This window comes from Simochromis diagramma, unplaced genomic scaffold, assembly GCF_900408965.1.
Source record: "Simochromis diagramma unplaced genomic scaffold, fSimDia1.1 OVJJ01000208.1, whole genome shotgun sequence".
In the NCBI taxonomy this organism is placed as follows: Eukaryota; Metazoa; Chordata; class Actinopteri; order Cichliformes; family Cichlidae; genus Simochromis; species Simochromis diagramma.
Window position 1 is genome coordinate 3,114,966 of NW_024386789.1, and position 245,387 is coordinate 3,360,352.

The 245,387-nt window shown below is 41.8% G+C and overlaps 14 protein-coding genes, 1 long non-coding RNA gene and 1 pseudogene across 29 annotated transcripts; 12 read left to right on the forward strand and 4 right to left on the reverse strand.

The window, feature by feature from the left end:
- Window positions 1-2,709: 2,709 nt before the first annotated feature.
- Window positions 2,710-14,922, reverse strand: si:ch211-183d21.3 (serine/threonine-protein kinase SBK1). Its single transcript, XM_040023436.1, has 4 exons — window positions 14,170-14,922; window positions 7,301-7,542; window positions 6,393-6,595; window positions 2,710-5,965 (listed from the first exon to the last, which is right to left on the reverse strand). Exons 1-4 carry the CDS (start codon window positions 14,205-14,207, stop codon window positions 5,141-5,143), a joined length of 1,308 nt encoding a protein of 435 aa, XP_039879370.1. The 5' UTR covers window positions 14,208-14,922; the 3' UTR covers window positions 2,710-5,140.
- A 1,671-nt stretch (window positions 14,923-16,593) lies between these two features.
- Window positions 16,594-17,632, forward strand: LOC120728492. The gene is made up of 4 exons (XR_005694731.1): window positions 16,594-16,773; window positions 16,864-16,890; window positions 16,982-17,125; window positions 17,350-17,632. It is a non-coding gene; the product is annotated as an uncharacterized LOC120728492 (long non-coding RNA).
- Window positions 17,633-19,550: 1,918 nt separating this feature from the next.
- LOC120728496 (retinol dehydrogenase 13-like) lies at window positions 19,551-25,118 on the forward strand. Of its 2 annotated transcripts, none has more exons than XM_040023443.1 (7): window positions 19,551-19,739; window positions 21,199-21,317; window positions 21,433-21,588; window positions 21,662-21,766; window positions 21,869-22,081; window positions 22,210-22,311; window positions 24,138-25,118. In XM_040023443.1, the coding sequence occupies exons 1-7, from the start codon at window positions 19,675-19,677 to the stop codon at window positions 24,458-24,460; spliced, it is 1,083 nt and encodes a 360-aa protein (XP_039879377.1). In that variant the 5' UTR covers window positions 19,551-19,674; the 3' UTR covers window positions 24,461-25,118. The 2 variants fall into 2 exon arrangements, with proteins under 2 accessions (XP_039879377.1, XP_039879376.1); XM_040023442.1 differs by lacking the exon at window positions 19,551-19,739 and adding an exon at window positions 19,746-21,100.
- Window positions 25,119-26,006: 888 nt separating this feature from the next.
- On the forward strand, window positions 26,007-30,443 carry decr2 (2,4-dienoyl CoA reductase 2, peroxisomal). 3 transcript variants are annotated; one of them, XM_040023446.1, is made up of 10 exons: window positions 26,007-26,029; window positions 26,687-26,796; window positions 26,882-26,950; window positions 27,861-27,912; window positions 27,997-28,132; window positions 28,519-28,643; window positions 28,837-28,930; window positions 29,012-29,116; window positions 29,764-29,952; window positions 30,140-30,443. In XM_040023446.1, exons 2-10 carry the CDS (start codon window positions 26,696-26,698, stop codon window positions 30,172-30,174), a joined length of 906 nt encoding a protein of 301 aa, XP_039879380.1. In that variant the 5' UTR covers window positions 26,007-26,029; window positions 26,687-26,695; the 3' UTR covers window positions 30,175-30,443. The 3 variants fall into 3 exon arrangements, with proteins under 3 accessions (XP_039879380.1, XP_039879381.1, XP_039879379.1); XM_040023447.1 differs by lacking the exon at window positions 26,007-26,029 and adding an exon at window positions 26,036-26,185 and having other exon boundaries at window positions 29,764-30,026; XM_040023445.1 differs by lacking the exon at window positions 26,007-26,029 and adding an exon at window positions 26,036-26,185.
- Window positions 30,444-31,313: 870 nt separating this feature from the next.
- On the forward strand, window positions 31,314-59,213 carry rab11fip3 (RAB11 family interacting protein 3 (class II)). Of its 4 annotated transcripts, none has more exons than XM_040023437.1 (14): window positions 31,314-34,242; window positions 40,371-40,464; window positions 43,086-43,162; window positions 46,392-46,564; window positions 49,519-49,719; window positions 51,617-51,754; window positions 52,581-52,616; window positions 52,759-52,852; window positions 53,027-53,271; window positions 53,900-53,981; window positions 54,707-54,844; window positions 55,002-55,157; window positions 55,277-55,417; window positions 55,493-59,213. In XM_040023437.1, the coding sequence occupies exons 1-14, from the start codon at window positions 32,647-32,649 to the stop codon at window positions 55,604-55,606; spliced, it is 3,285 nt and encodes a 1,094-aa protein (XP_039879371.1). In that variant the 5' UTR covers window positions 31,314-32,646; the 3' UTR covers window positions 55,607-59,213. The 4 variants fall into 4 exon arrangements, with proteins under 4 accessions (XP_039879371.1, XP_039879372.1, XP_039879373.1 ...); XM_040023439.1 differs by having other exon boundaries at window positions 31,316-32,231; XM_040023438.1 differs by lacking the exon at window positions 51,617-51,754 and having other exon boundaries at window positions 31,315-34,242.
- Window positions 59,214-60,248: 1,035 nt separating this feature from the next.
- On the forward strand, window positions 60,249-66,557 carry telo2 (TEL2, telomere maintenance 2, homolog (S. cerevisiae)). Its single transcript, XM_040023441.1, has 20 exons — window positions 60,249-60,960; window positions 61,036-61,313; window positions 61,416-61,484; window positions 61,906-62,053; window positions 62,159-62,261; window positions 62,335-62,403; window positions 62,529-62,670; window positions 63,016-63,152; window positions 63,266-63,351; window positions 63,558-63,668; window positions 63,789-63,877; window positions 63,972-64,063; window positions 64,169-64,285; window positions 64,371-64,442; window positions 64,536-64,706; window positions 64,786-64,877; window positions 64,958-65,057; window positions 65,134-65,198; window positions 65,298-65,413; window positions 65,769-66,557. The coding sequence occupies exons 1-20, from the start codon at window positions 60,620-60,622 to the stop codon at window positions 65,888-65,890; spliced, it is 2,520 nt and encodes an 839-aa protein (XP_039879375.1). The 5' UTR covers window positions 60,249-60,619; the 3' UTR covers window positions 65,891-66,557.
- Window positions 66,558-68,692: 2,135 nt separating this feature from the next.
- Window positions 68,693-72,814, forward strand: LOC120728498 (protein PFC0760c-like). Of its 2 annotated transcripts, none has more exons than XM_040023449.1 (3): window positions 68,693-69,006; window positions 71,464-71,508; window positions 71,601-72,814. In XM_040023449.1, exons 2-3 carry the CDS (start codon window positions 71,469-71,471, stop codon window positions 72,305-72,307), a joined length of 747 nt encoding a protein of 248 aa, XP_039879383.1. In that variant the 5' UTR covers window positions 68,693-69,006; window positions 71,464-71,468; the 3' UTR covers window positions 72,308-72,814. The 2 variants fall into 2 exon arrangements, with proteins under 2 accessions (XP_039879383.1, XP_039879382.1); XM_040023448.1 differs by lacking the exon at window positions 68,693-69,006 and adding an exon at window positions 69,036-70,246.
- A 3,538-nt stretch (window positions 72,815-76,352) lies between these two features.
- ift140 (intraflagellar transport 140 homolog (Chlamydomonas)) lies at window positions 76,353-104,410 on the forward strand. Of its 2 annotated transcripts, XM_040023450.1 has the most exons (30): window positions 76,355-77,064; window positions 77,499-77,662; window positions 77,746-77,967; window positions 78,781-78,902; window positions 78,986-79,116; window positions 79,611-79,786; window positions 79,955-80,046; window positions 80,123-80,229; window positions 80,359-80,501; window positions 80,769-80,972; window positions 81,077-81,149; window positions 81,245-81,336; window positions 81,455-81,582; window positions 81,684-81,801; window positions 81,920-82,041; window positions 82,140-82,266; window positions 82,346-82,477; window positions 83,012-83,244; window positions 99,923-100,100; window positions 100,465-100,655; window positions 100,767-100,862; window positions 100,942-101,074; window positions 101,269-101,409; window positions 101,533-101,661; window positions 101,811-101,993; window positions 102,085-102,288; window positions 102,472-102,684; window positions 102,860-103,026; window positions 103,171-103,312; window positions 103,473-104,410. In XM_040023450.1, exons 2-30 carry the CDS (start codon window positions 77,516-77,518, stop codon window positions 103,650-103,652), a joined length of 4,326 nt encoding a protein of 1,441 aa, XP_039879384.1. In that variant the 5' UTR covers window positions 76,355-77,064; window positions 77,499-77,515; the 3' UTR covers window positions 103,653-104,410. The 2 variants fall into 2 exon arrangements, with proteins under 2 accessions (XP_039879385.1, XP_039879384.1); XM_040023451.1 differs by lacking the exon at window positions 77,746-77,967 and having other exon boundaries at window positions 76,353-77,064; window positions 77,499-77,680.
- On the reverse strand, window positions 88,501-99,035 carry tmem204 (transmembrane protein 204). Its single transcript, XM_040023453.1, has 3 exons — window positions 97,674-99,035; window positions 95,503-95,658; window positions 88,501-89,821 (listed from the first exon to the last, which is right to left on the reverse strand). The coding sequence occupies exons 1-3, from the start codon at window positions 97,951-97,953 to the stop codon at window positions 89,577-89,579; spliced, it is 681 nt and encodes a 226-aa protein (XP_039879387.1). The 5' UTR covers window positions 97,954-99,035; the 3' UTR covers window positions 88,501-89,576.
- Window positions 104,411-107,094: 2,684 nt separating the features above from the next.
- Window positions 107,095-112,646, forward strand: ccdc78 (coiled-coil domain containing 78). Its single transcript, XM_040023452.1, has 7 exons — window positions 107,095-107,363; window positions 107,508-107,633; window positions 107,713-107,909; window positions 108,230-108,404; window positions 109,240-109,283; window positions 109,386-109,467; window positions 109,573-112,646. The coding sequence occupies exons 1-7, from the start codon at window positions 107,208-107,210 to the stop codon at window positions 109,702-109,704; spliced, it is 912 nt and encodes a 303-aa protein (XP_039879386.1). The 5' UTR covers window positions 107,095-107,207; the 3' UTR covers window positions 109,705-112,646.
- Window positions 112,647-119,786: 7,140 nt separating this feature from the next.
- metrn (meteorin, glial cell differentiation regulator) lies at window positions 119,787-124,810 on the reverse strand. Its single transcript, XM_040023454.1, has 4 exons — window positions 124,358-124,810; window positions 123,268-123,701; window positions 121,902-121,961; window positions 119,787-121,501 (listed from the first exon to the last, which is right to left on the reverse strand). Exons 1-4 carry the CDS (start codon window positions 124,462-124,464, stop codon window positions 121,188-121,190), a joined length of 915 nt encoding a protein of 304 aa, XP_039879388.1. The 5' UTR covers window positions 124,465-124,810; the 3' UTR covers window positions 119,787-121,187.
- A 23,569-nt stretch (window positions 124,811-148,379) lies between these two features.
- Window positions 148,380-154,086, forward strand: stub1 (STIP1 homology and U-Box containing protein 1). Its single transcript, XM_040023455.1, has 8 exons — window positions 148,380-148,525; window positions 149,260-149,475; window positions 149,623-149,821; window positions 150,995-151,160; window positions 151,267-151,342; window positions 151,478-151,534; window positions 152,562-152,678; window positions 153,501-154,086. The coding sequence occupies exons 2-8, from the start codon at window positions 149,362-149,364 to the stop codon at window positions 153,624-153,626; spliced, it is 855 nt and encodes a 284-aa protein (XP_039879389.1). The 5' UTR covers window positions 148,380-148,525; window positions 149,260-149,361; the 3' UTR covers window positions 153,627-154,086.
- Window positions 154,087-155,419: 1,333 nt separating this feature from the next.
- Window positions 155,420-162,815, forward strand: LOC120728505 (pentraxin fusion protein-like). Its single transcript, XM_040023456.1, has 3 exons — window positions 155,420-156,550; window positions 156,665-156,740; window positions 158,401-162,815. The coding sequence occupies exons 1-3, from the start codon at window positions 156,383-156,385 to the stop codon at window positions 159,009-159,011; spliced, it is 855 nt and encodes a 284-aa protein (XP_039879390.1). The 5' UTR covers window positions 155,420-156,382; the 3' UTR covers window positions 159,012-162,815.
- Window positions 162,816-178,646: 15,831 nt separating this feature from the next.
- On the forward strand, window positions 178,647-183,472 carry prr35 (proline rich 35). Its single transcript, XM_040023457.1, has 3 exons — window positions 178,647-178,734; window positions 180,663-182,224; window positions 182,330-183,472. Exons 2-3 carry the CDS (start codon window positions 180,831-180,833, stop codon window positions 183,141-183,143), a joined length of 2,208 nt encoding a protein of 735 aa, XP_039879391.1. The 5' UTR covers window positions 178,647-178,734; window positions 180,663-180,830; the 3' UTR covers window positions 183,144-183,472.
- A 1,733-nt stretch (window positions 183,473-185,205) lies between these two features.
- LOC120728306 lies at window positions 185,206-186,670 on the forward strand (annotated as a pseudogene).
- A 681-nt stretch (window positions 186,671-187,351) lies between these two features.
- si:ch73-103b11.2 (early endosome antigen 1) lies at window positions 187,352-240,767 on the reverse strand. Of its 7 annotated transcripts, XR_005694732.1 has the most exons (27): window positions 239,894-240,767; window positions 237,552-237,629; window positions 234,543-234,608; window positions 216,293-216,444; window positions 214,524-214,608; window positions 209,937-209,990; window positions 208,849-209,074; window positions 208,048-208,570; window positions 206,769-206,907; window positions 205,798-205,914; window positions 204,829-204,885; window positions 204,652-204,720; window positions 204,456-204,545; window positions 202,658-202,767; window positions 202,472-202,510; window positions 199,441-200,194; window positions 198,296-198,412; window positions 193,840-197,547; window positions 191,832-191,979; window positions 191,637-191,742; window positions 191,265-191,424; window positions 191,071-191,178; window positions 190,901-190,987; window positions 190,669-190,831; window positions 190,166-190,251; window positions 189,966-190,048; window positions 187,352-188,659 (listed from the first exon to the last, which is right to left on the reverse strand). XR_005694732.1 is itself a non-coding variant. In XM_040023458.1 (26 exons), exons 1-26 carry the CDS (start codon window positions 240,011-240,013, stop codon window positions 188,588-188,590), a joined length of 7,434 nt encoding a protein of 2,477 aa, XP_039879392.1. In that variant the 5' UTR covers window positions 240,014-240,767; the 3' UTR covers window positions 187,352-188,587. The 7 variants fall into 7 exon arrangements, 6 of the variants coding, with proteins under 6 accessions (XP_039879392.1, XP_039879395.1, XP_039879394.1 ...); XM_040023458.1 differs by lacking the exon at window positions 189,966-190,048; XM_040023461.1 differs by lacking the exon at window positions 189,966-190,048 and having other exon boundaries at window positions 208,399-208,570; window positions 239,894-240,766.
- Between the last annotated feature and the right edge of the window lie 4,620 nt (window positions 240,768-245,387).

Below are 245,387 nucleotides of genomic sequence, written 5' to 3' on the forward strand. Positions count from 1 at the left end.
TTCTGACACGAATCTGTGAATGGTCTCCTTGTCAGTCAGCCGCACAGGCCCCTCACGCTGAGGAAGCATAACCAAAGAGGATTTAACACTTGATCTCACAGAGACAGCTGCATCCAGGGAAGATCACTTTCCTTTGTGAACTATCTACTGAAGGCTTAACATCCAGCCATCTCCAGCCCTGGGATTCAATTTAGTTTAGCTGGCAGTCTTTAAAAAGGCTACAGTTAAGGAATAATCTGGAAAGAAAAAAATGCTTTTGGTATTTAGCCTCTCAGATTGTTGTGGAGACAGCTAATAATGAAAAAGTGCATGTCCTCAGAAAGCCCAGCAGGTCGCTGTGAGGGATAATGTCCTGTCTTGTACATTACATTCTTCAACTTTGAGTCAGTTTGACTGTTGCAGGTAACACAATTACCACACCACCACTAGGGCTGCTGTAGCCTTTTACAGGTGGATAATAGGCCATCACAAAGAACAACCTTCCCCCTACTACACAGGCCCAGTGTGCCAAGGCTGACCTTTCCTTTTTCTTGCAGTGTCTGAACTGATTAGCTTCGCTCTGTGGCAGATATGCCACCCCACTGTCTAAAGTCAGCCTGATAACAACTTGAGCCAACTCCTCCACTCTGACACAACAGTTGAGATGCAGCATGGACGGCTGGTGGGCTGATAACGGTTCCCATCTTCATATTCTAACCGTCCTTGAACTCACTTGCTCTTTGAGGGCCGTAGATAGCCCCTATCTACAGATGTGTTAATTGAGCTTTTTCAGAATGAAGTCAGCATATTCAAGTAGTCTGGGGGGCTCGCTGGCAAACCAGACGAAAGCCAGAGCCTTGGGAAATCACATGATTGTAGCTGACCTTCATCTAATGGTCTTGGGACAACACAAAACTGCGGTGAATAAGCTTTGCCTGCAGTGACAGAAAAAAAAATCCCACAGTATTTTAAATTACCCTCAGAAATATCCAGCAGCCATTGCATGTGGTGCATAAATTTATTTCAACATATATTAACATTTTGTATATTCCTTTTTAAATTTTGTTAAAGACACAGTACATACAGTATTTACATGAGCTTCTACGATTTTTCAACAAAAAAACAAAAAACAGGCTAAGACGAAGGCTACTCTCTCTAGAGCTAAAATAAAACTCGATAGATTTTGACACCTCATCATTAAACTTGACAATTCCTGTCATAACAGTCCATGAGAAACAACAGTACACATTAGAACAATAGATAGCAGTTTGATGATGCTAATGGCTCTGATTTAAAACAAAGCAGCAGCTGCTCACGTCTGAAATTCGCCCCAGTTTACGCACCGTAATGCCATGTTGAACTTTGCAATACACCTTACTCGGTGTTATGCTGTATTAAATTAGACTACTACTTTACATTTCCTAATGCACACTGAAGGTCAGTCTAATCCCTGTCTTTTTCTTTTATGTAGATCCTACATAGAGTAAACAACAAGTTCTAAGGCAGAGCTAATTCACATTTCACTACCATCTACTCTAGGATTACCCTTTGATTAATTCTTTGAGGCAGCCAACATCTCAGTATACAGTACATCCTTCTGAGAGGCCTTGATATGGTCAACTCTACAGAACCACAAGTAAAGATGGAAAGAGACAAGGAAACTGATAGGGACCATCATCAGCTTTGATTATTTGCTGGAGGAAAATGTGTCATTCAGTACAATAAGTTAAGTCAGTGGTTCCCAACCCTGTTTCATATGACGTGACCCTATAGCCTCTGAAAAACACTTCAAATCCATAGCTTTCAAAATCAGTCCGCTTTTATATTTAAAGGTATTCACCTGAAATAACTGAAACTGGACAACTTTAGCTTGCTGTACGCTCAGCTAGTCAGTTAGATATTTTGGCCATCCATTACTACTATCGTCATACTTTAATCCTACATTTCAGTACATTCATTTGCTACTTGTTTACTACTTTTAGCAAAATGATTTAAATGCTATTATCTACCAGTTTCACAAATTATCCATTATGTTTAGGTAACAATTTTGTTGCTACTTTTAGCTAACAGATTCAACTGTGAATTATACTTTTATTATGCTATTCCAGTTGATACTCAGTGCTGTTATCTAACAATATAACTGCTAGTAACAATTTTAGCATTGACAGTTTAAAAAATTGGCACAGCTTCTAAAAGCCTGCATTTTATCGGAACACCAGCAGGTGGCGCTAGCCGTGGCTGCAAAAAGGCTACCAGTCATGTAGAAGTCTATTTACCTGCTGAGTTAAGGGACTCCATCATTTACTTTGGTTTATGCTGAACAAAAAATTAAGTCTGTTTTGTAAATCTTCCTCATACTATGTTTCAAAATGAAGATTAAGTTTGGCGTGAAACCAAAAACTCATTGGCTAGCGACCCGGCAATCACAAGTCGCATCTGTTACTTTGCAACCAAGATGACAGCAGCTCAACTCGAGGCTTCAAAAAGGACTTCAGCAACCAGGAGGTGATGTAGCAATAACCACATGCATCATACACAGTTTTTAGTAATTTTTTTAGAAGGTACTTTTTTGTTGTAATCTTGCTAGCTGCTGTATTCATTAGCTAACTGATAAATTGTTATCCAATATACTTGGCAACATATTTTTGTCTTTTTTTAGTTCTCTTAACTAATAATTCATCCATTAGCTATTTAAGCAATCTATTTTAATCATTTACTTTTCTATTTTTAGCTTATCTGGCCCAAGAACCACTGAGCTTATGTAATCCCCCAGGCCCTCTATAATTAACCAAAATTACTACTCCTCTTAAAGTATTGGTCAGGTTATAGTTAAACTTGTACACTGATGTGTTTTAACCCAAGTTGTGCTCAAGACTAAATTAACAATTGTTGTTTGACATTCACTTATCCAGTTTAATAGGAATTGCGACTCCTCCTAGAGTAGTGGCCAGATTTTGTCCAGGATACGATTAATTGTGAGCCTCCTTGACTTTTCAGATTATTTTAATTCATAGTGTGTGAAACACAACCAGCAGATTAATTTAATGCATGATTTGTGATGGGTCATGGGCCGGATGAGCTACTATATCAATGATAATCTGGTGATAATTTATACATTCTGTTTGGTTGCCATTTACTTCTCAGTCCTCTTCAGCTTCTTCACCTAATATTTCTATGTACCCTGTGACTACCGCAGAAGTAGCCAGGGTTCATGAACTCAAGGTTGGGACTCACTGAGCTAAATCATTGTCATGAGGAGCTGTGGATGAGCACTTTTTTTCTCTTTTCTTTTTTGTTCACTGGAGCTCAATTAGTCTTCGAGAAGCGGGCAGAAGCTATTAAACCTGAGGAGCGCTGGTACCGACAGTACAGGGACAGAGGTGATGAGCTGTCACAAGAGGAGTCGTTACATGAGACGAGAACACATTCGCACAAAGCTGAGGTGGACACACACACCTGACTGACATAAGAGTGAAGCAGTTCAAGCAGAGAGAAAAAAAAAAAAAAGGTAATTAGCACGCAGTGAAGCGTAGAACACACTGCTCCGGTTAGATGCATTCCTAATAAGCAGTATCTCGATGGAAGCTGAAGCCGGGGCTCTGCTCCGGTCGGGAACAATCAACAGCTCGCTCATTGTTAATGGCTGAGACTTAGGTCATCCTTCCAGACAATGTTTAAGTAATAGAGGGGCTGCGGCGACATATACCGAGTAACAATTGCAAGGTGTCGACCTGCACAGGGGCTCTCGTTAGCCTTAACTGATCAAATTAAGACAGTCTGCTGCTGCAATTGACAAACAGGAAGCATAATGATTTTTTTTTATGCAGGGAATGTGTGTTGCCCGTGATTAGGCTGGGGTGAAAGGACACGGCAGGAATAAATTAATTTGTGTGTCTGGCCAGGGTTAAGACCCAGTCAAATTAAAACCCAAAACAGTCAAAAAAGAAAAACGAAAAAGGGGACCAGCAGCTGCTACGATGATAGAGAAAGTGATATTTCTACATAGCACATCTATTTTTTTAATGATAGACTCTACACTCTGTCATGTTTTGATGCTACATATGATGCATTGACCCCGACAGTAACCGTAAAACCCTTTTCTGTTGTAGAAAATTAGTACAGCTACATCATTGAACTACCTGATATTACGGTGCCCTCCTATCAAATTATGTACAATATCGACTTTTTCTCCAAGAGTTCATTTACAAAAAAATCTTGTGCTTTTTTTTCCTGTTGTTGTATTCATCCGAAACACACATACACGTCCAAAAACGCACACGGCTGGTAGAAAAGAAACAATAAAAAGCCTTTTCTCCTCCTCGCCTCCTGTGTTCGCCACCATTTTCACTCAGAAAATGCACAATCCCTGCATTCAGTTGCGTTTAATTGGAAATGAATCTCACTGAGAGCAGTTCAAGATGTGGCAGATGTGTCTTCCAGCCACTCAAAGGATTCTCGTTAATAATAAAACAGGAAGTGACCCACTGAAGTGTCCTGAGCTGATGCCTTTTCGCTGAGAGTCTGCCTCTCAGTCTAGACACCTACATGAAAAGATGCTTCATACAGACTGCTACTTTTTTTTTTTTTCATTTTTATCTTTGTAAAACTTTATCTTGAAAACATCTATGAGTTTTATGCACTGGAAGTTTGCAGGAAGTCCGAGAAATGGCAGTTGAATGTAATTGCGTAGATTGCCTTCTGATAACAAGTTTCCGTCTGAAAAGGTCGCCTGTTCAGAAGAATTTGGGGGATCTCCTGGACATAAATAAACACTAAAGTAAAGAGACACGGAGTAGATCTAAATATAATATCATAAGCACCACCACAGTGTATGGGCAGGAGAGCACAAATGTTAGGGTGGCAATAATGAGCTGCCTTGAGGAGTGACAACAGACTCTTAAACATGGCTTCTCAGCTTGGGAAGCAGTCTTTGGTCACAAATCAAAAGCTGAATAGTATTGAATGTCAGTGATAAGCTGTCCCAGTGTGCATCACTGACTGATGATGTCCATTTCCACTGCTTGGGATTGGATCCTGAGCTTCTCTTTCATGTCTAAATTCTCCTTTTTCACTGGGCTCTCTGTGCTAGTTATTAACACCTCTTCACAGCTTGTTATTACTGTGAAAAGCCCTCTAGTCTCCAGTGCTAGCGCTAGTGTGATCACACACAGATTTCTATGGCCGTCGCCATCACCATCTGGCTTTTGTTCTTGTCTCTTCCCGGAGACTGGTGCTGTCCGGACTCCTCTCTGGGAGACAACGGGTCGGAGAGGACGCTCCTTTTGAGGGGAGCCGGGCGCAGGCAGGATGTTCCCGGAGGCGTGGAAGGCTCGGGGTGTCTGTGGGAGGAACGCGAAGAAGTGGACGTCGAAGAGGTGCAGCTGCCGGTGCACACTCCAGAGCTTGACCTCTCACCTCTCTTGGCTCGACAAGACGCTCTGCGCCTGAGCTCGCTGACCAGCTCGTACTTGACAAAACAGAAGACATCCTTGACGCCGCAGCGTTTTTCCGGCTCAGCGGCGAGCAGCCTCTGAAACATGCGCAGAGCATCGTCGGTGAAGCGGCGCCACTGAGACGGGTAAGTTCCCACGGGACACCCCGCTTTCTGCCAGCGTCGGAACTCCTCGTAGAAGGCGTCGGCGGCCATAGCTGCCTCCCAGGGGAAGTTGCCCGTCAGCATACAGAACACCAGCACGCCAAACGCCCACACATCCAGGCTGGTGGTCACCAAAAAACCCTCTGACCGGTTAGCGCGGCAAACCTCCGGAGCCGTGTAGGGGATGGTGCCACTCACCCGTTTCACACGGCAGCCCACACGTCGGGTCATACCAAAGTCAGCCAGCTTGATGCGGCGGCACTCGCGGTCAAACAGGAGCACGTTCTCGGGTTTGACGTCGCGGTGCACCAGGTTTTTACTGTGCATAAAGTCCAGGGCCAACCCCAGCTGCTGCATGCAGCGTTTGACCATTTCTTCTGGAAGACCCACCTAAGAGACACATACAGAAAAGAAAATCAGGCAACGTCGATTAATACAATCTGACGGGTACATTACATGGAGGAGGTGAGAGGTGACACAGAGAAAAGAGCCTTATGGTGAGAATACAGTACCAATAAAACATCGATGTTATATAAAGAAAAACTGAAACACGCAGAACCTCAGTTCTAAGTCCCGGTCCAGCCATTTTTAATGAGTCTTCAGAAGAACCTTGAAGTCGAGCATTCCCTGCACATCAGCCGGAATAGCACTAAAGGAAAGTGAAACGCTTTGCACAGAGAGGAAACCGGGACAAAGACGAGGCTCCAACCCCAAGAGAGCTTGTTAAAACTGCCGTGACTGAACATCGTGACTGATTGGAGCAGCTCAGGCTGACTGTAAGGCCGGTGATTGGTGGAAGGATGAATGATGGCGTTACCTGTGGGGGTATGATGTCAAAAAGATCCCCGGCGGGGGCATACTCTTGTCCAAACACGTAGCTGTCCTCCGTTTCAAAAAGCACGTCCAGGACTTTGATGATAAAAGGACTGCAGCTAAGTGAGCCTGTTAGGCTGTATTCCCGCAGGAAACTTTTCAGCTTTGTCTTGTTCTTGGTAACAAACTTCAGGGCCATTTTGGTGCCTAAATAAATAAATGAAAAAAACAAAATCACACATTAACACAGAGAGCACACAAACACAGTTAAGCTCTGGTGTACTAAACCTGTGTCTCACATAAGTACTGCCAACATTTTGCTGTCCAACACTGTCCATGTGTTACCCAAAAAGCACTTAATGTGAATTTGGAACTATTTCCCGATACTCTCGGCGACTAGAAAGATTTCTGACTACTCAACCCTTTCTTTGTGACAGCTGCTGTGTTCATTCATCATTTACGCAAACGGTGCACGGTGAATGAAACTCACCTCCGTCACACACATAACCAGCTGTTCACAATCACAGCTGGAGGATCTCGTTAATGCTCGCACAGCTCGATAAATCTCCGACACATTGTCATTCTGCTCCACGCCGCTTTAAACACTCCCTTATACTGCGCTTATACTGAGCCAACTCTCTAATCTTGGGTTTCTTACAACAAAAGATTAAAACCTAAACCTGAGAAATCCTCAACCAACCCTTCTAACTCTGCCGAAATTAATTCCCAGCAAAGTGCCTCGAGACTTTGCGGCGTGCTGATCAGCCTTAAGTGGTTATGCTCAACTGTGAGGCCCGCTGGCACACCGTGGATGCTGAGATTATAACAATCTGCTATCCTAAATTTCAATTTTTACGCTTGATTAGTTTGGAGACGGGAATGGCGGCTGGAAGAGCTTTTGCACCAACTCACCCTGCGTCCTGTGCACCACCAGGTCCACCTTCCCGTAGGTGCCCTTCCCCAGCTCGCGGATGTGCTCGTACTGTTTGGCTACGTCTGCGGCTGATAGAGAAGTGATGGCCAGGGCCTGCATATCCTCCACGGGCACCCCTCCGCAGTAGCCCATTTTTGACGTAGGGGAGCCTCCGCCGCTGCCCACCCGCCCCGGTCCAGACGGAGAAAGAGACAGGCTCGCCTTGACGCTGTGGGGCAGACTAATGGGAGAGGAGAAATCCGATTAGAATCAGATTACTATGATGATGCCTAGCACTTTATACATGTGCTATACTGCACGTGTTTATCCTTCTTGAGTGTCACATCCATGCATTACCCATCTAGACGGCCCATCCCAAGCGATGGTTAAATCAGGAACGCCTTAATGGACCTTAATTTCCATACAATCAATGCAGGGAAGGCATCTACAGGGGGAAAACTTTCAGTAAATGTGTCGTACTTCCTGCTGTCTCTCTGGATCACTCTGTCCAGCTATCAAATGTGGCTGTACTCAGACATCACTTACTGGCAGACAGCAATGGGAAAATCAATAACAACAGGTAGAAGGAAAAGGAAACATATCGAGAGGGCTGACAGCTTTAAGGTGTAAACATGCTGGTAAGACATGCATGCCTATCTGAGACGGCTCTGAACTGATCGTCGTCCATATAAGTAATTAGCTTCGCCTCGACAACACATCTTACTTTTGCGCCACAGTCGCCCTGAGCATTTCTGTCAAACTGCTCAAAGTGAGGAATAAATGACTGCAACGGCAAAGTTTTGGCCGCTTTTCAAAAGCGCTAAGTTTGAAATAGGTCAATGCGATCCTGCGAGAGTTAAAAGAAATATAGGCGGTTTAATTGAGTGTTCAGACACACATCGCTGGTAACAAATTAAATATCAGGGATGAGTGGATGCACACATATTGGTTACAAGGTTTGAGCGAATCAAAGGAAAGTGAAAGAAAACCGAAGCTATCAAATAAAGTACACAAAATTGAGCTTTTGGTGAAATGAAGCAGAACACCCTAATGATCCCATCCATTGTCTCAGTCTCTGTTCAGCCCCCTCCTCCCGACACACACAATCAAATTTAATCATCCAATCATGCACAGTGAGCACACACACACGCACACAAACACTAGTAGGAACCAAATCAGCACAAACAATTTTTGCTGATGGCCTTTTTCATCCGTCATTCAAAGCCAGCTGCCTTGCTCTTTGTTCTTTTTTTCCCCTGGAGCCTGGTTTCTCAGCGCCGCTGCTTTAAAACCAGGCTCAGGATAAAGAGCATCAACTCTGTGTTTCCATTAACATTTTGGTACACTTTTGGTGAGAAACAAAAAAAAAAGACTCTGACTTATTGCACAGTACTAGATGTTCAGCTGAAGATATGGCATGGGGTATATTTTCGAGGCATTTGGTTGGTGCTGCTCTTGTGGGTAGAATGTGATAAATATAGCTATTAGACAGTGAAGCCTAAAATAAGATGCAGCCATTTGCAGCTTTGTGTTCTTGGCTCAACACCCTTTCTCAAAAGAAGAAGAAGAAAAAAAAACCAAGACTGCAAATAGAACGAGTGCCCTGTGTACCCCATGTACTGTGCAGATAACACTTGTTTCTTGATTTTATCATAACCGTGGAGATGGTTATATAAGAAGCTATGAATATTGTAGCCATCTCGTGCTGAGCGTCCTCGCCGCATGTAGCCTTCAGCGAGTCGACGCACGAGGCGATGACTTCCAGATCAGAGTGCAGTCCGGGTTTGGTGATACACAACACAGAACATTTCCTCTGACCGCCCACCCCGCGTGGCCCCCACAGCCCTCGATCGGGGCTTGTTTACCGGCACCTTCCAGTCAGCTCCACAGGCCGAATGTGGAGCATTTCAGCATGGATCCATAATCGCGTTACTCAGCAGCTCCCACAAAGACATCTTCCCCCACCCTGCATTTCCCTTTGCAGTAGTGAATTAAGAGGCCTAAAAATGCGACGGTGGATGGTTGGAAGATGCCCCCCCAACTGCACCCTGCAGAGATGTTGTAAATGTGAACAACAGGAAAAAGGCAGTGCAGTGAAGCCGGAGGTGGAGGTGAGGTGTGGGGATGAGGCTGTGTGTTTTTTTCCGTGTGAGTGTTTGCACGCGAGTGTCTGGGAGGGGAGGCAGGTGTATCAGTCCCACAGTGACACTCTATTAAAGGCTCTTTGTGTTCCTACCTCTGAGAGGGAGCAGCTGTCAGCCTCAGCACGACTCAGCGTTTGTGCCCGACCTACTGATCTGCCCCGCCGCCCTCTGCTCCCTCCTCGTCCTCTCAGGCGGCCACAGACAAGGTAACGCGCACATGCTCCACATACAGATGAAGATTGGGCTCGAGACGAATTTGCATATCTGGGGATTTTTGGAGCCAGTCTTATTCATTTCAATCAAAATAAAACAGCTCCCTAGATTGGCTGCTTCTTCTCATATTTGTGTTTCCGTTTTGTGAGAGGCCTAAAAACAACTGCAAAAAACTAATGATTTTTTTTATGTATAAGAAAGAAACAATCTGTTTTCCAGATTTATTCTTATTCTGTTTGGGAGATAATGCACTATAACAAGCTGTTTCACCTTCTTACTGTTTTACTTCATTATCACCACAGCGATGGACTGACATTTCGTGTTTCCTCATCCAAGATTAAAAAGGGAGCTGTTCACCTTTTGTTCTAGCTGGAGACAAACATAGTTGAACCCTGTGACAGATGCTCCTAGCTTTTTCTTCCACTGTCAAATGCTCAGAGGGTGTAGCCCTAAAAGCCAGGGTTGGCACTGTTAGTCCATCTGTAGGCCCACTGCATCAGATTAGACTGAAGTCTCTCCTGTGTGCAATAATAGTGTACGGAGAATAAATCCTACTGGGGTGATCCTTTGATTTTAGCTTTTAGCTCTCATATAGTACCTTCAGTAGGTCTTAAATCTTACCAGTCATCCCAAAGGAAGTGCAGCTAGCTAACATTACAGCTCAGCTAAGGTGTCACACACAGGTAGATGCAGGCAATTTTTTTTTTCTTGGAGTATCCAATTCGCAGCTCCTGACATTGATAAACACTGCTGGAGAGCTTTTCAAATATATTTTTATGGCACTTTGAGCACCGTCACACAAGCAGGAAAGCAGACATCTCTACTCAGACGGAGTGACAAATTTCATATTAGGTTAAATCCCTGCAAAACTGAACTCCATCCTCTGCCTGCGTTTGTGTTTAGTGTCACCGTGCACACAGGGTATGCCAGCAGGTCAACAGGGCAAACGTTCTGTTGGTGTTGATCTGAGCATTTCAGCGTTTGCTTCTTCAAGTGCAGCTTCACAGAGATGTCTGGAGACTCTTAACGGAGCGATTTGTCCTCCAAAGATAAACTGTAATAATGTCAACAATTCATTACCATAAGAAATCAGAGCTCGGAAGCAGACAAATCCTATCTGTCACATTAACATGGGGCTCATTAGGGAGAATTATTGTGTATTCAGTGAGCTACTGGATCTCCTGGTGTGATGAGTGTGAACGGCACAGCTGCAATGAACTGTGGCCTGACTTTGATCAGGACATGAAGACTTTATGAAGGTAAGATTCAGATATAAATCGATATAAATAAACATAATAGATTATATATAATAATAATAATATTTTTTAAGATGAAAATGTATTAATCAATCTCCAATTAATATGTTAATGTGCATAAAGCGTATATATTATGGAAAGCGGAAACAAATCCAGCAGCTTTACACACACACACACGCACTCACTCACACACACACACACACACACACACACACACACACACACACACACACACACACAGTTTGTGCTTTTAAGTCCGTCCCTGCTTCCTCCCTCCTCTCCTTCATCTCTTTTGTCTATTGCTGAAAATGTAAACAAGGGGCTAATGAAAGAAATAAATAGACTGCAGAGCCTGCCTCGCAGCTTTACCTCTCTGTGTTACTAATGGACTAGTTGCTTGTCTCTCGGCAGAAGAGTCATTATGGGTGAGGACTGATCTCTTGTGTCCAATTTACTGTCAAAATGCCCAACGTGCCTCGCCTGTGGGTCAAAGTGAAACCAGCGAGTGAAACGCGACATGACTAATGCGGTTTCTCCTGCTGTCTGTCTGGGAAAAAAAAGCAACTGCACGCAGCGAACAACATGTACAGTATCTGTTGGTCTGTCTGTCTGCATTTCCTTCCTTCTTGTCTCGCTATAGGTGGGCAGAATAAAAACACTGATCATTCAATCTAAACTAAATGGCTTCCTCCTGACAGCCACTTGCAGGGAGGACACTCTGTTCTTTGCCCAGACTTTTTAAAAAAAGAAGCTGAATCTCCTTCGTCAGCAAAACAAAACTTCATGCCCAGTGAGTTGGTGGGTTTAGTGCCTCCGTCCTGCTGTGCTGTGATAGGTGAACCAGTATCCACAGACTGCAGACGCTCACTTTGACAAATCACCTGCTCTCAGCCCTGCACAGCTGCCCATATGGACGAACCCCTGCTGGGACCGAGCCTGCCGTAACCTGCTCCTGGCTTGCCTCGCTTCTGCCCTCTTTCCCCCATCATCCCTCCCTCCCTCTGCTGTATGTCACACAGCCTGGAACAAAAGCTGCCTCCTGCTGGAAAGACCAAAGACTCTGTATGGGATAACCCAAGGTTAAACCTTCCCTAACAAGGACTGAGAGCGGTGGTTAGCTGTGAGGGGTGACACAGCAAAGGACATGTCGTTCAAAGACGACAACCAAGGCCTATCTGTGACATAAAAGGGCAAAAAATATGGAAAAAAAACAACCTTAAGAATAGCAGCTATCATTATTGTAGTTTACGATTAAGGTCTGAGGTATAAGAACTTGTAAACATCTGATTATAAACGCCAATCAAAAATCAACGTCACCCTCGCTGTGATGTCTGTCAGCGGTGCAATAAGCTGCCTATGGGAGAAGCTGTAAGCTACCCTCACTCTCTTACAGCCTCACAATCCAGTAACCTAAAGTGATGAGAATGAGAGAGAGATGGTGTGGAAATCCAGTGAGAGAACTGAAGCATTGCCTCCTCAGTAACCACACAGCTCGTGTCCCTGTGATGTCACAAAAATGGGAGAATGTGACTTTAATATGAGCTCGGTAAAATGGGGTTTAAACGGGGGTGTAGCTAAATGATGTAACAGCTCCGTTAAGGAGGATGTTGCTTTTTTTTCTCCCCCAACCCTGAAAAAAAACAACCTCTACTTCAAGGCAAGCTAACAGTATATGGTGCTTTGTTATCTTGCACAAACACAATAGCCTCTAAGCACAATTACTAATGCTGATTGCTCAGGCTGCATTCACTAACTCTGCTTTATCTCTCTCTAAATACATCGGTGACAGATTATTCGTTTAAATCTGAAGCTGAAGACAAGAACAGACACAATTCAAGAATTGACTGACCAGTTACTAGAATAACGCCATATTAACGCAAACTGAAAAAAGGCTTTAAATAACAGAGTCTATACAGTGTTATTCGCACAGGACGAAGAAGGAAAAGAAGCCAACAGAGAAAACACAAGCACATGTGTCACAATATGTACACTAATTGGGTGTCATTAGATGTTCTAGGATGTAATCTGCACGTAATTGTTTTGTTTGTGTATTTTTTATACCCAGCAGGGGCCAGACATCTGAGCAAGGGGAGTAAAGAGCTTCGTGTCTTCTATGCATTTTAATTGACAAACCATTTGCATTCTTTGTGTCCTCTGGGCAGCCATGTTTTACCGTGACAGCCACTGCACAGGCAAACCGTGCCTGCTTAAATGGGATCTTTTGATAAAGAGATCTAAATCGGGCAAAACTTTGTTAAAGACGGCGTATTAGTCACGTGCACGTGGGTGTCAATGGGCGGAGATGGGTTTAGTTGGAGCTGGAGCTGGTTATTGCCCATTATAGCCTACTGTAGCTATCTGTGGAAGCTGGAGAAGTTCTGCAGGGTTTGTTTGGAACATTTTGGGTGACTTCACGCTGCTTTTTTTGTCATAAACAGTTAAGAATTTCAGCTGAAAGCGTAGAGCCCAACTTTAAGATCACATCATCTCTGGGGTGTTTTGTTTTCACACCGTTCAGGTCAATAATGTGCGTCTCCTACTTCACCAGAAAAAATTAAATAAATCTGCCAAAGCAGAAAGAAATGTCAGCCACTGCAGCTCCTTTATATACAACCGTTGGCTGCTGTTGTGTTTCAGTTAGAGTCCATTACCAGCCTCCAGCTTGTGCTTTTTATGGGATTTTCAAGTCAGCTTCTCATTTAAATGCATTAGACAGCATTAGGGATGAGATATCACCTGTCTGCTCTGGACAAAGTCTGAAAGGGCCATTAAAGACCAGGATGCCCTCACATCCACAGTGCGGACTGAATAACAAAAACAAAGGGGGTGGGGGGTGATATGTGCAGGTATCACAAATAATGTGGATGAAAACACAGATCGGGTCGTTTCTCAACCATTAATACCAGTTAGAATGACTCATAGCCTGGTGGTGGGGAAAAGATAAAGCTGCTGTGCTGTATAATAAGTGCTGACACCGGGATATTTTTATGTGCTCCTGTATTATTCATGCACGGATATGTTGTGAGTGGGTCAAAGTTGAAAGTCGCTCAGAGTGGGGAGCACCAGATTTTAATTGCAAGAGCGTTTTATTACATTTAAAGTATCGCAAATAAAAATTGGGACACTAAAAGGAAAAATAAAGATTTTCTACTTCAGCTGTTTCTTTCCTTCCTCTCTCATTTGCAGTGTCATGCATCATGCAGGCTGACCCGGTTTCAGGCACCTCGGGGTGCATGTAAGGTGTTACTCACTCACCTGCTGGCGACCTGTCTCTCTCCTCCATGGTCCTGCATCCGCTCGGCGAGCAGAGCCTCTGCGCTCTGCTCTGCTCAGCGCCGATCCGTTTGATCCGGTTCTCCTCGTTGTTATCGATCACTCAGAAGCGCCACAGAGTTCTTAAAAAACAACAACAACAAAAAATACCTTAAAGCCTTCGCAGTTTCACAGCCTGCTGGCCAAAATAAGACGCCTTTGCCCCCCTGTTTTCTGGAGATGCTCTTCAGTTTGAGACTTTCTTTGGAGGCGGATGAAATCAAAGCAGCATCTGATGCTCAGTGCTGAGATGGGGACACATGCTGGGATCCCTCCTCTGTGCGCCCACCATCTGAACCTGCCGTGCAGCGGGAGGATGAGGACGAGGAGAAGGATGAGGAGGGTGCGTGTTTATCTTTTGCTCCTCCAGCGGTCCGCATGACCCAGTTCAGCACCACACACACATACACACTCAGAGGCGAACCCATTCATTCGCATCCACGCAGGAACCTCAGCGCCGCTCCGCTCTGCACGCACGGACGCGTTTGCGTGCTTCCTGCGCTCCTCTCTGAACTCAGCCCAGCGGCCCCGCCGTTACTGACGGCCGGTCAGTCCGTACTGTCCGTCGCTCTAGAGTTGGACAGTGGGTGTAGGGGAGAGGAGGGGAGGGGAGGGGGGTGTCTCAGATGTTTCTCCTTTGCAGGTCCTACCAGTCAGTTTCTTCATTGTTCGCCGTCTCCACCCCTCCGGCAAACTAATACGCTCACGTGTCCTGGGTCCTAGCGCCGGACGCGCCCACCCAACGAGCCTAAAATGCCTCCAGGGGCTTCTTTAACTTTTGATTCATGCTTTGAACGAGCAGGCTTCTCCGCTCTTGCGTAATTCAACAGCTTATGGCCCCAATTGCGTGTACTTCACACGGTGACTTTGCCAACTGTCCTTATTAGGTAACAGCGAGGCAAGACTTTCGATTAATTCACTGCCCGGCAGCTCCCCCTTTACTGTACATGTTAATCAACAGGCCTCCCGCCACACTTGTTTGCCAACCACAACAGATTGGACTGAGGAAAACGCCGTGATGTAATGGGAATGACTTTAATGCATCATCAGGGAAGAGCAGACATAGCTGGGTTTGTTTGGAGAATGCAATGCTTTCACACGTTTATGATTTTTTAGTGACATCCACTATTGATCCATGGGGGTTTAATAAGATGTTGGTCCACCTTTGGCTTTCCACAAGGTTTAGGAGTGTGTTTATTGGAACTTTTGACCACTCTTCCACAAACGCATTTGTGAGGTCAGGCACTGATCTTGGATGCGAAGGCCTGCCTCACAGTCTCCACTCCGATTCACCCCAAAGGTGTTCTCTCAGGTTTAGGTCAAGACTCTCAAGTCAAGTTCTTCCAAACCAAATTAGCTCATCCATGTCTTTGTGGACCTTGCTTTGGGCACTGGTGCGTAGTCATGTTGGAACATGAAGGGGCCATCGGCAAACTGTTCCCGCAAAGTTGGGAGCTTGAAATTGTCCAAAAGTTCTTGATATGCGGAGGCATTAAGAGTTCCTTTCGCTGGAATGAAGGGGCCGAGCCCAACCTCTAAAAAGCAACCCGACACCAAACTTTACACATGCCACAATGCAGTCAGAAAACTGCCATTCTATTGGCAACTGCCAAACCTAGACTCATCCATCGGATTGGCAGACAGGAAAGTGTTATTCATCACTCCATAGAACACATGGAAACATATTCCATGAAGCTCTCTATGTGCTGTTCTTGATCTAATCTGAAGGCCACATGAAGTTTGGAGGTCTGTAGCCAAAGACTGCAGAAAGTTGTTGACCTCTGGGCATTATGTCCCTCAGCACACCGTGGCTGAGTTACTGTCATTCCCAATCACTTCCACTTGAGTATATCCTTCTCTCATCCTCCCCCTCTTCTGATGAAGAACAGGACACTGATACCCAGCGTGTCAGTAAAGGTGAGTATGGTGAGTATATCCTTCTCTCATCCTCCCCCTCTTCTCACGAAGCTTCTCCTTCAACCTCAGTTCTCACCTCCTCAGCAAAGAGAAGCAGAGAAGACATCTGCACTGAAGAGGTAAGTGCAAAGAGGTGCAAGGTAAGTGATGACACGTTCTGTGGCCCTTCAACATCATCAGGTTCTTTTGGTGTCAGACGCCTCTGGGACAGGCCTTTTAACCTTTCACTTGATGACAGTGACCCTGACTAGGTGATGTTAGAACTTGTTCTTAAACTTTAAACGTTTAAGTTGGCCTTTGCGTCTTGCAGTGTTTGTAAGACACTTTCTTGCTTTGAGGACAGCTTCTTGTAAATATCCTTTACTTTTTAATTAACTTTGTAATGTTTAAGTTAAGCCTTTGTGTCTTGTGATGTTTGTAACACAGCTAACTAAGAATATCTGACTTTTAAAGAATATTAACTAACACATGTGAAATGTATTGTTTTTTTTCTTAATATGTGACATTGCCTGTGTGACTGTAAGGTAGTGTTTTAGGTGTTGTTACTTCTATTTTTGTTAATATCACAGGTAACTGTTTAAATGACTTACATATTTTTTCTCACGCTCTAGCTCACCATGCAGGACAAAGGTAAGTCCATACTTAATGTCAACACAAATAAGTAGAAATGGTTTAAAAATGATGTCGTGAACTGACTGTAGTCTCTTGTTTTTACATAAGATATAGCCTGTGGCTAAGGGATCACAGGTAAGGTAAAAGCACATAACAGAAGAAAAGTAAATTGAACAAATCAGTGATCTGTGAATTCATCCTTTTCTCTTTGTCTTTTTGTCTTCAGGTGCTTTACGCTTGTCCTCTCCCAGCATTCCAGACGGCGCTAACACAGAGAGATGCTCCACCCAGAAGACAGCCTTACCCCAACCCGATGAGAAGGATGGATGACCAAATGACAAACTGGAGAGTGGTGCCGTGTTCCAGCTATGTAAGTTAGCACCTCACATTGGCTACAAACTGTCTTGAAGACTAAATCCTTCCAATAGCTGGTATAAAGCATCGTCCTACAGTACTGTAGGTCTAAGTTTATTTATAGTTATTGTGTATATATGTTGAGTTTAAAATAGCATTTTAACAACATGCTGCAGCTACCTACTATGGAAATGCTGTTTTGTGTTAAAATTAAGTCTTTCTTGTGTTATTGCTTTGCAGGGCAGCTGAGAGTGGACAGAGTCATACCTGACTGGCCACAGCACCACCCCTCTTCACCCAGGGTGAGGAGGGTCCTGACTCCGCCTGCACAGAGGGAGTTGTGAACATGCACTTCTGTGTCGGTGGGTTTAGGAGCCTCCTCACACACACACGGATAAAGACTGTCACTGGAAGATGTCTCCATTGCATCAGCAGGACAGGACGTAAGCATTTGTATAATGTTACAGTTTGTGATGTTTTATACATGTTTTTATTGCTTCATTTCAAACTAGGAGATATAAAATAAACCAGTTTTCATAATAGTTTCTGTCTCTTTAGTTGTTTTCTTAAAGCGATCCATTCTTTCACAAATGTTTGTAGAAGCAGTCTGCACGTCTAGGTGTTTGGTTTTATACACCCTCTTGTTTTTATACGTGGAAGTGATTGGACTGCTAATTTATATCAGACCAGCAAACTGTGCTCCTTATACTTTTCCTTATTTTCCCTTTTCACCCAGCATCGAAATAACAAAGAGAGGCAAGTTATACTCAGATTACATATTGACAGTGAAAAATAAGCTGTTATGGCAGCTAAGGTTTTAGGAAAAAGAAGAATGACTCGTATAAAAAGGGGCAGCACAGAGGAATGTGATCTTTAGTTTCCTGAAAGAGAAAAAATCTGACCCATGTTGTTTTAATCCTTGTTGGGGAAGTGCTGAATATTGAATAGCTGCATCTTCAGCAGCTCTCGGAGGCATTCAGGTGTCTCACAGTGCGCTGCACCATTAGGCCAACAGGCAGCGAGGCGAAGACTTTCCTCGGGGTTATCGTGGGAACGGAGCTGTCATAAATCATCGTGAAGGTCAAGAACTGTGCGCCGACAGCAGAGAGCATGAAGGGTCAAATACACTGAGGACACAAACACACACACCTCCAAGCTGTGAACAACTAGGGCTGCTACTCCTCTCCTCCCTTCCTCACTCCTTTTTTTTTTCAGGCACAAAACTCACGTCCCAGTTTTCACTTTTTTGTGTGTCACCTAAAGTTTTCCGCCTCTTGAAAGATGATGGCCTTGTTTTTTTTTTCCATGTTCTCAAATTCATCTTCATGTAGTGTTTACTGCATTACTTTGTATCCTAGCTTCACTTCGAACCGCAGTGTCCTAAGAGGAATTTACACAAGGCCTCAAGAACCAGAAAAGCCTTCTTCCACCCACAGTCCAAAGACAGTTGGTTAGGTTAACTGGTGATTCTAAACTGATCATAGGTGTGGCCGCAAATGTTTTTTTTTTTGCCTCTCTCTGTCTCTCTGTCCAGGATGTACTCTCTCACCCAACAGCTAGAATAGGCTCCAGCCCCCCGTGACCCATATTGGGTAATTGGATCAGCCAAGAAGAAGGAAAAGTACAAAAGCAGAAAGTTCCCTCAGAGATGGGACAAACCGTTCTGTTTCCACATGAATATGAAGACTAGTTAGCGACCTTAACAACCCTTTCCATCAACTAAATATCTGGGAACTGTTGCAACATTTGCTTTGAGTGGTAAAAAAGTATTTTAAAGAAGAAGATTTTCTTATTTAATGTCATACCCTATTAAAATGTTAGATGCTCATATATAAAAAAATGGACGTTTTAAACAATGACATCGGCATATGTCTTCTTAGGCAAAAGCACAGATTTTAGACTCCCGCAAACATGTAATTTCAGATCTTTTTTTTCTACTTTTGGTCCTGTGTGATGTCAAAGAAGTACAGCTGTTTGTGAGGAGCAGCCAATCAGAAGAAAGCTGGCTTAAAGGGAGTGTGGCCTTAAAATAAGAGAAACCAAAGTGAGTAGCTGAAGACAGAAGACAAACTACTTTTTGGCTTCGTGTAGGTTAAAAGGGGATTATTTTGAACTGTGGAAAACCAAAACGTGTGGAAACTTGACCTTTAAATAAATACTGGAGAAAAGTACCCTACTGAACTGAAACTTAGGCTGGTGGATTCTTGCTGTCTACTGACTCTTATTCCTTATATTCCCACTTTATGCCATTTCCCCAGTCTTTTATTTTGTCATTAGAAAGTACTATTTTATTTTTAAGCGAAATAAAACTGATCAATGTTGACTATTGATGCGTTCACAGACATTAAGAAAATTTTAATGTCATAATCAAAGTGACACAAACCAGACTCTCCAAGTTTCAAGCTGTTTCCTTGTCTCAGAAACTACATTTCCCACATTGCAACGGGCCCGTCACAGGGCGATGACGCAAAATTTACGCGCGTGTAACCTTGTCTTCCTACTCAGTAGTGTTTTTAAATCAGGCGTGGATACATTAGTTCGTTGTTTTTTTTTTATTCCGAAGTTATGAGCAGATATATTTTACCCGTGTCTGTCTTTGGAACAGTGTTTGGATGCGCTGTTTTACTGAAGTGAGTAACTAATCATCATCATGAGGACACTCTGCGATGTTTCTGGGTGCTTAATTTACACTGGAAATGTGTCATTTCTCAAGTGCATTCAATTCAGTGACAGAGAGTCGTCATACTGGGTATTGTCACGTTATTTAGTAGTTTTTGGAGTAACTGAAAGGGAAACACTTCACTCTTACACAACCCCACAAGGTACAGCCTTCTTGGCTAAATGGTATAGCTGAATAGAGCAGATTTTACAGATTCAAAAGGTGTTAATGAAATTCTGTTCGCACATTAAAGAGCGTGAAGGCAGGGTGATTTTTGATTTTCTGCCTTACTTAGACAGAACAAAAACAAGAACATTTTGGGTAGTGCTGTGCAATACTTTTAACCTATAAAGGAAGCTTATTATAAGCAATTTATTTAGCCAACACAATTCATCGGGCTATATACTGAACTTAGAGCGGGCAATACAATATCAAGTCGATACCGGATCAGGTTTTTTTCTGGTAATGTGATGAAACACAAATAAAACCGGCAGAATGAACATTTCAGACACTGTGTTAATGCAGGCTCCCTTCTCAGACTGACACACTGTAAGGCCTCTCTGATTTCATTTCATTAACCTAGCCCATGCATGTGTTTGGACTGTGGGAGGAAGCCAGAGAGCTTGCAAACTCCCCATTTGAACCCAGGACCTTCTCACTGTGAGGAACGTCCTGTTAAATAAGTACAAAGCACTTTACAGGCAATAATCCTGTGTGGTGGCATGTTCTCCCTGGGTACCCTGCCCTCCCACGACCCTGACTTGCCCAGTGGTTAAGAAAATCGATGGCTGGATAGAAAAACAACAGTAATGCTGAGTTATAAAAGCAGCTATGTAGATTAACTGCTGCAGGCCAATTAAGCTGTGAACTGAGATCTGAGGGTGGTTATGTAATGTTCACAGGTGTGACGACCTCTGGTTGTTTGCTCGAGTGAAATAAATCTTGCCGCTCTTCTCATATCTTACTTTCTGCATGCCCTCGCCTCCTCTCCTTGTGTTTTAGGCTTACGATGTTGATTTATTCGCCTGAACTGAAGAAAAACCCACTTTAGGTCAAGTCTTGTTGTTTTTAAACGTGGCGTATCAATAAAATTGACTTGACTTAACCTCCCACCTGAGATGCAAGCAGAGCAGGCGAGTAAGGAGTCAGGGCCTTTAACAAACTTAGATGTTGCTTCAGAGCTGTCATTCTAAAGCAGTCCCAGCATAATGTGAGATGCACCTGAATCATCTGCTCACTGTTTTGCTGATGCTGCCAGATGAGTTGGCAGAAAGTTTTGACACTCAGTGATCTGTGTGTCATGCTCACGGCTTCTTTTTGCTCCTTCTCGAGGTACATTTAAAGAACTGAGACATCCTTCAGGAGGGTGAGTGGCAGTCTCCAGTGTTTGAATAAGATACCAATAAACCTTTGTTTAATTATTTTCATAGAGACCGTATGACTGGAGGCCGGTGTCCTAGTAAGGCTACCATTAATGAAAAGACTGTGGTTATAACAGGAGCTAACACAGGCATTGGAAAAGAGACTGCCCGAGAACTGGCTAGAAGAGGTATGGAGAACCTGATTCCCCTCTGATTTGGTGCAAAAAGGTGCAACTACTTCTCTCTCACTGACACACCTTGCCTTTTTAAAAAAAAAAAAAAAAAAATTCTCAACATCATCAGGTGGTCGGATTATTATGGGATGTCGCGATATGGAGAAGTGCGAAGCAGCTGCAAAGGAAATTCGGGGGAAAACCCTGAATCCTCACGTTTATGCACGTCGCCTCGACCTGGCCTCCATGAAGTCAATCCGAGAGTTTGCAGAGAGGATCAAACAAGGTGATGAACCCAGAACAGTTCAGTTTAAGGTACGGGAGTAAAGCCTGCTTCTGTAACACTGTTTCTACTGTAGAGGAGCCGCATGTGGACATACTGATAAACAATGCTGGGGTCATGAGGTGTCCACAGTGGAAGACAGAGGACGGCTTTGACATGCAGTTTGGAGTGAATCACTTAGGTACACACTAACCTCTAAAAATCACAAGCTAGACTGACTATGCATTCCAGTGAAATTTCCCTTCGTCCGTCACGAGCTGATTCTGAGTTTGTCTCCCACCAGGCCACTTCTTACTGACGAATCTTCTGCTGGATAAGTTGAAAGAGTCCGCCCCCAGCAGAGTGATCAACCTGGCCTCTCTCGCCCACATTGTTGGAAAGCTTGACTTTGAGGACTTGAACTGGGAGAAAAAGAAGTTTGATACCAAGCAGGCGTACTGTCAGAGCAAGCTTGCCAATGTTCTGTTCACCAGAGAGCTCGCCAAGCGATTACAAGGCAAGTCTACTGGCTGCTGTATATGTGGGCATGTGTGGGAGAGAGTACGGCCTGTGTTCTTGTTTGTAATTGGCCAGTGGACACGTATATGTGCGGTATGTATTTTTAAACAATGCTGTGTGCAACAGGCACAGGAGTCACAGTGAATGCGGTGCACCCGGGAGTTGTTGCCACGGAGCTCGGGAGGCACACTGGCCTTCACCAATCACAGTTCTCGAGCTCTCTGCTCAGTGAGTATCCCGTTTCCTTATTGGATCCCGAATCAATAAAAGCTCACCACACTTAGCCCAGTCTGTGTAGACGCTAACACATCGGGAGAGGAACTGTTCTTTTTTTCTTATTAATTGGGGGGAAAATTTAAAATAATGTAACACACATCTAAAATAAGTTCTATTTAATTTTAGTTGCATAGCTCAACACTGTGACAAATGAATTTTAACTGTAACTCATGTTACCGCTCAAAGTCATGTAGTTTTTAATAGCACAATTACAGACAGTGTAAAACATGGTTGTAGCTTCTGGGTTGGAAAAATAAAGCTGATGCAGAAAGCTGATGCAATCTGTCTGAACACCACCAGATGGCGATAGATGTAGTTGCAAAAAGACATCTGAGGGAAATCTGCTTTCTGTCTTCACCTATGTAAATGCTTTCCTGCTAAATTCATGGGTTTAATTATACTGAATACAAACTTAAATCTATTTTGTAAACGTTGGTCATGCCATGTTTCAAAAAGTAGGATTATCTGTGGTATTTTCCACTCGCTTATTGACTAACGACATATTCATCATAAGCTGTTACCCAAAATGGGACTTTTGGATGTCACAGTAGCTACGTTCATCCTTTATACTGTTTAAAACTAAAATGCAGGTGCTGCACATTTATTTCTCTGGTTCTCGACTTACAGTGCTGTGCAAAAGTCTTGAGCCACTTCCCATTTCTTTATATTTTGCTTTCAATGAGCCAGACTTGCTTTTTATTATGGTGGTCTTGAGAAATACTTCCCCAGGATTTCTAAAAGACTTCTTTGAACACAGAAAAGTGCCATCAGATTTCAATCCACCACGCAATACCATCTGGAAAACATCTGAGTGGTAATGGCTTTGTTTTTCAGCACAACAATGATCCTGAACACACTGCCAATGCAGTAAAAGCATAGCTGGATAGAAAAACACACAGGGGAACACAATTGGTCATGGATTGGCCTCAGCAGAGCCCGGACCTCGACGTTATTGAGCTAGTGTGGGATCATCTTGACAGAGAACAGAACAAAAGCAGCCAACATCCAAGAAAATTATGTTTGCAGGTGTTTCAATAAGTCGCTGCACATATTTCACATTTTCCAGCAAAATATAAAGAAGTGAAGGCTTGCTCAAGACATTTTCACAGTACTGTAAAATAATCTAAAATATTAGAATAGAATAGAATTCAACTTTATTGTCATTGCACATGCACAGGTACAGGGCAATTAATCAGGCAATTAATCAACAAAGAAATGACATCCCACTTCTATTCAAGCCTCTTAAATCAAACACCAGCAGTGTGGCAATGTTGTTCACTTACACTGTATATAAAACACTGATGCAGCCCCCTCCCTGCCTCTAACCTATATTCTTTCTAAGTGTATAGTGTTACCCTGGCAACTCCAACACAGGAGATGAGGATTTCAACGACAACTTCCTTCTATATTTTTTAAAGCTGTGAATGTACTTTACTGCTAAGGGAATGCAAATTCCAGGGTTTAGACTTAATAATTATGGCCCTTATCTGTGGATAAGGGTTAAGCTATAATACTAATACTTCAAAAATAAATAAATAAAAATAAAAACACCTTAAAACCTAAGAAAAAGGGCCTGCAAGTTCCCAGTTGCAAGTTGCATCTAATAGAGGATGATGTTGTAGGAGGATAAAGCGGTGTGTGTTTAAAGCTAATGTTACTCAGTCAGATCCACCTCCTGCTTTTTTACATCTGGTTTGAATCCCCTTGGCTACATAAACATTTTCTACTGTGGAAAGCAAAGTTTTTGGTGTTGAATTAAAATGAACCTTTCCTCCCAGGTCCCTTTTTCTCATTGTTGGTGAAAAGCCCAGAGCACGGGGCCCAGCCCAGCGTCTACCTGGCCGTGTCTGAGGAGCTGGAGGGGGTGACGGGGCGGTACTATGATGTTATGACCGAAAAGGAACCAGCGCCCCAGGCCCTGGACGATGAGGCAGCTTGTAGGCTGTGGGAAGTCAGCAGCAGGCTGGTGGGTCTGGAGCACGAAGGACAGCCCAGCGTGTCAAACCCATCAGCGGAAGGCCAGAACAAAGCTGCACAGACAAACTCAGCGCAGACACTCGGGCAGAATGTAGGAGCAGCTGTCAGCACTGTAGGCCTATAGGTCCTCTGAGCCAGCAGGAAATAATGGACCTTTATCACTTGAGCTGTGCCAGACACAGGAACAATTCTCTGTCTCAGACTTTGAGTCTGAGTGTCTCTATAATGGCAGTCTTTTGTATGTTCATTTATGTTCCTGCCTCAGGATGTTCTCTCTTTTAAAGAGAATCTGTAACTTTGAAACACACTTACGGATTCAAAGTTACATCCAGTTTGTATTTCTGACTTTTCTCTGCTTGTTCTAGTGATAAAATGCAAGAAGTTTTAAAATAAAGTGCTACCATGTCATTATGAGCAAAAAAGTGAAAGAGGGTTTTCAACATACTCCTAAAAACCTACCATAAAACATTAATGTTGTTTTGTTTTTTATGTCAAAATCACACCAACGTCCTGCTTTCTGTGGAGTTGAAACCTTGCACATTAAAATACACACCAGCAGAGGCTGTGTATGGTATGCTTTCTTTCACAAAGAGAGCACAAAATCAAATCTCCTTTGGTTGAATCATGTCTGTAATTGGAGAAGAAAGCATTGTTATGCAGTCTTACTGGAGGACTGGAGCTTTGAAACTTTTTTTGTGAATTCCGTCATGAAAAGTTGAAATAAAGCGCCATCTGCCTGCTTAAGATTAAAATACATGTGCTGAAAACCACATGAAACCCTATTTAAGAGTTTGTGTTTTTTTTTTTTTTATTCATACATGCAGATTTGGCAATAATTTCTTCAGCTGTACAGCTGTGTTAATTATTTTTCCTTCAAATTAATTTGGCTTAGAAAGCATTTTTTTGTGCACTGAAACTATATATTAAAACAACTTTACAAACCTAACTGACGAATTTACACACTAACCTTAAATTGTTCCAATTTATTATTGGAAGTATTAGAAAATATCTAAAAATACAAAGTATGACACTAAAGTTAAATGTAGGATCGCTTATGTTATTGCACACTCTTATGAGTTCTGCTTCATCGTCCTCACAAAAACAAATCAAGTTACCAAAGAACTCACAGTGCAGGTCTGATCCTCTCAGACATGCAGCCTGAGTGCAAAGAAAAATATCCATCCCTTAAGTATTTAGAGGATCCATTGCACGGGGTCCTCTCCAACAGTGTTTTCCAAAGTAAAGATCAATAGGGGGTGAGGGAGGAGGACACTGCACTAATGCACACTGATCAGCATCAGCCGTGAAACCGTAAACCCTCGATCGTTTAATTCGGGGTTGGTTTACAGATGGAGACCCTCGCTGGTGCCATCCTAGAAGCTGATGGCGATTGTAGACGAGCAGCAGAATAATAACAGGGTTTTCCTTTGCTGGGGAGGAGACTGCCTCCAGAGGATGGTGCCGTCTGAATCAAACCAGCTTTGACCTCTAAAGTTTAGGACTCACAGCAGCTTTTGAATTTTAACTTTGCTTTATTTGTATATTCATATATATATATATATATATATATCCCCCCCCCTATCTGCCGTTTTTAACGTGTTTCGACCGGGATGTATTCGTTGTCTTGAATGCACCCTTGTCGGACTTCATTGCCCACAATGCACCACTAAAGGACTAAAAGTAAACGTCCAAGGTACAAATCGTTCCTACCAGAAAAAAAAGTGCTAATGAGTGAACTATAAATGCAGATACGGGTGGGCCTGGTTGTGTGTTAGTGTTTCGTGTTCAGCACAGAGGCATTGGACTGTTGTTCTGTCAGCGCTACTAACCAGCTCGTCGTCTTCTTCAGGTAACACGACGAAGTGCTGCAAGTACACGGAGCCATACTGTTAATTAAAGGTGTTGGCAAAAACAACAACAATAGTAAACTCTATTTTAAAGAGACGAACAGCTCACAGTACTCTGGAGCAGAGGTAGACCACTGCTTTGAGTGAGGCATGTTATTTTGCAAGTCCTCGGCTTGCCGTTTTTATTTTTTTAAATGACAGTATTTTATTAAAAACGTTTATTAGTGACTATAAATGAGAGCCTGCTTCACAATTTTCACTGTTCCGCTTTGGTAATGCAGTTTTCTTCTAGTATGACCTCTCACCTTGCCAGGAATTACGCAAACGTGTGTTTAAATATGCTGCTAACTAGCATTAAAGTCTCTGCACTCTGCAAAGATTTCAAAATAAGAGCGTCATACTGGATAAAACTTGTTTGAATACATGACGGTCCCAATTTAAAAAAAAAAAAAAAAATCGTATTTGTTTTTATTTTGCATTTCTTTTCGCTATTTATCTTACAGACAATCAACATGGCAGAGTCGAAAACAAAGGCAGAGCTGCTGCCTGAAGATGTTGACACTGATGACTGTCTGACTTCATACACTTACATCTACAGTCCGGATTTACTGAAGTAAGCATGAAAATATGCGTTTCCATCAGCACGTGTGATTTAGTCTCTTTCCTGACCGTTACATGGGGTGTACTGTATTTTACAGAGACCAGGTTGCTTTTATCACAGGTGGAGGATCTGGAATCGGTCTGCGCATAGCTGAAATCTTCATGAGGTGAGAAGATCTGCAGATCTGCTCATCTCCGTAACAGCCAATCCTGTTGCAGTCAGTAAAATATCACATTGAACTCTAACAACATTTTAATTATTGATCTGTGCATGGTAATGTGCCGAGGTCTCGCGCAAACCCTCAGTTTGTTATATTTTGCTTAGTTTAATCACAGTTCTCCAGGCTTTCTGAAGGTCTTTGAAAGGTTTTCTTTGGACATTGGCTCCTGTCTCACTCATTTTCAGTTCACTCCTCGCACCAGACCATTTTCTGAAGGATGTTTTTAAGTGTTTAAGCCACTTAACACTAACCAAAGGTGGTGATGTTTGTTTGTTTTTTTGTTTTTTTTTGCTTTAATGATTCAGACTAAAGCAATGAAAGTTGTTTATACATAACATAAAACTTTGCAAAGAAGCAACTCTAAATTGCATCTTTAAGGATGAAGTGGTAGACAAAAACCCTGTCTACAGCAGATGAACGGTATCTAAAAATCCAGCAAAGAACTGACAAAGGACCAGAGAGATGACCCTTCAGTTCATTCTTCTGTTTACTTTAGCCTCAGTTGAAGGTTCAGTGGTCTCAGTGAAAGGGTGACTTTCAAGAAACCATTTATAAGGAAGGGCAACTGGGTGAAAACGCCAAGGTATTCCTGATTACACAAGAACTAGACTGAAAATCAGGTGCATTTTCATAGCAAAATACACAGAAATGAGAGAGGGCACAAATGAAGCTCACACCATGATGAAGCTACATTTGCCTAACCTTGTGCTCTTCTACCCTTTGTTACCTTACTTTCCATCCTGCCTGCCTTATATCTACCTTCTTTATTTATGGGTTGATGATCTTTTCCGGTTCTGATCGGCACAATGCAGCATGTGTTCTCTCTGCAGTGTTATACATTTTCTCTGTCTTCCAGGCATGGCTGTGACACAGTGATTGCCAGCAGGAACTTAGACAAGCTCAATGAGGTTCACTCTTCCCACTCTTTCCGCAATCATAGAAGATCATTATATAACACCAAGACGCCAGTGTTAATGAATATTTATCCCTAGGCTGCTAAAAAGCTGTCAGCTGTGTCAGGGCGGCGCTGTCTTCCACTGTGTATCGACGTGAGGCAGCCCGACAGCATCATGGCTGCTGTGGATGAGATCCTGAAAGAGTTTGGCCGTGTGGACATCCTTGTTAACAGTATGTGATGCCTCGTGCACAAAGACCAGCTTTATATATCTCATGCATCTTATGGAAAAAACAAACCAAAAAAAGGCGGGGCACCCCGCCACAAACAATTCCTGACCTTTGCAATCCGACCACTGAAAGTCCAAATGATTTTTAAAGCCAAAATAAGTGCAAATGTACTCTGTTCAAAGGTCAAGTGTGAAAGGTTTTGGTTTAATCATCAACCTTCCTGATACTTCATCTTTTTATCTTGTATTTTTACCCTGTTGCATCACTGTAGCATGATTAAGTGTTAGATACAGGTCATCTGTGCAAACTGATCTTTATGTCAGCAATTAGGCACTGCAGAGTTCTTTGCCTTGGAGTTGTCATAATTACTGTGCTGGTTTCAATCACAGATGCTGCTGGGAACTTCCTCTGCCCTGCTACCGCACTCTCCTTCAATGCCTTCAAGACCGTTCTGGATATAGACACGTTGGGTACATTCAACACCAGCAAGGTGGTTTATGAGAAGTGGTTCAAGGTACGGCGCTCGTTCTGTTTGTGTGATGCAGCGTTTCTGAGCTGTGCTGAAAGAGCCACAAGTACAGTTGTTGATAATGCTTTATCTGCCGCAACATCAAAGCCTTCAATAAGATTGTTTTCCTGCAATACATGCTAGTCACCAGAAGAGGGCAGTGCACATTAAATTACTTATTGCATTACAATTCACTCAGGATCATGGTGGCAGCATAGTCAACATCTCTGCAACGCTTGGATACAGAGGACAGGCCCTGCAGGTGCACGCTGGCTCTGCCAAAGCAGCAAATGGTGAGGTGTTTTTGTGTGTGTGTTGTGTAGTGATATTAAAATGCAAATCTAATATCTCCATGCTGTCTTTCTTGTACCCAGATGCCATGACCAAGCACCTGGCTGTGGAGTGGGGGCCCAGTGGAGTGAGAGTCAATGCTGTGGCTCCAGGTCCCATCTCTGGGACAGAGGGCTACCGCAGGCTGGGTAAACACTGAGCTTAAATAATGATCCATCAGTTTAAGGGATCTGTATTTGATCTTATAAAGTCTAAAACCACTTCAGGCAAAGCATTGATACTGTTGCCACTGTGCAGGCTTCTGCTGGAAACGAGCATTTATTCCTGATTTTGTCCATTTTCCACTATAGAAAGTTTTTGTACAAAGCCACTGTTTGGGATGAGCTGCCTCTGCAGTGTTAAATCTACAGCATTGATTCTCATGGGTACTTCAGATTAAAAGCCCTGAAGAATGTCATTTGGCTAGAAACACTCTGTGAATCACATGCACCAGCATGATAAATTTAATTTTTGGTTAAGGGAGTATGATGTTTATTATGGTGTGATGCTATGTTTGCTGTATCCAGTTAAAGGAATTCTAGGAAGTGTAAGAAATTGCCAATTAGGTAAAGCATGTTCAGGCACATTTTTATAACACATTTTATTTTAGAATTCTTTAAAGAAATCACTACCTGATGATGATGATGATGATGATAAAATCAATCTTTACAAAATTATTTAAAAGCATGAGCTCTTGAAGTCACCTAAGGGCTGTTGGGTCAAAAATACTGTAATCATGGTGTATAAGTGTAGCTTACATCATCTGAGGATGCTTGTTTCTTCTTAAAACTTTCAGGTGGTCTTAGAGTGGAAGCTGCTGGTGCTTTCCAGTCCATTCCTTTGCAGCGAGCTGGCAACAAGACAGAAATGGCCCACTGCGCTCTCTTCCTGGCCAGCCGGGCGTCGTCTTACACGACTGGAGCCATCCTGGTGGCGGATGGTGGGGCCTGGCTGACCTCAGCCAACGATGTCTCCATGCTGTTGGGTATAGCTTCCTCTAAATCTGCTAGACTCTGAACGGGGGCTCTCCTTTCCTCCTCCTGACGCCTCCCTCCCCAGGTGTGTGGGAGGAGGTGAAGAGGGAGTACAACTAGGAATGTGATTGTGCTGTTTTATGTTGCAGGAATGCAGTGAAACCTGTAATAATTGATGTGTATGTTATTGTCTTTCAGGTTATTGGTCAGCTGAACAGAAAAGAGACAAGTAATTGCTGAAACAAAGAAATATTGCAGCCATCTGTAGTACTGAAATGCTACGTGTACAGTATTTGTAGTTCATGTAATCTACTGGTGCCTTAAGTCAGTATTAAGACTCATGGAGTTGAACACTAATGTACTATATTTGCTATACTATAGTAGTTTACAGTCTTAGAAATTAAAAAAATACTTTATTACAAATAACCAACTTTGTTTCTCTCCATTCCACTGCTGTAAGTGTGCATTTAATGAAATCATGTTAAATAAAATATTTACCTAATATCTAAGGGTGCTGTTTGTATTTGTGGTCAAAAATCGGGTAACTGTTTCACTCTGTCAGATTGTGCCTGCAGCATGGAGCAAACTTTTAATTTTAAGTTACAACTGTTTAAGTTTGGGTCTTCGTGGCTGATTCAAGGGGGGAAAAAAAACTATGCTCATACAATGATTTTTATTTTTATTTTTTAAAGTCTTAAATGGCTCTAAAGGCTTATCCAACAGGTGCCCAACGCAAGACTGAACACAAGGTCAGTAGGTGGGGAAAGAGTTTCTGAAGCACTGTTTAGTAAGATTTTTTTATTTATTATTATTATTATTATTAATGTTATTATTATTGCTGGAGCAATTCTGCAAGTAAAACTGACCAATGTGTAGTGACTTAAAGTCTTCATCAAGGCCTGACAAATGCACCATACCAGCTCTGGGACGTTATTAGTGTAGGTGCGTGAATGTATATTTCATACACAAATTTAACAACCAGTTTGACAGGGATTCACAGTACCGCTGAGAGTCAGATGGGGGCGCCAAAACATTACTTTACATCCAATAAACAATTCTCCACAATCGTTTGTAATTTATAAACATAATTATATGGGTTAATATGTTATATGAGGAATATTTGTTTTACCCAGACAACCGTGCAGCCTGCTGACTCTCGCTGATCACGGCACTCTGATCTCTGTATAATGTGGAAGCTCCTCTGCTGAACCTTAACTTTGACCTCTGTGTAAATAAACATGAGTGCGGACCAGTGTTTTGAAAATTGTCTGTGGGCTTTCCAAGCAACGAGAAGACAGATAAATAAATCCCAGTTGGTGGCTGCTCATGATGCCAGTGATACTGCGGGGTGTTTAGTACGCGTGCGTGAAACGTCAGTGGTGTGTATGCGGCTGGAGGAGGAGGATGGGACACTGCTGATGCTGATGCGAGAGCTTTCGGCGTCTGTAATCAACATCGATGGTCTGACTGCCAAAACGATGGAGTTTCTTGGCCTCATTTGACACCCTGTTGGTTTCACTGTGGTCATCAGCGGGGGACGCTAGCGCAGGTGTGCTTTTGAGGACAGCGGAGGGATTTGATGAGGGAAAGAAAACGGTTTCGTCTCGTCACTCGTCTGGCCTGGCTTCTGAGGGACACAGGTGGACCGCCGCTGGAAAACGGCATCAAAATTAGGCAGTGATATTTTACTGCGAAGAGGACGATACTTCACGTAATTACCCTTTGAACCCCGAAGCTAGCATTTTGGTATTGTTTTATCAAGAGAGGACGAGAGTTAAGCTTGAGGTTTTTTTTGGTGTGTTAGCCAGCTAATAGGCTAATTTCGTTAGCAAGCCTGTTAGCAGCTTCCCCGACCAATGGCACGGGAGAAGTGGGATGCTCGAAGGAGGAGTTAACGGTAGTTGCTGGCTTAAATTCATTCGAAGGAAAGACGGTCGGTGACACATGTGGGAAGCCGCTTTGCAACAACAGATTTGGCGTTAACTTTTTACAGCTTGGTGTTAATTCAGCTTCGAGTAACGCTGCTTACGTCGCTTCCCTCCGAGGCGATTGATAAGATTAGATAATCGGCTAATAAGGCTAATGTTGACAAACACTCTTGACCTAACGCGTTAATTCGTAACTCTAGTGTTTCATATCACCTCGCTGTCAGAGATGCTGTAAAGTCGTGTGCTTGTCGGTTCAGTTTCGAGACGTTATTGAGCAACTTTCAGGCCGCAAGTGAAGCATGCTGAAGCTGGAACATCTGACAACTACCAGGAGCGGACCTGTCATGGCAGAAAGGGATATAGTGAGTCCAGACGCATTTCCATCAGCACCATATTCAGTATGGCCAGGAAATCAGTATGATTTCTAGATTTAGCTAATGCTGTTCTCGAGATGTGGGGGGCAACCACTGAATTAAAAGTCAGAAGTAGAGTCTTAGGCGTTTTTTCTAAACCTGCGTATCTTCTTAAAACTATTGTAGTTTGTACTTCGTAAAATCACAATATCTGATAGCATCTTTTAAATGATAGAGGTGGAGAGCGCTTGTGGGAGCTCTCCACACTTGACTCACAATTTCACTAGAGATGTGCTGTGCCATATAGAAGCATGGCATTAAAATTGAAGGATTGGATCTTGACAGTAGTGAGATAAAAATAAATAAATAAATAGATACAAATCAGCAGCTTTCATAGGTTTCCAAAGGTGAACAGCCAGCATAAATGGAGCCGACAGTTGTGTCTGGCCCTTTGGGGCACACGCAGTGGGAGCCAGAGCAGCCATTTCCTCTTGGATTTGAGACACTGGATTCAGACAATGCAGGTGTGCCCTGTCAAAACAAGAGTGAACAGACGGGTTTGGACTTCAGGAATGGTGACCAGAACAACATATCCCAACAGACTCAGAAGGAAAAGGATTTAGTGGACAACCACCTGAATGTCTCAAATCTTTCTTTTGGAGATTTGCAGTTTGAGGGAGATCACACCACTATCTCCCAAACTTTTCTCCACAGTACTCACATTAAGGATTTGTCTTGCACAGAAAAAACAGAGGGACTTGATGAAATTAGTGACTGCACATTGTCCTGGCTATTTTCTCCCAACTTCGCTGATGTGATTGGAAAAAACTCTGCTCAAAAGGAGCTAAGTCCTCCAGAGGATTCCCCTCTGGAGGACTTAGAAGTCCTCAGTAGTCAGGTTGCGCTAATAACCCTCAGTGTGCCATCATCTTCAGTGAAGACCGATACAGGGGATCCATTTTTGCTAGTAGATCTCTCCAATGAACATCCTGCTCCCAACTCAGAGTCTTCAGGCGAGTTAAACCCACAGGGTGTCAGTGAGGAGCTGGTAAAGGTGCCATGTAAGGAGCAGGTCGACCTCCCTCCCTTACAGAGCAGGGAGACTTTGTCACCTGAAATTGGAGACAAAGGTTTATTCCCTGATCAAGTGACCGATCTGCCTGTAACCAGTAGCGCTACCCTACAAGGTTTACCTGAGAACTGCCTCCTTCATAACACACACAGCACACCGCTGGAGTGTTTTGAAGGATCTGTGCCTTTGTTGGATTTAGACGTTCCAGATTTTGACAGCAGCCTAAGCCTGTGGCCTGCCAGTGCTGCCTCTGTTATCTACACAGGAACTCCATTAGATGTATCATCAGAGGAGTCAGAAGTGGTACATGAAGAAGCTGCTGTTATTAGGAATCTTACTTTGGAGCAACAAGGTGAGAATGACCTGCTTGCTCTGGGTTTATTAAACGAACCTTCATCACTGACACTGCCTCTGGTTGAAGATGCCCTCATCCAGGGTGATCTCAACAGTCAGAGTTCCTCTGTGGAAAACACGCCTAAGGATTTGATGGAAGACAAAATCTGTTCTGAAGTCAAAAATCAGGGAAATGAGGCAATGGCTTTGGATCCGTGCTTGACTGTTGAAGAGGTCCACGATGACGAATCTTGGGACTTGAAACCCCAGGAGGGTGTGCGGAATGAAAACAGTCCAGCAGCTGAGGAGAGGCCGGCCGACACTACACAGCTCCAGGGTTCAGGCTGTGACGAAGTGGCCTCTTTTGATTTTTCAGTTCAGGATTTAAATACAACTTCTTCTGAGCCTGAGTGGACTAGTGAGCAGGCTGTGGAGACGATCTCCCTCTCCAACATGGTGGTAGATGACTCACTGCCGATGGTCTCAGCTGTGAGCGCAGGGGAGGAAGACGTCTCCCCTCTGAAAGCTGTGTTCGATGCTTTAGACCAAGATGGTGATGGCTTCGTTCGCATTGAGGAGTTCATGGAGTTCGCCGCTGCCTATGGGGCCGATCAGGTGAGAAGCTTGTTGTGTGTGGTTGTTGTTTTTTTTGTTTTTTTTTTTTTTTTTTTTTTTTTTTTTTTGTCTTGCCATTTTTGAGCAGGCAGCTTCTTTGTACCGTATGTTGGGTAAGATTCAGTGTAACACAATAAACGGCTCCATATGTGTAAAATCTTTAGTATTGATTTTTAGCAGGAACTTGGAGTGCTTCCTGTAAAACACTGGTAATTAAATCAACTAAAATCCATCTACGTCTCATGTCTGTGTTTTAGAATGTGTATGATCCAGATTTATTTCAGATAAAACAAGTCAACTGTCAAAATGTGGTCATTTATCTGATAGGTTTTTGGGTGAATGTTTAAAACCTTCATACAGACATGAAAGCTGGCTCAGGTGATGTTACAGTGTCACGTAATGGAGTGGTAACTTAACCCCTGCTGAGGTGCTGGTATGTTTCTCTGCAGTTTCCAACACTTAGTGTAACAGACAATACTGAAAGTGCAACTTATTATGAAAACCATGCCTGGATTAGTTTGTCATCTATCTTCAGTGAGTGTTGAAAGGCCAGGACTTGTTTTTCTCTCTCTGCCCTGATAAATCTGTTAAACATGCTGTCTGTAATGAGTTATGTCAGGCCTGAAACTCCATATGTCAAATGACAGAATGCTCACTTCTTCATTTGTACACTCTGTGGCTAGGGGATTACCCCTTGTGGTATAGCTGCTGTGTGTCTCTGTACCCATTAGCCTCACTGGTTTGATGTTATCTTCCCCTTTACACCAGGTATTCAGTTTTATTTCCACAAAAATAGGCCTGTCTGTCAGGGGTACCTAAGTGAGTATACATTAATATTAGAATTTTAACATGATCTTCTTTAGCAGTTTTTGATATGTATATATCAGCATGAAAATAGCCAGCTCAAAAGATGTAGGTCAAAAAATTTGGGCAATAAGTTAATTTCCGCTACTTTAACCAGCTTGTTTTTAACACTGTGAACCTTTGGTACACACACACACACACACACACACACACCGTTATGCGTGCTCACTAATGCTTTTTAATCTCTTCTTTCTCAGTTCAAAGCACCTCTATTGCTGCTGCTCTGTCCCGTGTCTAGCCATAGGTATCTGCAGCTCTCCAGGCAGGGAATTGTGAAGGATTAAGAATTAAATGTATTTTCCTGAGTCGGAGGGACTTCGTGCTTTGCGTGCAGTTCACCAGCTGCCGATGACCTTGTTTCGAGTGACACAGGAGCACAACGTCTCATGTTTGGTGTAATTAAAATAAGTTGCACCTGCTGATTGAGAGAGTGCTAAAGTTGACACATCTATGACACTGAGAGTTAATTTTTTTTTTTTCCCAGAGGTGTGGTCTGTTTGACTGTTATTTGCTGCCAAAAGGTGCTATCCAGATTGTGCAGATGGCTTACTTGTTTGTTTGTTTTTCATTGTGTTAGCTATCCAATATCTGGTTTGCAAGAGCTCCATGAGCTAAATGTGCCCTCAGAGGAGGCTCCTCTCAGATTTCTGTCCTTTCCTGAGACCAAGGAGACAAACGTTTAGGCGCGCTTGTTATTTCTAACCTTATTTTTTTCATTTGCAGTTGTCGAGCAGTCAGCAGACAGACTTATCTATAGAATTTGTGGAATGTTTTAAGCATGTTACCTTTAGGTGAGTTTATCATTCAGTAGCTCACACAAGGATCTGTAGAAAAGTCAGCTCTGCTTCAACAGGGCAAACATATTCACTTTATAATTGTTTCTTTGCTGAGTGTTGAAAGTGTTTTTCTCCTCCCATATCAGTGCGAACCACATATAAATGTGCTTTTAATATTTGACTAAGCCTTTCCCTGATATGTCATTGTATTTCAGCTATCTGGAGATAAATAGCAGTTTGAATAAGCTCTATGCCTGACCGAGTCCAAATGGGGAAATTATGACCTGGGCCTTGGTGGTAACACAAGTGTTTTAATATGTTGGTTTGAAAACCACAAGGCAAAAAGTAATACAGATCCATAAAAAAATGCCCATTGAGAATTTATGATAAGCTCATCATGTCATGTTTGTTATGTCATAGTTTAGCTGGCAGCTAGGACTGTAACTTGGGTTTCTCTTTGCAAATACCCCCGACACCTGATAAACACCAGGAAGGTATTCATAAGACATTTGCATGAATGTTCAGATGGCGTTCGTATGCTAAGCATGCAAATGTTTCCTCTAGAATTATTCCAGGATGTGATACCGACTATAACCGCACACAAATGTAGTGTATTGCGAATAACATGAAAATATGGCAGGGAAACACTGAGCACCAAATGTCTCTCTGCAGTAGTGAATCCACTCTATGAAACCTTTTTGACTATTTAAAAAAATTAAAAATAAATGTCCTGTCTGGCAGGTCTTAGTATGGCGCTATTGAAAAGACTTTCTAACTCCCACTCACTCTCTGGTTTTGACCCTGATTCTGCACAAAAGCCACACTGAACTTCATTGAGTTTGGGACTCTCTTCTGAGTCGACATCACCAAACCTACTTTGGTCAGCCTCCCCCCCATCACCCACTGCTGTTATGCACCACCCCTCTAATCCTCAGTGGAATGCCCCAAGCCCTGAAACATCCCCTCTCTTTAGTTCCCTTTTGTTTTCATCTGTGTTTTATTTACAAAGACTACTTATTTATTTTCATCCGAACCTGCCAAACTTATGATTATGGCTATCAAAGTTTCGTTTGGCAACTGACTATTGCGAAATGCCCTTTAGGAAACACTCTCACCAAAGGGTATTCTTCTCATCGGGGTTATGCACAAAAGTGGTCTGTGTGGAGGCGGTCAGGCGTGCCCCGGCACTGATTAGACACAAATGGAGGAAAGAGAAAAACCACAGTGCTTTGCTCCGCTGAGCAGTGGAACCGTTGAGCTGCATCTGACTTTTTATCTCAGTCTTTCCTCTAGGTCTCAGGGCTGTACATCTGTCTAAAAAAAGACACTGTAAAAGCTAAAAATGTAAGTTACCTTTTAGAAATGGAAGAAAGGATTAACACAGACACAAATAAACATGAAAAGTGCTTAAATCTATTTAATATAAAATCTTTCTGGAAAATAAGTATTTAAAGAAATTACTTTTCAGAGATTTTGTATTAAATAGATTTATCAAGTTGTATGAAATGCTTGTTCCATGTAAATAAACTATGTTATTGTTTAATATGTTATTGTATCAGGCTTAAAATAGAAAAACAGGTCATATAGAGAACAGTCAAAACAAGGACAATGATAAAAGTTATGTGAGTCTTAGAAGAGGATAATCTGATTTCTTTGCCCGGTTAATAGGTTGATGCAAAAATGAAATCGCATTCACCTTTCAGTTTTTAGGTTAGACCTAGGAATAGCCAGCAGGCTCCACTAACAAGACCTGAGGGGCCTGGCACTGCTGTACAGACGTAACAGCTGAAATGTAGGCCATGGACACTTTCCACAGGATAGTAGCTTAAAACTGATCTGGGAGCTTTGGCACTGGAGGTTTTTACAGTAGCGTATCCTACTCGGCTCAGTGGTGCATTTTTTTTTTTTTTTTTTTTCTTTTCTAATGCCACAGAAAAGATACCCAAAAGCTGTTCTTTGCTTTTTATATCAGACGTGCAAAAAAACGTCACTGAAACCACTGATGCTCGTTAACTCCCCGCTCACACCTCAGTTTTCTCGCCTTGCCCAGAAAGAGGTGTTTGTGAAGAGCTGCGTGGAATAAAAGCGTTTCCTCTGAGCTGTGATGTTCTGTGATGTTGGGATGTGGAAAAAGCTTCAGTAAAACACCTTACGCTGACCTAAAGCACACTTTGTTTTTCTTCTTCCGTGGACTTGCATACATGAAATCACTTGCTGTTTTGTGGTTGTGTTTTGAAGCCCCAGTTTTTACACTACACCTGTCACCGTCTTGGTTTTGTTTAGTTAGAAGTGTTCGAGAGTGTGTAGAGTGTCAGTTTATCAGGTGATTCAGATAACTTCTAATTTAAGCCCGATAGCATGCAAATAAAATGCTAGAATTTCTACCATCAAAGGAGTATTTTTGCATGGTCTGTTAGAACAACCAGCGGGCATTACAACCTACAGCCTTTCTGTCAGTTAAAGCAGTCACTACTGTAAAATGTGTGAATGGATACAATGTAAATGGATGAAGTTATAAAACAAGTTCACCCTTATGAAAGGAGTAATAACCTATGGAACCTAAAAGCAGCAGGCTGGTTATTTTTGCTGTAGAGATGGGAAAGTTAATCTCATGCATTGTAGGTACTTTGTCCATGTTGGTTTTTTTTTTTTTTTTTTGTTTTGTTTTTTAAATGCACAAAGCCACTGATGCCTGAGGTTTTGGATTCTACATTTTGAAGCGTCAATGTTAGCATTTTAGCTGTTGTAGCGCATAGACGTTACTATATATGGATGAAAGGTTGCTAAGCTATCAGCTATCTCTAGCAGTCGTGGTTAGCAAGCTGTATTCATTAACTGTGCAGTGAAGAGAGTCTGTGTGGATTGACTTTTGGTCATTTAAGGAACGGCAGTTTTTCGCACTTATGCTTCGGCCCTTGGGGTCCTACTATTGATCAACATTTCTGACAAAAAATACTTTGCTGTATTTAGTGAGGATTGGCCCTGCTTTCATGTGACTGCATAGTTGTAGCACACATGTGTTATGCTAGCTATACCCAGTATTTTTTGCTGGATGTAGTTTTTGTTTATTTTAGAAGCGAGCTGTAGTACCCTTTGCATGTTTGTCTTGTTTGAACAGAGCATTTAATCACCTTTAATCACGCACGATTTGCCTGGTAAGTTGGTAATCTATCCTTTTGTTTTTTGTTGTTATTGTCCAATAACTTTTTAGTGCATGAGAACCAAAGAGGCACGGATGATTAAAAAAAAAACAAAAACACAACCTTTTTTTTTTTTTTTTAATAATGTAAGGGGGGGGGAAACCTAATGATTCCTAGTTGCTAGGGTTCAATACAAAAAACTGTCTTCATCTGTGCTCTTTTTAAACCTAGAAAATGGTGAGCGTATCAAATCTGCTGTAAGAAAAAGGGTTCACCATTGCAGACATGCTTGCTGGATGAGCTGGATGCTTGAACTCAACATTGCTGCATGAACTCTTATTTAGCGATACCACTCACTCCCCTTCTCTCACCCAGTACAGCTGGATTTAATTCATCAAACCCAGATCATAAGCCACAGGCTTGACAGAGTCAGTTTATGAGTAGTTTCAACCTTCTCAGCCTCTTGAGTAGGAGCTCAGTATTGCTAAGAAGATCAAGTTATTTTTATGTGTAACTGATATAAAAAGTGTTCCAGAGACGCCACGCACAGAACAGCAATCCCTTTAACATGTTCACACTGTGCTGACGTTCTCAGAGAAGAAGTGATCCCAAACCACAGAAACCTCACGTCGCTGGTGCTCCCACCCAGCTGCTCTAATTCTGTTACATGCTTGAAAGTATGCTGTAATCATGTGTTAGTCTTTTTTTTTTTTTTTTTTTCTTCCCCCCATGTGTGACATTTTATGCTCAGAGGGTGAGGTACTTTTGCTGATAGCTAGTTCCCAAGTTAAATCTCTGGAAGCCAGATAACTTATCCAAACAAGCCCTCTTGGTAAATTAAAAAGATTTATTTAAAAAAAAAAAAAAAAGCTATAAAGCTAACATCCTTATAAACTTGTCCAGAATTCAATAAAGTGAAACTCTTTACATCTGCAAAAGTTGATTTTTCTTCTCAGCTCTAAAGTGTTTTATTGGTGACTTTGTGCTCCTGTAATCAAAAATGGAGCTTGTGTAATTGTGCAGTTAAACTGTCAAATGAGTTGAATGATCCTGAGTATGACTTCTTAACAGTTTTATGAAGCCCAAAGCAAAAATACTGCCCTGTTATTTTGAATGCAGTGTGCTTTTTTTTTTTTTTTTTTTTTTTTTTTTTTTTTTTTCCCCCCCCACTGAAGTTGGTATGCAAACATTGCAGCTAAGTAGTTTGTCGTTCTTTGTGGAAAACTTCCCCTTATGTCAGTCATTACATCTCCCTGAAGCATCCATGCTGAACATATGGTAGGTTTATGAAAGGGAGCTTTTATGATGTCAGTGTAGTGAAATCTTTCTTGTTTGTGTCCCTCTTTAGGTGAAGGATCTGACAAAGTTTTTGGATCCAAGTGGGCTCGGTGTCATCAGCTTTGAAGATTTCCACCGTGGAATCTCTGCCATTAGCAATGGAGGTGAGTCATCGCGCATCTCCTATTGTTTTCCTTGTAAACTTGTTCCTTAGTACCCTCTTTTTGTGGACCCACTACGTCTGCTTGTTTCAGACACTTGTGGTACAAAAATCTCTTGAGCTACCCCTTGCCCCAATTTCTTTACATTTTGTTTCCAAAGAGCCAGACTTGTCCATTTCAGTCCAGTCTGACCTTTATTTTGTGTGTATGTGTGAAGCCACTTAACAATAATCTATGAATTATTCAAGCATTAAAAAAAAAAAAACCTGCTTCATACCTGAGCACACATCATTAGAGATGGCATGTTGCATCCTGAGTTTCTCATTCAGATCAGACACAACTCCTAATCCTCTCTTTGTGGGTTTGTTATAACATCAAAATCAAATCTTATCCAAATATTGAATTAACGTTCACATTTGCTCAAAAGTGGACATCAGTTCAAAGAGAGAGTGCTGGGTGTGTGGTGATGTCATTGCAGCAGTGAAACTGATGCCTCAATCTGCCCGGACTATTGATTTGAAGAACTCATTCCCAAGGCTTTCTAGGTTGCACATATCCAGTTTCTCAAACCATTAATAAGTCATGCACTGGAAAGTGTTAGATGCACAGACACATGGGCTGACTGGTGAGGTTTCAGAGCGGGATTGGCAGAGGGAGAGATGAGATTGGGCAGAGCGTCCTGTTCATCTTAATTATTTACAGTCTTCTCTCTCTGCCCTGTCCTCTCAGTTTTCCCCCACTATATTTTTCTCCCACTACTCACTACTGTTGATGCAGAGTACAGTGATGAAAACACAAAGAAAGGACAGATACTGCCTATATTTGCATCCAAGGATAAATATCTCAACGTAAACTCTGCTTTTGTGTACATTTTCTTACTAGACGCTCTTATTTCACTGCTCAAGCAGTCTCAAGTAACTGGTTTAATAGGCAGTTTTTGTGCTCCTGTCATTTGAGCAGAGTCGTTCTGGTTTGTTTTGGTGTTTTTGTTTGATTAGTGCACATACCGTATTCAAGGAACAAGGATGATATTGTTGAAACTGGCCACTAGTATTGTCCTGTGTTTCCCTTACTGCCTCTCCATTACTTTAGGTGCGTCTAGCTCTGTGGTTAATGAATCAGTTTTTTCCTCCTAGGAGAAAGTTTCTCATTGGTGTGTGAAGATCTAACTTCCCAAGTTGCTCACACACTGCTAACAAAATCACAGTGTGCTTGTCACTTTTCAGCTAAACTATTCCTATTTAGAGCCACTGCATCCATGTCGTATTCATTACCCCAGCAGTGACCTCCTCTTGTTGTAAACTGAGGCCAAAATCTGCTCCCTCGGGTCCCAGCCTGGCGTATACGTTCATCATAAGCTTCAACTTTCTTCTTTTGTTTCCATTTTTGGATCACTCCTCACGGAAAATTGTACCTTTTTAATAAAGGGCAGTCTGCAGGCTATGGAAATGCCTTGTATCCCATAGTGGCTGTGGCATGTCTAGAACAACAAAACATTGCCTAGAAATATTTGTGCTCTGAAATTTTTACATGATGCCAAGAGACTACAGGTGGGCAGCCTGCTTCTCAGGCCCATTCTTTGTGCACTCCTTTCGCTTCAATAGCCCACAATGTCTGAGTCTCCAAGAGCAAAGGGTTGCATAAAAACCCTTGGGTCTACTGCCAGGACACTGTTTGTGTTCTGTTCTCCCAGCAGGGCGCTATTCATTCCTCTGTTTACTAGATACGGAGCCGCAATGGCTGATGGGACTGTCGTTGGTCCGTCTCAGGTTGCACTGTTGGTGCTTTCAGTGGAGGGTTTTATTGACAAATATAAAGTGGATATGGTTGCTTGTTGCCCTTTTTACAGTTTTATTGTACCAGTCGCTTGACATTCTGTAGCCCCTCAAACGTCTGTAAAAGTTACATAATGTTTGCTGTCACATCACTCTTAGATTGCTGACTGTAAATATACAAGTAGGGCAGCTCAGGTGTAGACTCTGAAATGTGCTGATTAAAATGCTTAAGTCTGCACAACTGTTTTTCTCCCCCCTCTAAAAGTCAACATTTAAAATGAATCTTTGTTAACGGTGACACCTTTACTCATTTGCAAATTGAGGCTAATAATTTAATTAAATGGAGGTTTGTTCTTTTTACCACTATAGGGAAAAACGGGTTTCATGGTTTATTTAAAAAAAAAAAAAAAAAAAAAAAAAAAAAAAGAGAGAAATGTTCATGTAAACTGAAGACTGACATTTTAATAGAACCAAAGTAAGGCATGAATAGGTTAAATAAATGCAGTTTTGTTATCGTGCTGTGCATGTAAGGGAAACAAAACAAATGCTGACAGTCTCTTCAATTTTAACCCCAAATTGTGCACAACATTTACATAAACACCTGAATCCATTGGTGATAATTTACCTGCACACTTGCAGGTATTTAGTATAATGTCTTTTTTTCTTTGATTGTATTTTCCTTCAGTTGTTTCATACACCTGCAGAGACATAATCCTGCATCTTGGCTCTCTGCTTGCTCATGGACATTGTACTGTGCAGACCAGTCTCGTGTTTGTTGAGCCTTCTTTTCTGTTTGGCTTTGTTTGTTCTGTACACATTAAACCTGTCTTCCTCCTGTCACATCTGCAGGCCCGGAGCCACAGCTATACAGTGTAAACTACAGTCCAGGGGATGGAGCTGTCGGCTGTCAAGAGGAGTACGATGAGGTGAGGAGCCATACAGGGAGACTTAGTCGCTCTCAAGTTGTGCATGCGGTCCAGCTGTTGTGCTGTCAGTTCCTGGTGGTGCATGCAGCAGCACAGTGTGAAGCTTGCAGGCTGAACTCCCTGTGCACTCTCACTCTTCCCACTGTAATTCACCGAGTGGCTTGCAGAGCTATCATTACTGCTCTATGAATGCTCCACGGGTTGAACACCCTGGTTTGGCTGACACTAAATAGCATCTGGCAGGCGAGGCTTTTGAGTATTCTTTGACAAATATTGAATTAGCTGGAATGTGAGTTTGTTTTCATGTCTCTGGACTTTTTTTTTTTTTTTTTTTTTTTTTTTTTCCTGTTGTGGGCAGCATATCTAGAATTCCTGTCTCCTCTGGTGTATGAAACTTGTATATTTAACAATCATTTTTGCTGGCCTCTGCAGAATTGAAAGGTTTCTGCTATTATGTGTGCCTCGAGCTGTGCTGGAGGACGACTGTTGTTTTAGTGGCTTCACAATGCATGGTATCGGCGCCCTCTCTTGATGTTGTGTAGAAGTGCAGTCACGTATGTGAGAGACTGATTGAATAAATATTTAAGCATTCTTCACAAATACTAGGATATAAAAAATAATAAAAACAGAATTGATCTTTGTGTACTTTTTATTTTGGCTAATCTAATTTGAGCACAATAACTGTTATAGAGCTTCACTTGATTGACAGCTGAGGCTTAAAATTACAGTCATGGCCTTGTTGCAAACTAAATTTAAATGCATTAAATGAATCCACTAGGTTGACAAGTTGCTCTGCACAGTAAGGGCTTTACATGTGAAAGCTTGGTTTTCACCTGAGTTGCTTAAGGTTTATTTTCAGATGAGGTCTTGCTTTTCGTAGATGTGAGACTTCTCTATAGATGACAAGACATGCCAGCCAGTCAAAGGGAAGGAAGCGAGAGGGCTCTACGTGTTTGCAAAGAGAGGGGGGGGAAAAGATAAGAGCTACTGCTGGTGGGAGCAGTGTTTTATTGTCTGGTCATCTGTGAGTCTAGATGGATTCACACTTGTTGGAAAGCTTTTAGTTGTAGTTAAGAAAGCAACTTGTTATATTCTTTAAGGAAATGAGTGCACATAAACTGGGTAGATGACATACTTGCATGTGAATCATACTTCTGCATCAGGTCTACACTGTGACTTAAGCCATAACCAGAACCGCATTTTAATCCCACACCACAACCTTCTCTAAACCTGATGTGCACATCCTGAGAAATGCAACTACACGTCGGGTCGACGTATACCAGAACAACTTGAGTAAAAGGTTGCAGTGTAAGGATAAGAGGAGTTTCTGGTTGCTACATTAGTTATGACATAATTTCCAACAGAAGTCTTATCAAGCTTCAAAGTACTTTTTTAACAGGGACAAAGCCTGTTATGAATTGTATTATTTCTCAGTGGTTTTGTCTTGTCATATCTGTTGATTCCTTGGATGTTTATGGGTGATTTCTTTTTGTTTTCCAAAAATAGCCATTTGAATTACTTACTACCTAATTACTACTAATTAATTACTACCAATAGATGCGGCTATTTGAAAATAACTGTAAATTATCATCACTGAGGTGAATATACCCTAGCTGTAGCAGTCCACGCAGTGTTAACTGTTTTTGTTTTATTCTCTTTAGACTTTGGTTCCTTGTTTTTATCCTTGATGCAATTATCTATAATATTTTTTTCTACTTAAAATATCCCAGCCGCTTTGGCTGCAAGTTTTTGGAACCCATAAGCAGAGTCCGGGGGTTTATTCTGTGAATGTTTGAAGGCGACGCCACACCTGTGTCCATGGCCTTCTTTTTTCCTCGAGTTTCTGGCAGGAAAAAGTTCCCCTTGCTCTCGCTCTCTGTCAATGGCCGTGCTGTTCTGTCCCTGTTTGCTTTCAAAACAGGCAAGGTGAGGCTGTTCAGCTCGAGCCTGGCATGAGAGAGAAATGCAACACCCAGTCCACCACATTTTTCCTTGCTTTACAGTGACAATGACAGGTGTTGTTGAGCTGAAACTTTGTTAAACACTGCCCCCTCAGTGTTTGCACACAGACTGTTTAATTTAGGTGGTTGTAATGTGGAGACCTCGTTCGCTGTACAGTCTTAGACATGCAGAACGTGGCGTGATCATTTAAACGTTAACACTGTGGCACTAAGTGAAGTTCTGAGGAGCGAGCCGGGAATGATTAAATTGTTAATCTTAACTGTTAGCTGATTGTGTGGCATTTTCACTCAGAGCTGTTAGCAGCTGATTGAGCATTACAGCTGACTTCTGTTGCTCTTTGGACTTTGTCACTGTCTCCACCCCTCTGACCACCCAGTGTGCAACAGTATTATTATTTTTTTTCCCTTCCCTGACGCTCTCTGCACTCTCTCTGAGAGTGAAGGTGAGGAAGGAATAGTAGGAGTTATAAGTGGGCTCTTATGGCAGGCCAGCTTTTCCGTGAGTGAGCCTGGGCAGGAAAAATAGTTTTTGGCATGGTGGATACCCCTCAGGGTCCCTCATCTTCTGATACTCCATGTAGACTGGTATGTTAAATTTTCCCAACATGACTCACCTTTGCCTTATTATCGCTTCACAGCTCTGACACCTGATGAGTCTCTGGTTGCTGATGACTTCAGATGTCTATTTTCTGGCGTGTATCAGTTTTAAGCAGTTGGTATTTGTTGTTTGCAAAGCATTTTGTTTGAACATGTTGCTTAGAGGTGTTGATGCAGCAGGTTTTGCTTGGAACTGCCATCAGAAGCACAGAAAACTGTCTCTGAAGTCTGTTTATGTGCTGAGATTTATTTGCTCGCTGCTTTAATTGGCATCAGTACCTGCTGGCTAGACAGGAATATTCAAGATTAGCTCATCTTTGAAATGACTGCCTTGTTGACAGCTGTAGTTTGTGTGTGTGTCAAATAAACAACAACTGACAATCTTATTTATCTTCCCCAAAACAACCAAACCACCATGGTGGTTGGTCTCATTCAAATTCATAATCATAAGAAATGTGTAGAGCACTGTGAGTACTTTGTATTGGGGCAGTGTTTGCTCGATGTTAATACTTACATTCGGCCAACTAAAATAATATTTGCGCATATTAAATTCCACCCATAAATATGCCCAGCTAGTACTCCAGTAAATTATTAAAATTGTGATGGATGTGGAAGTTTACCGCCTGAGTGCTTTCCTGTAATGCAACCTTATTCTGTTTTTGTGACTGCAGCAAAATGAGGTGACAGACAGTGCATACCTGGGCTCCGAGAGCACTTACAGTGAGTGCGAGACCTTCACTGATGAGGACACGGGGGCCCTTGTACCTCCTGAGATGCACGAGGATGTGGAGACAGACAGCGGCATCGAGGCCACGCTACACGACCCTGAAGATGGCAGCAACAGGTTGGTATATAAATTTTATGTCAGTGTTGGCTGCTATGCCTTTATTTCCTGGAAAAAAAAATAACTTGTGTGTTTGTTCAAGGCTGAGAAAATTGGATTGTAAACTTCAGTGTCTTGAGTCATACATCATCCCTTTATTCCACTTGTCATGAGATGCAGAAATCATGTTTGTAATGGCTCCTGGCTACAGAAATCTCCCCCAAAAATGTGTGTTAAATCTCTAGCTGAGGGTTAGCCCTGGAGCTGCCCTGCACTGCCCTTTTACACAGATCATGTGGTTTATGGGTCTTTCGTGTGTGACACTGGATCACTTGGGTTCTATGTGGGTCAGCAGACAGGCAGATTAAAGAGAGGCAATAGACTAACTTAATGCCTTCAGTTCCCCTGAGGTCATCCATGCGTTTGTTGTCCTTAATGGAGACACCTGTATTTCAGCAAAATATCCAAGTATAGATGTCAGTGGTTGATTTACCTGCTATCACTTAAATTATGTGCTGGTAAATTTCAAAAATGGTTTCATCCATACAGGAGACAAAAGGTTAGTTAGTAACTCTCTGTAATAAAGACTTTTGTTGTTTTGGCCAAATTGTTGTTCTTTTTTTTTTTTTCCATTTTTATTTTAATCCATTCATGGTGAATGTGGGTTTAATTGTTTTGCTCTGGACTTTCTTTTAATTGGTTTTACTGTTAAATTTGAGGTTGTGCTCTGTAAAGCGTTCAGTTATCTCAGCACCAGTGCAGCCCACTCAGTTGGCAAAATTAGTAAAGTCTGCATTCCAGATCTACAGACTAGCGGGAGGTGAGGGTTGGTGTCTGATTCTCACATTAATATTTTCGTCAGTAGTCTTCGTTTAATCGAATTAAAGACTGTAAGATCTTTTTTTTTTTTTTTTTTTTTTTTGTCTCAAACAGTCGGACACTTCAAATGACGGCCCACATAAATAACAGTGCCGGTGGCTGTGGCAGATGAGATTTATGTCGGCATGCAAGCGTTCTTGTTGATACAGTTTTTAGGGTAAACACGAGAGAGGAAGTGCACAGCTATGTGGCTTCATCTGCTGACTGTGTGACCTGTCTGTCCGGCTTGGTGACGGATCGGAGTGGACTGCCTGACATGGATGTGTTTGGACTTCCCATTCCATGTGTGAACCTTGAATTCCAGGAAGTGTTGAGTTGGCTCTTTTTTTTTTGTGTTGTTTCCCCCCCTTTTTTTTTTTTTTTTTTTTTTTTTTTTTTTTAGCAAGGCTAATCTGATTCTGCCTCTCCATTTACTCAAGTCATCACCCACACCTCTAAGTCTGACTCAAAGTTACATTTTAAAATGTTTATATTCACTCACCTGCTTACTAACAACTGGAAATGCATTAATTGCCAAAAAAAAAAGGATCCTTCCGTAATACCAGTGATATCATCAATCCTGTGAAAGGAGATTAGGTCCTATTTAAAATGTTATTACTGTCCAACACTGATGTCTATATAAGCTTTTTTTTAATACAGCTTCCTTGTCAAATACAATCTTTGGCTTACTGTGAGCATTACTGATGAAATGAAACTAAGTGGACGCTACGTCAGCTGAGGTTTTGCCATGTAGCATGGTTAGCTGAGCGAACCCTAGCTCGAGTCTGCATTCAAAAGAGATTTTAGGATAGGAGTATATGCACTGAAGTGGGGATTAAGAATCTAACAGGATTAGCCACCTCCTCCCTTCTCTGTCCTACCCCTGTGTCCCCCACACACATTTGGCCCTTGGACAGTCAGCAGGGCTGTCTGTTGGTCATTGCTTAGCTTCAAATCTGATTAAGCCACTCACAGTCAGCCTTTACCAGTACACGGCCTTAAGTCTTTGCGGCAGCAGCATCCGTCATGTAGCGCTGGCAACTTGCAGCTCCGCAGGATTTGTTTTCTCCACACTGGAGAGTGGTGGTTTTTGTTTTTAGATTGAGGTAAACTGTGAAAATTCAGGATTCCACTCTGGTTGTCAGGGGTTTTAACTCCAGTTGCTCCGAGGCTTTCACGCCAGGGCAGCGGAGGGCGCTTAAAAATGCGTTCTCTCTCGTCACCGTCTCTCTGTGCGAGGGACCTCAATATGGGGCCAAGTAGCAAGAGCCTGAATAAAGGGTGAGTAACAATAACATTGGTTTTGTTAAAATTTAATCCGTTCAGCCCGATGCGTTTTTGTTTTGGTTTTTTCACTAAAACTGAATTATTACTTAAGAGTGCTTAGGAGTGTTGGCTTTGAATTAGACAATAAGCAAAACAAATCATGTCACGATGCGCTGAAAAAGCAGAGATTTCTGCTGATTTAGGCATCCTCTTCCTGTAAGTGTGTTTGTGCATATTTAAGACATCCAACATCCTGCTGGACTACAGGAAAGCTCTTCTCTGAACCTTTCCTGGTACATGAAAGTAAATCTTGTTTTGTAACTCAAATTTACTATAAAGTCCTTAAGACCAGCCCTCCACCTGAATTATGTTTTGCTGCACACAACAGCCAGAGCAGTCATGTGGGTGAAAGTCTCAGGTTTTTCAGTAAGCTTGACCCACATTAAACACCACAAAGACTCCAGTCACATGTCTCAGGTGTTGCCCTTGAGGTTTTGCATTAACAGAGTACAAGACATGTTGTTTCAGCCAAAAGCAGGCCTCGGGATTAATGTGAATTAACAGATTACCTTTGAAGACGAGCGATCGAACTTGTCCAGACTGTTGCTCTTCTCGGGGAAAGATTAATTGTGCTTGTTTTGATCTGGTTAGATCCAAGATTCTGAGCTTTAGAGATTAAGGTTTGTTAAGTTTATGGAAGTGTGGCTATTTATGCTCAGACAGATGTTACTTCTGTCTTAACCTGGCACTTTTTTTTTTCCTCTTTTCTTTTTTAACTTGGACTTGACATTAACAGTGTTGTTGTTTACGCCTGTGGGCACGCTCAGCAACTCTTCCACTGTGTGTTTCAGGTTTTCCCTGAACTCAGAGCTCCATAACCACTCCCTGGTGACGGTCATTGGTGGAGAGGAGGAGCACTTTGAGGACTTTGGGGAAAGTAACACTTCAGAGTTGCTGCTGGAGAGCACCACAGAAGGGCCCGAGGGAGAGGGTGACTCCCATCTCACACAGACGCCTGAGCAAGTCAATGGCTCAGCATTGCGCTCCCCCAGGTATGAGCTTGTCTTCCCTACACAACTCAACTCAGGCTTCCCGAAATTTAAGTTATTTGTAGTGCAAGTTATTTCAAATTTTAACCCAAAGTCTGTAGATCTGAGAAGCCATTAATAAGTGTAACCTGCACAAAGGTTATTTCTAAACGACATGAATCTATGAGAATTTACGCTGTGAAATCATGGCTTTATTTTTATCAGCCCTTCCTGATAAGAGGTGTGAGACTGTCACATTCTCAGATGTGCTGTCCAGGCCCTGATGCGTATCTTTACATTCTTCAGAGAAAATGTTTCTCTTTTAACAAAGACACTGAGGTCAAGCATTGATAAGACATATCTGGAGACATCCTTGTCACCACTGTCTGCCTTCTTTTCTTGCCAAGGGAAAGATAAGATGGCCTGAACACAAAGTTCATTCTGGGTTAACTCTGCTTGTTGTAACAAAACTGAAAATGTGGATTTATTTCTCTTTTGGATGCTTCTTGGTATCCTTGGACTAAATGTGTTTTCAGTCAGTGTGTCTTAAAGGTGGCATCTGTTAGTGCAGGTCAGACAAAGATGGATGTTTTTGTTGCACTGAGTTTAGACGTCTTTAAGAGGCTCCAGCTGTGTAAAGTGCCCATTTAAAAACAGAAACTGCACGAGACACAAACGTATTCACGCTCTGCACCTTTATGTTGAATAAAGCTCCTGTTTTAGCCTTTTCCCGCTCATTTGTTCCCTTCCCCCCTCCTCTTTTTCTCATCAGAGACTCTAAGCCGGATAATGTGTAATATCCGCTTGGGTGATATTTCAGTGACTTGACTTGCCAGGAAGCTCTTAACAGCTAACTGCCTAGTTGTTGTAGCCTACTGACAATGCAGAAATAAGATGGGGTAACTGGATTGGCACTAATAATACCATTTCAGTTATCACTATTAAAGACATCAAGTACAGCCTCACTCAGTTCCTGCTGTTTTAGTAAAGCCTTTGTTAACATTAGAGGAAGGCTACCTCACTATAGATGTATTATAATTCTTAGATTTTTGTTAAGTATATAAGCTCTAAAGAAATATTATGTAATATTTTTAAACAGAAAGTGCATCTTTTCCCTTACAAGTTGAGCAAAAATCTGTTTAGTGGATAGACTCGAATCTCATACACAGAAAATAACCGCATCCCACAAGCTTCACCCACTCGGTGTGAATGCGTCACCGTGTTTTGAGCAAATCATGCTCATTGTTGGCGCATGTATCACTGCTGCCTACACACACACACGCCCCCACATTTATCTACATATTACCGTACTGAGTACATGTGCACACTCTGTCGGGTTAGTCCTGTTCTGCACAAACGCACATCGCTGTGGGCATCGTTTAACACGCTGTCAGGAGAAAATTGCTCAGTATGATGCTGCATATGGCCATCGAGTGACTCTCAGTCTGTCGTGTAACGCAGCCTCTCTGCCTCCAGGAACCGAAACAGGTGCCAGTTTATTAGGTAATTCAGGTCTGACTCTCCCTGAATAAACAGCAGCTGGTAGACGTGATGTGCAGAGAGCAGCAAGGAAATAAAATTCAGGCAGGCAAATTAATGGAAAAAACTGTGTATTAGGGTGTTGGATCAAAAAACAAAAAAAAAGGGGGGGGGGTCTAATCACTCAAAGATAAGCACAGTCTTTATCTAAGAGATGTTTTGTTTCCTTACACTATCCAGAGCACGAGTCACAGCCACACTGCTGTCTGTCTCACGTCTCCTCTCAGCACTGCAGCCTTCACTTGTCACTCTTTTCAAACTCTTCTGTGGATTTCTCTGATACCCCAGTGGTGTCCCTTCCCACCTGTGTTCACCCCCTTACTTGTCCAGCACTCACCACATCCTCCCCTTCCTTTTCTTCCTCCTTGTTTCCTCTTTCCAGTGCACCCACTTCTCCCCCTGGCTGCTTTCAGAGCTTCCTCAGGGAGGAGGCGCTGGACTTTTTCTGTAGCCAGTGTCACAAACAAATAAGTCGTCTCGAGGACCTCTCCACTCGCCTCAGTTTCCTAGAGATGACTAGGTAACACGTCATTCACAACCTCCTCTGGGTATAAGCTGTGTGACTGTGTGTGCAGTGCCGATTAGATGCAGTGTCACGCATGTTGTCATGATGATTGCATGACATTGGCATGATAGATAGCAGCGTTAGCATGTAGTATATATTAATGGAATAACATTGCTGATTTTCTTTTTTCCCCATCGTTGCCATCTTAACAAATGATTTGTGAGTCTTAAAGAATGCTCATTTGAAAATAAGCATCATAGTCTGATTTTCACGTTTCATTCATTTGATTGAGACATTAGCAGTATGAAATAATCACAGCTGAGTGGTGTCTGAGTTTCTTTTCGTTCCTCACATCATTGACTTCATGCTTCATTTGACTTTGTACTGAATCCTTCTGCTAGTCAAGTGAAGGATCCTGCTTTTATTCCGACTTACTCGGATCCATATTACAGACACCCAGTAATTCCCAAACTTGGTTTATTTACAAACTGTAAATTCACAAGTATGTAATTCATTTTTGCCAAGTGCTGAAATTGCTATTTTATTTTAAAGGTTTCTGTAATACTCACATGGGTGTGTGTGTGTTGATTTGTTTGATCCTACATCAGCACCTGTTGGGTACGATTGATACATGCTGGTTTGTTGGTGTTCAGAGTGCTGTGGTGTGTGAATCCCTTGTAGCTTTAGTTATTATTCATCAACATGTTTTGTTTTGCTAGTAGATCTGCTAGTAGACAGAGGGATGAGGGGTTGGATAGGGATACCAAGCTGCGGTGTCTCTTTCCTTTTCATCGTTTTCTCTTCCTGACCATTTTTCCTGTTGTTCTGTCTCCCCATCCAGCGCTGGCAAGCGGCTATCCAGCAAGAAAGTGGCGAGGTAAGCCAAACTTTAGCTCTGTATTCTGTAGATATCAGCTCGTTCTTCTAGTATTATTGTAATTAATGGTTGTTTTTGGAAGCAGTTGTTTATCAAATATGAGTGGATAAGATGGAGTGACGTTTTTGCTCTTTACATGCAGACACCTCCTCCAGAACAGCTCGATGACTCTGGACACCATGAGTGACTTGACGCGGGACATCCTGGAGCTGGCTGACAACGACATCACAGACAAGGTGACAGTTGTGGTTACGCCGAGTGAGCTGCAACAGTTTTCACCTGTTACAGTTGTTGTGAAAGAAAGGAGGAAAAAAATTTATTGGCAGCCAGATCGATAGGTATAATTGTTAATAAGTCAAAACAAGTGTTTTTTAAATTCTTAATAACTGTGAAATGTGTATACTGTCCAGGTGCTCCTCCTTGAGCGCCGAGTGGCAGAGCTGGAGAAGGAGTCCGAGGCTTCAGGGGAGCAGCACGCACGCTTGCGCCAGGAGAACCTTCAGCTGGTGCATCGGGCCAATGCCTTTGAGGAGCAGCTTAAGGAGCAGGAGCTCCAAGCTGACGAGGAACTGCAGCAGGAAACCCGGCGTCACAAGGAGGCCCTCAGCAAGCTGGAGAGAGAGAGAGGGTTGGAGATCGAAAACATGCAGGCGAGGTGAGGAGACTGCGAGGGGGGGAAATGGGTGTTTTTACACCTTTGTGGCTCCACGAAATATCAAAATATAGATTTTTACTGTATTTAATTTACTGCTTGTAATTAAATTATAAATGCACTTTGATCCCTTGTGCCTGCAACAGATGGGTTTTTGTGTCGTTTATATTTAATGGTGTTTTATAACAGCCTTGCTCATTGTGAGAAGAGGTTGTTGGTTTTTTTTTTTATTTTTTTATTTTTTATTTTTTTATTGGAGGACTCATGGCTCTGCACTGCCACCATATGGCAATAATCTTCCACTGACGCTACTTTTTTTTTTTTTTTTTTTTTTTTTTTTTTTTTTTTTTTTGCATGGAAACACAGATTTCTTAATGTATATTTTACTTGTTTGACTTGTTCTCACTGAAGAATCATACGCTGAAACATCGGACGGCAGAGCTGTAGGTTGAGACCTCGACGTGACACACACAACCTCGTATCCAGGCTCTGTTCAGCTTTTTTTTTTTTTTTTTTTTTTTTTCTCTTCCCTCCCCTTGTGCAGTCAGATTGTTAAATATTAATCAACTGAGCTGTTGTGGAGTTTTTGGTTTTGGTGTGTACTTTTGACAGATCTGTGCTTGTTCCTCAGGCTTCAGCAGCTGGACGAGGAGAACAGTGAGCTGAGGTCCTGCGTTCCTTGTCTTCGAGCAAACATCGAGAGACTAGAGGAGGTGATGACATCATTGTCACGTTGCTTTGTCTCTTCTCTTTTGTGCTCCTATCATAATCTTATCTCCCTTGCATTCACTTGTAGGGACTGTAGCTCCGAAATGACAACACAGGCACGGCTTCCTCAAGACGGGCGCTTTGCTTCTATTTATTGAACACCGTGAAAACTATAAACATAAAACACAAAGGCTGTAGGCATTTCAGTCACTTAAAAGTAACACATGTGCTTTAACAAAAATTACCTTGTGGCCGCCTGTCACTTCAGAGGTCCTAGACGAATAACCTTATAGTCTTGTGCATTCTAAATTAAATAATTAGAACACCATACATTACAAATTTGCACAATATTACACTTACAACAAATACCTTGTACAGCTAGTACACAAACCAGACTTCTGCAGATGGCTCACTAAAATCCTTTGTGTGATTATCAAACACAGGCCTCACAGCGATCACACCCAAACCTCGTGATAATAGCGGTGCAACACAAAATTGTTCTTTGTTCCAAGACAAACGCATCTCATACACCAGATAAAACACACCTTCACAATATGTTCCACAGAAATTTACAAGCAAAAACATTTTAACTGCTGGAACCAGCTATTAACCTCTTTTATGCAGAAGCCATTTCTGTGACGCTTACTGGGAATTATTTTATAATTGTTTTTGTCTCTTCTTGCTAACACTTCCCCACATCTTTATTTTTTAATTTTATTTCCTTCTCCAGGAGAAGCAGAAGCTGCAAGATGAGGCTGAAGCCATGGCCGACAGGCTGATGGAGGAGACAGAGTCTCGCAGGAAGATGGCCGACAAGCTGAGCCATGAGCGCCACCAGAACCAGAAGGAGAAGGAGTCCACGCAGGAGGTCAGACATGTTTTGTTTCTTTTCTGTTTGAAATACGTAGCACAAAAATATAAAAAACAGAATACAGCTAGATCACATATTAAAATTTTACATCATCTAGTTTTTTGTCATTAACATGATTTTTTTTCCTCACATCCTTGATCTGTTTGTGCCACAGCTGATTGAAGATCTGCGAAAACAGCTTGAGCACCTACAGCTGTACAAATTGGAGGCTGAGGCAAAGAGAGGACGTTCACCTGGAGCAGGGCTGCAGGAGTACCAGACCCGCACCCGTGAAGCCGAGCTGGAGCAGGAGATAAAACGACTCAAACAGGTACCAAAAGAATCCTCATTGTGCTGTTTTTGTTGTCTTTGCGGTTTTGAGATGGAGAGGGGAATAACTTAGCAGCTGCATGGATTCACAGTGTGATATGTCTGACTTAATCTCTGCAGGACAACCGTACTCTTAAGGAGCAGAATGACGAATTAAACGGCCAGATTATCAACCTGAGCATCCAAGGAGCAAAGAATTTGATGTCTGCATCCTTCTCTGACTCCCTGGCTGCAGAGATCAACTCTGTGTCTCGCACAGAGGTAGGTTGAGGAAAGAAGTCGTGAACCGCATTCGCTGTCGGCTTTTCCCTCACTTCTGCTTCTCTCTGTTTCCAGCTGATGGAGGCCATTCACAAGCAGGAGGAGATCAACTACAGGCTCCAGGACTATATTGACAAAATCATCGTGGCCATCATGGAGTCCAACCCCTCCATCCTCGAGGTCAAATAAACAGCCAGAGGGACTCTATGGACTGCAATTAAGAAAATTGGAGATATTTCTAATAGAGGATATAAAAATATTCTGGAAGGAGAAAATAAACAGCAACGCCCAACTCCCCTCCCCCCCATCAGAGAGGATTTAACAAACAGTTCATGGCTGTCGTTGACAAATAAGCTAGTTTATTTTTGGTTAAGTACCCATCGAGTCTGTGCTTTTTTGTGAGCGTCTGTGTCGGCCTTCCTGATAACACTTGGGTTCTGATGACGTCCATGTTGGTGGCTAGAGGGACCCAAGATTCCCCGTTTGAGTGAATGAATGTGTAAATGTGTGTGTGAGAGGGAAATATCCTACAAAGTAGAAACCCCTTTTCCAAACGATGCTAGAGCTAAAACCTGATCAGTTATACCTAAAGGCCTTAAGTAAAAGGTGATCAAAGTCTTCATTAGTTATGCTACACATGCCTCAGTTCAGTCAGCGAAGGCTTGCTGGGATGGTGGCAGCATGATGGCTCAGATCATCTGAGCCGCGCTGAATCGTGTTTTTAAACAAAAGCCGTATGAAGCGCCGCTCAAGAGCCGAGTAGAATCTGTCCTTAACATTTTAAAAGTTTGCAGTGCTTCGTAGCCCCACGCGCTTCTCTCCTTTAACAGAGCTCAGCCGTCTTTTCCAGGAACTTCTGCTGGGTCGCAGACAAGGAATGCCTCAAGGGGGGTGGGTGTGTGTGTGTGTGTGTGTGTGTGTGTGTGTGTGTGTTTGATGTGTTCAACATTCCCCTTTTTTTGCTCTGGTTTTGGAAGAAGCTTGGCAACACTAGGAGTGGAAAACATTCTTGAAACCTTTAAGTGATCTGTGTGCTTTATAAGTTGCTTAATCATTTCTTTTTACAATGAAACAGGGTCCTGCAGGTCTTCAGGTGGGCTGGAAACACTACGCTTCCCATCACTCACTGGCACAAACATTTAGATATCTCCCATTTATTGCACAAAGTATAGGCTGGGTATACTGACTTTAACTCTCCAGACACTTGAACTGAACTTGAAGGGAAGCTGGCGAGTGATGGTGGAAACTGTAGTTTGGCTTCAGTGAAGTCCAGCCCACCTGACCTCTGCGTTCTCTTGCTGAGTGAAAGCGACAGGGAAGCTTATCAGTTTTTGTTTTTCCTTCACGAGCGATTTGTTATCAGTGGAAATGTCGTTGTGACTGAAACGCTTACAAATGACAACTGAGAAGAATCCAGACTTTGTCTTTTGCACTACATTTTGATTTAAATATTGTTTTTGTTGATGGAATAGAAAAAAAAATGTTTATTGTAAAGGGATGAAATCATAAATGAAGATTGTCAAGTGTGGGATTTGTTCCTGAAGGAATCCCACTCATGCTGTATTGGGGGAGGGTGTTACATTGCTCTAATATAATTACATTCAATTGAGTTTATTTAGGAAAAAAAATCCTGCAGCCATGACTTCAGATTAGTTTGTCATTGAGAGCTCAGATGAGCTTTCTGCTGACTGTCAGCCAGACCTAATCTGCATATAACATTGAGGAGAAGTGGCAGACCTTGGTAGCAATAATGCTGGCCCATGAAGTGGACATTGATGGGTGGGTTGAAGGGACAGGATAAAGAAAAGCTGCTCTCCATTTCCTCTGCTTAAAACGTTTCTCCTTATTGCTGTAATTGAGGACGGCAAGAAGGAACAAGGACTGATTCTGTGCTCATCGGTACTCTGCAGCCATCTTCAAACACATGGACATTTTTTTTTTTTCTCCCTCTGACCTGAAAGTGGATGTTTAAGTTGGATTTACATGCCAGGCATCTTGTTGGACTCGTATCATGAAGACTGGGGGGAGGGGCTTATTTTTGTCCAAACAGCATGGCGTTCCGCACACACACATGCTAAAATGAATTCCTGTTTTTCACACGTTCACCTCTGAAGTCTATCTCACCGCTCCTCTTTTTCACCTGCCACTCCATGAAAAATGGCCTTGGATGTAAATGACTTGTACATGTAAAGTTTTTTCTACACTCATTCTAGATTCTAGGTATTTTTATAGTCAGGAGAAAAAAAAATAAGAGCGTTTCTTTTTCTTGTCTTATGCTGAGAGACAGCTGCCTGTACTCTTCTCTAGCATGTAGCGTGTACAGTATCGTTTGGGTTTCTCTTTTCTCTCATTTTAAATCACATGCAGATATTTATTCGACTTACACTCTGATCTGTGATCTGTTCTGCTGAAAATATATTTGTACATTTTTGAATTCATGAAGGGAGGTGATTAAATCACAGTGAATGAATCTGTGGGCGAATTTACCGAATTCAGAGAGTTTAAAGCAAAGTTATATAATGTTTGGGGCAGTCAGCAAACACAAAACAAAGCTTGAATGTGACCTGCTCAGTGCGGTGATCTGTTGAGGTCTGGGCTCTCTTCCATTGTGCTGATGCTGCTCTGACCTCTTGGGTGTTGTGATTTAGATACGGCTGAGTCTGCAGTTTTCTACTGTCGTCTTCCCAGATGGAGTCAGGTACTGCATGGAAACACAGATTTCTTAATGTATATTTTACTTGTTTGACTTGTTCTCACTGAAGAATCATACGCTGAAACATCGGACGGCAGAGCTGTAGGTTGAGACCTCGACGTGACACACACAACCTCGTATCCAGGCTCTGTTCAGCTTCCTGCCCTTTTTTCTCTCTGTGGTTCTGGGGGTTTTTTTGGGGGGGGGGGTTTCCACGACAGATTCTTTATAATACTGAACCATTATTATGCTATAATGTAGAAACGGGACGACACCTGCGCACAGTGGGATACATGACACTCGATTGGTGTTTTATTGTCTTTCTGACAGACAGTTTGATGACTGGCGACAGTTTGATTAGTCGGTGAAGCCACAGAGCTGACAAAATCTTTTCTTTCAGCAGAGCTGAAGGTGATTGCACTTTAACCAGATCTCTCTTCATTTTACTCCTGCCTTTTAAAAATGACCAAAGACATATTTAAACATTGACGGATCAAGTTATCCATTAGGATTCACTTTTATTAACACTTCTCCTGTTCTAGTAAATGATAAAAACAAGCTTTCGGCTTGAAAAGGAAAGAAGAAGAAACTGGCCTGCTAGTCTAAACACTGTGCCTCTGTCTCAAACTCCTCTAAACTAACCTGATCATGAGCCCTGGGGAAAGCACTGACCACGTGACTGTCAGTTTGTTAAATTATAATGATGAAATCTAAACTGTAAATATGAATTCTTTTTTTTTTTTTCTCTTTTTTTTTTTTTGTGGATTTGTTTTTGTTTCTTTCATCTCACGCTCACTTCCAGTGTCCAAAGAAAGTTTGCTCAAGGCACAAACGTCACTACTGGAGTAGTGCATGGCTTACCATTATGTGACATGGGAAGATTAAAAGAGAATATTGTAGAGGAAAAAAATAAACTGTAAAACTATTTTCGAAGATAAATGTATAAATTATAACAGTATTGGTTACAGCTGTATTTTTTTTTTTCTGAGATCCCCAAAATGATCTAATCCTAATTGTTCTTGGGGAGCTATAATTCAGTCATTGTAAACCGAGAAAATTTAAAGGTAAAGGTGAAAGTAAGATTAGAAAATAAAGGAATAAAATAATCTGTGCGGTATTGGCTCATTTTGTTCGCAGACTCGATGCCTTGTCTGATCAACAAACCACAGACGCCTCCAACCGGCCATTCACCCCCAGCCGCTGGAGTCGGGCTCCTCCTCGCCTTTCAGCACCATCTGCTGGTTATGCTCAAAACAACACAAATCTCTCATGCTCAGTGTTTACAAACTGCCCAAACTCAGTGTGTCTGTTTTATTGTATTTTACACTGCTCAGAAATATTAGAGGAGTACTTGATCACCACAGTACAGCATAAATCAGTTAAACTCCATGTAGGTAGTATGAGGTGCCAATGTCCTGTGCTGACACCCCAACACCATTTCTGTCGGCATTTGCCAGAACACACCAAAATTGGAGCGGTTGTCTCCTTATGCCCCCAAGTAGCGACCAAGACACCAACAAAGAGACCTGTACAAACATAAAATTGTCCGGTTCTAATGAAAGTCTGTATTTGACATGACCACCTTTACTCTTCTGCACAGCGAAAGGTCACTCTTAGCTTAATTTGTCGTTTCTTTAAGTAGTCTTCAGAAATGGTTCTCCAGGCTTCTTGAGACCATTTCTGAAGATGTGATGAACCGTAATGATCAACTGAAAGTCCAGATGCTTGGTTTAACTACAGATACAATTTAAAACTCGTTTGCTGACCACAAATCTTTTGCAGTTTTCAATAATACTTGTGTACTATTACTTATGTAGTATAAACTTTTACTTAAAGTACGTGAAGATTCGTCAGTTCGCTACACTATTTATCTCTGATCAGATACTCTAGTTACCAGCTGCTGAAACGTAAGTAATGTTGAAATGTACTTTTATATCTTCGCCTTTTGATGTTGGCATTAAGGCACGAAGTCATTGTTTTATTTCTTGTTATATTTACAATAAATTATGCGTATCCAAGTGTGTTGTTAATCGATATAAGGGAGGTTATCCACTGATTAGACAATCTGCAACGTTACCAAAATAGATTAAATAAATCGTAGGTTTCTTGAACGCCACATCGGACCGATTATACCCGGAACCAATTCTATCCTGCTCACCACGAGCGTATTTTGGTGCTGCACTCTCGGAATCACAAACAGCTACGGCGGCATGATTCTCTCGCTGAATCCACAGCTGTCCGTGGGGACGGATAATTTCTCCTGAAAATAAAGTCCTCATTTTACTGCGAGTGTAAATCGTGCTCATGAAAGCTCGTGTCGTTATAAAAATGTGCGGCTGCACATCAGCTTGACAGGCTAACAGCTGAAGCTAACCCATTCAACATATGGGACTCGACTAGACTTCATACTTTGTAGCACAAGTTTTTATTTCTCTACTTTTCTTAGTAAGTTGGAGGCTAGACCTTGGTAGAAACACTGCTGCTTGTCGTTATAATACCGTTATAAAAAAATGGAGTCGCTAACTACAAATACTGACGTGCGACTAACGGTGACCCGGTGTTTCCGCACACTCAAGTCATCCACGGACAGCTCAGACATCATTACGGCTCTTCGGACACTCCACTCCTACTTGGATGAGGGACCGGACAGCACAGCCACCTCAGCTGAGCGTGCAGAGTTCAGGAGAGCTCACTACTCTTCCGCTCTGCAGCTGCTGGTCAGCAACATTCAGGCTGACTGGTTACACCAGCTGACAGCAGCCCAGCGCGCAGAGCTGTGGGACGGCCTCTTCCTCGCAGGACCTCCAGAGCAGGCGCTCCTGGTGCTGATGGATGCAATAGGAGAGCTGAGGTGGGTGGTGCTGGGTGTGACGTGCTTATCATCATCTTCTTTAATAACCTTAATGCCTGTGTCTCGCCCCTGCAGACCCACCTCAAATCTGGACCACGTGGTCAGCATCACTGAGAAGTTCCTTCAGCGTGGTCGCCTGGCTGAGCTGCTCTGGTCCTACTGTCTGGAGGCAGCGCCCTCTGACTCGCCGCAGCTCAGAGAGACGCTGCTGGGGCGTATTAGCGCGTTGCCAGACATTACCGCCAACAAGCTACAGCTAAACAACAGAGCTCTTTTCCGTCCTCAGCAGTACTACCCACTGCTGGCCACAGAAATGCTCACCGCCCTGGAGCACACCTGCCAGGCACTCAGAGGTGAAGGGCATCTGTAAAGCAATGATGACGCATTATTAGGAATACTACAGTGTGTGCCAGGAGACATCGTAATCTCTCATTCTGTGTGTTTGTAATTTGTAGCTGGAACGGACTGTAATTTGACTTTTGTGGCTCAAACACTTGGAAAAGTGTGTATCCAGGGGCACGGCGGTGAGTTTAAGGATGTATTTGGTTATAGTTGTTTGTCTCTGTACTGCAGGAGTCCTTAAGCTTTTTCGGGTTGAAAGCCAGCCTTCAGAACCTGAAAAAAATTCATACTCACGCTAAATTAAATAAAGATCAGCACATTAGAAAACTTATTTTTCCTAAAATAAAAATATCAGTTTATTTTTCACCTGGTTTTCCAGTGGCTCTGCTCCCCACCCTTTGCAAACCTCTGCAGTGTGTCCTCCCATTGTGCCACAACCTCCTGCATGTCTTTTGCTGTCAGAACATCCTGTTATTACATATACTCCCCAGCTACTTTATTAAATGCACTTTGCTACTACTAGCTTTGCTCTCTTTTGCCATCAGAACTTGTATAAATTCTGACCATTCTCATTTTTTTTTCTTCACTTTTGTCCTGCTGCAGGTTCGGTCTTGGCTGTGATGGCTCCTCGTCTGTCCGCGTGCACGCGCTCAGACATGGTGTGGCAGAGGGTTTGCTGGAAGCTGCTGGAAAACGTTCCCCAGCGATGGATGGAGAGCGTGCTCACTGGGCTGGTGCAGGCTGTTAGTGGGTGAGACTGTTGCAGATTCGGAGAATCTGGGAAAGTCTTTTTATTTTATCCAGCTGTCAGATCTGTGTTTAAATGCGCACGTTTGTTGTGTTTTTGTTTCTTCAGGCCGGACGCACTGGGCAGGATCATCGGAAACCTAGTGCTGACAAATAAAAAGGCTCAGTTTGTCATCACTCATAAACTTCTGTTACTGCAATATAAGTATGAGGTACTACAGTAACTTCCTCCCTGACAGTTATGTGTTATGAATATCGTGCTTTAATCTGCGGCTCTTTTCCTAGACTCGTGTTCTGAGAATTATTCTTGGTTACCTCGCAGCAGACAGGGATCGCAGACCTCTTCTTATCCAGGTGGGTGGATGGGAAGTTAAGCAGCCTAATATTATAAACATATTAGAATATAAATAACCACTTCACACCCTCACTCAGCTGTGCTAATGTGTTAGTTAATGATTTTGGTATATGTGTGTTTTCAGGTTTTACGGTCTGTGTCCCAGGCCTGGGCTAACTCCAGCGCAGTGAAACACACGCCTCTGGAGCAGCAGTTATACGTCAGCAAAGCCCTCCTGCTGAGTGTGAGCCTGCTGAAAGACTCTGAGATACAGGAGCTGCGCTCAGGTATAACAAAGCCTTCTGCTTTGTGCCTCTGAGGATGAAATGAAACCCTGACTGTTGGTCTGTTTTTGTTTGTTTTTTAATTAAGAAAGACCTCACGGAGCATAAGATCACTTCAAACTCCATTATTAACTATTCTGGAGCTTCTGCATGACCCTTACTAGATGATTTATTAGTTATATATTTTTACATCTTCATATTTGTGCACATTAAATAAAAATCAGTCAGTTTTCAGCAGTAAAATTACTACTGATACTAATCAGATACTACAAAACAGCTACTGAAGTAATAAAATACTTGATTAAACTGAAGTCAGTTACACTGACCGGTTGAATCCGTCTCTCTCAGAGTTACTTCAGTGTATGCTTGGCGGCATGCAGACCCACCTTGACAGCAACGTGGTGCGGATCAGGCATATGGGGATGGTGATTGGAGAGTACCTGAGCTCCCGCATGGATATCAATGGAACCAAGCTTAAATTTGAGGTACGGTTCATTTATAGCAGGAGCAAATATAACAAGCCACCACGAGGCAGCCTGTCATTGTTTGTACTGGACTGTGAGGCTTGTGTGTGAGGTGATGCTGTGTCGTGTTCTAGTACGATCAGGACGAAGAGACTCGTGAGCTGCTGTCTCTATTGGCTCCCGGCGCCTGTGACGAACCAGAGGCTGAGCCCGTAAATAGGTAGGTCGTACTCTCTGTCACTTCTGCTTAAAGATGTAAAAAGATGAAACTGCCAATCAGCTGACTTGCTAAGTGATGAGAATATTATTTTTTAAGGATCCTGAAATTTTTTACCTAAAATTTTAAAAATGATCTGATTCATCTTAAATGTATGCAATATGTATTAAATACAAATACATAAATATTGTGTCATCTGTCATCTGCAGAGCTGACGGTCCTCAAGAGACCGCTGAAACAGCTGAGTCAGCTCAGAATGCATCGCAAACTACATCAGGAGCTCAGGCATTAAAAACGGATCCAGACTCTGATCTCGATAGGTATGTCAAGCATTCAGTAAGAATGACATCCTTTAAAGATTTTTTTTTTAAAAAAACCCCAACTTTTACATGTTTAAAATGCATATATAAAAGTGCACGATTAACCTTTTATCACTCCAGTGACGATGAGCTCACTCCGTACGATATGTCTGGAGATCAGGAAATCAGTAAGGCGTCCCCGCCTCGCTACCTACGAGACTGCCTGGAAAGTATGACTTCACCCATCTCATCCCTGTTTGCCTTATGTGATCACCTGTGTCGTATTCTCACTCCAGCATGTCCTCATGTTTCAAACTGATCTAGTTTTAATATCCTCTGAGGACCCAGTGCGCGTGGAGCTCTCTTTGAAAGCTGCTGAGAGTTTGGTGCGGAAGAACAGTTTTGCAGCCAGAGAGGTACGACGGGAATAACAGAGGCTCTAAGATTTGAATATTTCCTCTGGAAGATAGGAGTAAAATTAACTGATGTTATAATGTAGGTGTTTTCATTCTTGTTTTCAGATCAGTGTCCAGATGTCCAAAGTCCTCCTTCATATGGACGACAAATACAACATTAACGGCTTCCTGTATCTCAGGCAGGCGACGATGGTGGCTCTCACTGTCACTGACTGTATTCCTGTATGTTTGCCTTCTCTTAACAAACTACACACAGCTCCACAAACTTTCACTCATAACCAAACTGTATTTCTGTGTCCTTTGGTAGGTGGCTCACTATTTAACCACAGAGTTTTACTCCTTGAACTACAGTCTGCGCCAGAGACTTGATATCTTGGAGGTAAAACGAGAGGTCATAGTGGTTATCTGCGTGATGGTCTTTGATCATTGCTACATATCATGTAATTATGGCCTCCATTATTTGATATCACAGGTTCTTGCCTTAGCAGCTCAGGAGCTCTCTAAACCAGTCACTGAAAAGAAAGCTGCATCCATAAGCTCTGCTACAACAGCTGAGTCGACTCCATACCCCGGTGACAACCCTGTTCACTGGCAACAGGTGGTAGAAAAGCGAATCCAAAGCAAGACAAAACGCCTCACTAAGGTACTTCCAGTCTCTCTTGTGATTTGGAATTTGAGTGCAAGCTCACTCTGAAAAGTAATTTTGTGTGTTTTTGCCACAGAAAGCCGCCCAACCTGTTACTAAGGCAACACCAAACCGCTACGCCCCTGTTGCCGGGCACTTCTTTTTCCCTCTGCTTAAAAACTATGACAAGTAAGCATGATCCTTGTTTTCAAATCCATGAACTCAGCTGTAAGAGAACATTTGTTTAATGCATGATACCTTCCTGCTAGGCCTCAGGTGACCTTTGACCTGTTGGGCAGTGACCACCTGGTACTGGGCAGGCTGATCCACACTTTGGGCCTCTTTATGCATCTAGCAGTCAATGCACCGGTACATGAATTTCTCCTTCTCTGGCCTATTATAGATGCTGTATTTGTTTTACAATGCCTCTGTTATTTTGCTTCAGATAGCCGCACAGATGGGCTGCGCTTTGCTGGACTTTGTGTGGGCAGTGCGGTACCATGCTGACCAGTATGTGTGATTCATTATCTCTGTTTGTCTCTGTAGTGTAACACAGAATAATATCTGTGGACCTTTGTTGTCATCTAACCTGAATTCTGTGTGTTAAAGGATGGTGAGACGAGGCGTCCTCTTCGCTGTTTGCTCTGTGTTTCTGAGCATGCCCAGTCAGAACCTGCTGGTGGACATCAGTGATCAGCTGTTTGAGACCAGGTCTTGGCTGGCAGGTATTAAAAAAAATTGTGGTGTGACATTTTAATGACAGAAAAGAAAAAGCCCGATGCCACACCTGCACCTGATAACTGTCAGCAATCTGTCTTTACAAACACACAAAAAGATACTGCACAGTCATTCACAGCTGGACTGGACATTTCTGGGAAGCTGATGAGGAACCAGGATGTCCTGTAATACAGGGGTGTCCGTGATTTGATTGGCTTTTTTTTTTTTTTTTTTTTTAACTCAGAGCTGAGTGATACAGGTCAGAGGGGTCACAACTTCCGTTTTACAAGTTGCAAATTGTTTGGGAAAAATGCTGAAAGCTATCAATACTACTACTAATAATAATAATGTTACTGTCCACAGATGTTGCTGAAGGAGACCCGGATGCAGATTGCAGGAGTCTGGCGGTGCAGAGCTTGGTGCTGCTGGATAAGAGCCTGAAGAAGCAGCTACAGGATCCACAAGCGCCGACTGTGGAGACGTGACACAACGTCAGCAATGCACAATGACATTCTGGGTGTGTGAAAACCCACACATGAAGAGAAATGGGTCTTTAATGTAGATGTTCCTTTAGCTCAGGCATGAATCCTACTTACTGCAGGTGCTGCTTTTTTTTTTTAAATATCCTGCAGCATAGTGCCAACCAGAAAACATCTTCTCACACATGCACTAATGGCACATACGCTGGTTTGTGTATTCAGTGTCCGATTTACAAACCAAATGAAATATTAGATTGAAGATGAAGTTTTCCTTAAATAAAAAAAATGTTTAAAATGTCTTAAAATATTTTGTTATGAGGATATCCTTTCTCTGCTTCTTTCCTGTATGGGTACTCTCTGTACTTTGGTTGTTTGTTTGCAGAGGACATCCTGTGAACATTCACATGAATATCACACTGACAAATAATGGAAATACTATTAGTACTTCCTGTTGTCATGGTCAGAGGAAAGTCCACCACTGCATTGTCTGATAAAATGAAACTACGTCTTTTTTATTAGTCTGTTTGAATTCATATGGTTAATTACATTAATTATTTTCATTGTTAAAAAGTTAAAATGTTTTATAATTCAGACAACTGTATTCCTTGTTCTATCTAAAGGTCTAAAGTGCATTACACTGACAGTTTTGTACATTAAAAAGATTCTAAATTTATTTTTGAGAGAAAGTGTAGGGTTTTGTTTTTTTTCAAATAATTAAATCTGATGATGATGGGGAAATGATTGGGATTTCAGTGTTTTGCCATGTATAAATATACTAGTGCTAAACAAGGAAATAAAAATTAAATATGCCTAGGTTATGACAAAAACAATAATATGTAGTTTGGTCTTTAAGTTTTTTGAATAGAGGCATTTGTTATTTTGTGGGTTTACCTGTGCACGCCACTACACAGTAGATTCAATTCAAACTATATGACTGAAGTGCAGACTTTCAGCTTTAATTCAAATGATTAACAAGAATATGACATTAGCTGGCTTTTATATAAGTAACCAGACAGACTAACGATTTAAGATATAAGGACTGTTTTTAATACTTGGATGAAAATCCTTTCCCCGATTCCATTACCAAACAGCTGCTGCTTATTTGTGGGTTACTCTCTTAGTTTTGTCTTCAGCAACTAAAAAGCAGCTCTGTTAAGTAGAGATCAGGGGCGATTCTAGGATCAGAGCTTTGGGGGTGCTGAGCACCCAGAGAGCTGCCCATCCAGGCAAGGTAAACTGTACTCGTCACGATGAGACGTCTTCCCTGTCTCTGTCGGTCCCTGCATCCTTAAATGTCTCCAGATGTCCCGAGTTCCCTCTGACTGTCTCCTTGGTGCATTTAAACCCCTGTTCCTCCCTGTCCTCGTCGTCTGTTGTATTCATCTCCATTATCAGTCATAATTTTACCATCTCTGTGCAAGTCTGCAAATTTCTTTATTAAATCATAAGATTCTTAAATTCATCAAGTCTCTCTCTGCCTGGGTCCTCGTCACAAAACATGACATGACTGTTTTGTACATTTTAACAATTTAATCCCACATTTTTTGAAAAGATGTAAGAAAACCATCAAATGTGATAAAGGTTATTTAAATGCTGCTAAAGAAGAATGGATAGGATATGGTTTTTTTTAAAAAAAACCATATCCAAACCTTAATTACTGCAGGAGAATAATGAATGATGCTCATAGTGAGTAAAAAGTAAACTCAGTGCATTTTTTGGACAGAGATTCACTTTTAAAGTGTGTGTTTAATATAATACAGATACATAAAAAATACACTCCAAACTGTACAAAATATTATTAAAAAATTACAAAAATGGAGACACCTTGGCCTTTGGTACAATGTATGAAAAGATGTTTACTGCAGATACTACTATGGCTCTGCAGATTTTTTCTTTTCTTTTATCCTATGTCACCGCACCTTGAGGTTGGTAAATCTGTCTGTCACATTTTGGTGGTCAAGTCTCTCAAGCATCTCTTTCTCAACTGACATCACAGCCAGGTGCTGGAGTCTGCTTTGACCCATGGTCCTTCTCAGCCAGGTATGGAGCTGATGAAAGACACTAAAAGACCTCTCACAGCTACAGCTGCTAACTGGGTTTGTTAGGGCAACCTGAATAGCAGTTTTCAATGTGGGGAAGATCTGATTATCCAGAAGATTGTACAATGTTAACATATCTGGAATGGCACCAGCCTCACTCTTGAGCTTCAAAAAGTTTTTGGCAACTGTGACTTCCTCTGACTGAAGTTCAACATGGTAATGCAGTGCCAGGCCAGGGCTGACAACCCAGTTTGTTTTGCAGATTCTGTACAGCAGATTTAATATGTGGAGAAGACAACTTCCAGATTGTATGAGTAAAATTAGTTGGTTTTTTTCTTTGCCAGTTTAACAGTTTGTGTTGTGCCTGTTAGTATTCCCTGTCTGTTTTCTTACCTGGTTCTTCCTGACCTTTTACTTTCTCCTCATGTTCTCCTCTTTCCTCTCTCCCTCTTTGGACTGACAATCATACACAAATAGATTGTATTCAATTAGATTAAAAAATACTATTAAGATCACTAATAAAAAAGTCCTCTCTCAGTTTCCTTTTAACCAAAAGGCAAATAACCAAACCACATGTACATCTAATAAAGGACATAAATATTGAAACACGGATCCAACATTATCCTTTATTGATGGATCATTTTATTTTACACTTTTACCTGAATGTGGCTACTTAAAAAAAAAAAAAAAGAAAACACTTCCTCATATCCATTATGAACCTGGCTGCCTGTCTGTACACACACACACACACACACACACACACACACACACACACACACACACACACACACACACACACACACCATATAGTGCTACATAGGGGGAATGCTGAAAATAGAGGCTGATAAACTGGGAAGGTGAAAACTAGTGAGTGAGTGACAATGAAAAGGCAGTTTTCATACCGCTGTAGCTATAGTGGAGCAGACTAACAGCACTAATGTTTCTATTGTTGTCCTCTTCTGTTTCATATTGCGTTGAGTGAGCATGCCGCCAGCCTGACCAATAAGAGCCAAGAGTTGCAGTGATAGGCAGGCTGAACCAGCAAATAGCCAGAAACAACTGGTCAGTGCAGCACCGCCTCAGGTACCACGTACAGATTTTAACTGGCTTCTGACTTTGTGTGGTGTGGAGTATGCTAGATTTTATATAAATATGGATGAGATTAGCTGGGGATGAACAAAATCTCCTTCAGCAACTATTAAATAGCCAGAAGGGGCCAGACAGTCAATATATTAATTCAGCGTTCCTACAGAACAGACCGTAAAGCATTCCCAAAAAGTCAAAACAATTATTTTAGCAGCTGATTTCTGTACTTAAAAAACTCCCAAACAAACATTTATTATAGCTCTATTATGTAGGTAATGTAGGAGACGTGGACACAAATACACAGAGGGTTAACGAGGGAAGTGGGAGCACACGGGGAACACAGGTGACACTGATAATCATAACGAGACACGGCAGGAGTAACACAACACTGACGGGAGACTATCAAAGTAAAACAGGAAGCACACAGAGACGCAGACCAGATTGGAAGAGAACACAGACATAGCGGGCTGAGAAAACATGGAATAAAACACAAGGAGGAGAAACGAGGCATGGGGACTGGCAGATACACAGAGGGGGCACACAGGGGGTAAAGTCACGAGGGGAAATCAAATAAGCAACATCTTAACAGAACAACCGAGGGACCCTAAAACTGACATCAAACAACAACAATACAAGACACGCAAAAAACCAGGTCCCAGGATATGTAGCCCAATAAGTATAAAATCCAGAAAGCTACACAACATGGGGCGGTTCATTTACAAACACAGGTCTAACTTGAGTTTCACACAGTTTTTATTAGAAAACAATCAAATTGTTAAATGCTTCAAGTACACAAAATGTCAGAAATCTGCACCGTCATGAACAGAAATTTAAACCGAATTTTTCGTGATTTGTTGATTAACCCTCCCAGGTCTAAATCCCACGTTGTGCACATCAACATCACAGATTTGTACAAATAAAATTTATAACAAAGACATGTTAAATATTAAGCACTGGAAACAGCTTGTTGTTTTGTTGCCATAGCGTTTTGTTTTGTCTCCATTTAAAAGATATCAAAATCTGAGCAAACAACTTGATGTCAAAAGAATCTCTGCACATTCCGCAGTCTTTGCTGCTAAAGTGACATCACAGCATTTAAGCATGTTTTGAATGAAAACATCAGCATATGAACACAAAACTGAAGAGACACTGCAACCGAATGAAAGCAGACCACTATTTAGTGACATTTGGACGTTTCCCTGAGGATTAACTGCTGTGTAATCTACCAAGAACTAAAGTAAGCTCAAATTTCAGTTTATAAACTCAAGATCATTTACTTAAATATATAAAGCCTGATTTTCCTGCTTGCCAGGACAGTATTTATGTACTTTACATTGTGCAAGACTAGACTATATTTTCCATCATAGAGAGGATGATGTGGATCTATTATTCAGGAAAACAAATGAAGACTTAACTATTTGTCAGCTGATGTAATATTTGACAAATTATACATAAATTAGAAAATGTTCTTAATCATATCTTAGAGTGACAGAAGCTCTTTTTAACACGATTATTTCTCAGATTATTTTGTTCATTTAGGAAAATAGAGAAGACGTAAGTTTTGTTCTCAAACAAACTATTAGAATTTCTGAGAAACTGAGCCTACGTGCACATGTACACGGCTATTTTTGAAAGCGCAGCTTTGTCTCTGCATTTGGGCCTTTCGTCCACACCTAAACAGCAGATTGAGTCACTGAAAGGTGAGATTTTTAAAAAGCACGTTTTTGTGTTTAGGTGTGGACGAGGAAAACGGACATTTACTCAGGCAATGTCAAAAGTGTGCGCCGCTGTTGAAGTCACGCTGTGGCCACGTTAGTGTTTACATGAGATCAATTTCTACAATGGCAGATGTAGACAACATACTGTGTCTGTTAATCTTAGTATCTGCAGTTTTTACACGCTTACATCAGACGTGGATTCTACATTCAGCACAGACGCTCTCTCAACCCAAATCCTGACGTCGGTTTGGAAGAAATGTAATTTAAAAAAATGACATTTATGTATGCTGTATGCATTTAGTCCATTCCAAAGTTGTGAGTCTGTCTTTAGTTATTAACATTTGAAACGATGAAGGCACGTGAAAGTAACACAAAATTAGCTGCTTTTCCAGAAAAAGACAAAAACTTCTCAGAAGTACGTAAGGTTTTATGAGGTTTTCCCACCCAGGCTTCTAGACTTCTGATTGGCCAACATTTCCACACGGTTAAGATTTGGCGTGTTCTTGACAGCGTTTCACTTTGTTTTTAGCGTTTAGATGTGGAAGGAGATATTTTTTCAAAACTGCACATGTGGACTGGATTTTTTATTTTTTTTTAAACGAAAAAGGAAAAACGTCCGTTTTCAAACATAGCCGTGTACGTTTGGACGCAGCCTAAAGTCATCACAAAAAAAGCAAATTCTCTGAACATTCTGGGTTGAGGTTTAGTGATCATTGTTGTTTTGTGTTCCTTGTAGTCAAAATGAGTGCAAGTGGAGACGGACCACAAAATAACCAAAACGGTAAGCACATGTACTCAGTCTTGAAATTGATGAAAAACAGATTTTCAGCAGATAGTTATGGATGTTAATTAAAAGATTTAATGATCTTGCAGGCCAACAGGTTAACCCACAAAGGTTCCCAAATGGAGATCAGGAACCTGCTAATGGCTTCCTGAACAATCTGTATCTCACTCTCCGTGATTTTTGTTGCTTTCTACATGAGCTAATAGCTTCAGTACTGGCACAATATGACAATTACCTTTACGGGGACGAAGACGATTACGACTACGACGATGACGACGATGACGACGACGATGACGACGACGACGACGGCGGCGACGGCGACGGCAACGATGACGATGACGATGACGACGACGATGACGATGACGACAACGACGACGACGACGACGACGACGACGACGATGTTCAAAATATTCATGTGAGGGACAATAATGCCAATGGTGACAATGATGAACCGCACCGGGATCACAATGCTGTGGTTGTTGGTCGCATTGAAAATGAGGAGGCATTTGAAGGCCGCATGGATGGTCGCCAGTACATCCCAGAAGAGGACCCTCAGCCAGGTGTTTCCAGGAAGAGGTATAGAGAGAGGGATGAAGAAGATTTAGGAGCAAACAAAAGAATGAGATGGAGCGATGATGACTCTGAAGTATTTGAAGATGCGCACGAAGAGCTTGATCATGAAACTGGAGGCTCGAGGAAGCGTTCCCGAGAGGATTTTGAGGAAGAAGAGGAATACTTGCCTGTGTGCAAACTTCAGAGGTCTTCAATTGAGTCGACCAGCAGCAATGAAGACTAAGACTGCTTCGACGGGTTTTTTCAGTATCCTTTTAGTAAGCTGATGGCCTACTCAGGTGATCCTGAATCCTCCATGCTGCAATAAGCTGGGCATACACTGTGCTGCGATTTTTCAGTCGCGTTATTCAGCTCCTGATCAAACTGTAGGATTGACTCGCAGGGGTGAGAAGTTTGATCAAGGCCAAACTCGGGACGATCCCCAAAACGATCGCACGACTGAAAAATCGGCTCAAAATGGGCCAAAAATCGCACAGTGTATGCCCAGCATTAGGCTGCCGGGGGATTCCCATGATCCACTGGGTGTTTCTTCTTCACCCACTATGTTTAATAGACCTCTCTGCACTGAATGGTACTTGTTATTAACCTCTGTCTCTGTTCCATGTCTTTATACTATTTTCCTTGCCCCTCCCCAACCGGTCGCAGCAGATGGCCGCCCCTCCCTGAGCCTGGTTCTGCTGGAGGTTTCTTCCTGTTAAAAGGGAGTTTTTCCTTCCCACTGTCGCCAAAGTGCTTGCTCATAGGGGGTCATATGATTGTTGGGGTTTTCTTTGTAAGTATATCTTACAATATAAAGCGCCTTCAGGTGACTGTTGCTGTCATTTGGCGCTCTTTAAATAAAATTGAATTGAAAATTAACATAGATGTCACTGTGATGATTTCTTCCCTCCATAGAAAGCTTAGACCCAAATGCAGATTCAATGCACATGGTTAAACTATTTATGAGACTTTGTTTAAAGAGAGGGAATGGAGAACGTGGCTCGAGCTAGGAGTGTCAGCAGACAGCAGGAACCAGAGGAAAAGCTATCGAGAGACTGAACACCTGGCTGCTGATGGGAACAATCCAACGGGAATTCTGCAACAGAGGGAGAAGAAGTTGCTGGACGGGTAAGGGAGTTTGAGGGTAGGATGAGTATGTTGGCAGAGGAGACCTAAACACAGGGAAAACAAGGTTAAACACAGGGAAGGAGCACGCCAGAACTGGAGCAGAGGGGAAGCCTAGTTACCACTGGAGATGGCAGAACAAACTGGCGAGGAGTAGCAGGCAGCGCTGGTTTAAGAAGCCCTCCTGCTGATTGTTTGCAGATGAGGCCCAGGTGAGATGCTGGAAACTCCACCTCTGAAGTGTGGACACAGTATCCCCATTCCAAGTGGAAAAGCCCCTCAGACACTTCCATGGTGCATGACAAGAAGGATGAGAAAGCATTCATGGTCCATCCGTCCGTCCGTCAGCGTAATGCCTAAAAGTTTATTCAGATGTAAATGTATTACATTTTTAAATAAAGATCATCAGTGTTTTTAATGACGCTGCATTTCATTCATGTGTCTCTATTGGACAGTGTTGTAGAAGTTACAGAAGACAGGAATCAGTTCCAGCTTGGCCTGACATTTGATCACTAGTGATGTGTGATACCACTGATTTCCTTTCCGATCCCATACCAAGTAAAATTCAGGGTGGTATCGACGATACTGATCCGATACTTTGTACAAAAACTTTACTCTTTTATTGTATCTCAAATTATAGCGTCATAATCATTACAGGACATCAGATTACTTGTTCTTATCACTTAATAATGCAGAATTCATCATATAGAAATAAAAAACCTGAAGTTGTGCACTATGTGAACACCTTGCCTGCCTGCAGCACTAAAGGACTCCCTGAGAGACGTCTGTCTCACCCTAGCAGCACCCGTCCTTCTCCTCCTCTTCAGTTTGCCTCAACATAAGCTCGTCATATTCTGTGATATGATTTACTTTGAGGTGTTTGACAAGGTTAGTGGTGTTGCAACAACACCTCACTTTCTTGCCACATGTATCGCAAACCACGTCTGGGCTGTTTGTGGATGTAAAATACGTGCGCACATGACTCCAGTTACGCTCAGCCATTGTTGTGAGTGCGCACGCCACAGGCTGCCACACATTTATACAGCCGTATTTCACACATGACTATAAAAGGCGGAAGAGGGAGTAGTTCTTTCCAATGTAGACAATCTGAATGATAGTTTCTTTCCACTGTGTTCCTGTTAATGAAAAACTACAATTTCACCCAAAATGATTCAAATATCGATATTTTAATGTGGAAACCTTCTGTTTCCACATCTGGACTTTCTGTTGCTGCCCACGCGGGTGAAACTTTCTTTGAAGTGGCTCATTGAAGTTGTAATTGATAATCAATTCCCACACAATGTGAGAATCCAATCAATTTGTTTATCAGGGGAAAGGTGTGATTTTTTAGGACACTGGAGCCTAACATTAACCGGTTTAATCTTAGCTTATTTCCATAAGAAGAAAAACATACTGAGAAAGAGATCACCAAAATATACATGTACAAATGTGAAATAGTCATATGTAGTGTGAAAGAGCTATTTGACATCTTTAAATTCAAAGTAATGTATAAATCCACTTACATAAAACATGAAAAGGTGGCGCAGCGATGCCCATCTCAGCCAGTGTATGATGGTGGGGCAAGATGGCAGCTTCCACAACATGACGCCAGCTCCTATGTATTTTTAGTAGATAAATGATACGTTTATGTATCAATTTGTTGGAAGATGTAATTACACCTTAATTATGTAATTAGAAGCAAAAATGATTTTTTTTAATCAAATCACCTCAAAAAATTACTGTACTTACTTTCTAAATCATTCTTTACCTCTAAAAGGGGCGGCTGTGGCTCAGGAGGTGGAGCAGGTCATCTACTAATCAGATGGTTTTTGGGTCGATCCCTGGCTGCTCCAGACTGCATGCTAACTGTCCTTGGGCAAGACATTAACCCCAAGTCACTCTCTGATGCATTCATCAGAGTATGAATGTGTGTGAATGTTAGATAGAAAGCACAGAAAAAGGGCTTCTATGAACAGGTGTGAATGAGGCAACCTGTATAGAGCGCTTTGAATGTTCAGGTAGAGTAGAAAAGCACTGTAAAAATTTCTCTGTGTTGATTTCTTTTGGACCTCAAACATTACTCACCTTGTTGCAGGTTTCTTTATTAATGCTGAAAACCCAGAATGGAAACTGACCTTACTGCTTCCTTCCTTTCCAAACTACTGCGGCTCCTCCAACCAACGGCCGCGGCAGGCTAAACATGAGGACACAGATGACGTGCAACAGTAAACACATGAGATACACCTCTGTACTATTTGCTACTTTTATTCCACATACAACTGTCCACTATACAAATCGGCACACGGGCTCAAACCATTAAACAAATGCACAGACTGCACAAATAACTGCACCATTTACTATGCCAAATTTCAACATTGGCCTATTGCATAACTTAGTGCAGAAGTATACATAAACCAAAAAATGCATCAAAATGATTCAAGCTGCAGTCAACAGAAGGTCTGCTGCATCTCAGACACCATGCGCTGGCAGAAAGGGCGCCAGAGCCAGAGCAGGGGAGAGGCGAGCTGGAACAAACCATTTTGGGAGGGGGGGAGGTTATCTATAATTTTGTTGCTAAAGTGTTACGTCTCGACCAAGTACTGTATGCTTTTCATATTTTTAGTAGTGTGTCACACAAACAGCTGAAGCGCCTCCCGAAAATGGGCTAAAATCTCCCCTGGTTGAGATCACGTGACTGATCGGCCAGTTGAAGAATATTCCATTTCTTTGCCTTGAGAAACTCTTTGCATTTGCAGTTTGCTTTGGGGTGCTATCCATTTGCACTGTCAACTGCTGGCCGAGTAGTTTTGCAGCATTTGGCTGAATACGAGCTGAGAGCATAGCCCTGTACAGTCACATCATCAATAAACACTAGTGACCTGGTTCTATTGGCAGCAAACTCTAATCTGTCCTTGCTAATTGTTTGCACCTTGTAGTAAACCCTCTGTATTTCCATTCGTGAAGACATCTTGACTGTAGACCATGACAAATTACTTTTAGGTCTTTAAAAAAGGAGCACTATGCAAAAAAAAAAAAATTTTTTAAATTCCTAATCAGTTAATGTAGTACTTTTGTTAAACCCCTTGAATTAAAGTCTTCATTGTTTGATCTAAAATCCACTATGGTCGTGTGCAGAGGCAAAACTACTATAAAATGGGACATTATCCAAAAATGCAAAGGTGTAATTGTGTTTATTGTTATAATGGTTGATGCTCGTTAAACATTAACAGAGCTTCAAATTAGCACACTTGCAGGTAGTCCTTGCCAGCCAAAAGACGCTGGATGAGCTGATGGGCTGCATTAAGAAGAATATAGATAAAACCTAATAGACTATTTTGTGTGTTGAATCATGCAATGCAACTTGTAGGATCGAAGAATATTAATGTGTAGGTTGAAAATAGCATAATAGGCTACCTTTAAAACCAATGAAAGCCACCTCACTGATCAATTTAAAAAGCTTTTTAAAATATGAAATGTTTGCGAAATGACAACAGACAACAGTAAACATGCAAATGTCACACAGTTCAAGGCATTTTCGGTTTTGCAAGGTTATCTCGGCTAAACATTTTCGTAGAACTGACAATATTCATTTAGAATGAGTAAAGCCTGTGACAACTCCATCAGAAATTAATAGTCTTTGTGCCTGATTAGGCTTCTCTCAGTTTAGAATTAACTTCGACAACTGTCGGGTTTTTCCGTCGTTTCTCTTCGCTCCACCTCCTGTGCAGTCTGTAAGGTTGTCAGGGGCAACTGGGAGAGACGCTTTACGCTCACACCAGAGGCTACGCGACAACACTGGAAGTAACTGTCGATGTCTGAAGCCCTTTTCAGTCTCTACAGATAAGTTGGCGTCACTTTAGAAGAAAGTGAGCTGAGGTGGGCTTCGACAAGATGACTGACTTCGTTGAACGTTAGCGAGGGCCAGCCATAAATGCTAACTTTGACTAGCTTATCTGGCTTAGCTAATGTTAGCTGCTAGTTGAAGCTAATTTGGATTTATCGTCTTTCCAGTGATGCTGCTATCTCCTGTAATGCTACAGTATCAGCCGGTTTTGTCAAGTATTACGGTGAACTTATAGCATTCACTTAGGTCTGCATTGTTTACTGTTTGCATGTATCCATTAATGAACTAACCATGTCAACTCCAAAAAAACTAAACAAAAAAAAAACTAAAACAAACACACAGCAACCTAAAGCAGAGAATGATACTTGACTCTACATTTTAGGGCTAACTTGTAATTTTTTTTCCAAAACTTAACAAATAGAGGAATCCATCTTTTGTCTTTTGTCTCTCTTTTTTTTAAATATAGAGAAGTACACGGGAGATATGGCGGTCTATTTTGATCACCGCATTGAGGCTCCTGATAGCAGTGATGTACCCTTTCAGTTGACCTGGCACTCAAGTCTTCCTATATTGGCTGTGGCCTCAAGCAGTCCTGCCACCGGTGGAAAAGTAGACCTGTATCTGCAGCAGGTAACCTCGGACATAAAAGTATGTAACATTTCTCTCATATTGACACACACAAATATCGTCACACCTATCTGGTTCATGTTCAGGGGGAGCATGTGGAGAGCTGCCATGTAGTTCGTCCTCACCAGCCCTCAGGGCTGTGCTGGCATCCAACAAAGCCAGTTTTAGCAGTAGGCTGGGATAATGGAGAAGTAGTGCTGCTGACACACCCCTCTGGAGATCAAACAGTCTTGCCCGGTGTACATACAACCACCATCAAACTGCTGGAGTGGAGCAGCTTTGGCAGCCGCTTGGTAACTGGTGATGAGGTGAGTTTTTTGCAGTAACGTCCTGGCATATATTATTATGTAATATAATAATATATGCCAGGACGTTATTGTCTTTTACATGCTGATGTTTTCATGAATGATGGATCAGTTTTAATAGGATATAATCACTTGTTTTTTCTGGGTATGCACTCACTGTAAAATGATGGACTTATTTAAAAATGGCCTCATAACCCTTTCCAGATTGATGGAAGCAACAATTGCTTCCCTGAGATTGTTACCGACATGGCGTGAACACAGACTGGAAACTACCTAACCTTTGTTTTTCAAAGTGTGTACAGCATACCTTTAGTGTCATTTTTTTACCGCAGAAGATTGTTTTGTTTTTTTAAATCTGAAGTGGACATTGAAAAAAGTCATAAATCCTTTTATCTCATTGTGTTTGAATAATTGTAATTCCTTCTACTGGGATCTCAGCCAGAAGTCCATCTTTCACCTCCAGCTCATTTAAATCTCAGCTGCCAGACTTATAACAAATTCAAAGAAATAAATCATCATTCTCGTCCTCACAACCTTTTGGGTATACGATACATGGGTACAAGCCTTGTTACAGATTTGGTCACTTCTTATGAACCAAGTCACTGCCTGCATTCTGCACATCAGACACTCTTAGCTGTCTGTGCAGCCTGGCTCAATGCAAAAAGAAAACAAACCGTTTCGTGTTTTAACTCTTTGAACTTTTCTTTTGTGTTTTTAACTAAGATTTTATTGTGTTCTTTAACACACTTTGTAACTGTTTTGAAAGTGCTAGGCAAATTAACTGTTAACTATTACTGTTATTATTGTTATTGACAGTCTGGAGCTTTGGCAGTATGGAAGGTGGATGCGAGAGGGAGACTTCATGGAAACCACCTTGTAAAACATGAATACAAGAAACCTTTAACTTGCTGCATCTTCAGACCGTCCACACCTGGAGAGTAAGCAGCCTTCGAAGTCCCATATCAAGTGGAAGAGTATGACATTTTTTTAATCAAATACTATTTTTTGTATTTTATTATAGTGATGTGGCAATGCTAGCTCGAGCATCTGTGAGAGGAGATGAGCGTGCGCTGGACAAGTTTAGCTGGAAGGGGGCACCTCTGAAGATGGGGCCACAGGAGGGACTTGGATTCTTTATCTGCACTGCAGATGGTAGGAGTTTGTGATTTCTGTTGGAGTTTGGAAAATTAAATCATTTGTTATTTTCAATGCATTTGACCATACTTTCTTTAAGACACAATTTGTTTTTTCATTGCCTTGTATAATTTTGTCTGAGGCCAGCAGTCTTCTGCAGTCACAGCCCTCAATGTATAAAGGCTGTTTATTTTATTTGTTTGTTCTGTAAATTGCATTGATGATGCTTTGCTTTATTTTTGAACAGTTACGAAGAACAGTATGAGAAAAGTATTCATGGTTTTAGAAAGTCTGATTAATCCAGCAGACTTATTGAAAATTATATCAAAAGTGTATTTTGCCTCTGTGAAGCAGTAATCCTGTGGGAGTCTCCAGAAAGGGGAAAATACAACAAGCTATAATGCTATTGATCCAGAATCCAGTCTGATCTTTAATAAATATGAACACTTTGTGGTTTGAGCTGTCAGATATTCCACTTATTTCATCTTTAATCCCGTGTCTTATGCATATAGGTAAAGTCCATAGTGTGGATGAGTATTGTAAGACGAGTGTCCTTCTCAGTGTGGAGGGCTCCATCAAGAAACTTCTCTACATTGAGAAGACAGAGGCCCTCGCAGTGATCACAGAGAACCTCATGCTGTCACAGTATGCTCTCGGACCTGAGGGTGGAGCACAGGAGATTATGAAGGTATACAGAAAGATTTTTAAAAAAATAAATATTAACCAGTAATATCAACATGAATGATCAATCTCAGTTACTTTAATTATTACTATACTTGAATATGTGTGCCCTTTTTATATTCTGTGCCAGGACTAAAGATCAGTGTGGAGTAATGCGTGACTTTTTTTGTGACAGGGTAAGTTGAGCAGCAAATCCGGGCAGAATGTAGACGTTGTGTGGACAGAAGATGGCCTCCTCATCACTGCATCCGGGGAGCAGGTCATCAGGTCAGTATACACACACTGAGAAAAAAAACATGTAAATTTCAAACTTGAGTAATAATGTCCCTGTTGAATATTTTAGGCTGTGGGATCTGGAAAGAGATGACAACTATGTTTTGTCTCTTGATGAGACTCTGGGATATGAGAGGGGAGAGATGATCAACTGTGTTTCATACTGTGCAGGCAAAGGTAAAAGTTTGCACAGAATTGTAAATGAAAAGAAGCTTTTTCTTTCCCATCACCATATTCCTGAATGTTTCCAAATGCATAGGTTAAAAAAAAAACTCGTTGCTTTTTTAAAAATTGTGCAACACTCAGAAATCCTAGCAGCTGGCACCACCAATGGACGCATAGCAATGTGGAGGATGGTGGTGCAGTCGGGTAGCAGTAGAGGTGACACTAAGCCCCAGTGGAAACTGCAGACACCAACAGAAATTGGAGGAAATGTCACTCAGCTACAGGTAATGTCTTGACCAGCATTAGTACATTACTTTCGTTCCATCCATCTTCTACCACTCCAGGTCTATCCCAGATGTCATGCCAATGAAGAGTCATCAGTTAAACTAACCAGTACAGTACTCTGAACAGATACTTTGGCTTCCTCCCACAATCCAAACATGCATGGGTTAGGGGTGTTTCGATTACATTACATAATCTTTTTTTAATGATTATGTCACAAACCATCTGTAGTGTTCTGTTTAGAAATTCCACTTTGATCTCTCCGTTAGTGGGGCTCCAACCTGAATCTCCTGGCGGCAAACAATTCAAACACAGTTCTGATCCTCTGTGAGCATGTGATGTCAGCCCACTTCAGCCACCAGGTGGCAGCAGTGCAGCTTTCCCCAACACAGCTCAACATCACTCAGTTCCACACAGGTCTGCACTTTTCTCTGCAGTCTGACATACATGTCAGAGGGGTGTGTGTTACTAAGGTAAGGGTAGAGATGAAGGCTTTCACAAAGTATTCCTGTTGGTGACAAGCAGAAGTTTAAACTGCTGTCATGTCAACATAACTTTCTTTTTGTCACACTGTCAGGACTCAGTGACGGTCTGGAATGGCAAGCAGGTCACTGTGTATGAGCTTTCAGGGACAAGTCTGCGCAATACAGGTACAGCACTCACTGAAAAAACAGTAAACAGCACGGTTTCCACCTTTAATTTCACCACATCTGCTTTCTCTGCCTTACGTCTTTCTAATTCCCAGGATCATTTCCTTGTGATTCGCACGTGGTGGCTGTACACGGCGAGAATCTTTACACTGTAGAACCAAACCGGGTACAAATCCGCACACCTCAGGTCTGTTTGCCTCATATATTTATATAAACACAAATATGAGACAGCATATCAGCTGACGTTAAGTCAGAGTGGATTTTAAAGAATGTAAACATATTTGGATCTTGGGTATTGCTTTCAGGGCACAGTGAAGCAGCTTTTAACCTTCTCCAAGGCAGAGGGAAACCCTGTACTACTCAATGTGCGTCAGTCCTATCTGGTGGTGGGCACAGACACGGCAAACATCAGAGTGTTCGACCTCTCCAGAAGGTTGGCATTCACGTGGATGTTATCCTGGTTAAAACAATTTAAAAAGAAGCCTCTGTGCTTTTTTTATTGAATCTTTATCAACATGTTCTTTGTCCTTATAGAGATGCCAAAGCTCACTGCAGCACCAAGAACCTAGCTGACCAGATTCCCAATCTGGGAGCACTAAGGTCAGTTAAATGTAATGCTAATGGGAGCCAAGTCAGCATCCTAATCTCTCAGGTGAGTGTACTGTGAGCACATCAAACCTTGCTTCTATTTCATATTGGAAATGTAATGTCTTTATATCAAACTGTGCATATTTAACTTAAATGAACTGTGCGAGATTATTTCCTCTCAGGTGAATGGGCGACCTGATCACAAAGTGTACTTTTATGATGTTGAGATGGACACTGTGACACACTTTGACTTCTTCACTGGCAGACCTTCTAGTGGTATCTCACAGCAAGAAGAAAGTGAAAAGTAACCAAAGTAGCTTTCGTCTGTTTTTATTGTGTTTGTGCATATTACCTTTTTCCCCCTTTGATTACATACTGTGCTCACTCTGTTCTGTTTTCCAGGCAGCAGTGGTCGCTCAGCGGTCGCTCTCCTGTGTCTCATTTCTGGGATGAGAGTGAACCTCGTCTTTTTGTCTGCGAGACTGTGCCAGTCAGCTCTGAATCCATATTAAATAGTTCCTTGGATATGGTAAAGACCACTCCTAAACACTGTAATATAGTAATAACTAAGGGGTAGTTAAAAAGTATGATGGCTTCCTTTCACTTAGGTGGATGTGTTGGTGGTGACCCTCTTCTGCACACAGGAGCATGGGCTCCTCCTGCAGGACTGCTCCCCTAGACCTCCAGGCATGCAGGCGCTCCTCGCTCTGGATGTGCCCTACTACTATTATAGCTGCAAGGTGAGGACTGAGAGCACGCTGCCTGTGTGTGTTCTCCATTTAGCCGGGGTGATCCACATATAAATCTGTTGCTTAATTTTTTTGTGTCATGTATCATGTGTCTTTTTATTTATGCTTGTCATTATTCTTATGTGCAACTCTGTGTTTGGTCCAATACACCCCCAGCTATTATTTCGGAGGGGTGATGTATTTCTGCCTGAAGTAAGTGTCTGCTCTGTACAGTTCGTTCAGAAAGCCTCAGTGTTCTTTGTTGTGCTGTGATTGTGTGTGCCTTGCGTTCCATATAAGAAAACATGAAAACTCCAGCCAGCACAAGTGCATCTGTGGAATATCTACAACTCTAATTGTGCACAGCTACTAACCACTTAATAAGTAGCCATGTTTCGTGATCCCTCCTACTCAGTCTCTAGTGCTCATTGTTCCCCTTTGTATTTCACATTTATTTTATTTTTAAGTTCTCACTTCACAACATGCTTATTATGAGTGGGTCTGAATCATGTGGGTGCTGATCTTACTGCTACATATTTTTACCAGCCAGGTGAGAAGGATCAAGGGTTAATAGAGGTTTCGGCATCGTCATACCAAACCCAGCCAACGACAGGGACGCCCTCCCAGGTCCCTCATATGGTGTCCCGGAAAGCTCTTAGAGACTTTGTAGGTCTGGAGAACTGTGAGAAGGCCACTCGTGACGCCATGCTCAACTTCAGCTTCTACCTGACTATCGGTGACATGGATGAAGCCTTTAAGTCTATAAAGCTCATCAAGAGGTATGTTTACATCACAGATGCATGTGTCTGCTCAGTGGTATTTGCTAATAGAGGAGGCATGGAGCATGGTATTTGCTTCTGTTTGATAACCGTCATCACATCCCCACCAATTCACTAATTGTTTCCACAGGGGCTTTAGTTCAAAGACAAAGCACACAGCACACAGGGCGTAGCATTGTTAACACAACCTTGACAGTACTTGGAATGCTTTCCAATGCTCTGCAGTGGGAGAGCTACAACAAACTGTTGATTTTCATTTTATCTCATTTTACTCAGCACCTTTGACTGTTAAGGTCAAACTCTTACAATAGCTCTGTAACCTTTAGTGTGCTATGCTCTCTTAAAGTCTCATGAAGAAACTGTCCCTGCTTTTTCAATATTTTCAAAATTTGTCTTGCCTCTAAAACACATACACGGTATAAAGGATGGATGTAGGTGTCTGTGTCATTACCTGTTGGTAGGTGCCGCCTGGTTATGAGCTGAGAGTTTTCATCGTCACCATTTTGGCGTTTTATAACCTTACATGACAGTTGAGAGGTGGATCTGACTGTCAAGCACACCGCACTCTCATTCGTTAACAACTTGTGATCGTCAAGTCATTGGCCAATGAGCACGCACAGGACAATCTTTCTTTCTGACTCTAATGATAAGTATAATTTACAAAATGAGCTTAATGTTTTATTCAGTATGACCTGAGTTGGAAAAAGCAGAGTATTTATTGATGTCCACAGAAACCACGGGAGCATATCAAAATTATTTGAAAATTCTGACTCAGTAACTAAAAATTACTTTATTTATTCAGAAGTTTGAGTTACTTTTGAGATACTTAACCTGAAATTTGGCTTGAAAAATGTTTTTTTCAATTGGGTTTCTATCGTTGGTCCTTGCTGACAATTACAATAAATAGAGGTTTAAAGTACGTTAGCCTTAATTTTTCAGTCCCAGAAACGACGTCCATCATTAATACTGTTAGTCCTAAGCAATGAGAGCCTTTGTAATTAAACACCTGGCAACGAAAAGTGATGACACACCAATGATCTTTCAATTTGAAATCTCTATATGGATCCTTTAAAATGAGCAAACTCACTGTACATAAATTAGATTAAAAACACAGGACATGATTAAGGGTTTTTTGTGTGTCTCTGTTGAGGGAAGGAACTCTTCAGTGTGTATATGTGTGACTGTTTCTGTTAGTGTGCGGGTGTGTTCTGAGGGGATGTACTTTTCTAAACATTAAATCTCACACACACACACGTTCGAGGTCCCCTTGCCAGTTTGGTCCGAAGCGAGTGCCCCTTTTCCATTCTTACAAACATTAAATCAGGTCACTAAAAGGATGTGTGTGTTAGTTCCTGCAAGTGTGTGTGCGTCTTTGAGAAATTTATGTGATATCAGCGATGATCTGATATTATCTTTAGGGGAGTACGTGATCCAGGGAACAATTCTGCTGTAGCGTTGCTTTCGCACGTACAAACATTACCCAAATGGGAAAATAGCATAAAAACAAACAAATGGGAAAACGGCTTACACCATTGGCCGGATATTCCAAACTGTTTAATAGGCATGATGACAGGTTTACTTGGTTCCTCATTGAAGGCTATTTTTACTGCTGCGCATATTTTTTTTTTTGAAGATTTGTATTGTGTATGATTCCCGCATATCTCCACCCACAGAATTATGCATTTCCTGCAGTACTAACCTGTATCTTCAGGGACTTGTCTCTATGATGCAGGTCTGAATTAACAAAGGGTCTCATATTTAAATCTGACTCTAGCTCGTGAACCAGAATTCATTCAGATGTAGTAGATTTATTTTGAGGAAATATCTGGTGGAAACACTAGAGGCAATATGCCTGTTTGACATGTGTGCATTAAAAGGTGAGATCACCTGAGCCACAGCTGCATCAATGTGCACTATAAAAGGCCCTTCCTCCCTCTGATAATGAAACCCACAGTATCCACGGATGAGATATAAAACATGTAACACACTTTGAAGGTGATGTTGTCAGTATCAAAGTTCCTCCTGCCGTTAAAAGCAGTGTGTCACATCCAGGTTGGGATGTCTTACTCAGTGCACACTGTGCTGCTTCCTCTCATTCACATTGTCCTTGACTTTTAAGTGACATGCTGCTACAAGATTATCTTCCCACACTTATGCAAGCAGGCTGTTACAGTCTTTTTCTTTTGAATTTATTCTTTAGAGCCAAACTTTCCTTGGAATTAAATGACTCAAGAAGGTGTTCAGGCTGAGACTGGTGTGATACATTTGACCCTCATGACCCCCATTTAAGCCAGTTGTCACTGGAAAGAATGAGCTAATTTTAGTTGTTCTTCCCTGTGAGGTTTTCATTCTCCAAGGAACTGATATCGTCATTCAGTACTTTTTGTACCATCCTTTGATGCTTCAGGCTAGAGTCAAGTTCCTTATTATAATAGTACAACTGGAAGTTACTCTGAGACTAGGTTGTTTTGGATTTGCTGAGATATAACTGCTGGACATGGTTTCAGGGTTCAGCAGCTGTGATGCAGCTGTACGCGTATAGTACTATGAGAAAGTGCCCCCCCCACACACACACTTTATCTTAGTTTTTTCTATATTTGTCACAATTACATGTTTTAGTTCATTCATTAGACAAAGATAACCTGAGTAAATATAAAATGCTGCTTTAAAATGGTGGTTTAATATTTTAAGGGACAAAAACTTTCCAAACTTACCCGATGACCTGTGAAGAGGTAATTTCCCCCTAAACCTAATAACTGTGCCACCCTTGGCAGCAAGAACTGCAATTGGGCATTTGGAGAAACTGGCAAAAAGTGCTTCACATCGCTGGGGAGGAATTTTGGCCCACTCTTTGCAAAACTATTTTTAATTCATATTGGAGGCTTTTCAACCATGAACAGCCTGTTTAAGGTCAGGCTAAAGCATCTCAATTAGATTTAAGTTTGACTAGGCCAAAACCTTCATTTTGATTTTTGTGAGCTGTTTAGAGGAGTGACGCACCAGGACTTGCTGGTGTGTTTTGGATCATTGTCCTGCTGCATTACCAGAGTGAGCTTGATTTTTGTGTGATGAACTGATGACGGACATTCTCCTTCTGGATTATCTGGTCGAGAGCATGGTACTATCGTCACACTACCACCTCCATATTTGACTATTAGTATGAGATTCTTTGTGTTAGTTTTACGTCAGCAGTCTCTTTCTTATTGTTGAATAATGAACTCTCACCTTAACCAAAGCAAGTGACCCTCGCAGTTTTTTAGATGTTGTTCCGGGTTCCTTTGTGACCTCCTGGATGAGTCGTAATTTTGGCATACCGGCCGCTACTGGGAAGGTTCACCTCTGTTTCAAGTTTTCTCCATTTGTGGATAATTCAATTCAATTCAATTTTATTTATATAGCACCAAATCACAACAAAAGTCGCCGCAAGGCGCTTCATAGATACAGAGAAAAACCCAACAATCATATGACCCCCTATGAGCAAGCACTTTGGCGACAGTGGGAAGGAAAAACTCCCTTTTAACAGGAAGAAACCTCCGGCAGAACCAGGCTCAGGGAGGGGCGGCCATCTGCTGCGACCGGTTGGGGTGAGAGAAGGACGACAGGATAATGGCTCTCACTGTGGTTCACTGGAGTGCAAGAGCCTTATAAAATGTCTTTGTAACCTGTTCCAGAAAGATAGATGTCAATTACTTTGTTTCTCAGCTGTTGCTTTTAGATTTATTAACATATTTGACTTTGTCAGACATGCTCTGTTTAAGTGATTTCTTGATCCAGCAGGCCTGGCAGTAATCAGGTCTGGGTGTGGGTAGTGAAATAGTTCATTCATGATTAACAAGGAAGGCACACAGAGCCAGGAGGGTTTGGATATTTTTTTTACCTTAATAAATGAAACCATCACTGAAATCTTTTTCTAGATTTAAAATTTGTTTGATGACCTGAAACATGTAGGTGTCACAACTGTGCAAAAATAAAAACCCACACTTTTTCACAGCATGTTGGTCTGATGACTCAAACAAGCTCTCCTCCACACAGTCCTTATTCATAAAGTGCTTTACAACAGCGGTCCCCAACCCCCGGGCCTTGGACCGGTACCGGTCCGTGAGTCGTTTGGTACCGGGCCGCGAGAGTTGAGGCTCAGGTGTGAAATGTATGGTTTTCAGGGTTTTTATCGGTTTTCAGCGTTATTTTGTTATTGTTTTTATCGTTAACTTTTTTTCCTGGGTCTTTTCACGTGTGTTATGAATAAATCTTCTTTTTTTTCGGTACCGGTACTAGTTTTATTTTGTTGTATTTATCCGCGACACCTTAAAGGCCGGTCCATGAAAATATTGTCGGGCATAAACCGGTCCGTGGCGCAAAAAAGGTTGGGGACCGCTGCTTTACAAAATCAAACATTACAGCTCACTGCTGGATTTTCCCTTTTGAGTGCAGTTAGCCAAACAGCAAACAGCCACTTACTATTAAAGAGACAGTTTCTTAACATAAAACACATTTTTTCAGCCAGGAGCAGCACAAAAGTGATCCCTTAAACTGGTTTTTAGTTTTAGTGTCCTTATTTTCCTCCGAGTTATCGATTCTGTCACTAGTTAGCTAACATAAACTAATATAGGGCTATTTGCTGCAACCAACCAACCACATTCCTTACTAACAGAAGATGACGCTAAACATGTTTTTAAAACTTTGACTTTAAACACTTATTTCTTAAATCCAGCTTCACAGACAGTGTTCTATGTCAGTTTTTGAGAGCAGGGCTCAGTGATGTAAATTAGCCTTTAAATGTGTAGCGTTTCATGTCCTCTTTAAATCAAATCTGTTTTGGAAGCAGCCATCTTGGATCAAATATTGAGGAATACAGAGGAATAAAAATAAAAATCCTGTAAAGAATCAGCAGGAAAATCCAATTTAAAAAAGAAATGCAAAAAGTTTGTTGACTTTGCCCTGAAATTGTTTTTTTTTTTTCTCTCAACACAGTGACATGATTGGCTAATGTGTTTCACATTAAGATAATTAATCAGCTCTTTGGGAGCATGGGCAGGACAACTGTCATCTTTAGTTTTTCTTCAACAGATTTCTGTCCCACTTCTCCTTAATGTAATTTCTGGTTAAATGTTATGAGAAGACAACTGCTGATAAAGAATTTCCAGTTGATAAATGGTTAAAGTCACTAGAAAAATGGTAATTCATTAAAATAAACTTTTAATGAATGAGCCTTTGTCATGATGTTGGGCACCAAGCAGCAAAGACAACAACCACTGCTTGATTATACTTACCAATAAATTTATTGAATTTACATGATATACATGGTATATTATTATTTTAATGTGGAAGTCCCACAAATAACCTGGAGTTTTTTGCAGAAATATGATATGGTCATTACTACTACTTATGATAGCGCTATGGTATTATTTTTTATATATATTATATTAATTTAGGTATCGAGTATGTACCAAAGCAAGGAGAGAATCATAAAGGAAGCATCATGAAAAATGAACTTAACTGAGCAAGTTGCAGTACATCGGCAAAATAGCTACTAACAATTGAAAAAAAACTATTCCACAATTATCCATACACATTGTTTAGTGGGTTATTTGTCTTTTATGTTTTTTAAATTTTCTTGCTTCAAAGTATTCTTGGAACATTATAATATATCCTCGTGTTCTTCTTTCATTTGTTCAAAATGCCATCTCTCACTGGCTATAAAAAAAAATTAAATATTTCACTGATTTGGCAAAGTACGGCCCAAAAGCTAACTGAAGACTCTTCAGCTTTTATCCTGGCATGTTCCCTACATGTAACATATATAATTATTATGTGCATAACATTTTTTTAATAAACTTTAAACTAGTGAACACAAATATGAGGTATTCTAGTATTATAATTTCAACATCTTTCATTTTCTCAAATTTATGATTGTGCAGGAGACCATTTCATAAATGCACCATTAATAAAATATGTCAAGTTCCAGCTTGATCTTTTCATATGAATTATGTTTTATGAAAGACAGTCCTAATCCAAATTCTTTACTTAACAGATTACTCTGGCTTGAATACATGATTGAATCATGCAGGATTTGAATTTCCCTGGAACGTTAGGGCTGCTTTATACATTAACTTTAGTTAAAAATGTGAAAACTGTGCACTAAATAGCAAAATATTTATCATATCTCTATTGTTGGAATGGGAGAAATAGAATACAATTGCAAGCGTATGTTAGTCCAGCTGTTGTGGGAGCACAGGAGCGTCGTCTTCTTTTGAGAGTCCCATTACTGTCACGTAGCTGGAGTTAAACATGAAGGGTCTTGTCACTGGCGTGTCATGTGAGATCTCCTGAGTTCAACAAGGCGACTCCACATAGTCATTGTCCAGACGTGGGTGAAAAGGTGACGCTAGTGAGGGACTGATGATTATAACTCGAGGTGCAAGACAGTCATCACGGCGGTGTAAAATGTTCCAGATGAGCATAGCCGCAGCCATAGTGGCCAGCAGGCAAGCTGCTATGTCCATATAGCAGGAGTAGGAAAGGTGGGTGTTGGGCCCGATCTTATAGAAGGTCACAAGTCCAATAACCAGAACAAAACCTGCAACGGAGCAGAGAGAGAAAAATCAGTCAGCTGTTATTTACCAATATCAGGATCCAGTGAAATACAATTTGTGCTTTTTCTTATTTTAAATTATGAGGTGCTCTTCTATTCAAGCTGCATCTTGTTTCACACTGGAAAAACAGACAAGGTCATGTTTCATCTTGACATAATTACTGAGAGACTCAGAGTGCAAACACTGTGTTGGTGAAATGAAGCGTTTACAGGAATGCTAGCAACTCCTGTGCACATTAAAACCAGGTGATCGAGGTCAGCATGACCATGAGCTGGCAATGTTGTGTTGTACCAGATGAGACTTTTGACAATTAATTGTAAGGTTGAGACAGAGTCTCTGGGATCGTTTTAAGACATTTTAGTTACAACAGTTAATAAAATGAAACCTGCAGTGGTAGAAGAATCCCATTCTCTCAAATTTGGAAATGTATTGGTAAGCTGAAGCATTAAGATTTCCTTTCACTGGAACTGGCCAACCCAAGAAAAACAACAGTTACGATTTTTGTTTTTTACCTTTGATATTTAGAAGCCCAAGTGAAAGAGACTGCTTGGCCTAATGTACAACTAAAGTCTCTCTGTGGCTTTTAAAATCCCACATACTGACACTTAGACCCCATCACTGTAGTCACTGTATTGCTCAGGAAGGCCAGAGCTATGTGCGCAGCCTTTGATTTGGGAAATCTGTTTCCTCTGAGGAAGAACTTCAGAAATCTCAAGATTAAAGTTCTCAATAGCAGAAAAATATCAGAGCATGAATACAGGCTTGGAAAAGCCTTTGAGATGTTTTATCTCCTGCTGTCTTTGATTCACAGGAGCTTGACTGAAGCAAAGAGGAATTCCTGCTTGCATGCGAAGTTATAAAGCCTTAGTCTTTAGTTTCATGCTGTTCCTTTGATCTTTATTTGGTTGTATCAACATTTTTCACTGTCTCCATGGCCGCTGTTGTCCTACTTCTTTACAGTTAGGTACAGTGTGTCTTAAAGCAACACTTCTTGGGGTTTTCCTCATTCAATGCCTTCAAGTGTGCTCTGGAGCCATTATATAGTTCAACAATGCTACATGTCTAAAAAACCTGCCTCATCCACAGTGGTATAAATACAGGGACCAAAAATAATCACTGGAAATAGGGATGTTAGTGCATTAGGATATGAATCATTCGGTTTCCTGAAGCAGTCAGTGGCACCAATGAGGGAAGTTCATTTATATTTCTTTCTCTACCTCCACTGTAAGATGGTTGTCATTGTTTTAAGTGAGGATGTGGATAATTGTGTCTGTATATCAATATGTGTCCACTACACTGTGTATGTAAGAATGTAACTGTTTGCTCATGTCTGTTCATGTTTAACCTGTCTGGCTCCTTATCCAAGAAAATGAATAATCTCCTGTCCAGCTTCCAGCCAGGGTGGGCTGTGTGAACCTCTTTTCTGGCAGGGACTTATCTCTCAAGCTTCCTTCCCCTGCTTCCTCTTTCCATCCTTCCTTCCTCGCCTCCTTGCCACACCCTGAGCTCCGAGGTTAATACATTTACTGGACATCTGACACAATGTGTCACAGAGAAAATCTTAATGAGTCTTGCTACTATGTGACTGGTTCTTGGAAATTCCTTTGGCCCTGCATTTTCCTTTTAGCTAGTAGTGACCTACTGAAGTTGTCATGATGTCTTGCTTCTCACCAGGAATCTATTGAGCCACAGACTTTAAGACACAAATGTGACTTATTTTGGAGCCAGGTTTAAAATCAGTGAACGGATCGTACAAATTCACTAATCACCTGCTTCTTAGTGGGATGTGATCTGCAGTGTTGACATTTGTCACGTTAGAGCCGTGTCCATTCAGAAAACACATTCCAGAGTTGTCTCACGGGGTGAAAAGACCACTATTGTGCTTTCAGTCTGGACCAGCCAGTGTTGCTGAGATATGGCTCTATGCAGCTTAATATTGTTATTCCACACACTCACACTCTACTTGCAGTTGTAAAGCATTTTGGCACATCTGAAAATGAAAACATTCCAGTGAAAGGGAGCGATGGGCAAAAATACCTCCATTCATTCAGAAGCGAGCCCCATTCAGTGACTCAGTGGGGGAGGGCTGAAATGGGAGTGGGGAATGAATGAATGGTAGAGGCCTGCATAACTATCTACACTCAGATGATTTGGTCTTCTTTGGGATTTTTCAGCCTTTATTTCCAGGAATTATGGCTCAGTCACTTCATTATTATTGAATCTGATGGTTATTTTTAGAATTGATTAATTGTTTATTTGTCCAACTGTCCAAACCTCCAAAAATGCTCCAAACTGGGTGGCATTTTTATTATTCATGTTACTCTTGTGGTTTTAGGGATGGCACTGTTAGTCTGTTGTTCGTTTAGTTGGGCTACCGCTGTGGCCCAGATTAACGTGCTGTGCAAAAGTGTTGAGCCACCATCATTTCTTTATATTTTCCGATGGAAATAGGTGCAGTTATTTATTGAACCACGTACCAATATACATGGAAATGCAGTATATAAGGTAAAAACAGAATTTGCTTTCCAGATGGTATTGTATGATGGATCAAAATGGGACTTTTCTGTGTGCATTTCAAACCATGAGAGATCCTCCACTGTGTTTAGCAGATTGAAATTTAAATCAATCCATCCATCATCATCCTTCTCTCCTGCTTATCCTTATTAGAGTTGTGGGGGGCTGGAGCCTATTCTAACGACCCAAAATTTAAATTTTGGATACATCACTCTATCAGCCTGTTTCTACTGATTTCCAGCTCAGTTCTTGTGTATTTTGGCAGAAGCCATCAATTTATTCCTTTCCCTTCCTTTCCTTCCACTGGCACCATTGAGGTGTCACTGCTGTTCATGAGGCTTCAGTAAACAGTAGATGGATCATCTGAAGGGCCAGATGCAATTCTCATGGTCCTGTTTCAGGTCTTTTCTGAAAGTTTTTCTTTTATCTGTTCAGACCATGATTTCCAAATGCTGTTCATCTGCTGTCGATGGGCCACTTCTTCTTCTTTTGTCTTCTGTTTGTCCAGTTTCCACAAATCTTTAAAGACTCACCATGCTAAAATACGGCAAGTTTTAAGCCTTTAGCACTTTGAGAATCGCCCTATTAGTGCAAAAGTATTATTTTATGCCCGTTAAACAATCAAACAAAATGGTCTGGTGCAAGGACTGAAGTAAAAATGAGTGGAAGGCAGACAATGTCTGAAGAAAAACTTCAGCTTCAGAAAGCATGGAGAACTTTTGCTGAAGACCACTTTAATAAATGACCAGAAAGCCTGGCTTGAAATAAGAGGTGGCCCAAGTTTTTTTTTCATAGTGCTGTAATACAATAAACATTGGATGTATTTTCAAGAAATTTGGTTGAGACGGCCAAGCTTAGGATGGTGTAGGATTAATGTTGCTGACTTATATCTAATGACTCTTGACTTACATGTGCAACTACCCCACCCATTAGATCAAAGTTTACTCTCATCTAGTGACACATCTATGCAGTATTCAGGAAATACACATTTTTCCCAAGTGACTGGTGGGTACTTGGAGGTTGCTGACAAGTCTTTAGGCCGGTGTGACTGGAGCTTTAGACTTCTAGTTTGTCTAAAGAACAAGCCTTGTTTGTGACCTTGAGAAACATCTTGCTGTTATCCATACAAAAAAAGGCTTAAAGAAATGTGCCTTTTTTTATTTTGAATTTATATTTCATAGGATAATATTTGGAAGTCATATCATTTTCTAATATGTGAAAACATCTGCCGAGCCTAGAACAGATAGGTCTGTTTGGTCTGGATTGATCTGTTAAAATAATGCTGTTCTGCCTTTAAGACATATTTATTGCATGTCACAGAGTTTTCACGTAGCAAATATTAGTGGATAGTTGCTTTGATACACGTGTTACGTGTATGTGGATATGGGAGTGTATTTTAAAAACATCAGAAAATAATATGAAGTGAATAATATGAAATGATGAAGAAAATAATATAAGTGTAGCAGTTGTTGAGTTTATTTTTATGTATGTAATAAACTCAAACAGAAGATTTCTATCAGCTGGAAGTAGCAAGTTAACTTCAGCTCCAGTCGTCAAAATTCGAATGTTTAGTCTTTTTTTTCTTAGTTTTGGTAGTTTTATCTGCTGTCCATGTGTTAAAGATGTTCTCTGGAGCAATCTGTCTTTAAGAAAACAAAGGAGCTCAGTATATACAAGCGACACTTGTCATCTGATTTTTTTTTCTTGTGTCTTGTCCTATGAACGACTATGAACTGATAAACTTCTAAGGTCAAGATTACATTTTGATAATAACCTTTTTGTGTCAGAAGAGTAAAATTGGAAGATCAGATTTTTCCAGAGAGTGTTATTTTTTTTAATGTCAGGGAAGTAGGTGTGTGCTGTAAATTTCTTTTTAGAATGCCAAATCTATTATGCTGCTGCCTTTGGTAATCGTTCTTTTGTGAGATGAGCTCTTGGCCACTGAGGTGTTCCTCGTGTTGTTGTCTAATATAGGAAAATGCAGTAATACTGGGTGGGCCTCAATCCTCTCACCAAGGTCTTTAGATAAAAGCCATCAGCCCCACTGGAATTTGTCCTGAATAGACTAAAGATAAAGAGGAGATTCTTTACTTGCAACTACTCTTAGACACTTTGTAAACAGACATAAAAGCTAGGCCAGTGTATCTAGAGTGAGGCAAGTCCCACCCTGCTGTCATGAGTACCAAAGGACATTTCTTCACCGAAGCTCACTATAAACAGACAATCACGCCACAACACACTCTTAACATACACAAGCATATATGCACATATTCCCTCCTGCCAGTGCACACACAAACACACAGTCCCCGTCGAAAACTGTCTTTCCCGTTAATTCCCCCCTCCCCTCTTTTTCCTTCTTCAGCTCAGGGGTTTGCATAACAGGTAGTTACAGACATTTCCTCGTCCTGAGCAGGGATATCCTGGCGCCCGACAGTCGCTCCCTGGCTCACTGCAGCTTTGGTCCATGGATTTTGGACTAGGACTAAATTTAAACCCACAGCAGACCCCCTTCATGCTGCTCAGAAACCAAGCAGCTGAGTGACCGCAGCGCACAACACACTTCCTCAGCAGGGGCACCGGGACAAGTCAATAATAGGGGACACTTAATGTCGATAGTAGAGGATGGATGGATGGATGGATGGAGGGATCGACAATGGATAGATGCTAGTTAATTCCAATTGCAGTTAATCCTGAGGATAGTACAGGTTCTATCTTCCTCTCGTTTTCGAAATTTTGACTGAATTGATGGAGAGTCTTATCAAGTCAGATTTTGTTTCCGCTATTGTGACCACTTTTCATTTAAATATGGATGAGTATCCACATTTAGTAAAAATATGGTCTATGATGCATTATTTTTTTTAAAATTAGGGTTTACTTTTTCTTAGGTAGACCTAAAGGATGAGATTTGCTAGTGGCTTAAGTTTTTCACAGTAACTTCCTGCAGCATTTGAGGCTTAGAAGTTGATCTTCAGTATTGGAAAGTTGCCCAGTCCAGGTCCAGCTGTGATTACAGCCCAATTTTATGGCACTCGGCCAGACACCGTGTGAACTTTGGTCTGTAGCATTTGTATACATGGATATGTAAATTTTGGATTTGGGTAAATCTTTGCAAATGGCAAAACACTTAAAAAGAGGGGATGCTGGTACTTACTGGTTAGTTGGAAAAGTGCAGCGATGGCTTCTTCCCACCACTGGGATTCGTGTGAGATGAAGGGCAACTTCATCAGGCCTAGAAGGAAGATCAGCTGACCTGCAGTCAGGGCCACTGTCGCTATCAGGTTACATGCTCGCATCATGTTAAACTGCACTTGAAGGACAAGAAGAAAAAGTTGTGTCATATTTCTGGCACTGTGATGTAAAAGAGTCAAATATACACATGAAAAACGAAATGGCAATAATAGTTTTTAAAGGATAGCTTTATTATATGTCTGAATTTTTGAAGGCACCATAAAACCAATTTACTAATTTATTTAAAATGTACCCACGGTTTCTAAAAAAAAAAAAAAAAAATCTAGTGCAAAAACAACACAGAACATAGAGGCCACCTCTTCTTCTGAAACACTGAAGGATTTTTGAACTGTGGAGTATAACTCATCTACTTTTGAAAGTAAATATAGGATTTCAGCTTCACAGTGGTTCAGAGCTGGTTTGTCTTGTTTCAGTTTTTTTATATGTGTGTGTGTGTGAAGGCATGAACGCTCAGGACTCTTTTCCTCTGGAGAACTGCAGTTATACTTGCAGAATTGTAATTACGTGCAGAATGTGGTTTGGCATTGTCTTGCTGAAAAAGACAAAACCTTCCCAGAAGCAAACGCTGCCCTGATGGCAGCATACGCAAGTATCCAGACATTCTGCACTTTGCCAGTGCCTTGTGTACTACTCCATCCCTATACCATCACAGATGCTTTGGAACTGAGCTGGATGGATCTTGTCTATAGCCTGCTGGACAGACTGTCCATGACTCTATCTATCTCATATAAGATCATTCCCAGAAAAGGCAGCTGTGTTTCTCAGTCTTGTTTATACATATTAATATATTTTTTGTGTGTTTGTTTTACTGGTTGATGTGACTCAGGGGATACAGCTGATCATTCCCTGATCTGAAGGTAAATAAACCTGTTCTTAGATAGTGCTTTTCTACTCTATTTGAGCACTAAAAGTGCTTTGTACAGCATGTCTCATTCACCCATTCACACAGTACCTTTTTCTTCATCTAACTGCTTTCTATCTAAGATTTACACACACATGCACACTGTGATCATGCCAAGGATAACAAAGCATCCATACTTATGAACCATCAACCTTTCAATTAGTAGATGACCTGCTCTACCTCCTGAGCCACAACAACCCCTGAAACATCCATCTACAGATTTCCCTTGAAGACATTCATGTATTCATACAGTCCAGTAGATACATTAAGTGGTCAGTTAGAGTGTAAAACCTCTACATGAATACCAGTTCATGTTCAATTTATGTTTACGTGGTAGAGCTTGAACTTTTATTTGTGGATGCAAAAAACTGTGTTCACTTTGATTTTAGAAGTATGTAGATTTCTCCAGATTATCTGAGTCTTTTACTTATGGCAGTTTATACCGCAGATGATGAAATCATGCAAGGATAAAACTCCTATATTGGCTGAGATTTTCTGAAATTGTTGAGGTTTCTATGTTATGTTATGTTTTTTGAAGTTTTGAGGGGGGAGGAGTTCTGTTCTTTTGTGACCTATATTCCATTTTTTTTTTTGTTTTTTTTGGAAACAGGGTTATAAAATACACTTCCAGCACAGGGGCATTGACACGATTACTATTTTTTCATGAATGGTAAGTCACTTCTGCCATTAGTTGGCAGCGCTGCCCAGTGACCAGTAAAGCTGGCCAATGGATTTCCAGCATTTCCCAGACTTGTTCTTGAATGACAGTTTGGAGCTTATTATTAGAAGCATATAAATCCATTGTAGCATTGACTTTGACTGAAAAATGTAGCTGTTTTATGGAGTACATGCTACAGATTTTTGGATGGTTGAATACATTGGATAAACTTGAAAGTTAGGAGCTTGGATTTAATTCATGGATGTCAATTTTACCCCAACAGTGAAATTCTTCAGAGGTGTGTTTTCATATGAAAAAGAACAAAACTGACTACTATATAAAACTCTGCTGTACAGCGATATCTGCAGCATTAAGTGTATTTCTTTTATTTATAAGGATGTACCAATGTATCAGTCAGCAAGTTTAACAAGACAAAGGTTAGACACTTTTTTTAAAGCAGACATAAGCATGCTGTGATGTCGAATGTAAAATCTAAAGTAAAGTTAAAACTTACATTTGACAGTGCTACGGGATTCTTGGTAGCCTGCATACTCAGAGCCCCAACCAATGCTTTCACATTGCTTCTGTGTGCCTTGCCCCCTTCTGTCAGCCTGAAGGTCGTCACGGCCCCTCTCCCCGCCGTTGGGGCACATCTTCCATAGTCCCACACTGCGCTTTCGGCCGTCCTCCAGAGCCTGCAGAACCCAGCTGGGTGTGACGGCTGCCACATTATTTAGGACCAGGGACAGCAGGGCTACGGCCACCGCTGCTACCACCAGCCTCTGCAAGGCCATGTGATGCCCGGCACCTGCCACCTCTCCCCCTCCGTCGTGCCCCTGCTCCGAGTCCTGTTCGAGCTCAGTGGGCTGCCAGCTCCCTCGCCTCTCCTCTGGGCCAGGAGCACTAGCAGTGCTCTGGGCCCCCTGGCTACTCTCCACCTCCTCCACCACCACCTTCTTCTTCTTTCAGCTATTAGCTAGTGTCGTCCCAGCTCACCCAGAGGTGAATTTGGCAAGAGTTTTGTTTTAGGGCTTAGCTAAAGGACATCTCCATTCATCCTCATTCAGGAGTCGGTTGTCGTTGCAGCAGATCCTCAGCCCTCCTCCTCAGACAGCAGTGTGGGTACGTCGGGATTGATCCAACTGGCACCTAGGTCCATTCCACTGGCTCCGGCTGACTGCAGCTTGACTCTTGGATCTCAGTCCTTGCTTGTACTTTTATCTTCTGCTTTTCCACCCTCCAGTGCTCTGTTTAATGCACTTTTCAGACTTCTGGGTTTGCAGTTGGTTTATTTAGGTGTGCAGTAGATCGACTTTCCTTTTCTTCTTCTCAGAAATGCCACATTTCTTCCAGAAAAGTACAGATGACAAAAGTAGATTCTTCTGAGAGCGTTGCTAGGAGCTGACTCGTAGGTGGCTTTGCTTTGACTACCCAAAACTGTCTCTCAACTTGAAGAGCCCCTGCTGCCTGCCTGGAACAAGAAGTCCTCTAGCCCACCCCCTTTTGCCTCCTTCTATCTTTCCCCCCTCTCACTCTCTCTTTTTCTCTGTTGCTCACTCGCGCACACACGGTTTCTCTGCAAATGTTTGCGGTCAGAGTTGAAATGCAGGGGAGTTGCAGTTCATCATAATCCGAGGAATCACTTAGCAGCTGTAGCAAGCACTGAACAAACAGCTCCCTCCTTCATGATCACTTTAAATATGAGCCTGTGTTTGTGCCAGTGCGTTCGTGTGACAGAATGTCCAAAAGACCCCCTCTTAGACGTCACTGTTTGGTATATTCTTTTGTCTGGAGACCAGGGGGCGTTTGCTAAAGTCCGCACTCTCATGTACAACAAACATAGTGACTGCCACAGTCAGCCAGCAACAGGATGTGTTTCCTGAGAGGAAAAGAGGATGGGAAGAGAGGCCAAATGTAGACCTGTTTCTTCTCTTGTCTTTCCTTTTCTGGCTCTCTAAATCTGGCCACTCAGAGTGCTGTGAACATGATTTTTTACTCAACATTTTTAAATAACTCAGATTTTTCCCTCCCTCTGTTTTGTTTTCTATTACCATAAACAGTAAGACTTTGGCTGCCACCTATTACTATTGCTTTTTTTCACTTTGTCTCCCTTCTTATAGCAAGGCCCCTAAAGATTTGGGGTATTTCCTGTTGCCTAACTTTAATAAACAGCCCACATCTGTATCAGCTAAAGCAAGGAGGAGGGAGGGGATGGAAATAGAGACCAGATGGCTGTGGAATCTTATATTTGGAATTGAAACTGAACTGGGGGATGGGGTGTGCGTAAAAGACTTGATTTACGTCAGAGAAAAGGAAAAAAGAAAAGGAAAGATAAAGAATGACCTTTGTTTTGAGTTTAAAATCCTCTTCTCCATCTTGAAATGTAATAATTTCTAGGTTATGCTTTTATCAGTAAACAGGATTGTTTGATGGACATTCATTATCATTGTTATGATTGATATTGGAATGATACTACACCACTAAAAGTCTGACCCTAGTGACATAAAAGCATTTAAAGCCTTAAGTCAGGTTTGTCCCCATATTCACATGCATTCAGTCTAACTATCAAATATAAGCTTAAATGGAACCAGACATAAGTGGAAAATATTAAATACCTACCAACTTTTAATTTTTTTCTATGTATATATTTACTTATTTGTGTATGTGTGTATAACTGATCTTACTGTTGAATACTAAAATGCCAAGGCAGTGAGCCACACACACATCATCCTTGCAAACAAGCCATTTCTCCTTCTCTTGTAGTAAAGCGGTGTGGGAAAACATGGCACGGATGTGTGTGAAAACCCGCCGGCTGGATGTGGCACGCGTGTGCCTTGGGAATATGGGAAATGCCAGGGCAGCAAAAGCACTAAAGGAGGCGGAGGCTGAGCCTGAACCAGAAACCCAAGTTGCGATGTTGGCCATTCAGCTGGGCATGCTGGTGAGATATTAAAGAATCTTTTTATTTTCGCCCCAGACTATAAGAAAGAATTGCAAAAAGGGTTATTCCTCTGTATTTGGGTTCAGGTTGCAACCTAATGTGAAAACTCCATAAGAGAAAAAATTACATTTCATTTAAAAAGACAAGATAACTTTAAAAAAAGGAACTTGAGTTTATAAAATCATTCTAGAAGATAATTTTAGTCATTTTTAAAACAAAAAACCTGCGATCCAGCTCACAGAAATGCCACATGCTTTGGCTACAAATAACACATCCTTCCTTTAAGTTGTACCACGCACAGACTAAGGGACTTTCCGGGCCAAAAGCATTTATCTTTCCATCATCTTTTCCTGTCTTCCAACAGGAGGATGCAGAAAATTTGTACAAAAGCTGTCAGCGCTACGACCTGCTGAACAATTTCTATCAGGCTTCTGGTAAATGGCAGCAGGCTTTGGAGACAGCTGAAGTTCACGATCGCATCCACCTGCGCGCCACGTACTACAGTTATGCCAAATACCTGGAATCCATGGGCGACAAGACACTGGCCCTCACTTAGTAAGGAAAACAAAAGCTTATTTATTATTTGGTCAGTAATGTAGTCGTGTGTGTCGGAACAACTATACAATAGGGACAAAGTGTGACTGATTGTTATCCTTTTTGTTACAGCTATGAGAAATCAGACACACACAGAGTTGAAGTGCCCAGAATGCTCCAGGACGACACGTCATCTCTAGAGATTTATGTTAACAAAATGAAAGACAAGTAAGTCCCGGCTCTCCCTTTATGGTTAAAAACATCTGAAATGCTTTTAAACACCAGTCCTTCCATCTGTATAACTCAGGAGCATCTATAAGTGGTGGGCCCAGTACCTGGAGAGCCAGGCAGACCTGGATTCTGCACTACATTTCTACGAGTGTGCTCAGGATTATCTTTCCCTCGTTCGAATCTTCTGCTACAGGGGGGACATTCAGAAGGTGACTCAGTTTGTAAACTTGTAATTTTAAAGAATTTGATCTTGAAGAGTTGAGTTTACTGATTTATATATAGTGTCTTGTGTACTTAGGAAACATGTATAGGCTTGTACCACTGTAAGCCACTGTAAACAGTATTGTTATTCTGACTAATTTACATTCTTCTTTTATATGATAACATTTTTGAAATTTCCTAGGCGTCAGAGATAGCCAACAATACGGGAGACAGAGCAGCTTCTTACCACCTGGCCAGGCATTACGAGGGACATGATATTAAACAAGCTGTTCACTTCTACACACGAGCCCAGGCCTACAATAATGCTATACGACTTTGTAAAGTAAGGGTTTTTCAGCAGCCTCAGTTAGAAATATATATCTATATATAAAGCAAGACTTTTTTTCTTTTTTTTTTGTTTGCTTTCTTTTTTCCCATCGTTGTTTTCTTGTGTTTGTCTGATCAGGAGAACGGCCTGGATGACCAGCTGATGAACCTGGCCCTGCTCAGTAACCCAGAGGACATGATGGAGGCTGCGTGTTACTATGAGGAGAAAGGCTCCCATTTGGATCGTGCTGTTGCGCTTTACCACAAGGTGTGCTTTTTTTTCCTTTCCAGTGAATGGATTGATGCATTATAAATCGTTCCACAAGGGGGGGTGGTGGTATTGTTAAATACATTTAAAGTAAGCAATGTGAAGTAGATTTTCAACTGTGGCTATATTTATTCATTTCTTTCTTATAGGCTGGCTATGTGTCCAGAGCTCTAGAGCTGGCCTTTGCCACCCAGCAGTTTGGTGCTCTTGAGATGATCGCAGAGGATCTCAATGAGAGCTCAGACCCAGCCCTCCTGGCTCGCTGCTCTGACTTCTTCAGCACACATTCCAAGTATGAGAAGTCAGTGGAGTTACTGGTAGCAGCCAAGAAGGTACCGCTGCGACACAGCATCACCTGTCTGCCCGTAAATCCATTCATATGTGCTAACTCCTGCTTTTGTGTCTCCACATTTGTGTACCCAGTACCACCAAGCCCTGGAACTGTGCGTGACGCAGAACCTAACGATCACAGAGGATTTGGCCGAGAGAATGACTGTACCTGATTCGAAGGATATGTCCGAAGAGGCCCGCAAGGAGCTGCTGGAGAGGATCGCTGACTGTTGCATGCGGCAGGGCAATTACCATCTGGCCACTAAGAAATACACACAGGCTGGCAACAAACTCAAGGTAATTATCAGATGTGCTGTACACTCATTAGGAATTCTGTGCATAGGACGTATCTTGCCTGATACATATGCAACACCTAATGTGTCTCCTTGAGGGAAAAAAAAAGTATGCGTCATGCTGTTACACTGGAAACGAAATAATTGTGACTCTAAAAACTTAAATTATTTTGTTTCTTCTTAACAGGCAATGAGGGCGCTCCTGAAGTCAGGCGACACAGAGAAAATTGTTTTCTTTGCCAATGTTAGTCGTCAGAAAGAGCTTTTCATCTTGGCCGCCAACTATCTCCAATCTCTAGACTGGCGTAAAGATCCAGATATCTTAAAAACAATTATTGGTTTCTACACTAAAGGCAGGGCACCGGACCTGCTTGCTGGCTTCTATGAAGCTTGTGCTCAGGTGAGCAAAATATCAGTTCATTTGGCCGGTTTGTTTTGACGTTTATATTGAATTATATAAATGGAACAAAAAAAACAAAAAAGCCTGCCTCAGTATCAGAGCACATCAAGCAAAATACAATTTATAGACAAATCTTGATGATTCAATAAAAAGTTATTTTGTTATCATTTAAAAGGTGGAGATTGATGATTACCAGAACTATGAAAAGGCTCTGGATGCTCTGACTGAGGCATCAAAGTGTCTCTCAAAAGCAAAGGACGCTTCAAGCGGACAACAGGAAGTGCGACTGGCTGATCTGCAGCACAAGATCACCTTAATCAGGAAGTTTGTCCACATACGCAGGTACGAATATGAACTCATTTTGATTATTTCAGTTTTACCGTAAGTTTTGTTTTAATCATAGCACGGGTCGTTTTTGATGGATGTTTTGTTATTGCGCGGGTCAACCTGTCTGCGAAGCTTTGAGCTCATCACATTTGTCTACAGTTTGTACAGCGAGGATGCCAGCGAGGCGGTGCAGCTGTGTGAAGCCCTGCTGGAGGAGCCAGAGCTGGACCCTGCTGTGAGGATTGGAGATGTGTTTGGTTTCCTTATCGAGCACCACTGTCAGCAAGGCAACTTCCAATTGGTGACTGTCTTCTTTTTCTAGATTTTTCAATAGGTCAGATTACACTAATCACATTAATGTAGGGCTGTAATGATTCATCATGTAACTCAATTTAAAAAAACAAATCCTTGGTGCTACTTTCTAAATTTTTCTATTTGTGTCCTTTGTAATTCTTTTCCAGGCCAATCGTAAACTGGAGCAGCTCCAAAAGCTGTTGCCATCCCAGAATGTTAGCTACTACATCAGCCAGGCCAGCCTAGTGGCCCTGCAGAAAGAGCTTGGTATACCTATGGATCGCAGTGACAACATACACATCTCAAAGGAGGAAGATGAAGTGGAGGAGGATTTAAACATGTTTTAACCCAGTAAAACTATATCAAATATATCTGCACTTTTTCAGACCGGAAATAACTGTGGAGTTAGTTTTGTCCAAAACAACTTACATGGGAGATATGAGGGTTGCCAAAGTCACATTATGTGGACTGAGCACAGCATCTGTTTGCATTCAAAGGCACTCGACTATCAGATATTGAATGAGTACTGTGGAAAACACGAAAACTAAAACGTTTGTGTGTGTGTGAGCTGCAAAACATCAAAAACCTACACAAGATACTGCAATATGGAGTTAATGTATATGACAAACTTGGCCGAGGTTGCAACATTTTCCAAAATGCTGAATATAATGAACATTGAACCTCTATCCTCTGCAAAGGGAAATCATGTAATGCAGCTGTTTTATTCTTAAATTTAAATCCTAGGTTTAACCTTTTTCCAGCAGCTTTTGTGAACGCAGAACGCCTTTGAGCTAAACTTGGCTCTGAATGATGTTATAGATTTATCTCTGTGGCTTTATGAACGACTGTTTTTACAGGGATTGATTTATTCCTCATGTCTGACTGTGGTTTACACACATTTGGTACAATTTATTTTCATATTCAGCTGATGTATTAAATGTAAATATCTTCTCAGTGTCTTGACTCATCTCTGTAAAGCCTTTTGGAGCTATTTTTGATAACACGAGGCCACGTCTAGCACTACCGTAGACTGTGAATCAATTGCATTGTTCTTATACATTGTAAAGTTCCCATTAAAACATCAAATAAAATGAGATGGAAATCATAGTTTTTGTTTTAGCTAGATATGCAAAAAAGCTCACAGCACACTGACTGAGGTGTAAAGCTGTTTTTTGTGTTGCAAGTGCTGCTGGAGTTCTAACCTTTTCAGACTTTTTTAAGTATCAAGGTGTAGCAGAAACCTCGACTGTGCTTCTATTTTTTTCAGTTATCATGATCACTTTTTGTGTATGAGAGATAAGATTGTTATGTTTAGCTGAGTTAGCATAACCCCCTGTCATTAGTTATGATGTAATATAATGAGCGTATGGTATTATGTTGGGTTATTAAGCTAGATTGTTGAAGTATTATAGAAGAGCAGCTATTCCAACTGTGTGCTCAAGAGGGCGCCGTTGTCCATAGAATTGTACCGTAGTTCTTTGATAAGGGACTGAATTAATACAGTATAAAGGATAAATAGAAACAGCGGAGTCGCTTACAAAACTGTTACTGTTACCCGTACTTCATGTTTTACCAAGCTAACTTTAGATACTAACAGGTTAGCAGGCTAAGAGCGGTCAAATATGCACCAGAATACATTTACTGTGACATGTGGTGGTGATAATACACATTTATTCACGATTGGTATTAAGTGAAATCTGAAGAAAGAGTTTCCACACATGAGTTTTGTTTGTGTTGTGGAGTCATGGAGACGTTGTTGGTGGATACAAGCAACAGCTGACAGTGGAGGGGAAGAAAAGATGGACGGCCAGGACCAAAATTCAAATCAGCTTCAGGAACGAGTTCAAGCTCTGACATCAGAAAATGTGAGTAAGACCTTTCCCATTTGTCTTCTTACTAAGTATTATCGCTTTTGGCAAGGTAGCTTTACCAAAAAGGGTGAAATGATCACACAGCAGCAAAACTGGAGGCCTTAAGACTAGTGCTTTTTATGTTTGCTTTCTTCCAAAGAAATGAACAGTTTCGAAGTTTTGTAATGGGTTCGTTTTAATGGACAAAGAAGAAAAAAATAACTGATTAAATAAAGTTCTAAATGTATTTGCATGTCATTGAGTGAGATACCTGATCTCCTTTAACCCAGCCACAACTGGCTGTGTGCCCATGTGGTGCACAGCCAACCAATCAATTGATCAATTAATGATACTCCTGATCGTAACTGTTATATTTATAGAGCACACCTGTCCACAGAATTCTAACCTTTCCAAAGAACGTCAGGGACAGGATTTTACACCTGCACAAGGCTGGAATGAGCTACAAGACCATCAGCAAAGAAGCTTGGTGTGAAGGTGACAACTGCTTGTGGGATCTTGTAAGGGCCCCTATGCACATGTGTAGGCAAACTTATCTGTTTGATTCAGAGAAGTCTTGGCAGAAAAGTTGTGTGGTCAGATGAAACCAAAATTGACCCGTCATGTTTGGAGGGAGGGAAATGCTGAGTATAACTTAAAGGACACCGTCCCCACAGTCGAGCACAGGGAGGTGGAGGCATTATACTTTGGCGCTGTTTTTCAGGGGATCAAATAATTATTTCCCCCTCTGTATAAAATGTGTGCGTGTATAGTTGCGGTGGCGTGGCAAATACGAGCGTGTCCTCACCAAAGTGGGCTACCTGGAGACCAGACTGAGCCACCTGGCCAGCTCCAACACAGACCTGTCCTGCAGGCTGGTCCAGAGTGAAGAGGAAAGACTGAAGGTGCGTTAAACAAACATGAGTCATAATTTAATTGTGAGTGTATACTACAGAACTAACCTTTTTATTTTCTCTCCCAATGTCTGTTTAGATCTATAAGGAGCTTGTAGAGGAGAAAATTAAGGCTAATAAGATAAGAGAACAGTATGAAGAAGAGACATTTGAGCTGAAAACCAAGGTGAGGGTTTTTCTACAAATCCTTCCACAACAAGACTGCTGGCAGGATCATCCTGAATCACCTTTTCTACACTTTTTTTCCTTCTCACTCTGGTTAGGTACTTAACCAAGAAGGTGTGATAACAGAGCTGGAAATAGAGCGAGACAGGTTGCTCAGGGAACTGCAGTCCACTGAGACATGCCTGAAAGGGAAAGAGACTAGTGGCCAGGACTTGACTGAGGAATATGCCACACTAAAGAAGAACTACCAGATTCTGGCTGAGGTCCACGATAAAGAATTAGCCAAGAGTGGAGCGCTCACAGCAGAGCTGCTGGTGCTGGCCCAGGCCCAGGACGCCCTCCGCAGGCAGCTGGAGGAGCAGCATCAATGTGTGAAGACCAGCACCGAAGGTCTTCATGGGGAGCTAGACAGGGTGCGGGCTTTGATCACCCGCATGTCACATGACACAGTCAAGGTGAGGCAGTAAATATCGAGCTCCACCATAAGGAGCAACTTTAAGTTGTTAGAATTAGAATACAGATTCTCATGTTTTGTTATGTTGTTCATTTGAAATGCTTGTATGTTGTATTGACAGCCTGAGGAACAAGCAGAGATGGAGAAGGAGCAAAAAAGCATGCAGAAAACTGTGAGTCCTTAAGTTTCAAAATAGTAACCGTCGAAGTTTATAAGTCTCTGACTGCCTCACTCAGCTTTTGCATTCATCTTCCTCACGTAGCTGCTTGAAAACCAAGATGAGATCAAAGACAAGCTGGAGGAAATGAAGAGCAGCTACAAGGAGCAGCAGAAGAAACTGGAGGAGAGAGTGTGCGAGTGTTTGTCATTTACTTGTGCAAAAGCTCAATGAAAATAAAAGATCATTATCTTTGCATTTCCAGTCAGGATGTAGTGCGTCCCAGTGTTTGCCCCACATGCATCTGCTTTGTGGTTGCCTCTTTGATTTTTTTCTGCTAAGCTGTGGCTTTACTTGCTCTGTGCATGTGTGATGTGGTCTCTTTGCTTCTTCTCTGTGGATTTGTGCTCTCTTGTGGTCGTGGCCTGTGTTTGGTCACCAGGGTGGCGATGGGTAAAGAGCACCAGCAGATCCACAGAGCGATGCACGTTAGCCAGCAGAAAGTCTCTGAGCAGAGTGCGGTGAGCATTCCTGGTTATTACCACTGTTTATATGCTGATTTGTAATGCTGTGATAACTTTTTATATCCATCCCTTGCTCTGTTTAAACTTTAAACTTTATAGGTGGGGGGTAATGATGTTCTGTATGTGCTGTTTCCTTTGAAGGCCCTGATGTGCTCTCAGAGACAATTAAAGGAGGCAGAGGAGGAGAACTCCAAGCTGCAGCTGCAGGTGAAAGAGCTGATTGAGGAATATCGCACGAGGCTCGTGTGCTACTTACAGGACATAGCTGTGAGTAACGGCACACACAAAGCAGGTTTGATAGTAAGACGTGGCAGTATTGATAAGACCTCTGCTCTGTGTAATCCAGGACTACATCGATGGGCTTGAAGAAAGTAAAAGGCCGTCAGAGCCGAGTAAGATGAGAGGATTCATCGACAGCATGCTGCAGGATGTTCGTTTATCCTACAGGGCGAGGGAGGAGCAGCTCGCCACTGCTGCTCGCTTGTATAAGAAGAGACTACAGAGGATCACCCAAACTCATCATGCCCTCCTGATTGCATACAGGTGATGCTTTCTTTGTTTCATTCCTATTTGTTTAGACGTGATTGTTTATGAGCTGCAGTTTAACAATGGTCTGATCCACTTACTAAAATGTATTGTAGTGTGTATGAAAACATTCCCATAATTAGAGACAGCATGTAGGACATGCTAAATCTTGCACATAGAGCATAATATAACACGACTACTTTGGATTATTTTGTTGCAAAGTTATTCTAACCCGGCAATGTCCGATCTTTGTTTGAAGTCTGTGGGCGGGGCTGAACTCAAGCACTGCCATCAGCGGTGTAATAATACCTGGTTTGTTCCTACATGATGGTCTTTAGGCTTCAGAGGGAGCAGATCTTGGCCAAACCAGAGAATGGTCTTGATCCCGGACCTCCAGAAGCCCACTTCAACTTGGAGCCAACTGAACTGAAAGATGCAATGGAGAAGGAGCTCCAACAACTGCACCAGGACAAAGCAAGGCTGGAAGGTCAGCTGCAGGCGGCCTGGGAGCAGGTAGCACAAAGCAAAAGTCTGCTTTGAAGTGGAATGATTTGCTTTTGTTTTGTCTCGTGAGTGCTTATTTTCGGTCTGTAGGGAGTCGTCTTTGTTTCCATACTTCCCGTATTAAGCCAGAGACTTTCTTTTGTTGGGAGTGGTGATACTGAAAATATTGACTTTAAAGTTTGTGCTGCTGTTTCACTGCTGCAGAGGTGGATTCGGATCATGTAACAGCACTCATATATAAAATTCGCTGCTCTGAATCAGTTTTGTTTCTGCCTTGGTGCCATGCAGAGCCGATTTTACTTAAATACGCTTTCAGAAAAAATAACTATTTGAGAACATGAGTGTAAATCAGAGAAATACTCACTGACTTCTCTAAAATGAGAAGTTTAGACTTGTTTCCAGTTTAAGGAAAGATTACACTTACTGACACCTTTATTATTGTTCAACTACTTGTTAACACAAAAATCAATTAGCCAATCATAGGGCAGCAATTTAATGCATTTAAGTATAGAGTCATAGTCAAGACAAGAAGTTTAAACTCAGGATAAACTTAAAAACGATGGGCTGCACCAGCAGAAGACCACAGTGAGCAAAGAACAGGAAACTGGGGCTGCAATTCACATAAGATCCCCGAAAACTGGACAAAAGAAAAACATTTCCTGGTCTGAGAAGTCTTGAGCCTGTTGCTAGTCTCTGAACCTTGCATAAAAACAAGGTGAAAGCATGGATCCATTCTGCCTTGTATCAGCTGTTCAGACTGGTAGTGGTGGTATAATGGTGTGAGTGATATATTTTCATACAGAGAGGATCATTCCTGATCTTAAGCCTGACTTTTCCGTTTTAGGTGGCTACGTTCAAAATACCCATGCAAAATGTAAACCGTCAGCAGTGAGTGTCACTATTTTTTTTTCTTGCTCTTATTTTTATCAGACAAATGTGGTCAGCTGTGCATTTTGTCAAATAAATGTTTGAAAAATGTGACTTTACCAGGCTGGACAAACCGGAGCAGCGATTCGAAGAATCCTGTGGTGACATAAGAAAACAGCTGAAGGAGCCCACTGACTCCACGCCGGTAAACAAATCACTATTTTCAGCTTTTTATACTGTCTGATTACATACTTAATATAAAACAAAATGCTAGTAAAAGGTTATTTGAAGATTTCATTCCTTCAAACAGGTGTCCTTTGAGAAGGAGCGTGCCCTTCTCATGACCAGAGCGACAGTTGCAGAGGCTCAGGTGCTGGAGTTGCAGGACTATATTGAAAAGCACCTGAGCAGGTCAGGAAGTAGCTTGATGTGTAGGTTATAAAACGTCGGCTCTCAGACGCATGCTACATTGGTCTTGACTACTGATTGCAGGTATGAACAAGAGATCGCACATCTGCGCGGATTACACAGGACAGTAGAGGAGGCGGGGCGTTCCCAAAGCGCCAAATCAGCTCAATGCTAAGGAAACAAGTAATAAAATTAAAACATCAAAATAAAATTAAATATATAACATTATGAATTTGTAAAATTCTCTTTTTTTTTCTCAGATCTCAATATACTCAGTATACGTGTATTTAAATAGCTCATTTTAAGCATTTAAACCTGTCCCATCAGTAGGTGGTGCTGCGAGCACTGATGGTCCCCGCTATGAAAGCGCCCGTCCTCTCAAAGAATCTGGCCTTGAGAAAAAAATGCCTGGAATGTTTGTAGAGCTTATGTCAATTTCACGAGCTCGGGAGAAGAAAGCGTTGTGACAATGAGGGGTCACCGTGGTGAGAATAATGTCATTACATGTTACCCAGACACATACACGCCTGTGAATGCTTTCCCCTCAATACAGCATTGAGAACTGTCAGGCAGACAAGCCAGGCTTTTTGCAGAATGAGGGTTCATATTTATAACCTCAGTGATGGTGTGAATGGGCAGCTATTCCCTTTAAATCCCTTTAACAGTGAAAGGGTCTGCTTTTCTTTTCTTGTGAGATTGGTGGCTGGGTGTCCTGCCACAGTTCACAGGCAGAACTTTAAAATTATAAAAGTCTCTTTAGCGGTTTTTTGAAATAAGAAAAAAAACCAATGTCAAACTTTACGTTGAAATTTTTTTTTTAAATGTTCATGCTACCGTACTGTAGAGGAAATGATGAGAAAAGAAGAGATTGAAGGAGTCATACGCATGTCACCCCAATTCCCATTTCTGGGGGCATGCCAGCCATGGGAGAGAAAGAGGGGGGGCAGGGGTGTGAAAGTTTGAGAGGAATGGGAAGTGGGATTTTGTTAGTAATGTATTACACTCCCAGGGCCCTGGGAAAAGGGGTAGGGGGTGTTCAGCTTTGGGTCTGTGCCAACATAGTCACTGTGCCAAAACGCTGGGCGCTGGAGACCACTCCTCTCTATCTGTGGGAGAGCCGTCTGTGGGAAAATCAAATCCAGGTTTGCCGCTCGGCCACCGGTCGTAATGCGTAAGCGCAGATACCTCCGCAAACTTGCACAAAATTAATTTGCTCTTAGTAAATAAATAAAGAGCACGCAGTGGAGATTGTAACATAGCAAGTGCAGAGCGCTCTGCTGCACCACAGCTGGTCCCCGAGGCAATGTGCCAGGACCCCCCCCTTAAGATGGGAAATTTTGACTCCATAGTATGTGAGCTGCCATTTATCTGCTGCCACATATGTGACCGCTATTATGAAGTAAAAACTGGCCATAACCGTTATTAGATTAGATTTAGATTGTAGACATCTAAATGGAAAATTTCATTCATGGGAACTAACAAGTAAAATATGGCAAAGGCTTTGATTAAATAGTATAAATGAGTGTCACAAGAAGGATTGGTTGGTAGTTATTTTAATGTAACAGCTGCGTTAAACCACACAGAAATCCCCTTAATGGCTTAGTGAAGAGTCTGGCTGACAGTAAAATACAGAAAAAAATGTTAATGACTTTTTTCCAGTTGAAGTGGAGGCAAAGTGCCTGCTTCCTGCAAAACCTCCAAAAATACGAGCAGTTAGACAAACTGTAAACTAAACACAAATGAGTTTATGTGAATCCGGTGCTCAGTTGATGAGAAAGCTCTTTGTGAGGTTAATATGAGCTCATGGGGAGAAGCAATCATTCAAATGAATCCACCATCAGTGTGATGGGCCTTTTGTCTTTTCAGTTATAGTGATATTTCTCTTAGAAGGATTATAAAAACTTCTATTTATAGCAATTTTCAGACCCTTAAAAAGAAGTGAGCAACAGAGTCAATTTCTTATTGATATAACACAAATGTGTACGAGCGTGCAACCCGAGGAGTCACCCCCTGGTGGCCATTGGAAACAATGTTGTTTGAAGGCAATTGTACTTTGGGTTCCTTTTTAGACGTGGGTGCCAGTCCAAGGCTGCTGCCTGCAGAGGCTATGAAAGGCCCCAGTCGCCCACGAAAGCAGTCAGTGACCATCTGGCAACCACCGGTCGCGAGGGAAAAAATGTATTCCTCGACTGGCTGGCAAGTGACTGATGGAAGTTGATGCCAGTCGCTGTGAAATTGATTGCTAAGGCCTCTGTCACACTGTGCTAGAGACCAGTCTGTGACCCCCTGGAAACAACAGGTTGCTAAGGAAAAATGTACAAGTGGTTGGTGAAAAGTTCCTGAAGGTTTCACAAGGTGAAACTGGTAGAGAGTTATATGGTGCTTTGTTTGCTAGCAGACTGGAAGATGGCACTTTTGCCTCACAGCAAGAAGGTCTTGGGTTTGAATCCACCCTCTGGTCGGGGCCTTTCTCTGTGGGTGGAGTTTGCATGTTCTCTCTTCCTCTCACAGTCCAATGACATGCAGTTAGTGGGGTTAGTAGGTTAAGTGTTTGGTGTAAGGTGTTGGGGTTAGGTGACTTGTCCAGCGTGTGCCCTGCCTCTTGCCTCATGGTAGCTGGGATAGGCTACAGCCCCCTCACAACCCTGAACTGGATAAGTAGAAGTGGATGGATGGACTGCTAGCATCTGCCAGCAAACACTTGCCAATGGTTTGGGAAATGCACATTTTTCCCTAGCAACTAGAGGTCACTGACTGGTCTCTAGGCCTGCATGACCAAGGCTGATGGGTGTAATGGGTTAGACTGCAGCATTTTAGATTTCAGCATCAAAATCCAAACTGAACGAACTCTGTTATTTCTGATCAGGGGTGAACAGTTTAAATGCCACAAAGACGAAATTTATTTCAGTTAAATTATGATACATTCTTTAATATTTCTACTTTACTGATACCAAATTAAAACTGTGATTAACACATCCGAGCTCATTTAACACTTTATCTCCCTTTTTCTGTCTTTTTAGGCACACACAATCATATACACAATAATTTATGATTTCAAATTTATTTCAATTTTTTTTTTATGTTCATGACATATTTATTTTGTTTCTGTGTCTGGGTTTCTTGGTGAATTGTGAATGAAGAAAATGCTGTGTTTCAATAATTTTAAAAAGTTCTGTTTAAAGTTACCCACGCATCAATATCATTTATATTGTCGACAGAAGGTTGCGTCACATTCACGCAGCAACTATAGGAGTGCATGGACCATTATCACTGAGCTTTACATGGAATCATTGCAATGCAGGACCATGACCTAATCAACATTAGCAACTGCATGGAAACATATGATGCTTATTTACGTTCCCTACACTCTTCTGTTTTGTCGATGATACTTTGGGTGCACATTTGTTTTGGTGGTGGGAAAGTGGTGAAAAGGTTGCACGAATGTGTCGTTCTGAGGATGGGAAGTGGGGTGTAGCGATGCGGAGGAAGTACCTCACATGGCTCGCGATGGGCCGCTCGTCAAGAGCCCCTTTGTTTTAGGAGGTTAATGCCTAATTGATACAAGCTTAATGAGAGTGGGCTGTGTGTGAGCCTGGGGTGGAGGGGGTTGGTGGTGGTGGTGGGGGTGCTGCACGGCCCTGCCGTAATTGGAACGGACAAGCCTTGTGTGGTCGAGGGGTGTACGGGGAATGGATTTCTGGGAACGCAAGGAAAGTTGAGGAAGAGTGGGAATGAGGAAGAAAAAGTGACAATGAGTGCGAGGAATGTGGGAGAAAAATCTGGTGTGATAGTGAGAGCATCGCGAGATCATGAGAAAGAAATGTAGTGACGATGGGGGGGGGACTCGCTGTTCTCATGGATGTTTAGTGCTAATGGAGGTCATTGGAACTTTATTGTTTTACAAGCTTCCCATAAATCGCTCGTGCAGTGTACGATACAACAACTGCAGACCTACCAACATCAACTGTAACCGTTCTCTGAGACACCTGTCGTTTCTGATGAGCTGTCTTTTCACCCCCTCTTTCAGTCTGACAGTCTGAGACTATTCACGCAAGAGTCCTCAGCTTCCCTCCAGACAAGCTTTCAGTATGAAGGCTGGAGAGGCATTAAGAGGGAGGAGGGAAGGGGGCAGGAGAGGGGTGCACAGAAGAGACGAGCCGTGCACTTTAGAAACCTTGAAGAATTAGGACTGAAGGCTTTGGAGAGTCTGGGTGGCTGCAAGAAAAGGGGGTTAAAAAAAATTGTAAACGGGTCCTGGTTGCATAACTATAAAGATGAGAGGGAAAGCAAGATTTCATAAATTGAGCTTAAGCTGGGTGTGCTTCAAACAGCCGTGCTAAATGATGATAGAGTGAGTGTGGAAGACTGGAGAGGAGGAACGGTTACAGTACGGGTGAGAAAGACGGGAGGGAGGCGGCTCGATGAACAGGAGTGAGTGAGAATGAGGCTGAGTGTCGGTGAGGGAAGGAGAGAAGGGCAGACCCTCTGCGTTCCCACACTCAGCAGGTTCCCACAGTAGACCCAGCTAATCCCTGTCTTAATTGGGGGAGAATTCCAGCGCACATGTTCCCCTGGAATGAGCAGGGAAACTCGGGGAGCATCTGACACATCAGACAAGCTGCAGCGGCTGAGCTGATGCACAGTGTGCCAGTGCACTTTGTTGGAATATAAACACACCGCCCGACTGTCAGCACATCTGATGCATAAATGCTTTCACAAGTTACACTTTTTTCCCCCTCCCCACCCTTTTCACTCCGTCCAGCGCGAGAAGTGTTCTCGGCAGCCACTTAGCATCGCTTTAACCACATTCCAAGAGTTAAAATTGTGATTTTATGAATGTTAAAAGCAGGCGTTGGTACTTCAAGACTTTCACGCTTTCAAATGTTTGGGTTTCACTGAATTCCAGGAGCAATTTTTAGTCACGACAAGTTTCTGTGTTACGTCTCTGAGTTTAAGGATGTTTGGCTGCTGGTGATATTGTTGAAAGGAATACACTGAAGCTCCAGTTTGGACTCGGGAGCTAGACAATGCAATAGGTCTAGGCTGCTTCCCATGATACAGTGATGAATGTTTCTTTTTCATTCAACCGTTTTTTCTCAGCATGTGTTTATACACACACATATTTGCAAGATAGTCTTCATTTTGTTACAGTAAGAGAAACAGTGGTTGGAGACCGTGGAGCGACCAAAATAATGGGTGACTGACTGTATTAAGGCTAATGATTATACAGGTGGAGGCCAATACAGGCAGCTGTAAGCGATGTCTGTCTGCGATGCCTCACCTCAGCTAAACTGATAACCAGACCTCCCGACTGGGTTTGTGATGTTGGTACCTGTGGTTGGAGCATTCTTAAAGCAACTAACTGACAGGTGGTCTGACTAAATAACAATATAAATAAATCGAAATATTTGTTCTAGTTTTGCTGAATAGTATTTTTTTGTACATTAGATTAATTACAGTAAATAAATGAGGTCTCTGCTTCTTTTTTTAAATATCACAGTAATTAACTTCTTTAAAAATCTATTGTTAGAAAGTATCATGGGTTTTTCAGCTAGCTTTCAACTAGCGAAATGCTAGAAGTGCTCATAGTAAGACTAGTATAAGATGGTAAGACTAGATTTTAGTGAAGGATTGTACGTATGAAAAAATGATCACTTGGTACTAGACTCAGTGTTTTATAATGAACCCCCACCACACACGCACACATGCACACACACACGCCTTTCTGCTGAAGAACCTGTGCTTTCTGCAGGTTTAGTTTTTAAAGCATGACGTTTACATTCACACCTACCTTGCATCGTGTGTGGCTGATGGTGCAAAGGTATTAGTGTAAGGAGGCTTTGAACTTCTTTGTCAAGCTTTGATTTAATTTTTTTCCCTCATTTTAATCAATACTCAGCTGTTTCTGCTCGTGGAACACAATCGACCCCTAACATGAAAGCGTCTGAGGGTGTGCACCACTATTCTCATTTTTTGGATTATTTTGTCTACTGCCTCTCACGTGATGGCCGGCTTCACCCTTCCCTCGAGGAAGGCTGTTCTGAACAACTATAAACACCATTCAACTTAAAGAGATGACCTTCTGATTTTTAGCTTTCCAAATACTAAAACATAGAAGATGTAACATTATGTATTAATATGCCCTTATGTTAAAAGCTGGCTATTTTCTGTGACATGCAGGACATAGGTTGGAAATCAAAACCTTACACCAAAGCTAGAGAACCTCGAGAAGCAAGACAAAACGACAATTTTTCATTATTTTTCGACTGATATCGACTAAATTTCTGTGTCAAGCTACTTGTTTTTCCTCAGTGGAAATAGACAGGTTTTACAGCCCTGTGCACCAAATGTATCTGCTGACAAATCCTGCCTCGAAGCTGTGTTGGGCAAGAGAACATTGCAAGGAGATACTAGTAACACAACAAAACTGCAGTTTCGCTCCTGCCTACCTCTTTCCTTAATAAACAGTTCGAACAATAGGTATAGTGCAATACGTCTCTGAGGAGGTAACCCAAGACAGCTACTCCACGGAGCAAGATAACAGGCGAAAAAAGCCCAAAACAAAATAAAGAGCAAAAGGAGAGGCAGGCAGTGCTGCGCTGCAAGATTAGATGGGAGAAAGATAGAGTGGGTGGGCACTTTGTGAGAGAAGAATTCAGCTAATCTTCTGGGGAAGTTTCTCCCTTTTGTGTTGACAATCAGAGAGCTTTTTGTCAGAAAACCATAATCCTGTTGGTTAATTGGGAGCGTTTAAAGGCCCGGCTGAAAACAGGTGTATTTGTCTTTGGTGGGTCGACCCTCTGTCTGGAGTTTGTTATGAAGAAGGCTGACGTCAGCCGCACGAGGAGGCAAGACAAAGACATCAGTCGTCCTCCCGTAACACCGAATTCTGCTGCTATGTGAGGTTATTCCAGGAAACAACTGTGCAGAAATGCAAGTCACACCTCAAGCATGATCGCATCATAGTGAGAATATTTCAAAAAAGGACACTGTGATGTCATCTGCTGCTTGGCGCGCTCTTGGTTTGAAGCTGTAAGGCTGTCTTCCTGTATAGACTTCATGCCATAGGACACCAGTCTCAGAATAAGCCTCAAGTGGCCATTTGAGGAACTGCAGCTATTAGCTCCGGCGCTATAGTGATTTGAATTCAGATGTGAATTTTGTTCAAGTGCAGCAGAGGATGAATCCTAATCAGTCCATCTGCCATGTTTCTCGTCTTCCTTGAGCACTGAGTGACCCTAAGTGGCATTATTAAGGTGTGATGTCAGTGTGTGGAGGTTTTTGTGGTTGTACCCCCTGCTGGCGATGTCAGCCCCAGCTGTGTTCAGCTCGATGCGGTGCTAGCGAGCCTTCGCTGGAGGGGGTTGCAATTCATTCCCTCTGTCTTTTCTTACAATACTTTCTTTTTTGGCGGGAAAGCACCAAAGACGCTTCTTTGACCCAACTTGTGTTTCTTTGCGGCAGGGCCCGCCTCCAACCTCATACACCATGTCCACCCTGTCTTGATTGATTTTCAGTGCACATTTTGGAAGGGATTAAAGCCATCTGCAGCCTCTCGAGGAACAAAGGGTGCTACTCGCTCTCCACCCTTTAGCACTTCAGAGGGATAACATGGGCAGATAAACATGCTCTTGCACCGCTATACACTTGTTCTCTATTCTGCTTTGACCTCTCAACCCACCCAAACTGCCCACTCTACGTTTTTGTCTCCCAAATGTCGCTCCGCTCTGTGGACTTACCAGTTTTTCCAAAGTGCTCAGTGCAGAAAGATCGGTGATTTAAAAACACTGTTGCATGTTGCTGTAGAGGTTTTTCCATGCATATATCAGCATGGCATGAAGTGAAGTTTCCTTTTGGAAATCACCTCTTCCAGCTGTTACGGGGTGTTATGGGAACAAGAAATTGTCAGCTGGGAATCTGGGAAGCCAAAATGTGGTTATAGAAGTCTACAAGGACTCATCCTCAGCTGGTGCCGAGCTGATGGAGAGGCAGCAGGAATCACAACCACCGAGTCAAACAAAGAGGTGGATGGACCAAGTTTTGTATGAGCTAATGTTCAGTTACCGTGAACTATGGAACAACCATTTGCATCTGTGGGAAAATAAAGCACATTGAAATCCCTGGCTGTGTCTTCATCACTTCTTTGACCACCTAACGTGTGCAACAGTGTAACTCATCGCCTCAGCTTATACACCAGATAAAAAATGTAACAGCCTTTGGGATAGAGGCCGAAGAGCTTCAGAGGTCATTTAAGAGCCTTCAGCGCCGTTTGGCACAAAGAGACTGAGGTTTTAGATCGCTGTCAAGTGTGTGTCAGAGCATCGCAACCACTGTTTTGGATCTACGACAGCACAACAACCAGCAGCTGTGGACCCAAGTTATGGGAAAGATTAGATGACGAACCCGTGAAAAGACAGCTCCAGCGAGGGAAAAAGGATCCAGATGAAGGATTAGTGTGAGAAGCCGCACTTAGAGATCTGGCAGCGAGCGTACCGAAAGTTTGTGTAAGAAACGCAGCTGATGATCTGGCAGTTACACAACCACAGAGAGAGAAGCAAAGCTGGTTTCAGCTCTAATAAATAGCCAAAAACAAAACAAAGAAACCAGAAAAAACTACGTTATAACGCTGTAAGCAGTGCTGTTGAATATATTTAGGCCTTATGTTGCGATTGTGTCAAAAATCCCCAGAATCATTTCACATTAGGAAAACTACAAAACTACCTTCGGGGTTAATTTTAAGTTTGATTCATCCTCTGATTTTTTTTTTAAAGCTGGATAACAGGAAGAGCTTGTGCTGAGCCTCAGCAGTGGGTGGGGTGTTCTGCTGTGCTGTGTTTGGGCGCACCTTTCCCCCCGTCTGCACTCTCATCTCTGGAGCTTTGTCTCCGGCCACTTCCCTCTAAAGTCCGCACCCTGGAACACTCTCCCACTGCTTTGGATTCTCCTTTCTTGAGTGCTTCCTGCTTTGCTAAGCTGAGCATTGAAGGAGTCGCTGCCATCAAAAGAGGATATTTGACGACAATCCCCAAAGTCTTATTGGGATTTTTTTTTTCTGTTTGTGTGCATTTAAACTGAGCAGTGTAACTGTGCTGTGTAACTGTGTCCTTTTAAGGGTTCAACCTGGGGTCACAGACAAGTGACAACAATGCAGGAAGTTGAGCTTTGTCAAAATGTCACATGATGTATAGGTAGGGAATATAATTTGAGTGCTCTTTGTTTTGGCTTATCAGCTCTGCAGCAGTAAGCTCAGATGGACTGAAGGGGAGGGGGCTGAGTATTTTTATGTGTGTGTGTGTGAAGAGCCTGGCAGCTCGAGGCCACCCAGCCAAAGGATGTTATAAAGGGGCACTGAGGCAGTAAATGGTCGGGGAGGCTGGAGGTTCACTCACATCAGCTCCTTAGACAGTGGCGCCAAACCTGTGCCTTTCTACGGGAGTGCAGCCAGACGTGGGAAGCATTCTTTTCAATTAAACTTAAGCACCAGGTTAATTCCCCCAGCTGCTCTTTTCCACATGGCTTTACAGCTCACAGTAAATCTGAGAGTTTTCTGGAGGTGTTTATGCAGCAGTGATCACAGTGATTCCTCATCTATCCATGTTCCAAGCAACTCGACCTCTGAGCAGAGTGGAAAACACATTGCTTCGATTGTCTCCTCGTGCACACGCGGTCAGGATAAAGCAGGCGACTGTGTGGCACCTCAGCTCAGCCGGGCCTGCCGTGCCACTCCCTTAATGGCAATTTATTGCTTCCTGTCCTGAAAACGGGAGGCCGAAGACAACAGAATTCTTCTCGCTGTTTTTCGACCTTCCCTTCCCTTCCCTGTCCAAATACCCTCAGGGTCCCAAACAGTCCCTAAATCTCTCCACCCTTTCAGGCCCTCTCGCTCTCTTCGGCCACGCCATTTGTTCTGCGCTTTCAGGAATCTGATTCATGAGCACTTGGAGTGACTTATGTTCTGAGAAAAGGTAGCCACGGAAGAAGCCTTACATGCTCTAATGGAGGCTGACCAGTTTTAATGATTTGGTTCTAAGAGGATTAGGGAGCACGAAAAGCTCAGTAGAGTAAGAAAACCTTAAAAAGTTAAAGAAAAACACACAAACACACACATCTGAAATCTGCTTTTTTAACAGAATATTTTAATAACAGACAAACATAAAAATAATCCACAATACTGAGACAATACTTTTTTCATGCTTTTGTTTCTAGACTTTCTTATGAACATATTTACAATCACATTATATTCACATTTACACACAAAAATGGCAGTGTACGCATTAAAGGCATACCGTGTCAGCAGATTATGGTCATTTGGTACGAACCCCTCCTCCTTGCTGATATAGTGCACATCAGATCATTCTTTACAGAACTCATTTCACACATTAAATGCATATTTTATTGTTTTCTTGAGCTAGCCTCATCCAACCAGAGTAATGTCCTTCCAATGAGAGGTTTTTTACTTTTATCATCAGTGTATGAAGTTTGCTGATTATAAAAGGTCGAGTAGCGTTTACTTTCCATCAGTATGTGAGAGCAGAAAGCAGAACGCGATAGGACAACAGTCAGATTTACATCTGCTTTGGCAAGACTCAAGCAGCTTTGCTCTTTACGTTTAAATACTCTTCAAAATCAAAGGCAGTCCAGTCAGCTGTAGTTTTGCAGAAATATTGCATGCAAATTAAACACGTCTTATCTTACATGACTTCTAAAGTTTGCGTCTCCTCACGGAAGCAGAAACGAATCTCAGACAGGCTACAATAGGAAGGTGCTCTCTGCACTATATCGAGCTGTGAAACCTGCTCGGGTAGCCATAGCTTTGTTACTGTTGTACGTGCTCGCATTTATCTGAACATATATTAAATTCTCAGTTGTTTCACTATGCTACATATAGTTGCTTTTTTTTTTTTAAACATTTATTTGGTTTTCAGTGCTTGCAGCATCACACTTTCTAGATCATTCCCTTTCATTCAGTGCAAGTTGTTTTTAATGTTTCTCTTAGCGTGGACTTATATAATCTCCTTCATAAAACTAACACTGAAGACAAGTGTCACATTGTCCTGTTATTATCTGATAAAATACATTATGAATAGACCGCAGCAACACCTGTGTGGCGTACGCTCCACAGGATGTCAGCTGATAGCCTTGAGCTTTTTATAGAGCTTTTCTTTTTTTCCCTAAGTTTCAATGCGATGACTCTCAGTAGGCCTGAATTAATGGAAAGCTTTTTCATCATTACATCATTTTACTTTGACCATCTTTATGGCATCACTGCTTAAGCTTCGTTTCAGCCGTGTCCCCCCTCAGTGTCACGAAAACCACTGGGCTCTTTGCAACAAGTGACCGCGTATTGCACTGAAATGGTGTCTGAAAAGTCCATTTCACTCCTCAGGCCTTTGGGAAGGCTACGCGAGCCGACAGTCGCCCGTCTCGGCTTCTTCCCGAACGTGGAACAGGGCTGAGTTTGGCCTGGCGCTCAGCACAGCTTCCAATTTTGCGTAGCAGGCGAGCTGAGTTTTTGTCTCAGTCTACGGGCAGCTCGCATGGTATCTGCTGGGCTGCTTTGGCTATGGTGTAAGCCCTCTGGAAGTCCTTGTAGCGCGGAGCGCAGCCCAGCCAGGCCTCGCCGAAGTGGACTCGGCCGGTGAAAAGGAAGCTCCCGGGTCCGGGTTTGACGCCACACTGGAGCAGAGTCCTGATCTCGCCCCGGCTGCTCAGGCGGCTGTTCCCGGTGAACAGTGTGTACTTCTGGCGAAACACGCGGGTGGCGCTGACCTTGATCACGGCCGCTCTTAAGTTCTCGTCCTCCTCAACTGACTTGATGTTGCCTCGCACCACTGCAAATTAGGAGGATATTCAGGTTAACATTAAAGCTCATTTCCAGAATAATTGTCCAATGCATGTTTTAAGCCTTGGTTCAGACTCTGCGAGCTACCAACAGATAAAAAACCTTAAGAAGTCCCTGACCTGCGTACTAATCAGTGAACTTTTGTTCAGTCAGCTCTACTTCTCCTCAGCCCTTTACAGCTCAATCAGAGGCCTGCAGATTAGTCCACTACTCCTTCTCTAGGGGGGTGATGCTGGGGTTAGTCCACTATGGTGCCTAGGGGGGGGGGATTTGCTATTTCACCCTTAACCTTTCCTTTTTTTAAGGGGACATTTGGAGGCAACGTCTTTGAGCCAATCTCACGTCATTAAGATGCAGAGGTCTGGTTTGATGTATATGTAGTAACTTACCAAAATCACTGGTGCAAACAGCCATCAGAATCTCAGTGTTGTTGCAGGGTCTGCAGGCGTCTGGAGGGACAAAGAAAAGAAAAGAAAGCTGGAGTCATTTGGTGACCTTAGACAAGACTCTCAACTCCTGAAAGAAACCTGTAGGCTAATGTGCTTGAAATCAGGCAGTGCATTTGCAGATCACATGCAGAGGAATGTGATCCAAACCATAAACTGTGCAAAAAAAAAAAACAGCAACAAAGGGGAGAAAAACCTGTAACAAACAGCTGCTACTTTTCCAGTTGGCAGCGGAGGTCCAGAGGAGCTGTAAGGTGTGAGGCTCTCCTACCCCAGGCCAAATGAAACTTCCCCCCGTAAAGCCTTTCAGGGTGTCTGCAGTCACATCTCATCAAAGCCTAGACAGAGGCCAGGGAGAGGGGGGAGGACTTCAAAGAAGCCCGATCCAACTTCTTAGAAAATCCTGTACTTTTCAGTGGAGGCTTGACAGCTTTTATTGAGAACTAAAAAATACTTTAAAAAATAGTTTGGCGCCTTACTAAGACACTAAGATTCATAGCGGGTTTTACTGATCAGGCCCAGAAAAGCTTCAGACCAAAACTGTTTGCACTGATTCAACTGTGGAAAAAAAAAAGTTCTGGCATTTTTTTAAAAGTTCTCCTTGTGGTTCTTTGGAAAACCTCTTGATAAATGAGATTCCTTCCTCTCCAGTCCACAGCACCCCCCACTTCCAAACCTAATCAGTGTGTGCCCGTGTGAGTGTGTGTGTGGAGGGGGGGGGTAAACTCCTACAGACAAGAGGCAACTCAACAAAAGAGGGGAGCATCTCAGCTGGGCAGAGGCCTCCCTGTTGCCTAGACAACGGCAGTAATCCCAGAATACTCATGCGCCAGCCATTCAAAGGGCTCTGGACTCTGGAGAAAGCCCCACATACTGGGCTTTTGTACCCCTCCTCCCCACTTCACCGCTCCCCTTCTCCTACTTCAAACCCTTTGGGGGAAAAGTTTGGCCACTTCCTTCTCTCTGCACGGCCGTGGAAAGTCCATGCAGACCGCAGAGGCCTGTTCCCAGTTATGAATCATCCTCAAAGAGGATTTTATGGGGTAATAATATCGTCAGTGGTGAATCACAAACTCGCATCTGCCAATTTTACAGAAAGGAAACAAAAGACCTTTTACAGATTTAAGAACTGCATGCAGCTAAAGTACTATTTTGGACAAACCTGTGAACTTTAAGGTGTTACGCAGCCACTCATGGAGGAAATGTTGATTCATGAACACAAATAATATGAAGAAAGGTTCAAGCTTAAGCAAGACCCTCTTCAGCACCAACACGGCAGACCTCGTGCAACCTGCTCTCACCTACTCACCTTCAGTGCTAATAGGGTGGGAGTCCAGGGACAGGCGAGCTGTCCAGTCCCCTCTCAGCTCGTAGCGAAATGAGGCGATCCTCCTGCTGATGTCCTGATGCGGTGTAGCCTGCAGGAAGAGGGCCACCCTCTCCCCAGGCAGGCGGCTGAAGCAGCGCACCCTCGGCGGGGGGGAGGATTCCAGGCGGTCTCCTACCAGGAGCTCGAGGACCCCATCTCTCTCCAGGTAGAGCTGGGCTCCGTGGAACTCCTCAGAGGGCTTGACGCAGGCAGTGATGAGCCCAGAGCTGCTGCCGCTGGGGCCCACCACCATGGAGGGCAGGCGCGGAGACAGGGTGAGGCGCAGGGCTCCTTTGGGATAAAGCCAGTCCAGTGTGCCCTCGGAGCAGTGGAGAGAGATCTGCTCCACGCTGCCCTGCTGCTGGGACAAACCGCTGTGAGCAGGAGGAAAAGGGAGAGGAGACAAGGTTAAATAAAGTTTTTTTATGAAGTTTGTTCAGGCAGGCCAAACTTTCCTGAAACATCTGCACACAGCTGCAGGATGGAGGGAGAGGGGATTAAATGTGATCACTGCACATCAGCAATAAAAGTTTGATGTCTGGTGAATAAATGTCATTAAAAGTCAACTTTAGTTTCAGACAAGGCGCTGCCTACTAGCAGATCTGCAGAGATGATGACCCTGAGTGGCATCTACACTCAACTGTAGTGTTTAGAATTTATAAATATATGTAAAAAAAATTATATATATATTGAATACTGAAAACATGTCTGTAGTAAAGAGCAGCCTCCAACAGCTGCACATGTAGTGTATATTTTCTCCATGCATGTGATTTAATCTTTCAGTCTCCTGCCCGTCTGACCCTGCGTGCCTCCCGCAGACACCCCAGAGGCGCAATCGCAGCAGAGCCCCGCAAACATTTAAACTGCACCGCAGTGACAAGTCTCGACTTGTCGCATTCACTCAAACACCGACCACACGAACAGGAGGCACCTGTAAGCGTCTCTGAGCGGTCATTTTTAAATCCTCTTTTCCATCATGCCCAGTGAACACACACTCACACACACCACAGATCAAATGTGAAATACTTGCCTGCCTCTCCAGCTGCATTGGTCTTCGGAATAGTTTGAAAGGCTCACGTGGAAAAGGCAAAAAAGTAAAATCCACACTGCGTAAATCCAAACCCCAAAGCCGGGCATGTTGGATGGATGATGCAAAGTAAGGTGGAGGGGGAAAAAAAGATTATTCCAAACTGCCGATGTCCTAAATCTCAGTGAGTAAAAAAAAAAGGCTATAAAACAAATAATAATCTACCTCTGATAACCTCCATAACTTTGTACCCTCTTATCCTGATGCGTATGATAAGAGAATAAAGCTTCTGCACTCTCCGGGGCCGATGTGAGCGTGGAGGTGCGGAGCTCTGAACTTATCCCCCCTCAGGAGAACTTCACGGACCAATCAGAATGCAGCGAGAGAAACTTTAAACCACTCGCCCAGCAGAGGGGGCAGGGAGGGAGGTCTGACCCTGAGAGTGAGTAACTGTATGCAAGGATGGAACCGAGTAACAATTCACTATTGTGTCTGCATACAAGATACAAACGAACTGGCCTGAGTGAGGAGTGAGTGTACAGAAAGTACTGCAGTTTAAAAACACCCCCACCCCTCCTCCTCCACACACGACTGAGAAGTTTTATCACCTCCATTAGTTTCACTTCATCGTCACTTCTGCTTGTACTTCATTTAATATTTAATATTCTAAATAATATATATATATATATATATATATATATATATATATATATATATATATATATATATATATATATATATGAATAAAGTAAGTTTTTAGTGTATGTGTAGCTCAGAACAATGCTCTTACTTTTAAAGAAAGCTCTGCAGTTTTATTTCTCGGCCGAAGAACAGACACAACTCATGAATGCGAAGTAAAAGTCGGCGGATGGATACAAATATCGATCATACCAAAGCTGGTTTTGTGTTAAATTTTCTTTTTTGGAAAAGAAAAGCTATACCTCAAACATGCACCATTAACCTTTTTGTGTTGACTGCAGTGCCTATTTTATTTATAGCTTATAGCACATTTAAACAGCAGCAGAAGAAGAAGTGACCCCAAATTCTTTAGCGACATGCGTATTTACACAAAACCCAGTTTCAAACTACATGGAAAGCTGAAAGGTGTGTTTTGTTGTGTTAACTAATTATTGTAAATTTAAAAAAAATCACAGGGGTCATTAAAATGTGTTTGAATTTGAAAAGTAATGATGATTTATAGATTAGAAGTATCGGTATACTGGCCCTGTTTTTACTTGGCACAACACTGACGTTAAGGTCAAATATTTAAACGAGGCGGGATAAAAACTTGGCTAAAAGAAACATAGAAATAACGACTACTTTGTGAACGAGTTGAAAAGCTTGGTTTTGTGCAAAAAAAAGAAAGAAAAATCCCACTTTGTGGTGAAGCCATGGTTGTAAGATTTAAGCAAACACAGAACATGTTTATTCAAAGTTATAATTAAGTATATTTGTCTACTAAAAGCTTTTCAGTGCTCTGATTTATATTGTAGTTCAACCCTGCCCTGGCCCACTTCAAAGACCTCTAAATGTGCAGCGAATATGTAACACCTACTATTACAGAAGTAAATATCAGTTGAAACAGGGCAAAAGGGCAGACGTGCAGAGTAGTTCAATAACGCTGCCCTCATTTTCACACATATATGACGGTGATGAAGATCTAGCCACCTCTGCTGGTTGTGCCCTCTGCCCTCACCGCCCCCCCTCCGTGCTTCTCTTTCATGTCGCGGTACTTATAACCAAATCAAATATTCTTTTGTGCCAGTGCTGCCATCCATCTCCCTGAGCGAGTAGTTTTCTGTGGAAGTCCATGCATTCTTGCGCCCCTGTGTGTGTCTGTGTGCGTGTGTGCGCGTGTGATAAATGTCTAGACCCCTCCGATGGAGTTATGACAAGGCCTCAGAGCAACACAAAGGCACATGTGCAGAAATCCAGCTGCTTTATTGTCTGTGGCAGGACGGAGCTTTGCTGTCTGTCGGGCATTTCAAAGGAGCAGAGTTTAAAGCACAAAGCGATGGTGGTGGTGGTGAGCTGGTGAAAGACACATGAATATATTTAGTACCTAAACTTAGTTATAAACTTCAAAGACGTGCCACTGCATCCACGTGTGCACAGTCAGGTTTGCACACTTCCACATGTACATGTCTGTTAAAACAAAAGCTACACACACGCCTCGTGACCTTGTTATGACCTCAGCTGGAGTTACATCCAGCCTGGATCACATTCAGCGCTTTTATGTGATGTGGCTATATGTGGTTTTCTTTTTTTCTTTTTTGATGTGCAGCACTAAAATAAAACCAACAGCGTGAAATAACTCGAGCTGTGTCCAAAGCTAAGATTCTGGCCTTTTGATTTTCTTTCTGTCTCCATCACATATTTTTAAAGTAAGCACTTAACCTGTGCGGCAAAGATGTGGCATTACTCGGCACGCCGATTTCACAGGACCCTTGTGTTTGACGCACACAGCGAAAGAACAACAAATTACATAAGCTGCAATCAAACCGTGTGAGCGAGTTACGATTAAAGGTCACGTTGTGTACGTGAACCGACCGACCTGGTTGCTTCCGTCCTGCATCCAGAACAATGCCATCTTTGACTGTAATGAAACACTGCCTGTTTGTCCTCATACTTTAACCACTGAACCAGATTCCCGCAATGGTTCCTGTCCCTTCTCTCCCTCTCTCTGTGCTTCTGCTGCTGCGTTCTCACCAGCATGCCAATGTGAATGTCTTCAAACAGTGCTGTTGTATAGATACGAGACTTTGCGTGCATGTGTTAGTCCTGTGTCTGTTTGCTTGGTAATCCTGTACTCCTCTGTAAGGGGGGACTTCCCAAACACAGAGAGGATGTAGTGGCAGTGTGGTGTTAGTGGTATTTACGGGGCCTTGACATTCTGTAACTTTCTCTCACTGTCTCTTCTCGCTGCTACGGACATAATGACAGGGGTTTAAAAAAGAAGAAGTGAGCAAGAACCACTTAGATGATGTCATATTGGGATTCTAGTGTGAAAAAAGGGGCCTACAGATTTACAATAGGAGGAAAGTGAGTGTAAAGTATGGATAAAGCCTGTATAAAAGCAGAAAGACACACAGCTTAATCGACATCTTACAAATTTATACAGCTTTATCACCACTTTCAATTCGTTTTGATGACTTTGATCATATTGGAGCACCACAAGAACCCTGAGCTTTGGACGTTGGTGGTAAAAGAGAGTGATCACAATAACGTTGTTAAAGTTTGGCGTAGCAGCAGTAGTCTCTGAAAAAGACTTGATATGAGTCGAAAAGTTAAAGCGTCCTTGTTCCCAGACTATGCTGCAGCTTCCCATGGCACCTTGGTTCTAATCTGGTTGATCTGAAATCATTGCTGTTTGTTTTCCTGCACAGAGCCTGCTGGTAATGAGATCTAAGACCTTGTCAGGATGCTCTGATAATAAGCCTACGCTAAGGGAGGCAGTACAAATATGCCCCTCTCTCCACAGGATTGTGCTGTGTGCTGTGTTTTGCCTGGAAAATTTGTTAGGTTAGTCATGGGAAACGGTTTTAACATAACTTATAGTCTGGGACACACGCTGAGAAAAACCTTGAGACGCCAAATGTCCAAATGGATGGTGGATGGAAACGTCAAGGTTACATTGTAATGAGGGAAAAGAAGAAGGAAGAGGTGAAGAGCAGCTAAAAAAAAGTGGGGTCATGGTAGCCAAAGAGTACAAGAATCAATTTATAATAAAGCGAGCTTGTCCCGAGCTAGTCCCACTCATATATTATAAGCACAGTATTGAAATAGATGCTCTAGCACCAACCATCACAGAAATCACTCTTTTCACTGGTTGTGTCTCGCTGAGGAACTCCTCCGCCATATTTGACACCAGTCCCACGGACAAGTCCAGGGCCAATCTCTTTGGTATCTGTCTATCTTCTCCATCCTGGTGCTCTGTGGTCTTCATGCTTGCGACACTTGTGTACATGTTCTGTGACTCCTCTTCCATGACTGCCCACACCTCCCATCTTTATGCAGTGTGAGCAGGTGTGGAGATTTTCTTTGATTAAGGTGTGCGTAGGAAGCCAAAAAAAACCCCCAAAAAAACAAATCTATGGAGCTTGAATGTCAATATTTGGTATGAACACCTTTACTTTTCTTTACAGCCTCAATTTGCTTCTTTTCTTGTAGTTCTACAGTCTTTTTGAAGGACATTTAAAGCTCTTCTTAGGATGTTTGCTGCCTTTTGATCTGCTTTCTGTCAAGATGATCCCACACAGTTCTGGAATCTGGGGATGCCAATCCATGACTGATAGTGCTCCACTGTGTGTTTTTCTATCCATCACTGTCATGCTGAAAAATGAAGCTGTTACCAATCAAACACAAAATCTGACCGAACGTTTCTGCAATGATGTTTCCATCAGGACGTGACATGACTTTCAGACACTGTTCATCTGGTGCAGATAGCTTTTCAGGCCTGTCTTTTCTACTTTAGTCCGTCATTTGTTAATAACTGTGTTATCTTTGGTGTTTTTCATCATTTCAGCTAAAGAAATGAAAATAAATGATGTCTGCTAGTAATAAAGTGCCTAAAGATTTGTTAAGTTGTCTGGTGTGTGTAGCCGCAACACATAACATGTGGGTTTGCTGCTTACACGGTATCTAAGCATTCATATTAGGAATACAGGCTGTACAATGAATGCACAAACATCTGTGATGCCTCTAATAATAAAAAATTCCCACATTTTGTTAAAATCCTTTAAAAAAAATGTTAAAACACATTTTTTAAAACAAATGATAACACATCTGTTATCTGAAATCAACCCTGCATCAGCACATACAGCAAAAGCAGCTTTCTGAGCCACTGCAACAACTCAGTGAGAGGACTCATTATAGTGGCGTTTCCCCACCTCTCTATGCAGGTGACGGGCTCCTGTTCTGGAGTCAGAGTCTAATTGCGGCCCGAGGCTGTGAGAAAAGCCGTCGCTCGGAGCTCGGAAAAAACTCGTGCTGATTTTTTAACCGTCCGGGCCCTCATGAGAGCCGCATGTGAAAACTGACACCTGCTCTCTCATTGCACTTTCTCAGGGTCCTGATTGTGTGTGTGTTTGTTTGTATGACAGTAAATTTCTCATTGTGCCTCTCATGTTGGTTGCATAGTGTGTGTGCGTGCTTGTGTGTTAGTGTAAAGCCCAGTGGGAAACAGAATACAAGAGGGTCCTACACCACATAAACAAAGTCAGGCAGGGCTGATAGCAAACGCAGCTGGAAACGCACAGAGGCGCCCTGAGAACGCTCTCTAATGCTTCCCTAAACATGTAATAGATCACTTAGCTCCACTGTCACAATCCTCTCGTACTCTGTATGCTTTAACGTTCTCTGTTGGGATCTCACATAACGTTTACATTAAGATAAGTATTGATATCATTTAATACTGAAACACGTAATGTTTCAGAAATATGATTTTCCCTCTCCGCAGAAAGCTCTCACCTAAGAACTCCTTTTGATTCCTTCTTTCTTTTGTGACCAACCCACCCGACCCCCGTGCTTTTATTTTAGCTTAAATACGCTTTTTAAAAAATCAGATGTATCACTGTCATCCAGGTTTGTGTCTCTTTAAGGCACTTTCTGCAAATTAATTTTTTTTAAGTGCTTTTAAGATGTTTCCTTTTTTTCAGCAACTCCAAATATAACCTAATTATAGTGTCTGAGGTCAAAGGTCACAGCTGGGGCCCCTGGGGGACATTTCATTAGCAAAATGGAGGGAAGAAGCTGCTGCTGTCTAAAAGGGACGTCTCCCTCTATTGTGCCGAAATTTGAATTTTAGCTTTTGTTTCCTTTTTTTCAAATGAGTATTTTTTTAAGCAATGAGTAAACACTTACAAATAAATGCATTTAAATGGGTTCTTTTTTTCTTTTTCTTTTTTTTTCTTTTATTAATTTTTGATGCCAAATTTGCTAGTCATTACTACAGGTTTCTGAACATCCCGCTTTATATGTACCTTAAAATTATCTATAAGTAGAAATAATCTGAGTATCATGAGCTGGAACGTCAAGGGCCTCAATAATCCCATTAAGAAAAACAAAATATTGTCCTTTATAAAATCTAAGAAGTGTGACATTGCATTTGTTCAAGAGACCCACCTGTTGCCTCAAGATTCTCAGACGCTATGCGTGGGTTGGGTGGGATATGTAGGGGCAGCCAGTGGTACTAGTAAAAGCAGAGGAGTGGCCACTCTGATTGGTAAACATTTACAGTTTAAATGTATCCAAAAGAGTAAGGATGACGCTGGGAGAATGATGTTAATGTTGTGTGAAGTTCAAGGGAAGGCGGTCATCTTAGCTAATGTATATGCTCCTAACGTAGATGATCCATCCTTTTTTGGACAATTAGAGAAAAAAATATCTGACATGGGGGATTACCCTATTATTATGGGGGGGGGATTTTAATGAGGTTATGGACCCGGTACTGGATCGGAGTTCCAGATCAGTCTATGCTTCTAGGGCTCATAGGGCCCTAAAAGGGCTGACTGAAGCGTGTGGCCTCATAGATGTGTGGAGGTTACAAAACCCCTCTGGAAGGGACTATACTTTTTTCTCCCCCCCTCACCACTCCTTCTCAAGGATAGATTTTTCTTTGGTATCCCAATCACTAATGCCTGCTGTTGTATCGAGTAATATTGGTACCATAATCCTCTCAGATCATAGCCCTGTTTATCTCCTCATGCTACTATCTAATGATACAGCTAGGACGCCTAGATGGAGACTTAATTCGACCCTTCTATTAGATGCAGCATTCAGAGAGTCTCTTCGATTACAAATCAGTCTGTATATAGAGACGAATGTCCCTACTGCCCCTTCAGCAGGAGTAGCATGGGAAACACTAAAAGCTTTCCTGAGAGGCTATATAATACAGTATGCCTCATTTAAAAAGAGGGAAAATATTACTAAACTTCAAAATCTAGAACGTCAAATTAAACTTGCTGATTTAAAATTAAAAAATGATTGTTCTTCATTGAATTTGAATGAATTGACCAAGTTAAAATATGAATTTAATGCAATACTGTCACAAAAAGCTGAATTTTCTCTATTTCGTGCTAGACAAAAACACTTCGAGGAAGGGGATAAGGCCGGAAGGCTCTTAGCGAGATATATTAAACAGAGAGAGACTATGGCTATGATCTCAGCTGTTAAAGATAATAATGGACGTCTTTTCTTTAAACCTAAAGAAATTAATACAATATTTAGTAACATTTATAAAGATCTTTATAGCTCGGAATCAAGCATTTCAGAGAGTGATATAAAGAAATTTTTGTTATCTTTAAATCTTCCTAGGGTGACAGTGGATCAACTGAAATATTTGGACGCTCCCATTACCGTTGAAGAAATAGTGGGAGTTATTAAACACTTGCCCTCTGATAAAGCACCAGGCCTGGATGGATATACGGCTGGATTTTATAAATCCTTTCCAGAAGATCTAGCGCCACTGCTTTTAAACACTTATAACGAATCTTTTCAAGAGGGTAGGCTCCCACCTTCACTATCTGAAGCCATCATTACACTTATCCTAAAGAAGGATAAGGACCCCACTGACTGTAAAAGCTACAGACCGATAAGTCTGACCTCCTATGATAGTAAGATTTTATCTAAAATTCTGGCTAATCGATTAAACCGGGTAATAACCTCTCTTGTACATGTAGATCAAGTTGGTTTCATAAGCTCACGCTCTTCAGCTGATAATATTAGGAGGTTAATTGATATTATGTGGGCGGTTCAGGACAGCCATTCTCCCATAGCTGCGATTTCGCTGGATGCCGAAAAGGCATTCGACAGAGTCGAGTGGAGATATTTATTCGCTACTTTAGAGTGTTTCGGTTTTACCAAAAGCTTTATTAATTGGATTCAGCTTATATATGTACACCCCAAGGCATCAGTACTCACAAATGGAATAATAGGGCCTTCTTTTGAACTAGGTAGAGGAACCAGGCAGGGGGATCCCCTCTCTCCACTTCTTTTTGCTCTGGCCCTTGAGCCGTTGGCAGAGGCTATTCGTAGAGAGCCCAATTTTCCAGGTGTCAGTATAGGGAGAGACTGTCATAAACTGATGTTGTACGCCGATGACATTTTGCTTTTTATATCAGACCCAGAAAAGTCTTTAAACTCCTTGCAGGCAATAATAAATACGTTTTCAGCTATTTCTGGTTATAAGGTGAATTGGACCAAATCAGAGGCCCTTCCGTTAACTAGTTATTGTCCTAGGTCACTTTTTCAAACCGGTATGTTTTCCTGGCCTCAGAAGGGCATTAAGTATTTAGGCATCACCTTCCCGCCTCATTTGTCAGACCTGATAAAGATCAATTTTGAACCTTTACTCAGCGATATGAAAATTAATATTGATCGTTGGTCTCAGATGTATCTCTCAATGTGGGGAAAGGTAAACGTAATCAAAATGGTATGTACACCTAAGTTCAATTATTTGTTGCAGGCTCTACCAATCCATGTTCCTTTGAAATACACCAAACAGTTTGACCAGCTCTGTAAGTCATTTATATGGAATAATAAAAAGCCTAGATTGAATCTGAGAAAACTGCAGAAACCAGTGGACAGAGGTGGGTTAGGGATGCCTAATCTACTTTTATATCATTATGCTTTTTCTCTTCAGCATTTGGCACATTGGTTCTTACCCCCTGAGAAAGCGCCTCCTTGGTTTTCAATTGAAAGTACTGCTTGCTCGCCATTTACACCATTATATAGCTTATCAACTAATTTGTCCCCCCGTATCCAATCACATCCAGTACTCTCTCATTTGAAAGAAGTATGGAAAAGATTGTCCAAATTATTTAAATTTGATCCATATCTTAACCAATCTGCTGGTATTTGGTATAACCTCAAACTTTCTATTGCTAAACTACCCTTCTTTTGGAAGCTCTGGTTTCAGAGAGGTATAACAGTGTTGGGGGATCTTTATGAAAATAGTATATTTAAATCATATGGAAAACTTGCAGAAGAATTTGATTTACCTAGACAGGAATTTTGGAAATATCTACAACTAAAACATTTGATGGCCAATACATGTGGTTCATTCGCAAAGTTCCCTTTAAGCTGCGACTTTCTGGAGGAAATAAAAAAAACCTTTGGGCGTGGACAAGAGGCATCAGCTTATTACAAAATGCTTTTATTAGCTTCTGATCCTAACACACTGTCCCTCAAAAGAACGTGGGAAATGGACTTAAATCTCAACTTTACAGTGGAGGAATGGAATGGCATCCTCAGGAATCTGAAAAAAATGTCACGCGAATTACGTTCAAGATTGGTTCAATTTAAGATTTTAAATAGAGTATACTGGACACCCTCACGGTTGCATAGGGTGGGTCTAGTGACTGATGATGCATGCTGGAAATGCCAGCAAGGAAGTGGCACACTTTTACATTTGCTTTGGGGGTGCTCCAAAGTCCAAGATTATTGGATTCATATTCACACTGTAGTAGAGAAGGTTGTAGGTCAAGGGGTCCCAGTTATGAACAGTCTTTATGTATTAGGAGACCCTTCAGCTTTGAGTCACTTATCCACTTCTCTTGCTCATTGGGTACAAACGGCGATTATGCTGGGGAGGAAGCTGCTGGTGAAAGAGTGGAAGGCCTCATCGACTCCTACCTTCTCTCAGTGGTATATCTCTTTGGGACAAGTGGCAGCTTATGAAAGATTATCATATAGACTGCTAAATAGACTGGACGACTATAATGATAAGTGGGCTAATTACTTTTTACATACAGGTCAGTGACGTATCCGGCTAAAGTAGTTAAGTTCGGACTAAATAGGATAGCTGTAATCTGGTCTATGTGGAATGTTGGCATCACCTTTTTTTTTGGGATGGAAATATGCATTGATGCTCAATTTGTTCTGTTGTTGTTACTGGGAATGTCCATTCTGCTATTTTTGGGGTGTTTTTTTGGGGGGGGGGTCTGTTTTTTGTTTTTTTTGTGTGTGTGTATATTAAAATCTAATAAAGTTTGAGTCATAAAAAAATAAATGGGTTCTTTGCTATAATTTTATAGTACTTGAATTACATGTTACCATTTTTTGCTACTTAATCCTTCTCATCTCTTACATTTCTAGAGGAAATATTCTTCTTTGTGCTGCACTGGACATCTAAAGTTACTACTGTTGCGACCTGTGGGCTTTAAATTGTGTGAGATGGTCATTATGGGAATTTTTCCGCCTCCACCTGTATTTCCATGTTCTTAAATGGATCCAGATACTGGTCTAGAGTGCTGATTAAAGCAGTAAAGGCCTCATAATGATACCAGTACCATCCGGTGTTATCTAATAATAACTTTGTTTTCCATAACCATCATAAATGTTTCCAGACATTCGGTTTCACTGCTATTAGATAGCCTTTGTGTACCACTAGGACAAAACCACCAGCCTATCATTAATTTATTTTATTCATTTAAATGAAATGACACGTGTAGTGGCTCCATGGTGTAGCAGTTTGCAGATTTGCCTGGTTTCATTTCAAGGGGATGGAAACAACATATGCCAGCTATAAATATGTGGACCTGCTGTGGTGAGTTATTGTGAATGAGGGAATAGCTGAAAGTGTTTTTTAGTGTCTTGTCCCTCCCAGCTCCTTCAAAGTGTTAACTTGTAAAAGTGTCAGGGTGATAAAGAGTGATTATCCTTAAAGCCTGATAAAGATTCCACCTCTATCCTTCCAAGCAGGTCAGATCCAGCTGCTTATCTTAGTGTAAATACATGACGATAGTGTCATTGGACTGAGAGTGATTTAAACAGGCAGAGCGTCACTGCTGCGGCCAGCCTCGATGGCCTTTGTGTAGATTCTCACATTCTTTAGTGCTCAAACGAACACGAGGGAATAGCTGAGCTTGGGGGTAAACAGATTCCTCTTTAAAGTGGTTTTTAACACAACGTCGCCACTGTTAACTCTTTTCTTCTTTCTTTTTACTCTTTTGATTGTAAGCAGCAGGGAGGGAAGAAAAAGGGCCAAATAAAAACACATCGTAGCCACAGAGGAATCCAACAGGAAGTTTCCTGTGGTACGTGAGGTTTGGTGGTAATTTTAGACTACAGAGCTTTTGGAGACAGCGCCACAGCTTTTGATTGTAGCCAGATTAAAGCGAACTCCTTTACAAATACTACATTCCTTCATTAGATCACAGTGTGTGGGTGGGTGAGCTCGTCTTGATTGTTTGGCATTTATTGGCCAAATCAGGTCTGCAAATGGTTTGCTTTGCCTGTTTTTTGGAGGGAAACCCACGTTAGTTGTTAGCTTTTAGAGCACAGCATCTTCAGCCTCTTTCACTTTACGTTTATGACTCTCATTAGCTGCAATTACCAGTGCATCTCCCAATCCCACTCTTTGTAGTCCAGATGAGAGTATTGTTATCAGCGGCCCAGTGGCGCTATAATAACGCATCAGGCCAGGATGTGTTTGATGGGCAGTGTGTTTGCTGGAGCCCAGCTGGGGGTCAGACAGGGCAACCCCGCTGTCGGTGTTAGTGTGCCGATTCTCTACCCCCCACACTTCTTCTAATTGGCCGAATAAGTTTGGAGGGAAAACTTAGGAAGAAGCAGGATCCCTCCAAAATTCACAATAGTTGTAGTGTTTTACATATGTCCACGGGAAAGACAGATGTTGTCCCACTTGGCCACATCCACATTTGAATACCTTTATTTGGATACAATGGGGGAATATACAAAGGGGCTATGTTTTGGCGGTCAAGGCAGATGCATAATTTTAGCAGTCGAGAAGAGTCCACGCTCCGAGTGGTGGGGATTGCTTTCACAGGAAATATGCACTTTTAGATTTTCAGATTTTTCACCACCAGGTATTACATAGATACAACGTTGTCAGTAGATCGCAGGACGAGTTCCTAATTTTGAAAATGGGCTATATTCCAACATAAGACATGTATTTTTGTGTCCTTACATTAAGGAAAGTCATGGAAATACACTTTATAAACTACTTTAATATTAATATTAATATTTAATATTAAGGAAATAATATGTTTTAAAGTTTCTATAAGTAGTTAGCTTAGTAGTTAAGTAGTTAGTTAGCTTAGTTAGCCTAGCATAAATTCCAGAAAAAAAAGGAAAGTCTGCTCTTTTTAAAGACATGAAACTAACACTCAGTACCTCTGAATCTTTTTAAACCTACCATAATCTGTATAAAGATCAAAGTATAAAAAACGATTAATTCAGCAGGAGTTTCTAGACTGTAGGCTAAGCTAAGCTAATTGGCTGCTGGCTCCAGTATAATTAGGGGAAGGTCATTCTTCTTTTCAGACTCTTGCCTCTGAAGCAATTAAGCATAGTCGAACTGTTCCTTTAATGGAACTCACAGACTATATGTGCGTCACCAACAAAGAAATGGCAACAAATATTGTCTTTACACCCCAGAATATCTCACTCTGCTTCAGTTTTATGCGATATTACGCATCAAAAGTCCCCGCTGTATCACTCTCAGCTCACTTTTACACAATCACAAGGTCTCAGGATATTTGAGCAGATCAGAAACACGTGTAAAAGGCTGAAAACGTCCAAACAAAAGAACTGAATGGTCAGGTTTTTTTTCTTTCTGCTGCTTGGCTGTACTTCAGCACCTCCTCCTCCTCTTCCTCCTCCCCTGCACTCCGTCCACTTCTGAATTGAGTTCGGTCAGCCCGGGTCATCCTTGGCTGGGCAGATTATAATTAGTCTGCCTGCACGCATACAGAGACACATACAGACTTTAAACTTTAAACCCCCTCTTACAATGGCCCTCTCAGACAATAGACACATGCCAGTACCACAACCCCCTCGGCTATCTCTCCGTGCACAAAAACGCCACGGTTACCCTAAAAAACCCTCCACCATCAGTGCTCGGCAGAAAAAGGCAAAGAGATGTGACAAGATTACATTTTCGTCTATCACATTTGACCTTGTAGCACTAAAAATAATGAAGAATTTAACAGGTGCTAAATCTCAGCTGTGAAATGTTGCCATCACCTCGATGTCTTAAGTTTCAAGTGATAAAGTTGATTAGGTGTCACGGTTTCAAAGCTGGGATGCTGTGAAGTTTGCACCCAAAGATTGTTTATTGAGCTTTACGTTCAATCAGCACTGATTATAATGATCTGAGGTCGCTGCTGTCTGCTTTTCCCCAGTGTTATCGAAATCCCGCTGCACGCACTGTGACATGCTGTGGTTTTATTGTGCATTAAAATGTGATTATTCACTCTGAGAAAAACATCAGAGGATGGCAGGTGACAGTAAAAGTGACCGCATCAAGTAACCGTAATTCTAAAAGAATGAAATTAAGTGATTTACGGATCAGTCGTCCAGCCTTAGAAGTAACTTGAGAATCTTCGCATTTCAGCCCCCAGGTGACAATTAAAATCTCTGAAAAGAGCCTCAGTAGGGGCATAACTGTGCACCGAATCAGCATCCAGAGTTTCCTTTATCTCTCACCATCTTTCATCAACTCCATTCAGACTCCTCGGTGACCTGCAGCTCATCCCCCGAGTCCCTTTTGATCTAATTTTTTAAAAATGCCATTGCACATGGCCCTGCCCTCCCCTTTGCTCTCTCAGCACCTGCGCTACAGTGTCCTCCAACTCATCAATGAACCTGCCTTTCAACGATGTATACATCTGTTGCAAATGAGCTTGCCTTTGTTGAGGGGAGGAAGCCCTTGAGGGAACCGCCAAAAACAAAGTTTGGTGTCTCCCCGGCTCCAGTAAACCCCGACATCCCCCCTCCACGTCTCTCTCACATACACGCACACCTCTTACTTCAGGGGTATCATATCACCAGCCCCTCGGGGTATAGCTGTGCGCAGGCCTCGGATGTTCTCGTGGTAACAGGTGTATTTGAATGTATACAACAGGTGGCAGAAGGGTTCAGTTTTTTAGCTTTAACACAGTTTTTTCTTGGTTTTATTTTTTTAAAAAGTCTATTTTTATGTCAAATATTGGACATAATGAACAATATGTTTACACTTCATACAAGAAGATGGGATCTTTGCAGGATATTATGAATTCCACAAAGCATAGCTAAGGCGATAAATATTTATCTCACAGCTCCAAGTGGTTATTTGCCTGACCCGCCACTGATGAACAGTGGAAGCTGATGAAGGGGAGGGGAACGACCGGAGACAAAACTGAGTCTGTCCTCTCACTGAGTGACTCCTCAATAGACATGGTTTCTTTCTGCAGTCAACTGTGCAGGGCAGATAAGTGAGAAAGCAAAGAAGGGATCGAGAAGAGGAAGCGGGAACTAGCTGAATAATTAGAAGCGTGAAGTATGGTCCTGAACTGCCTGACACATTCATGCGTGCACGCATATGCATGAGCTCACACACTCACTCATACTATTCCTCTTTATGCCACGAACGCACCCACACACACAAACACGCACACTTATATACGCACTAAAACACACATTCATACTTGGTCCCAACTGAAGGATTTGGGCCCTATCTGCACATGTATGCGGGTTAATCAGGGCCTCTTAACAGACAGAAAGCAAAGGGTCACTCGGGGTGAGGTGTTTGTGATGGAAATTTGGACGGCAGGCGTAGGAAAACAAAGCTAGAGACAAGACACCCCAGAGACGACATACTTTACACATGAGATAACACACAGTGAGAAGTTACAAAAAAAACCCCAAATCTTCCCTTAAAATAGGATCACAAAGGCTTTTTCATTCATTCTACTGATAAGCATCGCTGCAGTGGGCTTATCAGTCAATCATTGACTGCAAAGCATCTCATCGGGTTATAAATATCTTACATTGGAATCCACACGGACAATTTTGGTGTGGCCTCCACAATATATGACTATGAAACCAGGTTAGTTGCTCCCCAGGTTGCCACAGTAATTGCCACAAACTTTGCTGACTCCAGGATCTGTGCCGAAGCTACGATGTTGGCCTGCTCATTCCTTCACATACAGGCCACGTCTCGCCTTCGCTCAGTATAGATGGTGCATTGATTGAGGACGACCAGTCCAAGGCTAAGAAATTTCACAAAGATGGGATTTAATGGCCCTTCGATTGAGCAGTTCTGAAAAGGTAACCTCTGACCCTACCCAGCCTTAACCCCCAGCATCTCCGCCCATCCTCCAGGGTCCAGTGCTTGTCATCGGTCATTTGTCAAACTCCTCGCACTGATCTGATTACCGTCCAATTTAGGATCTGCCGACTACACACTTCTAGGATCAAGACAAGCTGCTTTTCAGCAACTTTACATGACAACAAATAGCTGGATTGTTATGGGAAGACTAAAGAGACCAGTATTTGTTCTATTCACACAGAAAACTTTAGATAGAGGCCAAACTCGGTGTCTGCTAATGGGCATGCATTCTTCATCTAATGAAGAACTGATAGGCAGTTTGTATTAACCTGGTTAAGAATGGAAAGTATTGTTACCACAGGTTAACAGAGAAAAGATGGATTATGTAAAAGATAGAGGGGGAAAACAAATCAGCCACTTAAAGAATAATCCAGAGTTTCTCACACTGATTCCATCCAAATCTAATGATTAACAGCTGACACAGGAACATGTTGTGTGTTCATCATTCAGCTATGCTGGTGTTTATATTACCAGCACAGTTAATTTTACACTCGAGCAGTTCTGAAATGACTCCCAGCATTTCCTGAGTGTCTGAAATGTATTTATTTTATGGTGTCATCCAAACTTTCCACTATCACAGCAACATTCCTTTCTTTGTGATATCCACTTTCGGCTAAAAGCTGGCTAATTATTGTTGAATTCTTTTTTACTCAATCTTTATTTAAGTATGTAACTCTCATGGTGGTTGGCTATTTTGCAAGGGAGACTTGGTACGACTGTGGTACGTTTCAGGGCAGGAAAACAAATCATCAGGTGCATGAAAAAAAACAATAATGAAAGCCTGGGGACAATGTGTAATGGCTGAAAGAATACATCATTAAACGTGTGTTTTTAAGGTGTGTCACTGAGGCTAAAGCCAATCACTGTAAACCATACTTTGGCTTCAAAATTTTTCTCTGTGACTCATTGTGGTTACAATCCTAAACTCTGAGCTTCCTCCCAAGTGTGTTGGTGTTCATTTTGGACATCATTTCTCCAACAATCAGATATGTTGGCTTGGGTTGCTGCATTGTCTGGCTCCTCAACCACTTTGTCTCAGATGTCCATTTAAAGAAACAGATTTTTTTTCAGGCCTCTTATTCTAATGTGCAAGTCTCTCACAGGATACCAACACTAAATAGTTTCATTTTTGTACCCAGTAAGCATTATGTAGCTTGCCACTAATAAGCTGATAGGCTTCAGTCTAAAGATGAGGTGTTTTTTTCTGTAGTGGTGAAAATGCACAATGAAAAACACAGCATGATCATAAGCTGCATTTCTGAGGTTCAAATGGGCAGCAATGCAAACCAGTAAGTAATGCGAGTAATGCTCCCTTTTACCATTTTTAGTTATAGTGTGTGACTTCAGTGTGTTCATATGATTTAAATCAAAAACATTAAAATATACTTATATACTTTCCAAATTTTTTCAACATGTATATATCAGTTTTCCATAGGAGAAACTAATTTATCCATCTTAATGCCTACAACAGCATAAAAGCAATCGTGTATACTTTCAGGGTGAGCTAATATTATGTTGCTAACAAGCTAATAACTAACATGCTAGCTAAAAATAAACACTAGTCAGTCAAGTTCTTGTTCTTGGCTCTGGCTGTTTATGGCTGTTTATATCATTTAATTTCAGGAACAGTTTCATTACACGAGAAAGAAATATTCAGTCTAATTTTGTCCTTTCTTTATTTAATTTAATCTAGTAAAAGTTATTGAAGAGTAATCTTAGCTAACAAAGTTAGCTGTTAGCTCCTAACTATTCTCTCACATTCACTGTAGTTTTGCAGAGGTCAGTGGGTTAAATCTAGTTTGTGAAATTTCTTAATCAAATCCACAGAAAAGAAAAAATGAAACTGGAGCTTTTAAAAAGCTGCTTAAGAGCTATGTATAAATAAACAAATATGATTCTCCGTGCATGTACTTGTCTTTGTATATAGTTCCAGAATAAACAAATGGAAAGCAATGGTTTCCATTTCTGTGTCTGAATGTCTGTGTCTGACTCCTCTGAAAGGCATCTCCATTTCTATCTTTATTGTCACTTTACGTATATACAATGCGTTTTCCAGCCCCCTACTATAAGACTATCATAACTAAATGTATAACCCTGATTTTAACATAATTCTAACCCCAGTGAGTGCCCAGTTTGGGACCCCACTCATATACTAAAACAAGCCCGAACACACACACATGCAGCACATGCGTAGCCCCTGGCTCATTATGGCTGCTTCAGCTCCTTTGGATTGTTTTGGATAGGGCTGTGGGGGTGGGGACAGGGTGGAGACCAGTGACCCCGGAGTGCCTGACCTGAGGGGACATTTGAAGAGTTAAGGGAGAAGCTGCACAAAGGCAGAGACAACCACCACACAGGGAGGGAAAGTCACTTTTTGGGTACCCCTGCTGGGTCCTTCTCTCCTGTGGAGATCCCCATTGGTTTTCAAAGTTAGAAAATACAGTGATTAGTCATCACTGGTAACCTGCACAAGCTTTACCAGAACAACTGCTTTTCAGTTGATAATGTAATGAATTAGCCTACAACTGTGAAAAGTTCATTATAATTAAAACAAAGTCAGTCTGTCCCTGTACAGCCTGTAATCAGAAAAGAGAAAATAAAATGTTATTCCTAATTAGATGCCAGCAATGCTGATAGTTAACGCAGTGCTAAATTAAGAGTGGATGAATTTCCCAGTGCATCCCCGCAGTAGTCTGAGACAGCAGGTTTGATTTCCCTCCAAAATCTCGGTCCTATTATACAGACCACTAAGCAGCTGCCTCCATCCCCAGCCATCACACATCAATCCACGGTAGTGTGTGTGTGTTTTTTTGTTGTTGTTTTAAGTGAGGGTATTTCAGCTAGTCAGCTGTTAACCCCCCAGGGTGTGAAAGATTGTTGGACTAACACTGCAGATTTCCAAAACAAACTCTTTGATTTCAGCGTAGTTGAGTAAAATGATGAGAAAAATGTTGAATATATGGAGATAGTTGCAACTAGTCTGACAACATGAAAAACATGTGCTATTTAGAGTTTTAGTATTTGGTTTATTAAGAGTTTAAAAGAGTTTTTTGGTTATTTTTTTAAACTTTGCAATGATTGATTCAATGCTCGTTAATAACGCACATTCTGTTCCCTGTTTGTGTTTGTGCAGGACCCGGATCCAGACACAGGATCCATCTTTTTAGGAGGTAAAGTTGATGAGCTGTTTCACCCCCCCTCCCTTTGTCAGAAAGTTTAATCAGGGCTGCAGAGGTGTGTGGATGACCTTTGACTCCTCTGGTATCTCTGGCTTTTCTCTTACTTGCCTGTGGGGCAGCAGTAGGATATCCCTCATTTAACTCTTAACCTGAAGAGGCAAATTTAGCAACTTTAGCATGTTTAGAGTTAAGATGCATTAAAGGCATGTTTACAAAGCCAGCTGGTCTTTTTTTTTTAATGATTACAAAACTATTGACAAGGCCAGAGGAAAATACCAGAGGAAACCCAATGCAACCCACTTTTAATCCTATTCAAATAACATAAAAAAAATATGGTGCTTCACTGGTATCAAAAATAATTTTGGTGGCAAGCGCTAATGCAGTTCATTTTATTTTGTATTTTGTTATTAAGATCACACTTACCAATGACCCTATTTTGTAAGTTATTGGCACATATAACTAATCTATATTTTTTGGTTGTTACAGTATCAGTAACGCCTAAATTACTTTTCACTAAAATACGTGTGGGACTATGCAAGAATTATGATGATCAGGATTAACTGAGCTGAAGGCCATAGACCATATGGGAGTATATGCACGCTGTATATCCAACACATGCAGGTGGAAGACCATTTAAGGCTTTAAACACAAACAGTGCACTTGGATTCTGTAATCCACAGGGAGCCGGTGCAAGCCTGCTAACAGTGGAGTAATGTGATCTCTCTTTTTTTGTCCCAGTCTAAGGAAGAATCTGATCTTAACCACTGCATTTATTTGTTTGTCAAATGAAGATACGTCCTGCACACAGAGGGCCACTCGTACCAAATTTGTGAAAAAAGGCAAAAAATAAAAATCATCTGTGTTATTGTGGGAATATAAACTTCTTACAAATTGATCAAATGTGTCTCAGGTCAGAAAGATCCAGCTGGGTGAAACAGGAAGTGACGTTAAATACCTGATGGATCTTTAAGTTTATGCATTTGACCAAAGGAGCAGGCTAATTCAATGGACATGAAGAGGAAAATTCTAACAGAGAGCTTGATGTGTGTTCATTTATGCATGAATAAGCAGTCAGATTGCAGTGTGTTTGCAAACATTTTTAGACATATATCTGAGAACATGAATAATTTACTCTTTTCCTGTGTTGATCTTCTTATAGAAAACAAAGTAGAACTACTTTTTGTGCATTTATTTCTCTACTGTTTTGTACACGTTGCATTCAGACCCACTTGAAGAAACTGCCATAAGTCTATAAAACGTTTGTCTGTTCAAAATGAGCAAATCCACCTAAGACCCACCACTGTGGATAAATGCTGCTTTTGTGTCTCCCGTTTTGAACCTGGGGTTTCGCTCAGTCCTAAGGAGAGTGTGTTCACCCCCCTTTTTTTTCTTCTTTTTGTCTTTTCAGGCTTTTTGGCGCTAAATAGTGGAGACCACTGCCAAATGGGAAAACGACTACACACAGAGAAAGAAAGACCAGACTCAATCAGGAAGTGGCAGCTTTTCAGCTGTGCCAGAGGAGCCGGGCAACTTCCTGGTCTCGTTGCCAAGGTGACTGGAAGCGCGGCCAGCTGGTGCAGTGGGCAGCCGTTGGGTTTGATGGGGGGGTTGACGACGGTTGGTATATTGGATGGGAGGAGTTGGTGAAAAGCTGTGATGGAGGGAGTTTAAATGTAAGCAATGAATACTTTAAACACAGCGGACCATTTTAATTGATAAGCACCAAATCTATTCACTTTCTCCCACCTTTTTAGCATGCAACTTTGTTTACATAGATTTTTACACCTGGGAAATGCACAGAAAAATGATCGAGTACTTTCTTACGGCCAATCCCTTTCAAATTTGCTTAATAAAATTGTCTGAAGAGGGTGTGTTTATGTTTATTCTTGCAAAAACTCAACAATGACCAAAGCATTTGCAAATCAAATGCACTTACATTTCTGGGAATGCAGTCCCAGATATGATTTATTTGCAGTGTAGGCCTAATTTTCCAATGTTTATTTTTGCTTATTTGATAAGTATGCTGGTAAGGACAATTAATAAAAAGACAACTGAACAATAAAACATCCATCATGCACATCAACACAATGAATATAAAAATAGAGATATAAAAAGGGAAGATTATGGCCTGTGCCATATTGGGCTCTAATATGGGCCGTATTAGAAAGTGTTACTGTCCCTCATCATTTTGCTCCAGGGTAAAGTAACGAGCCATCCCTGCTGTACAGACAAACACTACAGATATATTATAAGAGTATAATTATCATGTTTTCTTAAAAGACAGAATTCTGATGTGCATTGGGAAAACTGGACTGTGTGCAAATAAAGAAGGAATCTAAGTAAATAAGAAAATACATGTGAAAGAAGGTAATACTGATTCCTCACAAACCTGTAACAGTGCATACAACAGATTTTCTTACATAAAATTATTGCTGACATGTAACACCTATTTTATTGTGGAAAAATCACACAGTTAAGATGTAAGTGCAATTCATTAACATTTTAAATAGACTCTCACTTGTTAAAAAAACAAACAAAAAAACGATTACGTTGAGTTTATTAAAGTTTTTTTCCCGCAGTAAACTGTGAAAGTTTTTCTGATATTGTGTCCATTTCAATTAAAATCAGGAGGGAAGACTTTTGTGTTCTTGTGACCTACAGATTAGTTAGATAGGTGGGTGTTCTGGAGGATCGGGGGACCAGGCCGGTGGAGATAGGTAAACACAGCTGGGGCACACACAGGGCTTGGTGGTTCTGTGTTGTAGAGGCCCCCTTCACACATTTATCAGTGTGTTTGCTCAGGAGATGTGGCTTAATCTTCACACACTGATCTCTGTGTGGAGTCTTTACAGAGGCCCAGCAGGCTGGGATGAAAGTGACCCTGTCCTCAATCGCATCTTGCTAATTCCTCCACTGCTAAACTTGAATGTTGTGCATATGATAAAGGCCCATAAAGGTCATCTATAGCCCTCTCTGTGGGTGGGATGTCAACTCGCATATATGCCGAATTTATTTCCCTAATCGGACCCCTCCTTGAGCATATTAAACCACAACTGTGATGAAAGGTTTTGAATATTTTTGCACATCACATATTACTTTAATGTTAGTACAATTTTACTTCGTTCACTTTTATTTTAATTTTCTCCAGTACCAAAGAAACGTTTTTAACCATTAAAAAGAAAAGATGTTTGGAAGAAGTTTTATCATCCAGCGCCTCCTGCTGGTGATTTGAGGTTGTGCTTCTCTTCTTCAGCCACATGATGCATGTAGGCTGTACAGTAGGCAGAGAAGAGTAGTGCAGTAAAGAGTGCAAAAATAATAGGGGGGAAAAACTGAGGGATCATTGAGGAATTAAATTATATATATTTTAATAATAACCAGAAAAGAATGAGTGGAAAGTACGTCTGAGATTGAGATGATATTTTGATGCACTGATATCTCATTAGCCAATCACATGACAGCATCTCAATGCATTTAGGGATGTAGATGTGGTCAAGACGCCCTGCTGAAGTTTAAACTGAGCGTCTGAATGGAGAGGAAAAGTGATTTTGCCACACAACCATTTACAGAGAATGGTCTGAAAAAGAGAGAATATCCAATCAGCTGCAGTTCTCTGGGTGATGTCAGAGGAGAATGGACAGACTGCTTTGAGTCCAATTGTTACAGCAGATGAATGCAGAAGAGCATCTCTGAATGTATAACATGTCAAACCTCTAAGCAGATGATCTACAGCAGCAGAAGACCACACCAGGTCAACAGAAGATTGGAGAAATGTTGCCTGGTCTGATGAGTCTCGGGTTCTGTGGCAACATCCAGATGGTAGGGTCACAGATGGAAACATGGATCCAGATCTCAAACCCACACAGCACCTTTGGGATATTGTGGAACAGGAGATTGCCATCATGGATGTGCAGCTGACAAATCTGCATGAAATGTGCGATGCGTTCCTCTCAGTATGCACTAAAATATACCAGGAATGTTTCCAGCACCTTGTTGAATCTGTGCCATGAAGAATTAAGGCAGTTCTGAAGGCAAAATAGGGGTCAGTGAGTGTAGGTGCCTTCCTGAAGTTTATGGAAAAACATAATCTTAACAGTTCTCTGTTAAATTGATATGATATGCTTGCAGGATTTCTTCAGGATAATGATCTAACTCTTACAGAGGCTGGAGCAGCTGACTAGGAAATAATAGACTTCCTTCTTCTGTGTCTGTTTCTTGCTGGCTCACTGATTCACAACATGTTCAGTTTATATGAACCAAACTGTACACTGTATCTGTATGTGCATCCCAGGGAGAACACACATAAAGATGAGGAGAACTCAACTCCAAGTACAAACACTCACAGGTGGAGTTGCGGGGAGGAGATTTTTTGAGAGAGAGAGAGGTAAGGAAACAGCACAAGAATAACAGAAGAAAGATAGAGTGGTGAAATACAGAGGGGGTAAAAGCGTGAAAGAAGGAGGAAAGAGAAAGAAAGAGGAATAACATAATGTGAAAGAAGTGGGTAGGAAGATAGGGCGAGGGAGTGATAGAAAGAGAAAAGGTGGACCGGCAATAAAAACAGATAGAAAGTGACGAGGTAATGGAGCGAGAGTAGAGAGGAGGTGGAGGAAGGATCTGGAAAAGGCTGGACAAAGAGGAAGCTGCTGATGTCCATGCTGGGCCACACAAACAGCATCCTTCTCCACCCTCCAGTCCCCGGAGCACTTCTTATTCCTGTGCCAGCTCCATAAGTCTTTCATCTTTTCTGTTTCTTTCATAAGCACACACAGGTCTTATGTATTTGCCTGCTGAGGTGCATGCACACAGTTTGACTCTATAGGGAGCTTTCAGGTCTGCAAAGCCTCTACACTGCAGATTTAATATAATACATATTTTATCAAGGATGGGTTAGTCTTCATCAGCCCTCCTCTCAGTGTCAGCTGACTCGGAGAAGCGCTTTTATTCTTGTATTTGAAGTTGAACTAAACCAATTTCTTTGGCATTTAAGTGCAAAATGTTTCATGGTTTTGTTTTCTGGAAAAGAACTTGTGACCTCATCACTGTGACAGCGTTGATTTTTATGTATGAACTTTATGAATTAATATAAGTCATCCAAGATAATCAGTGTGAACTTTCTACTTTTTAATCTTTAATTTGCTCTGCGCAAAAGCAGTCATTCTTCTCTTCTCAGTTATTAGCTTTCTTTATTTTTCCCACAGTGGAAGTTCAGAAGGCTGTAGCAGTCATTTAAGAGCACGCTGGAGACAGAATGGGTGGATATATTACCTCTTTCATATCATCACAGATGCAATTTTGAGATGCTCAAAGGTTTGGTCCCTTTTTGTTAACTGTAGATTTTGATGATTAATTTTCACATATAATATTTTTTAAAAGGAAATGTATTCAAATGAATGTAGATTGTTAAAATTAAGCGTGTCTCCTCTGAAGTAGGCTAGTTAAGAAGTGAAAGAGACAGTAACCAACAATAGGAACTAGAATAGCACAAGAGATGGTCATATTTCCATTAGGAGCCTAAAGGGAGCAAGCGGAAGAAGAAGAAGAATGCACACCTTAGAAGACCGATTGCATGTATGCAGCTCGTAATTATGCTTATAGAAACTGTTTATACAGTTAGATGGTCGTATTTAATTGTCTATTTAATCGGAAGTTCATATTGATGTGGTGTGAACTGGGTGAACTTAAGGGTATGCGCTGTATAGACATGAAGCTGGACTGGTCATACTCCCGGCTTCCGTCGAGTTCGCGTCAAAGCGCTTGACGTCAGCATAACAACAACCTGTCATGACAGCTCGTATGGGGGAAAAATTAATCGATTAAAGATTTGATCTTGAGTTACATAAAACTGGTTTCTCTTGGATGTGGGATTCCTGCTGAAAGGTAAGAGTTGAAAACCGTATAACCGCGAAACAAACCCTGTACGGGACAGAAGGTAAACTAAACCTCAGTGAGCTGTGTGGAAAATAAGCTAACGTAGCGTTAGCTGGTTTTTCTTTTCTGTGGTTAACAAATGTCGAGGCGACTCTTTCAGTCCCACAATTGTTACAGAACTAACCTACTAACTAGCTGCTGGTTATATCGAGTGAGTGAGCTTTACTGTCTTCAAACTAGCCAGCCACCCGGCATTAAGCGACAACATTGCTTACTGAGCTAGCTTAGCCATGCTAGCATAGCAGCGATCTCTTGTCTGCTGGTGACCAGAGTTAGCAGCATTGTCCGTGTGTGTGCTTGTGTAACGGCTGTATTTCAGTTTTAGTGAGTAAAACAATAGCGATATAGTTTGTTAATACTGTTCGTCTACAGCTTTCAGTGTAACACTGCGCTTAAATGCAATGCTAAGGACCGCGGCTGTGTGATGTTTGGTGATAGCCAGCTGTGCTGCTCATTGACTCGCCTCTGATGTCCGTCACATGAATAGTTAACTCGCCGGCGGTGCAGCCACCTCGCTGTAGTTTTCAGCTGTGAGCGCAGTCAGCAAATTAAACGGATGCCTTTTGGGTGGCATCAACCCACTGCACCTAATTCGCTCAAGACGCGCATTGCAGGTGCATTGCAGTGAATGTTCACTGAAACTGTGTCTCTGTTCTTGTTGTTGTGTGTGTGTGTGACCTCAGGAAGGACGGGGCATTCTTAAACCTGTCGTTTAGCCAGCCGAAGAGACGGGGAACAGGATAGGGAAGCAGGGCGAGGCGGGCCCCGCGGAGCCGGTGGAGAAGATGGCCGGCAGCCCGGAGAAGAGTTCCACCGCGCAGGAGCTGAAGGAGCAGGGAAACCGGCTGTTCCTCTGCCGCAAGTACCAGGAGGCTGCTACGTGTTACAGTAAAGCTATTGTGAGTAATTTCTGACACAAATGCTGCAGTGATGTCTTTGTTTTCTTCTTCTTTTATTAAAGCTAAGTGAAACGAAGTGGATGCAGATTCCCTCTGGATGAAAAATGAGGTTACAATGCACGTTTATTGTCCTCTGATTCTCTACAGAACCGTAATCCATCCGTGGCAGTATACTACACCAACCGAGCTCTCTGCTATGTGAAGCTGCAGCAGCATGACAAAGCCCTGGCAGATTGTAAGCATGCGCTGGAGCTGGACAGTCAATCAGTTAAGGCACACTTCTTCTTGGGTCAGTGTCACCTGGAGCTGGAGAACTACGATGAGGCCATTGGGAACCTACAGAAAGGTCAGAAAAAACTCCAGAATGATGGTGAAAATGCTGCTGGTGCATTGCACAAATTTACTCGTGCAGTTCCTCATTCATGTGAAAGTTAATTGTTAAGATCAGTGAGGCCTCAGAGGGTTGGGAGCTCTTCTCTGAGGCACAGCATATGTTTGCATGAGCTGTTGTCAGTGTAATGATATGTTAGAAGGAAAGAAAGCTGGAATTTTGTCTCCACTCAGTGTTATGGTTGCTTCTCTTGGATGAAGCTTCACTATATGAAATGATTCATGAATGTATGGTTATGAGACTTTACAGAAAGTAATTCAGTGATAATTTAAACGCCAATCTAACGCTAACCATGATTTGTGACTACTAGTTTCGCTTAGTTTATAAAAAACTGGAAGCCCGCCTATTACTCAGTCGTGAAAAATGGACCAAAGTAATTCCACAACTTAATGAGAAATAAATCACTTTTCAAAAGTGGAATAACTCACAGTATAGGAGAGCCTTTCACCAGTTTAGCAAACTTGTTTTGGGATGTTCCTCCCTGCATGGAGAGCCTGTATCTTTGGCAAGTTTGGCTTGCAGATATTTCTACAGGTCGAACTCTCTGCAGACTCCCTGAGCGCTTTATCGCAGTGCTTCGTGCAGCTGCTGACTTCCAAGTCAGCCCATGGCTTTGTTGTGGGCTGCAGCTGATCGATTAAGAAGAAAAGTACACAAAATATGTTAGATAAGTGCAGGTCATGGTTAGTCACTGTTAATGCAAATACTGATAGTGAATCTTAGGTGGCTACAGTTTAATCATGAACAAAAGAGAAACTCAGTTTGTTCTTTGGAGGAACTTTTTTTTTTAATATCAGCTTTTAGCAAACTGGCATTCTTTAATGGTTACACATGGCTAATTACATTATTATTACACATGGCTATTGCCAGTGCTATTTCCCATATGTATTTACATACCTGCTCTTTACAATGACATGATACGTCTGGCCTGTCTGTAACATCAGTACACTGATTAGTAATAGAGCTGCAAGTCAGAGGGTTAGTGGGAACACTGCTGGATGTTTGTATTGTGGATTCAGAACTGTCGCACTCCTAATTAACATCTTTGAATCTACCTTGTGCAGATATTTTGAAGGCAGCATTTTAACTGTAAAGCCACGTTGCTGTAGCGGTGTTTTTCTTTTACAGCTTATAACTTGGCAAAAGAACAAAGGCTGAATTTCGGAGATGACATCCCCAGTGCTTTGCGCATTGCCAAGAAAAAACGCTGGAACAGTATTGAGGAGAAGCGCATCAACCAGGAGAACGAGTTACACGCCTATCTGACCAAACTTATACTGGCTGAGAAGGAAAGGTGAGGCTTTGAAGCACCACATTCTCATTTTTATTTTGATAATTTGGCATGTAGGTGTCATTTTGTCTTGCATGGATAAATTTAAATTAGCTCCTTATTTTTGCAGAGAACTAGAAGAATACAAAGAAAAACAAGATGACAATCAAAATGGAGGCGACGCTGCCAAGATCTCCTCAAAACATGTATGTTTTTGCATTTTGTTTACTTTTTGTAATTAGTGTCACCCTAATGAACAAATATTAAACTGGTGTGTTTTTTAAAATGAAATTGAATATTCATTCATATGTCCGGTTGTTCTGAAACCCTGACGTGGAAAGGACAAGTATCTAATGGATATGGATGAGCTCTTCTCTCAAGTGGACGAGAAAAGAAAAGTGAGTACGATTTTTAACTAATGCTTCGTACTCGTGCAACGCTGACAAATCCGTGATTAGCCTACAGCTTGGCTAACACAGACAGATGCTAACAGTACACGCATACCTACATCACACTGTAAATACACACATTTGTTTCTGTCTGCAGTCAGGCTACATGTTGACATAAGGCTTGTGATCTCTTTAAAAATCCACTTAGACTTCAGATAAACAGCTACTTTTTGTTTTCGACTGCTGCTGTTCCTATGGTAACGGTCACTGCTTGTGTGCCAAGGCTCTCGCTATAGATAGTTGTCGGCTGTGGCAATTGTCATGTAATTGAAACGACACCGTCGCGTCTGCCGAGTGTTTCTCTCCCGTCTGGCTCAGAAGGTGTTCTGCTTAGAGAAAAGTTGACTCAAAGAGTTTCAACTTCAGTAGCTTCGGGTTTGTGGCACTTCTGTCGACAGTCTTTAATATATAATTGGTATAGAAAAAAGCTGAAAAGGGTGAGAAAGGAAAACAGATTACTGTGGCTATAATTTGTTACCATTTTATAGCAAGAAAAAATTAACAGTTTAAGCTGTGACTCTAGGCTCTATGAGAGTTTACACCGTGGGCCACATAAACCCACTTTCATATTAAGTGGGCCCAACCATACGAACTCTCTCTCCATCAGTCTAAGAAGTTAAACTGAAAATTACAAAAAAATCCCAGAAATTTCTATTGTAGAAAGTGAAAAAACTGTAACTTTTTTTCTCATCTAATTGCTTATTTCTTACTCAGTTACTTTAGTGTAATATGAATGGCCATGTTGGAGGTCTTTTTCAGTAGGAAATGTTATAAAACTTGTGATAATACAGTTAAAAGTCCAATATTTAGATTTTCTGATGCCATCCAGTGGGCCGGCTCAGAGTCTTTGCCGGGCCAATTCTGGCCCCCGGGGCTTGTGTTTGACACCCCTGATTTTAGGGGATGGAGCCATGAACAGGATCTCTCAGTATTAGGTCAGAGTGATGCTTCTTTGTATTTTGTTTGTTCCCGTCAGAAGCGAGAGATTCCTGATTATCTTTGTGGGAAGATCAGTTTTGAGCTGATGAGGGAGCCCTGCATCACACCCAGTGGGATCACCTATGATCGCAAGGACATTGAAGAGCACCTACAGGTGAAATGATTGTTGCTTAAAGTGCTGTGCAAACGTCTTGAGCCCCGCTTCTTGACTTTTTTATTTTTTAAGCCGTCTTAAGCAATAGTTCTTTAGGCTTCCTGAAGCTCTTTCAACTTTTGTCTATGGGGACCTGCTGCTTCTTCACTCAGTATTCATATGAATGCCTTTTTTGTTTTTTCTTTTTTTTGTTTAAGCAACATAAAGCATAGAAAAAGCACCTAACTCAAAGGACAAACCAGTGCTGTGTCTAAATGGTAAATGGCCTGTATTTGTATAGCGCTTTACTAGTCCCTAAGGACCCCAAAGCGCTTTACACAACCAGTCATCCACCCATTCACACACACAGTGCGCCCCACCCTGGGAAAAAACACTATTTAAATTGTATCTTTAAGCTCTTTTTCACTAGCAGCCTGTCTCATAAACACATCATTTGTTCAAATTCCTGTGGTTGAACCTATGAAACATGGTGAATAAATCCAAATTTCCAAATTTTTCTGGTTCAGATTGTCATCAGTGCGCCTTGACGGCTACTTACAGAAACGACAAAAGCTGAGACTGTGTTCAGACTGTGCTGAAAAATAAAGATGGTCATGCCAAATATTGAAGTTCGAGCTCCCTAGAATTGTACAAACTCTCTTTTGCCTTCTGTCCTGTATTTCAGCGTATGCTGCACATTTATAATTAATGTATAATGTCCAGCAGCACGTTTTCATTCTGCCAGAGTAGCATTTCATAGCGCAGATGTGCTTCTTTTTTTTCTTATTTTCATAAAATCATCCATTGACGCTAACACTGTGTCTTAACGTGTTCCCTGTGCAGCGAGTTGGTCATTTTGACCCAGTCACCAGGAGTCCCCTGACCCAGGATCAGCTGATCCCCAACCTGGCTATGAAGGAAGTGATAGACGCCTTTATCCAGGAGAACGGCTGGGTGGAGGACTACTGAGGAGAGAGCTCCCATTTCTCCTTCATGCCCCCAAACCCAACTCAAAGCCTGGATAACACAAGACTATAGAGAACAGATCACCCCTTGCCTGGATATGTGCTTTACACAAGCAGGAAAAGCCACACTAAGGACTACCAAACGGGAGCCACGTATCTTGGTCTGCCTCCTCTCCCTCCCATTTTCTCCTCCCTTATCTTCACCGTCTGAGGCATCCATGGCCTGCCGCTCCCTTTAAAACCTCCTCTCATTCTGCTCCTTCTAGTCTTTCTCTCTGACTTCCTCTCTGTCACGATGTTTCTGGTCTTTTCAAGCCCGACTCCTTTCTCTACTCAAATATGGGCCTCTCTCTCAGGTCCTCCCTCTTCTTCTCTCTTTCTCTGAGTGCCACAGTCGTCGGAAAGCATCACCATTGCACTCCAGTGTTTCACACAAACCATCAATTATTTTAAAAAAAGAAGAAGAAAAAAAAAATCCACACTTTTGGTGGCAGAATTGATGAAAACATTGGCTTATTTGATGTTTACTCTAGTATTTTCTAGTCATCTTTTTCCATTAAGTAATTTAGCATTCATCCACTTCTTAATGTACATTTATCGAAGTGGTAACTAAAATGCCAAAAACCTGTCGCGAACGAGGGTTGTTTGTATGCAAGTTTTAAAATAATCGATAATCGGAAAGGGAAACGAGTCCCTTTCTCATACGGCCACCTCACCACAGTGTACGTTTTTATTAGTTTGTTTAGTTTTATTCACATATCAATCACACCCCATTACAGACAATTGAGATGAACTGAATGTATTCATTATATATTCCTTAGGTTTGGACTTAACCTTCAGTAATTCAAGATGCTTTTTTTTAAGTATCAGGACAATGTTAAGGTTTTCATGACAAGCCTTGAACTGAAAGGCCTTTAAACTGGAAGCAGAAAACAAAATGCTGTATTACAAAAAAACCCCAATAAATGTGTTCTTTTTGCTGGATAATAATTTAAAACCTTTAAATGTTTGGATTGGACCGATTACATCAGCTGCTTTGAGGACTGGTCCGTGCTGTCTGTGTCTCGTGCTGTTTACCTGGTATGACAGTGGACGCTCGCATCAAGCATGAAGTGAATTTTGTTCTCCTTTGTATCAAAATACAAAGATAAGCTGTGTTTCTGGGTTTTTTTTGTTTTTCCACCTTCTCGCTGTTGATTTTTATGCACCTTCTCCTCACAGTTTCGAAGAAATCGGCCGCAGAAGCTTGCGGAAACCAATCGCCTGTGTGAACCTAACTTTAAAGTTTAAGAAAGTTAAAGTTCCCCAGCATCGTGGCCCCCCGACCCGTTTCACAGAAATGCTGGAAGAGTTACAAAACCGTATCTCATCTGTACCTCAGTCTCTCTCTGTAAACCGCATTTTTAGTCGAGTGCTGTTAGTTTACAGGCTTTTTCAGCTGAATGTGTCTGTGTTGAATTAGGCCTGCTAGTGGATTGTATTGGGCTGCAGGTGGTGTACATAATTTGCTGGTGTATTTCAGGTTTTATTTCTTGACAAAATATTCATTTTTTTTTGTCATGTTCTTTTTTTTTTTTTCTTGAACTCTTAGAGCTTGAGAAACTGTATTAAATGTAGATATGTTGATAACATAAACACCTGATTCAGTTTTTGTTTGTCCCCATTAAACCGTGAACTACGAGGTCGTTTGTTCTGGTGTTTCTGTTTATTTAAACAAACAAAAATTCATTAAACAACACCACACAAAATTCCAGCTTTACAGCTCGTGATTTTAATCCTGCAATAAATGCTGATTTGGTGAATCTTTTATTTGGTTTTTATTCTTTAAGGTATCACTGTGCGTTTGCGTCTGTAGTAGGCTGTAGTTTGATTCGATAGTGGTGTTGTTTTTTGGGGTTTTTTTTTTTTGTTTTTTTTTACATGAGAATGAAAGATATTTAGATTTTCTTCCTGCTGTATTGCGCAATTTCCCTGTTTTTGAATTTCAGATAGCAGCTTTCAGTGTCTCTTTAAAATTGTGAAATCTGCATTAAAACCTTCATAGTTTTAAAGCTGAGGCTGATAATTTATCCATTTTTTTTACTGCTTATCTTGGTCCAGGTCACATGGGTAAAGTATTTATTTAAAGTACTTTGTTAGTTACTTTTGGAAACTTGTGTGTGCTACTGAAAACTTTTTTTGTGCCATTTTTAACTCAAGTCTACTCATACAAAGTGTCATGCGCATTAACATCTATCTAGACCTGCTAATTATGTGCTGTTGACTTGTACTTCCAGCAGGTTTGTGCCACGCAAAGAGTGTACTGCCAGGAGGCTGAGGGGCAGTAACGAACATCCACTGCTCTGTCACAGTTCTTGGAAAAACCTGTTTATCCATCTTTTTTCTTCCAGTCAAAGGGAAAACTATTCCAGCCGTCGTAAGAGGAGAGGTGGGGTGTATCCTGGAAGAAACTAAATTGCAGTGTTGCAACACACCGGCAACCTATCCAGGGGTGCCCAACTGCAACCCCGACCTGGTGAGCGAGGAAAGGAAGGAGTTACAAATTGTTATGAAAAATCAACAAATAACCAAGTATTTCACAGTCTAAAGCCCGTGTAACAACGAATGGTCCACCAGCTGAAAACCTTTAAGGTTTGTCTGATGCAAGAGCTGCTGTAATTTTCATGCGTTCATGCTAGAGGCTCTGATGCAAACACTTCATGCTGGTTGATGGTGATGCAGACAGAAATAGATGAAACGATGTGAGCGTGGCTCAGTCACATGTACAGACGGTGTCACTCAGCCCTCACACACCAGGCCTATTGTCAGAGCATCATTGAAAGAGCTGACGTCAGGGCCTGTGCAAGGAGGGAAGAGGACCAGGCACGGGTCACTGTTGAGTGGGAAAGAGTTGGCAGCAGAGAACATCAACAACACAACATTAAAATGGTAAGAAAATCAGTTTTTCTCGGTAATTTTGCACATACTTACATTTTTTTTAATATAGTTCAGTAATTGATATCAGTCCGGAGCTGCTGTCAGATGCTTGTTCGTGTGTTGCAGAGCAACAACGCTGTGAAGTTTGGTGAGGCTCTGCTGGGTGTTTTATTGCTTGTGACTTTCTCCTCATCCACACAAGGTATGGATTTAAAAACTACATTTTATAGGCAAAAAAAAAAGTCATTTTACCAAAGTTTGTGAACAAAACCCATCGCTAGAGATTGATCAAGCTATTTATTCCTTTTAATCATACCTAAATTTTCCATATACAAAGTCAGTTTTGAATAAAATAAATAAAGGTTTTTGGTAGTTTCTCATAAGCTTCCAATATTCCCAGCTCGTTTCTTATACTTCAAACTGAAGGAATAAGAACAGGATTACTGATTTGCTGGAAAGCGTAGGGATGACCGAGCTTTGGTGTGCAGGCCTTAACATAAGAAATGCTGTGAGTCCAGTCACAGACTGGTTTTGTCTTTCCATACAACTGACTGCCAGATGTCCACAGACATATCTCGTTTCACGTTGCATCTTTAAATTAATGTCTGTGCTCTAAAATTAAAGTGAGTTTTTTCTTCCTTCAAATCTCCAACAGTAGAACATTTTGTTTCAGTCGTTTTCAGCCTTTAATGATCAAATTTGTTTGAATCGGGTACACCTGCTATCTTTTAAAAACTATTGCTCATTTAGTCCAGGTTTACAAAAAAAAAAAGTTTTTTGATGAACTCACTTGCCACTTTATTAGGTACATCCTGTTAGTTCCAGGTCGGACTCACTTTCATCCTTACTGCCTTAAGCTGAAAACGTTTTGGTCCTTACAGACATGACAGCATCATGCTGCAGATCCATGATGCTAATCTTCAGTTCCACCACATCCCAAAGGCACAGTTTTGGACTGAGATCTGACTGTATTTAGTCAACTTGTGGTCATGTTCAAAAAACCAGTTGCAGATGATTTGTGCTTTGTGACATAGAGCGTATTCTTGCTGGAAGCAGCCATCAGAAGACGCGTACACTGTGGACATAAAGGGATGGATTTAGTCAGGAACAATACTTAGGTAGGCTGTGGTGTTTAAATGATGCTCAGTCAATACGAAGAGTCCCAAAATGTGCCAAGAAAATGCGCCCTCTGCTTTAAGATTCAACATGTTGGTCATTAAGATGCTCTTCTGCATACTTTAGTTATGACAAGTGGTTATTTGACTCTCTTCTTATCAGCTCTAAGCTGTTTGGACATTCTGATCTGATGCCTGACAACAACAAGGCATTGTCACCCAGAGAATCGCCGCTTGCTGCATATTCTCTCTCACTCTCGGGCATAAAATCAGACCACTCTCTATAAACCCTGGAGATGGTTTTGTGGGAAAATCCCAGCAGCTCAGCAGTTTGTATAAACACTTAGACCAACAAACACGTTCAAAGTCACCTAAGTCACCTTTCTTATCCTTTCCAATGCTCAGTTTGAAATTCACCATGACCATGTGCACATACCTAAATGAAATGAGTTGCAACTTTGTGGTTGGTTGATGTATTTGCATTAAGTAGCAGGTAACAGGTGAACCTAATGAAGTGGCCGATGAGTGTATATGTTGCATTTATTTGAACTAATTCGCGGTTGTTTTAAAGCTTGAGAATCTGGTAGCCTTGTGTACTGATAGGCAATTTAAAAACAGCAATAGATTAAAAACAGCTTTAAAAAAATTACTTTTATTATCGCACCTTCATTGGAACAATTAGAAAAGCTTTGCATGATTGTACCTGTATGTCATAAACTCACAGATTTATCGTCTTGTTAACCGCAGTGGGTCTGAGCGACAAAGTCCTGGTCTTCCCCTATGAGACGGACTTCAGCTACGTGGCCTTGATCCCGCAGAAGGAGATGGGGCTGAAGGCCTTCACCCTCTGCATGCGTGTGGCCACCGAGCTGCCGGAGGAGCGCCAGATCATCCTGTTCGCCTACCGCACAGCCGACTACGATGAACTCAACGTGTGGCGCGAGAAGGACGGCCGCATCTCCTTTTACCTGAGCGGCGACGGCGTCTTCTTTCACCTGCCCCCACTCACCACCTTCCGCACCAGCCTCTGCCTCACCTGGGAGTCGCGCACCGGCCTCGCCGCCTTTTGGGTGGACGGGAAGCGTAGCACCTACCAGGTCTACAAACCCGGCCACACCATCCGTCCGAAGGGCACCGTCCTCCTGGGGCAAGATCCAGACAAACACCTGGGAGGCTTGGAGGCCACGCAGAGCTTTGTGGGGGAAATGACGGATCTGAATATGTGGGACTATGTGCTCTCCAGGAGCATGATCCAGGGCTGGCACTACGGACACAAAGTCCCCAAAGGGAATATCTTCGACTGGGCCACCATGGAGTACGAGGTGACCGGGAACGTGATGGTGGTGGATGATGACTGACTCAATTTGAAGTCCAGAGCAGAGACGGATGAGGCTTTGGAGGTCGGTGTGGGACTTGCGTGTCTTCTTTTCCTTCTTAGATTTAGTGTTTTATTTTGTGACCATTTAACTGTTCTGACGTGAAGTTCTTCACATTAACATCACATTAAAAACAAGGTAAATCTCAAACTCAAGAGTTGATGTTGCCAGATATGTCCATAAGGGGGCACTCTATGCCAGTTCACACCATTACAGCAAGCTGTCTAAAATTAAGCATCAGCTATATATCATCATTTTTTTTTTAATTAATAAAATCCAGATTTATTTAAATGTGTCAATCTTAGTTTTGTTTGCATATTTCAAAGAGAAGTGCCAAATGACCAAGACAACGCCTTACACCATAATGCTTTCAGCAGCCGTTAATAATATAGAATTTAAACTCAAAGCTGCAATGCAACTTCAAGTTAAGACAATTATTTACAAATAAAGATATGTATCTGCAGAATTAAACACGCTGTAAGAAAAACACATTTGTCAGTCTGTAACGTTGAGGTTAAAACCGTGGAGGAGATACTGGAACAGCGAGCAGAGGCAGGTATTATTTCTGCAGGAGACCAAATGATTTAAAGCACACCGAGAGACAAATAGCAATCACTGTGTTTGAAATCCGTTACGTTGCCTTTGGTTAGCGCGCTCACTCATGAATTTTCCATGTTTCAGCTGATGTAAGAGCGCTTTTGGGTCTGAAATAAAAGGCGTGCCGTGTGCATAACTAATAATGTTTGTTATTAAAGAGAGTGCTCCATCTTTGAACTCTGGCAGCTTCCTCTTCATAATCGTCTGCTTCTTTTTCCACACAAAGAGTTTTTGCTCAGCTCATATATGACGATATGGTTCAGCTCCTGATAGTAGGGCAAAAATCACATTTTTATAGAAATGACATATGTGCCTCTCAAATCAGTGTGTTACCATTCTCCTGCACCCCAGGAGTAAAATCTCACTTTTAAGCTTAAGTGACAGCTTCTCACGTGGAGTTTAAAGTTGACATTTTTACCAATGGAAATTTACAGCACGGCGAACAAACCTAAGTGTTACTTGCAAAAATCGAGTCGTATGGAGTTGCTTCACTCACAAAGACGCCTCAGAATGAGCTCGGGGTCAGATCTCCTCCATCCAAGTGTAACACAGTAACCCTGAGTTCGAGCGCGTGCTGGCCCTGCCTGCCTACACCACCGCCCTGACCTCCTTGCAGAGACGGCGGAGAAGTTTCCAGCACTCAAGCCCATGCAGGCTTCCTTGAGGGTGGGAAAGTGCTGCGTTCTTGTGTGTGTGTGTGTGTGTGTGTTTATTTTGACCAAACCAGCCGTCGGCTCTCTCGCAGCAGCTAAATAAGGAGAAGGCAGGGCCAATGAGTTCTGACTGCGGGTCAGCAGCCAAATGTTCCACCTTCTTGGATGTTGCAATGCATCAATCGCAGTGCCCACTCACTGTGTGGTAACACCTTTGTAGACCATCTGCCCATGCCTGGCTTCTTAGCCCTCTGGTACGTGCGCGCGCGCACACACACACACACACACACACACACACACACACACACACACACACACACACACACACACACACACACACACACACACACACACACACAAAAAGAGCCTGATTTTTCCTTCTTTTTGCATCTCTACCCAAGAGGGATACTTCTTCTTTTATAGATACTTATAAATTTCTACCAATATAGTTTATATTGATAGAAATTCCAGTTTCAAAACTTATAAGAGGTTACATAGTGGCAGTGATATGACCTCTAACAAAGACAGACAAACACGTCTTCAGCTAGTAAGTGTTCATTTCTCCTAATTTATCTCCAATTCAGCACATTTGTTTGCTTTGCAGATGAGATGACACGTAGGGACCGCACCCTCGCATTTCTGCAGCAAAGGAGGACTTGACATGAGGACAAAATCAGTGGCCTCCCCACAGAGAGGATAATTATTCCCTGTGTCCCCGTGCGTTGCATGTATAATCCAACTGTACAAACAGTTGAGGGGCCCCTCGTCCTGCTTGCGGACAGCGCTGCCAGCTCGGGCCCACGAGATCTGCATATTGGCCCACGGTGCTGGGGAAGCTGTCGGAGGCGAGGCGATGCCACTGAGCGCATGTTTGTGTGCACGGAGCTGGTGAAGATGTTTTCCACGCGAGAGGAGATAGACGGCAAGAGGGAGCCCCGTGCGAGCCGGCGAGGGGGAGACAGAAGGAGGGCCGTTCTGGCTTCCTTCAAGCAACTCCAAATAGATTTCCAGGCAAAACATATCTGCATACGCAAGACAGTGCTACGAGCTATCCGAGTGAGCCGTGGCATGTGTGCACTGAACAGATGGGTAATTTTTTTAGAGCTTTCTTGCAGAAATTTCAGCCCATTAAATTGAGGATCTTGGGCATTATTCAGCCTGCTTTTTTTTCTCTTCCTTTTCATAAGGCGCAGAAAGAATTATCCCGCTTTGTTTGACAGATTTAGTGCATGACGTATGAATCAAAAATATGAGATGAAATCTACAGATTCTCAACATAAGCTTGGGAATTCATTCACTGACAAAAGCATATGACATATATGAAAGTCTAGCAGAGGGCGGAGAAAACTGTCACTTCTGCAAAGACGTCTGTCACTACAAACTTTACAAAACTGAAAAAAAAAGCTTGGGGGAAAAAAGTGCACTTGGCCACAATAAACCAAATAAGCATGTGCACAACCGGGTTTTTATACAATCGTATGATTTTCAAATCTATGACCAAAATCCTGATGTGGGGGCTGAAGATGTGACCTGATTGTCAGGTCGCTCTTTCTTTCTCTCTCCCTCTCTCTCTTAGAGGTTGTGATCTGCCAGAATGGGCGTTAAGTCCTCACCCTCTGGGCTGTATGAAAAATTCACCAGGCCTTCCCATTAGAGTCAGTCTGAATCAGGGAGCAGGCGTTACAGCGGCCACTCGCATGACACTTTTATCACTCGGCATTTAGCGACGCAGATGTTACGTTTATAAAAACACAAAACCACAGCAGAGGTCGTTTCTTCAGTTGAGCCGAGCGTCTTCTGTGTGATCAGCGGTGGAGTGATGCGTTAGAGTCCCGGTGCAGGATTTTCACACTGATGGTGCGAGACCTGACCTTTTCCAGGAGTGAGTGTGTGAGAGCAGTTGGCTGTGTCCGCTGTGATACCTCCAGGCGGGACACCTAACACCGTACCGTCTACCTCTGAGTGCAGCTCGTGTCCTATGTCGCTGTGTTTAAGGTGGAGGTGGGGGTGAATAGGGGTGGGGGCGTACCTGACAATAGCCCTTTAATATATATAATATATAATATGTTCCGGCACTGTTTCAGAGGGGTCGGTCCCCTGCAAAGGCCATAAGTATCAGTGTCACTGCGTTACATTTAGGGGTAAACCTTTTAGAATTAAAGGGAACATGCACTAAATTTAAATGTAAAGTCTGTTTTACACACTAATGGGGACTAGAGTATGTGATATATTCTGGAGGGTTTTTTTAAGTCTTTCTTCTATAAACAAAAATTAACTGTCAAATGCAGAAAAAGACGAACATTCATGCTCATTATAGTTTGAATAAATACACAGTTTTGATCTGAAAGAGGCTCAGATCAGCTGCTCCTCTGGGCTCAGCTTACCTTTGTGTTATCTGTATTATGTGACGCATTTGGGAATCTTTGGAGGGTCACTCATAGCCACAGCTTATGTATTTGAACATAAGCCGGTTGTTAAATATGCTTTTATTAGAAGCTAATTCAGTGAAGTCCCCCTTAAATTTTGTCCTTTTTTTTAAAAAAAAAAAACAACCCTTAAACTATTTATTGGATTTATTGCAAAAATAGCCAAATATTCACTGATTTCAGTTTCTGCAATGTGAGGATTTGTCTACCTGTATTAAATTCATAAGAGAGCAGCACAGTTATCAGTCATGTGACAGGGATGTTACTGTTCTCAATGCCACTAAATAGCCCACTTTATCAATATATTTAACAAAACAAGCTATTTTCGGCCAGACATTTAAAGCATTCCTCTGAATCCGTCCACCATAACATATTTAACTGTTCCTGTCTGCTCCACCCCAAAGGAAAGAAGCATCAGAGGAGGAGAGGAGGTCGAGAGGAGCACGAGAGGCTCTGCGGTTGAATGCGTTGCGGCTTTTAGCTGTGAATTCCCCTCCGTCGCCTCTGGGCTGGCCTCTGCTGTGAACATATGAGCCATGCCACAGCGTGTGGTGCTGGGAGATGGTCCAGAGCCTCCTGATTAAATATTACAGCCGTCTAAATGGATGGAGATTAGCCTCTGTGGGAATGTTAGGGCTTAATTTACCCCCGGGCCAGTTGTGTGTGTGTGCCTTTGTAGATGTAAAAGGCAGAGAGGATACGGGCTGTTGTTCGTGTGCCCCAGTGTAACGTGTCGGTAGGTCACTGGAGGATGTTCTGTGGTTTCACAGTGAGCAGCTTAACAGGATAAACAAGTTTAATCAACTTTAAGGTTTTATGTAATTTGCAGTTCTGCTTTTTAAGCTATGAAAATATATTTTTTTTCCTCCCTTCTAGTCATGAGAGAAGCGTACCACCACACAGGATCTGGTTAAATGGGACAGTTCTCATATAGTGTTATACTCATCCACTTAAAGTGCCACATACAGCACGTCTCATTCACACAAGCACTTTTTTCTACAGCCAAGCCCTTGAAGAAACTTGGGGTTCAGTATCTTCCCTGAGACTTGAGCAGCCAGGGACAAAACCACCAAACTATTAGTAGACAACGTGCTCGACAACTTCCTGAGCCACAACCACACATCCGCCAAAGGCAGAAATTATTGGGGTTTTTTTTTTAATTAATTAAAAAAATAAATAGATAAATTTTGTCTCATGAGGCTGAGGCTGCACAACTATAAAACAAGATAATAAACCTGGGCAAAAAACACTACATTAAGAAAAATATTATGTTTGTTACTCTAATTTGTTTAGCTGATGTAATTTGAATAAGATTCCAATAGCTTTATGTCCGAAATGTATGAAAGTTGGTGAGAAACACACATAGATGAAAGAAAGAAAAAAAAACCATCATATGTTTGTCTGATTCTTTCTGGTTTTCACAACAAATGCAGCCGATACTAAAGATATGACACCCCTAATCTGGCCTTAGAGGGCCTTTTATGACGAGTCTTCTACCCTGCATGTTTTTACTTATTTATTCCATGTACTGACGCATTTTACAGCCTGACTTCACATTAGGACATGTAGTGTAAAAAACACGCTTTCAGTTATACGATAGTCCATTTCTAACAGGATAGCCAACACGGGCTCAGGGTTTTGACAGTCGTGTCCTCCCTCCACAGCAGAGTTCACACCCCGGCATCCACAGTCACTCTGTTTGAGTGCAGATATCAGTCAGAGCAATTTATTCACACGTATGGAATAAATTACTGTCATCTTAATTGCGGTCTGTTCTCTGTGATCTGTTATGCCATCTCAACATTTGCTGTGAATTATTGATCACTTGGTTTTGTAGTTCACCGTGTTCAAAGTGCTTTTAAGGGTGTGAGTACATGTTTTGAGGTCTTTGCATGTAAATTTTATTATTTATAAACGCGCATGTATGCTTTATGGAAAAAGCCGTCAGCCCGGTCTTGTCGCCTTTATTGTGCGTGCTCTCACAAACACTGTCAGATAAACATATGTTCTTCCCAGTTTTCTTCTGCAGAAGTGTGCATCAGATGTATCACTCCAAGGCCTTAATTCTCTCTTAATTTTCCTCTCGTATTGGGCAAACACATTCATCAGACTCCACATATGTGTACAGCATCCACAGACAATGACTGTTGGATGTAAACACTCCACATGTGCACACGCACACAGAAACACCATGTCACACGCGCACAAACCCACACACACATGCGCGAGCACCCTGCGCCACTGGGCAGGGACTAGCCTGAAAGATTGAAAGCAATTAAAACTATCATCTGCAGTGGCTCTGGGCAGGCCTGTGGCTGCGAGGGGGGAGCTGCCACTGTGCATCAGCCTCTCAGTCTCAGCAACGCACAGCGACATGAGAGGAAGAGTCGCAGCCCTCTTCCAAACACACTGCCACAGCTCCTCTGGTAACATACGTGCATGCATGCTCACACGGGGCTTTGTCAAACTGCCACAAACACCTGATCGAGCTGCTGATCTTCCGCCTGCTCCCTACTCTTGCTGTCCTCTTCTGAAGCCATCCTATATAACACAGTCAAGTTGGATATCCGAGAGGGATACCTCCACGTTTAGTGGCTGGACCGAGTTGTTTTGTAACACTCTGACATTTTGAGGATTTAGTGCAGGTACACTGTGCCCGGCTTCGTAATGGCCTGGCCTGAAGCAGGAGGAATCGACGTGTCTCTAGAGGTGAAGTCACACACAGTGGAGAGACGAAAAAGTTTAAGCGATATGAAACGATGGTGCAACGTGCCTTTGGTACCCAGATAAATGCTTGGGTTTTTTTTTTCATGTGCATACCAGCAGGAAAAGTCAGCAGAGCCTTGGGTACACGAGTTAGCAAACAGAGGAAATATCTATTGTTGCAGTAAGTACTCTTGTGCTTTGGGATTGTTGCATACAGGCGCGCACACACCTGCGCACACCTGAACACGGGGCTCATCAGTCTGATCTCATTAAGTGGGAGTACTGTAACTCCCAGCTGTTTAGGTCAAACTTGGAGCGGTTTACCTGCGTTCACACAGGAGCGGTGGCTGTCTGGTTCAGTCTGGACTGGCCCTTAACAAGTCTCCTCAGGACAACCAAACCGCCATTATCAACTACCGCTACTGCTTCTCTCCCTCTTCTTCTCTCTCTCCATCCTTTCCCTCCGATCGGCTCGCAACCTGTCACTCTCACTTAGCGTCGACATTAGCACCGGTGCTTTCCTCATCCTTCACCCCTCCCCGCCACCATCTCCTCTTGGTGCGTTTGAATACATATCTCCGATACTCAGCCCCTACTTAATTTGACAGGCCCCTGTTTTGTCAGTCTGACAGGCCCATAGCAAGACACTAATAGGCCACAGAGACCACCAGCAAAGGCACCAGCCAGGGCGGCCCCTGCGGTGCCAGTCCCCATCACCCTCTATGTCTCTCGGGGCGATCCAGGCAGGAGGGAGGAAGGGAGGACGAGGGGGTCATGGCTGGGATGGTCAAGCAGCGGTGCTGTCACACAAGTCCACAGCAGACTGGTCTAGGCACGAGTACTGACACCCATCACTGCTCCTCTGTAGCCCCCACCACCGTGCACACACATAAGAGGGTAAAAAGAGCAGCCAGTGGGGGTATCCAGGGATCTAATGATTGCACCTGCCACTCACAGCCATGGCTGCAGTCGTCACAGAGATGGTTGCTCTGCTTGTTTTAGTGATGGACCCACTGAGGAGCAGCTGCGACAGAGATGTTTGTGTGTGTTTCCCTTTAGGCCACCTGTCTGACTGATTGTAACCCGCTGAACTCTGATCACAGTTAATTGGTGGCCAGTAGTGCTGAGAGGTAGTACCCTAAATTTGAGACCGTGGCTATTGTTTGTCTTTTGTTCTCTTCCCATACAGGTGCCACTGAAGGTATGACTTGATACTGACCTAATTCTCTTTAGTCGTCAGATATGCACGAGGCTTTCTGCTCCCATCAGGCTCAAAATGGATTTTTTTTAGCCAAACTAATCTCAAAGAGGAATTATGAGAATTCCATCACAGAGATTTTTGGCCTGTTTTTGTATCAGTCTGCTCTGTTTATGGAACAGCTGCGTATACAGCCATACGTTTGTATACAGCAGATATGTTTCCACAAAAAAGAGGAAGAATTTCTTGATGATACTATCACTTGGTAATTCCCTGACTTTTCTCCAGTGAAAATTTTAGATGAACTCAATAATTAATGCCTTTTGGTTTGATAGTGACAGCTTCAAATGTTCACACCTAGTTTTATGGCTCAGTACTTGTTTTGTCCATAGACTGTATACAAAAGATGGACATGTTACCCACAATGCCCTCCGCGACATTGTTTTGTTAAGTCCCATTTTGCTGTCTCAGATTCTTAAAGCCAGAAATGATATGGACGAGAAGGTTGAGCGCTAAGTAATCAGCTAATTATCACCTCGATTGCTAAAGTGGAAACATGAACACGAATAGAAACTTTTTGACAGCCTATTAGTTCAGCCAACCAGCCGAGCATATTAATTACCAAGTAATATCAACAGAGAAATCCAGTTCTGTGAGCCTACGATTCAAACTGACCACGCCAATTTTAAACTCTTTTGGAGCCAGTGGCATTCAACATTAAAATAACTGCAGTGTTTTGCTTTTCCATGTTGGCTTCATATTTCATCCCTGAAGCTGATGCTTTGTTTAGCCCTCATTAGTAAATATCTCCATGCTAACTCTAAGACATGGATCATTTTCATCATTGTGCTCGTTTAACATTAGTATGTGAGTGTTGTTATAGTAAATGTGACATCTAAGCACCTACAATTATAGTAAAAAAGAAGTTACAGTGGCTTACCAGGACATAATCAAAATAATTTAGTTCTTAGTAGGTCTCAAAATGAGGTAAGTACAAGTACCTCAATCAAATCAACAACAACGTATGACATATCATAGCATGTCACTATTTATCTAACCAAAATTAAGCCAAAATGCAGAAGCAGTGTGTGAAAAAACTAAGTACATCCTTACTGCTTTCATAGGAATTAAAAGAGGAAGTATTAAGAAGGTGTGAGCATCTCTATAAAGGCAGAAATTTTGTCAGTTTGCAGGTCTGGAGCATTCAGGCGAGGAGGTAAGACATCAGTAATGATCTTACAGAAGTAATCGCTACTGCTCATCAATCTGGGACAGTTGCCAGTCTTACCAAGAGTGGACATCCCAGCAAATTCACCCCAAGGTCAGACCTTGCAACGCTCAGATAAACTGCAAAAAAACCCAAAAAACAAAAAACAAAACAAGAGCTACAGGCCTCAGTTAGCAGTGTGGCTCATTTGGAACGAATGCCAGGAAAACATTACAACACAGAAAGGGTGTAGCGTCTATTTCACACATCTGTATGGACCTCTGTATTCATCTACTTGTGAGCGAATGAATTCTTTTAGTATGGCATGTTGATAATATAATCTTTACATATATAACAGAATGATATGGTTGATCATGTGATTTCAGAATCACTTGTGTAGTGTTTAATATTTTAAAGGTTTGTCACTGGTGTCAACATTTTTAAAAAATAAATAAAATGATTTCTTCAGTCACTTCAGTCAGATCTCTTTGAATTCTCCTTGTCCTTGATTTTATCTGGTAACATCCTGTGATAGAGAGAGATCCAGAGGATGTCATGGCTGGGATGAGAGCCAGAGTCATGGGGTCGGTTGGGGGGGGACTCCTGGGGTCTTTCGTTTAGTGAATTATTAAGGTTTACTAATACTTCATAAATCCCCTCTTTGTCCTGTCCATTACCGGCCTGTCACATCCTCTCGCCGCTGCTAGACTGACTCACTTGCTTCATCTAAATGACAGAAGTTAAACTGTGTTCCAGAGGAGATGGGGGTGAGGGTGGTGATGGGGGGGGGGGGGTTGGAGCTGGGGAAGCAAGGAGGGGGCAACAGCACTCTGCAAGGAAGCCCCAGGGCTGGATGGCTTGGTGAGGGTGCGCGTGGGCTCGGATTGTGTGCTTGTGTGTGCTGCTGCTTGTATATTTGGTGTTGCTTTGTGCGTCTCTCCTCTTAAAATGTGGGTAAATGTGTGAAAGTGGACCTAAGGACAGCCGAGCGACTGGGTGGATCAATAGAACGAGTCGGTGTGTATCACTTCTCAGGACCACGCATCCTCATTAACTCTCCACGCATCTACACCACCAGTTCATTCCCTCCCCTCCTCCATCTCTTCCTCCTCCTCCTCCTCCCAAAACAGCAAACCTTGCCTCAGTGCGTGCCTGGCGGACTCTCTCCGCAGTCTCGACAGCCGAGCTGGTCGTTGCCCCGAGCGCTGAGGAGCTGTCGCCTCTCGTTAGTGTCGCTGTGCCGACCCAGAGTCCTGCCTGCCTGCTCCTTGATTAGAGAGTGAGGTGGATGGAGTGAGTTTGTGTGTGTGTGTATTCAGTGCTACTCGACCCCCTCCTTCCTACCCACAGAGCTGCTTTTAAAGATCAGTGATTTTGGTCAATTGGCCTGGCAACTCCAATCCCACGTAAGGTCAGTGATGACTCAATGGACCAGTCAGTGAAGCAGGCTGTCATGTCACTAACAGTGTATCCATATTTGTGTGTGTGTGTGTGTGTGTGTGTGTGTGTGTGTGTGTGTGTGTGTGTGTGTGTGTGTGTGTGTGTGTGTGTGTATTTTTGTGTTTACAAGGGTTGTCAAGGCCCTCGACAAAATCAATGGCCAAAAAGAAAAATGATCACAGTGCTGAAAATCCCTCAGGGTTCTTCTAACACAAAATCACACACTTGAAATCCTGCATTAGATCAGGTGGGATCAGAGATTATGTGTAACTTCACATAGAAAGATCACAGCGCTGTGACCAACATTAAACTGTACTCATTTTTTGCTGCTTTTATTTCTGGTCACTTTTTTCTCCCATCTGTCATCTTTCCCACTGCTGTACACTCGTCTGTTTGAATGTTTTATGACCCTGTAAAGCACTCTGAGCTACATTTGAATGAAATTTTGCTATACGTATATCTCAATAGACATGTTGACCCGAGAGCCTCAAATCTCTTTTTAAAGCAAACTCTCCAAAAATAAAAATAAATAATTAACCTCAACTATTACAGGTATCAACATGAATCAATAGAAAATGAGGAAAGAGAAGTAAAGTTCGGACAAACTCATCCTTTAACCTCACTGAACTAACTGTGATGGATGGTGGCTGACCTTGTGAAAAACTTTGGACTGCCAACTGTCTGCCTGTCTGCTGCTGGATACCCAGGTCAGTGAGTCCCCAGACCCTGAGGGGGCCATAAATACTGTGTGTGATTTCACTTCCTGTATGCCCTGCCCTGGGCACAGCTGTCCATCTCTGGACAATTTCTCTGCCCAAAGGGGCAGCCGACTGGCTCAGTGGACCTTGTATACACATGCTGCCCGTCTGTTTGGGGCTTTCAGAGTCAGACAACTTTGGTTGATTTTGAATTATACATTCTGATTTAGTCTGTGAAGATTTATTGAATGGAGAGAGTAATGATACACTTCTTAAATCAGCAGATTTTTTTTTAACTGGAAGTTTTAAAAAGGGGTAATGTAGTATAGTGTCACATGTACAGAGGTTACATTACATTACATTGGTTATATTTATTAGTACATATATTCCAGTGCAGAGAGGATAAGTGCAAATTACTTTAATTAATACGTTAAAGGCGGTGGAGACGAGAACTCGTAGGCATTCACGTGCTGCACCTTCAGACTCAAGATAAAGAAGAACTGTATCAAAGATTTAAAGAGAAAACGTGACCAGTATCTGTATAAAACCTCCCCCTTTCCGTCTTACCTCAACTCTCATATCCTGAACTCAAGTCTAGGACACAAAAAGAACACAAAATGCTTTCTTTTTCCTCATATTGTCATTGTTACCTTTTGTCAACAGATGCCTCTCCAGACAGCTGATGAGCTAATGTTATGCTAGCTAATGTTGGGTTCAAGTGTCCTAAAGATCACTTTCCTGATAACTTTTTCGATAAACATTGAATGAGAGTTTATTTACTGATTTTCCAAATCCAACAATGTTAGATCCACTTTCAAGAAGGTTTCACTAACTGTGGCTAACAACAGCTAACAGAGGCTAACAGAAGCTAGCAGCAGCTAACAGCAAAACTTACTGACAGACACGTTCAGAATATCCTCAACAAGTCACCTCAGTATCGCGGTCATCAGAAAGAAATGAGCTTCACTGACTCATCGACATGTATCCTAATCTTTTCACAGAGTTTTACAGCCTCTTCCAGATGTGGATGCTTCTCACCTAGCATCGACACCTGAGATAAACAACAGGGTGGATCTGGTCTAAAGTCACGGAAGGAAATGGCTGCACAGAAACTAACACCATGGTACCTGAGTTTGACAAAAAGCCATACATCATATAGCAGGTATACCATTGCCTCTACGTCAGCCATTCTTGTGTTGTGTTTGTGCCGCATACAAATGATGTGCGAGCTGAGATTGGTACTAGTCGAAAAGAGCTAATACTGTCATGATTATTATATTGAACTCAAACTACTGTAAGTGTTGCTCGACTGAATTTTGCAGAACCAACCTTTGGATGATTTTGCACAATTTCAAATGAAGTTCATGACAATGTTTAGTTTGAATCTGCAGTAATAAACATGCACTTAAGGTGTGAGAAAGATAAGTTAGTTAAAAGTCAGTGTTACTGTTAATAACTCAAAATAAACTCAAAACTCAGAACCTCCACCCTCTCCTCAGCACCTTCTTGTTAAATAAAGGGGGTGCTAATTCATTTATCGGCAACAGATGTAAACCCTGAGATGCAGACGTGTGCTGACTACATTAGTGCTTTTATTTTTATACCAAACTCACTCACATTTTACTTAGGCAAGCATTTAAAAATGAAAAGAAAATAAGAGACTTCATGTATAAAACACTTCATAAAAACATGAGAAGAGTCTATCGTCCATGCACCGTGCATCGCAACTCTGACACCATTGGATGTGAGAGGACTGAGCCTGGAAGCTGCAGTGAGACTATGCAGGAACCAAAGCCAGTGAGAGGGAAACAAGACTTCCCTCTAGCTATGGCTTCCTGACTTGTTTATTTGCTAACTGGGTGGGTGGGGGTTTGGGGGAGAGGGTGAACATATGGTTTGCTAAAACATGGACTTGTAGTCGGGAGGCCAAGGCACCCTAAGGGATGGAGCTGACGGGCTTTGGTCCCTGTCTCCCTCAATTTCTCCCGCTTGGACAGCCAGAGCTGAACAGCCGTCCTCCAGGAGTCAGCAGCACTCTCTCTCTCTCTCTGCAGCCGCTGCTGCTCACACCCCTACACCCACCCTCAGTCAAACCCAGTCAAAGATGGTGAAGTGGGGGAAGTGAGGGGCCACTGGCTTTGGGGCCCTGGTTGCAGCTGAGAAACTGCCTGACACCATCCTCTTGTCCCTGGTCCCCGAGTGTGGTGCTGATCTGAGGCCTGTTGCTGAGGGACTACAAATGCTGGTCCTTGCATGAGGACACGCTGGTGGTTTTGGGGTCCTCAGCATATAATGATGTTCACTGTGCATCAGGTAACGGACGCCCTGGGAATTTGTCTGAAGTCGAAGGAGAGCGAGCCGACTGAGCGTGCTCAGGAGCTTCGGTTTTGGGAGTCAGCGGTTGTCAGTGACCTACCAGCTACTGCAGCTTCTTATACAGATCACTGCACTGATATAGACAGTCACACACACTCATACACACACCCTCGAGGTCTATGTGTTTACGGACACACTCACTTGCCGGGATAAAGGCGCTAATATACACACATGGTCTCACACACCCTGCATTGATGATCGAGCATATGCACACACATACACTCCCTGTGGGTCAGTGACTTAATATGCACATTCTTGCACACACTCGAACCCACTGCTGTTTGATAGACACGCACGCACACTCGCGCACACACCCCCGGAGGTCGGCGCAGTGATGGACAGCAGTCCTGATGTGCTCTGACAGAATCGGCTGCTTCCTTTCATTTCCACTTGCTTTTCCCCCGTCAGGTGACACCCACAGGTGCCTTGGCGAGAGAGACCCGGCCTCCTGCGGGCGTGTTCGGTGGGGTGGGGGGGACGACAGAGACGACGAGTGAGGAGTGAGGCACCAGCTGCTTCCCGGCGGTGTGAACTCCACCTCTCGTCACACTCAGAGATATATGAATGATAAACAGAGAATATCAGGCGTCAGCTGCATCTCGTTCCAAATGAATGCCCCCCAACACGCCCGTCGCGCTCGCTGATTCCGAGATGTCTCCGTCTGACGTTAAGGCTCAGAGAAGGGCACAGATATCTGCAGAGGAAAAAATCCAGAGAGTCATGACTGAACCTTGACATCTGCACTTTTCAGATATTAACCCAGCTCACATTCAAGGCTCCGTTTGTAATTTGGAAAGTGGCCAGCGTTCGTCTAGCGCCCCTGTGTATAATCAAGCTGAAAATGTCTCATTGTGTGCTCCCAGCACCGATCCCTGACCTACTGTGGGGGCGATTCACCTCTGAAAAGGACACTTGTCTGTCATGTTGTCAACACTTTGGATCTGGACTGTGGTTAATAAACAGCAGCCATCTAAAGGAGAATTAAATTTTAAAAAATGATACTGCAATACTTCTATCAGCAATCGCATCATCATTAAACACAAGGCTCTGGTGTTAGCCGTACATGCCCACACACAGATGATGTGATATCCTTTGGATCATGAGCTGTCTTCCCATTATTCTGGTTCAAGTTCGTCATCCAAAACACTGTTTTCAGAGCTGTGCAGGCTCTTTTAGATGTTTTCTGCCCTTCTTGTTCTTCAGTAGTTTCCAATGTTTTGCAACCGCCTCTCCATCCATGAAAGCATCTGATGATACAGCTACCACCCAGTAAATGTTTTTGACTTGGTTAGATGTTGTAACCATGCAAACATATCTGTAGTCATCCACTGTGGAAACTGCCTTTGAGCCTATGAAAATTGGGGACTCTATAACTTAATGGCTGAAATTGCTAAATAGTTATTGTAATGCTTTTGTTAAATCACTGGATTAAAGCTGAAAAAGGTCATAGCTTTGATCACATCTTCACTGTTTGACTTTAAATCCGCTGGGATTGTGTAGAGACAAATGGAGCTTTGCCTCGCAGTTATCAGCCCTGTTGTTTTGTTCATGTACTTTTTATTTATAGGTTGCTAAGAAACACTCGTCTTATTAGGCACACTACATTTGAGCCACATGCTCAGGTAGGCGCGTTTTAGTTTTAGATTGACCTTGAAATATTTTAAGGGTTTAATTCATTTGTTACATTTCTCGAAATCTGTCAAAAGCATGTTTAGACCAAAAACTGATATTGCTATGTATTTGGCAAATAGTAAATAGAGTTCACATACTCGATTTTAAAGCCGGCACACTGAACTTCTCTGAAAAGTCAGGAACGAATCAAGCGTAACATTCGACCACTAATATTTTCAGCTTTTTTGTAAAACAGTAAATTTGAAATTTGATTTGGATTAAACAGAGCGAGCTTAACATTAATTATTAACAATTACAAAAACATAGAAAATTACAAATACTGTTAATTTACAGCAGTTGTGGCACAAACCTTGCATGGATGGTGGTCTAATAAATTTGTTAAGTGTTGTATATGAAATAATAATTTTGTCTAATTTTTCTTCAGACTGTAGAGATCATTTTAATTTGTGGTTTTTAATGAAAAAGTCCTCCTATGATTGGTGATATAACCAGCTGAATGGGTGTGGTCTTTCTCAGTTTGCCAGGTTTCTGGTTTGGTGATGGTGCACATCATCCCACAGTCAGGCTGCAATTCAAATATCCCGATATTTACAACTTCTCCAACTTCTCCCTTTGATAGCTTAAGCTCAGTTTTAAAGAAGTATATTATTGCAACAATGATGTAAGATCATTATTAGCATGTTAAAGAATACTGTTAAAATCATAATGAGGATTTTAAAATCAAAACATCCAGGATAAAGTAAGGCACCAAAGGCAGGGGGTTGTTTTGTCACTGTGGCTGTGTGTCAGTGCAGCTGGAAGTGGCTCTTGGAGTGTTTCTCCTTTGAAAATGAGGGGAAAGAGGGGAGGGGTGGTGAATAATTGATAGTGGCTGAGAGCGATATGAGTTTAGTTAATGTGCCCAGCAGCGCAGGCTAAGAGAGGAGCTGTTAGCGATTTCACCTCAGGCCTAAAAACCCAGGCGGTGGAAAAAGCTTCAGCTTTATCCTGGGTAAGCGGTCGCTTTTTCATCTTTCATCTTTCCATCTTTATATATTTCTTTTTAGAGCACACAGTCCATCATGTGGGACAGCGGGCGTATGTGCGTTCTGTGTGTTTCTCTTAATTTGCATGGGTCTAAGTGTGCGTACGTTTGGAGGCATCTGCACAGCTGGATCTGGCTGGTAGCGGTGTTGTTGCAGCCCTCTGGTTCCTTTCTCTGAGTGGTAATAGAGTGCTGCTGTCAGCCTCCCCAGATGCTGCTCCATAAGGACCCTCAACTCGCCAGGAGACTTTCGTGTTCACACTGCGAGTATCGGCTTCTGCACGTTTCTATTTTCTCTGAAGATAAAACGCTGCAGTTTACAGTCAGACTTGAAGGAAGTTTGTAAATGAGCTGTACATATGTCAACTTTTCTGGTAATTTAGGAGCATGTGCAGCAAGTTTAATTAAAAAAACAGAGTCTAGAATATAAATACTTACACTTAAGAAAACAAAAAGCAAGAACAAAACGACTAAAGGAATTAATTTCAGACGTTACAGCCTCTGAATCATTTGTGATCTTCAGACTAACAATCAAATGCAGTGCCATACTCAGTACTATATTTCTGAGCAGCACAAGACAAGGCCATGAGCCATTTTAAAATTCATATCAAACTGTGGCTCAGTAAGTTCAAAATGCAGCACAATAATTTATTATTGGAAGTCTAATACTTGGAAATAACAGACGACAGAGTGCGGTGACAAAATGTTCCCATTGATTGGTGATTCTGCTGCTGCAAGTTTAGATTGCTAACTGAGTTATCCACAGCTTTACGTGAGAACATTTATACTTGTAACATCTCTTCAGATGAGTGATACTTCTCTGTGAACTGTTAACCTGCAGCCAATCTAACACTTTGAAACATGATCTTCTGGGAAAACATGCAAACTCAACCCTGGTGCACTTACTGTGGTGCCAAACAGGATAACAGTGGTTTTGTTTTTGATATGTGGTCTAATGTTAACTGCAGTTTTGTCACTGTAGTCCAAAAAAAGTTGTTGTTTCCATCTGTGATGATTTATATTTAGCTGTGTGGTTCTGTGATGGGGCCTTCACTCTCTTCCACAAGCATGCATGGACATCACAAGAGAACAGAGCAGCAGTGACGACACAGACACTACACTCCCAAAAGTGCTCACCTGTCTGCTTTTACACACATATAAACTTGAGTGACATCTGATTCTTAATCCATAAGGTTTAATATGATGTCCAATAACTGCTTCAACTCTTCTAGGAAGGATTTTCACAGGTTTAGGAGTGTTTATGGGAAATTCTGACCACACTACTGCACAAGTATTGATGAATTTATTAACAATAGAGTATTACAATCGCCTCGATTAAATTATTCTTACTCTTATATCACACTAGTAAAACACTGAAAGTTTAGACCCTTTGGTAAATAAAAAAAATCCCTTTTTCTGTCCTGTTACCTTTATTCTGAGTAATTTTGCATGCAACATTTATTATACACTCATGCAAAGGTGAAGCATTTAAACCTCTTTTAAAAAAAGAAAGTCAGTGAGATGCTAATAAGACACTGAGTGAAATGAAGAGGAAGGAGACAATTCTCGTTCTGCACATTTGAACTTAACAGGAGAAACTGACACTTTGTCCGAAGTGTTCCTGCAGTTGGAGTGATATGCTTCCTTACTCTCTGGGAAAAAACAAGAAAAAACCCTGACATCTGCTCCCACGTGGCCACACTAAGAAGTGAGGGATCTTTGTTTCTCCTGCTTCTCTTCCTTCTCTAGTTCCTCCTCGTGTCACAGTGCACTCCTGTCGTTCCTCCTGATTTACCAGACATCCTCTTTCCCCTGCTGTCACATTTGGTACAGATGGTTAGGCTCTATGGAGTGGCCTGTCAGTCTCCATTTGGCCGCCTCTGTGTGACAGCAGGCCCGATGGCTCGTGAAGGGCCCCCGACTTTCCCGGCACACGGACACTGACATTTCTCAAAGGGGCTCGCGTGCGTCCTTCCCACCCAGCCCGAAGAGAGAAACGAAGAACCTGAAGTCGACCCAAAGCCCGCCACAGGCTACGAGAGTCAGGGATGGATGGAGGAGGGAGAAGGAAAAAGGGGTGAAGAGAGGAGACTGAGAAACTGGGATTAGATTTAGGAGAGGAGTGAGAATGTCCGCGTTTACATGCACAGACATGAATTCGAAGCTGTAAAAGCTCCTGAAAAGGTTTGAGCCGGCAGTATTTTTGCATATCCAAAAACCTGTTGATAACCAGCTCCTGTAGAAGTGGAGACTTTTGAGGTGAGAATGCAAACTGGTGGACAAACCTGACCCAAAACAGGCAAATCTAAATGTACTGTATACATGCCCAGAGGCTGCTCTGAAAACCCAAATCATGTCAGCATATCTCTCACCTGGAAAATACTGCAAACATCCTACTCTGGAATACATAAAAGGAGTACACTGTGTACACGGCTTTTATTAAACTGGGAATATGTGCACACAAGCGTCATGTCTAAGTCACTGTTTGTGGATGAGATGCTGTAGCTCACACCACCCGTTCCCCGACACGCTGCACTGATCATCCTCAGCACAGGTTCCTTAAACGAAGCTGGTGATGGAGGTAAAGACGGGTGATGCGGAAACAGCCACTAACCACTCCACAATACACACCTTTACCTCCACTGTGGACTTTAACGCTTAGTATACACAAGATAAGATGAAAAGAAGGAATATTTTCTGGTGGCTTTTGATTATTAAAAATTAAAGGCTTATAATTAAAACCACAGATATTAGAATCAAGGAAGCTTAAACAATGTTTAAGTAAAAAGCCTAAAAATAGTTCATTCATAAGAGCTTTTTCTCATAATCCAACATAATAAAATACTGAATATCCAGAGTCAGCCTTAGAAGTCAGTCTTCTTAGTATTACGTATCAGTTATGGAGGATTTAACCCCCTCTGTCCTCTGTTATGTTGTAACAAGAAGCCATCACTAACCTAACCTTTGCCAGCATTGTGTAAATTGTTATATTGCATTCTGACTGCAAGGTGGAGACCACACTTGACAATCCAGAGAGGTGGAGAGGGGGGGAGCAAACAGGGTGGAGAGGGGGGGGGAGCTGCTGTATTGTAGCGCCTCGGGGTAATGCTCCCAGTCAATATATATCTCCACACTCGCTCCTGCGCTCCCATTTGAGCGGGACGCGCTGCCCTGCCGCTGCAGAGGAGTGACAGACAGCCACACCGGGACCTCACTTTAGGTATGAATGAATACGTTTCCTCCTTTCCTTTAAGAAGCAAGGTTTGTTTGTGAAGGCTGAGTGATATTTTAGAGGGAAGTTAAGCAGAGGCCTGTTTAAATGCTGCTTTTGTTTGCAGGGCAGAAATGTTTGATGCTGTTTTATGTCCTGCTGCATGCCTTTGTTTTTTTTTAAGTTTGAAAAAAGTGAGCTTTGATGTCATTATTTATAGATTTAATTAAACTACATTACTATTTTGATTTAAAATGAGAATCTTTTATATATATGTATATTTTAATATTACTGGATAAATACATTTCTGTGGTGTTATAATGAATTATTGTCAGCTTATTTGAATTCATCATCATTTTAATTTCTATTAAATTTGGTTTAAAAAAATTAAATGCAAATATATCAATATTACTTGATTTGTAAATTTACAGAAATTCATGTTTTTTTAAATCATAGAAGAAAGTCAACATAAAAATGTTCTTGTCTTCTTTTTTTTTAGAACTTTTTCTCAGAGGGAGTGACAGCTCATCATCTTAGGTAAAGTATTAAACTTAATGAATTTATTAAACACGAGAGCTCAAAAATAATTTCCCCTGCAGTCTTTGCGTGCATCGACTTCCTGTGCATTAAAAAAATAACCAAGTCCCTTTCTGCTGTCAGCGGTGTGGTTGCTGTAGCATGTAACTTGTCAAAGCTTTTAGTGTGGTGAGCCTCCTTAATTGCAACAATAGATGTTCAAGCTGTTAAGCTTGTTTGATCATAGTCCCTAAAAGCTTAAAACAAGACCACAGGGTTCAGATATGGGCAGCGGGGGGGCCAAAGAGCGCAGTCAGTGAGAGGAGAGCGGATAGCGGTGACCAGAAGAGGGGAAAAAAAATCTACTGTAAAAATGATTTTTATTGATTGGCTCGCAGCAGCAGCTGTTAGACTCCATTATGAGCCCAAAGCTCAGGTCAGACCCCCGGGGCGGACAAGTGAGCCAGTCAAATGGTCATCCACTAACGGGCCAGTTCTGGGGGTCCAGTTGGGAAAGTGGTGAGCAGCAGCCATCCTTTGTTAGCCTTCGTCTCATGGACTCACAGATGATGATCCACGCCGTCACCTGTGTTTGCTTGGCTCTCCTTTGTTTCTAGTCTTGGAAGAGATCCGTGCATTAAAGAAAAAGGAGTTGGTGAAGTTTCTTTTTTACCTCAGCATGGACCCTGAACTTTACGTAGACTTTCATCTTTGAGAGTCCCGAGGAAAAAACGGCAAAATAAAAGCCCCCAAAGCAGAGTGTTTTAAACTGAGCACTAGCCTGCTTGCATCTTCTTTTTCACTGCAGGCTTCACCCAATGGCTTCGCTCGCAGTACAAAGAGATCACAAAGTTTCTGCAATTTCACAGATGGGGAAAAAATGTTTTTGAATTTATCTGAAAGGATTGGAATGAAGTGGTGTTAATTAAACTAAATTCTGAACTAATGAAATAACAAAAGATGAAGAGGAGCAAAAAAAAGAGAGAGTGGAATAAGGGAAAAAAATTCTACAGGGACTATTTGTTCTTAAATCCAAAAGACAAGCCTGCTTAACACATGCAGAAGAAAATTAAAAATAAAATGAATCAATAAATCTGCCTGTTTATTCATAAAACGAAGCATAATGTTTAAAAGTAGTGTAAAAGCTCAGTAATAATATTTAAAGGTGCTCAGGTTTTAAAGGTTTTGTTGGCTTCTTTTGTAAGACATGTCTAACTGTAAATAAATATATGTATATTTTGATATTTTCCAATCAGAAAGAAATTCAATTCAATTAAATGCTACCTATTATAATCCCTGCTAATATTGCCTAACAAGTATGACCCCAGTCTAAATGTAGAGCTAGTAAGTCGAGGCAGTGGAACCTATGCACCGTGTCCTGACCCAGATCCCAGTCCTGGCACTAATGACGCCCTATAGGCATGATGCCAGGCTCTCATTAGGAATCGGGCCTCAAACCCCCAACTTCGCTCCTTCGCGTACCAGCGCTGTGCAATCCCAGGCATGGCCGTGCGGTGCCTGTAGCCGGCCTTCGAGGGCCTGGCCCCAGAACTCAAGCAGGGCTGTGAATGCTGTGAGACCCCACTGCACAGGTGCAGAGTCCCCCGTGACAGCCCTCTTTGCCCCCAGCCCTGGGCCCTGCTAGTGCCTGGTACTGCACTGGAACTAATGAGTAGTGGCAGGTACAGTGAGAACAGAGCAGCGTGGGCCTCCCTGCAGTTAGGTTAGTGGCAACCCTCGGCTTGGGCAGAAAACAAATGTTCTCTCATAATACACATATGTGCATAATGGCATAAATCACCCTTCAGTGCACGCAGAACTTTACCTCTCATAGTTTGTTTTCTTACAGAAATGAAAACCGCATCCCTCCTTCTGACTCGCAGAGAACAAAACATCATATATACAGTCTGTGCTTTCATTCACGATCCACTCTCTTGTTTATTTCACAGGTACAGCTGCAATTTGACCAAGAAGATGCTCTTCTTCATCGCCACTTACTCACAAAATTAAGGAAAACCTCACAACAAATGAAATGTACTCTGAAGAAATATCTCAAAGTCTAGCTTGAATTGTCAAAATTTAAATCACACGCTCTTTAGAAATATCAAGACTCAACCATGTCCAAGGATGACACCTGCAAAGTCACGTCAGCCAGCAAACACAAGGAGCGCAAGCCGAAGAAGCCTCACTACATCCCCCGACCGTGGGGCAAACCCTACAACTACAAGTGCTTCCAGTGCCCCTTCACCTGCATGGAGAAGTCTCACCTGTACAACCATATGAAGTACAGCCTGTGCAAGAACTCTCTGTCCCTGCTTATAGAGTCAGATTGGCCGTATAAAAAGGGCAACATCCTGCACCCAGAGCAGCTCCGGCCCTTTCAGCAGGCCCATGGCCTGCACGCTCCCGGAAAGGATGAGCTAGAGCAGGTGATTCGCACTGAGGAAAGGCAGGGTCAGAGGAGGTCTGCAGAGGAGGATGGCGAGGGCAGAGACAGCCAGGGACCAGAAGATGAAGAGGGACGAGGAGAGGGGGTAGAGATCGCTGGGCTGATCAAAGAAAGCTCCGGTGATAGCGACAGAGGTGAAGCAGCAGAAAGCACTAGGAAGAAAACCAAACAGCCAGATTCAGAGCTCGACGACATGCTCTCTCTCGAAGATCAGTTTTTACGAGCCCGCTCTGTGGAGGTAGAGGCCCAACTGAGACATTATAAGCTATCAAAGACATGCCTAACAGCTCCCGGGTTACTGTCGGAGCAGTGGCGGCTGCTGGCATCCAGCCACACTAAAGCCAAAGCTGAAGGTCCTCAGCCTCGAGTGAATAATTCAATCCCCTGTTACCCCCCACCACCAAACCTGGTGGATTACCAGGACCCCACTGGGCTTAACCTTTCAGTGCTTGGGGTAGGTTATCCTATCAGCCCTGGCCTTTTCTCCTACATGAACTCAGCTATTCCCACCGCAGCCTCCGGTGTCACAGCCCAGACCCACGCACAGCTCGCCCAGCTCCCCTTCCTGGCCTCGGCCGCTCAGCTGATACACCCAGCCTCCAGCGCACACGCAGATCGAGCTCTCATCCCCCCTCGACTATACTACCCCTTCCTGTGCGAGCACACATTCGGACAGGCATCCAGTCAGAGCGACACCAGCAAGCCTCTCAAGACATCAACAAACACTCTAGAAGCAAGTCCTCTGTCCAGTTTCCAGCCCAAAGTCAATCTGTGGAAAGTGCCTGCTGTGAGGCCGGGATCTACCATCACTCCCGCTGGCTGGATGTCACCTCAGAGAGACTCCCCTGATCAGGGCTACAGGCTGGGGGATAAACTGCAGGCTGCAGCCAAGGAAGGCAGAGCAAGCTGGGGTCTGAAGAGGGCAGGAGCTCCTTTAAGAAACCAAGAGGCCCCTGCGGAGAAGAAGCCAAACTTGGGCTTGACTTTAGACCTTCTGAAAAATATTCAAACTGCATCGACTCTTAATGTGGGGACAGACAAACTTCTCTTCTCTTCGGACAGGTAAACAGCTCAGAACTGTTTTTGTAATAAAATTGGTAGTAGTTGTGGTGTAGATTAAACCTCTTAGGAGTATTTATTTAACTCTTTTCTTTCACTCTTTCTTAGTTTGCAGGATGCTCATGTTCAAGGTCGGCCCACTGAGCTGTGGTACAACGATCCTCTCACCAGCCCCACCAGCGAAACATCTTCTCTCTCAACCTGTGGAAGACCCAACAGCCAGGACTCAGCTGCCGCCAGGACAATCGGGGCGTCTGAGTCAGTCGCTGCTCTGCTCGGTGACCTCTCCAAGGCGCTGCAGGAGTACCACGAGGCCGAGCGCAAAATCTCCCACCTAGAGAAGGAAGACCTTCCTGCCCAGAGACATCTCTGGGAGCACCTTAACAAAATCCGCAGCGAGCTTTCTCACATTCACCAGGCTTTGGAGCGAACAGCTCGCCAGAGCGATGGGCCTCTCGACCTGTCAGTAAAGAGGGACTCGACGGAGTCGATTGGCGATCAGAGCAGGAGGGAAGATGGGAGTCTTAAGGAAAACGCAACTGAGACAGAGGAGGAGGACGAGGAGCTCATAGAGAGAAGAGAGGACGAGGAGGACGAGAGCGCGAGGAAGGTGATAAGGGCTTCACTTGAGAGTCGTAAACAGTCGCTGGACATGCTGATCAAGATGAGTCAGGCGTCAGTGGTGAACACAGAGGTCCTGTCTCCTGGTGGCCTTGGCCTGAGGCCCAGTCCTGCTGAGGCTCTGTGGGCAAGCAGAACCACCAAGTGTGAGGCCGACTCCAGCGTCCTGCTCTGCCCCGACGGCCGATCAGTATTGTTCACCGACATCTCCTCCTCTGCCAAACCCCCAAAGAGACCCCCATCCATACAGCGACTCGAAGCCCACTGTCCTCCAAGCCCTTTAACAGCTACCGACAACTGAAACTCTGCTTGTTCCTCTGGCTGTAATATAACAGAACCCATCCAGCGGTTCACGTGTAGTTTTGTTTTTGGTTACTGGCATGTCTCAGACTTTCATCAGCTGGAAAAAAAAAAAAGACTGTCGCTGTGTTTCTCAGTTGTTCACAGAAACATTTTGCACCGTATAAAGTAAACAGAGAATGACTGAAAAATCTGGAGGATTTTTTTTCTGATACAGTAAAGGACGTTTAGACATTTTAAAAATGTTACATCAGCATTTTTTTTTTTTTTACAGGCGAATTTAAACAATTGTGCACATTAATGATCATGACAAGAGATAATCCTCTGAGCTGATTTGTAAATATTGTACTGAAAATAAATGTAATTAATGTAAAATGTTTTAAAGGCTAATGTTTTTATATGGATGATGTCGTGTTGGGCTGAAAATAAAATGGATTACACACACAAACACATCCATTCTTTTCAAAAACAGAGCAAAATAGGGGTTAAGACACATAAAATAATGAAAAATGGGAAGATTTTAATCAATATTTGCAAAGAAAAGGTACTAATTTGAACATTTTGCTGCACGGTGAGCAATCACAAAGCCAAATGCTATCATTGTAGTCTTTATCGACAGAAAGAAAAACAGGGGAGAAAAAAAAAGACAAATAGATCCAAAGAGGCACCGTGACCTGAATTTGCCTACGTTGTCCTAAAGGTGAAGCAGCTCCTAAAGCCAAAGCCCATCGGCTGGGTTACCTGTGCGACCACTAAGGTTGGCTGCGGGGCCGACCGCCACATAAACTAAACTTGAGACCTGTCTCCCCCGAGGACTGACGCAGAGAGCAGGGCTGCCCCACGTCTTTTAGCCCCGTCACCACCATCAAACTCCAGACGCAGCAGCAAAGGTCAGCTGCCACGACCAGAAGAGCCACCGCTGGATGCTCAAGAGGTCAGGCCAAAAATGACTGTCCGCTCATTTTAACAGCAAATTCAACATTTAGTCCCTGCAATATTACACGTTTTTTTTTCCTGCTAAAGAAAGAACAATAAGCTTTGGATTTATGTTTTCGTTTTCTGCAACAGACAGCCGACCCTGTCCGGCCTTCACCCTATGGCAGCTGGGAAAGGTGGCTGAAGTGGATAAGCAGAAGGCGATGGGTGCATGGAAACTGTATGATTTGTCATTGCACTAACTAACAAGATGAAAAACAACAGTCCTCTTCTTCTATCTATTTTAGGTCTTATTCTTACAATTAGAATAGAATAGTTTTTTTTATTGTTGTTATACATATAAAGAAATTTAGACTAGATTTAGATCTCTCCTATGAACATCAGAAAAAAAAAACAAATAGTTAAAGAAATCCCCATAAATACATAATAATAATAGTGAATAGAATATTAAACCAGAGGCAATGATTATATAGGGTCGAATGAAGGTGCTGAAAGTCTTTATCAGTGCAAGGTAGTTTGTATTACTAAGAGTAGTAGAAGGAGAAAATGAAAGAATAATATAAATCTTTGATTTGTAGATTTTCTCCTTGGCTGGAAAAAAAAAATCCCTTTAATTTACAGAAAATTTCTGCAAAAGCATCCAGAAAACCCCCACCTCGATAATGATTGTGAAATTAAATAATCTGGATGCTTCTTAGAAAAACATGCGTCTGTGGCCTGTTTGGGTGTTTTTTCTTTCTTGTTTCGGGAACAGTAAGAGCCAAGATGATAGCGCCCTCAAGTGGACAAAGCCAGATGAGCATCCCTGGGGTTAGTGCTGACAATACAAAGGAAAATAACACGAATGACAGAAACGGCAGAAACTCACCGGGGTGATCTTTTGCACGACGTTGGTTATATTTTCTCAGACATCAGCCACAAGATAAAAGTGCGTTACCATCATCACAGATCAGCCACTGACTACATCACTGACTAGTTTGTGCGTGACAACAAGAATGCAAAGAAAAGCTCTCTCATAGTGATGAACATCCGTTCGTCTTTAGCTGTTGGAGCCAATAAAGCTTGCTGCACTTTCAGATTTCTCAGGCCTGACCTCACTGCAGTCTTGAAGCAGCTGTGATGTCAAGATGCTGTGAGCTGTTGTGCTTCTGCTCAGCACCTCAGCCTGCTGTACTCTTGGCTTTAAATGCCCAGACAGAAGTCCTGTGGTGGCCAAACCGTGACTCTGTTAACCTCTGTGATCTTGTTAGCATCCTCCCTGATAACAAACTACAATCAACTTGTAAAAGAACAAGATCAGAGATCCCAGGTGAATCGCTTAGGCTGAAACACCTGGAGCGGAGCTAGAACCAGTTAGTTTCTCTAAAAGGTGGAGAATTCAGAGACCTGGACATCCTGGATGTTCTAAACCAACAACATCTCACACATCCACCACGATGCAAGTGCTCACCTATGAACCCTCCTTCTGATCCTTCCTGTGGTTCAGAAACTTGATTTGTCTCTCAACATGCTCAAGTCATTCAGCTGTGAAGAGGTTGGAGGTTCTTCAACTCTTAGGTATCTCAACCTCTTAGTAAATAACATCCAGAAGTTCTCCTGGGGCTTTTTTCTTTGTTTATGAAGAAATCTCTGTAAAATAATAAGTACATGTATGTGTAGCTCATGCAATGTTGCATTTCTTTGTTTTTGTAGCATCTCTTGCACTTTAAGTTTTGTCTGAATCTAATTTGAAACCAGTTAACTTGAAAAGGATCCAAGTTATCTGAACCCAACTCCAGCTTCGTGGAACGTAATCCCTGGAAGTGGTTATTATTCCGGATGCAAATCTTGGAGATGTGGCTCAGTTGTCACTGGGTAAGGGGAACACACTCAGGCTAAATCCCACCAGTACTATGTTTGAGGGTTCTCAAAACCCTGAATCGAAATAATCTCACAGCTCATCAGGACACATTCAAAGGCCTGCATAACCTCCCGGTTTTATTTAGCTTTGATAAGAACAAAATCCACAACATTGACCATAAGTGGTTCATCCCTCTGAAGAGACTGGTGCCAGTTTATTTTTCAACAAGTTGCAGATGAGTCAAAAGCATTCAGTGCCCTCACCCAGCTCAGCCTGCTGAACCAAGCAACCAAGAGGTCTCTCAGTAAACTGTTGAAGATAACAGAGCTCAGCCTCCGATTAAACATCCTCGACTTTATTGAACAAGGCTCCTTCCAGGACCTAGAAAATCTAAGGTAGTCAATATTCTCTGCTTTTCTGTTCACCTTTGCTCACTACTCATTCAACAAATAAATCAGTTTACCCACTACATACCTAGACTGAAGTGGGTCTGAGTTTAGACATCTGACCAGCTTTGTTCTGTACAGCAGCCGCCTCATCTGAAGTCCCGTGGAAATCCCCTTTTCAAGCTTTCTTCAGATTTCTCAGACACAGTTAATCTTTTACATTTCTGTTTTTTTCCAATTATAACCATTGTAGTATCCAGCCATGGATTCTGAAGTTCAAGGCACTGGTAGCACAGAACATCCTGACTGTTGTGATACTGACTCTGTGCATTTAGGCACATAGACATGGTCGAGAAAACCTCGTGAGCATCAGAGTGGGAAAAAGAAGTGATTTAAGTGACTCTGAATGTGGCATGGCTGTTGGTGGCAGACAGGCTGAGGTTCCCAACAAACATCTCTTCTGAGACTGAAAACGAGAAACTATCAGTGAGCTCTGAGTAAAAATACCTTCTTGATGCCAAATATCAGAGAATGCTAATACTGAAGATTGGAAAGCAATATTTTCTCAGGAAATGTGGGACTCCTTAGAACCAACTGAGCATCATTTAAGCAACACAGCTTACCCGAGGACCGTTACTGACCATGTCCATCCCTTTATGGGTGTACCAGTGTACCTATCTGAGTAACGCACTATGGCACAAAGCTCAAAGTGTTCTGTACTCAGCAGATGTCAATCTAATAGAGCACCTTTGGGATGTCACCATGGAAACTGTGTGAAGCCTTCATGTTAATATGGACCAAAATCTCAGAGGAACATTTCCAGCACATTATTGAATCTACAAAAGAATTCAAGGCAGCTCTGAAGGCAATCAGTGAGTCCAACCTGATGCTGGAAAGGTGGACTTATTCAAGTGTCCAGTGAGTAGGTTCATCCACCACAGACTCACACCTTACAGCTAAATAATAAATTAATGAAGAATTGTGTAAGGAATGGGTGCACAAACTGCTGAATCCCAAGTCTGTAAAAAGAAAAATACAAGCCACAGATTTTTTAAACACTTCATTTATTTGACGTTATACATTCAAATGAAAATAAAAAATATTCATATATATTTCTTATAGAGCTAGAGAGCAAGGTACAAGTTTAAAACAAAACACAGAAGTCTTCCGTGTGGCATATATTTATATACACAAGGCGTGGTTTGAATACTATACAGTGTGTATCCATAGCTGCACAGGTTTCATGGATGTCTATATTCTTCACTCAGTTGAGGCACGACTAGATTTCAGTAAGAGGTCAGGGACTGGGCCAAGTGCTTCAAGACTGCCGCTTACAGTAAAACATCTCAATCTCAGCATCTCAACAGTAGGACTTGCAAAGCAAAGCTTATAATTGTCTAGAGCGCCACACTAAAGCAAAGAGTAGGAAAAGGAGGCAACGTGATCATGCAAATCCAAAAAACAGGTTCAGGTTTAAGGAGATGATAATTCTCACACTGAAGCAAACACAAAGTCAGAATTTAAGAAATTTGAAATAAATTCCAGTATCGCTAACAAATCACGGCTGGTCACCTAATGTGACGCGAGTCAGCATGTTTGGTTGCACTGCAATAAATCGACTGGAAGTCACTACACCGATTCTGAGACGAATAAAAACAAGCCTCCTCAAGTAGTCAAAAGGTAAGTGCAATCTCACCCCCCCCCACTTCCACACGCAGACACACCGTTTTATAAAACACTCATACATCATACCAAGGTAAGCATCACATTGTTTTCCAATATCAATCAAATAGTACAGCAGATGCCCCAACAATAATAGCAAACCATAGTCTACATGTGTCCAGTAGTTATGTACAGGAGAACTGGTGCAACATTAAGCACATTAAAAATTATTAGATATAGACACTATTACAATAATAAAATACAGCAGATACTTAATTCAATATTGGGATATATTTATATTTATATATTATTCATATTATGTATTGCTGTCAGTTTTGGCATTTTGGAGGATCAACAGAAAAGCTGTAATCGAATCTCTCTCACAGCGCGTTTGACACGACTCCAACTTGGCCTGATCGTAAGTGTATGTACTTTAAGAATTAAAATAAGAGACAAGATTGAGCTAAAACGTGAAAGAGGTTTAGAACAGATAGATTAAAGTCCTTGATCTCAGATGCCACCCCAACATCTTCAGCCCATGATGGCACGGCAGGCGTAAAAAAAACAAAACAAAGAACAACAGAGAAAAAAAAAAAAAAAAAAAGCAAAAAACTTTTCAGGTTAAATCTTTCTGGAATCTTTTGCCTCAAAAAGCTTCATGCGCTCCTGCACGGTGAGTCCCTCTTTCAGGCTCTGTTAAAGACAAACAAAGTCATCTACTGTTATGAGGCAATAATGCGCATGTGGGCAGAAAAGAGCGAACACACAAACACACACAGACGCAAAGGAAAAAAACCCACAAAGTCAGAAACAACAAAACAGTCACAGCTTCTAATCCCAGATGTGTTCTGCTCGACACACTTTAATTTAAAAGGTTAAAACACACGACGTACAGGAAAAATATAAATGGATGTGGTCATGCCACATAAATGCAGTACAGAGAAAAAGTCTTGAGCTGGCCCTTATTTATTTATATTCTGCTTGGAAAAATGATATCACCACCTTTACTCTGCAACACAGCTCAAACTTTTAGCCAAGCTTTCCTCTGCTTTCTTTAACTAGTCTTCAGGTAAAGTTCTCAGTTAACAATGGCTTCATGAAAGCAAAGTTCTTATGAACCTTCAAACATATCTCATCTGTGTCAGGTCTCGGCTGGATTTTGTCCTTTTTTTTGTTCTCTATCCATTTCAATCACATTTAAGGACTCGCTGCACACCAAGCTGAGACAGTTTCTCTTATTGACGTAAGAATATTTGTTATGCCTGTCCAACTAAATTATCTTGGCATTTGTTGGGGTTTTAACTAAAGAAATAGCAAAAACACATTTTTTTCAAGTTATGTGTAAACCAAACTGGTTAAATCCTTGAGTTAGGTGCCTTCTTTTGTACTTTAATGATTCAAGTCAGTGTTGAGTGGCTTAAAAACAGGAAAACACTCATCTGAAAATAGTCAGGAACTGGGGACAAGGACCCAGAAAGCCTGAAAAATTATTGGTCAAGACCACAATATAATTAAACAACTGAACATCTGGCTCCTCTGAAGCAAAATGAAGACATGAGGAGGTGACTCAAGACTTTTGCACAGTACCGTAAGAGTATGCACAACACCAAAACAGAGGATTCAAACAGCCACAAACAAAAAACTGTTAATGTAACAAACATTTTTAAATAAAGAAAAACGACACAGAACAAAAACAAAAGACAGTTGGGAGTCCTCACAGTGAGTACCTAGCACAGCTCAGTACTTCATTGATGTGAAAGCGCTACAGTTTCTTTTCATCTTTTAACCGTTTCTGCAGTCGCAGGAGGAGAGGACTCTAACTAAAAATCTTTTGATGAGTAACACCCTCACACCTCTGATATTCAGCTGAAATATCATATTTCGATTGCTCACGGTGGAGCCAAAAGAAAGAGTTTGGGGTCAGAGGGGAGATGAAATCATGCATAGTTAGGTAGGTAGGCATGGAGGGCATGCTGTTTGTCTATCACATTATACCTACAGCATATGTTGGGGCGGGGGTTGGGAGGGGATCACCCCACAATGGGAGTGTCAGCTATCCCATGAGACCTGCTCGGTGACAGACTGACGGATAAAACAGACAGATGAAACACTTGAAGCACTTCCAGTAAAACATGACCTCTGACCGACTCTGAACACGTTTCTACCACAGAAGCAACAAACGACACGGCAAACACTCACCTTTGACCTTAAACCTCGTGAATGCCTGGAGCTCGCCGACTGTTCTTTTTTCATGAAATCTGGGTTACTTTTGGACTTCATGATATCTAAAAACACAATAAAGACCCTATTATTAACATTACCTTCAGGTGGTGATGCTTCAAAAAATATATAACCGACAGCATCTGTTCGCATTTAAGCGGTAATCTTAAAACAATTTTTCCTAACTTTACCAAGAGGAAGACGCATCTTTCTCAGGAAGGATAAAGATAGCAAAACAATGTTAAAAACATTTCGAGGATTGAAGGCATTTTTCCCCAGTTCAAACCAACAGCAATCCAAAAAGAGACAATCCCCAGGTGGCACTAAAGGTGGTTGGTTGGATAGTTGAAACATATTTATAATAAACACAGCTTTGCTCAGCCTTTGGTTGTTGCCATGTTAGTAGACTTCACGGATATCTGGATATAAATGGGAACTAAAAAGAACAAAGATTAAAGTCAAATTGAGCATTTTCTACTCACCATATCCAGATGTCACTGTTCCATCGACAGTCCTCTCACCTAAAGCTTCTGTGGCAATGAGCAACTTCTCCTTCAGTTTGCTGATGTCGCAGTCTGCTTTTGCTTTTACAATGCTGAGTTCTGTGTAGATGTCCTTATATTTGTCTGTGGCATATTTCTTGTCCTGGTAAAATGATCGGAGATGAATATACGGCCTCAGATTTTTAAATCACTCTCAGGGAGATGTGCTTACCCTTAAAGCAGACTGTAGCTCGTCTTTCAGAGAGTGGATTTCTTGTTTGAGATACTGGATCTCCGACTCCTTTATTCGTAACAATACCTACAAGACAGGGAGAGGCACTTAGGGTGTAGAGCAACATGAGTTGAGCGTCTCTGTGTGTGTGTGTGCTCGTTTAAACATACCTCCAGTTCATACACATCTTTGCCCTGGGAAAGTGATGAGTGAGCGGTTTCCCCACTAAAACAGGAGCGCATCCGAGAGATCTCTACAGTCAGCCGGTTATTTAATTCCTGTTAGAAAAATGGAGACGTATTCAAACCTGTGGACAAAAACAGGTTTGTATTCACAGTACGTGTGCAGGATTGCGGAGTCTGACCTGGTTGTGTGCATTTAGCTCCTGGTTCTCTCTCTGACACTGCCTGAGGGCCTGCCTCTCGGCCTCCAGCGCCTGAGCCAGGTGAGCGTTCTCTAGACATTTCTGAGAGTACTGCTCTGACAGCACCTCCAGTTCTCTCTGGATGGACTGCAGCTCCTCCCTACACAGTCAGATAATCAGTGTCAACATGCATTTGTGTTTTTCACAGCGCAGAAGCTTCTTTCATCATATAATAAAACTGTTTTTTCCCCCAAAAGCAACTGCAAGACATCAGTACAGTTTTTAGGCCCCAGCCAAGATTAAATGTTGACACCCAACTGATATAGTAAATCCACTGGATGCAAAGTTTAGGTTTCCCCTTGTAAAACATACTCGTATTGTAAGCGTAGTTCATCAATGTCAGAGTTCAGTCCGCTTATTTGGGAGCGCTGGGTTTTTTCCAGTTCCTCCTTGTGCGCATTCTTCATAGCTTCAATAGCTACATTAAAAAACAGAGCACATATATCAAGTCACTGTATGACAGTCATCAAAGCACAGCAGCTACGAGCGATGAGACCCTTTCTTTACCAGCAATCGTGGCAGCCGTCTCCTCAGCCAATAGCCTCTCTCGCTCTTCCATGAGCTTGGAAATCTCCCTCTGATGCTGCCTCTGGAGGTCTTCGATCACCTTCTGGTGTGTCTCCTCCATTGCGGCAAAGCCACGCTCACATGTGGCCTAGTGGAAGAAAAAGTCAACAATCTGTCGTTGCGAAAAGAATTATGCATTCACTGCAGCTACATTTTTATTTTTGACTACAGATTTAGTAAATTATCTATAACTCACTCGACTACATGCAAAAATCAGTGATAGAGGCCATGCAAGACTTTTAGAAGTAGAAATTGTCTATGTTAGTAACAGAGCGAGTAAAGCATAGAGATTCTAGGCCAGCCAAGCTGCAGCTTATACTGATAGACTCTTACTCTGATAGGCTACTTTATTCTGAAAGTGGGAAATGGTGTAATTACTGATGCCCAAATGAGTATTTAAAGTAAACTGAAATACAATTTGTGTCAGAAAGGACTCAAGACAACCTGCTATTGGTTGCTTTGCTTCTTTGTTTGAAACAAAAAAGGATGTCCCCAGCTGATCAGCAGGATTTGAAGAATACCCACTCACCGAAAGATCAGAACCTTCCTGAGACAACAAACCCATAGTTTATATCTATATGTCTGTATAGATTGATATAGATATAAAAACATTTTAGAAACATAATTCTAAAACTTTTATCAATTTAACAGTCTTGTATAGGCTATTAGCCTAATTAACAGACTAGTTCTATTAGTCTATTAATTAGCAACACTTTCATTAGCAGAGACTGTATATAAAAGATGGACGACCTACTGATGTCATTTATCGAGCAAGCTTTTGAAGCTCCGACTCAGATGGCCAACAAGATTTTTAACTTGCATAAAAAATACAATAAGGTCCTGTTGTATTCAATATGCTGAGGCCATTAACTCATTACGAATGTGTTTCCTGAGGACTTCTATATGTAAACCAAAGTTGTCGCCTCCTGCTGTTCATTGGAAATATTGCACATTTAAGACACTTCATCAGTTTTAAAAACCTAAAGCAGCAGCGTCAAACATAAGGCCCAAAGGCCAGAATTGGCCCAGCAATCTGCCTCACTGGATGGCTTTGGAAAATATGAAAGAGTACATACATTTTGGACTTTTAGCTGCATATTCATAAGTGTCACAGCTCATCAGTGATAAAAGCCTGCCTTTGGCCATTCATACCATACCAAAGTAATTAAGTAATAGCCAAAGAATTAAATGACAGAAAAAATCCTCCCTCCTCCATCTACTATAGACATTTATGTTTGTTTTTTGTTGTATTTTTTTTTTTTTTTTTTTTTTTTAAAAACACTGAAGCAACTATTTTATAAAGACGCAATTTTCCGTACCATTAAAAACTTTCTACTTTACAATTACAGGAGAGTCTGGGTAATGAGCTACCAGAACTTTGTGTCATTTTACACATTTATTTCTTACAACTTCAGCCCAAAGAGTTGTGCTGAAAGATTTCTTTCTTTTAACACAGCAGCTTTTCTATATGATGTAAAAGAACAGACATATTGTGGAAAATATGCTTATTTTACTTATATAAAGATATCTCAGGGATATTAAATGTGTAGTTAAACTTCTTTACACTGACATAAAGGGAAGTTTCATTGGTCCAGTTCGTTAGAGATCTAAGGGGTTTGGCCTAGAGCCTATTTCCAGGCTTTATATACAGTCTACAGTTACCACGGTGGTTATGATTTATCACCTAGGAGTTCAGGACATCCTTTAAAGCTCCAGTTACAATCATGCTACAGCCCACAGATGATGTAACTGTTCAATTTAAACATGTTTCACTCATCTCAAATCACACCATTTCCCAATTCCTAATCCTCAGTTACTCGAATCACCAGTTACTGAGGATTAGAAATCAAAGAATCAAAGTTAATTCTTCTTTGGCTATAATAACTACTGATCTCTCTCCCTTAAAAAGGGTTTATTCACTAAAATGGTAAAATGAAAGAGCAAAAACCTTGAGGCTTTCAAAGTCTCTCTGGTATTTCTCTCTCAGGCTGGCCACATCTCCTTCAAGGTGTTTGTTCTCCAGTTCGTCCCTCATATTATTCATCTGAGTCTCCAGTTCTTGAATGCGGTCTTTCAGAACCACCATGGAGTCGACCTCTGATATGTGCTGTACATCGTCCCCTTTTCCCTGCTCTTCCTCTTCCATTGGCGTAGCGGCTTCCTCATAAGGAGGTGGCTGTGAGACCTCAGGGTTTTGATCGTAAGATCGGTGATCTTTGAGACTCTGAATGTTCTCCACATACTCTGAACGTAACTTTTCGATGTTGTCCTTGTGGATATGCTGGAGCTCGCAAACCCTTATTTCAAACTGCTCCTCGAGCTTCCTCACATGACTCTCGTGCCTCTCCTCCATTGTGTCCATGTCTGCTAGCAGAACCTCTAACTTTTGTTGACTGTCAGCTGCTGCTTCCATGAGGGCCAGCTCTGTTGAGGCACAGCCTTGTTCTGCTCGGCTCAGCTCCCTTTGATGCTTCTGCTTCAGGTCTTCCGTCTCTTTCTGAAACTCTTTCTCTAAGAAGACCACTTGCTGCTGCTGCTGCGAGAGCTGATTCACACGTTTGCTAATCTCACTCTTAAGTGTCTGATTTTCCTTCTGGAAAGATTCCACCATTTGCTTGAAGTTCCGGCGCTCCTCTTGTAAAGACTCTTCATATTTTTCTTGGATTGCTGTGACACTGCGTGCATGCTGCTGCACGAGATCATCCATAGTTTGACTGGTCTGTTTACAATAGCCCAAATCTTGTTCATGCATGGCCCGTAACCTACATGCCACATATGCCACTTGAGCCTGGGTGAGGGCTTCACGCATACAAAGAGAGGTACTTGTGAAAATATGTGAAGTTTGGTGTCCTAGAAGAGATCGGATCATTTTAGACAGTCCGGGATTGCTTTCGCCACTTTCTAGTTCTTGGGCATACTTGTGGAGGATCGCTGCTTGTCTTTGAAGTTCATTAGCCAGGCTTTCATGAGCATTTTGCAGTGATTCAACAGAGTCAATGCCACAAGATGGCATTTCACCAGCCAAGTGTCTGTCTACGATTTCCTCAGCCAAGTCTCTAGCTTCTTCTATTTCGATCTGCTCCATGTACGGAGCAAGCTCGGGAGGGTGAATGTCCGCCAGCTTTTGTTTGTTGAATCCAAAGTTGTTTTTGACTTCTTTTATGACAGTTTTCAAATCAGGCCTTTTAGAGGCTTCAATAATTGCTTTCAAAGCCATTTCCCTTTCATAGAGGTTTTTATGAGCTACAGCTAGCTCCCTTTTAAGTATTTTGAATTTCTCCTCATAGCAAAGCTTAAGATTTTGAATTGAGTAGGCTAATTCTGCTTTAATGAAGTTGTTGAAGGCAACTTTGGCATCAACATCTACATCATCTAATACACCACCCTCTTTGGATTTAGCAACATCCGTCTCTGCTTTCTCAAGTTCTTTCCAGAACCCACTTTCTAAAATCAGCTTCCTGGTCAAGACATCGGCATAAACTACAGCCAAGCAATCTTTGTCACTCCTTTTAATGTGCTCAATGTCCTCCCAGATCTCAGTAAGAGCCTGCAGGAGGTCAGACTTTGACGTTTGTATTAACAAAGCCATCTTGTTCAAAACCATCGCCTCAAAGGACAAAGTTTTGGCAAAAAGGTGCATTGCCTCTTTATCTACAGTCTCTGGGGTTTGATTTGGATGGAAAGCTGGTGATTGCTCTTCCAACATCTTTTGTCCCCGTTGAAGGTACAGCGATGCATTGAACAAATCCTTCTCTATCTCACACAATGAGTGCAGCTGTGTATCTGTTTCATGTGAGCCACTGAGAATAGCCCTAACTTTCTCTCGACCATTTTCCACACATACAAGGGCATTGGTACAATGCTTAATGCCAGCACTACTCTGTATACCACTTGCATCACTAGTCTCTTTCTCTGGGCAAGAATCCTTTTCGCCGATCTTTAAATCTATATCGGACAAGTCCTCTGCTTGGGTGGATCGTTGCCTATCCAGATTTTGTGTTAGGTTTCTTAGCTTATCTTCTGTGGTGAGCAGTTTTGTTTCAAGAGCATGTATGATAGAGATAAACTTCTCTGGGTCATTAGCATGTGGGGCTGTGAAGTCAGGAGTAGCTGTTCCTTCAGTTAACTCAATGTCTTCAGCTACATCCTGATTCATTTTTTGACTTGTGTCCAGGACCTCGAAATTGACATATTTTTGACACTGAATACTCGAAAAACGTATCCTTGGTCTCTTAGCTTGAGACTCCTTATCGTCTGGGGAGCTCTCTGTTGTGGATGTATTGTCTAAAGAAAGCTCTGCGTTTGATAACGAGGAGGGTGATGTTCTTTCCTCCTCACTCTGTTCTGGGATTTGCTGCCTTTCCATGTGTAGATTAGCATACCCCAGCTGTAGGGCATTGAGGTGCTGCTCCAGCTCTGCAATGCGGTCCTCTGCAACCACAAGCTTGGCTTGCAGATCCTTCTCAGCATTACAAGGCTCAACTTTGTCCAAGAGGCTTTGAGTCATTTGACAGAGAAGCTCCTCCTTGGCTTGCAGCTTCAGCTCAGTTTCCTCTAAGCTGTTGCCAAGTGCAGTCATTTTAATAAGTGCTTCTTTTAGGTCCTCCTCCTTGCGTTCCATCAGTCTCTCGTACATCTCCTTAGTCTGCCGGATCTCCTCCTCTTTTTCTCTAAGGAACTGGCTCATTTTCTGAAACTCTTGGGTAGCCCTCTCATATGAATGCTCCAAGGTGTAGTAATCTGCTTCTTCTGTTTCCAGGCGAGAGCGAAGCTTGTTCACTTCACGGTCTGCTTCAGCAATCTGGTTGATGAGTTCCTGACAACGACACGTAAGATGTCCTTTTTCTTCTTCCAGTCTACGGACACTTTCCTTCAGTGACTCAACCATGTCAGCCTTTTGAGCCAGCTCTTCTTGCAACTTCAGCATTTCCTGCTTGCATTCTGTACCTCCTGAGGCCCGCCTACCCCTTAACAAGGCCTCTACCTGCTGCTCAGCCTCGAACAGCCTGTCCTCTACTTTCTTGTGTGCAGTTTCAGCTTCAGCTAATCTTTTGCACAGATTTTGTCTCTCTCTTTCATGACTCTCTTGCATGCTATGCTGTTCCTGCTTAAGGCGCTCGTCTTTCAGCGCCTGACCCTCTTCTGTAGCAGTTAGTCGAGCAGTCACTTCTTGCAGCTTCTCCTGCAACCTCTGTATCTCCCTCACGTGGTCTCGCTGCAGTGCCTGCTGGCGCTCCAGCTGCCTGAGGGCCTGGTTTCTCTCCAGGAGGTTAGCTTCTACTTCACGGAGTCTGTCTTCACTGTCCTTCAGCTGGGCTCGTAGGGTAGCCTCACTATGACTATATTCTTCTTCGTGTTCTTTTGAGCGCTCCTGCTCTAGCCTGAGCTCATTCCGCATCCGGACCACAGCCTGTTCACTTGCTAAAATTTCCGCCATTGCAGATGCAAGTTTAGACTGCAAAGCCTGAATATCGGACTCGTGGCGCTCTACGGCATCCTGGGCTTCGGTGTAGCTTCTCTTCAATGTCCGGATCTGTTGCTGTGCAAGGTCCTGCTTGCGCTTCTGGGACTCCAGTTCACCCTGTAAATCTTGATTAAGCCTGTGCAAATGTTGCCATGGCACTCTGTGCGGTGAAGACGTAGGAGGTGTTGCGCTCTTGAAAAGATTGATGAGATAGTTTCATTAATATCATCACGTTACTTTCCCCTCTACTAAATACAGAGAGCCACATCTCGGGGATAACCAGGAAGAAAATAACTTCTCTTTTTTTTTAGGAAAGTAAATTTTCCCTCAAGCTTCTACTGTGCTTTTTCAGAGGTGACTTGAAAACAGAAAGGTTTAGATGAAGTCACCTTCAAACACCCCCCCCCCCCCAAAAAAAAACAATTAACCAAAAAATGGGTGATCAATATGGTGATTTAAAAGAATACAACATGACCAAACATAATGTGATTTCATGGTATGACCTAAAAGTGTTTAATGTAAAAAAAAAAAAAAAAAAAGAAAAAAAAAAAAAAAAAAGAGGCATTAATCACACACTTATTCAGAAACACAAAGCATGCAGAAATCAAGCTGCGAAAGGACACATGCAGAGAGAAAAAGCACAGCGTGAGGCTTATTGATCCTCTTTCTTACCTTAAGCACATCAGATCAAATCAGTTACTTTCCCATGAGATGTGAAACTCCATCAAAAAACAGTTAGTGAAAATCTCATGCTAAGAAAACCACAACCACGCATAGCAATATCAGAGAATAAGCACCCACACACCTGTTAGTACAGTACATACTTTCACTTTGCAATTCTTAACACCGCTCTACCACAACATTTCTTTAAGTTAATTCATGTTGTGGCATCAATTTAAAAGAAAAATAAGGTTGCGGGATATATAAAGAGTGCAGCTACCTGCAGTACATAGCCCTCCCTGGCACTTTGCTCTCTCACTAGCGCATTTTCCAGTTGCTCCTTTAAGAGGTTGTTCTGCTTCTGCAGTTGGTCCAGCTCCTTCTGCTTCTGTCCCAACTGTCAAGAGAGGCAAAGAGGTAATGAACAAATAGCACAGGGTGTTGTTATAAAATAAATATAACCAAAAAATATATATAACTGAAAACATTTGGACAGTTCAGCATTTTTTTACCTTTTTAGGTTGACAATTCTTTTTAATAAAAGTATTATAATACTTTTTTAATGGAATAAAGGAGATCATATACAGTATAGCATTTCTCATCACCAGGTGGCTTACCAAGTGCAACACGTAAAACAACATGCAAGGCTGGAATGAATTCCTTCAATTAGCCTGATCACACCAAACAAATTTGCTTAAAAATGAATGATAAAATAAAAAAAAAAAAAAAAAAAACCACACACAGTAGGAACAGCTTAACAAATGGATGGAGGCAGGAAAAAAACTTCTTGTTTTGATGTAGCTGCTCATTTCTGTGACAGCAAACCAAAAAATGTTGCACAACAGCAACTGCAGCATGATCCATTTCAAGACATGACATGCAGAGACTCAGCAAATAACCAAATCCACTCCTAAAAAGTAATTCCTACCCCATGAACAAACAGGCAAGTAGCCAAATATTTAAATATTATTTCCTCTGATTAATCATCTTTGATGGTCTACGAGTGCAAAGATCTCAGAAAAGATAGAAAAATATTAAAAATGTCATTTCTGAAGCCTTCTAAAACTGTGGATACATTTCAAGTGTAGGGTAAGATAGTACTATATAGTACTGATGTCAAATTAAAGCTGAGACTTTAATGTTGTGTCCAGTATGAAACTTCCTATTGAATCTGAAAATGAAAAAGTCTCAAGAACTAGACATGCCTAATTGTCCAAAAACAAACTATTTAATTTTATTTATATGGCATCAAATCACAACTGTCACCTCAAAGCACTTTAAATTGACCCTGCAATAATACAGAGAAAACCCCAACAATGAGACGACCCCGACATGAGCAAGCAGCTGTTGACACAGTGTGAAGGAAAAAACAGGTTCAGGGTGAGGAGAAATCTTAATGATATAACCCACGCTGGTTACGCTCACCTCTTTGTCTAGCAGAGCAGCAAGCTCATGCGCTGGCAGTCTCTCAGAGTTTCCTAAGGCAGTGGTGATCGGTACTTGCTTCTCTTCCCTTAATGGTGTTGTCTCCACTTGATGCCATCGCTGCTCAATCTCATCCTGAACATCTGAGCTTCTGCTGTCTTTGTCTTCACTGGCTGGACTAATGGCAGCAGGGTGATCCACTTCCATCTTTCCTTGCTCTTGGATTCCAGGTGTTGGTTGCTGTACTGGTGATGTAGCATTTAGCGTTGAAATCACCGTTACAGTAACAGTATTTGGTGTGCGAGCTGTACTGCTAGTTCCCCCATTAACGTTCTCCTTTTCTGCTTCTTCTGTAATTGAAGGTGGGTGAGCAGCTGATGCAGATGAGGTTTGGAGGGAGGAAGAAGAGACCGGAGATGACGCCAAGGAGGAGGGAGAAGAGGAGGCAGAACAGTAGGAGGAGGTTGTGGAGAACGATGAGCTGAGGTCAACTGTGTCTGCTCGTTCTTTTACGGGCTTTTCCTTCCGTTCCATTTTGAACTCAGTCCAGTCGAAAGTTTTTGAGCGGCCCTCTCGTCTGCGCTCACGAACTCTGCTTTTGCGTGGCTCAGAGGCAGGGGCAGAGGCATTGTTACCAGATGGCTGCCTCTGCCCATCAGACTTAGGGATTTCTGGATTATGGCTTGGATCAGGGGTGACCTGTAGGCATGGGTCCAACATCACCTGAGATTTTATCTTCTCATCAGGGAGTGATCTGAACAAACCAAAGCACAAAAAAACAAAACATATATAAAGTCAATTCAAAGATAACTGGATGAACTTCTGCATTCGAATTTGCTCAAGCTGCTGTTACATAAAGCTTTGCTGGACGAAACAACAACATAAGATTTCAGGTTTTCTAGCTTCGATTAACTGTGCATTCCAGGGTTTCTGCAGGGCCCAGTGAGGTAAACCGTGACATTTAACTACCCGATTCACAAACAAACCACCAAAAATATAAAAACATGTTTAAAAATTTGATCTAAATCCAAGTCTGAGGGCATCTTCCCACCTATGGTTCTTTTACTGTGATCTGAATTTGTAAACGTGTAGCTTTTCCACATGAAACACTGGGTTTGTTTTCACGCAGAAAAAAATCTAAGTGAACTCTAAGCAAACCAAAATGTGTCACTACAAACGTCGTGAGAATGTTCAGTCTGCTCACTGGCCAAATGTATCTGGGGCAGGAACAACAAAACTGAATACACAAAAGAGGTCCTGTGTCAGAAAACTGAGAATTTACGTTAGCCCGTACAGACCTTTGCACATCTACAGTACCTTTCTGCATTAGCATACGTTGGTACGGGACGTTGTTTTGTTAGCTCAAACTTGTAACGTACACCTTGTAGTTGGCTCGGATCGGGGTGGGAACACGTTCACACCATAAATGAACTGATCTGGAGTTCGTTTGGAATCGTACCGAGACCACCTCCTCCAACTGGGTCTTTTTGTAGTTGTTTTGGTCCGCACCCGAGACTACTGTATTCACACCTGCACCAACAAAAACGCTCAAGAGTTCAATTTAAATGGACGCAGCAGGTGTTAAAACACCCTAAACCCAATTACATTGACTGACCCCATTTCTGCTGTAGGTTTCTTCCTGTTAAAAGTGAGTTTTTCCTTCCCGCTGTTGCCAAGTGCTTACTCATAGGGGTTTGTCTAGTTGTGGGGTTTTCTCTGTATTATTGTAGTGTCTTTACCCTAAAATATAAAGCACCTTGAGGCAACTGTTGTTGTGTTTTGGTGCTATATAACCACAACTGAAATGAGTTGTGGACTAAAAGCCACAACAATCCAGTTTCTGTTAAACTAACCTCAATTGTAAATTCATTGTGTCATAAATAATTTTAACAGGAAAAAAAACTAAACCAGAAAGTCAGCGATGTGGTAGCACCAAAGTTTATTGACTACAGTTTGTAAAATGACAAATATAATCCTGACTCTGAGCAAAGGTTGGGTAAATCTCAGCAGGTGATCATGTGCGTGATTTAGACTAAAATCTGACCAATATTTTAAAAGTAGCAGCTATTCTTGTGAATTCTGGATAGAGGGATAACTGACACCTTGTCATGGCATAAGCCATCAGTCCATCGGCTAGATAAGTGAATAAAATAAAGAGTAACAGAAGAGGGAACGCAGTAAATACTGAGTCTGTTGGTTTGCAACATTTACTGACATCCGATTAGCAAAAATGAAAGCAGAAATGCCAACTAACAATAGTCTGGTTTTCTTTGTGAAAAATTATTAGGTCTTGTTAGTGACAAAGAGGAAGTTGCTTTAACTTTAAAGACCAGCAGATACCCCATTTTAAACAATAAAATGCATGTCAAAGCATTAAACACCAAAAACATTTATAAAGACACACAGTGGGGCTAAAAGCAACTTGATCTGATGTAAGCCTGATGACGGGTTCCTGCCTTTAGCTGTTTAACAGTGGCTTAATGTGAATATGTGCAGTAAACTGCTCACTAATGTGCACTGCTTTAAAGGGCAGGGTGACCTGATGGAACAATCCTTTTTAACCGTGTTGTGTGGCGTCCTCAAGGAGGGAAAGAGCTCAAGAACATATAACATGTCATATGTGCAACTTCAGCATTTGATATGTGAAAGATAATCTCCAGCTTTGCTATGAAAAGTACAAAAATAAATGCTTACGTAGTTACTGAGCTCTTGTTTTGAGGTGGACATTTATACTCAGCCCAAAGCTTAGTTATTTTGAGCTTTTGGTGTTGTTGTGGCACCATTTCCAACAGTTAGTGGACCATCACATTACAGGCATGACTGACACTGGCCTGTGGTGTTGGGCAGATTATTCAAGTATGTAGATGTGATTGCAGTGTGGGTCTCTACAGTAGCACAACTAACTGGGAGACATTACTCCATAATCACATGACACATGGTTGGATGACAAAAACGGTGGGGCTGACATTGCTGAGCAAGAACATCAACATTGGGGGGGTGGGGGAGATATTTTACACACAAGCACTCCAACCTGGGCTTCAGAACCGATAGTTTCAGAGGGATGTTTTTCCTGGAAAGCAGGTTGAAAATACAGGTTGAAGAGGAAGAAAAAGAAGGAAACAGAAGGTGAGGAGGAAATAGGAATTCAGATAAATAAAACAAAAAAAGCAGCTGTTATATCTGCCAGTGGTGAGGGTTAATCCTCAGTGGGTATTACCGGGTGACATCGGGGGCGATAGTGGGTCGCACGTTCTTCATGATCGCCTGAATCCAGTTACGACGGATTCCAGAGGTCATCGCTGACAGGGTGCACGCTCCTTCTTTACACTGAAAACAGAGGCAGAGCATTTAACTGACTCACTCAGAAGCCACACATTTCAAAGAATTATGCTCTAAAAGTACTTTTAATAAAAGTTAACTGCTGTTAACCACTTTTTATTTCATTACTCATTTTTTCAATTTAACAGATGCTTATGCCCACTTCAAAAGTGTCAGAGAAACACTTTTGACAGGAGTAGATTCTCAGCCTCACTTCTGTTTTTCTTGACAGGAAAGTTACTTCAAACAAAACTAACACCTCATGCTGTCAAACTACGACATTGTCCTGGCTTTAGTCATTTAGCCATAGCTTTTAACACCATCTGCACTGATAAAACAAGTAACAGAGGTGCTTTGTGCTGAATGTGCAACACATTCGACTTAACGTATAGTTAGAACTCTACAGTAATGACAGCTGCCCCTTTTTGCCACAAATGCAAAAGCTGTTCTCTGGCTGTTGTTTTGTAATAAATGTGAGTTCATTGTGAGTTACTTTTATGAACTATGGAAACTGGTGGCTGGGGATGTTGGGAGAGGGTGGAGGCAAAGACAAACCTGCTACACTAAATGCAATGCGCATTTTTTCTGAAGTAACAAAGACAAAACTGAAGATGAACTGAAGGTAGGATACACATAGGACATACAATCCACATAATGAAAACATATTTTAATTGATCAGAAAAATGTAACTAATTACTCGTTATATTAAATCTTATACCAAACAAGACATCCATTTAGGTGCTACCTAGATCTAAACCTCTATAATTACACGCTGTGATGAGACTTGCCTCCGTCACCTAACAACAGAAACAGCAGCACTCTATAAGCACTAACCCCATTTACAGAGACCTCTAGTGGAAGCTAAGGAACGTCTACAAAACATTATGAATAAAACTCCTGATGATGTGAAGTAGTGAGATTTGAAATCAAAAACACTACTGACCATAGCTCCATCTACCTTAACCTGCGGTGCACACAACACCAGATCAATGATGTTTTCAGCCAAAGAATGCACAATCCTCTTGAGCAATCTATTTCCGACTTCCTCCACAAAATTACTGTGGAAGCTACTTCAAGCAAATGCAAACAAAAGAAATGACCTTGTAGCTGCTGTTCAGATACAGCTTTAGAGCGGCGAGCTTAAATCATGTAGCAGGAACAAAAGCCCCACTGGCACCACTCTACCCCAAGCAACTATACACCTCCACTAAGCATTTCGCCAACAACAACAAGCACTACAAATGTTTAACGCCCAAAAGATTATATGAATAAAGCACTGCACCATTTAAAGGAGGGTCCACGCTAGTGCACATAGACTTGTATTCGAGTAGTTTTTCCTCAGTCAGTGCTAATGAGACATTATTCACAAGGACGGGGCTTTTAATTGTGCAGATGGAAGCCACATTGGTTCAAGAACACCGGCAGGGCTGGCAACGCCTGTGGCAGATTTAGACCGCTATGATGTCAGCCTTTCACAGAGAGATGACAAGTCAAGTGACATCCTTCATGACAAACAAAGAATTGTTTCAGGAAGAGAAATGACAAAACCTGATACCCAAAAGTTGCACCGCATGGTGTCTAAAGCTGTTTATAGACTGGCAGGAGACACCGGATCTAAACCGCGTGGACAATAAGCTTCTTCTTTACTGATGATTAATGACGTGGGATAAACACTGGCACGAAGATTCGACACTCACCAGGATTTGGAAACCGTAATTCCTTTGAACGGGAAACTCTTTGACATCGTAGCACGTAGAAAGGTCAATCTCACCGTCCATTTCTGAAGCCTGAGGGGGAAGAAAACAAAAACAAAAACCCAACGATAAGTACAAATGTGTCATTTTTCATCAAGTTTAAAACTATTTTTTTTATTAAGTGAATAACAAGCCTTACCTCCTCAGCTATTGAATCCTTATAGTACCTCAAAGTCTGATCTGTCAGGACAAACCAGTGCTTCTTCCACTGAAATGCCAAAAAAAAAACAACCCATTAACTGGATATTCACCAGTTTTATGTACAAGTTATTTATTCAATATTGCAGAGAAGCAGATAATACTGAAAGCAAATTACCACTCCATCTTCATATAGCTTTGTCATCCATCCTTTTTTAAAGTTCAGCAGATCGGGCTGCAATTAAGACAGATCAGAAATGGATCATTAAGTAATGAATATCATTTAATCATTGAAAAGAAATTAAAAAATGAATAAACATGACGACACCTTTAACTTGATATCACATGGCAATAACAATATAATTATGTTTATTTACATTCATATCCACACCTCAGCTCAAAAAAGAATAAGCGGCTCCAGCTACAGAGACTGACTGGCGGGAGCAAGACTTTCCCGTGAAACACAAACTCAAGGCTGTTTATAGACCCTAAAGTAAGTCGTTCCTCCAAAACCTGGCCACCGCTAACTCAACAATACCTTGTTTTTGTTGAGCTTCATCAGGTGTGGTGTCACAGTCTGGCACAGAGTCATTATGATGGCTAACTGCCTTCAGTTCATATGTTGACAATCTCTTTCTTTCCCTCTGTCTCAGGGACACACACGCAACTGCGGCTGCTTCTGTGGAGGCTATTTATAATCGCCAGTAGCAGTGGCGGCAGTGCTGTGTACGTGAGTGTGTGTTTGAGTGAGTGGAGGGGGGTGGGTTTGGGCAGCTGCAGCTTGGCTAGAAAGACAAGTCACACACCGAGTGGATCACCCCTGCTACCCTCCCTGAAGTGACCGCAGATCAGACTGGTAGGAGTCAGAGCTCAAGATGATACCACTGCAACCTTAACTTGAACGCTTTAATTTTGTAGCTGAAAACTGAAGAGATCAAGTCTAACAACTGCACGTGTGGCAATTTGTGCAACTTGTGTGCAAAAATATAAAGAAAACAAAAAAAGTCAAGCTTGATGCTCTGCTGAACAGAGACACCTTTAGGAGTGGGAAAATATTTTCTCTGACAAATCTCCTAAAAATATACATTTCTATATATTTTTTTTCACATATCATGCTTTACAGTTTGGCAGTACTCTCAACACTCACAGTCATCGAGGACTCAGTTACTCTGCGGTCCAATGATTTGGCCCTTCTTAAGTTGGCCAAAGTGGAGCTGGATACATCAGGAACTGAACGGTCCTTTGCTGAATCTAGTGACATCTCCTACAAATAAAAAATGTATAAAAAATTACAAGAAGTTCATTTTAATTCTAGAGTATGTACACTTGCCCTGAGAGAATAAATGCATTGCAACTTAAGAAAACACCAACAAACAGAAAAAACAAAGCAAAAGCACACAAATCCATCCATGATTCCCAAAGTGTGGGCTGGGGCTCCAGATGAGCCATGACGATACTGCAGATGAGCTGCTGTAATTACAGAAATTCAGTTTGAAATTACTCAGTTTGAAATTGTAACATATATATAGTTAAATATTTATTTAGTTATATGCACAAGTGACAAAGCTGGTAATAGGAGGTGGTTAGTTTGTGATATTACTCATTACTCAGACCTAAATTTACTGCTCTTACTGTGGTTTGTGTCCCAGTGCCAGGTGGGTCATACATTAGCCTTTGCATATGACTGGGTAACATTAGCAATTTGGGTTATGTTTTTTTTAATAAAAGGTTTTGATGAAATGCATCACTTTTTCTCAAGATTAAGGATTGGGTCAGCTGGAAGGTTAGCTCGTCACTTCCGCAGCTATTCTGTCACGCTATTGTCTCCCAAAACACTTCTGTTATGTTTTGTGTGTGTGTGTGTGTGTGTGTGTGTGTGTGTGTGTGTGTGTGTGTGTGTGTGTGTGTGTGTGAGTGAGAGAGAGAGAGAGAGAGAGAGAGCTTTTGTGGTCTTTTTTATCATTTCTTTTGTTTTGGGTTTTTGGGGGGCTTTTCCAGTGTTTTTCTACTTGCTGGTGTTTTCTAAAGCTGGAGTGTGTTTGACCTCTCAGGGCCACCGTAAGTATTGCATGACCTTTCTGGTTTGATTTACTCAGGATTAATCAGAGGAGAGCGTACATGTTTATTAGCCAAATAACGTCTCTCGCTGCGTCCCTGTCTCTGGATCAGCACGGAGTTAGCAGAAGGATCAGAACCGTTTGTCTCCATGCGCTCAACATGCTGACCATCCTCGAACCGCTCAATGATTTGAGATCGCCTAGGAGACACAAAAATCACATTCAAAAATTCAAGTTTGAAAAAAAAGAAAAAACAGCAAAAACAATTTTTTGTTTTTTTTAACAATACAGAAAAAAAAAAATAATGGTATGGCACATCATGGTCGTGTCACAGAGAGCATAAAAAAAGACACCAAACATGAGCAAATCAAAGTCAAAATCCATGATTTAAAGGAAAGAAGAGGCTTTGGTTTACAGTAAGCACAAATAAAACATCATTTTAGAAACACACAAAGTCTTCTCCACAGAAAATACAACATAAATATATGCAAAATAACAAATACTACCAAATAGAACCACCCAGAGACATTTCTAGGAAAAAATAAAAAATAAAAAATGGTGTTATATAATTAGATCAAATTTAGGAGAGATTGAAAATGAATGGAATGGAGGATTAAACAAATTGCAAAGAGAAGCAGCAACAGTCAGCATTACCTTAAGGCACTGCACTTGTTAATGTATATGTATTTGAAAAGTAAGTAGTGATTGAAGTTGGAGAAAACAAAACCGTATCTATAACCCAACCTGTCAGTATGTTGTATGCATGGTATGTACAGGAAATTAAGTATTTATTATGCATGTGTGTGCTCCGAGGCAGTGCAGGGATGAAATGATAGAAAGCAGGAGTCAGCGGTGACCAGCAGGGAACAGCATTGGGGCAGGGTGGAAGGGTTGGTTGAGCATTAGCTCTGAGAAGCTCTGTTCAGAAGCCCCTGGAAAAGATTGAAACAACAAAAACTAGCAAGGTAGCCGAGAGCAAAAAAGGTAGAGAGCAGTACAAAACCAAAACATCACATGCATTTAAATCCCTGTAATCATTAATGGCAAACCACTGATAAGCTAGGGTAGGCAGCAACAGCAACAGATGCTTGGAGAGAGCAGCCACAGGGTGGTGCTATAATACTGTGTGGGGTATCCCCAGCAATGGATGAACTTCACATAAACACTGAGCATGCTCTATTCTAGTTAACAATCAGTGGCTCATTAATGACTATAAATCATGTTGCCATCATTATTACAAGTTCATCTGCCTTATTTGTTATGGTGTTTGTTCAGCACTGATTGGGTCTATCACGAGGAAGAGCGGGAAACTTAAAACAGCTCTGAACTGTCATCCTCACCTGCGCTCCTCCCCAAACAGCCGAGCCACCTCCTCTCTCCCGGGGCTCCGTGTCCGTGCCCTCAGGTCTTGGCGCTTCTTCTCTGAGCGGAAAGCTTCTCGGTAGCTCAGTCTGCGGGCCCGGGGCACATCTGCCAGTGCTGCGTACTCCCTGCCGGAACGGCCGACTCGGCCGCCCCCGCCACCATTGTGCCCCTCCCAAGTGGATGTAGCTCCACTGGGATCAGAGTCCAGAGAGCTCTGAGAAGAGCTGATGGTGGAGTAGCTTGGGGAGACAAGTGAACCTGGAGAGGGGAGAGGGTCTTGGGAGGGTTGATGAGGGGAAGTCTGGGGTTCTGATTCAGAGTTGTACCTGGAACTGGGAGCTCCTAAAGAGGAGGAAGATGCTGAAGAGGAGAGGGGCAGATGCTGGGGTGGCTGTGAGTGATGTGCAGACTGTGGAGAAGGCTCCGACTTGGTCTTCTCCAGGGAGAAGTACCCACTCTCAACTCGTACCTTACGTCCACTGCTTACAGTGCCACCATCTGGGGGAGAAAAAAAAAAGCCCAGCTCACTGCAGACTTTATGAGACAAAAAAAAAAAAAAAAAAAAAAAAAAAAAAAAAAAAAAAGCATTCCTGTCATTTTACTGCTGGGAAAGTTGGGTTTTTTCCCCAGCTGCACATGAAATTCATTTTGTTTATTGAACGTGATTAAAAGCACAAACTTTTATGCTCAATCGTGTCATATTCAATTTAGATTATTTTTCTATCCTTGTAAATACAGTTGCTGTGAGTTTCATAGAGTTTTGTTAAAGTTCTCACCATCTTGAGTAGTGATACTGGAGTCTGGCTGACTGTGGCCCAGCTGGCTGAGACAGGAGGCACTGCGGCTGCAGGGGATGGTGGCCCTGCTCCAGCGGGGCTCTTCCTGCCACAGAGTGGCGCGGCTCATTGGCACCCGCTCGGCGCTGGCAATACTGCTGGGCAGGCATGGGATGCTGCCCCTGCTGCTGCTGCTGGTCACTGTTACCTTAGCTGGGCCGGGCTCCTGTGTAATGGTTGGGGTTGGAAGGAGTGGGTGGGGAGAGGAAAGGATATATTGGCAGGTAAGGTCACAGAAAGACTACAGGAAAAAGGAATATGAGGAGGAAAGAGATTAAAGAACATGTATGATGTAAATGTAATGAGAAATCAAATATTGGAATATGTATGTTACTCAAATCCTGATTATTGTACTCCAATCATGTTCTGATCACATTAGTAAGCATTTGTAGAGATAAATCATTGTCCTCTTTAAGATGTTTTGCTTTGGTTTTTTATATGAATCAAACATTAAGGCAATAAAAATAAGTTTTATTTCTAGTAAATTACTGGAAGAGTGAAGCTGGAACAGTAAAAGGGAGAAAGGGACTGACAGCTAGACAAACACACGTACTTATGAGGAATAGCGAGAGCAAACTAAAACACCCCACGAGGACAGTGTGCAGAGGTGGATGATGTCGGAACAGATTTCCTTGGCTAAAAGTGCCGAGAACGTCTTGATTTGATTAACAAATGCAAACAAAATTAAAGCTGTTCAAAGATCTGATTTCACCAAATCAGTGATCAGAAGATGCACAAAATCACTGAGATAACAAGAAAGAGGAAGATTTTTAAAGAAAGCGACCCTCAAACAGCCCACTTTCATCCAGCCTATTCAAATCACCACAAACATGCTGGTGCTGTGCAAAGAATTGCTCTTTAGGCATCGCAAAGGTAGGCTCAAAGCATGTCCATTTCATTCCCCCTTCACCTGGAGTGATTAAAAATATGCTGAAATTAATTTAGAGGGACAGAGCGACGAGAGTTTTAAAATTTAGGGGGTTTTTGAAGGTGAAGCAGGATAAGAAGTTTGGCCAAGCTGAACTCACTGGGTGCCCATTCATGTCCTCAGTGGAAAAACACTGTCTTGGAGTTACTCCACCCTGCCAATCACAGAATACCCTTGATGTTAATGCTTGCTATTTAGTGCTCATTATGATCAATACATAACATTTTCATGGACCGCTCTTTTTATTGCGACTTCTATTTAAAGTCAAAAAACAAAAACAAAACAAAAAAATAAATACGAAACAAAACATGACTACGAGATGTCAAGGGCTTTACTGGAGAAGAACTAAAAATGCAGACAACTTTCAGTTACAATGACACACACGCGTCACATGACATCATTTTTTTGTACTCACTGTACTTGTCTTAAAGGGCGCTACCCACAAGACAAATACGACTGTGCACAGGTATGTCTCCAGTAAAGTATGCACAAGTGGGAGGGGAGCTTTCAGGTGGAAGTATGGAGCTGACACAGTGAGGTGTGGAAAATTCAAGCCTCGACACAACGCTGGGTATTTATCCACTCGAATAACCTAAGAGATACTGATAAGACCTGCCAGCAGACAAGCAGCGAAAGCATGACCATCTTCACATATTACCGAGCCTAATTATGCGGTGGCCTTGACCACTACAGCGGTATTTAAAAGTGAAGCCCACAGGCACACATCAGATATGTTTGGACCCAATGAAATATGACTGCAGATGTTTGTGCTATCTTAAAGGGTTATCACAGCTATTTAAAAACCATAAACATGCGCATTGTGCTTGTAAAATGACCATGAAGCAAACTGCTCCTTGTTAATGGAAAACTGCCAAAAATAAATAAATAAATAAATAAATAAATAAAGGACTGAATCAATAACCATAAGGTCAATGATGTAGAAGCTGATTAGCCCATCAAAATTACTGTACAAAACATCCCCTGTATTGTTACTGAATTAAAATCTAATTAAAACAACAAACATGACCTTGAGCAATAAGACCTTGGATTCAGACCAATTAAATTCTCACCAACATTGTAAGAGGAGTAGAGTCTTGTGAATGGATGGTGAGAGCTCATCAGTCCTTTGGCTGGATGAACTAACCAGATCAGTCACATAGGCTACGTTCACACTGCAGGTGAAAGCGCATCAAATCCGATTCTTTTGACCCTATGCGACCCATATCCGATCATGGTATGACAGTGTGAACGGCACAAATCCGATATTTTCAAATCCGATCTGGGTCACTTTCGTATGTGGTACTGAATGCGATACATATCCGATGTTTTAGAAAGCGACTGCTGTTTGAACGGTCAAGTCGCATTAAATCCGTCTTTTACGTCACTGACACAAGACAGACGCCAATTATCAGCGCCGGAGAAACACCCGAGAAGACATCGTGAACGCTTCCTGACCATCCAGTGTAGATGTCAGTGAAACTGTTGGGAAGACAACGTTGGAGAAACGTGAACATTTTATTTGTACTGTATAATCTGCAGATTCTGACAAATCTGCAACTATCCTTTGAAGCACCGCTCCTCTAAAACAGCAATAAAAGGTAATTATTAGGTCATTTACATTATTATGTAAATAGCAAAATAACTTAAAGCAAAAATTGGGAAACGTAAAGTCTGAAGTCTTTATATTAACGGCCATCAGTCAAACAATACTGTTTGTTCTGGGTCTAAACAGAGCGCGTTGCGTGTGACGTCTTCTTTTGCGCATGCGGGCCGCTTTGAGCGTTCACACTAGAGCACGTTTGCTGTCGCATTTTATCTGTAGTGTGAAGAAGCAGACAAAAAAAACAAAAAAAAACAAAAAAAAAAACAAAAACGGATTTGATCAAAAAAATCGGAATTGAGCATTAAGACCTGCAGTGTGAACGTAGCCTTAGTAGCTCATCGGCTCCATCAGAATTCACAGTTTATTGTAATGTGTGAAGTACAGAAAGAGAGCGGTAAGTTTGTTTTGCTGTACTACAGTTCACAACAGTCATACGTAAAGACAAATTAATTTTGTTTCGTTAAAAAGTGACCAATAGTCGAGGAGGAGTGATTCCTGGAAACTGGACAGATGCATACCTCCCCACCACATTAGCTCATTGGTTGGTTACATACCATTAAACACACCAGAACTATTATAAATTGCTGTAAGAGTGACTGGCTTTAAAATATTACATGAATTGACTTTTCTTGCCTTTTCTTCTTTATTTACCTTTGCATTAATCCCCCAATTTACTTTCTTATTTAATTATATTTATTGGTTTTATTCATTTTCCCCACATATATTTAATACAAATATAGAACAAGAAGTTCTTCATGATTCACAATAGAATACAACTGCTGGTCAGGATATGGCATGACAACTGAGGGTCTGCTTTAGGCGACAGTAACGGTTCATTTTTAAAAATTTGAATTCTGGCATTCTCCATATTTCTTATTCTTCCTTGAATGTTGGCTGACATGTATTTCACCATTGAGTCACTAGAACTGCTGTAGCCCAATTATTTGTCACATTGGCACAATATAAATTTGATCACATTTGCCAGTGAAGTGTTTACAATGTAGATTTAGAGCTGTAGGCCTGACTCCCATGCCTCCCTATAGTGTTTAACTCTATAGGTACCATAATATTAAATAACCAATTCATTGTGGATTTTACCAACAAAATGAACAAGTAAAGAACAAAAATGAATAGCAATCCAAGAATAACCTTTCAGAGGAAATATTATGTGAACAGAAGAGAAGAGGGGCTTCAGGTTTATTCAGTTACTGTACGCAGCAAAGAAAAGAAACAAGAACAATGAAAACAGACGTAACTGGTGGTCACAGTGAGACACAGTCAAGGTCATGTCTGTGTCGCCGCTCTCTCTGTAAATGAGCCAGTCTGCATAAGCCGAGCAAGGTCACAGTCTGATTCGGGGCGCCGTCATTAGAGGAACCAGACAATGAAGTTCAGTTTGTACGTTTGTTTGTATGCACCACAAACTTGGCCAGGCCTCACACAGGAGGGGGGCGGGGGGCACAAACTGGTATGCCATGGTGGGTGGTCTGTGCAATTTTATTATATCATATTCTTATATTTCATCTTCACTCTGGACCATTATTCTTTTATTCCTACCTGCCAGGGAATACAAAACTTGCTCTGACACAAAAACTGCTTTTTGCTCCCATGGTGGTTCTGAAAGGCGTTGCAAGACAGGCTTGAAAGACACATTACTGACCTTGACCCTTTTTAGACCGTTAAATGTACTCTGCAAAGATTGTTTAATAGGCAGGACTACTGGAGTTCAAAATCCAAAGTGCACCTTTTCCGGCTCACAGACTTAAACATGCATCTTGTTAAGAGTTCAGGAGCTCAGTGTGAAATGACAAAACCTTTATTGGGTCGCCACAAATATTTAAGGATTTAAATCCTCGATAAGTCCTGAATGGGAATGCTTTGATAAGCACCAAATGCTTAATCACCACACGGACTGAAAAAGCCTGACAGGTGTGATGGCAGCTGCTGGACATGACAATGAAACTGAGCGCACCAGCAAATTCATGTGCAACAGGATCAAAGTTGCTGCTGAATGTTGTTACAGCACACATGCAGTTGTCAACATTTCCCTTCACTGTTTATTCAGGAATATTTTGATAGCTGAGTAATGTTTGCTGCCTGCCAACCTTGTGATACTGTTCCATATCTATGCAATTATGCACTGCTGGAAGCATAAAGCAGGTATTAATTGTGGAAAACAATACCACATGCGATTTACATTTACAACACCCAAGAAACAATATGTAACACGATGTGTGCTTCACTGATAGCTGGAGTTAAATTAGACAAGTGTGAGGCGTGTTGTCTATCGAAACTGACATATCATGTGACACAGGAATGTAAATATAGGCGGTTTAAACTGTTGAGCATGTCACTGGCAGAAAAACTACATCTGTCTCCCTCTCAAAGGGGGGAAAAAGCTGTTGTAGTTGGAGAGGAATGAGAGGCATCCGTTCTGCATATTTCCATGGCAGAGGTCATCCTTAAATATATGCTCTCTTTGTTGTTGACAAGGAATGAAGCAATTGCCACATGTGGTTAATTTATAATGTTCATAATATCTAAAACATAAGGGTCAAGCTGCAGCTCTATGTCGACACAGACAAACCTCCTGAATACAGCCTGTGATCCCGTCATCATTTAATCCTATTACTGCACATATTTGGGTAAAACTGTGTCATAATCATTGCGCTACAGTCAAAAACCACCTCTGAGTTTTAATTAATCAGCTCATTTGTGAGTTCATATTTCCCCCCAGACATCTAAGAGAAAACCCATTCATGAATGTGGGGTTGACTAGGGCTGTGGACAGCCACATGAACTCAAGCACATAAATCCTGTTGTCAGAGCTGTCATAAGCACAGAAACATAAAGATGCTTCATTGTGAGTTATTAAACATATTTCTCCCTCATACAAAACACGTTGAAAGAATATAACATAAATGTTCTCTGACATTTATACATGCAAGTCCCAAGCTTTTGATTTGTTTTAAACCACCAATATTAAACTGAAAAAAAGAAAAGAAAACTACACTTCATGACATATAATATAACAATTTAAATTTGGCTGTTGTTCACTGGGCAAAGAAAGAATAAGTTCATTACCTGGTGAGTGGGTGGATCGACTTTGCGTTTTTTCTTCTGGTTCTGTTTGTTTGTCCTGGGGTACACAGTCAGAGCCTCCTGCCACCTGCAAATAATGAAACAGTGCAAGTGCTCTTCTAGTCTTAAATTCTGACTGCATAAACTCTGCTGCAGAAAACTTTGTCCCTTTGTATATGAATCCATTAAGCATGCAAAGAATAAACTACGAAGCATGCCCCGACATATAGTTACAAAGCGATACGTTAATAACACATTTACAACACTAAAGGCTAAGGCAGCAAAGTCAGCACAGTTTCATTTCTTAAAAAGGTAGCCTATTCCAGCTCCATATTTGTAGTCTTTGACTCTAGTAAAGTAGCTTTTACAAATTCACAGTTCAAAGTACATCTCATTGAATTCTAATATGCATCATACTGAGCGTTTGTTTAGCCTCCTATTTCATCCTCTGCCTGAAACAAGCTGCTTCCCTTTAAGGCCTCCCTCTCTTTGGAACTACTTTGTTCAGTTTGGCTGCCTCTCACAAACAGAAGGTTTACACAGCAGGTGAGTGGGGCGTCTGAGCTCATAGCCTGAGCTGTGTCCGAGATGACCACATTAGCAAGATCTACTCTGACAGTAAATACAGGTAAAACTAGAAAGAAACCCTGGCTGTGTCAAAGCATTTAGGAGTATCTGAAGTCTGAGCTTTTGGGATGGCACATACATATGCTTACTTCATTTTGTGATTTTGTGTCCATGTTTAATCTGAGAATCCACCAAAAACTAAGAGCATATTTATGACAGAAAATAAGAAAATGATAGAGAACAAAAAAATCATAGAACATAACAGATCTTAATTTCTGTTTGCATATTCATTCTTTTGAAGTTATGCTTTAGTTAAAAAGATGGGGATAATGCATTTTGTTGGATATGGTAAACCACGGTGCTTTAACACCACAAATATTTATACAGGTAACAGCGAATGTAGATCCCTACATCATCTGAATGAAGTGCTGACACGGACAGGGTTAGCAAATCTCAACATTTTTAGGACAGAACACCAACACATGGCACTGTGTTCAAACTCTAATAAAAGTCAAAAGACATCTTAGAGGAGAATAACATAGTGAAAAATAAATTCCACTGTCAGGAAATGACAAACTTGAAAAGCTAATATGGTTCTGTGATGGCCTAGAACAAACACATGCATGCCAGATGATGATAGGAGAGTGGGAGGTGAATAGCGATAGAGCAGGTAGCATGATGAGGAGTGGGTGCTGTGAGTCACAGTTCCCTAAGAATAGCTATAATGTGTATCAGCCGGCCAGGGAGAGCGCAGTGCAGAAACACGCTTTAAACTGCAGGCTCAAATGAAGCCTGAAGCATGAAGATTACATTTTAGTACTGTAGTAAGTTACCGTGGTTACATAGGTCCTGCTGTAGAAGACTTTGTTAAGACGGGGAGAGGGTTAGAAAAGCAGGCAGAGCCAACAGTTCAAGAATGTGCACTGTCACTGCAGCGTAAATTACAACTATCTGAAGAGCACAGCACAAAGGAGACAGCAGGGGGCAGAGCAGTTTGGCTGCCACAGCAGCTACACACAGCCATACCACTTTATTTCTGTCACCACTGTCCATGCAACCCAGAAGACAGAGCAACACAAACCACACTGCCCACCTGAAGTCATTTCTTTCTATATATGTATCCAAATAATGGCAGGATGTGCATTTGCGAATCCTAATATAGTAGATGATTATGAGTACTATGATAGCAGGTTTTTACGTCTTACCCATTGATGATTTCTTTACACTCGGCCCGTATGAAGTACTCCTTCTCAGGGGTCAGGATGCACAGAGAGTTCTTCTGACCTGTCCTGGACTCGCCGTCGATGACGTCAGAACACTGGTTCATATTGATTGTACCCTGGGGAAGCGTGCTGGGCTGAAGAGGCACAGGGAGAAAGTGGTAAGTGGGAAAGTTAACAGACGTGCTTGCAAATCCCTCCACATGGTCTGCCTTCTCACACAATCCGCCCCAGCATGAAATTTCATGCCAAGCTTGGCATGCCGCACACTGATATAACAGTCTGTGCAAATGCAAATGTTCTTGTCACGGCTCACTTTCAGTATTTTGTGATTTGAGATATGCGTCGAAGCATTTAAACTGCGTTAATTCCATAATTGCCTTACATATGCAGCACTGCTCTAGGAAAAACATGATTTTAGAAGAGGAAAAGCTGCTGTTCTTTGCAGCTTTGATGTTATCAGCATGAAACTGTTATGAAGTCAATAATCAAGCCTGTATTACATTTTTAGTGAAGGTGCAATTTTATTTGTAGGATAAGTTAAATAAGCACATGTACCCAAAAATAAGATAAAAATGAATGACAAATTTCTCAAATGAACTCAACTGACTGCACTAAAACCGCATGAATGGCCCTGTGAAAGAAGTGCCTGTTACAGTACGAGTTCATAGGTTCATTACGTGGTTCGCTGTCTGATGCCTCGCCACGATCTGCAAACACAGCTATGCAGACTGACACGGATGCCATCTGTCAGCAATAAATACCATGACCACAGGACTTTCTGAATAATACCACTTTGTGTACAATGACTTAGGGTTTCAATGGAAGTTTGTGTAAGTACACAACAGCTTTTCAAATGCACCACGGCTTATTTACAATGAATACAGACTAAGATCATATAATCTAGTTATACCAGTCAATGGCACTGCATTACTCATCTACAGTGTTGTAAAATCATGGCTTTCTAAGAGCACCAAGGAGTAAAAAGACTTGTGCAGTTGCTTTCTTATGAAGACAGTAAAGAAAGCAACCAGAAATATTACAAAGCTCTGACACCTGACTTTAATTCAGTCTGACCTCCAAATGACTTCCACGAGCCCTGAAAAAAAAAAAAAAAAAAAAAAAAAAAAAAAAAAGCTAGAATAATCCTATCCTATGTTGACTGAGGGATTTAAATTTGTTCAATCAAGTAAGTGAGCACTGCGTATCTAATCTGTTCTACTAGCTTAGGACAAAAATATCTACAATTTTCTTTTCTGGAAAAAACTGAGATCACGATTATTAAATAGTTTTGCTCGCTGGCTTTAGAAATATCATACATTTATTGAGCTTAAATGGTCTTGGTGGAGCCCCATGAACTTTAATTTCAAGTCAACTGAACAACAAATGCAAAAATTCTCTTTAATCCCTTATTTAAAAAAAAAAAAAAAGACAGACAAAGCATACTAATGTAAAGGGATTTATAATACAATAAAACAAACAGCATTCTAGCAAAACAAAATACAGCAAACTGACAAAGTTTACACTAAAATTCTATCAACTGCTCTACCTTCACTAAAACAACCCCACATGCAGGGATCCGCAAGCTTTAACGTAGCAGACCAAAGATGATAAATTACAGCCCTCAGCAAATCTGCACTCATTACGAGAGAGCTGGAAAGGGAAAGAAAATTAAAAGGTCACGTAGTGATCCAATAGATCTGAATCAAGGACCCAAATAGTGCAGCTTAACTGTAACCTATCAGTAAGAGAGCAATTGAGGCCCATTTATGGCCTCTAATGTGGACAGAGAAATCCACAGTTGTGGTAACGCCACCCTGAGGGAAGATGAGAGGCCCCGTTTACTTTGTTGCTATTAAGTGTCACTTTTTTACTCCTCTATTTTACCACTTTCTATTTTGTAAGAGTCAAAATTTTGGCACTGCAAAATAGGAGCAGGAGGACAGAAGGTTAGTCTAACAAGACTAACATCTATGCGGTGTATGCATGCAATAAAAATGGCGACTGGACATTGTTTTGGTTCAACAACTTTAAAATGGCCTGTAACCGAAGGGCTTTTGACACTAGAGAGGCCAGGGCAACAGCCGGACTTGACACAGAGCCATGTAAACAACCCTTGGGACAGCTGGGCAAGGACTGAGTCCTGGTCCATAGTGGCTAGCCAGAGAGGCTGGAGTCAGCTTGACCTGAAAGCCCCGGTCTCACCCTCACAGAGACGTTGAAGATTTAAAAGACAGAGAGGAGGACCAGTAGAGGGTGAGAGGAGGGAGATTAAGGTCTTGAGCTAGTGGTCAAGCAGAACAGCAGTGCAGCAGGAAAAAAATAAAATAAAAAGGGCTTTTGTGGACTTTGACTTTGGACTGCTCGGCCATCTGTCTGTGTAAACAAATCTAGAGTACACCACACATGTGGGCTTGTCCTTGAGCTGGAGTCAGAAGAGGATAAACGGCAAAAAATGTCTGATTCTGGGAACAGTTGTACAAGCAGCTTAAGGCCCTGGTTTAATAAGCACTGCATTGGATTCTCATGAACACAGAAAATAAATCAGACTGACAGCAGCTTCGATTAGGAACCTATTTTCATAGAGCAGCTCACCTCTGAGAGGGATTTCAGTGCTTTGACTGTAGTAGGAGGCAGCGCAGTGGGAGTACAGTAAATGTTTGCTGGAGCTGTGTGGCGACCAGCACGGGGTTCCTCTCACATATGTGCCCCCTCCCAGCTCCAGCACTGTGTCAGCTGAGCACCATACACGCCCCACTTTGGACCAGCCATAGTGCCTCTAGCCCCTAGCCCCAGGCCCCTGAACCCACACCTCTCTGTCACCTAACCTAGACCCATTCCACTCTCCCAGGGCCACCGCTCTTCACAATGAATCCTTTGTGAATCAGCACTAGTTCACATAATGTAGGATTGTCAGTCGCAACAGTCCACAGAGCCACTCCTCCCGTTAACCCTCAATAAGGAAATGACCAGGAGACAAGAGGCCCAAACAAATGTCCTTTTGTGGTCACAGCATGAAAATTATGAAGCCAGCATAAACTTATTCTTGTCTCTGAGGTTTCTTAGACAATAGTGGAAATACTCCATGGGAGTCGTTGAACAGAGTCCCAAAGGGAGGCTGGACAAATCAGGGAGAGATCCAATTTCTCCAGTCTAGCGTGTGAATACTGAATCAGCAGCTGCAGGTAAAAATTTTAAGCTGTCATATTCTTTACATGAAAACTATGCAGTCGCATCATTTATAAACACTGTAAACTGTGGGATTAGATACATGCAAGGCTACTGTACTGGAAAGTGTATGATTCATTTAATTCAGTTAATTTCCCAATTTTAGGATTTTGTTTTACTCACAGGCAATTCAGGTTTGGCTCAATTTTTAAAATTAACAGGTTATGAAAATAGACTCATTTCTTAAACTGCTCATGCCATGCAAAAGCAAGAGACAGAAGCATTTTCTTACTTTGGATACTTCAGGTAGTACATTTTCATGTAGTATAATATGTGCATGTGTTAGGTTGGATACTAGAATTTCAAACTCGATACAGATACCCAGGAAAATACCATTGAAGATATCATGGGGGCAAAAAGTTACAACTATAATATCAGACAATACTATTTCAAGATTTCGGATGTAGCACAAAAAAAGAGGCAAAGAAATACCTACAAGGTGTAACTGTAAGGCGATATACACTTTACATATATGTTTTCAGCTGCTCCCTCATATCCCAAGGGGTCACCACAGCCGGATGACTTTACACAGGATGTAATTCCTTATGCAACCTTCCTATTTATGCAGGCTTTGGACTAGCACTAGCTCACAAGCTAGCACATAAGCTTGTGAGCCCCTGAGGCTGGGTCTGTGCCTATTGGATAATCACTAATAGTTAAAAGGCTAACATGTTTGTTGGCCAGGTTATCAAAGCGGTTTAGCACTTTCACAGAATGGTCTACTGAAATCTTGAAATTCCTCAAAAATATTCTGTTCAGTTTTCTTATTGTTTAAACACTGCTCATGTGTTCAGCTGCTAGTGGCTGGAGGGGTTGTGTGAAGACAGCTCTGTTCATATCAGTAGTGATGATAATTAATATTCAACACAACAGTAATGTTGAGTACTGATTAGTATCCAAGGAACAATTTGTTCTGATAACCCTAACATTTAAGCTTATTTATGCAGGATGTGAACTTCAAACATGGCAAGTTGTCCACTTATTTGAAATGACTGCACCATTTGTGTGAACATTTGAAACTTGCCAAGCCTCCAAGCAAAGATAATATGAAACTTCTTCTACCGTTATATGCATGAGCACTAAATAATTCTACAACACAATCAATACCTCAAAATAATCGTCTGTTAGCTGGCACTGAAGAAAGTGCCAATGACACATCCTCCTACTAATGGCTGAAAATTGGTTGGTGGTCCTCCCTTTGTGCCCAGTTAATTTGGGAGTGTGAGATATGTGCAGATTTCCACAACTGACTTTGTGAGCAATACTAGTACAGCATCCAGGTAACTGTAGATAACTTCATCAGCGTGAAAGTGCTTACGCAGTCAAAAACAGCAAGTGAGGTTATTGAGGAAAACAATTAAAGACAACAGCAACTATTTCAAGTTGTACAGTCGGAAAGAACAGGGGGTGCTAATCATTAAAACCACTGACAATATCGCAGCCAGGATGCACTATTCTGCTCAGATGCTGTGTGGCAATATGGTGGTATTCATTAGAAACCACATCTGTTTATATAATGGTAATCAGTGAGTTCCATACATATCTTTGTGCCTCTGCTTCCTTCGCTCACTGCAATTCTGCAGCTAAGCAAAACAGCCCATTCTCCCTTATGACACAGTGGGAGAAATATTTGCTTCTTTTGGCAGCTCACTGATGGTCCGCTTTCTTTTTTTCCATTGCGAAGCAAATTCTCGTCCTCTGCCATCAACATTTTTGGGTTCGATTGACTCGTTTCTGTTCGTGGAAAGCGAGAGGCCGTTTGAAAATGACTCACGAAGATTGTGAGGTAAATTGCATTATACTGTGTGAGTCACAAGTTGCAATACATTTTCCAATACATTCAGTCAAGTTCTCACAATCAGCATAATTGCAACTAAATATGCTGCCAAGGTTAGCTACGAACACCTGTCCGTTAATTAGAAACATCTGTTATTGGTTACTAGGTGCCACTCTGTCTGCCATCCTGTGTGGTGACAAATTCAAATGCTATGACTTCACTTCTTGAGTTACATTACTCGTCTTTAGACATGTACCAGCAGGCTTCTTTATTCTGCATCCAAAGCTATTGTAGTTTGATCATTTCAGACACTGGAGCCAAAAGAAAAGCCGATGAACTGGCACCGTTTCATCCTGATTCACGTGCAAAAGCTTGAAATCAGGTCTCTTCAGGGTCCATCCTCTGCTCGCTACAAATAACAGCAATTATGCGATAAATTTTTCCATAGCAACTGAGAACAACAGGAGCAAACACACATTTTTTGATACCAGTAATCGAGCCAACAACCAGCTGCAGGGAAATATCCTCAGGTGCCATATGGATGGGAGTCACCTTTAGCTGTGCTGCAGAGGACCATCAAACCACCTCCTTCCCAAGCACATAATCATCATACAACAACAGATATACATTGTGATCAGGCTAGGAAATGGAGTTGAGAGATGTGTCACAGGCAACACTACAATCATCAAGTCCAACAGCCCCTCTGTTAGGTAATTTTACCTCAGTATTCAGACTGCTTTCAGCAGGCACAGTAACAGCCCCCTCTGTAACGCTACTATATCCACTATAGGTCTGTACTCCAGCTAAACATATAGATGGATTAAAACAATAACAATAATCAAAATAAACCATGTGTTATAAAGTGCAGTCCTGTCAGGCATTCTCAGATACACCTCATCCCACTGGTATGCATTCTGGACTTTCAGACGGTAACGAAGCAACAGAGCTACAGCGGAGGCTGGAAGAACACAGCGCTAACACACAATATTGTGTGAAAAAAAAAAAATGAACAAGAGCAAAGGAAAAACCACAGCACACATTTCACACATATTTGTAGAAGATATTTCAGAGAGGGTTGTGGGTGGCAGCAGCGCTTCTCTTCTTATGGAGAGTGGTGAGAGAATGTGGGTGGTTTAATGCTGTGTTAGGAGGCCAGCAGCCGACGAATGCAGAGGCGGAGGAAGATGAGGGTGAGTAAGTGATGATGAAGACCTTTCTTTTTTTGCCGCTGCTTAGTACAGCAGGATTCTCTTCAAATGCAGGCTATGATTGCAATCGGTCAATCAAGTGCAGTAAACTACAACTATGTGAACCTGATCTCCGGCTGCCCGTTATGGTGGCAAGCCAACAATAGAATAATAAAAACACATGTAGTCACACAAAAGTCAAACAAGGCATTTACGGTAACGCAGTGTCACTCAGCCAGGAGCTGTTGGTGTGACGCCTGTAATAATGACTACATAATAAAAAGCAGCAAAAGGCAGAGTGTGAGAAATCTGTCAGCCTATGTTGAAGTGGTGACAGAGTTAATGGGCTGGCAGCAGAAACAGGTGCTACAGTCGAGTTGTGTCATGTTGCCTTGGCTGTAAGATCTAAAAAGTTGTTGTTAGGGTGTGTGTGTGTGTGTTTACCCACAGATGACACCTTTTCTTTTTCTCCCAATAATATTTGTGAAAGCTGCCCCTTTCTTCTCTGAATCATCTCAGTGTCAAAAAATCATTATTTAATAATTTCTCATCTGCTCCTTGCCGTCTTCACTACTTCTCCTGACTTATGAATGGAGCCTGTTATGTCTACTCACTGCTTATCTGTTCAGTTTATACCCTTCACTTGAGGTTGTAGAGACGGTGCCAAATAATTACCCTATGTGTGAAGGGACTGCATTGGTTTCTACGATACCAATCTCTAACCGAGAAGGGCTTTCTCTGCCAAGTCCACTGTCTCATGTCATACCTTCAATGAAAGTGATCCAACTTTATAACAAAATCTCCACCAAATTTTATTAAATCTGACTTTGCACCTTTTGCATACTCCCACTGACATTGAGACAAAATCATCTAAACTATACCTCTGTTTGTCTGAGTAATAAGGTGACAAACAAAGAATGCAAAGACTGTAAAGAAGCTTTTTTTGTTGTGCCACATGCTCCTGTCAGCAAAGTGGATCACAGAGACAGGAAACTGACCTTATGTAAAATCTTGGGTGGCTGGGAGCTGAATGCACAAATGCATGTCACATCAGTGCTGCAGTTAGATCCTAAAACACATTCATCAAGCAGTCCACCAGCCTAAATTCATTCCAACAGCTACTCTCCCAAATGAATGCTGGAAGCCCAGCGCATTAAGACTGTTTTGCAACACTGCTATTATCCATTGTTAGTCTTAAATGTTAATGATCTTAATCACTAACTTCTAGCACAGTAAACCCTAAAGCCACAGTTCTGTGGTCAGCTTTTGGCTCCAATGCAAAAACACAGCACTTGTTATAAGATTACAAGGTGCCTCCAAACACAACTGTCTGAAATGCTGCTGCACGCCATTCAGTGCACTGACACAGCACTTTGGAAAGTAGGCCAAAGTGAAAAGGTACCCGTTCTATGCTTGGTCTTCTGATGCTGTTGCAGTCTATAATAAAAACTTCTATAGTCACAGAAAAGGTACATAAATACAAATAACTCTATTAAACAGCTAGTTTCTGCACCTTAGTCAGCTCTATGAAGAAATTACAGAAGACATGCAGGGAGATACCAAATAATTCTTCAGTCCAGTCGAGGCAGAATTTGCCCATCAAGCCAAAAGGAATGGAAGGGAAAATGGAGGAGGCACAGGAAAATGTTTCTTCACTTAATTAAGTTAATACATCAACTGTGGAGCTAGCTTTTTTTCCCCACAAGGATGAAAAGCAGCGTAATCAAAACAGCAGTGACAACAATTTCAAGCAACGAAGCAAGGATTCATCAGATAAGAAAACTTTCCAGATTTCTTTATGCGTTCTAGGACCAGACACCATTAAAACTAAAGCACCATCTGGTCATTGTGACAGGCCAAAACAATCAGCCATAAAAACAAAAACAAAAACAAAAAAAAACAAAAAAAACTGCTCACTGATGAAGGCAACATGTTTTTTCACAAAGCTATAAGTACTGTATTACAAGAACTTTTTAAAAATTGCATCCATGAGTCATTTTTGATAGCTAAAGTTACAAAGAAGGTGTGTGCTTGTTGCCTTAAAGCTGAGAGAAAGCACAGAAGAGAGAGGACCACACTGAGGGTGCAATCGCTGGAAGCAAGCCAGAACACTGCTGTTGGAAAAGGGAATTTTGGGCCAGCTCCTGAGGAAGCTGGAGCAGGTTATTAAAGAGAGAGTCGCTCACCCAACAACAATTAGCAGCAAGCCAAAATCTTCAACTCTACGTAATGTAGGTTTTATAAGCTTGAGCTACTCATTAAAAGAGGCCCACATAAGTAAAAACTTCTACTGGGAGACATTTTCACCTGTATATCAAACATACTTGAAGCTGAAAGTGTGCACCATCACATATGAATCCTATTCTTATCCTGTAATTGTAAGCAGTGACCAGACGCAGCTCTGAGGCTGCACTTTTTAAAGATATCTTTGCTGCAAAGCCCTGACATTAACAGGTGACAGGATTGCTGGGTCACCATGTTGAGGCAAAAGGTCAAAGGTCACCTAATACAGCTGCACCTGTCATGTCTCTGAAAGACATTCAACTGCAGCTGTGGCCACTACAGGCTATCCCAAGGCAATGGCTTCACCTCTAAGGCTAGCCTACAACTGAACTTCCAACTGAGGTGCTAACCAAATCAAAAATTACAGTTACAGGAGGTTTATTTTAAAACGTGTGTCCAAAATGTATCTAGCCCAAAAAAAGTAATCTAAATATATTGGGAAGCATTTTTTAGTTTGGTTTTAAATGTATGTTTTTTACTTTCACTTTGCCTGCCAGTGTCCCTGCGCCACCACCACTGAACATGCAGACCTTCCCACTGTTTTATTAGCGCCCGTCTTGGAGCTAGCTAACCTCTCACCCTGATACTTTAAATGAAATCTTTTGTCAGTGTCCTGGTCTGGTGTTTAGAACAAACTGAGCGAGCAGTCTGCCAGGCCCCGTTTGGCTTTATAGAGCAGGGAGGGGTTTAGGGGGGGAAAAGAAGTTACACAATACTGGTGGTTGCTCTCCCCCAGCACAAACGGTTTATTGGCCAGACAGAGCTGGAATGGAAGAGAGAGATACAAGACAGTGGCAGGATAAGTGAGCGGTAAAAGGACGGGAAAGTAAATTGGACTGAGTAATGTATAAGTGAAGTTCTTGTTTAGCCAAATCCTCCAGGAATAAGCCTTTTTCTGGTTAATGAATGGCTGGAAATCATTAAAGAGTACAAGAGAGTGACTGAGGGAGGGTCGAAACGAAGGATGGTAAAAGGATATTCTGAAAACTTTTCACCACGGCACAGTACTCGTCCACAGTCAACCAGAATTCAACTAAACCTCCTTCACATTCGCTAAGAGAAATATGACACAAGAAAGAAAGTGCAAGGTCACAGTCAGCTAAAGTCCCACATAAACACAAAATGGAGACCTGGCACACTTTTAATGATCCTGTCAACAGTCTCACTCCGTCACACACACACACACACACACACACGTAACAGTGAACGCCAATATAATCACTATGGTATCATGCCCTGAACTCGAAGTTCAGGTCGCTGCCATGGTAAGCGAGGTTCTAAATCAGTATTCGAACACCATCATTGCTGTTGATGCCCAAAATCCCACACAGTCCATAAAATAACAAACAGTAGTCCAACACCCTGCATAACCTTAATTATTATAATCTATTCTCACACAAAGGCATTTAACCGTGAATACCATGCGATGCACTAAGGTTACCAGTACCAATATGGACACAGTGGCACAAAATGTGTTCACAACTACAACAGCAAAGTGTCTTTAAAAAAAAAAAAAAAACCAAAAAGTGTTTCACTTCAGAATTTGCAAAGATAAAAGTATGTGTTTGCTACTTTACATAATAGCTTACACATAACCTACCCATCTAGCAATTGTGACTGGGATGTGAGTGACATATATTTTGGCATAATTGTAAGTCCATCTTTTGTCGCTACAGTAATTTCAGCGCCATTATTTGCAGGCATATTAAACCATCTGGCTGTGGAACACACAATCACAATGAACAAAGGGAAGCTAGTGAGAAGATATGAAAATATAAAACTTTAAATCACATTTTATATTTAAGAGAAAACAACTAATATTAGTCAATGAAACAACTAAACAATAAAAGTAACTGATAGCAGCTCACAGCTAGGCTAAGCCCACGAGTTTAATATTTAGAGGACAGACTTGGTCCTGAGCCAGTTACAGGATACTGCTGACTGAAGAAAAGGAAATATCTCAGAGTATTTATATCCGCCATATCCAGAACAATGTGGTCACTAAGACAGAGACAAAAACTAAGGAGCAAAGATAAGAATACAGATGGAGAAATTCAGGCCAAAAGCATAACACAGAGCAAGACTGGTAATATATTAACTGAATATGCAACCTAGCCCATCTTTCCTAAGACCCTTCACCGTGTTTAGTTTAGTTGAGTCATACTCTCTTGGTAATAGCAAACTTGCATGTCAGCACTCAGTTGGAGAGTGCTCATGCATCTTTTCGTATCTTTACTGAACACACTGAGCAATCACAACACAGGCTGGAATAAGCAAGCGAGTCAGGTGTTCTACGAGGTTGGAAGACTGGGTCATAGATTAAAGCCTCCCTAAAGAAACCACAGTGTGGTTACTGACAGTCTTCTGTTGTGAGTCATGCCTTAATCACCACTGTTTTCACTCGATGTTCATAGAAGCATTTCAGAGTTGTGAAGTAAAGAAGTGACAAAAAGATTTTAAACAATAGGACCCATTGTCTTCAAATGACAAAAACATATTTTCACGCACAACACTTCTGCGATTATCTCCCATGGACAGAGAGACAAAGGTGGAGAGAACGAGTGAGCTACAAACATATATCAAAGCCAGCACATTGCTGAATCTATGCTGTGAGGTATGAAGGCATTTCTGAAGGCCCAAAAAAAGATGGTTCAGCCTGATCGAGGCAAGGTGGACCAACTGAAGTGGCCAATAGGTACATAGAGATATTCAAGAAAGAAATACTCTATCCACATCAACTAGACTCGAGTGTGTGTGTTCACTTGGATTAACTGCCTTTAATGAGCTGAAACTAACTGGATCTTAGAGAGCGAGAGGCTGACATGCATCACGCTTGTTTAGTCAATAAGAGACATCAACAGAAAAAAAAAAGTTGTGTCTTAGGTCATAAAGCTACAAATGACAAATCACTGTTGTCTTAGGATGATGATGCTTCTACAGAACAATGTTTTCATGGAAAAACAGTACTTTGAACCAGAGCACAGGAGTGGTGTGTTATTTAAAAACCCCATGCTCTCATTAACACACTTATTCACATAGCACTTTGTGCTTGTGAGCTGGCCTGAAGCATGACCTTACTTCATCATGCTGGCTATCGTCAGGCGAAATCATTCACAAAGACAGTGCTGCACTAAAAACTTCTTCGTCTCCCAGCATTTGCATGGAAGTTTGCAAACACTCACCACTTCCCAGGTGTACTGAAACCTAGCATCAATTACAGGACTCCAAGCCTGTGTGTCTGGGGCCTTAGGAATCAGTTTCACGCCCAGCCAACCAGTCGCGAGAACAAAAATTGTACCTTAATGACTGGTGGTTGCTATGCGACCGCCAACCAGCCTTCAGACCTGTGTGACTGTTTTTATTGTAAGCTAGCTGTTGAGCCTGCTGTTTGTGTTTTAATGACTTTAGCATATACTCATCCAATTCCATCATCAAGCTATGAAATTTCAAATCAGGCAGGCCTGTGTTGTCATTTTTGGTTGGTTGTGCCAGAGCAACAATGCTTACCGAAGTTGGGCCCTCTTACTGTAGTGAAACTTTATCAGCCAACAAGTCAGAGCAATGATAAGATCTTCAGTGCAAAATTGGGAATTTAACTAGGACACAACAGGGACAAAAAAGAAAAAAAAAAAAATCCCCACAAAGTCCCCATTTCTGCACACAGAAACAAAAACAAGGGAATTCTTGTTATAAATGTACCACACTGGGTGAAAGCTTTATGACTGGGGGTTGCTATTCAGCTGAATGTCAGTTACAGTGCTGCAGATCCTGATTATTACAAGCTGTATGAATTGCTCTTCCCATGGTTTTGTGGCTTTGTGCACTGGGTATAGTGACCCAACTGTAATCCATTACTGTTTACATTCCAGCAGATCAGTTCCTACTGGAACCATGGGGAAGGAAGGGCAGGGGTTAAATAAGACTCTCACGCACCATATCTCTACAAAACCAACATATGCCTAACCCAGAACCCATATTCAGTGCTCTAATATGGAGAGATTATACCACTTCTATCCACCAGAGCTGCAACCAACGTTTATTCTTGTCCCTTTGTGCTATAACGCAAACAAATGTACTTCATGTGGTTCACACTTCTTTCTCCACTCATTTTCTCATGGCTTGCTGTGAGTGGAAGACTAGAGCACCTCTAAGTATTCCTAATTTGATGGGGTGGGGTGGTAAAACTCTACTTATTCCCCCACAAAGAGTGGCCTGGAGGCAAGAAACACAGCTCAAAAGCCGTGTCCACTCATCCATCCCCTAGCTCTCACCCCAAACAGACACTCACTGCGAAACGTTTAGATTCATGTTTCTCAGGTGCAAAAAAGAGAGAATTTACGCATGTTTCAGCATGTGAAAAGGTCTTACAAGGCTTGAAGGCAAATACAGGCCGGGGCTCTATGGGTTCATGTCAGAGATTAAGCAGAGATGCAGCAGGACCTGTGCGTATCTCAAGTTAAAAGAATGCACAAATGTGTGGGAAATGGAAGGAAGTTTGTCTAAAAGAAAAAAAAAACAAAAACCCTCTCAGTTCTTGGACAAAGCTATGGGGCAGAAGTCCACTATTTGAATTCCAGTAAACACAGCAAATTAATCGAGCCAAGATGAAATGTGAATGACTTAAACAGCTAAAACATCATGAGAACATCATGTTCTCGTTGAATACGGCTGCGATACAGACTGCAGTCAATACAGTCTAAAGGCAAACGCAATCCAAGTGTATCTGAAAGGGTCTTTTGTGTACTGCAACTCAATAGGGAGCCTCACTTCATTCGCAGGTATACTGTGCTTGTTCAGCCTGGGATAAAATACATTAAGCGAACAGCGTGATAACACAACCTGCACTGTGTTCCCGCAAAGGTCTCGAAATACAATGAAGAAATACTGCACACAAACCACCCTCAACGTTAATAAGAGATTAGCAATGCACAAGCCTGATGATTCAGTGTGACCTCAGACACCACAACACAAGAGTGATAAATTCCCAAAGAGGAAAGTTTAGATCACATAATGAAGAGCATGTTTCAGTTAGAATAGGTTATCTATCGGTCAAAGGACGTTCACTGGGTGCGAGGTGATGTGTAGGGCATTTGACTGCACAGGGAAGGTTATTAGAGTATGGGTGTTGATCTTTCTGACTCTCGCTGATGTCATTAAAGCAGCTTTCCTGACAGTTTCTCATCTACATACCTGCCCTCACTCTGACGTGATAATGGATCTGGTGTGAGAGGCTGTTTCTCTCACCACACTTGGACAACTTCAACACACAATTATGTAATTTGTCTTATTTGTTTTTATGTTTAACTCAAACTTATCGTAAAACCCACCTTCTGCATCTGTTCTCTGCAAACAAGGAACACTTTAATAAAGAGCTTACTCAGAACTTGCAACACCTGTTCCAGACATGTCCTCTGCTCTCTAGTACCCTCTTTCACAGGTGCGCGCACACACACACACACACACACACACACACACTGTCCAATTCAGCCTTGCACATTTGTTCTGATGCTGTATCTGATGTTTTTGTCCACAGCCACAGCAGAAAGGCTTGCTCGACAGAGCCTAGAGACAACTTCAGCGCTCAAATCCGTGCTTTGCTTCCAGTCTGTTCTGTCCTATATCAGTCAGGTCAGAGACCTCTAGAGCTCTCAACAAAACTGAGAATCTGCCCCATGCATCAAATACCATGGTAAACTGCCGGTGGACAAAAGGGACAAATCGTGTTGCCTCAGCAACGCTGCCTGGACAAAACTGTGTTAGTCTGCTTTTAGAACAATCCAGCTGGTGCATTCAGCAAATACTGGGGACTGAACTGCAAGTGAGCTTGCTAAATAATTTTGTCTTCTCTCCATATTTGCAAATACCAAATAAAACAACACGTATTCTGTGAACTAGTGGCACATTTTCAGCTATTCACACTCAAACAGCAACAGTAAACAGTTCTCTTTATCACAGTTCTCTTTATCGTTTTTACTGCAGCTACATTTTCCCCCTCTCTTTACCACTTGTCTTGTGCACATAACAGCTCTTCAGAGCCACTGCTGCTCTTAGCAGAAAATCGTGGCAGTGGTGTGTCATGTTAGCTGTTCACTGTAGGTGGGCAACCCCAAATCAATGACTTCAAGTACTGTGCTCCCTCCCACGTTTTTGCTAGTCCATTCCTTTCCCACAGAGCCATGCCACATCCTGCAGGTTGGAACCTCAACCCATCTGGGTTTGGTTAAGCCAAGACAGAAGAGCCATAAAAAACCAGGCTAAGAGCAAAACAGAGGGGCACCTCCTCATTTACAATCATAACGAGTGCTCTCAAAATTGGGTTTTGATGTGGTTTAGAGGAACGTTATACTGGCGAAAGCTGGCAAACTTTAAAAATCACAATTTAGTTCATCTGATCTTAATGTTGACCAGTGTTTGCCATACAGACTACAATAAATCAAGAATATTGTGTGACATATTTTACCATTTTTCCCCCTCTTTAACATTTATGGACATCCTCTAGCTCTTATTTTGAAAATTCAGTCACTGTTAAACAGCTGGACTGGAAACAAAGCCGAATACCAATGTGTTATCTGTTGTCATAAAGTATGTAAATGATTAATATGTTTAAATGTAGGTTACCTCCTATCACACATGCACATTTGCAAATGGATGGATGCAACGCCCTTACTACTGCTATAAATACAATCTAATCTTTGGAAAGTAATGATTATTGTGGCTCCTTGATGTGTTCCATGCCAAATATTTAATTGTATGTAATCTCAATACTAATCAAATTGAAAACAGCCTAATATTAATGTCAGATATGTACACCATTTAGCCAAGTTTGTGCAGCTCTTTATTCAACTGAAAACAATTATTCTAATTAGCCTCGTGTGACAAGCGAGGCTCTATATTTAGTGGCACTTGATATTTCAAGCTCCAGACCCTTATTGTCCCCTATACTTTTGATCCTCCACTCAGAAGAGGGATGAAAACACAAAGAGTGACATCCAGAGAGAACACTGAACGGAGGGAGGACATCCGCCACTTCACTTGTCTCTTCCTCATCCTCTATGTTTCTTTCCATGTCATCCTCCTCCTCCATTCAGTGCCTCACAAACGAGCCTCAATATGAAGAGCACATTAGGGCCACTGCAGGATTTAAAAGCTATGTTCAGACAGATTTTGTTAGCCAGTGGTTTTATTTTATTCCAGTAAAAACAGTGGAAATAGACATAATTTAAGGTTGCTCACGTGCTGTCGTGTGCATGTATCTCAAGAGTTGTCAACTATATTGTACATGATATATTGCTGTTTCTAGGGTGGGGGGGGGGGGAATAGTATAGTAGTTCCTGAGGGTTGGTGGCTGTTGCTGGGTAAAAATGTGTGCACAAATCTTCTAGTGATTCCTTTGGCTGCTAGCAGATTGCCTGTAGTTTTTCATGTTTGTCTGCAAATACTTGCTAACTACTAGCTGAGTGGTAGTTAAACTTGAAAAAGTGTGAGAAGAAGCTTCGCTTTAGCCAAATGTTTTTTTTTTTGTTTGTTTTTTTTGTTTTTTTAAAATCGGTGCAACTCTTACTTTCAAGGAAAACAAGTCCGTCAATGCCAGTCAACCTACAACCCAGCATTAAGCTAGCAATTGTCATGTGTCTGCAAGACTTCAACTGTGAGAATGCAATAACTGTAAAAGGACTGAATATGAGGAGAGAAGAAAAAAAAAAAAAAAAAAAAAAAGAAAGCCACACTGCACCCCAGCACCTGTTCCCTTTATTACATCAAACCTCACACTAGCTTTTCTACTAAAATACCACAATGTGAAAGGGTCAAAGTCAATAAAACAAATACCGTTTCATCTACTTCTGCTTTCACCTCATTTCAAAACACATCCTACGCTTAAAAAAGGCTGTTGAACACTGCTTGGGTCAATCAATATTCAGCATGCCTACATCTTACAGTGCCAATAAAACCGACAAACTAGATTCCTGAACCAAGTCGACTACAAAACTCAAGCTCAGACAGAAAGTCTACATACTAATTTTATAATTACTACATAGATTTTAGTCTACTGACTAAATATAACTCGGTGATTTAATATGTCAGTCAATGAGTGGTTTTTCCAGTCTTTCCTTTAAGAACAGGAAGTAACCACGGGACACCTGCACATCAAGTGCACAGTGTAGTAACCACTTAAATAAACACACAAAGCTAGGTACATAACTTTGAATGTCAACACCACACGCTCATTCCTTTTCACACTACTGTATAAGCAGGCTTAGTGTTTAGCACGTTCACTAAATACACGGTTGTATGGAACAAAGGACTAGTGCTAACCATGTGTAGGCTGCCTCATCAATCTCACATTTTCAGCACTTGCATCAAAGTTTTTCTTTGGTTTTAAAACAACTGTTTTTGCACAGAAATCATGTAACTAGCATTTCTTGTCAGATAAACTAAACTTGCAACTAACAATGAAAAAAATGATCACACTTTATTATCATCTTACAATAAATACAACTTTATTACAGTAACAATTGCCACTGTAAATTATTAAATAGTAGCCAAAGCCTCTGGTTTAACTCAAGTGAAAAGAGAGCAGTCCTTTGATGTGAAGCAGGAAAAAGAAAGAAGTGAAAGTTTTAACGTCTGTTCCCCTTATGCGTCAAACTGCTGATGGTGTTGTTTGTTTTCAGAAGTCAAAGAGAGGGGGAAAAAAACTTCCCTTTTATTTATATGCTGCAAATTTTCAATGTCATAGTAGCAGCAATGAGGTGAACAAGGCTGTGTAAATGAGCAGATCATGGTGCATTATAACACAGATACACTGTACAGTAGGGCTGCACGATTTTGCATAAAATGAGAATCACGATTTTTTGGCTTAGAATTGAGATCACGATTCTCTCACGATTCTCTTTTCCAGTATAAATATTTATTGCACTTATTAACTGCACATCAACTTCGTAACAGTTGAGACTGAACATAAAAACAATAAATAAACATAAAAACCACAAATGTCTCACATTTTGTCGTTGCCTCAAAATGTACTGCTTGAAATTCCGTCTCCACCGTTGCTCGACACTGCGTGTATAGAGCAGGTAGTGCAACAATAGAAAAATAGTTGCGGGACGGCACTGTGTAGCGTTTGTCTAGGGTGTTGATCATTTTCCTAAATCCCTCGTTTGCACAGTGTTGATGGGAGCCATATCTTTGGTCAGGTGATAAGTGATAGCCTCCGTAATTTCTTTGTGCCTGCGGGAGTTCGACGTGTATAGGGAAGCGCTGTATAAGGTTCCCGTTATTGATGTTTGGGTGGTTGACCGGGACGGATTTTCTCCTGTCACTTTCTCGTCATCCCTGACGTGCTCTCCGTTGTTTTTTTCCCTGCTAATTTTAGCATCACACGGCGCAGCTTCTGTATCACGTGGTATAAGGCTCCGCCCTTGTCATTTGTTGAGCAGGAAGAGTGAGCGCTTGTTTTCATGCAGATTATGTCCCGGATCAAAATGCGGTACAATCGTCGTCGTCTTTTTTTTTTTTTTTTTTTTTTTTTTTTTTTTAAATCGTTGTCATTTGGAAATGAGATCGCACATAAGTACGAATCGAGATCGCGATTTTCTAACGATTAATCGTGCAGCCCTACTGTACAGTATGCTGCTGTTTGTTTGAACCATGCTGTGGTTGTTTAGACTTTGCCACCAGCTATTAATGGTCACAGACAAGCTTCAGAATATGAACAAAACAGGCAACAAAATAATCATCAGCTGACAGGAAGGAAGCTCACCATTTCATCCAGAGCATAGCGAAGTAAGCCGTGCTCGTAGAGGATAAAGAACCTCCTCTGCCATTTCTGTAACAAGACAAAAAAACAACAACAAACAAATCTATCATTACAGACATGATCACACAAAAGATATCAACAGCAAACCATAGTCATTTTATATATAAAAAAATTTTTTTTTAAAAAAAAAGAAGCCTCACAAGAAGATGTGCCAGTATTTATCATATCAATCATTACACATTTTATAACTCTGGGCATGAGAGTCAAACAGACTTGTGGAAGGCCAATAAATTTCTAAAGCCTGAGATTATTTTGCTGGATCTAGAAACTCCAGTGAAAAGCTTGAACACACACCTTAGGGTATAAAGACCTCCAATACCTCTCACACACACACACACACACACACACACACACACACACACACACACACACACACACACACACACACACACACACACACACACACACACACACACACACACACACACCACACACACACACACACACACACACACACACACAAAAGGAAGTGCAATCAAGTTTTTGGAAACAGTTGCTATACAGCAGTAAGCAAGTAATGCTGGCACACTTTCCTCTTACGGGACATCACAAGGCTTTCAAGCTGTGACAAGCTGGACAACATTTTTATCAGCATGCATCAGCTGCATTCGGTCATTAAGATTTCAGATTGTTTTCCTTTTCTTTACAACTACTTGAGGAAAGAAGGCCTTCATATATAAAGTGCAGGTGTTATCACAACAAGAGCTAAGTGGATACAGACGTTCATAAGAGAAGATGAGATTACACTGCTGATTAAACTGTAGGATATATATGGAAAGGCATGCAACTGTGAAGCGCAGTATCATTATGTACCAGGTTAGCTGGGGGGGGGGGGTTAAATCTTGGTTCGAATGGGAATCCTGTCAGTTACAATAATACAATTTCCACTGATATTCATCCCCATTGTCTTGATCAGTTCTCTTCCACTGCCCTCATATCTTAATTGTATTGTATTGTATCTTTATTTGTTTCAGACATATAAAACAAAAAACAATATATACACACTACATATATTTTCATTTACAGATACGAATATATATGTAGATATACACACACACACGTATGTGTTCAGATAAACAAAAAATATATAATGAAATAAAACAAAATCGTGTACCGCTTAGTCTCAGTGTTAAATTTCCTGGGCTCCTATTCTAACAGGGCCTGGTGCATGAAATATTGAGAGCTGCTCTCTAACCTAAAAGGCCACTGGAAGGTCTCAATAGGGGGGCCGAAAAGCCTCACAGGCAATGTTAAAGGGACATTGCAGTCCACAGATTCTTTTTAAAATAAACCAAACCAAACAAAAAAACAAACACGATATATTACAGGCTACAGAGGCTGATTATAGAATTCCAGCCTCACTGTCACAAAACAGAGCCAGACCCCTCCACAACCTGTTAAACTAAAGTGACCCTAAAACGTGACTCACCTGAGACATCAGCGGTTTTCTGTTTCTCTGTTATTTGTTTCAGTGTAAACCTGACAAATGTGCTCACGTCAGCACTACGTACAAGCCAGCAATTATACCCCCGCAGTGAAACGCTGACTGGGAGAATAGGCAGAACGCATCACTGATGATGTCAAAGCAGCAGCAGACTGTTGATAGTAGATCCAGAGGTGCTTTTCCCAAAACTCATATGGAAGCCATCAGCGAGGCTGTGAGAACTGAGACCTTTCTTCTCCTCCCCCACATTCTCCGCAGTCCTCTTTTTGGGATGCACCACCACAGCATATAATCTGGCATCTGATAAACGACGGCTCCGATTACACGATACTGCAGTGGTAAGAGTTATTAAATGAAGTCAATATTAGGCTCATTATTTCCTAACAATGAGGCTTCACTGACAGAGGACCGAGATTCCCATAAGAATCTGCTGATTTCATGAAGTAGCCACTGAAGCCACAACAACAAGAGCTCTTGTTTATCAAATGAGTGCCAGAATGGATAAAGGAAATTAAAGGGAGGAGTAGCCACGCTACTTACCTAGCACTCTGAGCTGGTAAAACAAACTTAGCTTAGAACTTTGGTGGTAAACAACATAGCTTTGCCTAGCTAAATGGGGTGGGGGGTCTACAACTGTAAGCTTAGAACCAAAACAAAAATCATCACAGACAAGAAAAATGGATAATGGCTATGCTGGGATTTCCGCCAGTGGATGATGGTCGGGGTACACCCTGGTAACTAGACAGCCATCTGCACTCTCAATCCCTCCTTTGGGCAATTTAGAATCACCAATTACCCAACAATCATGTCTGGACTGTGGGAGGAAGGCGGCATACCTGAACAGAAACCACGCAAGCACATCAAGAAGCTCCAGAAAGGCTCCAATACAGTCTCACAGCAGTTTGTGAAAAAAGGCACAACCTTTAATCCATAGATACGTGTTACTGGACATAGATTTCACACTTTTTTTTCTTGGTCCTCAACAAAAGTTTCCATCAGTATCCAAATTTGACTTGACCTTGAGCATAACTTGGGCAAAGATCTGTTAGATGATCACTGTGTGCAAGTGTCACTAAAATCAGTACACTAGGATGACAAGTTTCCCCTAAGCTTCTCACACCTCGGGTGAAAACCTATTAGGTGACCAACACTTTAAGAGGAGCAGCATTTCTTGCCAACAGTGGACAGACGGACAGACAGCGGATGCCTCGCCATGCCATAACGTCATCTGTCAGCTCAAAACCAAACAGGCTGCTCATTTTTCCTCAAAGCAGTTTAACAAAAAATCAAAACCACTACACCAATCAACCATTCAGACGAGCAGAAGCTAAACACAGGGGGGGTTAAATGGACCTCTTCTCTTATAAAGAGCGCCAGTTTCTTGCCATGAATTTCTGCCAAAACTTCCAAAAGAAAGTCAAGAAGAGGTGAAGTCACAACATAATGCTCTCTTCTAAACACAAGCAATCTCACCACCAGCAAAGCTAAACACTTATGAAACCACTTACCCGAGATCTGTGTAAGGGATTGTCAAAATTTGTTCCCTCCGGTGCCAGAAGCAGCCATCCTGCATATATAGGTTTTGCCTGGTGAGTGGAAAACACAATGACAGTGTTGGAAGCAATCATTAGCATAATAAATAACTGTCTAATTATGGGACACAGAAGTTGATCCTGCAAGTTGAGACCACATACTATGACCTATTTAAAAACACACGCACACACTCACAAACATGTGTTAAACACCGTGAAAGTGTTATAATAGACATTAGCTGCCTTGACTTTAGGCTACACTCGCCACTTGGCTTTATTCCAGAGCACCATGCTGCCCTGAAAAAAAAGAAAAAGGAAAGGCTAACACACACACACAGTTTTTCTTCTGATCCTCTAAGTGGGTGGACTGGTGGGTGGTGGGGGAAGCAAGAGGCAGAAGTTAGGAGGAAAAAAAACAAAAACAAACAAACAAAAAAAAAAAAAAAAGCAGTGGATGAGAAGCAGAAGAGAGAATTAGTGCCGAGCTTTTGTGGCTACAGATTTGCAATTCAAACATGTACTGAGAGACGCAAGTTGGCCTGGCAGTGTTTCTTAAGTTGTTCTGGTACATACTTGAACTGTAGCCACGCTAGTAGTCAGCACTTGTCTGCCGAGCCAAGAAGCCCTGCATAACCACTGCATGCATACTGCGTGCAGGAGACCTTGCTGAACTTGATGTTTACATTAAGATCTTACCTGTGCCTAAAGAGCTTATCAAATTAAGCGTCTTACATAAATGCACGTGTGCTTCGTCCCCCAGCCTATGAAACAGTAGCCAACAAATCTGAGTCAAAAGAGCTTGACATATCCAGCTGTCTGGCACTTCCATGTCTTTCAATCTGAGGTTTTGATTGCAGTCATAACTTCACCCTATGTACGGCCGAGCATAATCCACCATAAAATCCTCTTTTGCTTTGATTACATGCAGCACAGCACATTTTCCAGCTGAGTGACTGTGTAAACAAAATGACATAACATTAATTTCCAAGCACAAGTCCAAATTATAACCTTGGACCGTCAAGAGTTTGAACAGACTTGCAAGAGAAACATTCAGACACTAAAAATGGAGGGGAAAAAACTGCAAGATGAAGGCAACTGAAAGAATAAGAGAGTGGGACACTGTTGTTGTGCATTGTTGTTTTAATGGCCATAGAAAAAAAAGGAAAAAAAAAGAAAAAACACAGTTTAGAAAAACATCTCATCTGTCCTTATAAGACTTGACAGCCATACCAATGGCAAGTCCCCCCTGAGACTGAGAAATAAGCGTGATGAATCTAGGTCACTTTTTAGCCTCTAATGGTTCAGCGGTTAAATGTACTCATCTGAGCGTGTTCCTGGGTCTTCATTTCGCAATGCCCCCCACCTCACAACCTCTTATTCCATGTCATCATAAAGGATTTTAATATTGCTTCAATAGCCTGGGCCTTTAAGGCAAGTGAAATTGGAGAGATGGGAGGTCAGAATGACAGTTCTGGTTGAAAATAGATGCTCCGCTTTTCCATATTTTTTCTGTGCGTGTGTCTGTGTAAGGACTTAATATATGGACTACAGGACTTCAAACCTCCAGCAACAGACAATCTAATAATCTTTAATAGCTATGTGAGGCCAACAAACGTAAGCCAATTTCTGTACCAACATCGTGGAGGATAATGATAGTGGACAATGTGTCTCACAGACACTGAAAAAGCATCACTTGTACAATCTTCAGACCTGAGAATGAGCCTTGATCTTTCCCATTAAACAAGAATCCCAAGAGGAATGATCACAATGTGGGTCAACAAAGTTCAGCATGACACCATACCACCTTCACAACATAAGACTCCCTGCTGGGGACAATGTAAACAGTGAAATATCTCCACTAAAATAATAATAATGTTAATAATAATGTTAATAATAATAATAATAATAATAATAAGTCAGCCTCGCCCAATATTAGTCCATGTTAAAGTAAACTTTACAGTTTCTTAATTTAAGCAATAGTATGGTTCAAACTACAGTTAAATGATCAAAGGAGACAACATAATCTGAAATAATTACAGCTCCTGTAAAAGCAGCTGATAGCGTTGCTCCTGTGCTGCAGGGCAAGGAGCTGGGTGGAAGCCTGCGTGTGCATGAATTAGGGTCAATATGCGCCCTTGGGCTGGAAACTAATTATGTCCAATTAACCCAACCTTTGCACTTCGTGGTCTATTAGCACACGACAAGTCGTTTGAAATGAGCACATCAAACAGAAAAGACAGCAACAGGATTTGCACTCCCATTAAACGGCACATAGTAAGAGTGAAACGCAATGGAAAGTTGCTGGAGCGTTTGTTTACCTGGTTTAAGTCTTCGTCGTTGAGCAGATGCGACTCTCTGGGCTTAAAGCAGTTCTGGCATTTACTCTTGTTGAAAATGTTGGCTTGAAATTTCCGACAGGGATTGTCTTTGAGTGACATGGTTGATTGAGGGAGCGACACTCGATGAGGAAAAAAAAGAAAAGACTTATTTTAAAAGTCCGTGTTTGAGGGGGGAAAAATCAGTTCTCACAGCAAAGACTGACGCGAGTTGCTGATGTACGCTTTCTAGAACAAAGCCATTTAACAGTGCGCAGTTCACCTGTCCCGAGGTTACCTGAGGCAGTGCGTAACCCCTCGTTAAGTGATATCTATATTGGTCATCTTGCGCGCGGGGTCGCCTCCTGCAGCTAAAGCCGAGCTGCTAACTTTAGTTTTAGCGTGCAGGCTTGGGCAGAACTTGTTAAATAAAGTCGTCGAAAGTGCGGACAGATGTTCGCGTGTCTCTCTTAATTACGTCCTCCGGCGAGGTGTCGACGTCTCACAGGTGACGCTCCGGGCCTCGAGCTCGCTGCAGAGGTCCCGTCACAGTCTCCATCGGGCGGAACGGCTCTTCACTGAGGGGGAGGGAGTCCACTTCGGCCCCCCTCTCTGTCTTTCTATCAAACAAGTGATAGCGCGGTCATTGCCGTTAAATCTTTTTCTCGCTTCAGGGCCACCGGAACGTTATCAAACTTCCGAAAAGCCATCGACGTGGTTGTCATGCCGCTGGATGAATAGCGTCGGGTCCTGTTCGTCGTAGAGCTGCTCCCCCTCTGGTACTGATACGCAGTCTGCGGTTGATGTTTTCGTGCAAATCCTCGTTCGGGCCGGACATTCAGTCGGTAGAGAGGTGAACGGGAGAGAGTGGGGCTGAGAGACAACGCCTTCGTCCAATCGGAATAGATGGACACGCCCAAAATCCAGGCCGTTTCTTTCGTGGACCAATAGAAAATCTTCCGAAGTGCTAATATTTTCCCTCATGCTAGGTGGTATTTAAAGGCCCACTTAACTTCCGTACAAAAACTCTGATGTTGTTGAAATTGCCTGTGCTAATATTTTGCTTTAATTGCGAGTCAAAAGGCCAGAGTGTAGGGTGTATCCACGTCAATATTATTCCATTATTGTACTAATGAAAAAACATTAATTTTTTAAATTCAGCTTGTGGAATACGGTTTGGTTTTTACATATGAAAGAAAAGTCTAAAGGTATACACAGAAATGGCTTCCTAATGAATTACTAATAAAATAAATGGCAGCAGGCCAAAAAAGGACACACCACACATCATGCACTAATAGTTATGGAAACTGCACGTGAAAAGAATCTATAAAGGGTGTACAGGAGCAAAGCCTGAACTTAATGTGTATTACAATTTTTTTTTTTATTATATACATTTTTTTTTAAATAAGTGTGGCTCAGGCACGTGCAGGGGGGGCTAGAGGGGCTTGAGCACCCGCCCCTTTCCTGATGGGTGCCCAAAGTGCCCTTTTGTTGAGGCAACTTTTTTAAAAAAAAAATTATTATTATTATTTTTTTAATGTGTGTGTGCGTGCGGAGTCCTGTCTGTGCCCCTCAACAATAATATTTAACTATTAATCATAGTTTTGCTAAATAAAAGGATCTGGCTTGCATCAGTCACATGATCACTATTAACCAATGATCGCCCTTGACGGCAGAACGCGCTGGTTACGAGCCGGGAACGAGCTCACAAAGAGCACGCGCATTTGTTGCGGTCCGGAGCTGTAGGAGAAACACAAGTTAACTCAGAGACACAGACTGATGCGACAAAACCAGTAAGTAGGTGTACAGCGTACACTGTAGTGTGTAGCACACAGGAGTATTAGCTTATTACGTACACGTTGGTAAGCTGTCTTGTTGCAACTGACGAACTGAAACAAACGAGCGTGCTGTGTGTGCAACAGCGCGACAAACATTACCTGTCCTTTTATTAACTGCACAAGTAGTGCTGGTCATAGCTGCTGGCTACCTGGGTAAGGCTGTCATGGGTCTGTAGCTCTGTCACCGTTTTAGGGAACATATTTAGTTTTAAAGAATTTAGAAACATATTTAGTTTTAAAGCAAGTTTCCGGGCTTTTTCTGCCTTTCTGGAGGGATTATATTTCACTAAAAACGATCTAATATGCATGTCCACATAATTATGCATTATTATAATATTTTAAAAAACACACGCTGTATTTTAAAAAACATACATTAAGAAGCAGATTATATTAGATTTATATTTTAAATAAGACAAAATTTGGATTTTACAGCAGTAAAATGATTGTATCTCTACAGTTTAAAAATGTAATAAGCTTTGCCCCTGCACAGAGTGGATAGTGAAACAAATGGAATCATCATAAATACATTATTTCATATTTATTACTTCCCCCTCCTCTTTGCTTTATTATTGTAGCTCTAGTAATAAATATGTAAGGATTCTGGATCAGCACCATGATGCCCATAGTATATACAGTATTCTGAAGAAGGTCTAAAATGTCACTGTGTGTGCATGCATGTGTGTGTTTTATTTAGATGGATTTTTAAAAAAAATATTACTCATGATATAACATTGTCCAGACATGCCTGGTAAGGACATGAGGAGGAAACAGCAGGAGCTGTGTGAGGCTACTAAAGGCAGGGCTATAACATTTTTCTGTCATCATTTAGATTAAGTGCAAGAGTTGTTAGGTGTGGATAATTAAATTATAGTTTATTGCAATAGCAAGTTGTGCCTTGTTCTCAGATGGACAGCAAGTGGAGAGTGATATATGAAATGATGGGATGGAAGGAAGAAGAGAAGCAAAGAGTGATTCACAGGCAGAGCCTAAATTATTTCTCACAGTTTTTTGTGTCCTTATGGTTCCAAGCGCTGTCACCAATCTTTGCATTTTGTTATTATCTCATGATACTTGTTTAATCAGCTACCATCTCTCCTATGGACTTTTTAATGTCTACAGTCTCAGATCAACACAGCCCTGCCCTCCAGCACTATCAGCAGCAGGAGCAGCAGAAACCCCTCAACAGCAACATTGTACTGTGGCTGTAGCTCAGGTGGCAGAGCAGGTCAGCCACTAATCAGAAGGTCGGTGGTTCGATCCCAGGCTGCCTCCTGGCTGCCAAATATCCTTGGGCAAGATACTAACCCCATGTTTGCCTACTGGTGATGGCCCGGTGGCGCCAGTGTCCGGCAGGCGCCTCTGTCAGTGCGCCCCAGGGTGGCTGTGGCTACAATGTAGCTTGCTATCGCCTGTGTGTGAATGGGTGAATGACTGAATGTAGTGTAAAGCGCTTTGGGGTTCTTAAGGACTAGAAAAGCGCTATACAAATGCAGGCCATTTACCATGTACCCATCAGGTAAAACATCGGTGACGTTTGCTTTGCCTTGTTGCCCATATTAGATTCTTGATGAATGTGTGTTGTTGTTATTCAGCCTGGTTCAATGTGCCCCTTTTTAACTTTGAGCACCTGCCCCTTTAAACCTCTCTGCACGGCCCTGGTGTGGCTTATATAGTGTAGTGGGCTGCACAGCAAGCGGTAATAATGCAACTTTCAGGCTGATGCTAATGCTACTTTATGGTGTTTTAAAACATACATCATCATCAAGGAAAAAAAATCTAAAATCTACAGCACAAATGCAAGTTAAAGTCTGGCAGGTGTTCTTATTTTAAACATAGACGGCAATCTTAAGACTCCAGAGCACCATCTGTTGGTCTTGAATTTCAAATGGCCTGACTGGGATTTTTAGAAACGTATATATTAAAGGATATGTAGAGAGTGTGGAAAATGATGGACCTGGGTTGCGATCTGCTTGTGTTCCTCCTGGCTGCCATTTATTTAAGATGACTTAGTGCATTCTGAACAGGAGGACAGGCATGGGTTTGTTATTTGCACACAAAAGAAAGAGTAGTAACTGTGCAGATATTTCTGCAGAGAAGAGAAAACCAGAGCACGAATGTCTGTCATCACCGTCAGGTTCTTTGAAGTGCACTTGAAAGCGAAGTGCAGCATGTTTTTCAGATTCCAGGCTGATGCTCCAGATTGGGAAAAACTGTGAACTCAGGGCACAAAATATGTGAGTTATTGCATCATGCTGTGTTTTGAGGCACGATTTTATGTTTTTTTGTTGTTGTTTGTAACTTGGAGAAAGAAAGAAATTAGTGTTAGTTAATACAAACCAGTGCTTGTAAGAAGTGTGTGATTTCGATTATGCAGCTTGAGGTGGTGGGATTGTAACGCCAAGTGAGCACATATAGTGGGGTAATATAACAGCTGAGTCTGGGAGAAATTTAAAGCAAAAATATGTGTAATTATTCATTTAGGTCATTACAGTAAATGACTGAAATACATTTTTTAAATATGTTCTCCATTTTAAACTGAAACATGCTTCTGAGTAACTAGAAAACAAAAAAAATATGCATCCCATGAGTCATAAAACCATGACATCATTTTATTTTGAAAATGAATCCAGTATTTAGTGAAGAATTTGAAATCCTGGGACTGTTATCCAGAAAGAGTAGTATTACTGATCCACAAAGGTTGACATGAACATTGCTGACTACTTGACCATTTCATGTGTGTATGTAGCACCAAGTCATAACAACAGTTACTGCATTGCACTTTATATAAGGTAAAGACCCTACAATAATACAGGAAAAAAATCAGAAACCCCCAACAATCAGATGGCAATCTACAAGCAAGCACTTTTGTGACAGTGGGAAGGAAAAACTCCCTTTTAACAAGAAGAAACCACCGAAACAGGCTTGGGGGGGGGGGCAGCTATCTCTCGCAAGTGGTTGGCGGTCAGTCTCTAAACACTAAATTTATAAGAAGGCAAGCAAAACAACCCACCAATAATGTTACTTTTTATCTTGTGTAGCAAGTACGTGACCCTCACGCACCCAAATTCTGAAGGATGCCCCCCATCTGATTATTTTAGTGATCTGGACACACTTTGCTTGTGTGTCCCGTTTTTTTGCCTGCTTTTGATGTTCCTAACCCTCTAAAGGTACTCAAAGCTACTACTGCAATTAAAGGAAACTTTCTTTAATTATTTCCTCACTTCTTTATTTTCTGTCATATGAACAAAAGTACTGGGCTACCTACACATTACACCTACAGAAACTGCTTTGTTGTGATGGTAATGCCAGAGAAGGTTTGGACCTCTGCAGTTACTGAGTCAGCAGTGTTGATGACTTTTACAGATTATGTGGCTCAGCATTCAGCGACCCAGCTGTGTCATTTTATGTGTCTTGCCACTTGGTCATTAAGTGACAAGCCTGACTTAATGACTAACTTGCTGAGGTTCCATTTTGATATAATACCACTTACAGCTGATCACTGAATATATAGGAGGGAAGACTTTTTACAAACTGGCTTTCTGTAACAGTTGCATCCTGTGCAAGGTTCAAATTCAGTGAACTCATTCTTTCACAAATGTTTGAAAACACAGCAGCGGACAAAAACACTGTTTCTGACAGTTTTTTCAACTCTTGGCACT

Coding starts and splice junctions, on each gene's coding strand:
- si:ch211-183d21.3 (XM_040023436.1), bottom strand. CDS start 14,207: ATGCAGGACCATGGAGGAGAGAGACAGGTCGCCAGCAG. Junction 6,596..7,300: donor GGTGGTGCACAGGACGCAGG/GTGAGTTGGTGC, acceptor TTATTTATTTAG/GCACCAAAATGGCCCTGAAG. Junction 5,966..6,392: donor TTGACATCATACCCCCACAG/GTAACGCCATCA, acceptor TGTGTCTCTTAG/GTGGGTCTTCCAGAAGAAAT.
- LOC120728496 (XM_040023442.1), top strand. CDS start 21,027: ATGAGTTGGCAGAAAGTTTTGACACTCAGTGATCTGTGTGTCATGCTC. Junction 21,101..21,198: donor TCTTTTTGCTCCTTCTCGAG/GTACATTTAAAG, acceptor TTATTTTCATAG/AGACCGTATGACTGGAGGCC. Junction 21,589..21,661: donor TGCAGAGAGGATCAAACAAG/GTGATGAACCCA, acceptor TTTCTACTGTAG/AGGAGCCGCATGTGGACATA.
- decr2 (XM_040023446.1), top strand. CDS start 26,696: ATGGCAGAGTCGAAAACAAAGGCAGAGCTGCTGCCTGAAGATGTTGAC. Junction 26,951..27,860: donor ATAGCTGAAATCTTCATGAG/GTGAGAAGATCT, acceptor TCTGTCTTCCAG/GCATGGCTGTGACACAGTGA. Junction 28,644..28,836: donor TTTATGAGAAGTGGTTCAAG/GTACGGCGCTCG, acceptor CAATTCACTCAG/GATCATGGTGGCAGCATAGT.
- rab11fip3 (XM_040023437.1), top strand. CDS start 32,647: ATGGAGCCGACAGTTGTGTCTGGCCCTTTGGGGCACACGCAGTGGGAG. Junction 43,163..46,391: donor GTCAAGAGGAGTACGATGAG/GTGAGGAGCCAT, acceptor TTGTGACTGCAG/CAAAATGAGGTGACAGACAG. Junction 46,565..49,518: donor CCTGAAGATGGCAGCAACAG/GTTGGTATATAA, acceptor TGTGTGTTTCAG/GTTTTCCCTGAACTCAGAGC.
- telo2 (XM_040023441.1), top strand. CDS start 60,620: ATGGAGTCGCTAACTACAAATACTGACGTGCGACTAACGGTGACCCGG. Junction 61,314..61,415: donor CACCTGCCAGGCACTCAGAG/GTGAAGGGCATC, acceptor TGTAATTTGTAG/CTGGAACGGACTGTAATTTG. Junction 65,414..65,768: donor GACCAGGTCTTGGCTGGCAG/GTATTAAAAAAA, acceptor TACTGTCCACAG/ATGTTGCTGAAGGAGACCCG.
- LOC120728498 (XM_040023449.1), top strand. CDS start 71,469: ATGAGTGCAAGTGGAGACGGACCACAAAATAACCAAAACG. Junction 71,509..71,600: donor ACCACAAAATAACCAAAACG/GTAAGCACATGT, acceptor ATGATCTTGCAG/GCCAACAGGTTAACCCACAA.
- ift140 (XM_040023450.1), top strand. CDS start 77,516: ATGGCGGTCTATTTTGATCACCGCATTGAGGCTCCTGATAGCAGTGAT. Junction 81,337..81,454: donor TACAAATCCGCACACCTCAG/GTCTGTTTGCCT, acceptor TATTGCTTTCAG/GGCACAGTGAAGCAGCTTTT. Junction 100,656..100,766: donor AAGACACTGGCCCTCACTTA/GTAAGGAAAACA, acceptor TTTTTGTTACAG/CTATGAGAAATCAGACACAC.
- tmem204 (XM_040023453.1), bottom strand. CDS start 97,953: ATGGCCTTGCAGAGGCTGGTGGTAGCAGCGGTGGCCGTAGCCCTGCTG. Junction 95,659..97,673: donor ATCCCGTAGCACTGTCAAAT/GTAAGTTTTAAC, acceptor TTGTCCTTCAAG/TGCAGTTTAACATGATGCGA. Junction 89,822..95,502: donor TGCACTTTTCCAACTAACCA/GTAAGTACCAGC, acceptor GCTCCGTTGCAG/GTTTTGTTCTGGTTATTGGA.
- ccdc78 (XM_040023452.1), top strand. CDS start 107,208: ATGTGTGATGTGGTCTCTTTGCTTCTTCTCTGTGGATTTGTGCTCTCT. Junction 107,634..107,712: donor GCTACTTACAGGACATAGCT/GTGAGTAACGGC, acceptor TGTGTAATCCAG/GACTACATCGATGGGCTTGA. Junction 107,910..108,229: donor GCCCTCCTGATTGCATACAG/GTGATGCTTTCT, acceptor GATGGTCTTTAG/GCTTCAGAGGGAGCAGATCT.
- metrn (XM_040023454.1), bottom strand. CDS start 124,464: ATGCCCGGCTTTGGGGTTTGGATTTACGCAGTGTGGATTTTACTTTTT. Junction 121,962..123,267: donor CCACCCTATTAGCACTGAAG/GTGAGTAGGTGA, acceptor TTGTCCCTCCAG/ACGCCTGCAGACCCTGCAAC. Junction 121,502..121,901: donor TGTTTGCACCAGTGATTTTG/GTAAGTTACTAC, acceptor CCTAATTTGCAG/TGGTGCGAGGCAACATCAAG.
- stub1 (XM_040023455.1), top strand. CDS start 149,362: ATGGCCGGCAGCCCGGAGAAGAGTTCCACCGCGCAGGAGCTGAAGGAG. Junction 149,476..149,622: donor CGTGTTACAGTAAAGCTATT/GTGAGTAATTTC, acceptor GATTCTCTACAG/AACCGTAATCCATCCGTGGC. Junction 151,343..151,477: donor CCAAGATCTCCTCAAAACAT/GTATGTTTTTGC, acceptor TGACGTGGAAAG/GACAAGTATCTAATGGATAT.
- LOC120728505 (XM_040023456.1), top strand. CDS start 156,383: ATGTACAGACGGTGTCACTCAGCCCTCACACACCAGGCCTATTGTCAG. Junction 156,551..156,664: donor AACAACACAACATTAAAATG/GTAAGAAAATCA, acceptor CGTGTGTTGCAG/AGCAACAACGCTGTGAAGTT. Junction 156,741..158,400: donor TTTCTCCTCATCCACACAAG/GTATGGATTTAA, acceptor TGTTAACCGCAG/TGGGTCTGAGCGACAAAGTC.
- prr35 (XM_040023457.1), top strand. CDS start 180,831: ATGTCCAAGGATGACACCTGCAAAGTCACGTCAGCCAGCAAACACAAG. Junction 182,225..182,329: donor CTTCTCTTCTCTTCGGACAG/GTAAACAGCTCA, acceptor ACTCTTTCTTAG/TTTGCAGGATGCTCATGTTC.
- si:ch73-103b11.2 (XM_040023458.1), bottom strand. CDS start 240,013: ATGTCACTCAAAGACAATCCCTGTCGGAAATTTCAAGCCAACATTTTC. Junction 191,743..191,831: donor GACGGCTGCCACGATTGCTG/GTAAAGAAAGGG, acceptor TTTTTAATGTAG/CTATTGAAGCTATGAAGAAT. Junction 191,179..191,264: donor AGCTAAATGCACACAACCAG/GTCAGACTCCGC, acceptor TTTTTCTAACAG/GAATTAAATAACCGGCTGAC.